The sequence below is a fragment of the Notolabrus celidotus genome, chromosome 22 (assembly GCF_009762535.1).
Source record: "Notolabrus celidotus isolate fNotCel1 chromosome 22, fNotCel1.pri, whole genome shotgun sequence".
In the NCBI taxonomy this organism is placed as follows: Eukaryota; Metazoa; Chordata; class Actinopteri; order Labriformes; family Labridae; genus Notolabrus; species Notolabrus celidotus.
Genome location: NC_048293.1, coordinates 16,444,742 through 16,670,165, shown reverse-complemented (window position 1 = coordinate 16,670,165; position 225,424 = coordinate 16,444,742). Strand labels below are relative to the sequence as shown.

General features: G+C 41.3%; 3 protein-coding genes across 4 annotated transcripts; 2 read left to right on the top strand and 1 right to left on the bottom strand.

Annotated features, from left to right (window-relative positions):
- Nucleotides 1-17,468: 17,468 nt before the first annotated feature.
- mboat2a (membrane bound O-acyltransferase domain containing 2a) lies at nucleotides 17,469-85,582 on the top strand. Its single transcript, XM_034675502.1, has 13 exons — nucleotides 17,469-17,827; nucleotides 54,453-54,598; nucleotides 61,694-61,771; nucleotides 70,845-70,940; nucleotides 73,356-73,411; nucleotides 76,915-76,969; nucleotides 78,335-78,527; nucleotides 78,962-79,154; nucleotides 79,604-79,707; nucleotides 79,803-79,867; nucleotides 80,065-80,197; nucleotides 81,758-81,909; nucleotides 83,080-85,582. Exons 1-13 carry the CDS (start codon nucleotides 17,744-17,746, stop codon nucleotides 83,258-83,260), a joined length of 1,536 nt encoding a protein of 511 aa, XP_034531393.1. The 5' UTR covers nucleotides 17,469-17,743; the 3' UTR covers nucleotides 83,261-85,582.
- Nucleotides 85,583-87,859: 2,277 nt separating this feature from the next.
- On the top strand, nucleotides 87,860-183,215 carry kidins220a (kinase D-interacting substrate 220a). 2 transcript variants are annotated; one of them, XR_004629714.1, is made up of 35 exons: nucleotides 87,860-88,170; nucleotides 93,236-93,387; nucleotides 95,378-95,476; nucleotides 96,193-96,291; nucleotides 98,317-98,415; nucleotides 98,945-99,043; nucleotides 99,166-99,264; nucleotides 100,589-100,786; nucleotides 100,939-101,037; nucleotides 101,375-101,473; nucleotides 101,659-101,757; nucleotides 101,859-102,036; nucleotides 102,179-102,343; nucleotides 102,433-102,612; nucleotides 102,824-102,989; nucleotides 103,220-103,371; nucleotides 103,570-103,670; nucleotides 103,766-103,951; nucleotides 104,132-104,272; nucleotides 105,213-105,450; nucleotides 105,566-105,657; nucleotides 107,861-108,005; nucleotides 108,669-108,831; nucleotides 124,032-124,210; nucleotides 128,128-128,339; nucleotides 129,702-129,818; nucleotides 133,103-133,219; nucleotides 133,858-133,956; nucleotides 134,770-134,988; nucleotides 135,477-135,698; nucleotides 136,058-136,787; nucleotides 137,644-137,937; nucleotides 138,011-138,081; nucleotides 147,227-147,511; nucleotides 181,469-183,215. XR_004629714.1 is itself a non-coding variant. In XM_034675616.1 (31 exons), exons 2-31 carry the CDS (start codon nucleotides 93,256-93,258, stop codon nucleotides 136,970-136,972), a joined length of 5,109 nt encoding a protein of 1,702 aa, XP_034531507.1. In that variant the 5' UTR covers nucleotides 87,861-88,170; nucleotides 93,236-93,255; the 3' UTR covers nucleotides 136,973-137,604. The 2 variants fall into 2 exon arrangements, 1 of the variants encoding a protein (XP_034531507.1); XM_034675616.1 differs by lacking the exons at nucleotides 137,644-137,937; nucleotides 138,011-138,081; nucleotides 147,227-147,511; nucleotides 181,469-183,215 and having other exon boundaries at nucleotides 87,861-88,170; nucleotides 136,058-137,604.
- id2a (inhibitor of DNA binding 2a) lies at nucleotides 139,139-143,300 on the bottom strand. Its single transcript, XM_034675618.1, has 3 exons — nucleotides 140,806-143,300; nucleotides 140,471-140,531; nucleotides 139,139-139,655 (listed from the first exon to the last, which is right to left on the bottom strand). The coding sequence occupies exons 1-2, from the start codon at nucleotides 141,160-141,162 to the stop codon at nucleotides 140,475-140,477; spliced, it is 414 nt and encodes a 137-aa protein (XP_034531509.1). The 5' UTR covers nucleotides 141,163-143,300; the 3' UTR covers nucleotides 139,139-139,655; nucleotides 140,471-140,474.
- Nucleotides 183,216-225,424: the final 42,209 nt, after the last annotated feature.

Here is a 225,424-nt window from a genome sequence, read left to right as displayed (position 1 = left end):
CTTTCTGACCACTCAAAGCGCTTTTTTACACTACTCGCCACGTTCACCCATTCATACCCATTCACTCACTGATGGTAGAGGCTGATATGTTGTGAGGGACCATCAGTATTAGTTGATCTCATTCATTCACATTCACACACCTCTGAACAACAGAGGGAGCAATTAGGGGTTCAGTGTCTTGCTCAAGGACACTTCGGCATGTGATTGCTGGAGCTGGGATCGAACCGCCAACCCTCCGATTGATAGACGACCGACTCTACCCGCTGAGCCACAGCCGCCCCTAATACAAATTGAAAATAGGAACAACATAAAATAAAATTAAATAGAGACCAATGCACACCAAAAATAAAAAATGTGTAATTAAAAAAAGTTAAAGCATCAAAATTAAGAATACAAATAGTTAAAATAAGTAGATATAAAAAAAAGGGTAAGAGTTGAAAAATAAAACTAAGGCTAAAAATATCAATAAAACTGAGTAGATAAATAAAAATTAAATAAATAATTGAATTAATACATAAAATAGAATAAGATTACAGTTAAAATCACTCAAATAATAAAGCAACATTTAAATCAATATTATAGTAAAAGGTAGGTAATAAAATTGTTAAACCCTACATAAAAGCCAGACTGAATAAATACGTTTTTAGTTTACGTTTAAAAGTCTCAATATCTCTATCAGCGCCTCTCAGATCCTACATAAGAGTAGCTATAACTTATATATCTTGATATATTAAGTAATGTTTAACAAATACAACCTGAAAATCATGGTACATAAAAGTACCCTAAAATCACAGCTAGAAATGTAAATGCATTCATAATAATAATGATAATACATTTATTTATATAGCACCTTTCAAAACACAGGTACAAAGTGCTTCACACCAAGGGTACAAGCAGACAGGGAGATTAAAATGGCATTAAAAGCAAGGAAAAACATTAGGTGTAGGACCTGAGCTGTTTAAAGTGTGTGAAAAATACAGTGTGGTTGTGCTGAAATTACAGTGAATAAAACAATTGAGCTACAAAAACAGTAAAACGTGATACAGAATAAAACAAATTAAAAACAAATTAAAAACAAAACAAACATCAAAATCAGCTAATTTATTCTAAAAATGCCTCTCTATAAAAGTAAGTTCTTAAGAGTGATTTAAAAGTGATTCATTAGCTTAAACTGTACTTACCTGCATTCATTTTTGTTAGCAAACAACACATGTTTGTTTCCTCATTTGTTTAAAACAAAAACTAGAGAACAATACAAATACAACAACAAAAATAGCAACCCCGTTCAACATAGAGAAGACAAATTTTTTACTTGGAGTTTAATTGTGAGGCTTAAAGTTGTTACACTTGTGCGCTAAACAGCACATAAACAGGGATTGTCTTGTGTCAAACAGTTGGTGTTCTTATAAACAGGTTTGTGTTTTTTTCTGTCTCATCAACCTTTCTATTTAATCTCTTGTGTCCATATAATCCTGAAATTTTCAATTACTGAGGTTGTTTGTCCATTTGTCCATAAGCAATAATACAATGTAAGGGTATACCTGTGCATGCTATACACTTTAAATTTAAGATAAAAAATAAAAAACACAAAAAGAAATAGAGTTGACAATGATGGTAATGCATTGATTTCTATCAAAACAGTACAAAATATTTTTAAATCAATCAGTACAGACAAGCTTTGAGTTGTAGTTTAAAAAAGAAGACAATTGATACTCTAAGTATTTATTTTTCAAATGTTATTTCAATATACAGAGAAGTTGAATCAACTGTACAAAATAAATTATACCAAAATGAGTCCATTATTACAACATTATTAGTCTATTGCACAAGTCTGAAACCCTTTACTTTATAAAACATAGGAGTCTTCAATTTTAAAATCATAAAAATGTCACTCATCCTTTACCTAAACTTTATCACTTCATAAAGCCAGGGTGGCAAGGATTCGTGTTTAAGGGAACAAATGTCCGATTGCACTTGAAAGCAGCATCCTGGATATAGCCACTAGTTGTTCCTTCTTAAGGTGGAGATGAGAGAGGCAATTAGCTGTGTAAAAATGATGTGAAAGTATTAAAGTGGAAGTGTGGTTTAGTGTGTGTTTCAAGGTATAACGTTCATGATGTGTGTGTTTCCTAAAACTTGAAGTAAGAAGTCAGAAATAGATTTTAATTTGGATATTTAGCCCAGAAAGATTAAAATGTACGGATAAGCTTCACATCCAATGATGAAATGTGAAAATTAAATGAAAAATGAGTAGAAGAACAACATCTCTATTAAAATCAACATGTTTTTATTGTTTATTTTGTTTTGGACTGTGGCTTTGATTAAAATCCATGTTCCAATAGGGTATAGTCTAAACGTTAGAGATTAGTCAGGACTGTCAATAGCAATGAAACCAAAGAATGGATATGGATAGAGCAAAATGATCGACCTAAAAAACAGAGACAGTCTCATCATTAAGCAAAATACACTGTACAATATATTATATAAGGTAGTCCCCTGTGTGAAATGTTTGATTACTTAAGATCATCTTTGTTAAAGTGCTGATAAAAAAAGGGTTAAAGACAGGATTTATAAGAAGAGTTCCGCACAGATTCATGTATGAACCTTGATACTGTGCAATAAAACTGTAATAGATTTAAAACAAGGCTAATTAGACCAGTAATCAATACAGTAGAATCATCTCCATATCTTTGTATTGCTCCAGAGTTTTAAAAAGTATACAGCTACTGCGTCATGTGAGAATATGATTGGTTGTTTTTGTGTACCACTGACAAGATCACATGTGATTAAAAGAGACTCCAGATGTCTTGCTGGTAAAAGTCATAACAAAAGAAGACAACATTCATTCAGGCAGTGGGTGAGACTTGTAAAGACTTTCTCTCATGCTTGAAATTTAGTTAACAGGAGCTTGAAAACACATCAGTGTCTCATCCTATAGTGCTCACAGTTTTTTGGGGGGGCTTTGGAATGAAAAATCTATCTGCTGATGTTTCCCAGCTCATTGAGCCCCGACAAGACAGCTACCAGCATATATAGTATCACAGCGGCCGAGGCAAAAACCCTGGGCAGCCTTTAAATCACAAACTGGGCAGTGTTCACACATTCTTTCAGCTCTGAAGCGTCTCCTGGCAAGCTGCTAAATGAAGAGCTTAAGACCCAGGCTGACCCGGACCGGCCACTCAAGCCCCGACTCCCTTATGAAATAAAGACACACACACTCCCAGCGAACATCTGCTATCCAGAGACAGAGCGGCTCAGTCAGAGAGGTCAGCATGAGCAAATAACACCAGCCTCCCTCTGCACCACTCTGCTTTTTATTTCCAGTGCCATCTGCCTGACTCAGAGCATGTTTTATCCTTTAAATCAAGTCCAAACCTACCAAAAAATATCTTAATGCAGAAAGGTTCTATTTTCTGCTTTCACTCAATGGGATATGAAAAGCATATTGTTGTATATTTTATATGATCTGGAAAAGCACAAGCAGACATGTCGATGGGAGAAACTCAGCTCAGAGAAACTGATGCTCATGAACCTAGTCCTTCATAAATAACCCATACTTTACTTTCATTGCATTCTGTAATCTTCAAAGCCTCATGAATCTTACCTTTTTCTTTATACAACCAAGCTGCTTTTCCCGCAGCCCTCCTAAAAAGAAAAGGTTTATAAGCAGAAGCTGTCAGCTGCTCTTATAAAGTGAACAGAAGCCTCATTCAGGCCCATCGATGTACACAATATAGACCTTGTTTGTGTGCAAACACCTTGCAGCCTTTACTAACAAGTGAGAGTTAGAGGGGTAGTTGTTGGACCTGTTTGTGGTCACGGCTGCTGGATTTAGACATCCTCAAGTGATTAAGTGAGCCACTGAAAATACTAATATTGTTTACTTTCCGTGTAAAATGAAGCTGATTTGGTGAAAACTGAAATAACTGCAACCAGGCGATGCAGACAATAACTGATGTTATTCAAGCTGCAGCCCTTTTCCGCAGCACTATTGTTTGGTGTAATTATAATATGATTGAAGAAAATTGCTTTCCCTTTCCTTTACCAACTCTAACAGTATGCTCTGGTATGATATGTTATTTCAATAAGGGAATGTTTTTTTCTTTCATTCTGTAGTTTTCTAGTAAGTTATTGAAACTTGTTTAACATTGTCAAATCCTCACAATTAAAGAAAATACAAGCAACAGGTGAGATAGTTCATTTGTCCTTCTTGTCAGGTTGTTATGACTTACAATATGAATCACATCCAACCATTAATAAAAACGTTCTTCACACCCTGAGAGTGACATCAGAAGAAAATGGCTGCCACTGGAATACAGTAAATAGCTCCAGCAGATGTCTGTTCACAAAGACCCTCTTGGAAAAGATTTTTTTTATTGTGGACCTTGCCAGAACCGAGCACAGGGCATGCCAGCACACCCGAAATGAGACAAACACATCCAGTATACTGATTTGGCATCAGAAGCAGGCAACATGTCATAGCAATAAAGGAGACGAGGAGTGAAGGAGTCACTTTTTCCTAATTGCACTTACATTACATCATGGTTGTGTAACAGGTGGGAAAACATCTCAATCCAGCCTCTCGCGTTAATAGGAGGAATGAAGGACTTCTTTGTTTAGAATAATTAACATCTGATGCTAACCATTTGGTAGCTGAAGCTTTCCTTCAGGTCCACCACTCAGGCATCCTTACCCAGGATACTTATCTGATCGTCTAAATGATCTTACACTACATTACTACGACAGATAATGAAAGCTTGTTACATAAATGATGCTGCTGCACATGGGCATAAACTGGACAAGCAGTGCCCAGTGAACCTGAGCAGTATCTGCACACAGTGGGACTCCTCATGGGAGAAGCGTGAGGAGAGAAGGGGAGGGAAAGGGCAAAGAAACAAGAGGGGGAAGACGAGCGTTGAGGAGAAGGCAGTGAACTGTAACAGGCCCGGTCTTTTCTCAGAAGCTCTTAGAGGGGAAACTCAGCCAGTCCAGCCAAATAAGTTTGGACAGAGAGCTTTTATTGAAATGGGTGCTTGGTACATGCAAAGTTATAACAGCGTGTGATACAAAGTGGTACCACAATGTAGATATTTTTGTTACTTTATAAGTGTGCAGTGTTTAAATCAAGAGTTTAGGCTTCGTTTTACCTTCTCTAAAACCACAAGAAATGGAAACAAATTTTAAAGAGTGCATGTTAGATAATGTGTCTGGATAAATGCAAGCTGCAAACAGTAGCATGTCAAGCTAAATTAGCTTACAGCAACATCAGTAACCCAGCCATGAACTGTTTAAATAATGGACGTAGTATCAGTGACGTCACCCATCTGTTCCTGAGCACTGTTTTGAAGCAAATTGTCAGTGGGAGCCATACTGGAAATGCTGAACTCATCCAAACTTGGTGTGAGGTAAAGAGGCGGGCTTTGAGCCTCTTAGCCAACAGATACGTGTTCCAGCCTGTCAGTCAAGTCAGTCATGTCCTTATTTGGGCAAAACAGGTAATCTTGACACAACATGTCCTCCAATGTTATGCTGGCTAGCATTTCACAATACATAGTGATAGGTAGCATAATCAAGCCAAATTATCATCCACTTTGTGAAGTGGAAAAAGAAGAGTTTAATGATATAGTAGCATACTGTGGAAAATCAACAGGGATTGGTAAACAAGTTAATCACTCACAGACTCATACGTCATCATCAAGTTAGGTGACAGCATCAATAGGGTCAAAGGTCAGGGTTGGATGTAATTACAGTGTGTTCCACCAAAAATGGAAATTCAATAAGCTGACTAAGATAAAAAAAAATCCTGTGAATGACCATAATGTGTGACTTAAACAGCTCACAAATAAGGTCTGTTGGCAGTGATAAATAACCACTAATAAGACAATAGAGCTACGTTCAAGAAAGCTCTTTGTTTTCTATTAGAATCCTAATCTGAGCACGCCTTCTACCAGGGGACTGCCCTGAATTATAATTTTCAGTCAACCTTGCCACCCTGAAGGACACCCAAGAAATATCACCCCGTAGAATAATTGCATGACATCTTTAGCCACCCCCCCCCCCACCTCCACTACATCTGAGTGATGATCGCAAAGAGCTGGGGAGTTCACAGCTGCTCTGCGATAATCATTAGAAGCAAGTGGCTTTTACTGTAATTATTAGTCCTCTAAGGATTTGGCACCATGAGCCTGAGCATATCAAGTGTTCCCATACTTCATTATATCCTGACAGGCAGCATGTCAGCCTGCACTATCTTCTCTTGGTTTCCTAGTTACCAAAACTGAAGATTTCCCTTCCTACTATGCACCCTTAAAAATCTCCACATTGCAAAGAAAGCACATTTTGTCTTGCATGCTGCAGCAGAAATGATTCCACTTACTTTGTTTCTATCGCGTCCCATTTATTCAGTGTCCCCTGAGACAGTGTGAGAATGAAGACACCTTTAGTCTGCTTTCAGGATCTCCTATAATGAAGTATCTGGGGCTGGAGCAAACGACAGGATATTAATTTGTTAAACTGCAGGACAAAACACAAACACACACAGACGTGATTATGATCTTTGAAATCCTACCAAGTCACTCTCTGTGCCAGTATCCTCCTCGTATGCAGACGATAAAAAACTTAGAATTTCATTACGTTTATGAAGCACATGCTCTTGTCTGCAAAAACTCAGTGAGTCCAAATGTGATGAGCAATCACTAAAAACAGCCTAAAGTGCAGCTACAAAATATCCCAAATGTTGCACAATCATGTACAGGATCTGCTTCAAGTTCACAAGGTCATTGCTGTCATCTGAATCAGTGCTGACAGTGCATCTCCTTTATCACAGCATCATCGTTTTAATGTGCGGCATTAAAAATTCATTCCTCCTCTTCATTTTGGTTTAACAGCCACACTGAACAAACGGCAGGCTCAGTTCTTCCACTAAATCAATTTCAAGGGATTAAGAGTGGAAAAAATGGAAGATGCTTTGTAAGAAAACAGTCGAGAGTCAACTCTTTTGGTCCTTTGTAAGGCAAGTCACGTATAAAGAAAAACACTCATGTAAGCAGTACCTGAGAGGCGACAAGTTGACAGAAATGAGATCACTGCTGGGGGAAACATGTCAAGCTCTTCTGTTGCATCTCTCCAGCTCTTCCACAATCATTCAATGTAACCTAAAGATTTAACTGTACTGTCGCTTCTGACTGAATCAGCTCTTCTGCAGTAAACATGATTCCAAAATCATCCTCATTTACAGTCCTTTGAACTCCCTGAGCGACCACCGTCACGGTGCAAATTCCCAGGCTGTGTTGCATCTGTTCCTGACACCACAGCAGACGTGTTCAAAGCCTCTCTCAGACATTTGAAGTAGCTGTGTTAAAGCTTCAGAGTGATGCGATCGTGGTTGGAGACTGAGGATGAAAGTGTGCCTCCAGGGTGTTTGCATTCTGCTTTGTATTGCCACAATTATATGATTAACTTTACAATCTTGTTTGCCTTTTATCATATCACTTGAAACGTCTCGTCGGTTCAAAGGGACTGTGAAAAATGGAGCTTCAGTATGAAAAAAGAAAGAGGAACCGTCATCATGTGTGGAGTGAATCTGCTGGTACCCCCTTGGGGATGCTAATGGAAGGGCAGGGAGCTCAGTCCTTGTAAGTCAATGGTTTTGTCTGCTCCTCCCACAGTGAACAGTTCAGACAGACTGTACATTGAGTGGAGCCTCCACATCCATCGTTCATCCATCTTCCTGTCTGGGGAGAATTTCAGCCATATGGAAAAGCTAATCATGGAACATCAGTCATGCTGTATGCACCATGACATTAAAAAATAGGAGTGCTGCATGAATAAATGTTGGAAGTGGAGGCTTGTTATCCTTCATGTATCAAATCAATACACAAGCCACTGGAGACATATTAAATATTATAACATAATTGAATTATTAAATAAAACACTGCCTTGATGGATCACTTAATTTATCCTATTAAGTTGGATAAAAGATTAAGCTAGATGATCTACATTAGCTGGATTGCTTTTATAAGTTCACAAAACACTAAACTATTGATTGTTTTAAATGGAAATCACATTGAGCAAAATCTTATTATCTATTTTTAATTTTAAATATGATTATTTAGTCACACAACAGGTTTATTGGGGTAGTTTGACGTTGTGAAAATGATTATTTACTTCACTTTTTTTCCCCTTTTGATTAATATCTTTGTTAATGTAACCAATGTAACCTAAAGATTTAACTGTACTGTTGCTTCTGACTGAATCAGCTCTCCTGCAGTAAACATGATTCCAAAATCATCCTCATTTACAGTCCTTTAAACTCCTTGAGTGACCACCGTCCTTGTTAGCTGATTCATTCTATTTGATTCCAAAGCTTCTATGCTTAGCTAACCAGCCAACCAGTTCCCAGCACAATATAGTATATGCCCATTTGATTATCAATTTCATTAGTCCTCTAAGTTTGAAGATTATAAGACAGTCAGCAAACCCCACAGACCTCCTTAAATTACACTCCCTCCCTCTCTCTCCCTCCTCTGCAGCCTCTATTGTGTTTCCACTTTGCATGCTGCTTTGGTTTGTGCAGAGCTGCTGAACTTGAAAAAAATGATCATCACATATTCAGTTGTTTACAACTTAAGTAAAGTGTGTATTTAGTGTATTCACATTCACTGAAACATTTGCAGAGAAATGTTTATAGAAAATTGATCTTGCAAACCATGTTGGGACAGGTTTCTGATAATATACACCTGATACCTTTTCAATCTTCAAACATATTTTCCTGTGGAGCACTAAAAAGGTTAGATATTGATATTATCCATTTTAAGAGAGAGATGATCAAACCATATAAGGTCATAAAAGAAATTGAATGGACCAGTGAGGCATTACGACAAATAAGGTCACGCTGTAAGTAAAGGAGAATGAATGATTGCCCCGCCTTTCATCAAACTGTGGGCAGAAAACTAAACAATGAGCTGAGAGGGCTCATGTTTCTGACACAGAAATAAATGGTGGTTGCAGATTTGATCCCACAGTGTTAAAATACATTGTTGATGCAGGAGAAGGATGGGCGTGTATTTTTGCACTCTAATTTAGTTTGGTTACTCTCCTCTCTTTCTTCTCTTCTGTATGCTGCAAAATGAGCAGAACACTCGGCAGCAACAATTTCAAGAAACTCCACTGCCTTATGTATAATTTATGTAGAGTTTTTTTTATATTGTACACACTCATGCACAGGATGTTTTAACATTCAGGATGTCTTTATGCTGATACTCCCAGCATCCCATAGCAGGAATGTATTGATTAGGCAACACTGCTTATTGATTGAAAAATATGGCCTTGGTCTTAAGCAACAGCTCAGTGATTCCTGCTGTCAACTGTTTTGAGTGATGATGATAATGTGCTCCAGGAGAAATCCCACTGGGATTCACCAAACCATTAAAACAGTCGACACTCTGCAGGCTATGTGAGTCTTTCAGGCTCGACTGAAACGAGAAAGAGAGGAAGGGAAAAGGGTGATTCTCAGACATACTGGACTGTTGTGGTAAATAAACAGTACATGTCTATCTCTGTGGACTTCTATTTCAAGAGGAATCGTCCAGTGGGGGAACTCTGGCCTGACCCCAAACACAAAGACACTTCCTGTCTGATCTGAAAAGAAAAAGAGCGGCATGTCCCTGGAGGAGCAAACTGAGGACAAAACATGAACTATTGACTATATAAGGAGCTTATGGAAGCTCCGTTAGCACAATATGGATCAGCTAACAGCTTAGCTTGTAAACAAATAACAGTTTAACCACAATGGGGAAGTGAATAGAAACAAAAAGAAAATACTTAATGCAGAGTAATAAGTGCGGACACTCTATTATGAATTAATCAAATTCTCCTAGCCCCCATTTTCACCTTAATCACATGCTAATGTTTTGTCACACTGCTTATTGTCGCACAAGTTGGGAAATCTGACAATATCTCACTGCTTCTCAATCAATAAGCAACTGAAAAAAACAAACAATAAAAAGTTCACTGCAAAAACTCAAAATCTTACCAAGTGAAACTGTCTAATTTTTAGTCAAAATGTCTTATGCCACTTGATTTAAGATAAATTCACTTAAAAAGTAACATTTGAGCAAGATAGGGGGACTTATTTTAAGACAATGAATCTTAAATATCTTGGAAAGTCAAACAATCTTGAAATGATCTTGTTTTGAGTTTTAATTTAGAAGAAACAAGGTTTATCTTAAATTTCATACATTTTTAAGATTTAAGACAAACACTTTACTTGATTTAAGTAAATGCATTTTATTGTAGAATCTATCAGAAAACAGCTCCATTGATAAAAGAAAGAAAGAAAGAAAGAAAGAAAGAAAGAAAGAAAGAAAGAAAGAAAGACAAGTTGTTTTTTTTAAGGGGTGGGTTTCAGTTTTCAGTCACTGTTTCTTCTAAATCAGATAAAAATATACATCCTAAAACTACATACACACAATGAAACACCTACTTTAGAGCATAGCTGGCTTATCCTAAAAAACAACATGACTGAATATTAGTATATCCAGCTAACTATGAGAAGACATTATATCTCAAAATGCTCAAATAAAACTTTGTAATCCTATTTCAAGTACAAGATGGTCTTAAACCTAGAGAAGTGCCGCTATAATACAACTCAAATTAAGGTGAATATATCTGAAATGAAGAAGTTGACATTAAAAGTATTAGTGCAAAAATATATTTCTGAGTGAAAAAAAACGAATTGTTAGCATCCCTGGCTTATTCTTAAACACTAAGCTTAAAAATACTGGTAAACTATTGCTTAAAATAAGTTTTCCCTGCTAATTTTGAGATCACAGTTTTCTAAATATTACGTCTTATTTTAAGAAATCTTACCAAGATAATTTTCACTTGTTCTATTGGCAGACTTTTTTGTTTATTTCAAGGTAAGAAGTACCCTGAAATAAGTGTTTTTTCTTTTTTTTTGGACGGGCATTTTTTCCAGTGTATGTATGTATGTGTGACTAAATCGCAGTATTTGAGCATCCCCAGCTCAGAGGACAAGCTGAGTGAATATGATGGATGAGTAGGAGCTTCAACAGTAGGTCATCCAACATTCACATGCTGCGTCAGCCTTGTAAACAGATTAGTGGATGCTCTGTCTGGCTCTGCTCTTTCTCACCTCTCTTTAAGTGGAGTATCAGTCTGCACGAGAGGCGGCTAGGAATAAGGATGGGGTTGCCATGACGATGCCGACTTAATGAACTGTCTCTTTTTCCGATTGTGGGTTTAATTGGATATCACCATAGACTGTGGATACCACTGAGGAAGAACAAAAGCGCATCTGAGTGGAGTGACATGAATGTGATGAGTCTGCCTCGCTGTCTTCCTGTCGTACTCCTTTTCTTTCCGTGTGTTTATGAATGATTAATGGTGATTATGTAAGAGCTGTAGTACATGAGCAGAATGCTGAGTGTTACAGAGAGCATACTAATGAGGAAGAGAGATGGGACTTTCAGAGGTGCTTTTCATGAATACTGTACACTGTATAACCTACAAAATACTTCACATGCTTTGAAAGAAGTGGAAAGTTTTAAAAAGCTTACTGTTCATTCATTTTTGCAAAGAAATGAGAAGTCATTACACAAAATGCATTTTTACATTGTGCTTTCAAATGTATGCTTATATAAGTTACTTCAGCAAGCAGCGTCTTTTTGCACCGCCAGCTTTTCTTTAACATTTTATGGAATCCTTTTGCAGCAAATATGATGTGCGCTCTCCAAAAAATGCACCAGCAATTGATAAATAATTGAATAAGCTTATCCCTTGCAAGCAGACACACACTTATAAATACTCTAAAGAAGTGCTGAGTCATTCTTTCACATATAGCCTAAGTGATCAGGTTCACTTAAAAGTACTGTTTCACAGCAAAAACACACAAGTTTTATACAGATTGTTGAAGTTCAATCACAAAGTTTAAGATAACTTCAACTTTTGATACACCCTGAAATCAGGGATCACCTTGACACCTGTTTGGCCCAGCAGCTGAATTGTGTGTCACAGGTACAGAGGTTGTTATCTTGTAGGCAGGTGGCACAAGTCTGATTCCAACCTGCGGCTCTTTGCTGCATGATATTCCCCTTTCTCACTCCCAGTTTCTTACTCTATTCACTGTCCTACTATCTCATTACAAAAAGGCATAAAAGCCCAAAAATAAACTTTAAAAAAAGGAAGAAAAATCTGAGATCAATGATCAAAAGAGAGAAGCATTGATAAGTCTCCTCATCTTATCATATCTTATCACAGAATTCAAAACCATTCATTTGATAGTCTCTGAATCTTTGTATTTTGACATGTTACATGAACATTAAGTTCATACTAACAGTACGTGTGTGCACTCTTAGACCTCTTTGGGGTAGAGAGTGTCCTGCTCTTGCATTTTTCCTGCTCAGCCCCTTTGATTCTGCACGTCCCGAGTCCCTCCCTACGCTTTAAAGTAACCAACATGTGTCCCAATCTTACCAGCCAGCACCAGCTTTCAACCAACAACCACTATGAGGCAGCACAATTACCACCACACCACAGTGCTGTCTTATCTGTTAGGGAAAATTAACCTTACAAATATATCATGGTATATATTATGGTATTTTAAAAGTATGGATCAAATAGGAGTGGGCAGAATCCAGAACATTGCATCTCCACATGGATATGCAATGTTCTGCATATCCATCCTAACTCAAGTGGAAGGAAGTCAAACCATAATGCACCACAAAGAAAGCCCCCCGGGGATTTGAACCCTGAGTCAGTTGGATGTGAAGCTTCAATTCTAACCAAAACACAAGCATATCTAAAATAACAGTGAGTGTTTTTTTTTATCGTGAGCAGGACAACTTCTGTTACAGTCCTCTGCAGCCGTGTTTGGATATTTGATTATTTTGTCCGTCTATTTCTACTTATGAACATCTCAAACACTTACATATATCAGACGGTTGTCAGAGACTAGATATATCCAGATAGTTCGTCTCATTAATTATTTGGTGGAGCTCTACTTCCTCTTTCACTCCTCCACATACAGTAATATGTGAAACATTTTCTCCATGAACCTTTACTGATACGTTCTCTGCTCTTTATCTTCTTGGCTTCTCCTCTCTGCAGTCACTAAGTGAAGTTTGTGTTAAATGTAGTGTTCAGGCCATTTTGCCCTCCATCTCACCTTAGTTGCCCTTTAACCTTTCTGTAATTACTATACTTAATATTATGATTGGCATCTGACAGTGTTTACTGTGCATCTTTATCACAGAGATGATGCTTACAATAATCAATTAGAAGAAGTAGAGAGGTCACAGATTGATAGATTAATGCATGAAGGCTCAGCTGTCTGTTATATATAAGGTGGGAGGTGCAGCTTTATTTTTTTCTTTTCTGAATATGACAAGTTAATCTACCTTTAGAGATCTTTATGAGGTGCATTTAAGTTTTCGCAGATCACATAGTAAATAAGCTTAGAAACTGATTATACATATATAATTACATTCCTAATCTAGCGTTAAAAGTTGTCTAATCTTGCATGAAACTCCAGCCTCAACTGACAAGTAGAGGTTTGCAAAGACAGGCAAGTAATCATTGGTTTGTTAGTGCTTCCCTCTGTTGGTTGCTGTGTCTTGTTGCAAACCTTCATGGAATAAAACATCTGTAACTACAAATTATGACTACAACTTCAAATGAATAATGCCGAAATTTTAGTAGAAAATACCCATTACAAAAAAACTTGGATTGAACTTTTTTATATGTTTTTTTTTTTCTGTAAAACATAATGAGAAAATAACATTACATGATATGGATTTGCCAAATTGAACACAAGTTGTGTTTTGAGACAAGATGTTGTGAACCACTAGATGGTGCTGATGGATAGTGAAGGAAAGGGTAGCCTTCTGCTGACTTCCAGAGGTCATTGTATAACAATTCAGGTAACTTAAAGCTGTATGGTTGATCTAAACAGTGGAATTTTTTTTAACATCCTCACTTCCAATCACTCTAAGTTACTCTTTTCTGTTGGAACAGTTGGCTACTGTGGATTGCAATACTCTGTGAATTTTGTTATAAAAGTGATAAGCAAGTCAATTTCCATAAAACATTTTTTTTAATCAAACTAAGCTAATTTGGACACTGGGATCAAGCAAAATGTATGTCCTAGTATCCACTGAAAATGCACAAAGTTGTGCTGAAGATCTAGGACTGTAAAATGTTTGCATCAATAATCAGGAATTTGCATGATCTTGAGCACCATTGAGATGGAGATTTGTATCTCTCTATTAATCAATCAATCAATCAGACTTTTTTTATAAAGCGCTTTTCATACAATGACATTGTAACACAAAGTGCTGTACATAAAAACAACTTCAAAATAGAATAAATTAAGAAAAAGATCCCAGGCCCGACCCCAAACCCACCCCACAATCCTAAGGTTAAGAACACAATATGCAACAATAGTAATAAAAACAATAAAAATAAAATAAATAAATAAAATAAAAAAGAAGTTGCTGAACGAACTGAGGAAACGCTCTCATGATATCTTAATGAGGAAACACTGGAGGTAAAATAAGATGTTAAAACTCAAAACAGGAAATTAAAATCACCAAAGTAAAATGCATTTCTAAGATAATAAATGACTAAAATATTAAACCATTAAAATAACTTAAGATGCTAGACTTAAAATAAATAAATAAGTCCATAAATAAATAAATAAAGTAGAATAAAAGTGACTAAATTTGAAAAAGATAGTAAATAAATAAATAGAACTATTAAGAATACAAATAAAACTTAGTTAAAAGCAAGACTAAAAAGGTAGGTCTTGAGTTTGCCTTTAAAAATATTTATGCTCTCTGCAGTCCTCAGATCCTCAGGTAGGGGGGTTCCACAGGCCTGGGCCGTGATCATAAAAAGCTGCCTCACCGTGGGTCTTAGTTTTTACGTTTGGTACAATTAAAAGTCCACTACCTGAAGACCTGAGGGCTCTCACTGGCTCATATGATAAAAGCAAATCTGATAAACAAGAAGGGCCAAGACCATTAAGAGATTTAAAAACCAATAAAATAATCTTAAAATCTATTCTAAAAGATACTGGAAGCCAATGCAGATACTCTAAGTGCAACTTAAATAAGAACATTGTAATAACTGAACATGCAAAATCTGACTGTCCATTTCTACAACTTGGTCTCTCTGTAGTTACTTTCTGTCCAACTCAATCCTGCTCCAAATGCCCTCCTTACGTCACACTTTTCCTGTACATGTGTGGAATGCTCTGAATGCGGGAGGGTTTGGGACCACATGCAACACAGTTCAGTTCAAATGCAATTTGCCTTGAGCACTCTGTGAATCAAGACCCCCCTGCTTTATGTTCACAGTGGGATTGGCTGTTGGAGTTCCTTTTCTCCATACGATAGGTTTAAATGGATAGTTATTGCAGAGGGCTGGGCTGCCATCTCCCCACCCACATTATCACCATTTTTATGGTCGTCAAAGAGTCACTGCTGTCAAGATAGTTCCCATCCTATTTTGTCGTTAGTGTAAGCATTGTTTCCTTCTTGGGTCGCAAACGTTGCAAACAGATAATACAAACTGTTGAGTGGGCACAGCACAGAGGAGAGGAGACAAATTTACGTCATAGATTTCTAGGGAAGAAGATTAGGGCCACTGAAAAAAATATTAAGGTAATTTTTTTATTTTTTAATTAAAGGCACTATGAGGAGTTTTTCACCAGCTGAGAAATAGACTGAAACCAACACTGATGCCTCTTTATGACATTCAAAAGCAAACAAAACCATAAACAACAACACTGATACCTTCTCTGTTGTCATTTTTAATGCCTTAAACCACTCAGTGGGGGCAGGTGTCAGACCACATGATTGACATTTTGGCTTGAGAAGCATCCTTTTTTGTCTCTTTTCATGGCAGATAATCACATTGGGTGATACATCTGGCTGTTAAAAGACAGCAGGGTGAGGTTTTTGTTGAAAACACTACTTTTGCATGTACAGAACAAGAGATAAGAGGTATCACTTTGTCCACAATGGGGCGCCAAAATGGATATAAATAAAAAGTTCCTCACAGCAGCTTCAATATTCTGAGAAAAAAGTCAGAATTCTGAGATTAAAGTCAGAATTCTACTTTTTTTCTCAGAATTCTGACTTTTTTCTCAGAGCAATAATACTAATCCTCTTCCGTAGATTTCATTTTCACAACCTCTAGAGAGAAAAAAATTAATCACAAGGCTAACTACGCATGCCCATAACAGGGCATAACTTTGAGTTCCTCTGACACTGCTGAAAAACGAGAAACTCGGCACATTGAAGGTTTTTGATAGCAGGAAGGGCTTTCAACGTTCAAGTTAAATATAAGTACGTTCAAACAGCTATTAAATGCAGAGTTGAGACGCCCTCGGGTGAAATTAAGGTGGCACTGTTTAAACATGTTTATTAAAGGTGACATATTACGCTCTTTTTCATCAATATATATTGGTCTAAGAGGTCCCCAAAACATGTCTTTAAAGTTTATGCTAAAAAAAACCCACTTTGAAATCAGATTTTGGCAAGCCTGTAAAACCCTCTTCTTCAGCCCTGCTCAGAACGGTCTGTTTTCCCTCTGACCACGCCCCCTCAGGAAGTGGATGTGGTCTCAGCTGTCCAGCACATTGATCTAATGTTTATATGTTGGCTGAATATACACGGCTGCTCACAGACCCGCGTTACTTCAACCCTCTGAATTTGATCCAGAATCTGATCCTGATGGAGAGGCGCCTGCAGCAGGACCTTTCTGAACGATTGGTCATAGATTTAGTGTTTCTTGTTGTTTTATTTGTCAGTATGTAGACGTGTGTCTTGATACACAGCGACGAACATGTAGCTATGTGGCTATGCTAACTAGCGCTAGCACTTTTCCATGAAAAATAAAAATCATCCACTAGATCTTCAAATCTGTAGACGTGGGGAGTAAAACCGACCTTTGTGTTTATTAAGACAGCCTACAACTAGCATGCCTCCCTCCTAAGCTCCTTGTTAGCACACGTGTGCAGGGAATGAAAAACGGAGGAGGGTCTGAGTTGTATTTTTTACAGTCTATGGGCTGAACAAGCTCCGAGCTCTGACTTCTGTTAAAGACTGGATGTCGTTGTGACGTATGAAAACATGGAAAACTGAAACGGCTCGTTTCAGCACACATTTACAGAAAGGTGGAGAAATCAAAACAGGGGCAGAATGGATTTTTTTAAATTTTTGGGGGGTTTGTAGACATGCCAGGGACACATATTTCAGGTAGAGAACCATTAAAAAGTCGATTTTGCATGATATATCACCTTTAATGCTGCAAAGATTGTCTTTTTTTAATTGGTGCGTATGTGGTTTCCTGTGTTTCTGTAGCCAGCTTCAAGCGGATTCTGGATGAACTGCAGTTCATAACACTTCCGCATGGGCTTCACATTTTGAGACTGGAGGTTGCCGCCTGTTCCTAATGGACGTTGGACGAAAGAGAAAGTGACGTTGGAGTGAAAATCTTGACGTGGTTTAGAACTCTTTGTTATAGATGTGTGCTGTGGATGACAACCGTCCAGCCCCGTCGCAACAACAGCAGCAGCGGCAGCAGCAGCAGCTTGGGCAGCAGCCGAGTATTTATCATCGCAGGCAGCAGCAGCAGCAGCAGTCGAGGGGAGTGAAGTGAACCGGAGGAAGGAGAGAGAGAGAGAGAGAGAGAAAGGATTTACGGACACGGACCGAGCATGGCTACCAAAACGACAGCATCATGCACTGGATCCACTCTGTTGCAGCCTATCAGTGAGATCATCAACCTCCCTGTTGACCAGGTATGATTTTAGAAGGAGAAAATATCGACACATGAACGGATCCTAGCTTTTATTTAACATAGTTAGCTAGCATCGGTGACTGTAATGTTAGCAGAGGCTGATGATGCGCAGTGCTGTTTAGCTTAGCCTCTAAATAATGCGGTTTTTATTAGAAACGAGGGCACAAAATCAGTTTCTGTGACTTGAACCTACTGTACATTACAGCTAATGCCTTTTGTCTGCTTCCTTTGATGCCCAGAGTCTAATCCAGTGGTTCCCTAACTGCACAGATCCTTTCATCTGTCACCAGCTGAAGGATCATTTACTAGTTACATTTCACCGAAGTTAGCCCAGGAATGGTGTGTTTTTAGGCCTCAGTGTTTTTCCTCTCATACTGCCATTAGGCTGAGAAACATCACATTGATGAAGAATGGTACAAAGGTGTCTAAAAATGGAGAAAATTCCTAATGTAGCTTGCTGTATTAAATCAGATATTTGTCACATAGTTTTGCAGTGGCACTTCATTTCAGGGGGAGTTATATCCTATGCATTATAGAATGGAATATCTTTATTGTTATTATCACAAGTGCAACGAAATTAACCCTCCTGTTATGTTAGGGGTCAAATTGACCTTTTTTTAAAGTCAGTTTTAGGCATTATGTGACTTCCAAAGTAGCTAAATGCAGCATAAAAATCTGGGCAGAAGAGGTGTCTGGTGTGAATTTATCAACATTACTTTATAAAAATAAAATAAACTAAATAAACAGAGGATAATATGGGTACTTATATCCCCCTACATCCCATACCAGTGAATATCAGCGATTAATATACCCTATACCCTATACCCTGTTTCAGGCAGGATCAGAGGCTGATACAGGGATACGAAAATGTAAGTCATGTAAAACTATTGTATTTATATTTAGGGTTTTCCATACATTAAAACAAGTTTTAACATGAATTTTCATGAAATGTATTCTCAATGAAACATTATCTGTGATAATTTAAGTACACCATTGCACTTTTTTGGGGGTTCTGACACTTCTGGATAATTGAATATGCTTCAGGTCAAATTGACCCTTTTTTTAAAGTCAGTTTTGGGCAATATGTGACTTCCGAAGTAGCTAAATGCAGCAAAAAAATCTGGGCAGCACGTGACAGAAGAGGAGTCTGGTGTGAATTTATCAACATTACTTCATAAAAATAAAATAAACAAAATAAACAGAGGATAATATGGGTACTTATATCCCCCCACATCCCATACCTGTGAATATCAGCGATTAATATACCCTATATACCCTGTTTCAGGCAGGATCAGAGGCTGATACAGGGATACGAAAATGTAAGCCATGTAAAACTATTGTATTTATATTTAGGGTTTTCCATACATTAAAACAAGTTTTAACATGAATTTTCATGGAAGTTATTCTCAATGAAACATTATCTGTGATAATTTAAGAACACCATTGCACCAAGTATTGATTTAAATGGTTAGTAATAGAGTTAAAAATGAGGTTAGAAAAATGTTTATTGGGATTTTTTGGGGGTTCTGACACTTTTGGATAATTGAATATGCTTCTGGTCAAATTGACCCTTTTTTAAAAGTCAGTTTTAGGCATTATGTGACTTCCAAAGTAGCTAAATGCAGCATAAAAATCTGGGCAGCATGTGACAGAAGAGGTGTCTGGTGTGAATTTATCAACATTACTTCATAAAAATAAATAAACTAAATAAACAGAGGATAATATGGGTACTTATATCCCCCTACATCCCATACCTGTGAATATCAGCGATTAATATACCCTATACCCTATACCCTGTTTCAGGCAGGATCAGAGGCTGATACAGGGATACGAAAATGTAAGTCATGTAAAACTATTGTATTTATATTTAGGGCTTTCCATACATTAAAACAAGTTTTAACATGAAATTTCATGGAAGTTATTCTCAATGAAACATTATCTGTGATAATTTAAGAACACCATTGCACTAAGTGTTGATTTAAATGGTTAGTAATAGAGTTAAAAATGAGATTAGAAAAATGTTTATTGGGATTTTTTGGGGGTTCTGACACTTTTGGATAATTAAATATGCTTCTGGTCAAATTGACCCTTTTTTAAAAGTCAGTTTTAGGCATTATGTGCCTTCCGAAGTAGCTAAATGCAGCATAAAAATCTGGGCAGCATGTGACAGAAGAGGAGTCTGGTGTGAATTTATCAACATTACTTCATAAAAATAAACTAAACTAAATAAACAGAGGATAATATGGGTACTTATATCCCCCCACATCCCATACCAGTGAATATCAGCGATTAATATACCCTATACCCTGTTTCAGGCAGGATCAGAGGCTGATACAGGGATACGAAAATGTAAGTCATGTAAGACTATTGTTTTTATTTTTGGGTTTTCCATACATTAATACAATACATTAAAACAAGTTTTAACATGAATTTTCATGGAAGTTATTAATAATAATAATAATAATTTTTATTTGTAGAGCACCTTTCAAAACCAGGTTACAAAGTGCTTTACATGGGTAGCAAATAAAACAGGCAGATCATAAAAACACACAAGTCAAGATAAAGAAATAAAACATATTTTAAAAGACATAAAATTCCCTTAAAAGAACTCTAAAGGAATAAAATTCTTTCAAAATATATTTCTTAAAGACGGTTAAAATAAAATAAAATTCAGATAAAATCCGGGAAGGCTCTGCGATAAAAGTATGTTTTAAGAAGGGATTTAAAAGAGCCCACTGACTCAGCAGACCTGATCTCCTCGGGCAGAAGGTTCCAGAGCGTCGGACCCCTTACTGCAAACGCTCTGTCCCCTTTTGTTTTCATTTTAGTGTTTGGAATGCACAGTAAACCTCTGCCCGAGGATCTCAATGTACGTGTCGGCTCATAGGGTGTTAAAAGGTCTGCTATATAGCTCGGAGCAAGCCCATGCAGGGCTTTAAAAGTAATCAGTAAAATCTTAAAATCAATTCTAAAACATACAGGGAGCCAGTGCAAGGAAGCTAAAACCGGAGAGATGTGGTCGAATTTTCTGGTTCTGGTTAAAACCCTGGCAGCTGAGTTCTGTACAGTCTGGAGACGATCAAGTGATTTGTTGTGCAGGCTGCTAAAAAGACTGTTACAATAGTCCAGGCGTGATGAGATAAAAGCATGTAAAATCGTCTCAGTGTCTTTAAAAGTTAAAACGGACCGAATTTTAGAAATGTTTCTGAGGTGGTAAAAACACGACTGTACAAGTTTTGTGATATGATGCTCAAATGTTAAATTGCTGTCAAACCAGACGCCAAGATTCTTTGCAACAGGTTTTATGTGGTTCGCCATTTGACCAGCAGATGGCAGTAACTGCTTGGTCATGTGTGGTGGTCCGATTAAAATGATCTCTGTCTTGTTTGAGTTTAATTGTAAAAAGTTTCTTGACATCCAGCTCTTTATTTCTGACAAGCAATTATTCAGTGAACTCAGCATGCCAGGGTCTGTGTGTCTGATGGGCAGGTATAACTGTGAATCATCTGCATAAAAATGAAATAAAACACCATGCTTGCTTATGATGTGCCCCAGGGGGAGCATATACAAGGAAAATAAAATCGGACCCAAAACCGACCCCTGAGGCACACCATACTTCACCTCAGTAAAACCAGAAACATAATTATTTACAGACACACAGAACCTTCTATTATTAAAATAAGATTTGAACCATTCTAAAACCGTACCAGAAACCCCTACCCAATGCTCTAATCTGTCCAATAAAATGTTGTGGTCTATAGTGTCAAAGGCTGCGCTCAGATCCAGGAGCACAAGGACTGAGCACATGCCTTGATCTGCAGCCATTAAAAGGTCATTAGTGACTTTAAGTAGTGCTGTCTCCGTGCTGTGATGCTTGCGAAAGCCAGACTGGAATTTTTCAAAAGTCTTGTTATTTTCCAGCACAGAGAGGAGTTGTTTGGACACTAATCTTTCTAAAATCTTTGAAATAAAAGGTAACTTAGAAATGGGCCTGTAATTCTGGGGAAGGGAAGGATCCAGTCCAGGTTTTTTTAACAAAGGATGGACACAGGCATTTTTAAAATAATCAGGGACACAACCATTGGACAGGGAGCTATTAAAAATGGAAAGCAGCCAATTCTCAATGAAAAATTTTCTGTGATAATTTAAGAACACCATTGCACTAAGTGTTGATTTAAATGGTTAGTAATAGAGTTAAAAATGAGATTAGAAAAACGTTTATTGGGATTTTTTGGGGGTTCTGACACTTTTGGATAATTGAAAATGCTTCTGGTCAAATTGACCCTTTTTTAAAAGTCAGTTTTGGGCAATATGTGACTTCCAAAGTAGCTAAATGCAGCATAAAAATCTGGGCAGCATGTGACAGAAGAGGTGTCTTGTGTGAATTTATCAACATTAATTCATAAAAATAAAATAAACTAAATAAACAGAGGATAATATGGGTACTTATATCCCCCTACATCCCATACCTGTGAATATCAGCGATTAATATACCCTATACCCTATACCCTGTTTCAGGCAGGATCAGAGGCTGATACAGGGATACGAAAATGTAAGTCATGTAAAACTATTGTATTTATATTTAGGGCTTTCCATACATTAAAACAAGTTTTAACATGAAATTTCATGGAAGTTATTCTCAATGAAACATTATCTGTGATAATTTAAGAACACCATTGCACTAAGTGTTGATTTAAATGGTTAGTAATAGAGTTAAAAATGAGATTATAAAAATGTTTATTGGGATTTTTTGGGGGTTCTGACACTTGGATAATTTAATATGCTTAGTGTCAAATTGACCCAGGAACATTATTGCTGTTACTGGGAAATGAACATAACAGGAGGGTTAAGTGCAATCTTGTTTCAGTGCAAATAGATAATATAAAAAATAAGTGCTAATAAAACACAGAAACCCAAAAGACAGACAAACCCACATCTACATTGAACATTCATTGCACAATTCCCTTAGGCAAGATATAGATATCACAGTACTTAATGTATGTCTCAGCAGCATTCAGTGCAGTGATGGCTGTGGGATAGAAACTCTTTTTAAGTTTTATATGTTTATTTTATATGACTTAGTAAGGACGAGCTCAAATCTAATACAAGGACGTACTTGTATATTTGACACCTTCAAAATGTCAAACCTGCTCCAGATTATAAGAGAGTTTAAACATGTTATGTTCTGTGTTCAGACAGGCACAGATTACTTTGCTGATCATGTGTTACCAGAATGGACACCACACCTTCTCTGGAGGCTTTTATCATATTAAAGCAGCTGCTAAAATGGGTGGTGAAGCTACAGTGATTGTAGTTATTTCTGAATTAGTGGATTGTATTAACTTCTACTGGTAGTATGGGGAAGTGGGATTTTTTTGCAACATATGTGCAAATGTTTGCATTGTCAACACTTTCACATTTACAAGAGCTTGCTGAGACAGATGATTGCAACGCTCACCAGAGATAGCCTTTGGTGGTGTGTAGAAGCTTCACGCATCACTAGCTCAGAGTTTGTTGGATAGGCTTCTGCAGGGGAACACCGATTTCTTCTCTTGTGTGCCGTCATCTTGAGTTTGGATCATACATGTGGGTTGTCTGAGGAAACTCAGGAACAACCCATGTTAAGTACAGCGGTTTCCTCTGACTTCACATGTGGACTCAAACTCCAGGGAATCCAGTGTCATGCCTTTTGAATTTCAGCATCAGTATGACTATGCTCTCTACAGAGCAGCACTGTTTCATCACAAATGAACTCACACAAGTATACAGTCTTTTTTCTCCCTTTCCTGCTGGCATACTTTTCTTTGCATATTCTATCACATGATATCAACTGCAAAATGACTTGCTCTAATCTTTTTATGAGGATGGGTTTACATACAAATGAGCCTATTTCCTCCCCCTGCCAAGCGGTTTTACATGCAAGCCTCCGGCTCCTGACTCACACTTCCTCTCCCCACTGGACAGAGGAAAGCCTTGGTATGTGCACCTGAGATTATTTAGAATGATTAAAGTCTCAGATATGATCTGGTCAACAATTCATTGATGTTTGAAATCCCAATTACAAGCAGGCTCACAAGTCTCTGAACACTTGTATGAGTGAGATTCTCCAAACTATGAGACTACTTGCTTCACTTCCTTCTTCCCCTTTTATTGCGCCTCAGACAACCAACTTATATGAACATTCTTTCATCCTGTATACCTGCATGTATAGACTGGAATGTTTCATATATCTCATTCCACCCTGTATGCTCAAGCCTGCTGTCAGAAATGTAGCAGGGCAGGATCTTACCTTTTTTTCCTGAGGATCTGTTTTTCATCATAAAAACTTTGAAGTTGGAGAGAGACTTTGCTACGTCTCTCATTAGTGGAACAATCAGTACACTTGAGTAAAACTCCACAGAGCACTTTACTCAGTGTTGGTATTACAATATGGTCAAGAAGTGGTTTGATTTACTTGTGCCATATTGGCCTCTGATGCTGCCTACAATGTGGGGTAGGTTATGGGGGGACACTAATATCTTTACCAACCAGGGATTGTGGAATACTAGTACCTTTATCATCAGCCTCTGATAGTGCCTGAAACAGGGTACGGGGGATATTAGTACCCATATTGATCTCTTGTATTGACTGGTATGGGGCTATATTAGTACCCGTATTAGCTCCTGATACTGCCTACAATTGGTATCAGGTATCTGGTATAAAATATGTGCGATACTAGAAATGATCCCCCTCTCATGTGAAGGATAAAAATAGTATCAGTACTAGACTGTATTTTGCATCATAACATCATTCTAATTCAACATGACAGCGGTAAAAGCAACAGGGGTTTCCCTTGAAACCTGCATGAGTCTATCCGACACGTTGGCTGAAATAATTCTCCTCTGTGTTGCATATTGGTTGAGTGTTTGATATTAAGAGTTATGTGCTCATGGCTTCACTCAGTTGTTTGTCTCTATCTGAATGCACTCGCTGAGTAGGAGACAATGGCATCGTACAAATGGGACATATAATCACAGCCCACACTACTTTGTTGGACAGGTGTCCCCCTTGTGAACAATGTGATTTGTTTGCTTCCTGCCAACTGGGTGCTCTGTGCTCTGCCAGAGAGGCTGTCAACACCACAGAAATCAATACAGACACTCAGATACAGTATGATCTGTGTGGCCCACACACACTGACACTCATTCTGATGAAGCCGCTATAGTGTGGCACCCCACTGTATGTCGTTAGGACTGTATGTATCCCATGGGAGGGCCATGCCTCTGCACTGGCCTTCATCAGAGCTATAATGGGAGCTGTGAAATCTGAACTGACACTCTGCTTCTCTCTTCTTCTTCTTCTCCCTTTTTTTTCTATCTTAGTCAGCCTGTTTCCTCTGGTAACATGCTCTTACTACTTTCATTAAGCACTCCTATTGTTGGATCCAAACAAATATTTGGTTGTTCATGGACACTTTTTATGAAGTATGTGATTTATAGGCTCAGATTGCACATCCTGATCCTGCACTGTCCGCCTCAGATTCAGTTGTATTTGTCTCTGTTCATTGACTTGCCATAAACCGTAGGGTGAAGGCCATACCCAGCATGAAGTGCAGCTATTCGTCTTGAAGAAATTGACCTGACAGTGTTAATCAAGAAAATCCTTGACCTTTTACTGCATCCTATCCAGCCTTCACATACTTACTAAAGCTTTCAGTGTAGACCTTTGCTGTCCACCTGACTCGCATCAATTTCCTCCTGTTTATCTGCAGATGCTAAGTGCTGATCTATCTTAATCTCTTTAGGACTGAGCTTTGCATTTCACATTACGCACTTAACATTAGCTATCATTTTCCCATAGGGTAGTTGATATTATTTGTAATGTGCCTTAAGGTTTGACTTTAGGACAGTTTTGTAGACCTTTTACCACCTTATAAGCACCTTGCTGTCTTTCAATAGAATAAAGGATGGTCCCAAATAGAGCTTGACAGATATGTCTGTCCATTTATTATTATCCAGCTATTTTTTCTTAATTTGGATTCCCTTTAGTTTCAGATTAGCAGAAGCTATTCCTCATAGGGTTAGCTAGGTTGACAATGAATGATAACATAACATTGGTGTTGTTACTGAAATATCCATGAACAAATGGAATTGGAAATATAATTGGATCAGGAATCGAGTTGAGTTGAGTCGAGTTGGATAGAATCAAATCGAGTCGAGTCGAGTTGGATTGAATTGAATAAAGTCGAGTTGGATTGAATCTAGTTGAATCGAATCGGATTGAATCAAGCTGGATTGAATCAAGCTGGATTGAATCAAATTGAATCTAGTTGAATCGAATCGAGTCGAGTTGGATTGGATTGAATTGAATTGAATTGAATCGAGTTGAAACGAGTTGAGTTGGATTGAATTGAATCAAATTGGATTGAATTGAATTGAATTGAATTGAATCAAATCAAATCGAGTCTAGTTAGATCGAATCAAATCAAATCTGATCATCTCAAATCCAATCAAATTGGATTGAATCAAATTGAATTGAACCAAATTGAATTGAACCAAATTGAATCGGGACCTCACCTTGTAAATTGTAACCAAATCATTTGTGGGCGATCAGTGGCGATACCCAGCCCTAATAAGAGGACTGCCCTGAAATATGAAATAGAAGACTCTATGCCAGAAACAAGCTAAATTTAATTATTTGCTCAAAATAACATTTCAAGACATTTCAAAGGTGGTTCCGAACCCTTTCTAACCCCAAATTATTCAGTTATTAATGTGTGAAGCGTTATCATCTCGAAGGGAGCTTTCTGTTGTCACGCACTAGGTTGAAGCATCAGGGTGTTTTACAGCTGCAGCTGTTTAAATACGCAGCAGCTGTGCTCCTGATGAATCCTTCAACAAGCTTTTCACACACATACAATGAACCTGATCAACTTGCTCCATTGTTTGCACAGCTCTTCATTGTCTCCCATTCAAAAATAACTCGCACCTTGTCACCCCCGCGGCACAAACGGGCCAAACTTTTTGTTTGTAACCGTCCAAAACCGAAAGATAACGAGTCATCATCATGTTGTTATGGACGTCACTTCACTTCTACTTTCTGACTGAGTACGAATCAAATACAGTTAAAGACACAAACAATGTGTGTACTGTAGAAGTATCATCATTCACGTATTAGTCTGATGAGAGAAGGTGACTTTAGATTTACAAATAGGAGCATTCACTGTCTGTTGCAGTTATGAACTCTTACCTCTATGTCTCTCTCTTCCTCAGTGACTAGTTATAACAAGTTTCTACTTCGTGTTGACCTTTATCAGTATGTATTCTTCTACAATACTTTTAATTACACACTAACACGCTGAAACCAAGACGTGAGGGCACACAGTATTTATCCAACTAATAATTATAAAGGGAATGTGAATATGGACATGAAGTGAAAACAGAACATTTGATCATGGAGTCAGGTCATACTCTGTATAACTATGAGGTCTATCTGGGTAACGTGCTTCCAAGAACCAGTGTATTACATTACATTTTTGGCCCAAATTATCAGTGGAGAGTTGGGATATCCTCACTCATAGCATAAATAAATCACTATCCACTGGAAACCTTTACTTCTTCGTTGGTGGTTTTGGCAGCACCTTTTCTGTTACATTAGACTCATTTTGATACAGCACCACCACGTTGGTGTTATGCTGTAACTGCAGTCAAAAAACACACACAGTGCTGTCTTCATGAAAACATTTTCAGAGTCAGATGAGGGTGCGATGATGGTGGTACAGGAATTAGGCTAAGGTCTACCTCTGATCTCATGAGACAGTTTACAACCTTGACAAGAAATGTTGTCACCCCTCTGTATCATGAGATCTCGTGGCCCTTGGGGCCCCCTAGAATTTAGTTCTCTTGGGATGGTTAAAAATAGCAGTTTTGCACAGGTGTACAGGATGTCTCTGTGGAGCACGAGAGAGTAGAAATTTCCATCTGCACTGTGTTGTGTTTGATAGATCTCTACATCAAATGAACTCACATTAACAAAGGTTTCAACCTTAAAATGAAATGCCTCTCCTGTTCGGATGATTTCTTTTGACACAATAATACACTGTAAATATTTAACATTTGGATCAGTAGAGATTTGGGGTGATGTAATGTTTTTAGTGTCAGCAGTGACCTTTTGAATCTTGAACATCTTGTCAGCTCGTTGCTGTTGTCGGTACTGATGGCACTGTACAGTAGCTGTGTTTGACAAATATTTTGATACTAATAATGAAAGTTTCTTGTGATTTAATGACAAAGGCAATATACAAATTAAACCACAGCTTTGCTATTTTATCTCACAATAGCAAACCTGCAAAGCCTCTTTAAGTGAACATACAGTCGCCATGCTTGTTTTCTCGCTTCACCTGCATTTCACGTCTTACACGCCTCAGCTTGTACTCTACAGGCGATGCCGCTGTGTGTCCTGTGGTCACCAAAGGCTCGCCCAGAAGTACAATCACTCTTGTGTTTATGTGACATATTGGATTGCTGTTTATCACAATAAGAGAACGGCTGTGTCGTTTCTCATGATAACAAGCCTTCTTCTATTGTTTGCTGCTGCGTTTTCCAGCAGGCTATTGTACTGTAGGCCTCAAAGCCCACACAGTGCAGAGGGGTTGACTTCAAGCTTCGCTTTTATCCACTGACATTTCCTTACACAAGTGACACAAGCAGATAGGTTAAAGTGAGTTTAACCAAAGTTGGAATAAGACACTCGAGGGTTGCATGTTAACAATGGAATACTCATAATTTCTTATATCCCTGGATATTTGCAAGACAAGTTGAATATTTTTCTTTCAAGAACTAGATTTTAGTGTATTTTTAAGAAGCTTTGCCTTAAACGGCCCCAAATTAGCTGCTCTGTTCGGTCCTTTATCCCAGACTGAGTTCGTAAAACCCCTGGCTTGGGACCGCTGGTCTCACTGTCAAACCCTCGGGTCTCTCTACCTCCCCCTGGTCTTTAATTGGCCATCCTCTTGGGAGTCTTATCCCTACAATTGATTTCTTTCCCCCTCGGCTCTCCCTAATGGAGTGCTGCCGGCTGCTGCCATTATTATGGTGCACAATCAACACAAGTGTGTGCGATTCCTCCTGGGGAATATGGAAAGACTTGGCTGTGTTGTTAACGTTACCAATTGGCAACAGGCGACACAGTTATGGTTAGAAACTAGCATTTTCTTTTGGAGGTGGCTTGGGTTTTATGATCATGTGTTTAATGAGGCTTGTCTGTTAAAATTGTGGCATTTAATTCATAGAAGAAGAAGAAGCACTGAGCATGGAAGTATGACTACTTGTTTAACCAGTACAGTAGCACTTTGTAATGGTCTATACTGGTAAATAGACCACTCTTGCCCCATTAAAGCTACTGATAGTCTTTATGAAAAACTGTGTATTATTTACTGTTTCATTCTTTATTTTCTCCCTGACTATACTCCATGAAGCTCATGTTTCGCTAAGCTCTGCTACTAAGTTCAATCCCTTAATTATGCATTTTTATTATCAGTATTCCAAAAAATAAAAGACAGAGCATGGTGTCGGGATGTACATCTTGGAAACTGGGTTCAAACGTCATCATAATCAGGTTTCATCCATACCCATAGAGTCATCAACACACACCAAAATGTATCTATGGGGTTCAGTATATAGTATTGATTTGCCTAATGATTAATCCTTTGTTTTTAGTATGATGTGAAATTCAATGCATGGCTTTGGGCTTATGGGAAATGAAGTTTAAGACCTTTAAAAGCAAAACTTTAAATAAAAAAACGTGTTTATTTTATTCCAGTTATTTCATTTTTATAAATGGACAACTCACACAACCTCCTATGGATGCACAATATGGATTTTTTTTTAACCAATGGGTTAACCAATAATAACCTGCGCCTGATGGGCGACATGTTTGTATTTTAAAATCAAAGATTAAGACTTTTTTATTTACCTCTGCCTTCCTATCTTAGCTCATTTTAACTCACTTTAAATTAAAATTTTAATGTAATTTTTATTATATTTCTAATTTTCCTTTGCTTTTCTGATTTATCATATTTGTCATTTTAATTGGGTTCTTTTATGCCTGTCTGAATGTCTCCAATGCTTTTAATGTTTCAATGTAAAGCACATTGAGTTGCCCTCGTGTATGAAATGCACTATACAAATAAAGCTGCCTTGCCTTAAAAAGTGTAGTTTGAACGATCACCACCATACCAGAATTTTGAGCTTTGATATGATAGAAATAAAAATCAAATGATATCAATCCTTGTTTCTATATCATGGCGACAGTAAATGAACTCCTGGGCAGCCAAAGTGGTTAATTCTGATATATCTGAATTCCAACCTTCACACAGGGCTTGTCAAGAAACAGTCACCGGACACAAACCAACATTCCACTTACTGTTAGTAGTAACAAAAAGCAATTTAACCCAGTAAAGTTTAACCAAAATATTAAATTTCCTCTGAGTCATCATTCAGGGATGTGTTGTGGTGTCTACAGTCGGTCTTTATTTAATAATAATCTAACCAATGAGGTCATTTTGTGGGTGTCAATCATTGTTCCTCCTTTGCTCTCTGTCTGTCTGCAGCAGACATAAATGTCATGTGTGTCTTTGATAGATGCTTAAAGGACCTGACAGACCTTAGCAGACAGGAAGAAGCACGACTTTATCAGCAAACTAAATCTGACACCATCCGTATGTTTGTGTCTACGTGGTAACAACCTTTTTTTTAGAGCTCTGAACGATCAGAAATAACTTGTTAATTTCAGTTTCGCTGCTCTGTCTTTACAGTTCTGTCTTCACTTTATCTCAGTGTCGATCGAACACCTCTGTTTTATTTGCTCACGGCAGTTTCTGTTTGAAAATGTGGTAGGGGAAGTCTGCAAAGTAGCAACTAACGACTAAATGTGGAATTGTTGCAACAAGAGAACTGAACGGATAGATATTTTACAGTCACAGTGTCCAGTTTTCTGCCTCCTTGTTCTCACAGAAAAAAAATAATGGTCCAAGTGGTCGGATGTCAGTCGTGGTCCACAATTAGTCCGGCGGCATGACCACTCACTCAGAAGGCACTGATGTTGCTGGTATGCAGAGATACGGGCGTGCCAGTTTTGACAGTCTGGGAAGTGCATTGATTCTGCATTGACTTTCTACCAGTCTGTCTTTGTCTGGCTTTGATTCCAATGATGGGGTAATGTCCAGTAAAAAGTCCTCAACCTGCAGCCCCTAGCTGAGCGACTCGAACACCTTTGTCCTTTCAAAAATGCTTTAAATGACACCACCCTTGAGACCTGCATGAGTTCTAAACAATAATTTACTTGATACAATATCAATTGTTAACATACTTACTTACTTCAAACACATGTTTTGCAAATTTGGCGTGTAAAATGAATGAAAACAACTTATATTGTTTAATTTCATTGGATAAAAAGATCTGAATAATAAGAATGGGGTGAGTCAAGACCCCTCCACTTTGCGTCAGGGTCTTGTACCACTCCATCAGGATTCTAATTTACATAACAACCAGTCCACCATTCATTATCCCGCTTATTATCCGGCTACCAACTAAAGACCTAAACAAATTGACATAAAATGTTGATTGAAGGATGATTCTTTTAATTTAAATGTCTTGGTTGATGGGTCTTCTGCAAGAATAAAAATGTCGACTGTTGTCCTCTCTCAGCTCTCCTTCTTCTCTGAGCTTTGCAGTCAAAACACCTTTTATTTTCGACAACTGGTTTGATATGAGGTGGGTGATCTGGTTGTCATATTCAGAGTTAATAACCATGGTCAAGAGGTTATGATTGACCAATCACAGTCAAGTATTTAAAACAGCTGAGTGAGTAGTTCAAAAGCCGAGCATAACACTAAAGTATCCCTTTTATTTGGGCGTCATTGGCCTAGCGGTATAAGTGCATGCCCCATATACAGAGGCTTTAGTCCTTGTTGCAGCAGTCGCAGGTTCGACTCCCGCCCTCATTTGATGCAGATCCTCCCCTACCCTACATTTCCTGTCTCTCTTTAGTTGTCATCTCCATTAAAGGCAAACAAATGCCCGAAAATATAGCTTCAAAAAACAACATACTGTTGAGTTGTGCTCTGTCAAAAATCTTTGTTGGATTTTGAGTGTGATTTGCTTGCATCAGACACAAAACCTATGATCTATGATCTATATTATTCTCCTTTGGCTTTCAGTTTGAAATCCTTGTCTTCATTCTCAGGGTTAATACATGTAAATGACTGCCATGGGTGTTGGTTCGTGTCCTCCCCGCAGTAAAAACCCGGTCATGCAAAACACAGGCAGCCTGTCTTACTGTAGAGTGGAAGGGAAATCTGTGCATCTGTCATTCCTCCTCTCTCCGAAGTACTTGGCATGGCCACAAAAGTGGTTGTCCACATGACTCAGCTTACTAACTCATTAGTTCTGTTGGTAATGGTGTGCTGTTACGAGGGTGGATTGGGTTTCTTTCTGTGCTAAAACACTGCACTCTCGGCTTAAAGGAACAATTCCATGTTGACATGGTGAGAACAGCGATTTTTTTTTCAAGTAAATCATTTTAACTGCTTCAAATTGCAGCCTAAGAGACATCTGATGTTGAAGAATGCAGATGAAAGCAAACAAGTTGGGCAGCTTTGCAGACTCCAGTTACTTAAGTCCCTCTATCTCTTACTTTGACTGGTGTAAGCCTTTCTAGGAGGTATTTTGAAGTCTGAAATTTGTCATCTTTTATGTTCCTCATTAGGCCTTAAGGGTCGACATGAACGTGGGACTGAAGCCTTTCATTTCCCCTACAAAACTCTCAAGTTATATGCAACAGCTGTTCCCTTCCGGTTTGTCCACTGTGCAAGGGCAGGAGTCCAACAGGATGAGGGAGATGCATCCAATATAAATGAGAGGGCATGAATATTTATTAGTGCAACTTTTCACTGTCACTTGTGATTCAGCTGAGGTAAACCAAGAGGGCATTCAGCTGATTCACCTTCACAGGAGCAGATAGACTCTGTCACCTTACGTTTTAACAGCTCTACACCCCAATAAATAGTCAATCTGAGTATTGATCATCACTAACTACAAGCTGCACCGTCATCTGAAAAGTTTGGCCACTTTACTGCGTTGGGCCATCTGACATCGATTCCCTTGAATCTGATCATCCAAGTCTTAAATCAATGCTTAAAAGGCTATAACATGAAACTGAATATTGGCTTCTCTCTGTGGTTTTAGTGATATAAATACAGGGCGACATAAATGTATTTGACAGGCCTTCATCACTGTAAGTCTGTTAGAAAGTATGTTCTACTTTCATGCTGCATGGTGACATCTTAGTGGGAGAGGGGTGACATTTTTTAAATGTCGTACCTTTTGATTATATCCAAGCTGAGAGTTAGGGCCTATGTCCACTTACAACATGTTTGGATTGCAGCGTGTTTGACCTCTGTTTCAGAGGGCTTCTCACCAGCACTTAATGCTATGTTATGTAAGATGGCTCACTTCCTCTTCCAATGAATTTGACCATTAAGTCAGTTTTTAATTGCTCTGTATGCTAAGTATTTGTTTCTGTACAAGGACATTTTACATAAGAAAACAAAAAATACAAACTAGGAAAGGATTTGTGAGGGCATTCGCAGTAGCTTTTCACCTGGAAATTTTAACCCTTAAAAAAATACTTGGATTAGTTTGTTGTCTGCCTTTGTTGTTGACAAAGTAATATCAGAGTCCCACCTTTGTTCGATTTTGATTGGTTGGTGAGGGTGACATTGACAAGTGTGGAGATGTTCCAAATGTTGAAACATTTTCACCTGAGAGTTGAGAGCACAGGGATAACAAACAGCCGACACAGAGGGCGTTCTTAGTGCTAAAAGCACTGAACTGTGTCTGTTTTGTATAGAAATAGTCCCTATGAGAGCAAAAGACTGTCTTAAGTGGACATAGACCCTTATCCATTATTAGGAGCTTGGCTTATTTGACCAATCAGTGGATGCTATGTGCTAGCTGTTTGGGTGTTCCATTTACCTTGGCAGTAAAGTGTTGGAGCTGAGCAGAAACAACTCTGAAAGTTGTTCAGCCGTAAACTCATGTTGCAGTGCAGACTACTTCTTCAAAATATTTCTATTTACATCTCCGTGTTTGTCTGCCTCTTCCTCTTTGTAATGATGCCAGGAAGTCTCTTGCATATGGCTGGCAGTTGTTTGCTTTGAGAGTTGCACTTATGTTAGAGGGTAAGTGGTGTGAAGCGAGGCTTGTTCATGTTGTTGTTAGCATTGTTAGCTAATTCCAGAATAAACAACACGCTATGTGATAGTTTGTTGGCGAAGGCAGCATGACCTAGTGTACACAGAGAGAACTTGCACGGTTTGATTGATTTGATAACACAGAACAAGACTGAGTTCCAAATAAACACTATTAAAGGGGACATATCACGCTTTTTTCATCAATATATATTGGTCTAAGAGGTCCCCAAAACACGTCTTTAAAGTTTATGCTCAAAAAACCACTTTGAAATCAGATTTTGGCATGCCTGAAAAGTACTCTTCTTCATTCCTCATCAGAACACTCTGTTTTCCCTCTGACCACGCCCCCCCCCCCGGAAGTGGATGTGCCTCGGCTCTCCAGCACGTTGATCTAATGTTTACATGTTGGCTGAATATACACGGCTGCTCAGAGATCACGTTACTTCAACCCTCTGAATCTGATCCTGACGGAGAGGCGCCTGTAGCAGGACCTTTCTGAACGATTGGTCATAGATTTAGTGTTTCTTGTTGTTTTATTTATCAGTATGTAGACGTGTGTCTTGGTACACAGCTATGAACATGTAGCTATGTGGCTATGCTAACTAGCGCTAGCACTTATCCATGATAAATAAAAATCATCCACTAGATCTTCAAATCTGCAGACGTGGGGAGTAAAACCGACCTCTGCCAGAAAGGCAGCAGGAACTTTTATGAAGGATTGGTCACAGATTTAGTGTTTCTTGTTGTTTTATTTGTCAGTATGTCGACGTGTGTCTTGGTACACAGCTACAGCTACAGCTACAGCTATGAACATATAGCTATGTGGCTATGCTAACTAGCGCTAGCACTTATCCATGACAAATAAAAATCATCCACTAGATCTTCAAATCTGCAGACGTGGGGAGTAAAACCGACCTTTGTGTTTATTAAGACAGCCTACAACTAGCATGCCTCCCTCCTAAGCTCCTTGTTAGCACACATTTGTGCAGGTAATGAAAAACGGAGGGGGGATTCAGTATTATTTTATACAGTCTATGGGCTGAACAAGCTCCGAGCTCTGACTCCGTGACAGAACGGATATTGTTGTTACGTAACAAAAACACGGAAGTCTGAAACGGCTCGTTTCACACACATTTACAGAAAGGTGTAGAAATCAAAACAGGGGCAGAATGGATTTTTTTCATTCTCGGGGGGTTTGTAGACATGCCAGGGACACATATTTCAGGTAAAGAACCATTAAAAAGTCAATTTTGCATGATATGTCACCTTTAAAGGAACAGTATTTTTTTACTGTTGATGCAGGGAGAGGCCATCTTGGACTTTGAAGTCAGGGTTACTGAAGTTGCTCCGAGGTAGAATTCCAACTTCAAGTGGCGTTCAGAGTCCGACGTGCTTTGTGGAATTTCCAACCTCTGAGATCAAAAGGAACGCACCATTAAGTCCCAACTCCACCTCTTTGTTTTAGATTAGCAGAAAGTCAGTTTGAGTCATAATCTACAATACTGTCATCTCCATTTTTGGCCTTCATAAAGCCTCTTCAGAAACCAATGAGTGGCATCTGTCTATGTTTTTATCTAGTCTATTCATAGACTTTGTCACCTGCACTGACTAGATTCTGCTTGTATTCCCTCCTGTCAATAAAGTTTCATCCGTCTGTTCATGCCTCCTACATCAGTGTTCCTAAGCTGCTATTGCTGCTATTTTTAAAGTAAAAAAATGAGAATGAGATAACACCTTGAATTACGTTGTTTCAGCGTCTCTTCATTTTCACAGTCCTACTCCTTCTCTCGTGTGAGGTGTGAAATACCAAGGGAGATCAAAAACCCCTACTGCACATGATTTGGAGCGAGCGCGTGGACACGACAAAGAAACTGGACCTTGTAATGATCTGCTTCTTTGTGTCATGAACTCCTCTTGCTGTAAATCCTGCTGATAAAATTGACAGAAAATATCTCCTTGTGGCGGGTGATGGCGTCAGTCTGACATGTCTGTGCACCAGAACAACAGCTGAACATTCACCCATCTAGAAAATGTCAGTTACTTAACACACTTATGTAATGATTACCTAGCATTTACTGACTTTGGTGACATTACAGACAAACCTGCCTTTCATGGAGGGTTTACTTTACTGTCTTGTTCTCATTTGTGGAGTTTGAAGTATTCCCTGTCTTTGATTTATTGTGAATTGTCTGCCGTAGAAGCGCTCACAACTGAAGCTCTGAATACTTGACTCCAGAGTACCTTCAGGAGTTTAGAAGGATGTGTTGTTTAAAGGCTCTCTCTTCACTTTCAGCACACCATTGACTCCATTGAAGACTTTTGCATATACGCTGCTGTATCTTAGCAACGAAGCTGTTTCTTTTTTCATCTCTGTGATGCTTGCCAATGGGAGAAATATTGTGTCTCTGCTCTTCAGATGAAACAATTTCTCTGCTGCACAGTAACTATGGTTAGAAAGTCATGAGTCAAATGTAGGTTGTCTTCTTTCCAGGTTTACTGCTGTTCAGTCCATTGAGCTTTCGAATCGTAGTCAAACGTGTACTTAACAGTGATCTTCAAAAAGTTTATGAGCATGAATTTAGACAGACCTTCAGGAGGCTTCAGAGTGTAGCCCACGGTATCACATAAATTATACCCACTGCCTTCGCTTTGAGGGAAAATTCTCGACCTTACAAGTTCCTCTTTAATTATTAAACCAAAGGCTGGTCATGGCAGCGCTCCCTTTAAATCTCTGAGTAATATGTGGTCCATGTTGCTGAGCTACAGCCATGGTACAGTATTCTAACAACAGGAGGGTGGCGATTAAAGTTTGGCTGAAGAATTTTCCCTCCGAGGGGATGGGTGAACGGAGCAGGGTGAGCAGAAACAAGCACACTTTTAGCTGCATTGGAATCTCACACTAAATCCAGCGTCTACCATCACAGCCTGGAAACAAAGTCCACAATGTCGCCATATTTTTAGGATATGACTGCCTCCAAAGTGGCTTGTATTGTCGGTCTTTATGATGCCTCCTTTGACTATTCAAGATTTGACATTAGACCGAGATACAAGCTCATAAACTTCACATACAAAGCAACCCATTCATAATACATCCATGTACTGTACTGTACACTTTGCATGTGTTTACTTAACTCTTGGAGGGAGGCCAGGGTATAATGGCCTTGCTTTCACTCAACTGTGATGCAGTCTGATGAAGCTATCAGCCACCCTCAGATTGATTAGTATCCATTGATAGGTGAAAAAAATGAATTCAGGAGAGGCATGTTGCAAACACAGGAAAGTGCCAAACATGAAGAACAGCAGATTGAGAGAAATAACAAGTTACAGCTAACATAAACTCTTAAAACTTAGCTTATATCATGCAGTGGCAGACCTTGTATCCACATGAACAAAATAAAAGATAATAGAAAGCATTGTAATGAGCTAGCTGGACGCTACAAAGAGTTGTTACTACATTTCTTTATAGAGGCGGTATTATGCTTTCTCATATTTCAAACATAGATATAAAGTAATAATGTTGGAAGTCCATACTCAACTTTTTAAATGGCTAGGCGTACATGCGTTGTAGTAATCCCTGAATTTGTGTGTAAGCTTCTTAAAAGGCCTGTTCTTAAAATACCGCGAGATCTTCACGAGATCTTCATGAGACTTTCTGAAATGATGAGGTCATCAAATGAGGGTCTCCTACCGAGCAGAGCTGTATTTCTACAGCTCCTGGTTCATCTGTGTTGATTGCACAGTGGAATAACTTGCCCCTCGGCAAAATGGAGGTTGCAATACCCATAGCTCTGCTTCCGACAGGCCTCCAGAAGGCTAGCCAATCAGTGGAGCGGGGGTCTTAAAGAGACAGCGGCTAAAACGAAGCGTTTCGCACAGAGGCAAAAATTAGGGTTTTCTAAACACCAGTGTGAAAATAATGGGGATTTTTTCCTCTCTTTAATTTATGTATCGTTTCAACAGAGGCACCAGAGGAACTGTATGAAGCCTGGAAAAAAAACAAAACAAAACAAAAACTCTTAAAGCAAGGGGTTCCAAAACATTTTAGTCTGCGACCCCCAAAATAACAGTACCAGAGACTGGAGTCCCACATTGCACCTGAGGTGGTTAATTGTTGTGTGTTTATATATTGCGTACATATATCTTTGTAATTTCAAAAAGGCTACAAGCAGCATCATTTCCTCAAGGTTCATGTTGCAACAAAGTAAAGGAGAACACTGATGATGTTTTTGTTTACATGGTTTAATCAAGCGGCAACCTCCGGTCTAAAAATACGAGTCAATGCGGAAGTGTTAAAAGCTGCAGTTCATCGAGGATCCTCTTGAGGCTGGGCTCCGGAAGTACCGGAAGTCACATACACATGAATGGGGAAAAGACGATCTTTGCAGCATTAATAAACATATTTACAGCCTGGTACAAAAGATGAGTGTAGTCTGAATAGCTAATTTCTCGACGTCCTCTCACTGTGAGGGGGGTGAATTTTTTTCTAATTCGGCAATTTCGAAGATATTGAGATTACCAGTCTTCCAATGAGAGGCACAGCTGCCTGTGGGAACACTGCAGCTGTTGGCTAGGAGGCTCAAAGCCCGCCTCTTTACGCCACACTGGCTCGACAGAAGCAATATGGCTGCCGCAGCCGATTGGCCTCAAAACAGCTCTTCAGAAACAGATGGGTGACGTCACGGATACTACGTCCATATTTTTTACAGTCTATGGGTTTAATCTCAAAATTTGCAACAATTTTTGTATTTATGTTTACAGCAATGGATCAAATATGCTTTGTGAAGCACTGCTTTAAAGAACTCTTCAATAGTCTCTCCCTCTCTGCTTCTTTATAGTAAATCATATAATAAATCCGATGCCCACACTGCTGGGCTGGCAGTTGTTTGCCATCAGTTACGTGCACATCAAAGAGCTGTCAAACAATGCTCCCTATTATTATGTATTAACATTACTCAGCACTGCAGAAGAGACATGCATCCACAGGCAGCATGAATAAATCTAATAGATGGCATAATCAGTCAGAAGTGATTTCATCACTTTATCAGTTTAGCAGCTGCAAATTACTTTTTGAATCATGTCTGGTCCTTCAGTGAGACGCGGTGCAGACTACTTCTTCAAAATATTTCTATTTACATCTCCGTGTTTGTCTGCCTCTTCCTCTTTGTAATGATGCCAGGAAGTCTCTTGCATATGGCTGGCAGTTGTTTGCTTTGAGAGTTGCACTTATGTTAGAGGGTAAGTGGTGTGAAGCGAGGCTTGTTCAGAAATGTAAAGAGACGGTAGAGGAAGGAAAACACGGAGAGATGTGTGTGCACTCACAAGACAGAGAATGTTTGCTAATGATGTGTACTCACGTCTTTCTCTCCTCCTTTCTGTACTTTTGTCACTCTGGGTTTTGTTTTTGTTTGTCATGGTAACACACTGTATGTTCATGTGCATGAGTGCACTGAATCAAGGTCACCCATCGCTGTGATGACATCATTTCACCATTACACTCTCCCCTGAGGCAACAAGATGCCTGATCAGAACAGCAATGACATTTCTGACCAAAGGCAGCCCTGTAGTCTTTGCTAGGGTTGGGCTCATGTGTTCCAAGAAAGGATCTCCAGACACACACACACGTGCACGCACACACATTCTATGTGCATGGTTCTGGCCCAGAGCTGCTGGCTGCCTTGTGGGGAATGGTTGATTGTTATGCTATTAATAGCCTGGCTGACCGTAGAGCCTGACTGGGGTCTGTGTGGATCAGCTCAGAGGAGAGCGCCACTCTCCAGGCTTTTACACCGTGTTCCAGTCTGTGTGTGTGTCTGCGGTCATGGCATGCTTTCTTTTTGCTGCTCCTGCGTCTGGCACCCTTGGTCTCATGATTCCTGACATCAACAAAATCAAAGTGGTGTTTTTATTTTGTCTGTACTAAATCGACGGCTGCCGGCATTTCAACACAAAATCCAAACAACTTATCTTTTGCTTTGCTTAACAGTTTAATCCTCTGTTCTGCAATTATCATGCTTCCACTTCTCATTCAGCAGACACACTTGTGACTTGACATGAGGTGAGGAACCGTCCAAAGAGTCCTCAATATCCTTCTTTTATTTTTTGGGTTTATGTGTGTGTGTTTGTGAGTAGGCACAGGGGGCACTGTGAGTGGTAAGTGAGAGCTTTGTTGCATTGATGCTAAGAACAAGACCGCTGTTGTTTCTGTACTGTCAGCATGATTTAGTTCCACTGAGAACACTCACAAACAGAGAAAAGTCAGTGTGTCTCTTGGAGCGATGTGCCACATTCATTGGCCATGACTACAGCAGTCGTGACATCACCTTCAACGCTGTGTGTCTGGTTGCAGGAAATATGTGCGTGCGTGCTTCTTCGCTGGTGTTTGTTCGAGTCTGGCAAACATTTCACTGCTCTCATTTCTTCCAAGCCAAAAAATGAGGTTGCATAGCAGAGGATTGAACATCATGATGACAAACTGTAGCTGGGATTTTTACTCCACTTCCTGGTATCAAAGGTTTTGATTGGCCTCTCGACTATCGCTTCATAAACCTCCTCCTTCTAGAGATACTCCACACTTCCCATGGATTTTGCTGCCTTGTATCTGACCCCATTTTGCTCTCTTCTCCTCTCACACCATTTCTGACATTTGCTAACAGTTACAATAAGCTTCTTAATCCTGTGTTGGAGAGAATTAGACATCAGTGCTCTCCCCACGACTCACCTAAAATGAAAATACCGTCAGCCTGGAGTTTCTGTGGGTGCGAGGTGCTCTCTAAGAAGGATTAGGATAGTATATGTTTATCATTCTACAGTCACTTGTGGTGCAAAATACAGTCCCACTGTAGTTGAGTGTAATTTGAAGGCTCTAAATCCCCCCCTATACTGAGGCGGTGTATCTGCATGAGTCACTCTAGACTAGAGCTGATGGAAATGAAATGAGACCGTGCAGAGCGGGACTAGTTGGGTTGTGTTGGTGAGGGTGGGGGTGGGCAGTGACTTAATGACATGGAAAAAAAAGGGTTTTATGCTAATGACTATCTAAATTTATCCCCCACTTTGTGTATATGCACACAAGCAGATCAAGGTACTCACACATGCACATATGAAAACCCAGTGGTAGCTGTGAGTGAGACTCACATAGGGAAGCATTTGCGAAAGGAACTATTTTAGGAGCATGTAAAAGGAGGAGGAGTGAAGGACTATTTATAAAAGAAGATGTTACCTCCATTGTGTGTACGTGAGAGTCGATGTGGGTTTGTATGTGTTGCACAATCAATCAGATTTTAATTGTGGTCACAGTTTTGGCCGTCCAACAATCAAGTGACATGATTGACGGCGATTATTGACGTTTTAAATGCCTACTCCGCCTGTAGAAAACTTCATGTGGTCTTTCATTGAAAATAGTATATCCAGAAATGCCAGTTTAAGTTAAGCTAGGTCATGTATTATGTTGTCTTTTTATATTCTAAACTTGTATCAATGTTTGTTCACAAATGACTATAATCTGCTCAGATAGTTTCCCTCCTGTTCTCTTGTACTCTGTGTTTAAAAAGTGTCACTGGTGATTCCATTGTGACAATCCCATGTTGACCAGGCTTGTTGTCCGTAGGATAGTGTGTGTTAGTAAAGCAGAGGGACAGAGTGGACACCTGCACTGTTAACGAGCATTAACAAGCATTAACGAGCAAACAACTGTGTGGCTTTACAGTGAGGTAAATATAGGTCGGTATCATTATAAAATCTACATTTTAAAACCACACGGTAAAAGTACTCAGCTACAAGTACATTGAACAAGAATCAATTTATTGACAACAGTATTTCCAACTCCACTACAGTAGGTGGCGATACGTCCCTTTTCAGCTACTTACTATATTACCATCTTCCAGCTGACTTATTACATGACATACAAAAACAAAGTACTTATAGAGAAATCCAAGAGTAGACAACAACAACAGGTTTCTTTCTACCCAGTTATGCCGTTTGACTTCCGGGTCAAAGCCCGGCGTGCAAACTGAGGAGCATATGCAGAACGCCCAGGTCAGTATGGTGCTGATTGAGATAGATTATACATGCTAGAGGAAATGGATCCACAACTATATTATCTAGGTTTTTTAGTCCAACCTCAAGAAATTTGACTTAGTTCCATTTCTTTTTTTAAGTAATATTTTGGGGCTTTTTTGCCTTTATTTATAGGACAGCTGAAGAGACACAGGAAATGTGGGGAGTAGAGAGTGGGGGAAGACATGCAGCAAATGGTCGACCGGCCGGGAGTCGAACCGGCTACCTCTGCGACAAGGACTATAGCCTCCATACATGGGGTGCTTAGACTGCTAGGCCACCAGCACCCCAACTTAGTGCTATTTCAGTTGGACTAACTTTTTTACATACTTTAAAAGTCCAGTTGCGACTTAGGCAGTAACTTGTTTTCTTTTTAACATCAAGCCAAAGTTCTTATTCAAGTAAAGCTTTGATGCTGTTTGATCCTCTATTTGAAATGTTTGGAGATGATGCAAGTCTACAAGGAAAGGGCAGATTTTTTATTGTCCCAGTCAAAACCTGAAAATGAGCGAGATGAAGGGCTGATTTTAAAATAAACAATGAACAGTAAGGAAAAAAAAATCCCTAAAATTATGAACTATTGGTCATTATCTTTTTGGCCCTATTGTGGTGTTTCTTGGGCTCAGTGAAGCGGTCAACATCATTAGCAACGAGTTCTCCCCTGGGAAAAGTGTCCTCCACCCTCTGGGAGCAGGTCAGACTCAACAAGCCAGTTTGACTCAGATGATAATCTGATGTCTGTGTGCCATCATGGGAACCTTGGGTACAGCACTTTCTTCTGGTTTGTTGTTAGACTCAAAAATAAATACAGGTCAGAAAGTGTAAGTTTACAGGTTATTTAGATTCCTTGCCAGATTTCACCCTCTTTGTATTCATGCTCCCCTGAGTTTGTTACATTTTGGTCAATTTTACAACCATTTGAGAAAAGACTCAAGATCTCTACAAGTATGGAATAAATTGCCAAAGCCTTCCCGTATCATTCACATTGTATCAAAGGATACATTATTTTCCCAGCAGATGCTCATGGCTCCCAGAGGATACGCCCTGATGCTTTTGGTCTTCTTTTCGTCCAGCACCATCATCAGATTGGCATTTTTGGATTTGAGGAAAACATCAGGACAACAGTTGGATGCATTGATGTATAATCTTCTGCACATATCCCAAGGCCTTGGTAGGGAGTGTTTTTCAGGAGCATCTCAAAGTGAGTTGAGTGAGAGAAAACACTCAAGGTTAACTAATTTTTGCCGCATTTTTTGCCTTTATTAATGAGACAGCTGAAGAGAGAGAGTAAATGTGGGGAGTGCAGAGTGGGGGAAAGCATGCTGTTGAACCAGGGACAACAGTGACGAGGAAAAAAGCCTCTGTACTATATATTGTGCATGTGCTTAAACCGTTATGCTTACCACTTTCCACCACCACTCTTAGTGCCACCCCTCTAAAGGGCAACTACCCAATTTAGACTGGGGTTTGGCCTGAGGGCTGAAATTGGGCGCAAGTCTGTCGACCAGTATTCAAAATCCTGTTTACTTAGCAACATTTTCTGGTTGGGCTGCATGTGTGAACACAAACAACCAATATTATCACCACAAACATCAGAGGTACACAATAATTAAGAATATAAAATAATGTTAATATAAGAAGTATTTAATAAGATATAAATACATATACAATGAAAGTAATGATAATAAAAGTATGTACAGAAGACAAAATAAGCTATGTAGAAAATAAATGGTTGAAGTCCCCGGAGATCTGGAAGAGGGCACTCTGGTGGTCTGTCTGGAGTCTGGCTATGGCAGCGTTGAGAACGTTAGCATTGATCTCTGTCGCTTTGTCTTTATCATCCAAAGGAAAGACTTCTAGCTGTGAGGCACATGTGAACAAGCTGCTTAAGAATATTTTGGGGCAGAGCTCCTGAAAATTTCTAAAAAAAATTTTATAGAAATGTTCAGGTCTGCAAACATGTGAAAGAGTCTTTTGTGAAACATCAATTTTAAATTTTGTAACACAATCTGGTCTGAGTTTGAATCGGTCTCATACTTTGTTTTAAGTTTATGATCAAATCAACAAAACAAATTCTCTTCCTGTCATTTTCAACTTGTCTTGTATTTAATGCTTCTAAGTTGATTTTAGCATGCTGTCACTTCACACTAAGACGATGAACACGTTCACCATTGTGCCTGCCAAACATCAACTTGTTAGTTTTGCTTTGTGATTATGTTAACACGGTGATGTTCACACTTAGCTCAAAGTACAGCTTCCTCCAGTGTACCTACACTGCCTCACTGAGCCAAAAAACACAGCTGAAGATTGTTGCTCCTGTTTTTTAGAAAAAGAAGCCCTGAGGATAAATGACTCACCAGCCGTCTGTCCCCTTCCTGCACTATCCCCTCTCCAAAACCTCTCTGCCAGGCTGCAGCTCCTCTCTGACGTGACATTTCCAGCTGATATGTTCAACTCAAACATAAGTTCAAAGTGCCCTTTAAACTTCGTAGTAATCCAGAAAGAAGGTGCACTTCTTTCTGAGTTATTTTGGGACGAAAAGAGATGGGAGGAAACTGCAGGTGAATGACAAAAAGGAAAAGTGGAAAAGCAGTGCTCAAGCCTTTTTGTTTCCTCTCCTGCATAGACAGAGAGAGACATACACTTTGTGTTTGACTCCACAATTAGCTACAGGAAGCTGGCTTATCTCTGTCTTCCACTGCATCCACAATAACTTCCTCCCTCGCTTTGGCTTCTTTCCCTCTGCCAGTCCTCGTGTTAGTCCGTAATGTGGCTGCTTAAAGCCGAGCTGAGCCCGTGCCACAGCTGCCAGGTGGAACCGCCTTGTAGCTTGTTGTCCTTTTAACGCTAATCGCTCACCGGCGCCCACTGCCCATCAAAACAGCCTCAGTGTGTCTGTCTCCTGAGGCGTCTCTCGTCTGTGCACACTGTAATGCCATGCAATTGATAAGCTATCATCTTAGCGAGTGCACTACCAAGCAGGAGCCCACTGCCGAAGTTTTCAGTGTCACAAAGCTGGATTATTTTACTCTGCATACCTAACCAGGAACAGGTGATGATCAAAGTTCCAGCCATCTTTTCCCCCTCCTTTCTTTCTGCAGAAGACATCCACTGTGAAGGATGTGTATTCTAAAGCGAGGTAATACTTGTATGAACTTGTTGAACTGTGGCATTTCATTACTGATGCTGCAGAACGCAGCTGCACAGTTACAGTCGATCAAACTCGCTGCTTGTCTTGGCATTTAGTTAGTGGTACAGGAAATCAAATACACCCTCCAGTCTGTCTGCCGTCCAATTCCTGTTTGCTTCAGGTAACATCAACACCTTAAATTTCACACAGATTACTCACAAGCCCAAATGATAATAATTTAGGGATTTTGTCGTGAACTGCTTTAGCTTTGGGTTGTCTCTGGTTGAATTAGCACCTGCTGTGTTATTGGCTTCTTATGCTAGCTGTGTCTGCTGCTGCTTCGTGAGTCCTCAGTACATCTTTGTCGGCATGACCACTTTTTCGGGTACTATCCGTGATGTCACCCATCTGTTTCTGAAGTCTTATTTTGAAGCATATCGTCGGTGGGTGCCATATTGGAAATGCTAAACTCAACCTAACTTCTGTCCAGCTAGTGTGAGGTAAAGAGGCGAGCTTTGAGCTTCATTGCAAGCAGCTACAGTGTTCCCGCCTGTCAAAACACGAAAACTGAATGTCTTCCAAACTGCTGAGTCATGAAAAAATTAACCCCGTACAGTGTGTGCCGATAGAAGAGCTAATCAGACTGATGTCATTTTTTGTACCAGGCTGTAAATATGTTTATTTCTACTGTGAGGATCGGCTTTTTTGAATGGGTGTGTATGTGGTTTACAGTACTTCCAAAGCTAGCCTCTAGTGGACACTCGAGGAACTGCAGTTTTTTTTTTTTTTTACTGCATTCGCTTCAGTTATCACGTCTGAGGTTGCCGCTTGGTTAAAACCTGCAGAATTTTTTTCCTCCTCTCTGAATTCTTGTGTCACATGTTTTGCAAAATGCAGCCAAGTTCTCCTCGAAAACAAGAACACTGGTGAAGCCATTGTTACTCTGTTGCCAGCTTGTTGCGTCCACGCTTGCTCTTCTTCTCTGTATGTAATGGCAGATGGCACGCAGCCATCTTTTTTGTCAGATAGTAGGCTTGTTAATTGGCAGATAAAATAAATTATTATTTAATACAGTTGTGTATATGAAAATGTAACAGACTGATATCATGCATCCCACATATCTGATGTTTCTGTGTCTCGTGATCCAGTTTTTATGTTGTATTTCTACTGTCTCTGTGTTTTTCTGCCACTACCAAAGAGCCGCTTCACTGCCTGATATTGATATAAGTATTTTTTTAAGAGATTGTAACAATGCAATAAATTAATTCTGCTTTGATTTTGTTGATTTTAGTATTTAAGTGTTTAAATTATTACTTATTGAGGCCCAGTGTCTGATCTTCATGCATTTCCAGACCCTACTGTTAAAACCCAACACCCCCCCTCCAGGTATTGAGCTAAACTGTCACAGCTTAAAGGTATGTTCCCATCAAACACTGTTGGGTCTGTTTATTTTGCGTGTTTGAAGCAAATATTGTGTTACTGACATTTGATAACAAACGTGACAAGAAAGAAAACAGAGCAGTAGTTGTCTCTTTGCTCTGCCAAGTAAACATTAGTAGATTGAGGAGCCACAGAGGCAGGTTTCCAAAACCCCATGTGTCCAACTTATGTTCACAAGCCCTGCTTTGCTTGTATTTGCATAGTTTCATATTTCACCACAGTCACACCCGAAGTTCATTCAATGTTTTGGTTCTCCCGCCCTTCATCAGTGAACTCTGTCCAGAGTCTCTGGTCTTTCTTTGTCCCATTGAACGTGTTTCAGAGGTTTTTTTGCTGCAGTGCATTTATCCAAAATAGCAGCTTAATGTTTTTTTTCTTTTTTTCTGTGGCTCCCTTTGAATCTCCCACAAACAATTCTGCAGCACAGATATTCTGCCCCACATTCTGAAACAATGAGAGCGGCGTACCCCAGGGTAAGCTTGACTTCAGAGTGAATCAATAATGGAAGAGGAGATCCATGTATTATGAATGAAGAAACATCGCACCCTGGCACTAAAGCTTGTCTGTTGCGAAATGTTTATTCAGTAAACTACTATCCTAACACTGTCGACCGGCTGAGCGGAAACACATTTAGCCTCGTCCTTTAACAAAGTCTGAGAATATCAACAAGGGTTCTGTCTCTAAAGGCGCTCAGATCTTTTTTCTTTTTGTCATGCTGTGCATTATCTAACAATCTCCTGCGAGCGCTGCTTCACTGCAGATGGCAAAAAACAGCAGTTGGTAGATCTCCCATAATTCTTATGTGGAAGGCATCTGTAACATAAGATGACATCACAACAAAGAGGATGCTTTTCTATCATCAGTTCTCAAAATAAAATCACATCTGTCAGTGAAATGTTTCAAGTCTACGAGCATGTGGTCCCATTACGTAACAGCTGCTCAGGCGAAAAAGAGCTGATCCACCAACAGTTGTGTTTACTTCGACAGTTGATTACTCATCTGTTGCATTCATTTCTAATGTCAGTGTATAGCGCCACAACATTTTTGGATTCAGTTCCATTCTTAAAGGCGAAAAATTAGACATCTTAATGTCTGAGGATGGGCTGGGAATGAATCAAACAGCCTTTAAGTTAAGCTATACTGCATGGTTTACTCATGAGCATGTGTGTTTACAGTGATCCAGATCAAGAGAAGACACTCATAGTGTCATTTTAGAGTTAAATGAATCATTATATATCATCAGAAATGAACCATTATGAAGTTTTTGCTTTTAACCAGCTTTCACAACGCTCTTAATTATATACACTGCGAAAACTGAAATCTAAGTAAGATGGAATATCTCAGATGAGGGTGAAATTTGCTTATTTTTTGCCTGATAAGATTTTCTCACTAAGCAGTTTTTATGTTAGAGTGTTTCACTTGATTTGAGTGTTTTGGGCCTTAATTATCTCAGTAAGATATTACAGCTTGTCACTGAGATTTTATGACCTATATTGAGTAATGCATGCTTGAAACTAGAATATCAACTGTTACAAAGCTGTTTCATCAACACTCACAAGCATAAAACTGCTTTTTCAAAGTCATCATTTCTTATTTCAAGCATGAAATAAGAAATCATGACATTGACACAATTGTATCTCTTCACACAATTAAAACAAATGACAGCCAAGTGTAATCCACTGCTTTTATTTTTTTTATTTTCAATGAAACAATATATAATATGTACTAATCAAGCGGCAACCTCCGGTCTAAAAATATGAGTCCAATGCGGAAGTGTTAAAAGCTGCAGTTCATCGAGGATCCGCTTGAGGCTGGCTCCTGAAGTACCGGAAGTCACATACACATGAATGGGGAAAAGACGATCTTTGCAGCATTAATAAACATGTTTACAGCCTGGTACAAAAGATGAGTGTAGTCTGAATAGCTAATTTCTCGATGTCCTCTCACTGTGAGGGGGGGTTAATTTTTTTCTAATTCGGTAATTTAGAAGATATTGAGATTACTAGTCTTCCAATGAGAGGCACATCTGACTGCAGGAACACTGCAGCTGTTGGCTAGGAGGCTCAAAGCCCGCCTCTTTACGTCACACTGGCTCGACAGAAGCAATATGGCTGCCGCAGCCAGTTGGCCTCAAAACAGCTCTTCAGAAACAGATGGGTGACGTCACGTATACTACGTCCATATTTTTTACAGTCTATGGTACTAATATATACTAGTACAGTTGGCACAGTACTGTAAACTGACACTTAATATTTAAACATTTAACATTTCAAACCGTTTCAATCAGAAATAATTACATTCAGATAAGCTCTTCCAAATTACAAGGCAGAAAATGATCCTACAGAATGAGACATATATTAACTTTTGTCTTTCCATCAAGAAAAGTAAATTAGTTTTTAGTATAACTTTGCTGGTTTCAAGGAATGTAATGCCTAGTGCATGTCATTATGTCAAGATAATGGCAGTAGGTCGCGGACTTGGCCTAATGGTTATGTTGCGCGCCCATGATTTAGTTGATATAGGTATTTCTGGGTTCATTGAAGTTAGATATTTTTACTTGTTTTGGAAAGTCTTGACAAGCCAAATTTTCTTGTTGTATTTGCAGATAATTTTGCCTAGTTTAAGTAATATACACCCAATTTTTGTATTTTTTGTCTTGTTTTTGAAGGCTGGCTTTTTGCAGTGTAGGTTTATGGAATAACAGTACAAGCTGCCCAGCGGATGGCTGCCCTACAGATTTCTCAAAGAGCCACCTGCATTTTTCAAGTTAGGCTTTAACTTCTGTTTTGTTCTATTCCCTGGTAACCATTCACACTTCATAATCCAAATGCTGTCATGTCAGCCACAGCAGTCTTATTCTCCATGTTACACAAGAAGCTTAATAATTCAAACACAGTCTGCTTTCAAGTAAGTCACCCAACCCACAGCTTTGCTTTGCTGCAGCCTTGAACAATGCAGTTCCTCTGTCACGCCCTTCCAGTCTCCTACATGAAATTCCTTCCCGACAAAGCAATGTGTTGATATCCAGGGAGGGGCTGATCTCACACCCTCTAGCTCTCAGGCTAGTGCAAAGACCGAGGGTGTAGCTGAACTCAACTTTAAGTACATTTGTCACCCCTCTTCTAAAGACGGGAAACAATCACCTTAACAGTAGTTTGATTTTATTCTTTAAACAAGCCTCTGTTTGGTTAGTTGTTGTAACGCTCGTGTAGGTATGTGTGTAACTGATGACAACCAGATGGAATCTTGCTCTAACCATCTGACTCTTTCAAAGACTCGCAATTTTAGACTCTGGGTTGCGTTTATAACTCAGTGACTATGATAAGTGTCAGATGTTTTCCAGCTGGCAAATGAGCCCGTCAGTCTCTCTGTGTGCAAGTCAGCTTCTCATTCAACCAACAGCTAGCAATGTCCTCCTCTTAAAGAGAGTAGCTTGAAGTAATCAAAGCGTGAAATGACACCCAGAGCTGAGGATTTGGTAAACACAGCTTGAAAAAGAGGGCTGCATGAGAAGTGGGGAGCCAGAGGAGGTCTATTTGATGCGACTTGTCATCATTACAAGGGCGTCATGTTTTATTTTTAGATTGATTAGGGAGGAGGGCAGCAGATGAACCTTGCTCTGACTTTGCTCTGATATGTTACACTAGAGATTTCCCATATTGAATCAGCACAACACGATTGGTTATTCACATAAGGAGGGATCAGTTTGGACAAAAACTAAGCCCACGTAGGGTATTATTCATGGTTGAATGATGGCTATAGCTCCCAGTCTGAACAAACACTGTTATTTGCACACAGAAGGGAAGGGTTGTTTGCCTTGATCCTAAACAGCCCTGCAGGATAGTTTGCTTTCTGATAGCATATAGACTTTATCAGTTGCTGAAATGACACACCTGCATAGCAAACAACTGCCAGCAGCATAACTTGGATTACTTCCCTTTTCAGTTATTATTTTTAGCTCATAAAATAGCAATGGAAGCATAATTGTACAAAGTCCTCCTGATTGATTATGTATTAATTGTACTCTTCGTATTAATGATTGGGCGTGTGTCTTGATTTTATTTATATTGTCTAAGCTCGCTTTCGCCCTTGGTCACGGCACCCCTTTAGTCCAACTGGGTGCCGTCCTGATTGTTTGCTAGTTGTACTCTTCTTGATCCGAATTGGATTACTTCCTTATTTGCTCCTTCACGCTTCAGTGTAAACTTTTGATTCTTTCCTTCATTGGATTCTACTTTTACTTAAGTCTGAATTGAGTTCCTCCCTTGAATATTACATTTACTCTTTTCAGTCTGAGTTATGTTTCATTCCTGATCTGTTTATCATTTTTCTTTTGGTTGTCCACATTGGGGTTTGTCCATGAAAATGTGTCACCCTTAAGGCTGATTTCTACTGCTGTGTCGCCCCATGCAGCAGGGGCTGAAGCGGACATGAGCACCAAATACTTGTGCGTCGATGTGTCAGTGTCACGCAGCATTTCTTCTCCCAAACGCTTGAGGGCAGTGTGGTCTCTCTGATATCCCGTCGCCTGCTTCCGTCCCCGCTACGATCTCTGTTTACATTTCCATAGTGATTCAGAGCGTGTTATGTTAATCTACAGCTGATACATGTTGCATACATGGACCCCCCGCGTAGGCTACGCCGTCGATTCGACGTAGAAGTATAAATCAGACTTTACTCCTCCTACTCTGGATTTTGCTCCTTCCTTGTTTATTTGCTAAATGCACTTCTCTTAATTTCAATCAGGTTTTCCTTTGACGATTTGCTGACTCCTCAAGATCACCGGCTACTTTAAGATTCTTCTTCTTTTGGCCTCTTCCTTTTAAAGACAGGACAGATTAAAAAAAAGAGACAGGAGACAGGAAATGGGATAGAGAGAGTGGGGATTACATGTGTCAAATAGTCACAGGTCAGGAGCCAATCCACTGACAAGTGTGATAAGGACCCCGCCTTTGCACCAAGCAGGCCAAACTACTTCCACATAATTTTCTACTTTTACTCTCTGTGGCCAGAATTGGGTTTCTCTCTTTTAATTTGTTGCTTCTATTCCTTTTAGCCTGATTTGGCTTTCTCTGTGTTTATTTGTTGCTTCTGCTCCTCATTGTCTTGGTTACTTGTTACTTTAAACTTTCTTTGTCTGAATTGGGTTTGTTTTTGGATGGTTCTCCTTTTCTTACAAGAATTTGGTCCCTTCCTTGAATATTTGCCATTTTTACTCATTGTTGTCTGAAGCTTATTCCTCCTTTGATCATTTGTTAATTTCATCTTCCTCGTCTGAATTGGGTTCCTCTGTATTTATGTGCTGCTTCTACTCTTCATAGTCTGAATCAGGTTTTATTTTGGTTAGTTGATTCTTTTACTTTCTTAGTCTGTATTAGGTTTATGCGTTCATTATTTGTTGCTTCCGCTCCTGATAATCTGAATTGGGGTCTTTTTTAAATACGTAATAGGAAATGGATCCTTTCCACAAATATTTGCCATTTTTAACCCTTCGTTGCCTCAACTGTGTTCCTTGTTTGATCATCTGTTCATTTTACTCTTTACCTATTTGGTTCCTGCCTTTAATTTTTCATTGTCTGAATTTGATCCCTTCCTTGAACAGTGCCATCTATGAAATACGCAGCATATTCCAGTTATGCCAGCTCAATGCATTGCGTGTGTGAAACCCCCTCTCTCCAACCAAATGCCATCTGATATGGTACACTTGTGCTAATGCTTCACATGATTTGTTGCTACATCTGTCAGTCGTGCAGACTAAATGATACTTAAGGCTGTACCTCTCCCTCTCTCTCATTAATCATGCAGGATCCATAGATAATGGATGGTACTCTCAGTGTCACTATAGCCTTTCACTGCTTACTGGCCAGACGGATCTGTTAACATGACCTATATACACGCGAAGGCCTTTGTCCATTCAGACATGCGTCATTGAACATGAAATCAAACAAACCATGGCTTCTTGGTGGATCACTTTTTACAGTATTCAGTAAAATGACATAATATTGTCTCTGCAATTCATTTCCAACCACTGCTACTCACAAATCACCCTTTAAATACTCTTGCTCCAGCAAGGGTGTTAAAAATATACAGTCACTGTCTAGGTATGACCACAAATCTGGGGTTCGTGCCCTGGAGTAGCAGCCCTTTCTTTGCAACTACTCACCCAACCCTTCTGGTTGAATGCGCGTGCAAGTGTGTAGGTGAAATATGAGAACAAGACATTTCCCAGTGACATAGGAGACATACTGCATACACATACACGGCATTGCCTTCAACTTTGGCAAGAACTTCGAGGAACAATGATCAAAAAATACTTAAATGCACGTTTGACTTAATAATTAGATTCAGTTTGATTAATAGGATATAATGCATACATTATATATGCATTAGTTTTCTATCTTACACAGTGTAGTCCAGGATGAACAGAGATCAAGTGTGAGTAATCAAACAGAGAGGTTTCCATTGTTCTCCCCTCGATGGATCCAGTCAATCTTGCTATTGTCTGGAGTAAAGCCTCTTTGCTGTGCCATTTAGAGACATTAGCAGATGAAACAAGGACTCAAACACCAGCTCTCACCCAGCTTTACTATGACCTGTCAATGCCTCTATGCATTGCTCCTAGAAAGACATGTATACTAATGAAACACAGGGTGGCATGTGTTGAATGTTAGGGCTGATGTCTAGTGTCTGACTGAGAGAGAGTACTGTTTATGCATGATGAAGCTATTTAATTCAAAACCTTTACATGAGTGAAAACCATAAATAATTATATAGTTTCAGATCTCAGTGAACCATATCACGAAGGGGATAAATCGGCATCTGGGATTTACTCTGTTGTGACATGTGTGCTCATATATGCTCCTGTATTTGTATATTTTCACACCTTCTCCTACACACATTGCGCCTATTTTAAAATTTTTACATTGGCTGCCTGTTTCTTTTCGAATTGATTTTAAAATTATTTCACTAGTTTTTGAGGCGCTGCATGGCCTCGCACCAGACTACATACCAGGGATGCTTTTAGTGTATAAACCAGGAAGGCCTCTGAGATCCTCTGGCTCTTCTCTTTTAGCTGTTCCTCAGAGGAGAACGAAAACATTTGGTGACGCTGCTTTCAGCCACTATGCTCCTAAACTATGGAACAGCCTGCCAGAGGATCTGAGGGGAGCTGATAGAGATATCCAGACTTTTAAACGTAAACTAAAAACATGTTTATTCAGTCTGGCTTTTATGTAGGGTTTAACAATCTTATTACTTACTTTTTACTGTTATATTGATTTAAATGTTCCTTTTATTATTTTACCAATTTTAACTATTTATCTTATTTTACTAACTCTTATCCTTACCCTTTTTAAATGTATTTATTTTAACTATTTATACTCTTAATATTAATCTGATTCTCTATTTTAAAATCCATTTTTATTTTTTAATGTCTTGCCATTATTTTATTTCTGCTTTTTTTTGTTTTCAATCGCTGTAAAGCACTTTCAGTTGCATTTGACTTGTATGAAAGGTGCTATATAAATAAAGCTTGATTGATTGATTGATTGATTGATTGATTGATTGATTGATTGATTGATTGATTGATTGATTGATACAGAGCTCACTTCCTGGTTCCTACTCCCTTCATTCTTCCTACCTTTCACTCATCTCCTTCTGTAGCACTCTACTCCCTAAACTTCACATAAGCCAGCTCAAGCCATCTGTGTATGATGCATTCTAATTCTTTCCATCTGTGTCCTGTAACATGGTTTGTGTTCTTCCGTGCAGGTTAACTTTGTGGCATGTCAGCTGTTCGCCCTCCTGATGGCTGTGTGGTTTCGGATCTACCTCCACCCCAGTAAGACCAGTCCTTTCATCAGACATGTGGTGGCCACTCTGCTGGGCTTCTACTTGGCTCTCTTCTGCTTTGGCTGGTGAGTCACGGCTCTGGTTACCCTGCAGATCTTTTCTTGTCATGGCTGTCATGTCACATACTCCTTCCTTACTGCCTCAGAATATGCTCCTACAGTATTACTCAGTGAGATCCTTTTCTTGGCGACTGTGGCAGCGTTCCAATTTCCAACTAACATAAACACATATCTACTGTATGAGCAGCTGCACTGTTTCAAAGGATGTTGGTAACCTAATGCTCCAGTAATTTGCTTATGAAATATTATGTGATGGCATGTTATGAAAAGTTATGTTATGTAATGAAGTCCGCAGTTGTGCTCCAGTCAATGATTTTCCACATTTCCAAAAAGGTCACTCAATTAAATGATCGGACGACAAGCACTCCTTTAGTCATCAATGAACCCTTACATCTTGATGAAAAGTAGCGCCAAACATTTGCCCGGTTTCTATCACTTTATTCAAATTTTTGCTCTTTTGGTATTGTTCTTATTGTTGCTGTTGTTGGGCTGAAACCTCGAATCTCCAAAACTACAGCTTTCCATAGAACAGGATTCAGTCACACGCTCTTTTTAATGCTTTTCATTGGCTGAAATGTTGTAATGTCCACTGGCAGGCACTAACAGCGACTAAACAAATTACTTTTTGATGAAATATGGAATTACACGGTTTCCATCTAACAGCAGTGATATTTACATATTGAGGAAAAGTGGTGCCAAACATTTGCTCAGTTGCTATTTTAAATTCTTGTTCTTGAAGCAATGTAAATATTATTACCGTTGTTGGGCTGAAACCTCGTATCTCCAAAACTACAGCTTCCCACTAGGGCTGTCAAAATTGCTCCAAAATGACGTTCGAATATTCGCTGTAAAAAAAAACATAGGTTCGAACCATTCGAATATCTATATTTGCGCATTATGTCAATCACAGGTGGACAAACTAATACAAAAAGATATCTACTTGTATATGTGTTTTTATTTAAAGGTGACATATCATGCAAAATTGACTTTTTAATGGTTCTCTACCTGAAATATGTGTCCCTGGCATGTCTACAAACCCCCCGAGAATGAAAAAAATCCATTCTGCCCCTGTTCTGATTTCTCCACCTTTCTGTAAATGTGTGTGAAACGAGCCGTTTCAGACTTCCGTGTTTTTGTTACGTAACAACAATATCCGGTCTGTCACGGAGTCAGAGCTCGGAGCTTGTTCAGCCCATAGACTGTATAAAATAATACTGAATCCCCCCCTCCGTTTTTCATTACCTGCACAAATGTGTGCTAACAAGGAGCTTAGGAGGGAGGCATGCTAGTTGTAGGCTGTCTTAATAAACACAAAGGTCGGTTTTACTCCCAACGTCTGCAGATTTGAAGATCTAGTGGATGATTTTTATTTATCATGGATAAGTGCTAGTGCTAGTTAGCATAGCCACATAGCTACATGTTCGTAGCTGTAGCTGTGTACCAAGACACACGTCGACATACTGACAAATAAAACAACAAGAAACACAGAATCTGTGACCAATCGTTCAGAAAGGTCCTGCTACAGGCGCCTCTCCGTCAGGATCAGATTCAGAGGGTTGAAGTAACGCCATCTCTGAGCAGCCGTGTATATTCAGCCAACATGTAAACATTAGATCAACGTGCTGGAGAGCCGAGGCACATCCACTTCCTGAGGGGGCGTGGTCAGAGGGAAAACAGAGTGTTCTGAGGAGGACTGAAGAAGAGGGCTTTTCAGGCAGACCAAAATCTAATTTCAAAGTGTTTTTTTGAACATAAACTTTAAAGACATGTTTTGGGGACCTCTTAGACCAATATATATTGATGAAAAAAGCGTGATATGTCACCTTTAAGATATAACATGCCTAAAACATACCTACACATTACAAAACAAGTAAATGACCTAATGGTCTATACCGTAACACTTTTAAGACTGGAGACTTTTCGCTCGCTCGCTCGCCCCCCTCCCCTCTCTGTGCGCAATGCGCTGCGTGAGTGCTGAACAAGACTTGTGCGAACAATTAAAGGTCCTGACTCTTGTCCCTAATATAGGCAGGCTTCATTCAGTGATTGAAGCAAATATTATTAACATTAATTGAAGTTAAAAACGAAAAAGTATTCCACTTACATTCTTGGCGCTTGTATAAAAAAAGAGAGGAAAAACTGAATTTTATCCCAGTGTCACTGATTGTTGGGCTCTTTTAGTCCACTGTCAATGTAGGGTCTTAGGCCTGACAGGTTATTTGCCAAAAACACAAGACAGTCAGTGTGAAGAGGCCCAATCTCTTTTTATTCACTGTATTCCCAGCGGAGGAAAAGACGCGTTCAGAGCGCACTGAGGATCCGGGGACGGAAGGATTTCTCTCTGCAGTCTGCTTCACGCTGTGCATGTGTGACTCCTGTGACCTGTCCCTGACCTGTCATGCAGTGCGCCCACTCGCAAAACAGCCACCGATGTGTTTTTTTCCACAGTCGAATATTAATTTTCACAATCGAATCTCCGTTTTTTTTAAATATTCGAATATATATTCGAATTTAGAATATTCGTTGACAGCCCTACTTCCCACTGAATGGGATTCGGTCACAAGCTCTTTTAAAATGCTTTTCATTGGCTGAATTTTTTTTAGTCTCCACTGTTAGGCACGAAGAGTGACTAGAACACATTCATTGGAAAGAAAATAAATAAATGAAACATGGAGATACAAGGTTTCTGACTGACTGCAGAGATATTAAAGTGAAAATCTAAAAACTTGAACTGTTTGCCACATCAAAAAGGAATTTCAATCAATCTCGTATGTCACTTTATTGTGTTTTTAAGGACAAATTGTTTCATCTATTCATACAAAATGAACTGTTCTTGAGTGTGTTTCACATGTAGTCCGAGCCTTTGGACGAATTAAAGTCTGCTTTTCTGTTCATGCAGAAGTTAGTGTCACAGCTGAGGGCGAAACAGAATAAGCATTTTGTCTTCTGCAGCATATTCACCCTCAATCTGGTCACTAACAGTGGGCTTTTTTTTCTCATGGTAGGATGTTTTGCAGGCTTGTTAGCTTGCAGTAGGCTAACTCTACTCTACCATTATAAAGACCAACAGTCAGGGAGAACCTGTTTCCTTTTACGTTGAACCACAATGCGTGTTGCTTTGTATTCACATGTGTTTGATGGGTTAAAAAAAGACAAAGTAGTCATAGCAGTTCAAGCAGTCGGGAGGCATCGAGTGGTTTTTTAACAGCTTCTGTGAGGGGCTTGCAGTTTGCATCTCCTGTGCACATGTAAGAAAAGAAACATCTCACTCTGCTTTCTTCACCCCGTATTTCACATAATGAAACTCTGCTGTGGAGAATTGAATGAACGGGTTTCCCCTCACTCATTTAACACCCATCCCTTTGCAGCAGCTACAGGCAGCAAAGACTAAATTATAGACCATGTGAATCATTTTGATAACGGTCCCTTTTGCTTGTGTAGGTTATAAGACAGTCTCTCGAATAAGTTCAGTCTGTTTCATAGCCAACTTGAAAATCCTCACAGGAGCTTTAACTTAGTTATGTTCCTGTCTAAAACTCAAATTTTAAAGTGAATATATCCAAAAAAGACATAATTAATGCTGCAGAGATTGTTGCTTTAATAATTGCTAATAAAGTTAATTTGATTTGATTTTGATTTTTAAATGTTCTGCATCCACTCTCTTGTCATTCCTGACATTCCTTGTCCTTGTTTGGCACTTGTCCTCCCCGCCCCTCCTCGTTCTCCCTCACTCTGCCCTCATCTCTTCATCCTTGCCAGAGCAAATGGGTCGATCGGGTAGTAACTGATATCCAATTAGAAAGCTATTGCCCTGTTATAGACAACCCACTGTACCTTTGGCAGAGTGCCTCTCAAAGTGCTGCTGTGTGTATCTGTGTGTGTGTGTGTGTGTGTGTGTGTGTGTGCGTTCAACAATAAAAAAAACAGGGTAACTGTAAGCAGACATTCAAGAAGAGGGAAGATGCTGACCAGGTGAAACGTTACCTGGTTATCAGGTAAGGGGTTGTTGAATTGGATCACCGCACAGATGGACGCTTCTCGTGCATGATGCGGCTGGCGGCGAGCTGCGGTGGGATCAGGTTGTTTGTTGTGGCTGAAGGAGATGATGTTGAATAATTCATGTCTGAATCAGAAGGAAGATCAGCGAAAGCATAACATCACAGTGTTACACAGCTTTCTGACCCATGTCGACCGATATGGATCATGAATAAATCAAAAATGAGCAAATTCTTTTCATAAAATAACCAAAATGTTCAGTTTCAACATTTATTTTGTTTATCATATATAAGTCTGTCTCACCATTATCATCTCTCCCTCTATCCCTCTTTCCAACCCCAACTCGGTCGAGGCGCATGAGTCTGGTTCTGCCCAAGGTTTCTGCCTGTTAAAGGAAGTTTGTCCTAAATCCTGCAAAGTGCTCTACTCATGGTGGATAAAGATGAGATCAGACTGAGTCCTGTTTGTAAGATGGGACTGGATCTTATCCTGTCTTGATGTTGGGTCTTTGTTAATAATATAACATAGAGCAGGGGTTCCCAAAGTGTTGGTCGGGAGCCCCTTGGGGGTCGTGAGATCTCTTCCAGACTTTTCTTTTTTTCCCTAAGCGGTCTAAAATTAGCACATTTTACCCATTATATTAAAAAATATCAACAGAAATACTAGCTGAACTTGAAATAAAACCTTGAAAATAGGAAATGTTATGAGTTTTCTGCCTTTCTTTTTGCCAGATGACTCCTAAGTTTAAGGTTAGCGAACAGTTAATTATTAAAATCGTCAGTAGCAGTAGGTTTATTCATAACAGCACAGGAAACACAGACACATGCTCAGGGAGGTGGGTTAAATTTCTGCAGACCAGCTAAATGAAGCCACATTAAATCACTTTGAGGGACAGTGGGGGTCGTGAGTCTTTGGCATCTAAATTTTGGGGGTCGCGGGCTGAAATGTTTGGGAACCCCCTGACATAGAGTACGGTACATACCTGCTCTGTTTGTAAAGCATCTTGAGATAACGTTTGATGTGATGGTGCTATATAAATACAGATTGATTGCTATCAGTTTAATATTTCTATCCGATGTGTATCAGTTCTGACATGTACAAATGTAGCCTTTATTTGTTTTGACACTTCAAAATGTTATTACACTCGCTTTATGTCAGGCTCAGTGATAAGATGTTAAGTGTTACTGTAATGGCTCTGTAAGTTGACAGTCAGGGCGCTGAGGCAGATCATCAAAAAAAAAACGTGAGAAAGATTAAGAAAATGAAACTAAGAAGAAGTCAGATGACACGTGTAAAGAGCTTTTACTGAAAGTGGTGAATGAGTGCTGATTAATGTTGTAAGGTGACCTTGAGTGCCAAGAAAGGCGCCTATAAATAAAATGCATTATTATTTATTATTATTATGATTATTGGGCAACATAAGTCGTATTTAAAAAAGGGGACGTCTTCTGTGAAAAAGTGAAAAAATATTACCACATCTAGGAATCTTGAAATTGATCAGGGCTTCCCAGCTTCTGTGTTGAAATACAACCAGAAAAAGAAGTTTATGTCTATGAAGCTCTGCCAAACACTTTTACACACTACAGCAATTAAAAGAGCATAAGCTGCTTTAAATACCCACAAATAGAGACTTCTAAGAAGTGTGTTTTTTTCTGTTCTTGGTCCAGCGCTCCCTACAAAGTGCTTAATGTTCCTCACAATTCAATGTCTGATTTTTACAACACTCTATGATGTAACTTCCAGCGTCCTAAAACGCATCTCAATTTGTGTCTGCCACCTCACTGGCATGTGTTATGCATGAATGCATCAATGCTGGCACTTTTGCATTTTGCAAACTTTCACCCTCATGCACACACATTAGAGGAGTTTCAGTGTTTTGTTCTTTTTTGGCACACACTTTTGCTGCTCTGTCTTTGAGCACCTGGCTGCAACAGCCCGTAGAGGATATGCCTCTCACGAAGCTGCACAGTGTTGTTGGTTTTTTTATGATTTATTCCCTCTCTGTGAGGAAGCACACACATTTGTTTTTAAAGTCACAGAAGAAAACAACAGCAGAATGTTAAACATTTGAAATATTTCTCCAGTCACGGGGAGTTCAGCTCATTTGAGCCTTTTGTGGATGTGAGATCAAATCGTCTTTGATAGTGGATAGGATAAAAATCACCAAGGTGTGTTGTGCTCTAATCAGATTTACTTTCATTCCTTGCTCTTTTTTTTTTTTTATGTCTGTTCCTTGAATCCAGTCAGCTTGTCCTCCATTGTTCTCCTGTCAACCCCTGCTGCCTCTGCCATCTCTGTTGACCCACTGCTAATACATCATGGCGTCTCCCTCACCTGGAGGGCTTGACGTAGCTAGCATCCCACACTGTGCCCTTCAGAGACCCATCTGGTCTCTGCTACTGTCGCTGAAGTGTGTTCGTGCGTCACAGGCCAGTTCACTGTAATGATGCCATATAAGGAATCTTACATCTGGGTGGTATTGGAATCAGAAAAGAACATAGTGTGATGATGATAATCTCGCTTACCCTGTGAGTCAAGATGACACACTAGTGGTACAGAGGTGCGGCTTCCCATGGCCCGACAGTGTGACTTTGGTTTTGTAATGCTGTTATTTCCACTTCCTTACAAGTGTGCGGGATGACAAAGCAGGATGTGGACATTAGTATTGTGGGTAACCTTGTGACAGTCTTGAAGAAGGAAGTTGAACGTGTGAACAAAAGGTTTCCAGTGACTGATAAACTTAGCAGTAAAGCTGGGGTTGGTAGTCAGATTTAGATACACTTTTTGTTAACCTGGTTAAAATGATCTTTATGTCCCAATGGCAATCAATACATAATGTGTTCTTTAAAAAAGAGTGAAAAAAAGCCGCTATCTACAGCCAGAGTAAACCTGGGAAAACACCAACCAATCCCTGACATCAGGAGCCAAATGATGAAACCAATTAAATCCTGTCCTGTCGTTCTGCCCGCCTCCTGCGTACATTTCATGTTTGCTTGTGTTTTTAACTTTCACTATGATAATGTTTTGATGTTTTCTTACCACTGAGTGAGACATGAGATGAGTTATTAGCAGTTTAGCTTTAATATGGCGTCTGTTTCTTCACAGGTACTCCCTCCACTTCCTGGTCCAGAGCGGTCTGTCCTACAGTGTGATGATCTTTGCTGGCTTGGAGCACATGCACAAGTAAGAGCTTATATAAAATGAAAAAGTGATTCAAAAAGTGTATAACTTGTTGACACCATGGTTCCTGGAAGTGTATAAAACAAGCACAGCTGCGAAACGACCACTTCTGTGAGCCTGAGAGGACAACAAGGAGCATAACGGAGACATCTCTCAAAGCCAATAAAGCAAAACCTCATAAAACTCAGATTAGATGTTAGATAATGAAAACTCATCATAACAGTTAACTCTGAATCAAACTTTCTGTTTGCATCCCCACTCTTCTGTCTGTGTTTTTGAAGCAAGGGTCATGATGATGATTCTGCCCCCGAGGCGTCCATCTGTGACCATGGCTCATCATCAAGATTCTCACACACACACACGCACACACACACACACACACACACACACACACACACACGAAGACATTGTCTTTGATGATATTTTTTTCTACCAGATTTCAAGGTTATAAAAGCAGGTGCAAACAGTAGATGTTCACCCTTAGGAGAGCGCTTAAAATAGACGCTAACAAAACATTAATCATAAAAGCAACAACCCTCAGAGAGAAAGGTCTGAAACCAGACAACAGAGTGGCAGTAGCATGAAATACAGGTCACATTTATCCTCAGTACGATGTGGTATTTCAACATAGAGCAGTGTTTTACATCAAGGAGTCATTTCAGGTTTATTCCTCGAGTATTAACCCTCTGCAAACAACATTAGTATGCTTTTAGCCCAGTGCTCTGAAGCAGATAAGCAGCGGCGTCGGCTCACTCTCGCTGCAGCGCTTATGAAACTGAAAAACCATGGCTGCGTCACTCAAGCTAAACCAACACACACCTAAACTGCTGCATACAGAGATAAAGTTCAGCCAATCCCCTGCTGGATGAACGTGCAGTTCAGGAGTGCAGAGGAGGAGAACTTCAGAGGCAGGGTGCTCTGACATGTTCATGTTTGCAGAGGGCGTTGAACCCAGCACCTCAGGATAACAAATGAGTCTCACAGGCAGTGACCGGTTCAGATTGAAGTGGGGCTCCGGGCCTCTGGCTTCTGGCCAATTTTTAACCCTTTTTTGTCTTTACACTTTCGTACACTTCAGCTGGCTGCATTTGCATTTAGGGCTTTAACATAGATCAAGATATTTTACATTTCTGTGACTTGTGATAGTTGCATTTGATTTAATCAGCCCCTACTTTAAATAAACAAATGATGTATATTTAAAAATGTACACAGCTGTATGTAGTGCCTGATGATATTCAAGGGACAGTAGGTACACAGTTGGAGGTGGCTTTATTTTTTATAATTCTTTCAGTTTTATTCTTTTAACTTTCATTTTCATTTTCTGTCTCCTTTCTTTTAGTCTTCTTTCTCTTCTTTGTCTACTTTGTTTTCTTCTTTGTTTTAATTTCTGTCTCTTTCTTCCATTCCTTCTTTTCCTTTAATCATTCTTCTTTCTCTTCATCAAACATTTTCATGGTTCCTTCACTTTTTTTTTATTCCTCCTTCTTCTTCCACTCCTTCATCTTTGTTGTCTTCCTCCTCTGATATTTCTTCATCTTCTTGTTTCTAATTTCCTTCATCTTGGTCGTCTTCATCTTTTTGTACAATGTTTTCATCATCTTCCTTTTCTTCTTTATCTGCCTCATCATGAACTACTTCCTTTTCTTTTTTTTTCTTCTTTGTCTTCTTATGTGCCTTCTTCTTTCTTTTCATCTTCCCTTTCCTCTGTCTTTTTCATCAGCAATTGTTTCCCTTTTGTCTTTTTACGTTTTGCTCTCATCTTCCTCTTTTTCCTTCTTACCTTCACTTTTTTCTTTTTCTTCTTCACCTTCTTTTTTCATCTTTTCTTATAGTTATTTCATCATCTGAAGTTTGTTTTTCCCCTTCAAAGAGTTTTCAAGTTGCCCCCTTCTTTCTGTTTTTCACCTGTACTCCATCTCTTATCTTTGTAACCTCGTTGGCTGACCCACTCATTATATTCCAACTGTCTTACATAACACCATGTAACCTTACCAATGATTACACTGCTTTTAAAGCTTCTGTGGGGAACTTTTTTTTTTTAATTTCAAGTATCTTTTTATTGAGCAATTATGTTACAAACAGTCCAGATATACATTCAGGTCTCATTTAACACTTTTGAATGATTCATTGATTTTACAAATGTGAACTGTCAACTATGAGACTTTCCTGCAGCAGTGACATCAGTTTGTTCTGAAAAAAACTACAAGACCACACTCCCAAGAGCAGTGCACTTTGTAAGAAGAACAAATAGCAAACATTCACATTCTCCCTCTCAGAAACACGACCTTTGGGGGAGTGTGTACACTGAGTGCAGTTTGACAGCTTCATGGAGCTGCAAAAAGCTTCTTTTTTTTTTTCCTCGTCTGTGGGAACGGCTGTGAATGTGATCTCCGCTTGGTGAGGCTTGAGATGCTCCGTTCATTGTGAGGCATCAGATTTCAAACTATTCAGACTGGTTGAGCTCTGAACCTCTCACTCTCACTCTCTCCCTTTACCTCATTGAGAGTTCACCTGCTGGGTGAGGTGAAAGGACGGGGAACGTTCCAGAAGCTTTCCAACAAGTGAACGCAACAGCTCGGCCTGCTGGTTGAACACTCATAAAGACAGAGACATGAGGAACGTTTTTAGATGTGTTGTAACAAATGACAAAGTTTCCTTTTCAATGACTGCATTCATACAGAAATCACGTGGATATATTTTAGCAATATCATGCTCAGGGCTGGACACTTAAAAGCTGTGCTGCTGAAACTTGATATTGATAATACTTTGGGAAAATAAGGCCATAATGCAAGTTAAAGAACAAAACAATCAATCAATCAATCTTTATTTGTATAGCGCCAAATCACAACAAACGTTATCTCAAGACGCTTTTACAAACATAGGAGGTCTAGACCACTCTATGTCAAATTATGAACAGAGACTTAACTTCAAGACAGGGTAAGACTCAGTCTGATCTCACCTTAATCCATCATGAGCATTGCACATCGCAGTATTTAGCTAGTTACAGTGGCGAGGAAAAACTTCCTTTTAACAGGCAGAAACCTCAGGCAGAACCAGACTCATGTTAGACAGACATCATGCCTCGACCGAGTTGGGTCTGGAAAGAAACATATGTGGTTACCTTTTAGCTTCGTAATATAGCATTCAAAAACTTCATATCTAATTAGGGATGTATGGATACATTCAACCCACGATTTGATTCGAATCCCGATTTTTGATTCACAATACGATTCGCTCACGATTCTCTAACTTTTTCAAGAAAACTGGATTGAACTCAAAATTTTTAGAACTATTGTTTTATTTCAATTCTCAGATATGGACAGTTGCCAAATATATTTTTTCTCTTATATTTCTTTGTAAACAAAGTAATCCTTTTTCATTTTTAAGGTGTTTTGTAACTCAAATAAAACCACTGCACACTTTTTTCAGCACCTTGCAAAAAAACAAAAAACCCCCATACAAAAATACCTTGTTGGTAAATTTCAGAACAATTGTATAGAAATAGAAAGTGAATGATTCCCAAATGAAAGTATTAAATATTAAAACAGATAAGGTAAATCTATAAATAAACTAAAGTGCAGCTTGGGCTCTGGGCTTGGAATTGACGTGTTTTCCTTCAGGAATATCAGGGAAAGCCAAAATGCTGCCATACCTCCAACTTGAAACACAATGGTGCATCCTGAACGGCTAGGTCTTCACCTGCTGTCGCAATGTCTGTTATGCTCAACTTGTGATATATCCTTGCATTGCTATATCTAATGTTAAAAAACAAGGAAGTTTTGAATGCTAATAATAGAGATCAACATTTTTGTAAATTGGCTTTTTATAAATAAAGATCGATTGATTGAATACTGTTTGTGTTGTATAATACTAGAGAAACATACATTTTTAGTGTAACAGTAGTGTTTGCTAGTTTGTTATTTAATGCCAACCAGCCATATGAAATTATGCAGATGCAGAAGTGCAGTTCATCAAGCGTCCACCAGAGGCTGGCTGTAGAAACACCAGAAACCACATACACACCCATTCAAAAGGACAACTGAGGGTGAATATTTTTTTAAAATCGCTGTTTTCAAAGATATTATACTTAGGCATGGTTGACTTGATTCACAGATGGGCACTTGTTAGTTGGTAGCAAAAAGGCTAAAGGCCTGCCTCTTTACCTCACACTATATCGACAGAAGTTAAATTGAGTTCAGCATTTCAATATGGCACCCGCCAACGATCAGCTTCAAAACAGTGCTTCAGAAACAGATGGGTGACATCACGGATAGTACATTAATTTGTTATACGTTTCATGTTTGATGCTCACATCAGCTTTTACCTGAGATCAGCTACTAAGAGATAAATTCACCATATTACTTAAAGGTGACATATCATGCAAAATTGACTTTTTAATGGTTCTCTACCTGAAATATGTGTCCCTGGCATGTCTACAACCCCCCGAGAATTAAAAAAATCCATTCTGCCCCTGTTTTGATTTCTTCACCTTTCTGTAAATGTGTGTGAAACGAGCCGTTTCAGACTTCCGTGTTTTTGTTACGTAACAACAATATCCGGTCTGTCACGGAGTCAGAGCTCGGAGCTTGTTCAGCCCATAGACTGTATAAAATAATACTGAATCCCTCCTCCGTTTTTCATTACCTGCACAAATGTGTGCTAACAAGGAGCTTAGGAGGGAGGCATGCTAGTTGTAGGCTGTCTTAATAAACACAAAGGTCGGTTTTACTCCCCACGTCTGCACATTTGAAGATCTAGTGGATGAATTTTATTTGTCATGGAAAAGTGCTAGCGCTAATTAGCATAGCCACATAGCTACATGTTCATAGCTGTAGCTGTGTACCAAGACACACTGACAAATAAAACAACAAGAAACACAGAATCTGTGACCAATCCTTCATAAAAGGTCCTGCTGCCTTTCTTGCAGAGGTCGGTTTTACTCCCCACGTCTGCAGATTTGAAGATCTAGTGGATGATTTGTATTTATCATGGATAAGTGCTAGCGCTAGTTAGCATAGCCACATAGCTACATGTTCGTAGCTGTGTATCAAGACACACGTCTACATACTGATAAATAAAACAACAAGAAACACTAAATCTGTGACCAATCGTTCAGAAAGGTCCTGCTACAGGCGCCTCTCCGTCAGGATCAGATTCAGAGGGTTGAAGTAACGTGATCTCTGAGCAGCCGTGTATATTCAGCCAACATGTAAACATTAGATCAACGTGCCGGAGAGCCGAGGCACATCCACTTCCTGAGGGGGCGTGGTCAGAGGGAAAACAGAGTGTTCTGATGATTCAAAGTGTTTTTTTGAGCATAAACTTTAAAGACATGTTTTGGGGACCTCTTAGACCAATATATATTGATGAAAAAAGCGTGATATGTCACCTTTAAAATACTGTTCAATTTCCCTCCATGTTTTTTCCTTTCTTTACGTTTAGGTTGCTTATCAGATGGGTAACTGCGCCATGGCAACAACTGCCAGATAGCGGGAAAGCGAGTTATAAACCTTGAACACAGTGGTGACACCACAGGAAAGTGACAGCCATGTGAATGTGGTTAAGTTGGATCAGGTGCTGAAGAAGAACCGTGAGTGAAGGAGTGAAGAAGCCAGTTTTCTCACAGTTACCTCAATCATCTTGAGTTTCATCCATTTTATCTATCTTAGTCTCTGACCAGTTTCCTCATATTTAATACATGTGATGAAATTCTACACTCTTATTATAGGAAAAAAAAAAAATCAATTAAGCTTCATTTTTTTCTGAAAAAAGTATGGCTGATGTAGGAAATCCTATTTGAAGAGAATTTGGCTCCCACTTCCAAATAAATTAGGACCCTTTATCAAGACTTACCTTCCCCTTCTTCAATACAGTAAAGATGCAAACTGTAACTGATAGCTGTAATGACTATGGTTTTTGTTTGGAACCGCATTTCAAGCAAAAGTTTCTATACAGTCTGCATGTGCTGTTTATTAACTGAAGCAATGGGTGGGGGGCACTGAGTGTGCAAGTTTTAACATGCTGACAGATGAGGTTTCTCCCTTTATTTCTTCACCCAGGATTCAAAGCCAGCCACTAAAGAACACAAAGACAGAGCTGAAACTTTTCAACACAAGAACTCACGCTGAACTTGAGCTCTCCAAAATGGCTTAAACTATATTTAAAGAAATCCTAACCCAAATCCTAAGACTTCAGTTTCTGCAAACACATCATATGAAATCTACACACAGCAGTTTATAAAAAATCAGCTTGATTACACTCATGCTACAGCAAAGCTAATATAAATTCTGAGTGCACAAATGACTGCTCCACAGTTGCATGCTGAACAGATGGAAATTTCCTCTGGATCTGTGTATGCATCTGAGCGAGCATGAAGTGTGCCTCCAGGCGTTTACTATGTGTGCACAACCTCAGAGAGAGGTCCCGGAGCACTGGGATTTATTTATAGCCTGTTTTTCATTTTCATCACACCATGTCCAGTGTTTATCCCTACCTGTGGCTCTTGTGTGTGTGTGTGTGTGTGTGTGTGTGTGGCTCCTTGTCTACGCCTCAACCTGTCTACTCCTGTCCCTCAGATGGAGACAGGCCTGCTTTGGTTTCAGACTCCTTCTGATGCTACGAGTGGAAATATAACACCCCCCCCCCCCTCTGTGCTGTGAATTCCACAAACACAAATCAGATGAGGATAAAGACAGGATCCCTGTTGGGCCAACTGCAAATATAGCTGCTGCAGCACATATAGCTCATATGCTCACTGATGACTGCAGCTGTGCACTGCTGCCAGAGAAATATGCTCCTGATGGAATGGGGATTGAAAATGAAAGCAGAGTCAACAGAAAAAGTTCTTTATACTTTGGACTGATAAAAGGACTCACATGAAATGTAAATATCTGCCATTCTTCTGTTGGTTTTAATGCAAAGCTACTTTTTCTTACAAACGTAAAAACTCTGTTATTTTTATATTGACATTAGCTCCATTTTTAACACACACACTGCACCTTGAAAATGCACCCACCTTGTCAGGTTAAGTGCATGTGTGACCAAAAACAGCTGAATCCATTCACCCTGAATGTATCTAGACTTTGTCAGCCCCTCAGTAAACTGTCAGTGTGAAGTCAGGGTGAGCTGGTGTGAATGCCGCAGGTAATAGTCTGGAAAATTCAGTGCAAACAAGTGGGCGCGTTAATGATGTCATTCATGCTGAGTGTGGTTTCTCTGTCTCTGTCTTTCCTGCCAGCCTCAGTTGTCTGTATACTGCTTTCCACTGTTGTGGTTGTGTTACAGAAATGTCCTAATACAGGTAGTGATACTAACACACGAACACACATCATTACAGAACACTCCTCTTGCACTCAATACCTGGTAATCCCCCCCCCCCTCACCTAAACCAAACGCCTTATTTTTAAGCATTCAACGAAGTGTCTGAGTGTCTGACTGTGAGATTGAAGTGTTGAAGGCAGCTCCTGAACATATCAGGGCCTGCTCGTACTTGTTAGTTTTCAGTCTCAAGTTTAAGTCCTGATGTATCAAATTAGCCGAGCTTGTTTTCTGCTTGTGCCTCCGTATGTTTAAATTAACCCTATGCTAGTCCAACTCTGTAACCCACAGGTCCCCAAGCTTTTCTGCAGGTCCCTCTTTGGTAGATGAAAATATCTTCAACCCTCCCAACAGCTACTATACACATCCCAGCTTACATCCATAAAACACTAAAGCACACTATCAGACACGTTCTGGAACCATTTAGTTCCTGCAGATGGGCTAAAAGTTCCTGGATCTTCTGGTCTAAGAGCACCTTTAGCAGAATCGCTGCTGTAACCTCTCAGCTTTCAGACTACCAAGTTGCCCTCTAAAACTCGAGCACTGGAGCAGTGTAGCCACAAGTTTAGAGTCTCACAGGAAGCAGGTACAGGATGTCTTTCGCTTTCATTCACAAAAAACTATCATTTTTGTTTCCACTGAGGTCCCATAGCATTAGGTACTTTTTCTTTCGCTCATTCAGTAGCTTCTGGGAACTTTCACAAATCTTAAAGGAGTATCTTGACAGTGATAGTGGACAGCGTTGGCTAAATACGAGAGCGTAATAGCTTTCTTGCTTGTCATGCTCGCCCCCTCTTCCTACATTTCCTGTCTGCTTCTCTGTCTGTCAAAGAAAGATCTGCACATTTTGACGAGCCTTGTTGCTTCAGGGTTGTTCTGGGAATATCTTTGTAAAGAGGCGTGTGGACAAATATTGTATGCACTGCAAAACATGCCAAGTGTGGGTTGAACACAAACACAATATAACGATATTGTATTAAAATTACCTCCTCTTCACTCTGTGCCATCTCTGATTAATACTAGTGTGTGAGTTTGGGAGAGAGAGCTCTTAAAGGGGTTGAAAAATAAAATCACATGGCTTCAGTGTGAAAGAGTTTTTATTCTGTGTGATAAATGCTCAGCAGTAGAGATCATAGGATCTTGGCTGTGTCCTGGGCTGCAGATACAGTAAGCTCTCAGAATCAAGAGGCCTCGTTGTGTCTTATCAGCGGTGCAGCCTCGCTCTAGCCCGTGCGTTGTATTCCTTCTCCGAGCAGCACAATCCTCTTATTGTTGGCAGCAGAGGAATGCTAGCGAGCTAGCTTTAACTTGGGCTGACTCTGCAGCAGCTTTGTACAGCAGGCTTAAGTGATGCTTTGTCTTTGGTCTTCGGTTGAAAGGTTGCCTTGTCTTCTGTGTCCAAGCACTGACACTGACACATTACTGGAGCCTCCTCTGCCTCTTTTGTCCAATTTTCAACCCCCTCTCATTTCCCTGTGGCAGAGGTCTCTGCCTTTTGTACTGTACATCAACAAAGTCGTTGTTCGGCCACAGAAAGGACAGCAGTGGGATGGTCAAGGTTTGTTTCCTCAGCTGAACTCTGGGGATAAATATTAAGTGTATCTAACGAGAGTGACCCCACCTGAAAAAAAAGTTAAATACTGGTGTGGTCGCACCAAGATCTCATTATTGTTTGTGTCCTTTGAACGCAGCATCCTTTTTTTTTAGCTCCCATATAAACTGTCCTAATTTATTTCTCTCTCTCTCTCTTTCTCTTCAGGTACTGCTTCATCGTGACGCTTGGCTACCTGATCCTGTGTCAGATCACACGAGTCTACGTCTTCGACTACGGCATGTACTCTGCAGATTTTACAGGGTAAGCTACACAAAGACCACAGAGCTCTTTAGGATCGTCTTGCATAATTACAAACTAAAGACCTCAGCTGGTCTTAACTCTGAAAGCTTTACTGAGAACGAGAAATAAGGCTTCAAAGAGAAGTAGTCAGGGGAATATTGGAAATGTCTCAAGCAGTCTGAGCTACACAGAAAGGAGAGCATGCCACACTCCCGTGTCCGCAGGAGGACGTCGATAGTGGTTATATAGTTCCTCCTGGTTGGTTCGCTCTTCCTCCAGACTGTCTGACAGTTCCAGCAGACAGCCTGTACTCCCAGCAGGGTAGGTGGGGGTGGCTTGTTCCTTAGCAACCCAATGCAAACCCATACGGCCTCTGAGAGGGCAGAGATTTCCCTATTTTCAACTGCCTCGCCTGCTCCTCTGTTCCTCCAGAAAATGTCAGGCTCATAGCGTTCAAAACGTAAGTGTTCGCGTTTGTTACACTTTTTTTTTCTCTCCATTTAAAGAAAAAAAAATCCTGTCCACACTAGTTTATGAATATTTCTCTGTCCTGCAGAACGGTTGAAAACGCCCACGTAAGCATGCCAGACCAGTAGGCTGTAATAATGTGCAATCAGTCTGTCACGTCAAACACGATAGAAGGACATTGTGCACATGCTCAGTGAGTGTCCTCTTGAGGTGGCAGCAAAGGTGAACAGATGTTCTTTAACGGAGTGCGTAGTGGGGGCGGATTTATTTATTTATTTATCTATTTTATTTAAATGTATTTAAAGCTGCAGTTAGGAGGACTGTGGTAAAAAACTGTACTTGTGCTGTGTTTGGCAAAAAAGTCATAACACTCATCAACAGCCATCAATAAATAAGGTGCCTCTGTATCCAGCAATCTAAAAATTCCAATCGCTCCCGTCAGCTCTGACCAATCAGAGCCACTCTCCTGATTGGTCCTCCTACATTGTCCTTGTTGAGCGTGCACTATGACCTGTTTGTGGGCGGGGCTTACAGGAGCAGATAGGGGGGGAGAGGGACGTAGTGAGAGGGAAATCTGTTTTGGAGGGTTAGTTTTGACATTCACAATCTCTCCCTGAACTGATCTTTATTCCAGGACTACCAACAGCAGCTTTAACCAGGAAAACCACATTGAGATTAAGAATCTCTTTTACAAGTGTGTCCTGGCTAAGATCGGCAGCAGCACGTTCCAACAAAGTTACAAACAACACAGAGTTAAAAAACATGACAGCATATCATGGATTTCCAAACAAAAGTCATCAGTCAAAGCATCTACAGGCTGATGCATGTTCATCAAGAGCCTTCAGTCTGCTTTTAAAAACATGTAAAGAGACAAGCTCACTCAAACCCAGGCACTCCTGCAGCCGGTTCCAGGCTGCAGGAGCAGTGTATCTAAAACTCTTTTTACCCATTTCAAGACGCACTCTGGGGACCGAAAGTCTAATTTAGCCTAATGGTTAAGTTGTGCACCCATTTAGTCGGTGGCCCTGGTTCGATTCCAGCCCACAGCGCTTTTCCCACATGTCATTCTCCCACTTTCTCTCCTGTTTTTATCCTATCCACTGTCCTCTCCGCTATAAATAAAGGTGTAAAAGCCCCCCAATAAATAGATAATACACATAAAAAAAACTACTCTGTTCATATTTGTGAATTTGAAATTATTGTGTGCTATCTTGGATTTATGCTGCATGCACAACACATATAAACGACTGCAGTGCACAAGTTGAGATGATGACGTCAGCGTTCCCTTGTTCCAGCCGTCCCTAACAATTCAGATGAAATGAAAGGGTGCTTTCCCAAACCTTTACGTGTCCTAAAACTTTCCTCACTTGTACATGTTAGAACAAAGAAACCTGTGTCTTTAAAAAAACTTTCAGTTCTTATTCTGTACTTCCTCAATACGTGCTTTTTAAGGGAGGGAAAAACCTCGGGTCACTGAGTAGAAGTTCATGTCTAAAACTAGTCAGGACATGAACTTGTTAATGCTGAAGTTTACAGTGATGTATGTTTCCTAATACAGGTTAAAGATAATTAGGGCAGATATTTAAGGTGTGTGTGTGTGTGTGTGTGTGTGTGTGTGTGTGTGTGTGTGTGTGTGTGTGTGTGTTCTTTAATAGAGAATGGCTTCAGTAAGTCAAAAGAAAGAGGGTTGGGAAGCGTAGGACTAGATCAGGCCTGATCTGATAAAGAAGAAAACCACAAAGAATAATGACAGGAAGCTCAAAATGGTCTGAAACTATCCGGCAGGAAATGTTTCATTGTGAAAATAACACTGCCTCAAACACTGTTTGTGTTACCACTGCATTACACGGCATCCAAAGTCTGCTTTCAAACCTGAAGTGCTTGAGACGAAACAAAACACCATCATGGCTGCTGTGTGTGCTCTGTTTTACATATTCAAAATATTAACTGACCGTTTTTCTGTTCCAGGCCCATGATGGTTATAACACAGAAGATTACCAGCTTGGCATTTGAAATACATGACGGTAAGGCTGGTGTCTCTAAGGCATGTGTGGTTTTAGGTGTATGTGTCTGTGCATGCCTCTGTGTGTGGGTGTGTCGTCTTTGGAGGGACAGAAGTGGCAGATGTGACAGAAGTGAAAATGGTTCAGTTCTCTTTGGAGTTTAAAAACAGATCACATGGCAGCTTTTCTGAGGCCAGTAGTCAGTTCTGCCAATGGACTAGTGAACCAGAAAGAGAGCATGAACACGGTTATGTAATGGGCCAATGACCAAGTATGCACTCTCTCTCTCTCTCTCTCTCACACACACACACACACACACACACACACACACACACACACACACACACACACCCCTCTCTCCCTCTCTCTCTGTGTAACAGTGTAGTGGCTGGCTTAAAGCCTTAAAGCACAAACTGAACGGTGTTAATCATTGGATTGTAAGGTTTAATTCATTCATCAGCTGATTTTCTGCTAAAACCAAAACAACAAACGCTAATGAGCCAAAATAAAGATGGAGACTCGACACAAAACAAACAAGTGTGATGAAGCACCGAGGAGACTTAAAGCTTTAGAAGATAATGATGGGGTTTTTTTTCTCTCCCACATGGAGTCTTAAGACACTTTGGGATACTCTAGACTGAACACAATCAGCAGTGTGCGAGCGGTGTGTGTTGGTGTGTGTGCCTGCAGTGTGGAGCTTTAAATTCTGTTCATGTCACTGATTCTTCTTGCAACTGTGAGTCTAATGAGAAACTAAGCCTGTAATTCCCAACCTAAAAGAACTGTCACACCCTGACATCCACCTGCTGTTTCTACACACACACATACACACACACACACACACACACACACACACACACACACACACACACACACACACACACACACACACACAATCACATACACACACACACACAATCACATACACACACAGCTAAGGGTTTAGCGTCATGTTTATACAGTAGACTTCTCTCTATCTGCGATTTGCTAAACTCATCACATAAGGAGTGTATAAAGCAGTTTGGATATACACTTGATCACTATTATGGAAGGGATAATGTATGATTAGCAGGTGGTTATGGGAAATAGAATCCCAACAGAGCTATTTCCCATAACCACCTGCTAACCTTACATTATCCCACTTATTACCTTGCTACTAACCTAAATCCCAGTGCTTTCACGGCAGTTAGCGTTCCATGGTGTTGGATTTTTATCTGACTGTTGAGGTCGATTAAACATTTAACTGTCCTCATTCAGCTCTCCTTCTCTGAGCTTCGCGGTTCACACACCTTTGGAAATAAAGGAGGCAAATGTCGCAACTTTTAACACTGCCGCTGTCATCACCACCGCTCAAAGTTTTTTTAAGTTTCGCTCACCTGCTGTTGTTAGGGTTGTCGGACAGGATCCAATATAAATAAACCTGTGTTGTTTGGCCTGCTGAATTAGCACCAAGCATAAAAACTATGCATAAAACTATGAGTCCAATGCGGAAGTGCTAAAAACTGCAGTTCATTGAGGATCCGCTTGAGGCTGGCTCCGAAAGAACCGGAAACCACATACACACCAATTCAAAAAAGCCGATCTTCACAGAAGAAATAAACATGTTTACAGCCTGGTGCAAAAGACAATGTAGTCTGGATAGCTCATTTCTCGATCGGCACACACTGTACAGGGGTGAATTTTTTTTTTATGTGGCAATTTTGAAGATATTAAGATTACTAGTCTTCCAATGAGAGGCACAGCTGACTTAATTGACAGGCAGGAACACTGTAGCTGTTGGTTAGGAGGCTCAAAGCCTGCCTCTTTACGTCACAATCGTTCGACAGCAGCAATATGGCTCCCGCCACCGATCGGCCTCAAAACAGCGCTTCAGAAACAGATGGGTGACGTCACAGATACTACGTCCATATTTTATACAGTCTATGATTAGCACGCTAACCGAAACTAGCGTTTTAGCCGCATTGTATATCAATATGATGTGAGTGGAAGCTAACGGCTATACGTCACATTACAGTCTATGGTGTCAACAAGCAGAAGATAAATGTGCCTGAACTCTTTTCCGTGGATTGATTCGACACGACGTGTGATCAGTTTGCCTCCGGCGTTGCACATGTTATTGAAAGTTAATAACCGTGGTCAAGGGGTTGTCAAGGAGTTTTGACCAATCAGAATCAAGCATCAGTAAGACAGCTGGGTAATAATGCACTATAATTAAGAGATAATGTATAGTGAACTGGTGTTTATGCAAATTAGAATTCAGACAGGGTGAGCAAGGTCCCAACTCAAAGCTGGTGTCTTGCTCCCCCAACGTTTTCGCCACGGTGTCAACAGGCAAAAGTGAAGTGTTCCGGACTCATTTCTGCAGATTGATTTGATGTGGCATGTGTGATCAGGTCGTCCCTGGCGTCACTTTTGCTGTTACCACTGTTATAGGGTTCTGACCAATCAGCATTTAGTGTTTCACACAGTGTTTCTTCAGTATGTGGGTGCCTCTACATTCAAGGCAAATTTCCCTATAGATGTTTTAAGTATTCTTTACTCGTCATTGATATTAGAGGTTTAATTGTGGCCAGAGGAGCTGCATAATTTAACTAAACATAGCCTGGAGTGCAATGTATTGTACTCAACCTTACATTTGCCCTATGATGCGAACACTACAAGCCGTGACTGTTAATTAGCCGAGGTCTCCATGGAACAAACAGAACAGATTTTGAGTGACCTCTAGTTACCTTTTCTATAAGAGCAATAACGGCTGCCATACTGTCCTCCCTGGGTGTAATTTGTCCCCTTTAAATATTTCCAGTAAGGAGCCAGCAAAACAGCTTTAATCAGAGCAGTGGAAGAAGCTGTGTTGGATGATGAGCTCTTAGGGGGGTTCTAATAAACAGCCTGGTTCAGTCACTCACCGTCTCTTTACCAGCTCAGCTGAAGGAAATTGGTGTCTATCCACCACTCATGCATGACCTTCATGGTCTCTTAACATATGTGATGCAATGACATAAACCTTTGACACTCTACCTGCACGCCCTGAGGGTCAGCACTTTTTAGAGTGTTTCATCATAATACACATTATGCATATTTTTGCATATTGATGCTTTTGTGGGACCGAAAAAATCAGACAAGATTATCAGCGACTTGATTGATAATTTACATGTAATTATTATTATTATTATCTTTTATTGTTTTCATCTATGTAATTATTTGCATTGCTTGTAATCACTTCTGTGGGGTAGTTGTCAGACAAAGTGATTTGAAGCACACTGCCAAAACAGCCTTTATTGACATTTTGCTAAACAAAGACTCACTGGAGGGACATGAGTGACTGCTAAAAGAGAACAGGATGAGTTTTGTTATTGTTTGAAGACAGTCCTTATGCATGTACAGGACCAGATCAGCAAATCCAAAATCAACACTAACTCCTCACAGAAGCTTTAACCTGCTTTTCAAGTTTCAGATCCACATGTGATTGGATTTTGGGTGTTTTTTTCTGAATGTGTTGTGTGTCCATTTGCGTTCCTCTGCAGGTTTGACCAAGCGAGATGCGCAGCTGACACCCAGTCAGAAATACCTTGCTATCAGGTATGTGACTCAGGTATGTTTTTACTGCTTCAGATGATGAGTTCATGTAATCAGGTTGGATTCAAAATTTGTCCGAAATTTGAGTCACAAACTCTGCCTGAAAGCAACAACTGTCTCTAATTTTAATAAAGGCTTCATAGATTTCTGCAGAGAAAATCACCAAATAGCCCCCACCCCCGCCCGCTTTTTCCGCTCTGGTGTTGTCAAGCAGTTGTTAGGCTCTCAGTATCCAGGATACAACACATTCACACTACTCTGGTGTGACCTGTATATCAGGAATGCCCTTCCATTTGTGTATCCTGCAATGCAACTGTGTAGTCTTGCCTCTGACTGTAACTATTGGATAACGCAGAAACAATGAAACAGAGGGATTTGAATGAAGGCACTGGCTGCTACATTAAAGCTCCTGTGGAGAGGTTTTAGCTGGTTATGAAACACATTGAAATTAGTGCTGATACCTCTGTATGAGCAACAAAAGAAAGAAGACCATTAGCATAAACATTAAACTCTTTTTTATGTTTACTTTCAATGCTTGGTAAAACTACAATTTGGGGTTGGTTGTCAGAAGAGGGAGTTACAGCACACTGATCAAACATTATTTAGTGCAACGTTTCTTAATGAGTGCTACATTTGACTGTTAGAAAAAAGCAGGATGAGATTTGTGTGTTTAAAGCAATACCTAGTCATATACAGGACAAGCCTGGAATGTGCCCCATGATGCCAGAATTACTGCTTTGCCAAAATTGACACAAACTGAAAGTTCCTCACAGGAGCTTTAAAGCTCAAACAGGATTTCATATATCAATCAATCAACTAATCAGGCAACCTTTATTTATACAGCGCCAAATCACAAAAAATATTATCTCAAAACGCTTTACAAACAGAGCAGGTCTAGTGTTAAATTACTTACAAACACCCAACTTCAAGACAGGATAAGATCCAGTTACAGTTACAGACAGGACTCAGTCTGATCTCATCTTAATCCACCATGAGCAGAGCACTTTGTGGCAAGGACAAACTTTCTTTAACAGGCAGAAACCTCCAGCAGAACCAGACTCATGTTAGACAGTCATCTGCTTCGACCGAGTTGGGGTTGGAAAGAGGGATAGAGGGAGAAAAAGAGATAGAGATGATGTTTAAAAAAAAAATTTGAACTTGCAACAAAAAATGAACAACACCCCCTAGAGATTATTTTTATTTGCTAAATAAAACCGTTAAAACATACTGGACTAAAGAATCCGTAACGAATGGTTCTCTGTCTCTTTAAATATAACATATTGTAAGAGTGTTGGGTTCCACTGCTCTGCATGAAAATATCTTCTATTTTCCTTTTTTAACTCCACATTCCTACTTGTGTCCACAAAGGCGGATGCCCAGCCTGCTAGAGTACCTGAGCTACAACTGTAACTTCATGGGCATCCTGGCAGGCCCCACCTGCTCCTACAACGACTACATGGCCTTCATAGAAGGCACAGGCTACCAGCCACGCCACCATGAGAATGCAAACGCCAACGGCAAGGAGAACGGGAAATACAAACAGAGTGAACCCTCATCCAAGGTACCGCACAGGTTTTACTACTTAACTGAAAATGCATGTGTTGTGTGAAGTCTGCGAGCACTTTGGTGGAGTAGATTTACATTAGAACAGTAGGCGAGCTGCTTGAAAGGGGACCAGGGGGATCAGAATGCTTTTGTTTCTCTTCAAAAAGTAGCAACTAAAACATTAGTGAGAACCTAATGATGCAACTGTCTAAACATCAAGGTTATTTGTGTTTTCCTAATGCATAATGAATTAATGATTTAAATACACTCCCATGTTTGGATCAGGACAGAAAGGAACAGACGTTGTTAAATATACAACATGAGAGAACACTCAAAGCCTTGAGTTCACCTGAAGTCAAGTTAGCAAAGTTTTTGGAGTACTCGTATCACGTCTTGTATCACTTCTCATACCACTTTCTTATTTTCGTTGATTTTCTCTCCTCCAATCAGAATGACGTCATCTCCAAGCTGTGCACATGTGCCATCTCTCTGGGCATCTACCTGTCGCTGTGCAAGCTGCTCCCTGTGGAGCACGCCATAGACGAAGAGTTTGTCAGCTCCACGCCCTTCTATCTGCAGGTCATCTACCTTTACCTGGCCATGCTGGCTCTGAGACCCAAGTACTACTTTGTCTGGACACTTGGTGGGTGTGACTGACATCTTTATTTCTACTTTTTTTTTGTGCTTTTAAAATCACATTTGAACATCTGGACCACTAAAACTTGTGTGAATTTGATGCATATTTGTTGTTGTTTAAGTTGCGTTCAATGCCCGCTGATCTTAGTGGTTTAAACTCACCGAAACAATCAACATCTTAATATTTTGATTACTAAAAAGAATCTTTCCAATTTTCTGAGATACAGCCCTTACTGTTATTGAACAGCCTCATTCCTGAGGTAACAGTGCCATCTAGTGCTGAACTGAAAACTACATCCCTACATTGTTACTGATGACAAATGCATGTGAAGCTGCCACTCCATCTGTTTCTGTCACTGCTGCACAAACTCATTGTATTCAAAGGATGTGGAGCCGCTGTCATTCTGAAATGTTGCCACTCTTGCACTAAGAAACATTTGCTCCTTTCTCCTGCAGCTGATGCTATCAACAACGCTGCAGGATTCGGCTTTAATGGATACAACAAAGACGGCTCCCCGCGGTGGGACTTGATATCAAATCTCAGGATTCTAGACATAGAGGTAAAACTCTCTTTTTGTTAATGAGACCTGTTTTCTCCAGATTACTGTCTTTTCAAACTAAAGCTTTGAAGTTTTGTGTTTGGGTTCAATTCTAGTTTGCAACAAGTTTCAAGAGTTTCCTAGACAACTGGAACATCCAGACAGCACTTTGGCTCAAAAGGTAAAACATCAACAATGTGTAATTGGTTGCTATAAAAGTTGGATGCATGACTCTGTAACTTAAGAATAGTATTTCTTATACTCAACAAAAACTTTAATTTGATCAGATTCATTGCAAATCTGTCAACTAAAGGTTCTTCTAACAAACTTAATGGTAAAATAATCTCAAATCACTAATTACGGTTTTCCTCTCTCCAGGGTGTGCTACGAGCGCTGCTCTCTCAACCCCACAGCTGCCACCTTCCTGCTGTCAGCCATGTGGCACGGGGTGTATCCCGGCTACTACCTGACCTTCCTCACTGGCATCGCCATGACCATGGCTGCACGGGCAGTAAGTACACACACAGGTTCCTCTCCTTATAGCATCTATTTATGAGCCTTTGCTTATCAGATACAGCTAAATAAATGCACTACAGAGGTGACTTTACTGTGTTTCTAATCATCCTGTAGAGCAGGGGTGTCCAAACTTTTTTCAAAGAGGGCCACATTTGATGTTGTCAGAATACCTCAGGGCCTGTAGCTCCTACTGAGACTTAGGAATCAGACAAGTTATAGATGAAATCTCTATTAAATAACAATTATTTTAAACATTTTCTCAATAAATCAGTAACTAGGTAGTCCTCAGTTCTCTTCAAGCCACGTAAACTTTATCTTCTTCTGGAGGAAAATGGTCGGGCAATGTGGGAAAAATATTGTCTCATTATTTTTCTATGGCAGGATCACGATCTGGATTTCATCACACTTCTTTTTCATGTTGTTTTTTAGACTTTTCTGACCAGCAGACAACATTTTAAGAACTAAATAATCATTTTCCTGCATTCTGAACTATTTCTATGCACCAAATTTTGCCTTTTCTGCACAATTTCATAATTTAGATTTTGTCTTGTGTTCTCTTTTGTGTCTTCTGAACTCTAAGTGTTCATGAAGAACATTTTCACATCATGATAAAAACATTAATTTGAAAAAGCCTGTCAGCTTTAAGAGTTCTTGTGTTTCTTCTTTATTGCCGTCTTGAAGAATTCCCAGAGCTTTGGCTTTAGACAAGTAGTCCATATGAAGCTTTTTGAGACGTTTCTGGATTGACTTTAATTTTGTTTGTGCGCTTGAAAGAAACTGCCAATGTACAGATGATTCAGAATGTGATTAATTTCTGTGCTATAAATAACACAATTTAAGATGGAAGCTTGGGGCCATAAATAAATGGATCTAGGGCCGCGATTGGCCCCCGGGCCGCACTTTGGACACCCCTGCTGTAGAGACTCAATTCCACGTGTGGTTACATTTATTTGTGTTCCAGAGAGCTCTCAACATTAAGCAATTCTACCTAGCAAACCCAGAAACCCACAATAAAACCTCCTTTTGAAAAGTAAGGGGATAATGATACCACTTTTACATCATGTTAAAATGTTAGGTCATAACCACTAATCTCTGCTAATCCAAACCTCCTCACTTTAGTCTTGTGAAAGAAGGATTTTTCTTTCGAGACAGTGGAGTGATGATACATAAAAAAAAAAAGCCTCTCACTGTAATTCTAGATAATATACTTGGAGAGGCTTAGCAGTGCCAGCGCAGTGCAGGGTCATTTTTATTCTTCTTTATCTAAAGGAGGACGAGGAGAGCGCTGACCCAGTTATCGCTACCGTCCACCGTCACACAGACATGTTCAGAGATACTTTCCCCTGAAGAGTTATGATATGGAAAAAGACGGCGAGAGGAAGGATGAGCAGATTATAAGTCATAATGCCGGCTGTCGAGAAAGGTTTCAGAAACTGGGTCAAGTGGTTGAGTTCATGTGTAGTTCACTGTTCAGTAGCATGCAATTTTAAAGTTTACAGATTAATTTGCTTGAAAACTACGTGGAGAACTCAACATATGTTTTTCTTCCCTCCAGATAAGACACAACATCAGACCGTACTTCCAGGGGTGCGACTCGCACAGAAAGATCTATGATGTCATCACGTGGGCGTGGACGCAGATTGCCATCAGCTACACAGTGGTACCATTTGTACTACTTGCTGTTGGACCATCACTCAAATTCTACAGGTATGTGTGTTTTTCTGAAGCATGTGTTATCGCTAATAACTTCAGTGAATGCCTCTGCCTCTGCTTCTTCTGCTGCTGTAACAGGATGGCTGTATTGAGTGTTTGAATGGATGTACTTTTTCATTAGCCTGGTTCCCTCTTTTCAGGCTGTATAAGTTAATGAGACAGCTTAACGAGTACAGCATGGTGGGGATTGACGAGGTGGAAATTAAACGAGCGGCCCCAACATTGCTCCGCCACTGTCGTGAAATAAAGGCCTCACAATGGTCACTGTCACGCAGATGGGGACTGCTGGTACATGAGCAAGTGGCAGCTTAGCACGGGCGTAAAACTGACTCATTAAGAGGCAGAGTTATGGGAAAAGAAGGAGGAAGGGTTAAAAATATGCACATTTACATCATTTGGGTCAGCAGCGTCATCGTGTGAGTGACTAGTCTTAAAGGTCAGCATAACAAGACTGACAATCTGAAGCTAATGTAGCAGCATTGTGAGGCTGCTTTTTAGAGCACAGCACTAATGCTAATGTCTACATGCTAATATGCTGACCAAGCCACAACCTCTGGTGTCAATGCAGAAGTGCAAAAAACTGCAGTTACTTGTGTGGCCACTTAAGGAAGGCTGCAAAAGCCAAGGAACCCCTACGAGGGCCCCTATTAAAATGCTGATTTTTACAGCAAAATAAAAAATGTCTGCTGCCTGGTTAAAAAAAAAAAGTTCAATCAAGACCATCCACTCATTTGGATGCAATAAGTTATATTTGGTGGTATGGTTCTGTTCTGGGAGCTCCCTGCCCTTCCATGTGCCAACGTTGAAGGCCAAAGCCTGAGGTGGGGAGAGCACACCTCCCCTCTCTTTCATGTGCATAAATGAAAAGCTAAGGCACGTAGAGCAGCAGTAAAGACCTACGTGTTACAGAACAGAGAAGACATCAGTGGCGTTACATATGACCCTGGTAAAATCAGAGAGCAAAAGGAGGTGCTGGAGTGGAGGTGGGTTGCAAAGCGGTTTGCAGAGGAAGCAGCAAAAGATGGCAGGCTAAAGCAGTTTCAATAGAACGCTCATTTTGCTTTTTGCCCATTGGATTAAGATTTAAGATCTATACAAAAGTTAACCGCAGTTGTTAATATAATAGTTGTTAACATAGTCATCACTTCTGCTTTGTCCCTGCAGGTCTTGCTACTTCTGTTTACATCTCCTCTGTCTCCTGGTGGTCTTGGTCCTGCCTGTAAGATCGAGACGCCGGCAGGCCGAAGAGCAGAAGAACAACTTGCAGAAAAATAACGCACAGGGCGACCAGATAGAGCACAACAGCACGGACAACAACTGCAACCAGAAAGACAAAGCCACATGAGGCCTCAGGACAGCAGCAGCAGCAGGAACAGTGAGACCAACTGGAAACCACTGAGAGCTTGGAGTGTGGAGAGTCTGTTTACCTGACAAAAGAACCAAATATCAGATGCTCTGAAAATCCTGACTGACAGAAAACACAACTCACTGCTCTGTCAGAAACTTCTCGTAGCAAGGACAACAGCAATCTCACTTCTGACATGGATAAGAGACTGGGATGTAACATAATGAGTGATAGTGGTTACTTTACATTACATTAGTGGAAATGAAGACTTCCAAGCTGCCTTAAACCCTCTATGTACTCGTCTGGTGAAGTAACAGTTGGATGGCACGCTGCAAGAACCCTCATGCAGTCTCCCCATTGTGATGTCAGGTTATAGAAACAGATGAAGAGCAGTATGTGGAGGGTTTTTGTCATTGTCTGGATACAAGCCTCTGTTTGGTGGGAACAGAAAATGTGTTCGTGTTAAAGAAACATAACCTTTATCATCAGCTGCCAATTTCAAACAGGCCTTAGGATCCTCCAAACATTGTTTGATTTATATGTCTTTTTTAAGAATCTTTATTGAAGAGGAATTCACATTGTATGTGTGTTTTGTATGTAGATGTTTGTGACAACACTATTTGAAATCTGTTCTCAATCTTTCTTTTTTTCTTGTTTTTTTCCTGAGATGAATTTGACTTTGCCTGAAATAGAGAGTCCAAAAGTGGGATTCAGGTCACGACCGTTTCCAGCAGTGGAAAGTCTAAAAGAGGAGCTCAAGTGTTACTAAATAGAGTTGTGTTTCTTTTTTATATTTCTCATATCTGCTGCTTTTTTTTTTCACAAACATGACTCATCAGAAAAGCGTGTTTTTTCAAAGGGAGTTCATTTAACCTGTTGTGATTCTGACATTTTAAGCTTCAAGGTTTCTGAATTTGGGATCAGGGGTGTGATTTTTCTTCTCCTTTGTTTTCATATTTTTCACACAAATGTCTTGCCTCTGGAACGAGAGGATCCAAACTATTTAATTAATGCAAGTTAATAATAAAATGGTAGAATTGGGGAAACAGTGGATTGTTAACATGACTATTGTACAATTGTTTAGTTAATTGTCTGAAATGCCATAAATGTCACAGAAATCTAATCAGATAACCACATTCACTAAAAGTTAATTATTTGTTCAAAGGTTTTGTAGCCATAATTATTACAAACTGTTGAATGTAGAAGTTTCCAATTAAATGCACAGTGCATTAAAGCACAAATTGTGTTTATTCAGGCCACACATCATCTAAGTGTGAAATTTGCGTTTGTCCATGGGGAAATTTACCGTAACGTATTAATGTGACATCACATTATTGTACAAAATTCAAAGGCATAGACCAGCTGTTGCGGTAAATTGTCTTTTTTGTCATACTGTGTGCAATTATGTTAGAATAGAGAATGTTTCAGGGTGCATTTACTGTAGGGTGTCAGAGACACTGGTTCCTTATGTTGTGTTGGTCTACGGCTCACCAAAAGCCTTTCAAATAATCCAGTCTACTCTTTACAACATGCAACAGTTCAAACAGCCACTAATAGTAGTCATTTCTGTTTCATTAGATATCTACAAGGAACGCCAGCACACAGAAGGTAACCAAAAAAGCACCTCAATGTTTAATCGGTTTAAAGACACATTCTTTGGTATTAGAGGAGGAAGTAATCCGGGGAGTTCTGGCCCCTCAATGTAATAAACACTTTGAAATTTTGCATTTTCTTTTTCACAAATTGTCAGTTGATTTGGTGCATTTATATTATGTAAATGACAAAGCAGTAGAGAAGAGCTTTGGAAATGTGGACCTCTTTTGTTTCATTTTAAAATTTTCTAACATTTGCATATTCCTGCCATAACTGTGTGTGTATGTGTGTGTGTGAGAGTGTGTGTACCAGTGTTCATGTGATCCGTACACGTCGATGTGGTCTCATGTAAACTATATGTGTAGCCTGGGCCCAGTGTAGGCAAGTACGGCCCACCTAAGGGAAAAGGGGATGTCATTCTACAAAAACAAAGCGATTCTTGCACTGCATGGCCACCCAAACCAGCAGATCAATGCAAACTGCTCCATATGTCCAAAGTGCCAAATCAAGAATGGCGCATTTTTGTTTTTGTGTGGATGTGAGCATGCGTGCCTGCGCGGGTGTTTGTGTGTGTGCATGTGTCCATGTAGTATGCTGTGTGTGTGCGCCTGTGTAACATAATGGTTATTTTTGTGTCAGAAGGAACTTTATTGAAAGATTTGTATAACAGTACATTAAAATTCTGATTTATGTGGCAAAATAAAGAGAAATTATTTTTAAACACTTAAACCGGTGTTTGAAAATGTCTTTTTTTTTTTTTAGTTGTCTGGATGAGTTTCGAGAAACAAAATAATTTTAACCAGCATGCTCTGTGATCCCAATATAATGAACTTTTTCATGGCAGACACATTGACTAAACTTTGCAGGAACAGCCAAAGGTGAAAGAAATACTCTTAGTAATGTCTCAGTTCCAGGTTACAGGGCAGCCCTGACAGTGGGCTTGCATACTTTAATTGCACAATATAATTATCTGGTTCTCAAAAAATAACTCGTACTCACAAGATAATAAATTGTTCTCCCAAGTTAATAAGTTGAGTGAACAAGATATAACTTATGCAAACCAGAAAACTATGTTGTGCACGCAATAATAAACTGTTCCAACAAGAATTAATATATTGTATATTGTATAAATTATATCTTGCGCACAAGAACCTGTTTCAACAAGATAACTACATTATGAACAAGATACTAACTAGTTCCCACAAGATGATTATATTATGCGCACAAGATAGTAACTTATTCCTACAAGCTAATTACTGTTGTGAACAAAATAATAACTTGTGCAAATAAGATAATTCTATTGTGCACACAAAATAATAATTTCTTCCCACAAGTTAATTATGTTGTGTGCACAAGAAAAGTTCTTGACCCCAGAAGATAATAATTTCTTCCCACAAGATAATAATGTGTGCACGACAACTTGTGTGCAGACTAGACTACTGTAACGGGGTCTTTACAGGACTCCCTAAAAAGTCCATCAGACGGCTGCAGCTCATACAGAATGCTGCTGCTCGAGTCCTAACAAGGACTAAAAAAGTAGACCACATCACTCCAGTTCTTAGATCCCTACACTGGCTTCCTGACTGTCAGAGAATAGACTTTAAAATCCTGCTGATGGTTTATAAAGCACTGAATGGTTTAGGGCCTAAACCATTCAGTGCCTAAACTTTAGGCCCAAAATATATTGCTGATCTGCTGCTACTTTATGAACCACCTCGACCTCTGAGGTCATCAGGCACTGGTCTGCTTTCAGTCCCTAGAGTCAGAACGAAACATGGTGAAGCAGCGTTTACTCATTATGCACCACATATCTGGAACACACTTCCTGAAAGGTGTAGGTTCGCTCCAACTCTCACCTCTTTTAAATCAAAGATTAAGACTTTTTTATTTGCCACTACCTTCCTATCTTAGCTCATTTTAACCATAGACTGTAAAAAATATGGATGTAGTATCCGTGACGTCATCCATCTGATTCTGAAGAGCTGTTTTGAGACCAATCGGCAGCGGCAGCCATATTGCTTCTGTCGAGCCAGTGTGACGTAAAGAGGCAGGCTTTGAGCCTCCTAGCCAACAGCTGCAGTGTTCCCACAGGCAGCTGTGCCTCTCATTGGAAGACTGGTAATCTCAATATCTTTGAAATTGCCGAATTAGAAAAAAATTCGCCCCCCTCACAGTGAGAGGACGTCGAGAAATTAGCTATTCAGACTACACTCATCTTTTGTACCAGGCTGTAAACATGTTTATTAATGCTGCAAAGATCGTCTTTTCCCCATTCATGTGTATGTGACTTCCGGTACTTCCGGAGCCAGCCTCAAGCGGATCCCCGATGAACTGCAGCTTTTAACACTTCCGCATTGACTCATATTTTTAGACCGGAGGTTGCCGCTTGATTTTAACCTACTTTAAAGCTGCTGTGAGGAACTTTTGTTTTGTATCGATTCTGGCGCCCCCTTGTGGACAAAGTGATGCCTCTTATCTCTTGTCCTAAACATGCAAAATTTGTGTTTTTAACAAAAAACTCACCCTGTTGTCTTTTGACAGTCAACTTTATCAGGCAATGTGATTATTTTCCATGAAAACGGTCAAATAAAGGCTGTTTCTGAAGCGAGATGTCCATCATCTGGTCTGACACCTACCCCCTCACGACGGTTTCAGGCATTAAAAATGACAACAGAGAAGGTATCAGTGTTGCTGCTGATGGTCTTGTTTGCTATTGAAGGTCATAAAGATGCATCAGTATCATTTTCAGTCTGTTTCTCAGCCAGTTCAAAACTCCTCACAGGGCCTTTAAATTAAAATTTTAATGTCATTTTTAACACATTTCTAAATTTCCTTTTCTTTTCTGTTTTATTATATTTGTCTCATAATTGTGCTCTTTTATGCCTGTCTGAATATTTCCAATGCTTTTAATGTTTTAATGTAAAGCACACTGAGTTGCCCATAAAGCTGCTTTGCTTTGCCTTAACAGAAAGAACATTTCATCATTTAATATGACATCCTTTCTGCTGCTTACAACTGTCCTGGTGTGTCAGATGTGGTCCTCCTGAATATTAAAAAGGGGGGGGCTTGGTCTTGAGGTCTTCCCTCGCTGTGACTCATGTGTACCCTGTGTGTAAACCACCCTCTGTGTGTAAACCAGTGAAACCAGCAGCAGCAGTAGGAGGTGGAGCTGTTTACTTTACCAGAGCAGCCTCGGAGCAGGTTAACACACTGCTCTGAACAAACTCAACTGAAGATGTCATGAAAAGGCGATGCTTCTGACCACATTCTCTGGACTTTAATCAACATACAGACGGATACAACGGCACCCGACAAACGTAAGAAGAATTCAGGTTTTACAATCCTTTTTTATTTAACTTTTAAATCTAATAAAAGTAGAAGAACCTGTTGAAGCTACTACTAGCTCCTCTGAGCTAACGTTAGCTTGTTAGCAGTTAGTAGTTTCGCTCGTGACTGTTTTGCTGTTGTTTCTTAGTGATGATGCAAAACACAGGAAGTAAGTCTGCCTGACACACACTTTAAACCCTGTTTATTAAAGAAAAGAGCACTTTAGGGTATTAGTGCATTACTTATATGATCTTCTTTGACACCAGACATGTGGTTTGAGTGTGTGACATCCAGATGTTTACTTTTTGACAAGCAGTCAGAGAGGCTAATACCTCTTGTTGTTAGCATTATTAGCTGACACTGCAAAGGCAGGAGAATGCATCATATATTAATAATATGTGTAACAACACTTTGGTGAATAGTTTTTGGCTGCTTATGAGACAGGGGGGTTGTGCATTTTAGGGCAAAATCAATGCACAATACGCCACAGACTAGTCCCAGGAACTGATTTTAAACCAAAGAAAGCATTAATCTAGGAGAGGTATACCACTTACACTTGTGAATGTTTTCATACCTTTAAAACAGCTTTTAAATACACAAAATATCCATAAGACAGATGTGTACATGGTGTGTATATATCTGTAATATTTGCTAAATTTTATTTTATTTTATTCTATTTCATTTTCATTTATTTTATTTTTACCTTTATTATTATTATTATTATTATTTTAACTATGTAAGCACAATTGTTGTATTCCCTTGTCCCGTGTTGTAAGCTGCTGGAACAAAATAATTTCCCCCAAGGGCAGCATATAAAGTTTATCTTATCTTATCTTATCTTATCTTATCCACAATCTTCACATTTCATAAAGTCTTAATAATAATGTTTTACAGCTTTAATGCTTTAACATGATGCTATAAATGCTATAAACATTGATAGGGAAAATGATCTGCTATTATACACACTATGTACACTTCTATCAAATGACTACTTTATATATTTAAAGCTGTTTTAAAGACTGTGCATTGATTTTGCCCTAAAATGCCCTCATAAGCAGCTGCCTGATGATCAACAACAGTTCAACAAAGTGTTGTTAGTGTTACACATACAATTGAATATCTGTAACATGTGCTATATTTTATTTAATTTCCCCTGACCTGTGTTGTAAGCTGCTGGAACAAAAGAATTACCCCCAATGGAGGATCAACAAAGTATATCTTATCTTATCTTACCTTACCCACAATCTCCACATTTAAGTCTTAATAACAATATTTTACAGCCAGGAAGCTGTTAATGCTTTTTGGCTGTTAATCATTGACAGGGAAGACGATCTGCTATTACTATTATCATGGTGTGTGCCAAATAAGAGAAGATGTGGATATATGATAAAGCAGATGCCTGTAAATCTGTCAGGATATTCTTCCAGGAATCAGGAAGTGTTGCTGCTTTCAAAGTTTCCCATATAAACCTCACTATTACTTCGGCACAGACTGTGGTATGTTTGAGGAAACTGAATCATCAGCAGATTCATACCCACATGACAAGCCGTGAGAAGCTGACTGGTTAAATTTAGAGATCCTATCAAGTGTTGCCTCCTTCTTGAGTTCAGGTCTGTGTGTTCAGACAACAACTCAGCTGACAGGGAGTTTATATGAATTTCATGATGGTATCATTTTTGTGTTTTTGCATAAACACAGGACCGGCTCTGACATGCTTGCAGATCAGGGTGTATAATATTGAACCAGACGACATACAGTATTATTAAGGATTTTGGTTTCCCTGCATGTGTGTTTTGCTGCTTTGCAGTGATGTGATGAATACACCTGTTTTCTCATCCTATCCACTCTTCCTTTTCTTTTGGAGTTTCCACTTTCTGCTCGTCTGCTTTCATCTTTTCTTAGGTATTGTATGGTAAAAGAACTGCAAAGTCTCTCCACATCACTGAAATCATCCCTTAAGATAAGATAAGATAAGATAAGATAAGATATTACTTTATTGATCCCCCGGGGGGGAAATTCAGTTGTTACAGCAACCCAGACACAAGTACAATAAAGAGAGAAGTTTCAATAAGTACAAAATAAGATAAAAAATAAAACAAAAAAATAAAACAAACTAACAAAAAATAAAAATAAAATAAAATAAAATAAAATAAAAATAAGTAAAATAAAATAGATAAATAAAGCTAAAATACAATTTAGATATATACAATGTTACAAGTGGAATTTAAATTAAATAGAAGTAATTACAGGCAGTATTAAAAAATGTTTCAGTAGTGACAGGTTGACATGGTGTGATTATGGTTGGTAATGACAAATTAAGCAATAAATAGAAGAATATTTGTATGTAATATGACCATGGGTTGTACTTAGAATAGTAATGTAATTTAACAAAATATAATATAATATAGCAAGATACTATATTATACAAGATACTATATTAATCCACAAATTTAATCAATTTAATGATCATTCAATAATTTTTTATTTGAAGCCAAATGCCCTAAAATCCACTATTTTTTATTTCCCTCATGTTTTGAAAAGCTTTATGAAACTAAAACACTTAATAATAATAAATTGTAATAATAGCAGAACTATTGTTAGTTGCAACCTTGTTCCTAATCTAAAATTGAGAGTATATTTTTACTTATAGGATCTCTTGTACTCATTAGTGGCAGATAATTGAATACAACTACACTTGCTTTTATTTGTTGCCTTTAATTGTCAAGAAATGGAGTCATTTAAACACACTAACAAGATTTACAACCTTGAAGTGACAGCCTCCATTGATATCAACAAAGTGGTTCTTTTATTGCATTATTCATAAGACTAAATCAGACAAATTAGGCCAACATCTTTGTTGTGTCTCCCCTTTTATGTGTAGTCTGGTGCCGAGCCAGTACTTGTAATGAATGAGTGTGGTGGCGCGTGTGTCCATTGTGTTGGGGAAGAGATGGGCGTAGGCCGGCCCCCTCATCTAATATTCAGCGGAGAGTAAAGGGGGGATGCTGAGCGTGATCCCGGCAGAGCTTGTTGATACTGTGTGCGAGTGAAGGGGGGATAGAGATTAGTGTTGAGTTTAAATAAAAAGAAGCTTCACCCCACATCAAGGTAAGGGGTCATTCTTTTTCACTTCTTAGTGTATCTCTCCTTCTTTTTAGAATCTTTATGTATTTAGCTGTTTTTATTGCGGTTTCATCTGTGCTGTTTTTTACTAGGTGTTTTGTTATATGGATGTGTGTGAGGTCCCATCTCATCATTACCCAGAGAGAGAAAGAGAAAGAGAGAGAGAGCGAGAGAGCTAAATGTGTACTGATTGGCTCTTGTGTTGTGTTATCGTCCACCCATTGTGCTGAGAGACAGGCTGCTGTGGAGGGTGTGTCAACAGGCTCCTCTTGCCTGCCTCTGTAGACAAAGGATTTTTCTCATTAAAGTGTGACTCTGCCTGATAAGGGAGAACACTTGGCAGGTGATCTCTGACTGAAAAAAAGTCATGATTTAAAAAAAAAAAGAGGAAGCACTAACCTGATTCCTCTCTCTGAATTTGACTGTTTCTGGCCTTTGTGTTGACAGTGAAACGTCCATGTGATATTTAAGCTTTCCCTGAGTCTGAGCTGCTTGTCCCACAGATTAAGTGGAAATTGTAAGCAGGGTGCTCGCTAACCTTTATGTGAAACCCATTGCCAAGGCAACTAACAAGCAGTGAATTCAGCTGATTAATTCTGAGCGACTGTGGCAGGAAGTGAGTCTGAACGTGATGGAGGAGCCCAACTTTGATGAATCATTAATGAGTTTTTCATCGATTGGCTGAGCCTTTAGTACAGCTAAGACTACCCGTGTTTGAGGGGGGTTCTTTTGTCATGCAGTGTCTGGGAAGATTAGACATTTAAGCAGTGTCATAATTCTAAGGAGATGCTGTCATTGCTGAATATTTCCAGGACTATCTCTGAGGTAGGACTGTGTGGAAGCGGAGTGATCTGCTCTCAGTCAAGCTTTAAAATAACTCTTTCTAATGGTGGAGCATCATTATAGATAATCTCCCTCAAGCGGGCCGCCTCCATTGATCCGTCTGATGCAATTGCCTAACTGTATCCTACTGCTAATTTTCCATCAATGCAAAGCGATTCTGGTGAAATAGTCAGCTGCTGTGCACTTATTTCACTCTCAGGCACTCAAATGAAAAGCACTTTTCATGTTCAGCATCCACAAGTTTCATGAAGTCCGGAGTGCGAGGGTGGACGTGAGGTAGGTCTTGTTATAATTGTGGTGCACCACTTGTCCGAGTCGACTTCACTTTCAAAAGAGCAAAGTTTAACGACCATTGTTTGTCTTCAGTGATATGCAGTGACTTATTGAACCCTTTGAGTCCAGCTTTGCTGATCCCTCGGCCTTCGTTATACTGAGCAGACAAATTTCACTTCATGTTTTCTGCATGAGCACACAGAATGAAGCAAGCTGAACTGACCCATGTAGCCTTGTTAGATCTTGTTTGGTAATGATCATGTGCACTGCATTGGCCTGTTTTGATGAAACTTTAACGTTTTGATAAGAACAAAAACCCGGTTTCTCAAAGGTTGAGGAATCTTATTGTGGCGGGGAAGGCAGACGAATCCTTTAACAGCCTGCTTTTGTTTTGAAAGTGGAGAATAAACACAGAAATGCACATGCAAAAACAAACAATTGCACGCAGGCATATAATGTGATTAGAAATGTGCTATAAGAACACTTACTGAAGTTCGAAAAACAACAAACAACAGATGATTTTAACATAAGACACTGCCTTCTCTTCTGATTATATATCCTGTTATTTAAAGCTGGTTGAGATGATGTCACTGTGTTTTATTGTTTGCATGTGAGCTACGTTTGAACAGCACTTTTATTCCACAGCATCACTTCAAAGAAACACCACACCCTCTTCCCGGCTTCACTTTACTGGCTCTTCTTCCGTCTCAGTAATGTTTGACATTCAGCTGCACAGGCCAGATACTTACCATAGGTTGTCTCTAGCTTTTTGTGACTTCTAATCTTCTTTCTGTTCATTCTTTCAATGGTGTTCAGGGGGGGGATAGCAGCCAGCCATGGATACCACCACCTCCCTGAAGATGACCTCTCTGGCCGTTCAGAGTCTGTTCGGCTTCGTGGAGGAGGAGAACCTGGCCGGCTTAAAAGCTCATCTGGACAAGTTCAGAGATGTGGACAGCAGGAGTGATGTAAGTACGGAGGCCATTGTGAGCATGTAGTAAGTGTCATGTGGGGACAGGGATTAATGTTGTGAAGTTGTAAATGAACAGAAATTCAGCAACTATTTAAAGTCACATAATAAGAAGTGCTTTAACCTCAACATTTAAGGGTCTTTTTTTGATCTGTGGTGAACAGACACGTTAAACCTGCTTTGACTTTATGACATAGGATGAAACATTAAACTTCTAAGGAGGACAAATACCCTCTGTAGTATCTTAATTTAGTTTTTTACTCGTACTTGAAGTGTACACATTAAATCCTTGTTTGTCAAGATAAAGGGTCATTATGAAATACCTGCCTTGAACTGAATGTGATTCATGAAGTAAGACCCTGATACTGGATATAATTTTCTGATCTCCTCCATTCACCTCAGTGTGTCTGTTTCAGTGAGCCTCCCTGCTACACTTTACTTCTTTCCATGACTGTGTCCAGTCTCTTACATTTTGATGACACATAAACAGTGCTGCTGCTAAAAATAGTCTGTAGTGAACCAAGTCTGAAAATAGCCCCCAGCAAGTGCACCTTCACACCAGAATAAAAAGCTATATGCATTTTGTAGGATATTCGTTAGTGGCACTGAATTACAGACGTGACTCTGTAGTAGAAATTACTGCATGGGATTGAAATAACTTCCAAAAACCATTGACACAGTTTGTCGCTGCATCTACAAACGCAGGTGAAAGCTATACCATGCAAAGAGGAAACCGTATATGAACATGATCCAGAAATGCAGATGACTGCCTTGGCCACAGTCTATTTAAGATGGCATGAGGGGAAGTGGAAAACTGTCCTGTGGTCTGATGAATTGAAATTTGGCATTCTTTTTGGAAATCTTGGACTCAGCTCAAAAAAGAAAGGGGCCACTCGGCTTGTTATCAGTGCACAGTTCTGCATGGCATAGGCTGTACAGGCACCATTAATGCTGAACAACATAGGTTTTGGAGAGACATATGCTGCCATCCTGATGATACCTTTTTCAGAGGAAACCTTGCATGTTACAACAAGACAACACTTAACCACAATCTGCATGTATTTAAACAGCATGACTCAGTGGTAGGAGAGTCTTTGTGCTAAACTGACACGCCAACAGTCCCAACTTGTCACCCAGTTGAAAACATTTGGCGCTACATAAAATAAAAGTTAAGACCAGTGGAGGATACCACGAAGTGTTACAGAGCCGAAATCCTACACCAGGCAAGAAGGGGAAACGTTTCAACTTTTGAACTCCAGAAACTGGACTCCTATTCTCACCTTTTTTGAAACGTGTTGCAGGCATCAAATTTAAAATGAGCATATATTTTTCAGTGGAATGAAACGGTACAATTTTTCAGTTTCAGCCTTTTACATATTATCTATTGACTATTTCTTTAATTGAATAAAGGATTTAAATGATTTCCAAACCATCAAATTAGGTTTTTATAAACATTTTACTCTATATTTTCTTAATTTATGAAATTGGAATTTTAAAAAAATAATAATAATTTGGTCCTAAATGAATCTAAGACTAAATTTATGGATCCACTGGGATACATTTTTAAAATCCACGTTTGGTAATCTAATCATGTGTTCACTGATTTTTGTCTGTCTTTTAAATATCATTATCTATAATTTTTTTTTTTTTTTTTTTACTGTTTATCAGAATAATTTTCACTGATGTTAGACAATTAATTACTTTCATGTTTTTGTATTATTTTTCCCCCCTTTGAAAATATAAACCTATACCAATACCTTGAAAATGAATAACAAAGCTTTTTATGTGTTTGCCATATTGAATGAAAGGACATATTTCCAGGTTGTCCCTCATTAAACAGTCAGAGTTGTTGGTATCACTGCCTGTCCTTTTCCTCCCAACTAATTCTCAGAGTGTTCGAAACAAAACAATATAATTAATTGGCTTGATGCTGTGTTGAAGTGTTCATCCCGGTCTCAATCGTTCTTTTCCCTTTTTCTATGTTTCAGAACGGACAGACTCCCCTGATGGTGGCGTCAGAGCAGGGCAGTCTGGAGATAGTACAAGAGCTCATTAGGAGAGGAGCCAACGTTAACTTGGATGATGTTGTAAGCATGCACACGCTCACACAAAACCTCTCACACAGCCCAATATAAATACACCCACACACGCAGGTACACGTGGTGCTACAGAGCGCTCTACAGGTGCAAAACAGTGCAGCCTTTTCTAACCACATCATCTACTTTACATCGGAGACGATGCTGAAATACTGGCCTTGATGTTCAGTCTTGCTGAACTCACCACACTTAGGCTTAGTCCACAGCCATTATGAGCAATCATGAGCTATAATGACAACTTACTGCACACCTTTACCTTTATTCCTTCAGCTAAATGACAGGATCCAGTCGTCGGCCAACACCCATGGGTCTCCAGAAGCCGGCCCCTCCACACGCACGCACTCAAGCATTCATTTACCCTCCCACTTGGGCACACGCATGCATGCCCACACACTACACCTCTCATTAACATCTCACGTACATGCAACCTGTTATTACACTCAAACTTTTGCTCACTGTCGCACTCAAGCATCAGAAGCGAGGAGAAGTATTACACACTGCGGTCAACCTTGTCTTTCACATTTTGACTCTGACACTCCTATCTGCCCATGCGACACCCCGTTCCCATGAGCACCTGGTATGACCAGCTGGTAGGTAAAGTGCTTTGACCAGACCCAGGGTGTCCCTCAGAGAGCTCGGACTCACTATTGTGCTGGATCTGGATTGTTATGGGAGTTCTCAAGATAATTGGTTGTCTGTGTGTGCAGGACTGCTGGACGGCTTTGATTTCAGCGGCTAAGGAGGGCCACATCGAGGTGGTGAGGGAACTGCTGGAGAACAATGCTAACCTGGAACATCGAGACTTGGTGAGAGTTTTAAAATGTTTTTTATCATCGTGTGAACAACTTAACTTTAACATGGTATATTTTAAGGCAGCTACTTTATGGTTGTAATAGTAGTCAATGTTATCAATGGGAACAATAGTGGGAAAAAAACACCTTGATGCAAACTAAAGGGGTTCTATCATGATAACAACCTTCTCTCTATACATTGTCCCACTTAATACACATATACTCACCTAAAGAAGTTCATATTTTTGCACAGAGTATTGATTTGCAAATTATTTTATTAATCTGAAAATATTTGTATATCTTTCGTTAAAAATCGTCCATTACCCTCACAGTTTGAGAGCCGCATCCATAACTACAGTCTGCTCAGTTTGCTCTGCAGCCTTCTTAAAATGAGCTAACTCAGCTGTTATTACTCACATTAAACTGAACATTTTCATCTATTTTATTTAATACCATTATTCTATTTTATTATTATTTTTCCACATTTATTTATCATCATCATTTAATTTTACATTTTTTTTCCATTTATTTTTTTATTTTCTATAATTATTATTATTATTATTATTATTATTATTATTATTATTATTATTATTATTATTATTATTATTATTATTATTGTATTTGTTGAATGGCCTTGTAATGGGTGGTGGGTGGGAAAGGGAGTGAACATTCAGATGTGAGAATTGATGTTTTCTCTATATTTTTATACCTTATGTTGTATATCACACTGTCTAAAATGTTTAAAATCTTCTATAAAGAAGGTTGAAAAAAAAAAAAAACTGGAACATTTTCCTTTTATAGTGAAGTAAAACAAGGGAAACAGGATTACACAAAACAGAAAGATTTCTCTGTCAGCCTCCAGGTTTTTTTTTATCTCTCCTTCCTTTTCTCCGCTGTTTCTGTCTCTGTTCTTTAAACCCACGTCAATTTAACCGGACATGTTTCCGCAGATTGATGTGATCACAGTGAATCTCCTGGAGTCTGTGATTAGAGGCTGTACTATCAAGTTATAACAAACTGTTACTATGATGTGTTGACCAATCAGAATTAAGTACTTAAACTGTTTAATAGAAACACTTAAAACATGAAGTTAACCACTCAAATTTTACTATAACTTGACTCTTGAAAATGTAACATGCATTTTAAATGTTAGTATCTTTTGATAACATGTACATTCCAGGTCTCAATAAATGTAACGGCTCTTCTTCTGCTTGAGGAAGATGATCCATGAGCCTGGAAATGGACATAAAATGAAATTACTTTTATGGCTCCACTCTGGTAGTAATCCCATTTACTCAGCTCTGGTTGTCTCTGTATGCAGCGGTGATATGATTCAGTTCTTGGTATCCGGACTTGTGGGAGGCAGACAGTCTGCAGGCTTACTGTAGCAGCTTTACTGCATATTCATGACCAGACTATTGAACAACATGAAGATGAGGCTGGAATGTTTGTTACCACAGCCGAAGCTGATTGGTATTCCCAGACTTTGAAGCAGGCAGAAATATTTACAATGTAATCTAAATCAGCAATGACCATTGATAGATAAATGAAGATGATGTTTCAAATTTCTGTGATTGCACTCAAAGATCAGTCTTCCTTATCCTCTCTTCTATTTTTTAGACTTGACATTTGGAGTGCATTTTAAATCCTCAAAGCCTCCGCTTCTTTACGGAAAATACTCCGGACATCAGCTGACTCAGTGGCGTGCGGGCGTGTCTAAGCTGTACAGGACAGATCACAGCCAGTCATCACAGTGGGATTATAATAAACCACTCTGTGTGATACTGTTCACTCACTGCATGGTGTGTCACCCCAGCTGGAAATAGCTCATTTTCCTTCAACAGAGTCTGCTTGGATTTTACCTATCCTGTGAAGCTCCAATAAAATGATATTAATGTAGTTTAAATCAGGAACATTACACACAGGAAGCATACAGCACATCCTAAATGAAGATACCTGTGTTGTAGCAATGAATAACCCACTCTCCTCTCTCCTCCTGATCGTTTTTCCTGCTGTGTGTGTCTGCATGTGAATCTTCAGGGAGGTTGGACTGCACTCATGTGGGCAGCATATAAAGGTCGTACAGATGTGGCACAGCTGCTCTTGGATAAAGGAGCCAATCCCAACATCACTGGTCAGGTACTGAAGCTGAAAATGAACACACTGCATTCCTCTTAAGTCCACTGTTATCTTACTGTAGCAGCATTTGCAAAGTCTGTATCATACAAATATAAAGGCTGCACGATAAATGTCAATATCTTCGCAATATAAACATTCGAGATACAGACATTGCAAAAGCCTGAGGTTACTGCTATAGTTCAGAAATATGATTTTATGTAATCAAGGAATGCTTTCCTCACTTTGCGCCTTGTAGACTGAGGCCTGGGTATACTGCTATAATGGTTTCAGATGATACAAATGAAGTAGCTATCTGTCACCTACCCTTGTATTACATTGGGTTGTGAAAACAGCTGCTTTCTGGATGTTTTGATTCTGTAAACATTCCTATAGATTAACAAACATTTGCAATTTTGCTCCTTACTGATGACGTGCTACACCTCAATCATTATTTTCTGTGTCAAGTCTTCTAAAGAGGTTTAAAGCAAGGTCCTACACCGATCATTAGTCACCGTCAGCATGACTTCACTCCTCTCCTCTGCCCCAACAGTACAGCGTCTACCCCATTATCTGGGCGGCGGGTCGAGGCCACGCTGAGATTGTCCATCTCCTGCTGCAGCACGGAGCCAAGGTCAACTGTTCAGACAAGGTAAGTACATGCTGACAGATGTTCATCATTTACTCGCTTTTAATCACACAGGGGATGTAGTGAGGAGTGAGAGCTTTACAAGATTTTTTTCACTCGATCATATTTTGTAATTTTCTCCACAGTATGGTACCACTCCTTTAATCTGGGCCGCCAGGAAGGGCCACTTTGAGAGTGTGATGCACCTTCTGGCTAATGGAGCCGATGTGGACCAGGAAGGAGCGGTGAGGAGATAGTAGATTTCCAGTGAATGGTTGTATACGATGTTCGGAGGGATGCAATACTCTCATGCTTTATTTGTAGTTAGTCGTCCCGTTATAAACTCCATTCATTTTTCATGGTTTATTAGTTATTTGTTAATTAAATTAATTATATTCATAGCAAAGATGCAATTTAGGAATATATTCTACAAATAAGAACAAGACAATATTAGAAGTATCAATTAATGCAGAATTTAGAAGTGATATATAACCTGATCTTTATTTTTATTTAGCTAATAATAATAAAGTTAAATAAAATAATGGTGTGAAAAAGAGACAATATAATATTCAATTATGTAATTTCACACCATTATAATTTTTTAAAAATAATATAATATTTAATTATGTATTAAAATTAAGTTATTTTTAATATTTTTTTATTTAAAAAAAATTGTAGCATACAGGGTTCAATACAGCTCTATTGCCTAATATTTTTATAAATCATGGAAAAAAGATCAAAAACGCAAAGTCAAATTAAATAAATTCTATAGAATAGATACAATTATTATAAATAAATAAATAAATAAATAAGTAATACTAGAATAAATAAATAAATAAAATAATAGAAATAAGTTAAAATGAAGTAGCTAATTTACTTTGATAAAAGTATATCAGAAGTAAGATATGTTACCACCTCATATTAATTGAATTATTGTTTATTTGGTGGGCTATGTTAATTTTTTGGTCCTCGTTTTGAGGCATCAATTTCTTCTATCCGTCTTTCATCCCATAATTAGCTGATGAAACCCTCAAGTGTTAATATTTGATGTGGTATTCTGAACAGGCAGTAACAGTATATCAGCTGAGAAAGTCTTCATTTCTTCTTTAGGTTCATCCTGGGTGCCGTGACACCTAAAGCCACCTGTTCTCGCTTGTGTAGCTTTCACTAAATGAAGATTTAATGCCAGCGTACCATCAACCCATTAGTAAACCGCAATATCCGATGATTGATTGCATCAGTGATGTAGCACATCTGTGCTGCTTCCAGTCATGCTGCATCTGTGCTGACACAAACTGACTGATGTGATAGTTTGAAATGTGGCATCAATAATCAGAGGGAAATATATTATCAAATGTTGCGGAGCAGTTAATTTATACGTGATTAAGATACGCTACTGCCTGGGAAATATATGAGTTATTTTGTTTACGAAACAATGAATCAAGTGTTAAATGTCATTAAGGCGTGTCTCCCAGAGCTGCAGACAAGAGTACCTAACATGGGAACTACTTGGTAAACATTTGTCATATATAACACTGGTAAACAGCGTGTTCTTCTATGTCTTTCCAGAACTCCATGACGGCTCTGATTGTGGGGGTGAAAGGTGGATACACAGAGGTTGTGAAGGAGCTGCTGAAAAGGAACCCAAACGTCAACATGACGGACAAGGACGGCAACACCGCTCTCGCCATCGCTGCCAAGGAGGGACACACGGAGATCGTGCAGGACCTCCTGGACGCTGGCACCTACGTCAATATCCTGGACAGGGTGAGAACACCTAACTGTACATCAGCATTACAAGTTTGTATACGCAGGAGAGTCATAGGAGAGTGCTGGATACGGGATACACTGTGAACTAAATACAATTATGTCTCTTTCTGGGGGGTTTTTCCTATGTTGTTTTTTCTTCACCAACTCAGAGCGGAGAGACGATGCTGATAGGAGCTGTGAGAGGAGGCCATGTGGAGATAGTTCGAGCTCTGCTGAACAAATACGCTGATATTGACGTCAGAGGGCAGGTAGAGACTCTCTCTCCTGCTATCTTTGCTCCTTGTTTTATTTGCAAAGGCAGACAGGAGGCCTTCTTGTGTTCCCTATGTGAAATATCACACTGCTACTCAATACTGCAACTTTAGCCCTGTTGTTTCTTGGTAAAGTGAACTTTAAGTCATGAGTTAGGAATACACAAATACACACAAGTATTATTTCTACATAAAGAGGCACACCTGGAATCCTTTTGCATAACACTAGTCATTAAACATTTACTATCCATGCAGTCTGTGAGTCCATTTGTGTATCTGGCATAGTTTATTTATTAAAGATTAACAAGTGTTTGCCTTTTCCTTCTCACATCAGGATGGGAAGACTGCCCTCTACTGGGCTGTGGAGAAAGGTAACGCCACTATGGTGAGAGACATCCTGCAGTGTAACCCAGACACTGAGAGCTGCACAAAGGTAAGGCACACTCAGTAGTTAAAGAGTTCGCACCTCTGTGCTTTAAATTCTCTCGTTGATGCTTTATTCTTAACTTTTCTTTCTGAAATACTACTCTGTGTGTTAATTATTCTAAATTCAAAGGCCTGACCTGTGTATTCTTTTCAAAATCAAACACATTAAATGTGTGCGTCTTTGTGTTTTAGGAAGGAGAGACCCCGCTTATCAAAGCCACCAAAATGAGGAACATAGAGATCGTGGAGCTGCTGCTGGATAAAGGAGCCAAAGTGTCCGCACTGGACAAGGTAATTAGGAAAACAGACAATAAATCCTGCAATGAAACGGATTGTTACATTATTTTTCTCATTAAATATAATTTGCGTATTCTGTGTTTCCCCTCTCTCAGAAAGGAGACACACCCCTCCACATTGCCATCCGAGGGCGAAGCCGAAAGCTGGCCGAGCTGCTGCTGAGGAACCCCAAAGATGGCCGCCTGCTTTACCGTCCCAACAAAGCTGGGGAGACGCCATACAACATTGACTGCACCCACCAGAAGAGCATCCTCACACAGATATTTGGAGCCAGTATGACACGTTTATCTCCTTCATTTTAACTTAATAGAGACCCTGTTTTTATCTGAAGTCAGAAAATTTCTTCACTCTCTCTTCTTTTGTGTTCTCTTGCTTTTTCCTCCCCCAAATGTTTGTCTTTCTCTTTTTCCATCAGAGCACCTCTCCCCCTCCGAGTCAGATGGAGACATGTTGGGATATGACCTGTACAGCAGTGCGCTAGCTGATATCCTCAGTGAGCCCACCATGCAGCCACCTATCTGTGTTGGACTGTACGCTCAGTGGGGCAGCGGGAAATCTTTCCTCCTTAAGAAACTGGAGGGTAAGGACGTCTGCAAAATTAAAAAAATGCATAAAGAAATCACAAAGTAAGAATAATAAGAAATGCATTGGATTCCTTCTGTCCACCAGACGAGATGAAGACCTTTGCAGGCCAGCAGATAGAGCCATTGTTCCAGTTCTCCTGGCTGGTCGTCTTCCTCACTCTGCTTCTCTGTGGCTCAGTGGCTGTCGTTCTGGGCTTCACTGTCGATCCTATGCTTGCAATCGCCGTCTCCCTCAGCCTCCTTGCACTGCTCTACATCTTTTTCGGTGAGGACAAAGACAAACTTAAAGTTCTAAATCACTTAAACAGAAATGCTTACTCATACTTTAACACAAAGTTGTTTCCAACCAGATACAAACTAAGACAGAATCTAAATTTGATAATGTTTGAGGGTTTACTTTTGTGAAATTAAAAACAAACAAAGCATTAACTTGAGTTCCTCTCCTTTCATTGTATGCTCTCTTCTGTCGACTCCAGTGTTGGTGTACTTTGGGAGTCGTCGTGAGAGAGAGAGCTGGAACTGGGCGTGGGTCATCAGCACCCGTCTGGCTCGCCAGGTCGGTTATCTGGAGCTGCTGCTCAAACTGATGTTCGTCAATCCTCCCGAACTTCCTGAACAGACAACCCGTGCCCTGCCTGTCAGGTGAGACACACACACACACACACACACACACACACACACACACACACACACACACACACACACACATACACGTACACACCAACACACCATCACAGCCAATTTATGTCAGTCCTTTGGGTCTGAGACAAAAACAGAGGCAAATTTCTCTGCCGCTCTGTGTTTGTAATTCTCTAGTACAATAAGTCTGTTGCTTATAAGGTGACTAACACATGTTTTTTCACATCACACAGGTTCTTGTTCACGGATTACAACCGTCTGTCCAGTGTTGGAGGGGAGACCTCCATGGCTGAGATGATTGCCACACTCTCAGACGCCTGTGAAAGGGAGTTCGGCTTCATGGCCACGAGGCTCTTCAGGGTTTTCAAAAAAGATGAGATCCAAGGTAGACTGAGGCTTCAGATGTTTTAACATGTCATCACACTAATCAGGCACACAGAGAAATAATCAATTATCATTATGAGATTTAAAAGCATTTCATATTTTTAGTTATGAGTTTGCATCATGAACTATTTATGCAGTTTTTCCCTCTTTTTACAAAATCCTCAAATTGTCTTACTTTAATCTCCCTCTTATGTCTCAGGTAAAAAGTGGAAGAAAACATGCTGCGTTCCCTCTTTCGTGCTGTTCGCTTTGACTCTTGGTTGCCTGATCACCGGCATGGCCCTGTTGGCCATCTTTAAGGTGAGTTGAATCTTTCAACCAGGCACTCTGCTATAATACTAAACAATGTGTTCTAACCACAAGGTCACCTGACACCACACTGATCACTTCCCCAGGTTGACCAAGCAAACTTAACCGTGAACGCAGTGCTGATAGCTATGGCCAGTGTGGTGGGGCTCGCCTTACTGCTCAACTGTCGGACGTGGTGGCAAGTGGCTGACTCTGTCCTCAACTCCCAAAGAAAGCGTCTTCACAGTGCTGCTAATAACCTGAACAAACTGAAGAGTGAAGGATTTATGAAGGTAGTAGAGTCCGCTTTGTTCATCATATCTACTGGATAGCAAATCCTTTCACATCCTGTTGTCATCGATTCAGGGAGTTTCCATTCTTGTTTGAAGTCTAGACTCTTTAGATCGTAGTCCAGATGATTTCCTTTTTAATTTAGTTGATTCATTGATTTTTTCTTCCTGTTTTTCACAAAGGTTCTGAAGCACGAAGTGGAGCTAATGTCAAAGATGGCCAAAACTATCGACGGCTTCACCCAGAACCAGACACGAATGGCCGTCATCATCGACGGACTGGACGCCTGTGAGCAGGACAAAGTGCTGCAGATGCTGGACACGGTTTGTGTTTTCACATGATCCAGTGCGTGGGCGCAGACGTGATGAATGCAGCTTGACTGATAACAAGATAACACGCAGGAAATACTTTTTCCAACATCTGTCACTCAAGCAAATTTATAACCACGAGCCTGACTGATGTAGAGCAGCTGACACCCAGCCTTTACTTTCAGTGGGACTTTCACCTGTGCACACAGAACCCACACATCTCCATTAGTGTGCAGCCACCCTGGTGTTCCCAGCTGCTTCTGCTCCCCTCCAAGTTTAGTCTTCCACACAGCTGCTGTAATAGAATTTCCTTTAGCCAAATGTTGTTATTCGCTGAAAGTAATCCCAGAGAAGATGGCTAATGTAATTTTTTTATTTCTGCGAGCACCTCCCAGTCGCTCTGATACCATCCTCTGTCCAAAGAGATTCAGAAACAGCACCTTGAAATCCGTTTTTTATCAAATTTCTCCCTACATCTGATGCATAAAGAGAGAAATCATGTGATGGAGCCTTTGTGCAGACAGCTGTCGGAGGGACTGAGGTTCATCATTCGGTGAGGCGAGCATGAGGGCGCTGGCCAGAGGTTAACAAACCATAAATGCATGTTGCACAAATCGATGTCCTGTGACTGTTGGACAATGTCCCATAGTTAGTGGAGTGGAAATCCCCATCACCATGTGCTGCAGACAGTCTGCTCTCACAGGGGTCATTAAGTTAAAGTAGCTGCTGTGTTGCTTATTTATTAGATTACACAGTAAATCACCTATTTTGATGGAAAAGTTGCTCCACAGACATATCTGCTGATGAAAACACTACTTTTTAAACTTTATTTAACTGAATCATTCAATTATTATTGCAACAAAATTATGTCATAGAAAAAAGGTTCAATCAATAATGAAAAAAATGATAAAAAGTGTCCTTTTTTGCATTAAATTATGACTCCTGTCTTCTCCAGGTGAGGGTCCTCTTCTCCAAAGGCCCTTTCATCTCCATCTTTGCCAGTGACCCCCACATCATCATTAAAGCTATCAACCAAAACCTCAACAGTGTGCTGAGGGACTCCAACATCAACGGACACGACTACATGAGAAATATTGTTCACCTGCCAGTGTTCCTCAACAGCAGAGGCCTCAGTACAGCCAAGAAGCTCTGCATGGTCGCCCCCTCTAATGGAGAGACACAGCCCGCTGAGGGTAAGGAGGACTTGCCCAGTTTTGCGCCATTTGTGGCACAAATTGAAGAAATGTACATCGTCTATCAGATTGATTGATCCTCTGTTTCTTTCTGTCTTCTTCTCTCTTTCTCCAGGATGGCATGAAGACATGGAAAGAAAGATGTCTCAGGGCAACCTCGGTCAAGACCAGGCCAAGTTTGGCAGCAAGAACGCCCTAAACCGCAGGGTAACAGCTTTATTTTGCAAAGATGGGTTTTATTGTACGCTCGATGATTTGTTGCGGTTTGTTTCTACACCAGCGGTTCACGACCCCGCCTAAGGTCACTTATTCGGTGAAACCAAGTAAGAGCTATGCCTGGTAAACAAATCAAATGGTTGGAGTTGCAACATGAGTTGCAGTTAGGGGAATAGAAATATTAATAGACAGGCAATAATAGAAATACGAGACCATGAGTTGGGTTGTTGTATCTCTAAATTACATGTTGTAAGGCCGATATATTAAATGCTGTTTACTTTGCTTGTCAGTTTAAATACACACAGTTCACGTCACACCCTAACCCACAACAACCAGATCAAAAGAAGCAAAGATAAAAACAGATTTCAGAGAAGCCTTCCCATCATAAATAAAAAGGAGATAGATGTTTGTTCTTAGATTGTTTATTTAAGTAGTGCTCTCTGGAAATGGCTGCTTGATGTCCCAACATTAATAAAACCAAATTAAGTGTAGTCACTTCACCACAGCTTGAACGGAAAGCATTGGATAAGAGTTCGAGCCGTCTTGTTCTTGGCCTCCTCCCTCAATAGACGGGAGGTGGGTCCAGTACAGGCGCGATGTTGGCAGGCAGCGCAGAGGCCAGAGGACAGAAGGAGACACACCGAGACGAAAAAGAGAGAGGTGCTGGGTGTGCGGCCAAGGTTCCTGGTGTAATTGATGTAATGACTGTTTATCCTTCCTGCTGCGTTGCCACAGCCTAATGACAAGGCCTAGCAGCAGTGGGTCCCTGTGACAAAACACTGGCACCAGGTCTGCTGGCAGGAGGCTAAGTGACTCTGCTGCTGTCGCTGATGCCTCCCTCCCCCCTGCGAGACCTTACCCCAACCCCTCCCTCCTCCCTCCCCCCTCCCTCTCTTGTTTGTTTGTTTGACATTTGTTTGTACCTCGGGTTTATCTAGTACCCTCAATTATTAGTGTTGGCTCCTTTATTATGGGGAGGCATGCTCTTTTTATTTGTCCTCCGCCACTAGCTCGCTCTTGGCAGGAGGGCCCTCTCACTACAAGTGGAGATTAAAACGAGGGCAGGAGGGGGAAATGAATTAGAGGCTCTCCGTTTTCATGTGGCTTCTCAAGTTGGGGATGACATAAGGAGTATCTCTGCCATCTATTTTTCTGTTATTGGATTGAAATAAATTCCCTTTATACAAAAAATATCACCTGAAAGCACTTTCAGATTCTCAAAATGAATAAAGTTTGTGTTTTTTGCAGAAAATATGAACAGTTTATGTGGAAGTTGTAATGGGAATAAAAAAAAGCACAAGTAAGGAAATAAATATTTAAGGAACTTAGCCATTAAATCTGCACTGTACAGTAAAAATTGAGACATCTTTGTGGGTCCGTGACACAGGACTTTCCGTATGACAGACCTTTTTCAGTTCTGACTGAGTGGTGGCCATATGTTTCATCTCTCTGAGAAAGAGGTCATGAGACCGGAGTTACGACTTCAAAGTCGACCAAAAGCCTCGCCTTGGCTCATGACCGAGACAGCTGTCTGATATCATCACAGATGTTCCCCGGTAGATCTGTGTCAATAGCTCGCCTGTGTGTCATGGCTGTTTCAGCCTTGGACAGTGGCTCTTTGATTTTTATTTGCAGCCACAGGGAGATGATTTTTCTCCTCATGAAAAGAGAGATAAAAATCCTGAAAAATGGAAGGAACAGATGGAAAAAACAGCAAAGGCGGATGATTGGAGAGACAGTAAAAGAAAAAAACAAAAGCTTTTTTATGGTTTTATGCTCCGCTCATTCAGAGGGTTCAATTGCAACACTTGCAGAGGTGTCTTAACAGCATTTAACTGGCTGATTGTTACTTAACAAGTTTTAGCTTACCCAATTATCCAATCCACAAAGTATACGAGCATGTGAAGCCTTATTCAACCAATTACATTTACCCCTCAGTCTTTTAAAGCATAAGGTTGAAGTATGACGAGGCCTGAGTTCACATGCTGAGCGTGATATATTCGCTTTATTGTCCCATGATGCACAGCTTGTGGCATCAATAATGTAGAAGAAACCTCAAATCAAACTTCCAACGTACAAGTTAGATTAAAGTGATGAATCTTTCTGTAGTCTTAGAGACATATCTTTTTTTTTTGAAGCCAGCTTGAAACACAGAATCTAAATCTTCGAATAACTCCTGATGTTTCCTCTTCAGGATACGTACCGGCGTCGACACATGCAGAGGACCATCACCAGACAGATGTCCTTTGACTTGACCAAGCTGCTGGTGACGGAGGACTGGTTCAGCGACATCAGCCCACAGACAATGAGGAGGCTGCTCAACATTGTTTCCATCACAGGTAAAGAGAATTGTAAATAAAACGATCTAGTAATATATAGAAAATAGAGGTTGAGTATATTACATTTAACTACTCCTTGGGGGAATAGGTGTTTTTAAAGTGACATTTATGGCTTTTTCATCTTTATGTATAGAGGAGAGGACAGTGGTTGCACAATTCAAACATTGGGCTAAATTTGCGCCGGGATCAAACGTTTTGAATTAGTTTTTATTTAACCGATATTTAGGAGAAACTCATTGAGATTAAACATCTTTTTTTCAATTGTGTCCAGGCCAAGCTAGGCAGCAGAACTGTTTACAAGGTTTCCAACAAAAAGCAGCCAAATATGCAAACGTAACACAAGAGGTGATTATAATACATCAAAAACAAAGAATAAAAAGTCGTCCAAATCATAAATATTTCAAGCAGGTTATCCACAGCCAGATGTGTCTGCGTCCAAGTCATTCAAAAGCATCCAACGAGACCAGGTCCTAAAGTTTCAGCTCTTACATCCTGGTCTCATTAGATGCTTTCAAAACGCATGCACAACTCAAACCAGCCAATGGTACAATGGCAATAAATATAGATAGATATTTATATTAGAGTTTGTTTTCTTGAGCAGGATACGAGTTGAAGTGGACCATTAGCTTCTACGTCATTAATTCTCTTCATTGTTTGTGACAGGTCGCCTGCTGCGAGCCAATCAGATCATCTTCAACTGGGACCGGCTGGCATCGTGGATCAACATGACGGAAGAGTGGCCGTACAGGACATCGTGGATCATCCTGTTTTTGGAGGAGTCGGAAGGAGTGTCCGACCAGATCGCTCTGAAGACCATCTATGAGAGGTACAAACACACACACACACACACACCCACACACACGCACACACACACACACATACACATAGGGAGAAACAGAGTCACACTTCTCTTTGCAACGTATCTAAGTTATTCTAAGAGATCAAGATGACAGAAGTGAATTGAAGAGACACAGTAGATGAATAGATTCCTTTTTGATTGTTTAAACTGAATTTCTGATCAACGTTACTTTGACCAGCAGGTGGCAGTAGAGGATTTTGTTTCTGTGTGGGCAACATTAGTCCGCAAATACTGCAAATGGCTGTGAGTGCTGCACTAATTGGCCACTGACGGACAGATTCTTTAATTCAACTTAATGCACGAGGAAAACGACGACTCCTCCGTATTCATGAAACCCCACATTTCTTTAAAACCGGACAACAGATCTTTGACAGATCTTCAGTTGAGCAGCGGCTGTAAACTCTTGTATCTGTCTGTGTGTGTTTAAACCATATGACTGATCATGCCTTTGTGTGTGTGTGTGGTCACCGATGCTTTGAGGCATGCTCACCGCAAAGATGAGGGGGAGGCCTGCGCGGGGCTGAATCGCTGGGTTTGGGTGCTGTTGTGCATCAGTCGCTGGCCTTTAAAGGTTGCACTCTGTCACACTACACTAGTGCCTACGACTCCCGCGGCAGCAAAGTGTCACAGACAGTTACTGTCAGCCAGTCAGCCAGCGAGATTCTGCAGACAACCCTCCCTCCCTTGTCTCCGAGGCAAACCACTGCCTCATTAAAAACCTTTTTGCTATCGGTTTTTAAAGGACAATAGGCGTTACATTACATTTCTTATGCTGCAGACAGCATTACATGTACACAGCATGAGGGGAGCACACAGTATGAGGTAGTCAGAAGGCTGTAACTCATGTCATGCATTGATTTACAGTGTAGTGGACACAGCAGATGGAATACCCACAGTTTTACTGTAAACACTGCAGAATAGAAAACAGGAAGATATCTGTGTGAGCCTCCAAACTCTGTCCTGTTTCCACATCTAACAAAAGGCCGACATCCAGCAGCCTCCACCAAAGCATGCAACTGTGCTCACTCTGTTCATTAGACTTAATATAGCCGTCATCTTCCCTCTGACCAGCGGTCCTGTCTGTCTTTATCTTCCTCCTCACTGGTTGTCTTTCCAAATGGCTGCTCTGTTCCGCAGTGGCTGTCGGAGGAGCGGCCTTAATGATGATGACAGGAAGCCTCAGACAGGCTAAACACAACGCCTCGCCTTGAGGCCTTATCTCGCACACTAATCTGCTGCTGATAAGACTCAGGCCTGTGTCGGCCGTTCTTTTTCTGTCTCTCAGCTCTTTTCTTCCTCTTTCTGATGATAGGAGGCTCTTCAGGTCGCTGTTCTGTCTTTTTCCCTCAATGCGGGGACCGGCACTTGACTAACCTCTCAAAAACCTCTGACCTCTTTTTAGGCTGTCTGTCTGCTGGAGGAGTGGATAGCTACCTCTGTGTATTTCCTTTTCAGTGCACTGACATGTGCACACACTCAGACTCTGATACATCTTATCATTGGACCAGCTCATCAACCTTCTGTTTCTGTAAGTTAGGGCCTTTTTGGATGAATTATTCCACCAACACAGTCCTGACCTCTTTGTCTGCTCTTTGTTTTTATTTAGGAGTGCATACATGTGTATGGGAGGCTGTGCTCATCCATTTTTTCACAGTGAAACTGCACATCCCCTGAGCGTTACTAAGTGAATATATTAGTGGTGAAGTGAACGTGGGGGTGAGTCAGCCCCTTATAGGTCAACTGTCGCCCTGCATCTCAGTCACAAGGCTGTGTTTGCTTCCTCTCCTCTGCTCTTTGTGCGGCTTCTAGGCCACAGTGTACACAGTCTTAGAAACACTATATTTACTTTGATGTAAGTACAGATTAACTCTACAATCTCCTTTTGTTTAAAGGTGATAGTAAAAGTCAGGTTTCATCCTCAGTCTCAGTATCATCATTTAAACTTTCTGCCCTACCGAGCCTTTAAATTGAAAGCAAACGAGCCCAAACACTTCCAAACCACGGTGAAATGTTGCACGAGTAATGCAGAGTGCCTCTCAGTGGTGAAGGTGACAGCCACTCTCCATGGCATGTACCTGAACTCCTGGAGAAGAGAGAAAAAATAGAACCGCACGCCCACCTCTCCTCATATCTCACACAAACACACACGCTTTCAAAAACGGCTGAAAGCTGTTTTTAGCAACTTGTCTGGCAATAACAAGCGTCCATGAAGGGCTGTGAAGTGTCATTGTAGGACACGGCGTGAAGGGAAAATAAGTCGAGCTAATTCCTGCAGCCGGAGTGGGCCAGTACAACTCTTCCTAATCTGATGGAGAATGTGTAATCGGTTAATAACCTTAGCGATTCTTCTATGATTAACGGTAAGACCGCGGGCTGCCCAGACTGATGCAAGGTAGCAGGGGGGAAGAAGTGTGGAACAAAGATTGCACTGTCTGTTAGAGATACCGACTCAAAGCTATCAAGCTCACCCACATGTTCACACAGAGCATAGCTTTAAATGACTCTCACATCAGTTTTGGAGGGAAAACTAAACTTTACACCTCGAGTAGAGAGCCAGGGACGTGGCCTCCTCACGTCTTCGTGAGGCACGGATCAGAAAACAAAACAAGAAGTGTTTTGGAGAAACCTGTATATTTGTAACTGTCAATTTAACAGTCTTAGAATTGTGTTTTCAGCGCTGTTTGATCACTGGCAAATTGAATTTGGAGCCTGCAGCCTTGTGACTATCGTTTTTGGGTTTATCATTTCTTCCTCCTCAGCATCAGGAGTCACTTGTTCCTTGTTTTAGCAGCTATTAGACTTAATGGCTCCTGCTAACCTAGCTCTCTCCTGCTTCATGGTTATTGCTGAAAGCGGCTCTGCCATTTTCCAAAGACTGCTAATGGGTTTTAGTATTTTTCATTTTCTTGATGTTGTTTGGAGTCATTACATTACATTCCGCTATTTAGTGGAAGTCTTTTAGTGGCGTTATTCAAGTGACTGAGCGAGGTTGTTCAAGGACACTCTCGTTGGACACGCAGCTGTTGTTGCGACTTCTTCTGTGTTTTTGGTAATGTACTCACCTTTTTTATCTTGGTTCTCTTTGTTGGACCCCTGGAAGCTTTTTTGTTGAATGGTTGGTAATCTTCTTTGATGACCTCTGTGTGATTGTGTGCATGTTTGTCTGTGTGTGTTAATGTGTATTAGATTCAGTTACAAATAAAGTTTCACCATAAATGTCTTTATGCATATATTAATCTCTTTATATAGAGAAATGGAGTGACATCAAGTGATCCACTTTGTCACTTTGGCCTATACATTATTTAACCAACAATGTTTCAACTGGTTAATCATTTAAAGGGGACATATCACGCTTTTTTCATCAATATATATTGGTCTAAGAGGTCCCCAAAACATGTCTTTAAAGTTTATGCTCAAAAAAACACTTTGAAATCAGATTTTGGCATGCCTGAAAAGTCCTCTTCTTCATTCCTCATCAGAACACTGTTTTCCCTCTGACCACGCCCCCTCCGGAAGTGGATGTGCCTCGGCTCTCCAGCACGTTGATCTAATGTTTACATGTTGGCTGAATATACACGGCTGCTCAGAGATCGCGTAACTTCAACCCTCTGAATCTGATCCAGAGTCTGATCCTGACGGAGAGGCGCCTGTAGCAGGACCTTTCTGAACGATTGGTCACAGATTTAGTGTTTCTTGTTGTTTTATTTATCAGTATGTAGACGTGTGTCTTGGTACACAGCTACGAACATGTAGCTATGTGGCTATGCTAACTAGCGCTAGCACTTATCCATGATAAATAAAAATCATCCACTAGATCTTCAAATCTGCAGACGTGGGGAGTAAAACCGACCTCTGCCAGAAAGGCAGCAGGACCTTTTCTGAAGGATTGGTCACAGATTTAGTGTTTCTTGTTGTTTTATTTGTCAGTATGTCGACGTGTGTCTTGGTACACAGCTACAGCTACAGCTACAGCTACAGCTATGAACATGTAGCTATGTGGCTATGCTAACTAGCGCTAGCACTTATCCATGACAAATAAAAATCATCCACTAGATCTTCAAATCTGCAGACGTGGGGAGTAAAACCGACCTTTGTGTTTATTAAGACAGCCTACAACTAGCATGCCTCCCTCCTAAGCTCCTTGTTAGCACACATTTGTGCAGGTAATGAAAAACGGAGGAGGGATTCAGTATTATTTTATACAGTCTATGGGCTGAACAAGCTCCGAGCTCTGACTCCGTGACAGACCGGATATTGTTGTTACGTAACAAAAACACGGAAGTCTGAAACGGCTCGTTTCACACACATTTACAGAAAGGTGTAGAAATCAGAACAGGGGCAGAATGGATTTTTTTCATTCTCGGGGGGTTTGTGGACATGTCAGGGACACATATTTCAGGTAGAGAACCATTAAAAAGTCAATTTTGCATGATATGTCACCTTTAAGCCATTATTTGAACTACAAAACGTTTATAGTTCTGTAGTTGTTCATAAACTAAAGCAGCAATCTTTGGTTTTTAGTAGATCAAACACTGGGGCAGTGTTGAAAATGTCTCCTTGGAAGCAATGGTTTAGCTCGGTCGGCAGAGCAGGCACCCCATGTACAGAGGCTACAGCCTTCGTCGCACTTGTCATAGGATCAATTTTTGGTGGATGTCATACCCCCCTCTCTCTCCCCAAAAAAAGCCCCAAAATACATTGAGATTGAAAAAAAGTATCCTTTTTGGAAATTTTTGATTTGATTTTTGATTTGATTTAGAACATGTAAAAGTAAAAATACAATAAAAAGGAGGCAGAAAAGAAGAAAGAGTTATACAAACATACAAGAAAAAAATAAAATAAAAAGAAACAGTTTTACAAAAGAAACCAAATCAATATTAGCAAGCAGTGAAACAATTTACTTTACATGTGCGAAAAGGAGTAGGAAGAAGTTAAAACTTATCTAATCCTACCCCTCTATTCACTATTTTCTGCCATTATACGAGTACAATCCCACATGTCAAATCTTCATATATTATCCTCATATTTACGCTAACAAACAAAAGTGAACCCCTCGTGATTATATACACTTGTCTTCCTCCTTGTACCTTATGAAAATCATTTCTTTGTACTTCTTCTTGAATTGAATTATATTCAGACATTGCTTTAGTTCCATATTGAGACTGTTCCATAGTTTAACACCACAGACTGAAATACAAAAGCTTTTCCTTGTGGTCCGAACACTCATCATCTTTAATCTCAACTTCCCTCTGAAGTTATAACAACAACATGTTATCAACATTCAACTCATATTTCTACAAAGATAATCTTAGTTATATTTTTAAGATAATTTCCTCCAGGGAACAAGTCATTATCTTGTGCGCACAAGGTAATAGTCTTCCAATCAGCCTCTTTTACATTGCCCATTCAAGTTGGGACTGTTATGTCTCTGTGAGGCTTTGTCTGTAATGTAAAACACACAGGGGTGTAATGGTTTGGCAAAGTCATTCCACCACTGAGTCGGCATCAGAGAGAGTAACACGCACAATAGAAGAAAAATAGTGTCACTGTAAAAATGTGCTGCTGCCATGTTGTGCCTCTTGTGGCACATTATTAAAGGCGCTCTGAGACACCAATGTTATGTCACTGCTGGGTTAAATATCAAAGTACAGAGCTAGAGTGACTGCAGAGCTGCGTAATGCTGCGGCAGCAGATTCTTAGTGTAAAAAGGGACGATGGACTATCCACTGAATCAGAATCAGAAATACTTTATTTATCTCGGGGAGGGAAATTCAGTCATTACAGTTGCTCTATACACAGTAAGTTATACAAATACAATAATAAGCTATGTAGAAAATAAATACATGGTTGAAGTCACAGAGATCAGGAAGAGGGCACTCTGGTACTCTATGGCAGCGTTGAGAACGTTGGACACTGTAGTCGGGTTGGCAGAGGGGGGATGTAAACAGCTACCAGTAAGACACGTGAGATCTCCCTGTGCAGATAATATGGTCGGAGGCCCACAGCGCTCTCAGGGCTATCCCAGTCTGCCCTGACAGTCTGGAAGCCGTCAATGGAGACCTTGTGGTTGGGAATATCCTGATCCAGCCACGTTTCCGGGAAGCACAACATGTTACATTCCTGAAACGCCGTCTGACTCCTGGCTAGCTAGCTCGTCCATCTTATTAGCCAGAGATCTCACGTTGTCCATGATGAGAGGAGAGACACAGCTTCTATCTCCTCTCCATGAACCTCCATCTTCTTATACCAGCTCTCCTCCCTCATAGCTCTATGCCTCCTCTGCCTCTATACGCCTAAATCTCCAGAGTTCTGCAGGAACATCCAGCGGATCGACCAATGAGCCGGCCGGCTTCAGCTCAACCAGCTGAGCATGGGCAGAAACAAGAACCAGAGTATCAAAATCAATGCACACACTCAGGCAGCTTCTGTTTCTCTGAACACACCTTCAAGGTTTTTTGAAGGACGGTTTGTCGGCAGCAGTGTCAGTTAGTTTATCTGATCATTACCTTTTCATGTGTGACGGAGTGATTAGTTTGGAAAGTGAAAGAGTTCTGAGTTTCGGTTGATAGGGTTAACACATTTGGACCTAATCGTGTACGGGGGTGGGCCCCTCAGAGAGTTTATTCCTGGACGCCCAGATCCCGTTTTCAGCTCGAGAAAAAAAGTGTCACTGGTCCACTGAGCAGGTTCCTGCCCTGCTCTGACATCTGGTGCCCTGTCTGTGCCAGGATGCCCCCTCCGCACTCAAGAGTGTGTTTCTGGCGCTGCACCTGAATCCTCTGTTCATTACAAACACCCACACATGCAAACACACAAACTATCACATGCTGAACACTTACAAAAACTCTGACACACACATGCACAAACTGTGGAAGCGCTTATGCAGACACTGTTTTTGCCTTAACAAGCATGTGTGGTTGAACATGCATGTACGCTGATCAAATCACACGTAAAAAGAGAACACACACACACACTCATCCGGCTCTCACACCAGTGCAAGAACATATGTCACCCACAACTCCTCTGAGAATCAGTGTAATTAATCAGGCCCTGGGATGCAGGCTGCGTTCAACAAACGCGCATATTCATACACACACAAACACACACGCATTCACGCGGCGCAGGAAGCAAAACACAGCAGAGGAAGAGTTGTCAGGTGAAATTGCAGTGTTTTAGAAGTCCTGGTTTTCTCATTGTTATCATCATCATGCAAGTACTGGGATGCAGTTCTCCAAACCTTGATGCGCTGTACTTTTTATGTCGAATCAACTTCTCTTCTCTTTCGTGGCCCTGCATTCATCCACCAGACAATCCCCCAATTTCAGAGACGTGACTAGAACCAGGCACTTCTCGGACACTTCAAAACTTTTTTTTTTCCTCCCTTCAGTAATCACACTCTGAATGAAAATGCAGCCAGGCAATTCAGCCTTAATTAGAGAGACTCTTATCCCAAGTACTGAAACATTAAGATGACGCTCTCTTCATTCAGGATTACTTTAATTGGCACAATTATTGTAATTTGGTTGCAATTATGTGCAGGGATAAAAGTGATGTTCCAAAGCTCATGCGGGTGATTCCCTTTATGTGGAATCCTTTAATACGCTCTTAAATATCTGCCTCCAAAAATGACCTATTATATATTCTAGATCCTGTTCTTTCCTTATGATTTACACTCTTGAACCTTCCCTGCCCTCAAATGAAATGTCTTTATTCTTTTTATTCAATTGTTCAGGCCAAGTCCCGTCGCGTGCCGTGACACTCTTTCAACTCAATGCACGACAAAAGCTCAAAAATGCTTCTCCTCCTTTTCCCTCCTCTTTGGAAGCACATTGTCGCCGCGTTAATCCCTACAGGAGGCGCTTCAGTGAAAGATGGAGTGAAACTGGTAAGGCCATTGTTTCGCCAGGACGCCTGAGGATATGTGTGTGTGAGTTTGTAAAGGCTGGTGTGAAGCCATCGATGTCTCTATAGGCTCCATCAGTGATAGGACACCAGCAGTGATTCTACACACCAGTGTGCTGAAAGACCACCTGACTGACGAGCAGATAAAGAGAGACAGGGAGGAGAAAGAAAGGATGGGTTCGATAAAGATGGAGAGAAAAGGAAGAGAGCGTTGGTGTAAGATAAGAAAAGGCATTTAGAAAAAAAAAAAAGGAGTCCAGTCTCAGGAGGTAAAACGAGGTAAAGGAATCAAAGACTGCGAATACTGCTGAGGATCGGACCAGACATGGACAGGATCAGTGCAACACGAGTTTGCTATTGGTGCATTCATGTCTCATGTGGATGGAAAGCCTCAGGTGATGCTGCTGCTCCAAGTGAGATAGTCCAAGCAGTGGATGCGTACACCAATTCACACACACGGCTGTTTTAACAGTGAAACGGACCCTCTACTAGCTCTACTGTGCTCTGTTGCTGTTGCGAGAATGTCAGTTTTTACCCAAAATGCAGAACCCAGATGCAGGTTAATCATTCGAAGAGGTTTCAATGAAGCAGTGGTTACACACTGGCAGCTCTAATTTGAGGGCTGAGTGAGGGAATGAGAGGTGGGCAAGATGTGAGTAGCTGAGTGTGGCTCAAGAGCTGAAGACGACAGACTGGCAGGAGAGGCTGGAGTACAAGTTCGATGAAGCTGGCAGCAGGCGACACAAGAAGAAAGAACAACTGTAGCACCAATATAATCTGATTGGCCTCAACGTTTTTCTGAGGTGCACACAGTTACATGAATTGCAGGCTCACGACATGAAAAACAGGTGAGTAGGCCGATGCAGTCAGACGGAGGTGGTTGGCGAGGATGGCCATGTCCAAAGACAAACAGAGAGAGACATTAGGAAACGCAAGGGAACAGCACTCGAGGTTGTGATTGTCGTTCCTCCGGTGTTTAGTGGTGGTGACACTGACGTGAATCAGCCACAGCTAGCTCTACCTTTACCATCACTAAACCCCTGCTGCACTGAGCTGCTGAAAATGCAGACGTCGTCAGTGTAAGCAGGTGACGCAGGGCGAGTGCGTGTGATAAGTGAGGTATTGATGTCATTGTGTCTTCCAGTATTTGGCGGCTCTGCAGCATTCATTGTTCGAAAAGCCCTTTCATTTCTTCCTGTAAGCTCAGGTTGAAGGATTAGTCTAATTGGTCTGAAACAAGAGAACTGCTGTGTTCCTCTTTCCTGAAGAATAAAAGGCTGAAGAATCATTTCAAAGCTATATAAGCCTTTAGCACACCTCTGACTGACCTCTGTTCTTTTGTCATAGAGTCATCCGTCAGTGACAAAAGGGTCAGATTGATATCTCAAAACGACACACAGAGAGAGAGAAGAACAAAAGTGTAAGTCTGAGGAGCAGACATCTGCCTGATACTGTTATATTTCTGTGGTGCTGTGCATTAGCACTGGTCTCTCTCTCCCTCTCTGCTGTCTCTCTGTGCTGGAAACTGCTGGAAGGTGGGGGGCTGATTATAAATAGCGCAGGGTTGCAAGAGGGTCAGCGCTGACCTTTAAGAGGAGGAGATTTGCCTCTGAGACGCCACGGGAACCACGGGCCCACTTGATAGCTGCCGACCACATACATATGTAGATACACACATGCACAAATGGTCAGAAGTCAATGGAGGTCAGGCCCTTTTTAGGGGGTGTAGAAACCTCACTGAAACTACAAAAAAAGCAGACTAAGCCAGCAAGCAAGCCCAAAGAAGGCGAACTGGAGATCAAGCCCCTCCAGCCTATATTGGGAGGGATCAAGAGTGTCCTTTTCTTCCCCATCTTTGCTGTTTTAGCAGCTTTTAATTTGGCACGTGCCTCCAGACACAGTATAGCTGAAGGATTTGGTTATCAGATTTGTCTGCTGGGGTCTCTGTCTCTGCAGTAATGTGCTGCAGGCTCTGAAGAAAGGTTTTTCCCCGACTGCTGCCGACTCAAACTGGAGCAGAGAGGCATTTGTGAAATCAGTTTTCCCATGCAAACGTGCTCTCTTTGTCTTGCTCTTTCTTTCCCATAATCATGCGCTCATTGATATTCTTCTATCCTTCTCACATCTTATTTTGGATGCACACATCCTGCTTTGCAAAGTTAATCTGAGGATTACTGATTCAGCCGGAGAATCCCAAGCCTTATTTGTCACATTCATCACTCACTATATGGATTTCAGCTCCTAACCAGACTTATTCCAGATGTATTATCTGCTATAGAGGAGCACATTTGTGTTCACTTAGGCAATCCACCCCACTTATCTCTGCATCATATGGCCGATCAGCTGCCCATTACAGCTATCTGACAACCTCATGCGCTGATATTTACTCGGTAGTGTAATTAGTGTCACAATGGACAAACCCTGCCATGGCCCAAGGATGCTCCAAACTCTCCTCTGGAAGATAAATCACCGAACTGAGGTTAAGTGTTTTTTATTATTTGTCAAGAATGAGGCCCATGTTGCTCTGAGCGGAGAGTTCAGCTAAGGTTTTTGGGGTCTGGAACACGGAGGCTCCATTTCGGCGCTACACATGAGTTTAATCAACATTTCGGGGAACCACTGAAAGTCCTGAGCCCGTCTCAAAAAGAGGCTGCTCGCTCCGAAGCAACTTTGGTTTTTTATCAGCCTAGTGTGTTTCCCATTACCCCGCTTCTCTCTGTGGTTTTGCTTTGGGATGCACAGGTCCAGCTCACTACAAGAGAGTTTCAATTATTGGGCTAAACTTTGCCACGAATGTATATGGAAAGCAGACGCTGCCGCAAGTCGTCAGTTGGCAACGCCGGGATGAGGAGGCAGAAAAAGAGAGAAAGATAGAGACAGAGGGTGTCCACAATACGCAGAGCGTTTGACTCAAATCAAGAGAATGCGTCTGGGTTCTAAGGAGACAAAGAACATGGCGTCATGTAAAGTGAAAACATATTTTTGTTCTCCCCCTCTGCCTTTGGGGTTGTGGAGGCTTTGGCAGCTCCCACTATAACAATAACCTCTCTCAGCATTGATGCTACGAGTCCACGCGCCAGCTCGCTGCTCCGTCCGCCTGTCCACTTTCTTTTTCCCAGAGAGGGCCTCGCTGGGGTTCATCCACACACTTGGCAGACACTTTGCCAATGAGTCTAACAATGCTCTGACCAGGAGAGGAATGTGCCGGACTCGGGCCTGGATAACTTCTTCACCCACACACTGTGTTTTACTGCTCTCGGCGTCTGACACTGGAACTCTTGAGCTTCTCAAACACAATGTGTCTGTTCTGCAGGCATCCCTCTCTGTCTTTGGGCCCCTTTATGGAAATGTTTGGCAGCAAGACCACCTCTTTGTGGCGTGTGTGTGCGCGCATGTCGTCTGTAAGCACAGAGGGCAGCTGTAAAGCAAAGTCAAGTGGCACATTCATACTCTCAGTGCCCAAAAAGCGGACGGATGGGATAGAGGGATGAATTCTGCTCGTTCCTGTCAGCTGCAGGAAAGTGGGAGGTTGAGAGGAGAAGAAAGGCTATGCTCCAGTCAGCTTTGGGACTTATTAGCATTTGGATAAGCTCAGAAAGCTCCCAGCGGCCTCGCCACACAGAGAGTGGTCTGGCCTAAGCGCCTGTACTGCTGCAGCTATAAGCCGGGTCCTGTCAATGAACCCATTGTGCAGGGACGGCCGCCGGGATGCCTGACGGCCTTTATCTCCCTGGTCCTCGGCCTGCTTGAAAGTCGCACGCCGGCTTCCTTGGCACTCCAACCAGAGCATCCATCTTGTCATTTGGCAACTGATTGCTGATAAGAATGGCTTTGTTCATTTGGTCTGTTTCGTCTGTTCACTGTGAGGATGACTAACTCTGAAGTGATTTGTGTCAGTTGCTCAATGCCAAGGCCAACAACTCATCATTAGTGAAGTGCAAAGCATGTCATTTGAAGTGGTCAAACCTCATTGACAAACTGCTGTTGTCATTTAATGGGTACTGTTTGTTCCATAACACCGGCCAGTCCAACAAGTCGGACTGAGTAACTGTCATAGATTATCAGCTGTCAGATCATCACAATTCCAGAAAGTCTTTCTTCTTCTTCTTCCTCGTTGCTTTTCTGAAAATGTTGTACCAAACATCTTTCGAGTCCCATGCTGGAGTGCGATTTTCTTTTCGTCCGTCCAGCCGCTCCTGCAGTCAGCTGGGAACGTCAGGAATGGACCTCTGACTCCCTCGCTCTCTCTCTCTTTGTTCTATCTCTCTTTCCATCTGTCTGGGTGGAACTCTGTGATGAATGTCCTTGATCCGCTCTTCACACCAGCCTTTGGTTGTCTTTGGAAGATCCAGCTGTTTGTGCTGCTGCAACTGATACCTCGCGTTGTAGGACTGCAGGCCAGAGCAAACACCGGGGGTCAGTGAAATGTGCGCTATTGCAGCTAGTTTCTTGGGTGCCAATGTTGTTGGGCGACGAACATGAGGATTTACTTGTATGTAGCTCTTGTCTTGGTTTTCCGACGGCAATTTACTATCATAATAACACCAGATGGACGTGTTCTTGCATTTTTTCTGCTCTGATTACGAGCAGTTGTGGTTATATTAACAATAATATTAACATTTGGGGGATGATAAATGTAGGAATTAAAGAATCTGAAGTGTCTAAAAGTGTCTGATAACACGACAGACTGAATAGCTTGCGTCATTTTTGTCCTTCCTCAGTTTTGGCTCTAAACTTTGTGCACACTGAGATATTTCTTTAAAAAGACTCGACAGAAACTCATCGGAGGAGTTCCTCGTTATAGCAAAAGGAAGTGCCCTGTGTATATGTGTGTGTGAGTTTGTGAGAGAGTGTGTGTGTGTGAGTCACTGGCTCCTGTTGGTCTGTGTCTGCAGACCCACAAATAAACAGCACTAAGCCAGCTGGAAATGGGGAAAAGCACAGGCTTCTCTCAGTCTGTACACGGGTTAATACAGTTCATGGGAAAAGGAACCAAACACCCACACATACTCTACATGTGCTCTCACATGAAAACACATACTCCACCCTTCATCTACGCCTTTCAATTTCCCATCCCCGCTGCCCAGGTGTGCATGATGGATGTTCTACTTTTCTTTTTTCTTCTTCTTGTATGACGTTTGAATCGGCACCAGATTATGTGCGTGTGCATGCAGGTAAACATCTGTGCCTCCAGACTCCCACTCAGCCTCGCATGCAGGGGTCACATGAGCTGGGTTCATCTGTGCCAACACCGAGAGCTTCCTTGACCTTTCGGGTCTTGTTAAAGGTTCTGGTGGAGGAAACACTGAGAGGGCTTTGTCCACTGGAGCCCAGCTGTGCCACTGTGTCCTCACTGCTCACAGCCTATTCTCTCTTCTGTCAGTCCGTGTGTCCGCACTGGCAGGCGTGTTAAGACAGTGAGGTGACTCACCTGGGCTGGACTCCTGAGAATCTTTGCTTGAGAACAAAACAGGATGGGTACGAGGTGTTTGAATAGAAAGATCCGAAAAAAGGTTTAGTCTCCAAAATTTAAATCATACTTCTCTGTTCATGTGCAATAAAGTCTGTACAATAAAAGGTAACTTGAAAGAGAGTTAAGAGGCAAATGCAACTTTTCAGTGAAACCTTCAAATAAAACACATTTGAGTCCCTCTCTTTTACTTTCCCTCTCTAGGACACCCACCATCTCTGTATTTCTTGCCAGACTTGTAACCACAAGGTCACAGGTTTGAGCCCTGCAACAGCAGATGTGTCCATCACCAGCCATCTGTCCTGTCAAAATGTCCTTGAACAGAAGACTGGACCCCTACCTGTTTGTTAACTGGAAGCAGAAGGGAAAGGACTATCAGCTAAAAACCTAGAATGTAGCTCGTAACCGAGGCAGAGTGCTTCGAAGATCTTGTGTTTTACCCACCCATCATGGGGAAAGTCATCAAATCAGGCTGATCTGGAACATTTTGCACATTAACTCGGTGATAGTTTGGATTATCAGCTAACAGTACGCTCTGTTGAATCCCCGCCAAATGCTGACCTCACGCTGACTTAGCTAGCGTGCTGCGGCGATAGCACTAATCATCCAATCAAGTCACAGAAAGGCCAGCCTGTGTTCGCTCTCTAAAGCAGGTCAGGCTCAGGGGAAAACCCAGCTCACCACCAGCCAGCACATGTTCTCAACATACCAGGACATGGACTGGGTGATGGAGGAGGGAAGGTTAAGAGAGAAAAAGATGAAGAAGGGAGTGTGGGTGAAAAATGGAAGCAGAGATGCAAAAAAATGTCTGCTCCCTGCTGGAGTCTCCTCATTCATCTGATAAGAGCGGCACACTCTGGTGATGAATGGCCGGTGTCAAAAGTCACTCTGAGTTTCATATTTTCACGTCTGAACGGTGGGATTAACGAGACGTGCTGATTGCTCTGTGTGGTGGTGTTTGCTTTCCTTGTAGCCTCTACCACATCTTCCACTCCCATGATTGAACCGACATCTTTATTTTTAAACCTTGTGCAGCTGAAGCTTGATTTCCTATCTCACTTCCTTATTGATTCTCAGAAATCATCACTTCAGACATGATTTTGTCGTCTCAAAACTCCTGGTTCTGGCGTCTATAACTTGACATGAAAACTTAATCTCTCAGTGATGGAACAATCTTTCAACACAGTGTTTACTTAGTTTCTGCGACAACAAACATCATGTTAACTGTGGCAGCGCATCATGACGCGCTTCCGTCTGTTGCTTGCTAAATTACCCTGATTGTCATCTTCTCAGGTTTCCTCCTCTGCTGAGAAAAGATAACATCCCTCTCTCTATCTGTCCTCAAACATCCCCCCTTTCACTATCTCGCCTTCTCTAAATCCAGTTATCTCTCCGCTCTCATGATGATGATGACCGTTTTATATCTCTTCCATCTAAACAGCGCTGCTTGCTATTTCCTCTTTTCTTTTTTTATTAGGATGTGATGCTTTGACTTGACTTCTCTGGAAATTGCAGACGTGTCATTTGTGTGTGACTTGTTTACATATTTGTGTTAAATGCTGATTAGACTGCATTATTATTTTCTGTAAGTCTCTACAGTGAAGACCTGAATAATTCTGTCACATAATAATCCACTTTCTTGTAACATAACAAATTCATGAAGAATACGAAGATCTAACGTTTCAGTAACTGAAGAGTTCAAATATTACATTTGTGAATAATCTTTATATTCAGTTGATCCAGCTGGATGGATGCAATATATCTACAGTAACTTTATTTTCTTTTTCCTCTCAAGAATCTCCAAAAACATCCCCACCACAAAAGACATTGAACCCCTGCTGGAGATCGATGGAGACGTCCGCAGCTTTGAGGTCTTCCTCTCCTCCAGGACGCCCGTCCTCACTGCCAGAGACGTGGAGATGTTCCTGCCCTGCACCGTCAACCTGGACCCGAAACTCAGGGAGATCATTGCCGGTACAAACACACTCTTTGTTTGGATCTTTGAAGAAATATCTGAGATACATGCTAAAAAAAGTATACAAAGTTATGTTTTTGGGCATTTTTCCTTTATCGGAATGGAAAGCTGGAGAGAGACAGGAAAAGGGAAATGTGGGGAGTAGAGAGCAGGGGAAGACCTGCAGCGAATGGTAGAGGCCGGGAGTCGAACCTGCGACAGCTGCAACGAGGACTATAACCTCTGTACATGGGGTTCACGGTTAGACCTCAAGGCAGACGGTGCCCCATGCTAAAAGTCTTTAACATCCTTCAAAAGATTTTCCCTCAATTGTATTTTTTGGCACACTGAAGCTGTTAGTGAGGAGGCTACACATTCTCTCCTTTTTTTCCTGCCTGTTTATGATTGCCATCTATGATCAATAAACCGCTGTGCAGTCACTCTATGTCCTTCAAGTACGTTTGAGGTTAGTAGACGATCAGAGTAAGAGAGAGGTGTCCGCTGTTGCATCTCATTAAATGCATTGTTTGCAGGATAACATTTCATTTTAAATATAAAACTTGTTGCAACATGTTGCTGTTGACATTATTTTGCACTTTGTAAGTTTTGCTACGTCTGAACAACTAGCTGCAGGGCTACAATAGTGCAGAAACATAAGAACTAATAAGTTAAGTCCACATGTTTATAATATACACTACTGGTCAAAAGATTGGAAACACCTTCTCATTCAATGGTTTATATTTATTTTAATTATTTTCGACATTTCAGATTAATACTGAAGACATCAAAACTATTAAATAATCTGGTTTTACCATAACATGGATTACAACAGTAGTCAAATAGGGCTATCCATTGTGTGCTCACCCTACCTCTGAACAACACAAGTGATGGTCTCAAACACATTAAGAAGGCAAGACATTCTACAAATGAACTCTTGACAAGGCTCATGTTAATTAGAAACCATCCCAGGAGACCACTTCATGAAGCAGACTGAGAGAATACCAAGAGTGTGCAAAGCTGTCATGAACGAAAAATTAGGCTACTTTACAGAATCTAAAATATAAAACATATTCTGGTTTGTTCAACACTTTTTTGTGAATTAAATAATTCCATATATGTTCTTTTTTTATTGATCTATAGTGTTTCAAATAATTTAAATAATTTAAATCAATAAAAATCTTTGAATGAGAAGGTGTGTCCAAACTTTTGACTGGTAGTGTGTATGAATGAATGCATTCAGCGTTGTGTGTGAGTGTGAAAAGGTTACCAATGAACACTGAATTTTAAAAAGGACACAGAGGAGGACACAACACTGGAATGTTACTATTAAAATAACGCAGAGACGCGAAAATTGGTGCATAAAAAAGAGATCAGAATGAAGGAAAAGAGATGCTTTTGACTTAAAACTGTCTGAGGTAGACTCCCAGATCACATTCACGGATGGGTAACTGCAGAAAACAAAGAAAGTTTTTTTAATATACAGAGGCTATAGTCCTCATCGCAGCGGTCGCTGGTTCGACTCCCTGCCTTGACCATTTACTCCATGTCTTCCATCGCTCTTTACTCCCCTTGTTTCCTGTTTCTCTTCAGCTGTTCTATCAAAAATTGCAAAAATGCCCACAAAAATATTTTTAGAGAATTATAGTTTTAACAATCATAAATTGCAGGAAGATGTTTTTGTGCAATGTAATGTAGTTATTTTGAGTGTCCATGTTAAATTATTGTAAGCTTCTTTGCATCAGTAACCAATCTTTTGAAGAATTGTCTGCTATCATGGATAGAACTCTGTGTTCTGTCAAAATCAAATTTACAGGCTAAATTCCAATTAATTTTTTGTTCTAAATATGAAGAGTGGATTTGCAAAAACAGATGCATATTTATACATTTAAAAAAAAACATTTATTTTTAATATAGATTTTTAATAAAGTTACATTTTTCAGATACCTCTAATTAGTAATGTCATTTTGACTTAGTCAAAGCCACCCAACTTCAGTTGATTGATAATACTTAAAGCTAGTAATAGAAAAAATATGTTTTTTGAAACATTTTTAATAAATGTAAAAGTAAGTTATCTGTTTTTGCAAATAAAGTCTTCATATCTTATGAATAGGGAAAAGGAAAAACAGAAAAAAGAAGAAGTCAAATCAAAGTTATTATTAAATACGCTCAGTTGTAGTATTTTCCAGTTTGCTCCAATCACAAAATGCTATTGTTCCCATTTCTTTATTTGAGATGACGACATGGATTGTGTGCAAATCTGTGTGTTTGTCCGTGTGCGAGGGACTGAGAGGTTAATTGTACAGTTTTGTGTAAGGAATATAAAAGGGTCTGGTATACAATAGCACAGAGAAACAAAGAACTTTCCTCTATGTGATGTGTTGCATTCATTGCCAGCTCATTTGGCAGTGACATTACTCATAACATTGCAGCCGGGTCTGCTCTAAAATCACCCGCCGCAGGGGCTCTCAGAAACCCACGGCTCGCTTCTCATTTCCAAACAATCAAATGTCGAGCAGGTTTCCACCGCGGCGCTGAGGGATCGGGACAGTATTTTCACTTGTGTCACCAATCTGCCTCCAGCGCTACACTGAATTTTCACAGTTTGCAGCGATGACGGTGACGTCATAGTGCAACCGGCATTAAACTGAAATCCAGAGCTGCGCTGTACTTTTGCTACCGTGCGTCAGCGGTCCATTCAGCCTATACAGGAGTGTCAATGACGCCTGGTGTGAAGCTGTTACTTCATAGTGTTATGAGACCACAGAAAACACACAAACTCACACACACAAAGTCTGTTCCATTGAGCCAAGGTTGAGTCATGAAGGGCGCAGCTGACCGAGCTCTGTGACCAGACGTCCAGTCGCTAAGTGAAAGTACAGAGCTCCTGTGCTGAGAGTGTGTGCATGTATCTACTAAAACATGTGTTTGTTTTCAGAAGTGCGTGGGTGCTTTCACTTTCACACATGTCCCAAGGTGACCAAAGCTCCCACCCCGTTGTCCGGCTCCCTCCTCTCTCTCTCCCTCAGCGGCCGCTCGATGCTCGGTGCCCGGCGTCCTGCGGCCAGCCAGTGGGCAGCGCTGTCAGTGATACCCGCCCATGAGCCTGACTCACATCATAAGGCCCCCATTGTGTTCGCAGGCTGGATTTGGTCTCACTCAGCGTGTCATTCAGCAGCCACTTGTATAACCAGGAGACATTCTGGTGCCTGCTTCTGTTTCTGGTGCTTACTTTCTTGCCAGCCACACAGAGCCACTCTGTTCTGTCTCCCGGCTTATTTCACTTTGATTCGGCAAGTTCTACCAAAGCTTCCCTCCTCCGCTCCGTCTCGATTAGAAGTCATACTGATTTATGCGAAAACAATTGTGGCACAGTCCTTAAACAAATCAAAGCTTTGACATGATCTGCTTCTTTTTGTTTACGCGGGTGAATTTATTCGTGCTGGACAGCGAGGGGCTCCATGTGCCAGAGTTATCACGTGGCCAGTTTAACATTTGGAAAAGACAGAATATCAGCACGCCTGCTGGTTTGTGAGTAAACTGAGTAATAGAAATCAAAGTGAAAATGGGATTCACAGTTGAAGATCGTTGTAATCGTAACATCTGCGCCCTTTTTTCTTTCCAGCATTTAGTTATTTGATTGTTTACTATTTTGGATGAAGAAACATGTTCAGGAACGACATTGTTGTTTCATTCCCTGCTGTGCTCAAGAATCAAGGAATTTTGCTCTTGTGTGCATCAATTGTTTGATATCTATTTCTCTCTGAAGATTCACCGCTGCCTTAACTCTCAGTAGACGATGAAATAAAGCTAAATTATTGATGCGTGGGTGGATCTGAAGGGTCTTTATAGTTAAAGCCAAGATATGATCGTCACCATTGCAGATAAAGCACTTCCTTCTCTCTCATTCTTACTCCCCCTTGGCTCCATCCTCTCTTAGATGTACGAGCGGCCAGAGAGCAGATGCACATGGGAGGAGTGAACTATCCCACGCTGCCCCTTCAGGACGCAGTGCCCCGTCCACAGTCGGGTTACAACCAGCACTCTGCCAACTGCTCCCCGACCGGCTCCTTCGCCGGGTCCCTGCCTCCTCAGCCCCACAGTGCTTACTTCAGCGGGATGACTGGCCCTCAGCACCCCTTCTACAACCGGGTGAGACGTAGAAAGGTTTTGTGTTGATAGTGTCAGTGCTCCATGAAGTCCCTCAGGTGTCTGTGTCCTAATAACCTGAAAATAAAACAAGTTTGAAACTAGAAAAACACTCACTGATCACGACAACCACAATTTGTGACTTAAATAAGCACAGCGGGCCTTCATCACTATATCTTTAAAATCTTTATACATCTTTATATTTATATATATCTTTATATATGCCCATATAAGGGCAGTAGGCTGCATGGCCTTGTGCCCACACAGAAGTCACACAGGGCTAAAAAAAAGATGCAGAGAGACACTGAGAACAGATACATTTAATTCCAAAGCACTTGTTCACTAAAGCCCAGAGTAAAGAAATATTTCAGTAGATGTGAAATGGAGGCAGTGCTGCTGGAAGTGAAAGAAAAACAGGCTGAAGAGTTACATTACAAACAGATATATTTGGGTTAGAGAAGAATGCAACGCGGTAATCAGAAATGGGTCCACACCAAAAGTGAAATCAAAAAGTTGGATCTTAAATCTAAAATGAAATTTCCCCGTGACAGAAGAGAGACACCGATCATATCTCACCTTCATTTCAGAATTAATATGATATTCTAAAAACTGCTGCTGTAAAAAACAGTCAATGTAACAGATAAGTCATTAAATACCTGTGTGTTAAGTAGGGATTTATGTATTAATTCAACTAAAGTATTAAACAACCTCATTCTTGCTCATGCCATGATGCTATAATGCCCTATGATGACGACTAAAGGCTTTATTTTCCCTTGTTTAGCCATATTAAATAAGTTGTGCTCAATTGAGACACTTATCTGACTGTTTTAACCTCAGCTAATCAGAATTTGGACAACCAGGAAATTACTGGTGTTGGAACATCCCTGGTGTAAAGGTAGATCACTGCTGTGAAAAGTGATTTCTAAATTTGAGTGTGACGATGTAAAATTGCACTAACGGGACGCTGGCGGCCTAACGGTCTAAGCGCCCCACAAACAGAGGCTAGAGTCCTCGTCGCAGAGGTCGCCGGTTCGATTCCCAGACGGGACCATCTGCTGCATGTCTTCCCCCACTCTACTCCCCACACTTCCTGTCTATCTACAGCTGTCCTATCAATAAAGGCAAAAAAAACCGCCCCAAAATATAACTTAAAGCAATAATAATCCTTGGACTTACTTAATTGAGAAAGAATGAAAGAGTAAACCTAAACCAACAAGTTAACACACACCACATATCTATCCCTGCTTTATTCTTGTTTTTTATTTTCCTGTGCTTGACCACCCTCATATGATTTTCATTTTATTTTGACCTGCTCTCCCCTCCTCTCCCCCTCTTCCCCCTACATCCTCTCCTCTGCTCTCATAGCCCTATTTCCCCCATCATGTGTATCACCTGCCTCGGCATTACACCCACCATGCCCCCCCATCCTTGCGTCCCACCATTAAACCACCTGGTCAGCCTAAGGACAGCAGCACTGGACTTGTAAGTAGAGATGAAGTGGACAATAACAGCTGAAGATGAACTAGTTGTGGTTTTATGATGTTATGCAACATTGATTTGAAGGTAGAACGTGTGTTTTATGGTTCCTTGAGTTAAAAATGTCAATTTGTCTGAATTTCTCTTGTTTAGCAGCACCGGTCATGTGAGATCTTATTCCTTCCACCTTTTGTTTAATAATATAGAAGTAATTAAACCACTGAATTCACCAACAGCATGAACAAACCACAGAGTTTTCTTCCTCTCTTGATCACCTCCCCTTTGCTCTCACATCTTTGAACACCTCTCTTTTATCACCGTCTAATCTTGACTGTGTCGAGTTATCCCCACCTCGTAGTGAACTTCATTAGCCTCTCTTCTCCGTACAACCCATGTCTCCCTTCTTGCCCGTGTCAGGATGTCATTGCAGAGGACACCAGAGAAGGCCTCCCCTCCTCTCCCTCTGAACCCAACATGGTAACATGTAGCTACAGCTGCAAACAGCTTTAGTCCGCCGTTATCAGCCTGTTGTCCCGATGCTTCAACCTCATGTGTTGCATGTATAAAATGCACGCATGTATGTTTGGCTCACTGCTTATTTAGCGGCCGTGGTTAACACAAGCGGACACATTTATACACAGTCTCTGACAGTTTCTCACAATAAGCAACATGAGCTGCATCCGGTGTGAACATCACTTGCTAACGCACTGCTAACCAATCAAAGAGGAGTATTTTGTCACAAACTTCAGCATATGTAAATGTAACACCCTGGTGAAGTTCCAAACGGACATGAAAGTGCTTCTAACCCACTTAAACTGTACATGGAGCGGCTCTGACAAGAGCTCGAAACTCTCCAACCCAGTTATTCACACATTTTAAGAGAAAGCTGCCACTATTAGAACAATTTGAAGATAACGCTCCTCAGGAGATTTCTGCTGCACAAAGCCACTTATCAGACACTGCCAGCACGCGTTTCAAGGAGCTGGATGAAAGATTTAAATATAGATTACTACGAAATGTTCCTCCCCTTCTCACTCTGTATTTTTGTGTCTTTAAATTCTTGCCTCAATCTTCCTCTTCCTCTAAAACCCTAATTTCTGTCCTCTGATTGGTTCCCTTTACACTTTTATTCCTTTCCTCCTAAGCATACATTCCTTCAGTTCCATCCCTTTCTGGCTTCCTGATGTACATTAGCCCATCTTATCCCTTTTTTGGTTCACACTTGATCTCTTTGTGGGGTGTTCACGTGTGTCTGTATTTCTTCAGATCTCATGAACGTGTGTGTGTGTGTGTGTGTGTGTGTGTGCGACAGCTCATTTGTGTGACTCTTTGAATATGTAAGCGGGCACAGCCCAGTGTAATTGCTTAGCTGATATAAGTGCGAGTATGGATTCCTCAGGCTGCCGGGATTATCATCAGAGCAACTGTTGGGGCTGGCAACACTCACACACACACACACACTCAGACGCACACACTCACACGTATACACACACACTGACAATGAGCCCAGCGCTGGTACAGCTTATCTCCTTACCAAGACGCTTCCTCCCGCACTGAGCTCTGTTTCCTCTTCCCCATCCTCCTGCCCAGCCCTGAGCTCAGCCCAGCTGTAATTACACTCTTATCAAGCGCACACACTGAGAAGGCTCACACAAACACACACACACACACATGCTCACACACTCCCAGACATTCATGCCCTCGCTCATGTTCTTAGAATACACCCTCGCAGTCTGAATCGAGCAGTCGTATGTATTCAAGGCCTTCCCTCAATTGAAACTTCTGCTTTTTTTTTCCCCCTCTGCGCGGAGTGAGAGATGTCTCGTTCTCTTTCTGGGTCTTTCTCTCTGTCTGCGTCTCGTCTGCAGTCCTTTCTGTTCTGCAGCCATGATGACTATAAAAGCCTGCTGACTCCAGCAAAACAAAAAGTCTCCTCGTGTAATAATTCTCTCTCTCCTGCAGCCTCTTGTGTTACAGCTGGACGTCTCCTCTCCTGCTGTGAGACAGATAAATGTCTTCCTCAACATGTGTGCTTCTTGTCTGTCTTTTGTGCCTCCTCTCTTTTTTTCCCACAGGTATGAAAAATCTCTCTCTATCTGACTTTTTTATCCATCTGCTTCTTTGTGTCTCCTTTTCAAGCATTTAAAGTCGCTGCCTTACAAATTCAAGCAGGTACCCGTTTGGTTTCTGATCCTCCAACTCCCTCCGCCATGTGTCTCTACCTCATTCCTAACACACCAGTTCAATACTACCAAGCATGCCGTAGAAAGAGACATCATAGAGTCACATAGATGCACAACACAGCTTCCCGTCTTGTAGTGGTTCAGTAGATTCACTAACATAGTTTCATCGTAGAGGAATTCCATCATGAAGAGAAGCAAAAGTCCCTGAGTGCCAGTCTTCATCCTCTCGCCCGCCACTACAGAAAGTTGGCACCTAGCGTTGTGTACTGTATTATGTGAGCTGCTTATTTTCTTCTGTCTAACAACCACTCACAGTCCGACTAAGCTCCGCTCTCCTCTCCCTCGAAACCAGAAACAAAGCCGGGGGGCTTAGACTGAAGCCACGTCTTAATGGTGCTAATAGCAGAGAGAGAGAGCAGGGATGACGAGAGAGAAAGGGAGGGAGAGATGGGGCAAGAGAGAAGCAGAGTGATGGAAAAAAAGAGTAGGAGGTCAGCGCAGGAGGCTTTGGAGGGAAGGAATGTGAAGGAAGGAAGGAAGGAAGGAAGGAAGGGAAGGAAGGAAGGAAGGAAGGAAGGGAAGCAGAGTAAGAGGGAGGGTAAGCGGGTTGAGGAGGTTGGATGAGGTTTGTTTTGTTTCTGTGCCAGCGGGTGGCATGTTGGCCGTGTGTGAGGCCTCACGCAGCATTAACAGGCCGCTGGTTTGAGTCACATCAAGCCGCCTCGGTGCAACTCAGACTTCCAGACTCCATCTCTTAAGTGTTGTGCACACACTCAACATGCTTATATACACAGAGAGAGAGAGAATAAGAGCAGGTAACAGTGTATTTGGATATGTTGGCAGCTTTGTTTACTTTGACACTTACACTGTGTGACTGATTGAGAGAGTTACGGTGCCGGATGGCGTTCTCTTTACACCTCTGTGTGCCTTAAAGTAACAGGCCTGCACGTCTCTTTGCAAGGTATTGTTGCTCGTTTTGCTTTCATGAGTTTGGAGTGATGAGTTGGGCTAACAGAGTGTGCAGATGTTTGTTCTTATAACCTGAACTTTCACCAAGGGAAAATAATCTGCTTTAGTATTTATTTTAGTTCTGGGTGTGTGTTTTAGGTGTCTCCTGCAGTCCTGCTCAGCTCTTTGAACACGGACGCAGTGTGCGAGCGACTTAAACAGACGGATGGAATCGACCCCTCCATGGTACCTCAGTACAACTCCACCATCAAAAAGGTATGTCTTTCAAAAACATTCTAATAACTGTCTTATTGTTTCCACTAGTAGTTCACTTCAAATCACTTGCTCTGATACTCACTGAATCGTGGTGTAAGAAAATATCACTACTACACTTTAAAATCACAATATTACATTTTTTAAACCCAATCAAAAAAACATCATTGATTTTTTATTAATTGTGCACACTTTAAAAAAATATAATTTTTCTATCCAGCTTTTGGGAAAGGTTAAATCCTTTCTATTGACTGCACTAAAAGTCGTGCTGTGATGCTTGCCGTCTGGTCGCCATTTTTTAAGTGTCAGTATTTTCAATCCCGGCAACAACTGGAAGCAGGGAGACGCTGCAGCAGCTGAACTACGGTGTGCCAAAAGGGACAAAATAACACAAAAAACAAAAACATGTTAATTTTGAACCTTAATCACATTACGATTAACATGATCAGCCCTAATCTCAATGTATTAAAAAATGCACTCTGGAAAAGTGAATACGCATCCAGTCACGAATTCTAGCCAATCCACAAGCATATCTCTCTGTGAGATATTTACCGTCTTAGTTTGTTATTTGTCCTGGTGCAATTTTCTTCATGTAAACAACCAATGAACAAATCCATCATTCCTCTCCCTGTCCTTTGCAGGCGAATATCAACGGTCGAGTGTTGTCTCAGTGCAATATTGACGAGCTGAAGAAAGAGATGGAGATGAACTTTGGCGACTGGCAGCTCTTCAGGGGAATGGTGAGGCTGGTTTCTTCCTTTGGGGCGTCTTTTCTTCCCTCACAGTCTGGCTTCTTGTTATGGACATTGAACATGTCATATTATGATTGTGTACATGGAATTGAGGCAACACTTGAGGTAAGTATTGAAAAAAAAGACCACCAAAATGAAGATAGAGTCCTTAAAAACACGAATGTAAAGGCCTGATATTTATTTCATACATTCCTCTTCCCTCCATGATACTCTGCACACGCTCAGTCCCCTCAGAACCCTCCTGTTGGTATCTGTCATGTCTTGTTTAGTCCAAAATGAAGCCAGACAGCATCTCATAATACAACATCTTGTGCTCCGCTGAGATATTAGGAAGGAGATTTTATAATCCGTATTATGAGAATTGCCGCCAGTCAGTCAGCCAGGAGTCCAGTCGGCTGCAATAACTAACACATGTAGCCGGCTCCACTTCATCAGACGTCAGCCTGTGCTCCTAATTCCAAACCAGAGGCCGGGATTGGTCGTGTTTTACAGGAGATCCAATGTAGCGCTCGCTTAGCAGCAGCTGGCCTTACAGCTCCATGCACTAACCAGTGTTGTGTTGCCAGGACGCAGCCAGCACGGACATCTGGTTCAAGATGGCTGCCTGATATCTGGATGAAGGGAGGGTATTGTCGGGAAGAAGTGGACAGCTGAACGACTCTACTTAGTGAACAGCTCGTTCTCATAAGCACATGTTTAGTTGTTTCTTGTTTGTGTGTCACATGCTTTAAAACGTTTGTTTACCAATTACTCTGTTCTCAAACAAAATGATAAATGATGATGATGGTTTTTTCCCCCCAGCTGATGGAGCAGCGTCACACTGAAAGCCAGGCTCTGCTGCAGGATGAGTCTCGGGCTGTCAGCGAGCAGGGCAGCAGTGTGCACCACGGGGAGACCAGCAGACGCTCAGGGGGGCCCCAACACGAATCCACGGCTTTCAGCCTCAACCTCAGCTTCGAGGAGCTCAGTGGAGCCGGGCTGGAGGAACCTCCGAGACAAAGCAACAACTCTCATTGGCCGGTCAGTGTTCCTGTTTGAAGCTTTTCGTACATACTATATACCTTAACAGCAGATACAGATCAGCGCATGTGCCATTTAAGGCGGCCTTGGTGACCTCAGTGGTTTCCCGTTCATGTGGTTTGCATAGAAAAGAGAAAGACAGAGGAAGCTTATGGCGTTCTTAACACTTCAGAATTAAAAATACACACTGCAGCGCACAAAAAAGGTGTCTGGGGGCCTCCTGTTCGTTATTTCCACCTTCACTGTTTTGAGTTTGCAAAATTTCAAGCACTCACACGCAGACAGCTGGCTTGATCTCATGATCTCATCTAAGTTTCCTTTTCAAATTCAAGTTACCCAACCACTGTAACTTCAAAAGTTCAACAACATTCAACTCATGCTCAGGTGTTCAGGCGTCACTTTAGGCCATCATCCCAAAAGTTCTTGGCGTAAATATATGTCTAACCAGAGTCACATTTACACCAATCCACCTCCCCTCCCTCCGTCAGGTGGTGAATCTCCGCACCTCCAGCATGTCCAGCCTCAACTCTCAGGAATCCTCCAATGACATCTGTAAGCTGACAGACAAGCAGCAGTCCGAGTATCGGGATGCCTACAGGGAGTACATTGCTCAGATGGCCCAGGTGGAGATGTCCGGCGGTGGTGGGGAGCGGCCCGTGCAGCCTCACCCCGGACAGTTCCTGCAGGCTGCCAGCTCGGAGGACAAAGGGGTGGGTGGACAGTCGCAAGTACACTGTTTGTGTTTGTCATGGCGTCACTGACAGCATGCATAGATCAGTAAAGTCATTGAAGGATAGATAGTAGGTTCTTCTGTCAGCACCTTGTTCCTGATCCTTTGTGTTTTGTCTTTCTAAAGCTTGTTGTTTTAAATGTTATATTCCTCTGGCCTGTGCTGTGGCAAAGTCTCATTCTGGGCTGGGAAAGAAGAGATCACATCTTCTTGTGTTTCTTAAATATTGGCTTAAACTCTTTGTTTCTCTTGGCTCATGAGGGAGGGACAGCAATCCCCTCTTCAGGAGACTGTATATTTTCATGTTCTCCTCATTGGATCCTCTTTCCTTTTCCTCAGGCCAAGGAAGGAGCCGACCAAGACAGCCGCAAGTCCTTCACCAAGAGAGGCACCAAGCCGAGTGATACCCCGGATTTCCCCTCAGGGACCGACGCCCAGACCCTCGACCCCATAAGTGAGGAGGATGAGAAGCTGGACCACATTGCTTCCTCCAGGACTCCAGGCTCCAGGAAGAAGGGAGCGGGGGCCTTGTACCACAAGCTGCCCAGCGATGAAGACTCTGGTCCAGAAGAATCTGACAACACCACACCTCTCCTCCACAGAGAGCCCGGTGCCCTGTCCGCCCACAGAGGCTCCCCGCCCACGGGGCTGCTCGCCAAGCCTGGCTTCCTCTCTGAAATCGTCCTGGACAAGAAGGACTCATCCGACTCAGGGATGCGCTCCAGCGACAGCTCCCTGGAGGAGGCGGAAGGAGACAGAGATGGAGGAGCGCAGAAGGCCAGCTCGATTGAGCTGGAGCTGGAGGGTCTGGTGAAGAAGAGAGGCCTCCTCCCAAGCAGCCTGAGCGGCTTACAGGACTCAACGGTGGCCCGCATGTCCATCTGCTCCGAGGCTCCATCTGAGGCCAGCCTAATGGCCAGCAGCCCGGACGAAGGATGGCCGGTCAGCAACCTCAACCGCACCGACAGCAACACCACCCTCAACAACAACAACACAAACAGCCCCGACGACACTAACACCACCAACACCAATACCAACAACAGCCATCAGCAGCTGGCTAACATCACAGGTACACAGTCCACCACTACCTCCCCCTCTTCCTCCTCCAGCGCCGACGTGTCACCAGCTGTCATCATCATCACCCCTGGAAGCGGCAGCGGCGGCACCCCCAACACCACCACCGCCACCGCCACCATCCACAACCAGAACCTGCGCACCATCAGCCTGGGAGACGAGAGGGAGAGCGTCCTCTGAGGGAGCGGGTGTTAGTCTGAGAAGGGTCACGTAGACTGTAGGCATTGGTGTTCTTGGTTGTACTGTTCCTGTTGTGGTGTGTTTGAAAGAATCTGAGTAGATATGTGTTCTACTGTTAGGAAACGTTAAGATGTGAATTCAGAAGCTTTAATTACTTCATCAATAAAAGAAATCAATGATGACGACACTGATAAAGACGTTAGGGCTTTAACGATACCAAAATGTGCCACGTCAAATTTGTATCTTACACTTGTCTTTGTTACAATTTACTGTCCAAGTTCTGTGGATGATCTAAGTGTTTCTTATGTGAATGGGGTGCTGTTATTAAAATAGTGTAGGATAAAAAATGTTACATGTTGTGAAAACCATAGAAACAGGAAACCTAGCTGTGACTGAAAAGCTTGGTCTTACTGAGGTCTTAAGCCACTGAAGTGTTTTGAGCGTCGCTGTGTTTGGTAGTTAGATTATACTTGAATAGATGGCTGTGTAGATGGTGCTGTGGCGTGTTGTCGGCAGTTTTGACGATAGAAGAAGAGCATGAACTAGTTGTCATTAAAGGTGTTTATCCTTTTCAAAGATCCTTGTGAGATGTTGTGAATCAATAAACATTTTTGCTGTGATGACCCTTTAAATGAATCTCATGTTCTCTCCTTTCTGCTTTTTCTTTGTAGGAGAATTGGCTGTGAAGTGAAGCCTCAGCAGAATCGGACATAACTAAGAAATAATAATAAAACAACGTTGAATGAAGAGTTGTTTCCTTAACTGCTGAATATTGTATCTAATGCAGGGACAGAAGGCGTTCTGACAGTGTTTATTTTGACCGATAGATGGCGCACTCTTCTTACAAACGTGCTGCAGGCTGCTGTCACGGACACTGGCTGTCAGTATCAGGAACTATTGAGGATTACAACTTTAACAGGGGGGAGTGGGAACCTGCAAGGGACCTTTTTAAGAGGCGTTTTCAGGTAATGATGAACTGGATTTTAGATTTGTTTAGCAAGCTTATAATTGTCCATTTAGGAGTGGGTTGTCTTACAGTTCACAGGCTTGATCCAGACAGAAGTGGGCCCCTGGGAGAAATCACCAAGCAAGACGTGATTAGTTTACAGGTATGTGGTGTCAGAATATTTCCTGCCATAGTGATCCACACACCTGATATCACCTCTACAGTCGTGTTAAGCGTGCTGCTTATGGTAAAAACATAAATTCATGCACATTATTGTTTAAGGTAAATAATCAAAGCAGCATATCTCACGATCGCTTGGTTAGATTGCATTTCACTTTGTCATCGTTTATTGGTACCAATCAGCAGTGTTTACGATCATCACATGATCCTTCTGCTTTAATTCTTCTGGCAGATGTGGTCAAACAATGACGCCAGTGTTGTTTCATTTAGACTGTCATATCATATGACACGAGGTCACATTTTTTTAGAAATGTCGAAAACAAACCCTACAATCAAAAACAAAACTAAGAGGAATTATCTCTCCAATTCAAACACAAAGCTAAATGTTACATTTGGACTCATTAACGCATCACCAACCAATTTTCACCCTTAAATTAAATCGCCACAATTGCATTCTCCTGAGCTGAAACAGCCTCCAGCCTGCTGCTTTAATGGCTCAAGCCGTCACGCTAAACCCCTTTAATCCTATTTACTTTGCATAGCATGTGGGAAAGTAAAAGTGCAGTCAGTGCGCCCTGAATCAGCTTTTTTACGCAACTGCGCATCTCCAGGTCGTGTTTGCCTCCGGGGGAAGTGTTGACGCCGTGTTTCAGAGAGTTGTAGGTCACAGTGCAGGTCTGATAAGGACACTTTGTTGTGAGGTTTGTTTATGAAGTGTGTCAGATGTTCACTATGCATAAGAAGCACAGTTACATCCAAACACTTCTGTGGAAAGTCAGCTGGACGCACAGCTGGAAAACTGATTCTATGCGCTGGTTTGACATTTTCTGACACCAACATTCATCTCTCAATCTCCAACCCCCCAAAATGAAACATGTTCAAGTTGCGTTTTTGATTTATTTTTGTATAAAAAAGGTACAATTTACATTACTTTTATAAAAAGTTTCAGCATAATTAAGTACAACATTACACTTTTGCAGAAGTTTCAAATTTCTGCAACTATACAAGATAAACTCCAGATAAGAGTTCACACGGTTTCATTCTCTCATTTTAACTTTTTTTTTTTTTTTTAAACAACGTCCAGTCCTTCGTGTGCCAACAATTCTGACAAGACAAGACTAAACTTTTTACAGTAACTAACCAAGTTGTCTTTTCTATTCACGTTCCCACCTCCGCAAAAAAAGCGAAGATTTCAACAAGGAGAGGGGGCAAGGGAGTGAGGAAGAGGGGGTGGAAATAATCCTTGTGACAATAATCTCGTTTTTCCTCCCACTGTCGGGAATATAACGCGCCTTCCATTTTCCAGAAAGGACCCACAAATAAAAAAAAGTCTTTAAGTTAAATAATGAAGTGTCCAAACAGAAAACACATCACATAAGATTGTCCCATAATAAGCAAAAGTCTCTTGATTTCAGCGTCAGAAGAAAAAAAGAAAAAATCCAGGCCTGGAGGACAGAGGTTGAAGTTGGGTGGGAGGGGGGGAGGTGATGAAGGAGGGAGGGGAGGAAAGTCCTGCTCCCCAGGTCCTGTGTGTGTTTTTGCGTCTTGACCAAACACCTGCAAAAGATTGAGAAAGAGAGAGAGGCGTGTTTAGAAAATGCAAACAGGGCAGAGATCCGGACAGACTGGCGCCAGGGAGGAAGCCGCAGTTTTTAACATTTAACCAAACACTCCCAATGCTAAGCAAACCCTGCGCTCCAGATGTACACACACTCACATACACACACAGCGAGGGAAGGAGAGAAAAAGAGGGAGGCGCGCACACACACACACTTTTCGCACAACTTCAGCCTACAATCTGGGGAAGAATCAGCGTAATTGCCGCTCAGCTGGCGCCTACCCACTTCTTGTACCAATTATGTGCAGACATCGTAGTAGCAGTAATCCAAACAGCCATTATTTTCCTGTTGCAGATGCTCTTCATTATATACACAAGAGGCTATAATACAACCCTGAATACTGCTACTTATATACAGTAACACAGGCAGCCTGAGGCGAGAATAGTCCATTTTACCCAAGCAAACTCCACGCAAATGAATGTGAATTATTAGATTAATACAAGTCCTAAAACACTCAAGGAGCCTATGCTGTTGTATTTTTTGTTTGAGATTCAGCCTCGAGCTATCATTCAAAATAATTTTTTAAAAACACATTTTTGATCCAGGTTGAGCCCGCAGTGTTCTCACGCAAAAACATATTGGGAGCATTACAGCAACGTGAGACGACGTGCCACATTAGCAGCGAACAAACGGATTGGTAAATGGTAATTCTAGCCCGTGCATTCTGCTCCAGCAGACTGGGAGACAGGCTGTAGAGGAGCCCTGGACAGAATGCAGCAGCAGCAGAAGCAGACATGAGGACAGCCTACTTACCGCTTTAACGATGCAGAGTCCGGCTGTCATCTGTCATCAGCTCTGATGGCAACTCCGGGGACTGAAAACAAACAAACAAACAGACCAAATGTTAATTTTCTCCTCGCAGCACCGGATTGAGAGGTATCGGCGTTGTAGCAGTGTTACAAAAGGTCGGATTTCTTCCTTATTTCATTCTGTGCAAAAAGGAAAAAGAAAAAACATGCCATTTTCTTTCTCCAATAAGCCATTTTGTGCGAGTTACGCATAGGCTACAAAGGCGCACGGGCTATGCGCACAAACACAAACCACTGAATATCTTCCACAACAAACCAGGCTTTCTACGGTGTAATTACCTGTAATGACAAGATGCTGATGTCTGTGTTGAGGGTGGTCAGAGGGGTCCTGGATGGAGCCTGCCCCGGCCGCGCGGGCTGGTGATGCAGGCTGGTGAGTGCGACACTGGAGTCCAGCGCGATCTGCAGGTCCAGGATGTAGTCGATGACATGCTGCAGGATTTCCATCTTGCTGACGTTCTTGTTCTGGGGGATGCTGGGCACGAGCTCCTTCAGCTTGGAGTAGCAGTCGTTCATGTTGTAGAGCAGGCTGAGCGGGTCGTCCACCGGGGTCTTGCTCCGAGAGATTCCCAAGGAGTGCTCCGTTAGGTTCGCGTTGTTTTTCCGGAAGGACCGCACGGGGCTTATTGCTTTCATTTTCAAAGAGTTTGAGCGAAGCGCGAGAGAGGTTGTGTATGTGTGTAGATTTTCTTGCTTCTTTTAAGTCCTGTTTCTGTCAAAGACCAGCGATCAGACTGGATATACAAGCTGTCAGTGTGCTTTTATAGGCAGCAGGCTGGGCATGCGACAGAGGTGGGTCCAACGCGCCGATTGGTGGAAGACTCCACGTCACTCAACACCTTTCTGCCCTCCTATTCGCTCCTCGTGCAAGAGTCCCTCCCTCTCTCCGTCGTGTTACTAGTAGCAACGCATATTGGAGGCGGAACCCGGAGAGGGCGCTTCAGCAGCTCTGGTGGGCAATTTGGAAAATTAAGCCCTTACCTGTTTCTGATCAAGAAAATTAAAGATGTGCGAGGCTGTCAATTGACTATGGTGAGGTGTGAGCACGCGCTAAGCTGTTTCCCCCAAACTACATAAATGAGATCTAGTTGTCTCGTGAAGATTACGCAGAAAAGTGTTGAAACGTGTTTACATATTCATGTTAGAATAAAACTTATGTCATTTATCATGTGCTGGTATATGTTATTCATAACCTTTATCATGGGGAATATTATTGTCCCCCATCAGATATGTTTCTACTAGTACATGTCCATTTAGTTGACAGGTGCGGTTTGGAGGTGTGTAGCGGTGATGATGGGGACCACAACAGGCGCGTCTGATCATTCCTAATTCCCTCCAGCCTGGACCGGTGTGAAGGCGAGTTACTGACTTTGAAAACAGGGAAATGTTTGTGGAAATGAAACAGATTAAAGATAGAGAATTGTTAGAAAAAAAAAAAAGACAAATTTCTTGTGTTTTACGCATGAGATAATAAAACTTAGAGGTCTGTTAAAGCCTGGGAAATGTACGATTCTGTCATTTTGCGCATGTTGAGATTCTGTCCTCGCAACAGCAGTAGCTCAAACGAACCTGGTGTGTTTGTCAGAAATTTAGTGAGGAAAGATCCATGATTTTGACTGGCAACTTTTTACAGATCTATCTTAGAAGCATCATATCATTCAAAGTCATCTTAGTATTTTATTAAAGCACCAAACTCAATTTAAGAAAGTGTTAGTTTTACCAAAGCAGCTATGTGCCCCTGCCTAGTTTTGACTTTGTGTATCTCACTAAATGCATCAGTGAGGGTCTCGTGCACTGCTGTGTTAATCGCCACCTGAGTATGTTGTATGTCAAAGTTCATTTAGTCACGCTCTACAAATGTGCCTTTCATATCTGAGCACGTGAAGACTTGATTAACCACTATTGACATTTTAATGTTTTCTGAATGAGTCGTTTGTTTGTGGGAATTACACGCTTCATTCTTCAGCTGGAAGAGGTTGGTTTGGTGAAGGGGGGCTTGTTTGATGCTGCCACTAACTAATTGCCCCCAGGGGCTGTTGTGGATTGTTGTGATGTGCTGGATTTCGTCTCTTTCTTTATGTATAAGCATAAGAGCGTAAATGCATTCTAACAGGTGAGGAGTGGGTCGCTGTTAAAACTCTGGATGCAGAGAGAATTGGTGAGGGAGAAAGATTATAAATTTGATGTTTTTTTGGTTTTATTTTAAGGACAACTCAGTAGAGACAAAAACAAGGAAATCCTAAAAGCGGAATTAATCCTAATGGACTAAAAAAGGCGCAGTTTGGAGCGCTCAGACTGCAGAGAAAGGAAGCACAAACATGTTGGATTATCAGGAGATGGGACGGAGAAAGAAAGTTGCCTACAATGATCAATATAATCGTGATTTTGCGGCCGGGATTTTGCAGTATTTTACACAATCCTGCAAAACACCATCTGTGTCCTTGCTTTTACGCGCGGTTCTGTTCACCACTCACGGACACCTTCTCCCTCAGCTGTCTAATGCTCCTGATTTTTATGCAATTCTAATATAAGCTGCACCTCCTGCAGTCTGTGTCCACATCTGGTGCAATCGGATTTTTCCATCTTCTCCTCGTCTTCCTCTCGCCGCCGCAGCTGTGTACATTTCTCTCGACGCGCTATGACTGATGCCTGACAGGCAGGTTATGAATTGGCGCAAGAGCACGTCGGTACAGAGCCGCGCGAGCCTCCACCGGCACCCCTACCTTTCCTCTTCTTCTGTTTCACTTTTCCTCCTTCTCTCCCATCCATCCCTCCCTCCCTCCCTCTCGCTCTGTCTTTGGAGCAGACTCTCTGGCGCCGGAGCCGTGACGTCACCTCATTCACAGCAGCCCTCTAGCCAGCCCTCGCGGCGCCGCTGAGGCGGTTTCCATAGAGACGGGGTTTCAGGGGTTGTCAATCAGAGGTTGTTCTCAGCTGATCAACCCGGGGGCCGGACCGGGAACGGTTTAAAGCTCGGGGCGGGATTTGGGTCAGTGTGGGGTTTCTTCCTCGCTGGTGGCCGAAACTTCACTCAAGTGTGGACTTACAGCACTTCAGCTACTCAGAAAGGCCCAGTTTCACTTCACTTGAGTATCTCCAGTTCATTTGACTGAATGTTCAGTAAAAATAATCATTTAAAGCTTGTTTTGGCACAGCTCCAACTCGGTTCACACATTAAGATTGTACATTACTGAAAGATGCCAATATTTCTACAAAATATCGGATTGCTATTAATTCACTATCTGTCGTCTTTACTTCTTTTACACTGAGTTCATTTGCAAAAATGGATAACTCCGTTTTATACATTTTCAAAAAACACATTTCTTTTTTATATAGATTCCTAATAAAGTTACATTTTCAAGATATCTCTGATTAGTAATGTCATTTTGACTTAGTCAAAGCCACCCAGCCCCAGTTGATCGATAATACCAAAAGCTAGTAATAGAAAAAATATGTTTTTTGAAACTTTTTTTTAGTTTTTCAAAAGTGAGTTGACTGTTTTTGCAAATGAACTCTTCACTTGTTTAACTCAGTCGCCTCTCAGCCTACTGCCCTGAACCTACATCAGTTCCTGCTTTTATGTGGCCTATCCTTCAACTCTATTTCAGCTCATTAACACATTTATATTTAGGCTACTCCAAATAATTAATAATTAATTGCAAATGCATTTTTTCTATTCAGTTGCATGATCATAAAGTTTTCTAGTCACTAGTTTGTCTACATCCACCAATGTCTTACTGGTTGTGTTTTTCTTGATCCAAATTGAGTGAAAATTCGTTTTGTTTTTTAATGAAACCATTAAAATCTAAGTCTGTATTCAAATATGTTTAAGAAAGAGATTTTATTGCCCAGATTAACAAAAGTGTTTGGTTTTCAATCTTTCATATATTTATCTCAAAGAAATCAAACATCTAAAGGCATGAACAGTGGATTTATGCTGCTGAACTCCTCAGCTTGTTCAGCCTGGGAGGGCTTGATCTGCTGTGAGACATGTTATGGATTTAGCTTCCCACGGACAGACATGTTTCATACTTGTTTCCAGATGTTCAAATATGAGGACCAGCCACTGGTAAAATAGTCCGAGCTGCCACATGAATAGCAAAGTTACTGAACGTATAGCTTATTCCTCTTATACTTCGCAAACTAAGTCTGATGGAGAAAAACATGGAGGCATTTTTGACAAGTTTTCCCTGAAGCTTTAGTGAAGTGAATAAAGTTGCTCTTTTCTTTTTCACACCAAGATTCAGAGACATTTCTAAATAGCAGCGAGCAAATACGAGCCTCCGTGCCCCTGTCTCTCTTTCCTACTATTTGTGGTTCAAGGAGGTAAAGTTTGGGAGAGAAAGCGGAGCAGCCTGCCCGCTGCAGAGCTCCCTGCAGCCCGGAGTCTGACTGTGTGCGTCCCGGTCTACTTGTTGATCCTCCGCCTCACACACAGCCGCACTATTTTCTCTCTGCGACTTCAAGGATCGACTTGAAACGATTTTCAACATGTTTTTCCTTAAACCGAGATCATTTATCCGAAAGAAAAAAGTGGAGACACATTTATAGAGCAATTCAAATAAACGTCGGACACTGTGGATGAAATTAAAACACAAAACTGGCTTTTTATCCAAGGCATCGATAAATAAAAAGTCAAAGATAATGCATACTTTAGGTAGAAAAATAAAAGAGAACGTCATGCAGCTTTATACGGACTGTACAAACTGTAACTGGTGATAAAAAATAAACATCTTAAAAGAACGAATAAGAAGTCCCTAAAACTTTCTATTAATTACCGACGATTTGTTTCTCATTTAATTTCTGAGTCACACTTCTGTATCCCAATCTGAGTCTGAAAACTGCGCATTTTACGCAAAATACGTCAAATTCCGCTCGTTTCACGCTCGTAGTCCTAGAATCAGCAGCTCTCGCGCACAGTGAAGGTATTTCTGCAGACTTCTTGAAGGTCTCGCGCTCTACCCTCCTCAGCTGGGCTGCCACGCGCCTGTCGCGTGGAGCAGTGTACACATCTGATGGTTGTGCACTGTGTGCACGGGCTCTTGTAGCTGCAGCGTCGACCCTAAGGGGCGTGGTCTGGTATCATACACCCCTAAACAGCACGGATGTGGTTTCTCAAGGAGCACAGGGCAAAAGGAAGGTGAGAGCTGTGATCTTCAGTGGGTACAATATCTGCTGAAATACTTTGAATGACAACCAAAGGAAGCGTGCAATGCAGTCTGCAACCAATGAGCTTTTTGATGATTAATGTATGTATGTGTTTGTGAAATATCAAAAACAGTGAGAAGTGGCCACTACAATGTCTCAAAGCTAAATCCAGCATACCCATTTTCCTTATTTCAGCTAACCAACCCTCCAAAACCCAAATATGTTTAGTCCAAGTGGCAACCTCAGGTCTAAAATATGAGTCCAATGCGGAAGTGCTAAAAACTGCAGTTCAATGAGGATCCACTTGAGGCTGGCTTTGGAAGTACCGGAAACCACATACACACCAATTCAAAAAAGCTGATCTTTACAGCAGAAATAAACGTGTTTACAGCCTGGTACAAAAGACCAGTGTAGTCTGGATAGCTCAGTATATATTGAGATTACAAGTCTTCCAATGAGAGGCACAGCTGACTTGATTGACAGGCGGGAACACTGTAGCTGTTGGCTAGGAGGCTCAAACCCCGCCTCTTTACATCACAATTGCTCAACAGCAGCAATATGGCTGCCGCGGCCGACTGGCCTCAAAACAGCGCTTCAGAAACACATGGGTGACGTCACGGATACTACGTCCATATTTTATACAGTCTATGGTTTAGTCAGTGTACCAAACTTGACAAGCTAAACTAGCTTATCAGTGTCTTTAAAAAGCTGTTGACGGAACAGTGTTTGACATTTCTCAGATTCAGATTCAGAATACTTTATTAGTCTCAGAAGGGCAATTCAGTTTTACAGTCAACCCGTCCATTGTACAAAATAAACAGTAAAGGAAATAAATAACACATCGTGACATCGACAACAACCACAACCAGTGACCGTACAGCAGAGCGAGATGCGGAGTGATTCTCGGTTTATTCTGGCTTTTGTGCATTTAGCAGCCTTGTGGTAGAAGGAATAAAATAATTTGCATAGCAGTTTGTTTTCGGCACATAATACTGCCAACCTGAGGGCATAATTTCAAATTCACTGCCAAGTATGTGATCAGGTTGGGTTCAAATTCTGTTTGCTTTCTGGACCACCCGCATTGTCCAAAGGGAGCAGAGGTCCTTAAGCTGGACTCCAGTGATTTTGGAGCACAATCTGATGATGCCATTTCTTGCTTTTTACAGTAAGATTTCTGCTTAAAACTGAGGTGAATAACCAGAAAAAAAATATTCCTTTGTTTTTTATGAGACAATATAAGTTCTGCATTGCATCCTTAAAAAAACATAAGGCCTATGGTAAATTCATTTGAAATCAGTCAATACTCTCAATATGCTAGTATGGCATAATGAAATTCAGATTTTTGCCACTTTGCTGAGAGTTATAGGCACATTTTCTGATCATTAAAATGTTCTGCCTTCATAACCAGAGTCATTAATTTAACAGAGTTCATCTGTTTTGAATAATTGTTATCAGTAAAAAATGCCAACTACTGCATAATGGTATGAAAAAAGAACAGAATTTGGCTTCACTGAAATTCATATGTCTGCCTTCTTTCTCTGTCCACCTACAGCAGCATCCCCCCAATGGGACTCTCTCTGCTCTCTGAGCAAAACCATCGAGGCCTGGATCTGTTGTAACATGAGAGGCTGCAGAGGGCACACAAGCAGGCAGGAAGCTCTGGGAGCGAAGGATGAATGGTTGGGAGAGATGGTTTGACCAGATTAGACCAGGACACAAAGGCACCCTGGCTGCCCTAGTGCTTTCCGGGCTGGACATGAAGTGGCCACTCCACACCCCCCTGAGGTCGGCCCCTGCGTGCCTCTGCTACAGCTGGATGCCCGACACGAGACAGCAGGTACAGGTGTATGGATATATATTTTATGATTCTTTCTGCAACTTCGTTATAGACAACTCAAGCAAGTCGTCAGGCAAAGTTGTTAAAAATCCACTTATTTTCTGTTAGAGCTGAACCACTCAGATCTTTTGGCCAGCATGAAAACCACGAACCAGTTGGCAGTGTGGAAAAGTTGGCTGCAGTCTAACTTTTGGGCAATATTGCCCGTTGGCATACAATCACACATTAACATTGCTGTGTCGCCCACCTATCACTGCGGCACAGCTGTCACTGCAGCAAGCAGTCTGTACCCCCGTAATCAGATATCTGCATATCTCCTCTTTCACACTCTGAGTATGACAGTGTGGTTTCAAGTCCAACTTACTGTTAGAAGACGATTGTTGAAATCAGATTTTTTTTTGTGCAACAGGGAGAAAGGAAGTGAGGCCGTGTCTGTGAGTGAAGAAGAAGTAACTCAAAGTTAGGGAACTATTGCTACTACAGAGTTCTGCTGAAGAATATTTGCAACACCGAAATTGGGTGTTAATGGGAGGCTGTTACAGTTGGGATGTGAAAGGTACTCTAACAATGTGATGCCATTTCACCAAGCCTTTGCTTTTCACCGCTAACAGAAGCTTCTGTAGGCAAAAGGATTAAGTTTGTGTCGTTTCAATCCCAGGTTCCTCTATTCCAAAGGGAATTGAGAGTGTGTGTGAGACCTGAAAGAAGGTTGTGATACCACCTTGGCCTAAGACTTCTTGGATTCTGTGGTAGCATGGTTTTGAGTGCGTCTGAAAGAGGGCCTCTGTTTGGAGGTTCGTGCTGAGATTGCGTTCCATTTCAGGGAACACTTCCCTTGTTTGTGTTGTTGATCCCTGCCCTCTCTCAGTGCTTTGTATTCAAGAGAAAAAATAAGATTGTCTAAACCAATAGTGGCAGTTATTTTATGTGTAACCTTGTTTCATTATAATGTCCACAAATTTCATTCTTGACCTTTGACCTACAGTGGACAAAAACAGTCTTCCAAAAGGTTTATTCAGTAGCTGTTTGCACTTTTTTAAATCATATCAAACAGGAGACTTTAGTTCAAGGCAGACATTTCAACCTTAAAATGTGTATTAAAAAATACTATCAGAGGTCTCAAAAGTTGTCAGAAAAGTAAAAATGTAAAAGTTTCTAACTAAAGACCCTGCCAAGTGAAGACTTATTCCAAGCATGAATTGTTCGCTAAACATCCAAAGCTCTCTTAATTCAAAAGCGACGTCCTTGTAAACAAGAGTTCACTGAAGCACCACAGGAGAGCGTTATTAAAAGAAAATAAAGCCAAATGTCAGCCCATAGTTATTTTGCTAGATATACAATGAAGTAGTTTGTTTTTATCATGTTAAGCCATAGTTATGTTAGTAGTTGTACAATAAAATAGTTTGTTTTTATTATTATGGATAAATGCATTAGGACCGTAAATCAGGGAAACAGATTTGCTAAGCTAGGTGATGCTACAAGGTATGAAAGGCTTACATTAAAGGTGCAGTTGGTAGGAATGGGGTAAAACACTTTTTTTTTTCTGCTGGGTTTGGAAAAAAAAGTCATAATACCCATCGGTACTCATCAGTAATTGAAGTTATTTGAGATTATGGCGAAATCTCTGTGTTTTCCAATGCCTTTGCGTCAAGCAACATTATTATTCCCCTTCGTTCCCGTTATCACGCACCAATCAGAGCTACTCTCCAACCCTCTGTCCTGATTGGTCGAGTGGCGGCCCCTACTAGCCGGCACTACTTCCTCCTAGAACACGCATGAGAAGTAGGGGAAATCTGGTGGGGAGGGGTAGTGTTGACATTCGAAATCACTCTCCAAACTGATGTTTATATCATGACTACCAACAGCAGCTTTAAGGGGCATGATAGCTTTTCTAAACCAGATATGTTCTTTCAATGTAATGAAATGTAAGTTTATGACAATGCCAAATTATATGTGTGAACCCTTTTCCCCATTGTGCCATGTTATCCTGACTCTCATTCACATAAGCTAGCTAACATTATTCTTGCTAGTTAGCTTAGTTTTTGGTAGTTGACCAAAAGCTATTCACAACAGCTAATCTTTCCTTTAAAACCAGATTGTGTGGTGCACTCTACTTATAATTTAGTGATGTGTAAATCTCCTTTTATTAAGCCCTTGTGCTAAATAGTAGTAACGTTTAATTATTCTGTGCTTGCTATCCACCTCTGAGACGCTCACTGAGGGTGAAACATATGATTTGAACACTTCTGACCTCGCCCTCCTCTGAAGCTTCCTCCTGCTGTATCTCTGCGTCGCAGCAGAACTCACTTCCTTATAACCCCAAACCCTCTGACCACAGCCATCTCACTTCTTACTCAATCTTTATCTATTTATACAGCACAGAGGGAAGAGAGAGTTAATGTAGGAAACACACTCCTTTCTGTGAAAACAGAGAAGCGGACAGTTGGCTGATTCATTGCTCTGTCTTTTGCCATCTCTGACCACCCGTGCGTGTTGTTTTTACTGAGGTAAATAATGTGACTGATGTTTGGAGAAAGGCTGCACAGAGCTTGTTGGCGCTTTAATAGCATATTTTTTTCACTGAGAGTAAATGACAAAAGAGTAAAAGATTGTTTTTTTTTGTATATTTGATGCTTTAAAACATGGCCATTAGAGAAATATCTATACTTGCAAAGAATGTCTCAAATTTTTCAATCCCACTGGTATTTTCTGATTTTGCAAAATCTCCCATCTGCACTGAAATGCCAAAATGACAGAAAAACACTTAAATCTTTTCTATTCTAAGCCAACAGCTTAACACTATTACTGCCAAGATGCTTTCCACTGTCTCTGAAGCGTTATTTATTGTTTACAGAGCAAGTGTGAAAAATGTAGTGCATCAGCACGTCCAATTTCTAAAAACTGGATCCCATTCCAGTGAGACTGGGGCTGTGTTAGAAGTCATTCACTCAACCTTTCATTCACTATTTTATTAATACAATAGCATTTCTATGGAGAGGACAGGGCAGTAGTGAGGACTTTTTGTAAACACTGAGGTTGAATGTCCTTCCAGCCAGCTATAAACAGACTCCAGAAACAAAGGCTCTAATTTAATTCAAATTTTATGCAATTATTTGGATTTAAATTGAGATGTTTTTCAAATAAATTTCTTCCAGGCGTAAAGAGAAATTTGGATCGAAATTCCTCAGACTCCTGATAATTATTTTATGTCCCGAGACTCTGTGATTGACGAACGATGTGCCGGATTTTATGATTCAGTAAAGAAAGTTTTTCTTCCAATCAACAGAACATTAAATCAAAATAGTTGTCTCAGATGCTTTTCTCTGTTTTCTCTGTAATGAAAACCAGATTACGTATTTTATTTTCCAAGAATCTTCCCAGGAAATCATGGACCAATAAAACAGGGTTTTAGTGTTCCACTTTCCAATATAAGGTCTGTTTCGATGTCCTCTCAATGCTGCCAGGAATATAAACCTGCTGGGAAAATACTAGATCTTTTTTTGTATTCATTGTGTTGACCTAGAAGTATAGTGTACTCTCATAATATTTCATTTAGACCATGGATTGTGTCCATGGATTGTGTTTATATGGGTTACTCACAGTGACTACCAGTTAATTATCTCCAAAATCTGCCTTCGGTTAGTGTTTAACTTTTTCTAGCCTGTTTTTATGGTCCGTTCTATCCTCCTTTTCTCCACTTTCACTAATCTTCTTGTGTACCCTTTTTTTTTTTTACCCCAGGCATCTTTTTTCAGTAAAAACATTCTTAAAAGTCACTGCTCAATACCTGCCCAGCAACAAATGGAGTGTGAAGCCCCTTTGAGGTAATAAAACCCAACAAAGTCTCAGAGAAAACACACATCTCTGGATCTGAGTGTCCTCTGTGCAGCTAAAGTACAGAACAGCACACTTCTGTGTCTAAATCATAGACCGTATAAAACATGGACTTAGCATTGGGTTCCGTCACCCTTTAGTTTCTGAAGAGGCATAATGAAGCCCAAGATGGCAGTCACCATAATGGAAATGATAACTTCCAGCTAATCTAGAAACCAGCAAAGAGGTGAAGTGGTGGATAGTCTAGCAGCCTGGAAAGCAGCTTCATCAGCCCACCTGTCAGTCACATCAGCTGCACTCCTATTTATGCACAAGGGCCTGTGTCCACTAACAGCATTTTTGGGGGCTGGCAGTGCACATTACCCCAATTTCAGAGGGCTTGTCACCGGCACTCACTGTTGCTAGGTTAAAGTTGTCCCACTGCACTTCCACTGAACCCAATAGTGACCATGAAGTTGGTTTTAAAATGCTCTGTATGCATTATATGCACTACATGCTTCATATTTTCTTTTCTTCAATGGAATTTAGAAAAGGAAATATAAAAAACATTGATGGGAACTGTCGTAGAATGAGCAGTACCTCGAGGCCTGGAAATAGTAACCTGGAAATAACGAGTGTGTTTAGTTTCTTCTACATTTATATCAGAAGTCCCACCTTCTCTTGCTTCTGATTGGTCTTTACTGGAGAAGTGACATTGATGAGCATGGCAGCACTCCAAAAGTTGAACTATTTCCAGCTGAGAGCCCAGCTTGTCATCAAAACAGGTACAGATGTTACGATTAAAGACATGAGGTATAGAGGCCACACTGTGTGTGTACCGGGCTGTAGACATGTTTAATTCTGCTGTAAAAATTGACACGTTGTTGGGGTATCCTCAGCTTGACGAGCTCGCCTCAAGAGGACAATATCCACCTCAACAATGGCTTCATTTTTCTCCTGTACCTGAATGCAGATGTAGCCCTGTTTGGGTTTCCCTGTTTCAAAGAGCTTCTATAGGTGTCATGTCGTCCATCACATGCAGATTTGCTGCTGTAAGCACGTTGAGGTGGTCAGGTGGATCATTGAGAGACAGTGCTTTTAACTGATCACAACAACAAAGGTTCTCACGGCCCTAATCCTCTTTGGCTCTTATCTCTCACCCCTCCTCACCCGTCACCCATCTCATCGGCTCACGTAGGATCAGACCGAGCAGCACAGACTTTCTCATGCCTTTCCCTTTTGGCATGCTCCTAATATCCCCATTACTTTCTCCATCTCTTTCGCCTCTCAGATTATCTGTCTTTCTTGATCATCATTCTCTCTTTTTTTTTTTGTCTCACTTTCTTTTCTCACTTTTACCCGTTTATCTGTTCGTTCCCACCAAGGGCATCGGGGTCTTAAAGGGCTCTCTTTCCCCCTTTGACTAACAAAAGCTGAGTCACTTTTTGAAATGAAGAGCTGAGGCTTTGAACACCACTTGCTAAGCCCCATTTGAAGAGAAGCTTCAGTCTCTTATCGACAATAGATTGGGCTCTGTGCGTGGACTGTGGTGCATTCAGGATTGTGGGAAACTAAGCTGCAGTGTGCGGAAAAAAAAGCATTTGAATAACAACTTTCCTCAGCTGCTGCATCTTTAAATCTTTGTGATGTAATTATGTTAAATCCCCGAAAGCTGCTGTGCCTCATATTGCCACCGTTTTTTACTTCCTCTCTTGATAAGCTCTGCCGCAGTTAGTCCCAAACATCACAGGTTAATGTGGCCATTTACTTTGATATCAGCAGAATGAATCAACCTTTAGAGGCTATTAGCGTTATTAAAAACACCCCAGAGGGAGCAGCTATGGCGCGTGTACTTCCAGGGCCTGTGTATGTGTTGCAGTTAGCTTTAGATTATTGGGACTTATTGGAGTAACAAGCTAATGGAATTAAGGTGCTGGATTTCATGCGCTGTTGCCAAGATTCAGCATTAAAAGGATGTGTGCTGAATAAATAGTGCTTTAAGTAGATGAGATTCCGACACGGGAGAGATTCGCTTGTCAGAGCAGCATTGTTTGCTCGCCTCCTGAGCCAGTGAAACTGTCAAGTGTGCAAGTGGCCACGGATGGATAGATGGCTGGATGGAGCGGATTCCTCCTCTTAAGAGTGCATTTTTAGAAGAAACTCTTCAAATGCTGGAAGCAAAGAAACTTTCCTCTCATATCTAGTTTCTGCATGAAGCAGCTCTGGCAGAAAAGAAAGAGCTGGAAGCGCACCTAAAGGCACCCTCTTGATGAAAAAGCGAGGATTTCTATACAGATCTATATTTGCCAGCTAATTACGTACATGAAAAGCAGAATGAAAATGAAATCCAAATATTTACCAAAATAAACTCCTGTTTTGTTTCATTTCTCCGTCAGCCGTGCCAGAACAGAGTCCTCTCCATTACAGATAATTCATCTGATGTTTGTGTTTGTTGCTGGATTAGCTGGGAGGCGTTGCTGTTGGCCCGGGCTGTAAAACGCTCTCATCTGTATTTTAATGGACTACCAAGCAGTGGGAGGATGTGGCTCTGTGCCACGATTTCACAGTGAAAGAGGGGATCGTATGTAGCAGGTAATCTATTTGTGAGAGTGTTTTATCCGTATAAATGGAATTAGCGGGAAGGTTTGACGACACATTAAAAAGGCAACACTGAGTGTTTGTGAGTGTATGCGTGTGTCTGCATGTGTGCTCGAGGAGCCATATTTGATCGACCCTAATTGGGATTTCTGTGCTCAAAAAATGACTCTTTGCTTTAATGATGCTGGGGATGTGAGGTAAAATAAAAACCGATAAATGAAACTCATCTGTGTGAAATTAGAGTGCGCACCCTTGAAGTGGGAGTGAATTAACCAAATACACATGGCATGAAATCCACAGTGAAACAGCTGTATTTGGATGCATGTATGAAGTACGTTAGCTACTGTATGCAAGATGGAAGTGATTATGTTAGGTAGCATGCTAGCATCTTTTCACTGAAGTGGCTATAAATTGGATTTTAATGTTCTGTAATCCCCGTCAATTTCCTGTTGGGATAAAAAAAAGTTGGTCTGAGAACCTGCAGATGCTTTATTTTCTACTTTTAGTCGCAAACATTCAAAACAAAAGCAAAATGACAGCATGCATGCGTCACACACTCTCACACACACACATACCAATGCACACACAGAGCTTGCAGATGGTAGGGTCTTTCTAACCCGGCTCTTTGTAGCCCTCTTGCAGTGTGAGCAGAGGAAGAAAAGGCTTGTCTTTTATCAGGCGCTCAACGCAGCAGTGTTGACATTGGGATGGCACCTAATTAGGTTAGGCCCAGCACAGCATGCACGGTTAACTAGGCTGGCCTAGGCCTCAGGCTCTGCAGATCCCAAGGTGAACGCCACACTGCAGCTGAGGAATGATACCACCGACTACTAATGTACTTTTAACGTTATCTGTCTTCTAAAAATACGGCCACAGCAAACAGCCGCAGTTATTTTTTCCTCTCCTCCTGCAATTAGCAGGTAAAACTCTCTGGCAGAGTTTGATGAATATGGTGGGAGGTGAGAGTTCTCACTATCATTTTGAAAACACATTAGATTGCTTATGTTTTGTTTACATGAGGATTTGATCATGTTGTCTATGGCAAGAGGTCAGAGGTCATTAGGGAAGTGTTTTAATTAGAACTCAAAATTGACTAAAGTGTTGAAATAGTGGAAATCATTACCAGAAACATACCAGGGACGAGATCACACATGTTGTAAACAAGCTAGATTAGCCAGACTAGCTATTAGTTTTCCCTTATAACACCTGAAACTGTGAGAACATACGTCTCTGGTTAATCCAGTAGAAGTTTCTTTGAGCTGTAATATAACTGGAGACTCTTTTCCTCTCTATATTACAAAGCTAGAAGTTTTCTAGAACCAGTTAACCACTTGAGTATCCTGGCTTAGATATTTTTATGTAAAATGACGGCTCACTTTCTGAAATCACAAGAAATACTTTGGACATTTTTGAGTGTGAGTGAGATGAATTAAAGCTCCAGTGAGGAGTTTTTCAGCTTATTATGAAACAGTTTGATATTAATATTGATGCCTCTTTATAACCTATAGAAGCAAACAAGACCAGCTACCTAAAGATGAGCTATTTCTGTACAGCTATTTTGAATGTCTCAAAGCGCTTGTGGGGGGAAGGCATTATTAGTACGCTACAGAAGCAAAAATTGGAAAAATATTGGGTGAGTATAAATTTGATTATTAAAAAACAGAAGGATGTTATCTGTTTAACACTTTACCAAATGTACAGGAAAAAAATCAGCAAAGAACGGACGCATAGCTTTGTCCACAGGGGCGCCAAAATCAACACAAACCATGTTGCTTGCTGTAGCTTTAATATTGGACTCTTTCAAACCAAGCTAAATTTATTTGCAAAATAAAACTTCTCTCCAACATAAAAAAAATGTGGGAATCACATTTAAATAGTTGTATTATTCTATTTGTTAAAATATACCTCCCTGTATTGTTTGAGGCTACCTAAGCTGCACTCATTTCACACTGCATATGCGCCATTCTCCACAATCCCCCCAATTTGGCACTCTATTTTCAGCTCCAAAATTATCCCCCTGTTCTCTCATCGCTCTCAGCCCCACCACCTCCTCAGCATCCACCTGCTGGTCCCAGCATGAGCGGGTTCAAGATAAAGTTCCATCCCTCTTTAAATTTCTGCATGTAAGACAAATCTGTCTGTTTCACTTCTTTTAATTTGAAAAGCGTCCCCTCTGTAGTTTTCAAGATGACTGTATTTGATATGACAAGTTTAGCCTCAATTTTTAGGATATTAATAAACTCGATATTGGTTCCTTTAATTATTCAGCATTGTCAGAACATAACCAACGTGTCAGTTCTTGTTTAAAGAGGTATTTTATTGGGGGGCTCTAAGTGTAAGGACTTGGTCCTTTGGTGAGTTTTATGGCAGCAGGATAATTAATGTGGGGATGGCTTACAACAACATTTTCCTCTTGTTCATCTAATGAGGAAAATCACCCAGTGGTGCCTCATTGGTGGTATTTTGGAACACAATGAAGTTTTGTGGCTCAGAGGAATTAGCTTTACACTCATAAAAGCCATGAAGATGAGCTCAGGGATTACTTTGGGTTTGGATATGTTCATGTTGTTGGTTGCCAATACAAAAAATATAGAATATCTCCAGACTGGCCCTTTAAAGTCAGTTTTATCTTTAAACCCAGTTTCACCCTGACAGAAGTGTTTGAGCATAAGATTCACAAAGAACCGGCACACCAGGGTGCATCATTTTAGAGTCCTGTTTCTAACAGAGCTGTGAAACAAAAAGGCTTTTATTGTAGTTTCATATTTGTCCACTGACTAAAGGACAAAACAGGACAGAGGGAGGCTGACTGAAGCTCTGTCTGGGTTTTAGTTTCACAGTCCTCGTACTTCCCCTGAGAGGCTGCTCTTCTCTTTGTAGCATCATTAACAGTTTCCCTGTGTGGAATCCCCTCCTCTGATTCCTATTTCCGCGTTATCGCCAGTTTGGCCTCATTGAAGTGAGACGGTCAAGCTGGAAAGGGGATGTTAGCTAAAAAAAAAAAAGAAAAAGAGGATGTGGTCCGGGAGTATCTGGTCATAAGACGCGTATGATTTAAAATATGACATTTTGACTCATTGCTGATTAAATTTATAAATGTTTTGTGCTTTTTTTTTTTAACACTGAGACTGGCAACGGAGCAAATTAAGGCCATGTTAGCTCTTTACAGGTGTCAGGAAATGAAATGAGATCATTTGAAAGTCTTAGAGTGGCTAATAGGAAGAGAACAGGAGGGAAGGAGGAGGAGGAAGAAGAGGAGGAGGGGTGTCCGGTCATGCTGGAGCCCGGCGTCTTTTTAGAGAGAAGAGGGGGAGAGACATGGAGAAAAAGAGGGATAGAAAGAAAGGAAAGCACTTTTGCGAGCCACCCAGGCTTCATTACCACGTCAATCTTAAGAAGGAGAGAGAGAGAGAAAGAGAGATAGAGAGGGAGAAACAGGCCGGCCAGGGCCCAGCAGTGGGGCCGGATCCATATGGTGCTGCCGGCTCTGGAATGAATAGTGAATGGAGCGGCTGGGCGCTGGGCTGCTGGAATCTGCCTCCAAGCCTTTGTGAACAGGATGACCAAAGACAAGAGGGAGCTCTGCAGATGGCCCAGGCTATAAATAGGTAGCTAGTCTATCTCCGTGCTGTCACTCTTCTTGTCTATCCGTCCCAGCTTACCCCCTCACCCCCCACCACCATGGACACCACTAAAATGTAAGAAAATAAAAAGCCGGATTCTGTGATATCACAACTGGGCTGAGAATCTGTCCCCTCTTTCTTGTCTCCTTCCCAGCCACCCCCTGACTTCACACATTTATCACTCAGATTTGTTACAGATGCACTGGAGGTATGGGAGTCCTCGGCGGTGACGTGTGGGAAAAAGTGTGTGAGCATGGTCGCTAAGTTGCTCAAACACAAGCCGGGAGAGATTGAGCAGTTGTGTTTTCAGTCCAAACTTCTCGCAGATGGACTTTAAAGTGAGTGATAAATCCGTGTCCAGATTGAGGGTCCTTTTGTCATTAAACTAAGCCTTAGCGCTGCTGTCCATCTGGCTCTGTGTGTGTGTGTGTGTGTGTGTGTGTGTGTGTGTGTGTGTGTGTGGGTGTGCGTGAGTGCATTTGTGTGTGTGTGTGTGTTTGTAGTGTGCCTTGTGTGCAGACACTGGACATGATCCTGTAGTGGGAAGAGCACTTCAAGCCTTCCTTTTAAAGAGTTGCTGACTGTAGCGCACTATAAGCTAGCCTTCTGCTCCTACTCCTCATACATCTTCTTTTTTCTCTCACACACACACGCACACACACATGGACACACTTTGCACTCTTGTAAACACATCTCCAGACGCCATCACGTGTGTTTTGTGTGTATGAGCCCCAGACTTTGAGGTGCCCAATCTATGAGCTTAGACCAACGATAATTGTTAGGAGTGCTGGAGCTCAGAACCAGACCTGTGGAGACAGAGATGACGTGTGTGCGTCTGTGTGTGTGTGTGTGTGTGTGTGTGTGTGTGTGTGTGTGTGTGTGTGTGTGTGTGTGTGTGTGTGTGTGTGTGTGTGTGTGTGTGTGTGTGTGTGTGTGTGTGCAAGAAGGTACCCACCAGTAAACAGAGTGTAGCAAGTGGCCTGGATGACTTATGTCTGGACCACACAGAGGAAAAGAGCATCAATCAGGTTGGTGCTGCTTAGAAGCTGTGGCATTACAAACAGAATCTGGCTGGTACAGACACACACACATTGACCAACACACACACACTCATACACACAGAGCTCTTTCAAGTACATCAGGTTTCTGTAACATCTAAATCATTGTCATGTATCAAATTTGATTGTTTTGTCTAGTTGAGGTTGAACACTTGCTGCTGACTTTGTGTATCTGTATGTGTGTGTGAGTGTGTGTGTGTGTGTGTGTGTGTGTCAGTAATGGCTCTCTTGAGGTGAGGCAGCCAGGTGCTCACCGCAGGCGACATCACCAGGGTCAGCCGCTGATGTGAGGCACCGGCTCGCCTTGATGACATCATCGCCCTCCTTTTTCTTTCCCTGGCAGAGTGACTTGGGGCCGACCAAGCAGCTTGTGCTCGTGTGTGTGTGTGCGTGTGTGCGTGTGTGCACGTGTGTGTGCAGCAAAAATGTTCTAATTACATCATTAAATCTAGCATTGAGTGTATTAAAATCATATTTTTTCCCCGAACAAATTAGAAAGGCAAAAGCTAATTAGCAGATCATTTCAGTTGTGTGCAATTTGAATTACATTTTTTTCAAGATTTTCCTGTTATCAAATAATATCTTGAACATATTTCCACTCATTTTGAAGTGCTTGTGGAAACAATTACCTCTCCCTACACAGCAGGTGTTTGTCTGCCTCTAAATTAAACCAAGATTTTAAGATTAATATGAGACTAAATGGCTTGTTAAGGCAGACATATTTGGTGTTTTATTTGGAGGGGGAGAAGACTCTTTAAAAGCTCTTCCCAGTAGAGGCCCTCCATCTGTTTAAACTCCAGCAGACACCTTGTATCTGTATCTCTGCTCCTCCAAGATGCTACGGAGCAGAGACAGATGAATTTGCGTGAGTTATCTGGCCAAACATTAAGATATGCTGCTGTGAAAATAAGAAATACAGCGTTTATCAGCCGGGGTGAGTCTTTTGTTTTTATTTTGGGTGCGCAGCAACAGCCATTATCCATCTCAGTGATGTTGTGACACAGCAACGCAGAGGTTGCTCCTCTCTGAGAATGTGCTATTATCAAGCCTACTCCACGCGCATGCACATAAAAAAATCTGCGCGGTGGCGCCATGACATCACAAACGCTCTATTTGGGTGGGGAAAAGGTTGTGTAATTGCAGCACACTCTGTCATTAGAAGGGCAGAGTGTCATTATATCACACCAGTTACTACACAGATAAAAAACACATTATTCTCCTTCTTTGACCTCCTGTTTCTACTGCTCCTCTCCTAGTTTGGAAATCTCTCTCTATTTCTTCCTCTGTCTCTCTGTCTCTTTTTTCCTCTCTGTTTATCCATCCATCCGTCTGCTAAAACGTCAAACTCCCAGCTGGCCAGGGTGCGATCCAGCTCACCTCCGTGCTGTCCCGGCTTTAGTGCGGTGAGAGACTTAGTAGGTTTAGGCCGGGGCAAACAGGAGACCACTGCGGAGGGAGGGATGAAGAAGATAGAGGAGGAGTAGGAGGACAGATGGGGCAGGGATCAAGGCCCTGCGTTGCTCTGTCCGTCTGCCTCTCCGCCGCTCACTCTTTGACTTGTCTTCTCTTTTTGGTTCAGGTCTTTTTAGGCATTATGTGGGACCAGATGACACCCAGCCTGTGAGTGTCTCTCATTATGAACACAGATGTCTCTCTTCCACTTCTCTTAAACTGTTTTCATGCTACTCTTCTGTCCTATTAGAACATTATTTTCAAACCTTGTCTTTATTTTGAGTTCAAAAGATTTCACCAAGCACAGTTTAAGCTGACAACCTTCCTTTCCCATGACCGCCCCCTCCTCCGCGACCACACATACACATAGAAAAGCAGCAGAAAACGACAGACAGTGAGACAGAAGTTGTTTTTGTCTCTTCCTTTTTTTCTCCCTCGCTTCCGCATATGGTCATCCGTTCTGCCTGCCTGTCTATCTGTCTGTCTGTCTGTCATTACAGTAAATCAGAGGGCTCTTCGGCTTTATCCGAGCGTCCTTCTGGCTGGGACGGCTGCAGCAGATGTTGGAGCCTGGGACAAAATGGATTTCCCCCCGCTGAGAGCAGCTTTTCTTGCCCTCCTTAATGGAGGCTCCTTGAAATGCTAATGCCCCACCATTAGTGTAGTGGTGGTCTAGCATAGTGATGGTGGGAAAAAAGGGGCGAGAGCGCGATCCCAGGCTGAAAAAAACCTTTGTCACTGGAAAATATACTTTGCTGATCCAGACAGACAAGCGTCTAGTTGAGGTTTAAAGAAAGAGAAAGCATGAGAGGGAGATATCTGTCCCGCCACACACGCAGAAGAGGGTGTGTGATGGCATCTTATGCACCGGCCCCCCCCTTTTCCTCCCCTCCTCAAAGTTCAGCTCAAGAGTGGGATAATCGAGCAAATGAAAGAAGCAAAAAAGGAACCAATTTCAACTTGTTTTTTTTCAAGGATCAGGCGGATTCCTGAAATTAGCCGGCTTAGCTCGTTGAGAACATTTGATGATCAGCCTCTGCTTGCTGTTATCAGAGGAATCAAACAGAGAGGAAAGCAAAGCTGCTTTGCTGAACAGCATGTAGTGCATGTTTTCACTCCTGCAGGCGTGCTGCAGGTACAGAGGAGGAGAAGGACAGCAGTTGTAGGAATTTGTGTTTCAGTTTTGTGCAGCTCTTTGAGCAGATGAAAGGAGTTTGCAGGTACGAGGGAGGCAAATATTGTTGCAGCAGCTTCGATAAACATATCATGACTTCCTATTTTCATGCAAATCTGCTGCTTTAACATGCTGCACAGCGACTTCTGTAAAGCTAGGAGAGGCTTTTTGCTCTTTTGCTATTTCTCTCCTAACCTCACTCCTGCCTTACACACACACACACACACACACACACACACACACACACACACACACACACACACACACACACACACACACACACACACACACACACATACACACACACAAACACACACACACACATACACACACATACACACAAACACACACACAAACACACACATACACACACACAAACACACACACACACACACACAAACACACACACACACACATACACACACACACACACACACACACACACACACACACACACAAACACACAAACACACACACACACACACACATGCTCACAGATTTATCGCTCTGGACACTCTTGTCCCTGTCAGCAGCTGGCGGGCTGAGTCTTGTTTGAGCTTGTGTGTGTGTGTGAATGCTTGTGCATAAATGTGTGTGTGTGTGTGTGTGTGTGTGTGTGTGTGTGTGTGTGTGTGTGTGTGTGTGTGTGTGTGTGTGTTCAGAGCCCCAGTAAAGCCTGCTGCTCTGCTCTGCTGTGCTGGCCAGGCCATGTGGCCACTTTAAAGCTCCTTTCTGAGAGTCCTGTGAAGTTGTTAAGGAGCTCCACTACACTGGCAGTTGGCTCTGGGAATCCCTCTGCCAGCTGTAGCCTGCACACACACACACACACACACACACACACACACACACACACACACACACACACACACACACACACACACCCTCCCTGCTTCACTTCCCTCTCTCATGTCCTCTCTCTCATGCTTACACTTGCTCCGTTTCTCTGCTCTTGCTCCCATCTCTGTCCTCTCTTTTAGTCTGTGTCTGTTTGTTGCCTATTCTCTCTCTCCCTCTGCCTCTCCCTCTGTCTGTTCCTCTTGTTCTCTTCCTCCCTCTCTCCCCCGTTTCCCTGCCTCTGTCTGTTCCTCGTTCTGACCGCGGTATCTGCATAATCTATGTAGTGAAACATCATTGCGGACCTTCTGTCTCTTCTGGCACGGCTCCGGCTGCACATGTTTTCTCCTGTATACCTGCTCAGATCACTGGAAATGCACTTTGGCAACCGAGCCAGAGCCACGTGAGGCGATGATGGCTACTTAGAAAAAACATCTGGTGAAGAAAGTTATGAAAAAGCAACATTAGCGGCAGAAATCGGAATAAAGGTAGCTTTATACATGTTTACTGCACAAGCCCAATATTTTTTTGTCAGTCCCTCACTCTGTTAGATTCCTTTCTGGCTCACACACACTGACACACAAACTCAGGAAGGTTGCATCCCTCTCTCATTTTGGCTGACCTTTCATGGAGAGCAGAGAGCAGGTGCACCTGTGTCCTGTTCCCTGGCTTATACTCCCAAGGTCTGCTGTGCACATCTGCTTGAGTGCACTTGCTTGTACACACAAGGAGGACATTTGCTTGTGTTGTCATCAGCTCCATTTTGCAGCAGAGGTCCCTGGCTACAGGGTTATGGATGAATTGTCGAAGAAGGCCATCGTCTTCAATATCTATTTGCTGATGATGTGCTGATATTCACTGAAGGTACTTGTACACTATTCTGCCGTTGAGGTACTTTTTTATTTTGCACTGCGGCTCTTTGTCAAACAAATGCAGTGCTGAAGCAGACGTTATTAATTCTTCTGTCTATGGCAAACCTTTTATATCAGAGTTTGTGCTCTGAAGGCTGTCATACAGACGAGAATCACTGCAAAATCACATGTATGTGAAGCTTAGTCCCATCACTGTAAAATAAAAGGGTGGGTCAGGAGTAGGGCTGTGCAGATATATAGATACAGCAAAGTATTAAATACATAAATGGATAAATAATTTCCTTGTTTCCCTTGAACTCCTGTTATCATAATGACCTCCTCTCCTGTAGATGTTGCTGTTCAGCCCCAAAGCTGAATGCTCCTTGAGTTAAAGCTGCAACAAGCAAGAGGGAGAGGGAAGCTAATTGGTTGATAGGGGGAAGCTAATTAAAGCTATTGAAAACAATGCTGTGAATCAAAGAACTAAGACGTTATTTTGAGATTTTCCGCTCTCTAAGGAGCTAATAAACATGTCCACAGTTCTGCACAAACATGGTTCAAGGAGCTTAATTTTGTTTGTATGCAGCTGCTCTTCAGGCTGTCATGTCCTGCACTGTATCTACTCTGCTCTCCGTCAGACATGCAGCTCTCACACAGCAACGACACAGGATTGTAAAATACCATTATTTTAAAGGTGACATATCACGCTTTTTTCATCAATATATATTGGTCTAAGAGGTCCCCAAAACATGTCTTTAAAGTTTATGCTCAAAAAAACACTTTGAAATCAGATTTTGGCATGCCTGAAGAACCCTCTTCTTCAGTCCTCCTCAGAACACTCTGTTTTCTCTCTGACCCCGCCCCCTCAGGAAGTGGGTGTGGCCTCGGCTCTCCAGCACGTTGATCTAATGTTTACATGTTGGCTGAATATACACGTCTACTCAGAGATCACGTTACTTCAACCCTCTGAATCTGATCCAGAATCTGATCCTGACGGAGAGGTGCCTGTAGCAGGACCTTTCTGAACGATTGGTCACAGATTTAGTGTTTCTTGTTTTATGTGTCAGTATGTAGACGTGTGTCTTGGTACACAGCTACAGCTACGACATGTAGCTATGTAGCTATGCTAACTAGCGCTAGCACTTATCCATGGTAAATAAAAATCATCCACTAGATCTTCAAATCTGCAGACGTGGGGAGTAAAACCGACCTTTGTGTTTATTAAGACAGCCTACAACTAGCATGCCTCCCTCCTAAGCTCCTTGTTAGCACACACGTGTGCAGGTAATGTAAAACGGAGGGGGGATTCAGTATTATTTTATACAGTCTATGGGCTGAACAAGCTCCGAGCTCTGACTCCGTGACAGACCGGATATTGTTGTTATGTAACAAAAACACGGAAGTCTGAAACAGCTCGCTTCACACACATTTACAGAAAGGTGTAGAAATCAAAACAGGGGCAGAATGGATTTTTTTCATTCTCGGGGGGTTTGTAGACATGCCAGGGACACATATTTCAGGTAGAGAACCATTAAAAAGTCCATTTTGCATGATATGTCACCTCCTTTGTCCTTTGGGCATCTCATCAAGACACACAAGCTACATTTATGTGTGTTGCAGAGTACAGCAGAAACAGTGATGTCACCTGATCACAGCGTTTTCTTACAGTTCCTTTACTTGAAATGTCTTCCTCCACACCTCTGCTCAAAGACTGACACACTGAAATGTCCCTAACGCAGGCGCATGGTGAGAAAAAAAACAAAAAAACAGACAGGAGCCAGGGACTGTGCAGATACAGACACCAATACATACCTCAAATGGTTTTTGAGTGTAAATTAGGATGGATACTCTCTCATGCTCTTGTTGCCCCGGTATAGACGCAGGTATTGATGTTGTTGTTAATGGCAGCACATTGAAGTTAAGAATCCTGGGTTTGTGACAACCCTGTGTTTGAATAAGTTTGAATGCAAATTAAAGTGTTTTGACTCGGTCGCACAGTGAGTTGTTTTCGACGCTCTACTTTTAAATTTTCTGTAAATTATGTAGAGTAATGCAAAGTATCCAATTTCATATTGTGTACTATGAAATTGTATCATATCTTTTTTTTGAGTTGTACTTTTTGGGGCTTTTTCACCTTTATTTTAAAGAGGAGGGGACAGTGGATAGAGCAGGAAACCAGGGGAGAGGGGGAATGACACGAACGACAGGGGGCCGCCCGCTATATGGGCGCACGACTTAACCATTCAAGTCCATGCCCGATATGTATCATATCTTGACCCATGTGTTGTCATACATACTATCCTGAGGTCCTTACCAATACCCAATGCCCGAGTCAGGAGTATGAGTTAAAAGAAAATATAGAGGATTTTGATCTTGACAAGAAATTTCTCAGGGGCACAAGCTCACCTGGTGTACCATGTAGGCTACCTGAGCATGAGCCCAGTGGCCCTTGAATAATAAAGGAATACATACATAGTAGGAGCGTTCATCTCTCCTTTGTGAGTCAATCTGATCCAAATCTTTATACACAAGTTACAACACAAATCAAGGACCATTCATTAACATGCAAAATCTAATTTGTGAGGTTTGTCCAGCTAACTTGATCACTTTTTTGGGAGACTTCTGGAAAGTTTTCCTTCCTTCATATTCAGTCACCAGTACTTGATTTCTGAGGTGCAGTATTGTAAATCACTTCAAATGGGTAGTTTTCTCCTTGCAGAAGTCTAGTGCACCAAATGCTAATGTTACAGTAGTTAAAAGTTAAAGGGCAATGTCAGAGTTTTGCGAGATTGAAGACACTGAATACAGAGCAGCATTAGCTAGACAACTTGAGTGTATAATCTATAAACTCAGTCCATCGACCGGTTTGTGTTACATCTTCACTGATACAGGACTCTGAGGAACAGTGTTGCCACACCTTTAAACTTCACTGTCACAAATCTTGTCCAAGGCCCTTAAACTTAATGACCATAAAGCCTGACTGAAATAAAGTGCTTCTTAGGTCTTTAAGTCCTGTGATCAAATATGTTATTGTTGATGATTTAAGGCTTTAGTTAGCAGTCAGTATAAGTATAAGAGCAGGGGACTTTAATTTTAGACCTTTAAGATTAATATTTGGTAAGCTAACTCAAAGTTTAATTTCTAGTTTAGGGGGTTTATTTTTTCCCTGACTAGTTTTAGGTAGGTAGTTTGTATTTTGGGGAAGTGTGTCAGACAAAACTTGGCAAAAAGCAAAAAACCCTTTCAACCAAAACCCAATTTTGGCTGTAAAACAAGTGAAAGAAGTGAAAGAAGCAATGAAAGACATCCCGCCAATAGGAAGTTTTCAAAAAGGGAAAATAAAGTTAAGAAGAGTGGAGCTGATGTGCTTTAACACAGGAGAATCAAACTTGCTAACTTATGAGCTTCCATCAGTTTCAAAGTCAGTCTAACCAAAATTTGAAGTTATATTGTTAAAGCTCATGATGGGACTTGATTTTGATGCGTTCAGTGAAATGTTCAAACAGGCAAAGTGTGGGAAGATTCAAAGTTGGCAGTCAAGTTACATTTTTTTAAATGATGGAGCACCTTGTTCACATTAGAAATGTTCATCTCCCTCTAAACTAGATGGGACTCCTCTAATTATCAGCTAACAGACAAGGTTTGAGGCTCCTGCCGACTTTCCTCCATCCCCCTGCCCGCCCGTTCCTCTTCTTCTTCCTCCTCTCCTCATCCTCCACCTCCTCCCATCCTCTTCTTCCTCCAGAGACGGCCATGCAAGCTGGCGTCCTTTCACTCCACAGATGTCTCTGTTCCTATAGGGCTCTCGCTGCGAGGAGATGTGTTGGCAATCCTGTGAAACACACCTAACACACGCGCCCGGGCACACACACACATTCGCAGACGCTCGCAGAAACACCCAAACACACGGTGTGATACTGCTGTTGTCGCTGCTGGAGTCGATGTCTGTGCACACTCTCATCCTCGCTTCCTCACTCTCTCTTGTTCCTTCCCTTTTCCTGTGTGTCTACGTTCAAAAGGCAGAAAAAGTTAAGAGGAGAAGCAGAACGTGCACGCGGGTGTGTACGCACAACACATCCTGTGTGACAACCTGACGTGGCCCAGATCCGCCAGAGCTCTCAAGTTGAGTGTGAGAAGGTTGTCACCACAATACCTGAGGCTGGCGGGATTAACACCTGTTCTTAGCGCGACTGTCGTGTATGTTTGTCAATGAGCGCCTCACTGTTTCCATAGTGAGTTTTAGCCATTTAGTCTTGATTTAAAAAAAGAAAGTTGTGATTAAAACCTCAGGATGAAGTTTTATGTCGCATAAGGAGAAGACGCGAACAGGAAACACAAGTGATGTCTTTGTTTGTGTAGTTCAGTCCGTCACTCCTCAAATGTGCTTTGTGTGTGTCCGTGATGCCTGTTTAGGCTAGCATGTTGCTGTGTTTTTTTTTCTGTTTTCGACAGTCGTGCTCTGATATGTTCTCTTGCTGGCTGTACTGTTGTGTGTCACTCTCTGTTCGTGTGTGTGTGCGTGTGTGTGTGTCCACAGCATGGGAGTCCATCTGTCTCCAGGAGAGCAGCTTCCTGTTCTCTCCCTCTCATCTCTGCCACTGCAGGAACACACAACCTGGTCTGACATCCGCTCACACACAAACACACATACACACACACACACACACACACACACACATCAATCCATATACACACAGGGACGCACAAACACACATGTATATATACCTTCTGTCTGTCTATCTGTCTGTCTGTTTGCCGACACACATTCGTCTGTCTGTCTTTCCACACACATCCCCATAAAGCTCATCAAAGCCAGTCATCTGCCTTCCTTCTGTCTCTCTGTCTGCCTGCGTGTCTGCCTGTCTATTTGTCTGTCATCCAATCGGTCACAAATGATGGGGTGGGGTGGTGGTGGTGGTGGTGGGGGGTTTCACACATGCCATTTGGCATCCCCAGCTGAAGCTCAATAGAGTGCTAAATGGCGGGGACACAAAATGGCTGCAACACAGTAGCCTCTGCAAAATGGCGATGATGAAGGGTGTGATGTCAATCAATCAATCAACTTTTGTATTTTTAGCGCCAACTCATGAAAGCTATTACATGATACATCACATACAGAGCAGTTCGAGACTGTACGCCTTGTTGTGTCCTTTCCAGAGATCCAGTATTAACTCACTAATGTGTAAGTTCGTGGCGGCAACAAAAAGTAAAAACTTTCTTTTTTTGATATGCGGAAACCTCAAGCAGAACCAGACTCATTGGTGGACAGCCATCTGCCTCGTGTCCCATCAAAGGTTCTGGGTCCTCTCTGGCCTTGTCTACATGGTGATGATTCTGAAAACCGAGTGAACTCCAAGGAGAAAGCAACAGCCGTGCTCACTCTCCATCCGAGCCGAGCAAATCGATGGCCTAAACTGCTGGCTGGGATGGTTTGCAATGATTGTTCCACGGATCCTTGTTTGCTGGAAAACAGCGGTGCTAGGGATGTGTGTGCATGTGTGTGTGTGTGAGAGTGCAGCATGTGTAAGTGTGTGCTTGTGTGTGTGTCCGAGGGGGACATTGATTGGAGCTATTTCTGCTTTGCCACATGACAGATGCAGCCTGTTCACAGCAGAAACGTCAATGCCCACACCTGCTTGGGTGGTGAATGTGAGGCATCACTGACGATTGCCTCTGCGGAGCCAGACTGAGAGACTGACAAAGTAGGAGGAAGGACTTTGTTAGCATGCAGACATCCAGCCGAATGTGAATTATCACACCATCGGCTCTGTCTATGTCCTGGGTGTGTCTACGCTGACTAACACAGGCAGTAACATGAGATTTCAAACCAAGAGTTGTTTATCGTTGCTATGCTTGCGGTACACGGGAGAAAACAGTGCAATGTTATGAAAATAAATACTATCATGTATGACTCTCCTTTACAGTTGGTGTAAATTACCGTACGCCGCATGTTGCACCTTCATTTACATATAGTACTATCAGTTTCCAGCTCCGCAGCAGCATGGGGCAATCTGTTGACTGTTGATTTAAAAGACAGATAACCCTATATCATATTATCCCTGCACATATGTGTCAACCACGCAGTTTGCAGATTAAAAATACAGAGAGAGATAGTGAGACAGAGAAATCGAGAGGAGGACTTTTCTGGCAAATAGAAATGTTTTAAATGAGGAGAAAAAAAAGAGATCCAGCCCTAAGCGTTGGGGCGTGTTTGACGCAGGTAGGATTATAGGCCCTAATAAGTTATAAATGATAGTAATGGCCATCTGTTCGCCTATAGGGAGCTCCTAGCCAGCTCTGATTTGGCACGCCGAGCCGCGGCACGACAGACACTCCTTTGAGCATTGGGCATTTAGAACGCAGCCACCTCGTGCCTGGGCATTTGCTAAATTCAGACGTGACACTCTGACAGCAGATGCTCAAAGCTAGACTTCAAGACGAGGATAAGTAGAGATTTTTCCCTCCTCTCTGGGAGCACTATGAACACTGTAATGATGGAACTGTCAAATGTGCGATTAATACCAACCAATTAGGACGGATGGCTGCAGTGTAGAGACAGAGAGCCTACAAACAGGATGGAAATATGGTTTCGAACTATGCAACAACACCTGAATGTCACAGTGCTTGAGTTGTAATGGAGGGGCTGCTTTGTCCATGGTAACTGTGGCCTCTCCATCTGTGTGTGTTTGTGCGTCAGGGCTCTGGTCTTAGCCCCGTGGCAGGTGTCTCATCCTAGTGCAGTGTTTGCAGTCTGGCCCCTTTAAGCGCTGTAGCCTGTCTGCAGCAGATTACACACACACAGGAGCAGATGGGTGCAGACCTCAGCACCCACAAACACACAAAGCAAGGCCTGCCCAGCTGAATGTACTGGATCCATACGTGTGTTTGTGTGTGTGTGTGTATATGTGTGTATATGTGTGTAAATGTGTGTAAATGTGTGTATATGTGTGTATGTGTGTATGTGTGTGTGTGTGTGTGTGTGTGTGTGTGTGTGTGTGTGTGTGTGTGTGTGTGTGTGTGTGAGAGAGAGAGAGAAATGGTGCATACGCAACACATGTCTGTTCATTCATCTGTGTTTGCATGTACAGTATCCACATTAGCTGTATCAGAGTGTGTTTATATTTGTGTGTGTTTGTAGCTTCAGCGTAGCTAAAGACATTAGTGGGTAAACACGCTAATCCTGCTGCCCAGAGACGGGGAAGTAGAGCCACTGTGCTTCTTTCTCTATCTCCCACACATGTCAGGTCGCATATCACAGCTAGCTTAACTGGCATGGCTGGCTAATATATGTCTCTAGTCCTCCTCAGGTTTGCTCATCAAAGCGTAGAATTATTAGCGGGGCTTGCTATGATGCTAAGCTTATGCACAACACGTCCTTTATCTTACCAGACCTTGTGTGCAGGACATAAAATGCTACGCTATGCTAAAAGCTACAGCGCCTGAGGCTAGAGCCACACCACAGTTTGCTGACACAAGAACACTGGTGGAAACGCTTTTGTCAACCCTGGGCGGGAATCTGAAGGGTCAGATATTCTCTGAGCTTTACAAGCTCATATTTTTATGAACAAATGTTTCAGTCAGATTATGTTAATTCAAAGATAATCCACATTCCTCCTCACTAAGCACAAGATTTGTTATATTTCGAAGAGTGTTTATTTTAGGTGTAGACAGATGTTGCTCAGGGGCGCCAGGTCCAATCAAATGATTTTAATGTTTTTTCTTTTTTAGTTATATTTTGTGCAATTTATTGTGCCTTTTTTTGAAGAGACAGCTGAAGAGAGGCAGGACATGTGGAGAGTAGGGAGTGGGTGAAGACATAGAGAAAATGGTCAAAGAACCTGTAACCTCTGCAACAAGGACTACAACCTCTGTACATGGGGCGTGCGCTCAAACCACTGGGCCAACGGCGCCCTGATTTTACTGCTTAAGTGAAATGCTAAGCATAGTTCAGGCAGGCCACTAGGTAAAGCTCAGCCCACAGAACATCAGCTGTAACACCAGCCCCTATCGGTGCTAAAAACTGCAGTTCATCGAGGATCCGCTTGAGGCTGGTACAAAAGACGAGTGTAGTCTGGATAGCTCATTTCTCGATTGACACACACTGCACAGACTGCCTTGGCCTGTGCTCTTGCTCCTTCCCCTGCAAACCACTTTGCAACTCACCTCCACCCCAGCACCTCCTTTCCTGCTGTATCTGATTTTACCAGTGTCATAAGTATTGTCACTGATGCCTACCCTGTTCTGTATCCCGGGCGGTCTTTGCTGATGCTCTCCCTGCCTTGGCTTCTTATGTATGCACATGAAAGAGAGGGGAGGTGTGCTCTCCCCATTTCAGGCTTTGGCATTCCATGTAGGCATGTGGAAGGGCAGGGAGCTCCCAGAAAAGAGCCATACCACCAAATTTCACTAATTGCAAATAATTAGTTATTTGACAAGAGCGGTCCTGACTGAAATGAAGCATCTGTAGAGAGCTGCTAGTATTGATAGGTGGACTTGCATTTTATGGAGTTTCTTTGAGAAAAAGTGGCGTTGCTGACATTTGGAGAGGATGATTTCACTGTTAGCATTAAATCAGAGTGTACTGTGGTGCAGCCAGCCTTCCAGTGTAAGGATGAGGATGTTGAACTGTTCATGACTGAAGAGTATGCTCTGCCCTTTGGGTTTGAGGCAGTGAGGTCTTGGCGGTTCCCCCTGCACCACTTGTAGAATCTGTCCATCTAGGTTTGGATCTAAAGCGAACAAAGTTAAGTTCTTCAATGAAGCCTTCAAAAATCTGAGCCATGAAAAGTGGCCACAAAAAAAATATGTGGATAGAGGGTTAGGACTTATTTCTGCCATGAAGTCTACACGACATGACATGCAGTGCAAAGATTGTAATGCAATTTATTATGTGATTTGTTACGCCCGATATAAGGAACACTGGTAAAATTAGGAATTTCCAACAGACTTATTTAAGGTTGTTCTGGAAAGACTGATTGTATTACTCAAATTGAAACCCAGACTAAAACAAACTATGCAAGGAGCACAAGACAAATCCCACATTTTGAGCCATTTGTTTCACAAAAAAAGCAGGTGTGAGACCTTGCTGTGTTGCTATCTGTCTCTAAACTTTATGACTCACTATTCTCAGAGATGCAGCTGTGCTTTTACACTCATTTGTTGCATTTTTTTTCTTCTGTCACAGTCATTATCTGGAAACTTTAGTCTCACAGACACCACAAGGTGATGTCAGAAAAAACTTGTTTGACATCGACAAAACTGACAGGAAACATGCACACATAACATATTCACACACACACTCCCACATGTGTACATACAGATGCCCCTCTGTGTGCTCCTCACAGCTGCTGTTTGATCCTCCATGTGACCACGGGCTGCTAGTCACACATGAAAAGGAGAATGTGTCACCCACAAGGCTGATATATTGGACCTTATAGGCAACTTTCTGTGTGTGTGTGGATGCAGCTTTGTCCCGTCCCCAGCTGTGTGTGTCCTCGGGGGCTTGATGTCCAAACAGGAAGAGGTGTCAGATGTCCAAGGGATTCATCTCTGGGACACAACAACTGGAGATCTGTGTGTCTGTCCTCCACACAAGCACACACTCACACACTCGCACACACACACACAAACTGTCATCCATACGTCACAGCAGCAGTTTGTCTTCATTCCCCAAGCGGCCTGCATGCATTCAGGAGACAGCAGCCTCCTCTCTGCAGAATGTGTGCCTACCTCTTCTATGCATCTGCTGGCACACACACACACTAACACACATGCACACACACACATATGCATACACACGCCCTGTTCTCAAGCTCTGATATAATGAGTAATTAGCCAACCAAACAGGTACTGCCTCTGCTAATGGCTGAGGGCGCGGTGTAGGAGTGGAAATGGGACAGCATTAGGGAAGTGAAGGAGAGGGATGGAGCTTCCTGTTTCACCATCCAATAGAATCTTAGTTTGACTTTTAAGGCTGGACATGATTGGTAGATTTCTGCCTTAAATCACATTCATATTGTTTGCTACTCCCATTCATAGCTGTCATTTCAAATTAGCATCACCTGTCATCCTTTTTAAATGTGATTGGATATGGATTTAGCTGATATGTGTTTGTGTTCTCACATTGTTCCACGTTTCTTAAGCTTACGCAGTTGCAAAAATGTGTGTGAGAAAGTGTGTGTGTTTAGAGCGCATTCTTGTATTTGTGTATGTTAGGACAAATTAGTTTTCAGCTTGACTGCCTGTGTGTGTAAATGAATTTGAAAGGCTATGTAATCACCCAAGATTGGGGCTAAGTGCGCCCCGTGTGTGTGAGCGTGTTTTTGTGTGTGCAGGCAGCTGGACCTTAGCCAGACCCTTGCCAGGTCCTTTTTGGTGCATCCTTTTCAAGACTGAAGTACACGCTCGAGAGAGAGATGGAGAGAGACAGAGAGAGAGAGAGAGAGAGAGAGAAAGAGAGATAGAGAGTTTGTGTGTAGAGAAGCAGAGAAGGACAATTTTGATGTAAAGGAGCAACAGCGTGTCGTTTGAAACCTCAAGACCACAACTTCACCAAAAAGTTGTCAATCCCTGACACATCTGGGGTTGGAATTTCCCTCTTACATCATCTCAAAATCACACCCACATTCACCCTTCATCCTCAAACACACACTCAAGATGTAGTAATGTTAAGCTGAGTTAAGTTTGAAGTCAGCACTTTGTTGGGGCCTTTTTTTTCTGACCAAACAAGAATCACTCTTTCAAAGGTAGTTCTTCGTTGCTACTTTAACTTTAATTATTACCCGGCTTTCTTACTGATCTTCTAGCTGTGTAAGATTCTGATTGGTTAAAACCCCTTGACCACCCCTTGATGACAACAGCGCCAGAGGCAAACTGATCAAACGTTATGTCAAATCAATGTGCAGAAAAGTGTTCTGACACATTTTGCTTCTGCTTGTTAACACCACAGAAGGTAAGGGGAGGTAAAACCATTGGTGTCCGTTATCATCATATCAGTTAACAACGTGGCTAAAGCGTTAGTTTCAGTTTTCATGCTAAATCGGCAGGCTACAGACGTTTTCATACTGGATCCTGTCCAGCAAAATTAGCAACAGCAGTGTAGCAGGCTTTGGGTTACCGGTAGTGGTGGCGATAGCAACATGATGTATGATATATGATTGGTCTGGTGTATCTGAGATCTGTAGGTAATCATGTAAAGTGACTGTGGTCCCAAACCCATCTGTCATTCGAAATTAATAAGAACTGGCTAATGCGTCTGGCGAATTATGCTACGTCATTCCCTCTGTTCTTTTTAATACAATGTTAAACATTTTTAAATCTCCTGTGTGGAACTTTTAGTTTGTGTTGATTTTGGCGCCCCCTCTGGACAGAGCCATATATTTCATTTCTTTGCTGATCTTGTCCTGTACATGTAGAGAATAATGAATGAATGGGACGTAGTAATCGTCGTAAGCCGTTTTTTAACCAGGCTGTAAACATGTTTATTGCTGCTGTAAAGATCGTCTTTTTTTAATTGGTGTGTATGTGATTTCCTGTGTTTCCCTCAAGCGGATTCTCGATGAATTCCAGTTTATAACACTCCCGCATGGGCTTCATGTTTTGAGACTGGAGGTTGCCGCTTGGTTGCTCCGGGATATCAGCGTGCATCTCCATCTCCTTGGCGCTGCAGTTGGGAGTGATGGTGGGCCTCATGAGGGGTGTGCTCACTTTGTAGCTACGTGGCAATGTCCACGTGTGCAGAAGATTTCCCAGTGAAATATTCAGAAAACCTAGACGCTAAGTCAACGCCTTCAAATACCCTTTAAAAATACTTTCCCCTCCAGTCATTTAAATGCTTTCCAATGGAAAAAAAATGCCCATTGGTCAAGTTAACTGTAACTGATCCTGGTACAAAAATGTTGCAAGGAATAACCTCGACCTTGTGTGCTTATCCATAAATAGCTGAATTTCCATTGAATGTGAAGGAATTTGTTTTTGAGCTTAGCGGTTTTAAATGTTGGGGGGAACCAAGCTACAAAGCATTTGCACCTCTACCAATACCTTATTTATGGCAAACAAGTCATCTGGACTTTTAATAACCATTTCTATAAACAAGCATTTTGTAGAAACATGCAAAGACTGGAAAATACTCCTCTTACCTTGTGCAAGATTCAATGGTGAATATGTGCTGAGATTGCTCACTTTATGGTGACCATGTTGGCCCATGAAATAGACTTAAATACATGTGATTAGATAAAAATATATTAGTTTAAAATGTAATTTTACGTGTCAACAAAAACCTGTTTACATTGCCCCGTATCTCCTTCATGCTTTATCTTATTTTTTCAGTTTTGACTCCGTCATGTAACCTCAACATCCATCCCGGCATCCTTCTCTTTAAACGTTCCCACACTGCTCATGGTTGAGTTCTTTTCCATTTCACTCATTCCCCCCTTCTCAATTGCTTTCTCACCATTTCCACTGTTGTTCCTGCCTCTCTCTCTCTCTCCTCTGATATATTTAAACCATCCCTCTGGGGAGAACAGAAGCCCGCCTCAATCTGGAACCAATTGTTTTGTTCGGTTCACGAATCCAGAACCAAACCCTGACAAAAGAACTCTTGTAAAGGCCGCTGTGTTATTTGTTTTTTCCCGAGTTACAGATTGTGCTGTTATCAAAGTATTTATTGTGCAGTTGTGGATGCGGGAGAGAGAGAGAGAGAGAGAGAGAGAGAGAGAGAGAGAGAGAGAGAGAGAGAGAGAGAGAGAGAGAGAGAGAGAGAGAGAGAGAGAGAGAGAGAGAGAGAGAGAGAGAGAGAGAGAGAGAGAGAGAGAGAGAGAGAGAGAGAGAGGGAGGAGGGCCCTGAAGCTTCACAGCACATCAAAGCTGTCACAAAAAATGAAGCAGGGGCCAAGTGGCAAGAAATGCTGTGGGCACAAATGATACGAGCCCAAACTGCTACTGATAAGAAGCCACTTTTATAGGCTCTCTCATGGCTGTAATGATTGTGCTCAGCAAGTTTAGAGGACTGGTTAACATCCTTGCACTTCTATCACTTCAGAGCAACTGGGTTTAGTTCCATTTACATTTACAAAGGGTGAACTAATTGGAAAGAGGCTTGGTAATGCAAGACAACGATAAGCTACTGATGAATAAGCTGAACTTGGATTTGTTCCTCAGTCAAACTTAATGAATAGAAACTAACTTAGGCTTTGCTTTGCTTCAGTACCCATCAGAGGAGCCTTTTGCAGCAGCACATGTGAGATCAGGGAATTACAGACGCGAGCAGACTGCAGGAAGTCTATCCCCTGGAGTTCATCTGGGACAGGACCTCTGACTGTGTGTGGAGGTGTGTGTGTGTGTGTGTGTGTGTCTGTGACAGCCTGAGCCACTCAGCTGGAAGCCTGTCAGCATATGCCAACCAGCTGAGTAATGCTGCAGAGAGTTAGCTTTGTGAGAGCGGCCACCTGACCCCGATAGGTCACCTAATGACCTTTGCTTTAGACGATGAGCTGCAGAAAAGGGGTCCAAAATTAGCATCTGCCAAGTGTTAAATGTCAAATCAGTCAATACGGGTCGCACTGCCAAAAAGAAAAAAAAGTACAATACAATCTGATGGTGTTTGTTTCAGTCCCTGCAGGCCATAGTGAGCTCTACTCCACCAATAAACGCCTACTTGTGTACATTTTGCTCATATTAGCTAAAATAGGCCAATGATACGGTTTGCTTTGATGACTCCTTGGCTCCTTGACCTCTCACGCGTTGTCCTGCATGGTCACATGCAGCGACAGGAGACAGGAGGGCTCAGGTCTGGACCGAGGCGCAGGAGGATCTCTGACTGCTCTTAAACCCATTAAGGCCACCTGGGTGTGTAGCCATGCGTGGCTTGAAAGCTGGCCAGGAGGTGTGTGAGCCTGTGCGTATTTGTGTACCCGTGCGCGCACAGGGCCGAGGAGGTGGCCAGGAGGAGCAGGCTGTTCGGCGAAGATTAGCAGGCTCTCACATGTTGCATAACAGATTCCCCGTCTCGTGAAAAACCTGCCCGCATGCTGCCGCCCGCTAAGCAGGATGGCCTTTCACTAACGCCCTCTACACTTGCATACAGACTCCCATGCATGTACACTTAGAAACAGTGTATTGTTTAGCCTCATTAGTAAGATGCTTCTGCTTTTCTTTGCATCATTTGCACGGCGTTTCCTTCCATCGATAATGTGTGAAGGGGGAAAAAGTAGCCAGACTGGCCTCCTAACTCACGCAGGTTGAGTCAAAGCCTTAACAAATGTCATTATCCAGACCAGCCTGGGGGTGATTATGTAGTGTGCCACTTATGGCGCTGTGTTTAGCATGGGCCTGCTGCATCCATCCAGGCCAACTGCTGTGTGTGTCTGTGCATATGGGCCCGGGCTTGCTCGGGGGCTGTGATCCGATGGGTCCTATAACACCAAATCAAACACAGAGGGAGACGCAGTCTGCCTATTTCTCTGTCTTAGCATGTGTGTGTGTGTGTGTGTGTGTTGTGAGCAAGGGGGGGTTAAGTAATAAACAAGGTCTCCATGGTGACAACAGATGCAGCTGCAGCAAAGAATGAAGTTGAGTGTCAGCAGTAAGGAGCCACTGTGTGCATGTTTGTGTGTGCATGTGTGTGCGTGTGTGTGTGTGTGTTTGAGGGGAAAAACACCAGCAGTAGGGGCCCAGTGAGGATCGTAAACACCAGCAGGCCATGACTTCCACAAATAGACCTCTGAGGAAAAAAAGGGAGCAGGAGAAAAGGGGTGGTGGTGGGTGGAGGGGATGATTTCACTCAAAAAAGATAGAAACATAGCACAAGAATGCGGGGAACGTAACAAGTTCAAAATCCTGTACGGATCATTTTCAACCAGCTCGTATGAAAGAAAACGCTAAAACAAGCAATCGACTGTTACAGCGAGCTACAAGAAGCGCGCATTACTTCATCCTGAGCTCTGGCATCCACGCTTCAAATGTCAAGTTCCCCCACAGAAGCCTGCGTCCTTCCTCCCCCATCGCTAAAGCGCCAACAATCCATTCATCAGTCTTCATCATCTTTCATCATTATATGGTAATCCTCCCCGCTCACTCTGGGTCCGTCTTGACAGCCCCCTGCAGTGTCTCTTTCTAGTCCTGTTGTGTGCTGAGTGTGCCATCTTGATTCACACATCCTGTCAGTGGTTCATAATCCCTTCTTTATTTAAGGCAGAATAGCACACTGCTGTCTCACTTCAACGCCTAACTTCAAGGCCAGAAAGCGGCCTAGCAGCCTTACCAAGCGCTCTCATTGTCGGAGCACCTCTGGTTTGCAGTCCACATCGTGCCCCAGTGTGACCTCCTTGCCCCTCCCCTCTTTGGGTAGGCTATTTTCCAATATTATTTATGCACGGACTCTCTTTAGTCCTCTGTAAGCTGGCTTTTTCAAGGCTTTTCACTGAAAGGCTAAAATCATACAAATCCCCGCCCAAAACCCTCCGAAAAACCATATGGAGCACTATACCTTAATCAGAGAAGTCCCTGTTCGTGTGTGTGTGTGTGTGTGTGTGTGTGTGTGTGTGTGTGTGTGTGTGTGTGTGTGTGTGTGTGTGTGTGTGTGTGTGTGTGTGTGTGTGTGTGTGTGTGTGTGTGTGTGTGTGTATGAGTGCTTCTGTGTGTGCTCACTAATATTAGAATAATCCCTGGTGATTATGGGAGTGGTTATTAGGATGAATATGGCAGCGGGGTTGGGTCGGGCCGAGCTGAGCTGAGCCCAGCCTGTTGTGAGAAACAGATGTCGGTTGACCCACATCTGCCGAGCATGCTGGGACGTTGGAGTGTCAGGTCACAGCTCTGTCACCTCGGGGACAGTGTACATCTGGGCCCCGAAAGATGGTCGTCTTTTTCTCTCCCGGTTCACGTTGTCCCCTGAAAGCTGTCTCTACACGTCCCTCCCTGGCTGTGTGTCTCCCTCTACCTGTCTGTTTCTCTGTTGTAGCCACATACACAGAGACAAAGAGTCACATACACATGTACACACATCCTACAAATACAAATATTTCTGGCGGAAAGAACAAATTTCAGGCTCTGATCTCGAGATCAAAGGTTTTTGGTCAATCTGCACTGTTGGATTGTGACCCAGACTGGTTAAGTCAGGGGATGTGTGAGTATAAACACTCACTGGGGCTGTGTTTGAGAGGGAAATTGGTCGAAACCCTGTCGAGAAATGTCACAAATCTGAAAGTAGCACTTTCATTGTGATGTCTAAATAACATGTAGGTCTTTGACATCACTGACTCCATCCTTCAGTTCAGCCAGACACAGGATGTCACGGCTTATCTATGTTTGGTTATGTACTACATTCATATTTGGTTGTTGTGTTCATTATTTCCTGTTTCACTCGCTCGATCTTGTCACTTTTCCCTCACATGTAGCTTGACTTCGCCTGTGTGTTTATGTGCCCCGCCCTGTTTTTTTTACCTGTGCCCCTCTGTTTTAGTTTGAATATTTCCTCAGTGGCTCCACCTTTTTTGCTAGACTATTCTTTTTTTCCCTTGCTAGAGATATTTTGTTACCTGGTCGTCCGGTCCATGCACTTTGTTAGAATAGTAAACATTTTGTTTTTCTTTTTGCCGCTATTAATAAATCAAGCCGGCATCTGGGTACTCTTTGTTTGTGTTTAACTTTAATGTGACTGCAGCCACTGTTCCTTTACTGGTCAACTCATGCTCCATGGAGAGCCAACTAGATGTGGAAACTTGCAATGAAATGTGCCTTAATTAAAGGAATATCTAATAAACTAGATTAAATCTCCCTGCTTTGGGAGCCTGTCGCAATCACAACTTCTGGCTTTTTGTTGCATGTCATCTGCTCACTCTATGCTTTTATTATCTGCAAAAACAGGGAACAGATTTTTAAACACATTTTTCCATACTTTTTAACTTCTTTTTGATGGTTTATACAAAAAGGCTGGGCATATTCTTAACAAAATAAGGCAGATTCAGACCTTACTTTTGAGTCATATGACTGATTTAAAAGTTTTGCTGAATTCAGCCCATTCGCATTACAAGTTGAAATCATCATGGCATTGTATGGGATGCAGTTTACAGGAGGGCACGAAGGCTGCTTCCAAACAGACGGATACATTTCTAGCATGTGCTACACTTTGGTACTCTGACGGCATCCTTCCTCGTTGAAAGCAAGGCCATGAGCTCCCAAATGTCATGGCTATTTTGTCCAGATTGAGCCTATGCAAAATGGTAGACATTATCTGAAAACACCATATCAAAATGATGCATAATATAAGCACATATTTTGTGAGCTTCAATCTTTTGCATAATTGATTCACTCGTACAGTGTGAGTTCACTTTCCACCATCACATTCATACAAATGGACCCAGCCTTACACCTTCTCTTAGTTTTCCATGTAGTTCAGAACTGTGTGTTAGCTCAATATGGACTTGTAATATACCTTTAAATCCCATTGATGATCATTTAACTGATGTCTTTTTTTTTTTCCTGTTGCAGTATTTTGTTTTTGGCATTTTTGGTCAATCCTAAAATTTCCAGAATTCTCTTTTTTTCATGGATTTTTTTCTTCTAAACCTTAGGTATGGTTAGGAAACTTTTACAGCCTAGTAAGTCCAGTGACACATTGCATGGGATGTGGTTGGCAGAGTAATGTCGACTAAAAGTACTGCAGCTCTACATTCCTAGAGAGCATCTTTAAAGTATTAGCTGAACATGTTTATGACTTTATTCTAAATTTAAGTGACATATTTTGTTTTCCGACACACCAATAGCATTTTATCTGTTTTGGTAGTTGCTGAAGTTGATTGAGTCAGCTTTGTGTGACACAATTTAGCTGCAAAACATAGGAAAGAAAAACTCAGTATGCAGTACTGCTGTAAGAGAGACACAACACATTCACCCTGGAGGATTCTGCAGTGGCTTCCACTGACAAGAGAAAGGAGAGAAGCACAGATTTCCTCATGTCCAAACCAAACATTGTGGCTTTCAGTTATGGTTGCATTTACTTGAAATGATGCGGTAGACCAACACTGAGAATCAGTGAGCGCTAATTGAAAACAGCTTGCCAGAGCTTCACTGAATCCTGACTGTGGGATTGAGTCCCTTTTTTTTTTTTTTTTCTATTGTGCTCCAGTGTGCTGGTTCTCTGGTCATTCCTCTGTGTTCCCAAGAGGCCTGAGGGGTTACGGTCTTAGATGGCTGGCGGGTGACTCATTCAGGCCTTTCTGGATGTGTGATAACAACAAGTTCACATAGCGTCATGTTGCCTATTAAGGACAAGGACATCAAATGTTCAGTCCCCAGTAGCTTGCTGCATGGTGAAGCTGCAGTTTCACTCCCTGTGGTGCAAACTTTAGGAGGTTATATAATCACCTGTTGGTTCAGTCGTCCTTACATAAATTTAAGATACATTGGTGCATGTCTTATATAAATAACCAGATTGCACACAACCTACTCACATGCTTTTTCTTCTTTCTTCTGCCTCTCTCATTTCTCACCATCTAATTTCTCTCTCCCGCTCCTGTCCTCCCTCTCTTCCTCTCTCCCTCTCTCCCTTTTTTCAGCAGGATTAAGGCCTGTCCGCATCATCCCATAGGGCAGAGTAGTTTGAGTGACAGGCGGGTGCAGCGTCTTGACACAGGTCCGTGCCCCCGTCATCATCGCTGATCGTCCCATGCTGGCCCTCAGAGTGACAGGCGCCTGCAGAGCCATTTACTCCCGATGCGGACAGAAAAAAAGCCCTCCTCGATCACAAGCTTTCACCGGCATTTCAGACACACACCCCACCCCCCTCTACCTCTTAGTCATAACTTTTTCTCCTTTGTTACCTAATTAAAATCCAATTTTTCATTTCCTTTAAAAATATTTGTTATTATTTCACCCCTCTCCACCTTTCTGATCCTCCTCTTGACCTTACCTAATCCTCCTTTCTCTCCTCTGATATCACCTCCCTTGTATTGAGCTCATGTTACTATTAATCCAAAGGAATCTGCCAGATCTTAATTAGGGTAATTACTGTGTTGTTTTAAGTTAACACTGATGACTCCACTCAAGCTACTATCTTTGAGCCGCCCATAACAGATGGGGTGCTTCGTTCTCTTTTGGGAAAGCAGACAGGAGTCACGATCGAGCGGTATGATTTTTAAACTTGATGTTTTTTGTAGCTCCGTTTACCTTTGAAAAACTGTTCAGCAGGAGTTTTTTTTTCATAAACCTTTCAGCATAGCAGGTGAAGCCTCTTAAAGCAAAAGCAGAAAGCTAAAAATGAAAGAGAAAATGCGTTTTGCACTGGTTCGTGACCAAAATGAAGTGTCATATTTGTTTTGATTGATGTGGTGTGACTGTGAAGAGGCCCCCTTTGGCCAAAAAAGCTTTACTCACTGCCCTCAAACATAACATAACCCATAGCCTAAAGCTGGACAGTAATGTTGCAGTGTGTTTTCACATGTCTGGAGTGGGCTTCATCTGTCTGTTTTTATGTTGTGTTTGTTAACCTCTTGTTCAAAGGAATATTTCCCAAACTAAGGCTCAGGAAGGACTACAGAATGTGGTTATTGGAGGTTTAGGTGAGTAAAAGTACAACAATAAGTGAGGGATACTTGGCATGCAGGCTAAAGTCATCAGATAATTTGGAAAATTAACAAATTAGCGAAGCCAAATACATTTCTTTTCCTGTCAAATGTAAACATCACTCAACCTCTCACATTAGTCCAGCAACCTATTATGAGATGTGCAAGTTGTAGACTGTAAAACATCAGTGACATCACCTACTAGCTACAGAAGAGGTGTTATGAAGCCCAAAATGGCGTCAAAATTCTAACTCGAATTAGCATTAGACTAAGCTAAAACCCAGGGAAGAGGTGGAGTTCAGGACGTAGCCATGCTGACTGATACCAGCTACAACATGCCGTCCTGTTCGTCAAATCCGGCACACCCCAATTTAGAAAGTTGATGGATAGCTCTTAACCTTGATATATCAAATTGGATTAGTTGTTAAAACCTTTTATAATTTTTTATGAATCAAAAATGAGGAATCAATTCCCAAACCTTTTTTGTACCAGGCCATGTTCAGTTCTGTATTTCAGGCTCTAACAGTGTCCTTGACTTTGCAGCCAGCCTCAAGTGGACTCTTGAAGAACTGCATCTTTTCCACATTGCCTAAATGTCCATGACAGAAAGTTGCTGCATAGTGCCATCCCATGTTTAGGGACTTTATAACTTTGTTGTCAAAGAGTCTAGAGTGACTAATCTAAAGTTTGGAAACTCCCAGACTACAGTAATGTGTATTTTAAGAATGAGGAAACACACAGACATTTGCTTCTTGGTAATTTTTACTCCTTGTCTTTTTCACAGATACAACAGGGCAACTCACAGCAAGGCCCCTAAATCTGAAACAGGTTGTTGAACGTACTGTGATATGACAGCGTGGTTGTGACCAACTTGCATCTTGTGTGTGTGTGTGTGTGTGTATATGTGTGTGTGTGTGTGTGTGTGTGTGTGTGTGTGTGTATGATAGAGAGAGAGAGAGAGAGAGAAAGAGAGGGCAGAAGGACAGGAGGGCATCAGATGAGTACAGACTGTTTCCACCTGCCAGGTGCCCGGTCTCTAATCCCCCCTCTCTGTCTGATTAAACACACACACACACACACACACACACACACACACACACACACACACACACACACACACACACACACACACACACACACACACACACACACACACACACACACACAAACAGGCGCAACAAGGTCATCTCTCTGTCAACCATACAATAGGGCTGTGTACCCATCTGGCCTACATCCTAAATACTTCCTCTTTAGAAAGCAAATAAAAAAGGAGAAGAGAGTCAGCACTTGGTGCCTTAAAACAGGTCACGAAAACTTCAATGTTTCTCCAACAATCAACTTGCCTTTTATTTATCACTGCTTTATACAGTCATGTCTTCTCCATGTATTTCTTTCCTAAGGTGCAGTGTTCATTTCATTTAAAACTTTGTATTTTAATGTATGTTTTCAAAACAACTTCGGATGCACCGACTTTAAATCCATGTGTGTCTTCTTTCTTTCTTTCTTTCTTTCTTTCTTTCTTTCTTTCTTTCTTTCTTTCTTTCTGGCTCTGGATAAATTCCTCCCGTGGTGACTCATATTATTCTGACAGTATTTTATGCTGGGAGTAAAGCACTTTGATATCTTGAGGATAAAAAAGCTTTTGTAGAGACAGTGACACCATTCCTCCTCCTCCTCCTCCTCCTCCTCCTCCTCTACCTCCCACTCCTCTGCTTTTCCTTCCCCTGAGGAGGTTTGGCTTCTTCTGCCCCCTTCGATGTCTTTCATGTCTGACGAGATTCTGTGCTTTGGAGGTGAAGAGGAGGTCAAACAACTTCAAACAGTGTTGTGAGGATCATCACATTGGAAATGAATAAAGATTAATTCAACAATGTTTGTGAACACTTCACTGAATGCTGAAACACTGTGCTTTTGTCTTTAATCTACAACATCTTCGAGGATTCAGTTGATACTTCCTCACTATAATGTCTTTAAATACCAGGTGTGCTTGAATATGCATTATTTACTGTATTTAGTATCACAGCAGAGCGACTCTATACAATAACTATAAATCCTGTGTGTGTGTGGTTTGATCTACATTATGATAGTGTAGGAATTCCACGAGGTGCCATGCTGTCTGCGGCGTCTCCCCTCCTCACCTGTTGAGACTGTGATTAGATACTGTCAACCCTCAGGCCATAGCTATCACGTACAGGTAGAGCACTGTGGAGCTTTAGCTTTCCCTTTTCTCTGAGGGAGGGGCGGAGACTGGTGGACTCCAGAAACTGCAGACGGTGCTGAAAGTTTGTGTCACACAAATTAGCCATCTGTCAACAAGTGAGCGCTACAGGGATCTTTAAAAAAAATATGAAAAAATTTAGATTATCTGGCGGAAATCCTTGTATGACTACCCCTGCTAAACCAACACACACATCAACCCTGATTATAGAAATATTCTAAAATATCTTTGACAGAAATGTTCAAAGTGTAATGATTCAGTAACTCAGATTTTGTGTACAGACCAGTATAGTGGCAGTAATTTAATTCCCTTACCCCATGTATGGGCCAATTGAGTAAATGTAGAACTCTGATATCTGTGTTAAAACTGAGGTAAAGCCACAAGCTTAGCTTGTTAGTCGTATAAACCAGATCCAGATGGAAAACTGTACTGCTCTTTCTAATATCTAACAATTATTTAAAAAAAAAATTATTTAGCTTTTTTCTTCCCTTTAATTGATTGGAAAGCTTGAGAGAGAGACAGGAAATGCAGAAGAGAGTGGGGATGTCATGCGCCAAATGATGTCGGACTGGGAATCAATCCTATGACCATTACAAAGAGGACTGGGACACTTTCTCTCCCAACTGAGCTAAACCAGCGCCCCCATTTTGAGTTTATGCCAATGAAATCAAGTGGGACAAATTAATGTCCAGATTTTTTTCTTCCCTGTTTTTCCAAAAGATAGAATCACCATTTTTTCATTTCTCAAATGAAATGCTTTATTTTTGTTTTTCATTGTGTCACACATTACTTGGCAAAACTCCTTTTGTTGTATACATATTAATTATTGCACACATCGAATTAAACATTGAATTATGCTTATCTGATAATATGACTTGACGTAGTTAAGATAAGCTAGTATTTGATTTATATATTTACTTTTTCACCATGAAATATTCAAAAGTGTTCTATGTTACCCAGTAATTAAAAATAAAATAATTAATGTGTTTTTTATTAATCCACTACACAAAATATGTAATTAAAACTAAAATATTTGTATAAATACTATAAATACAGTGTTAAGGAAACTTCCTCTGCCCCTCTCCTTTATGAAAAAAAACAACAACAACGTAATTTCCGGTCCCTCGGTTCGGCAAATCCATGCAAGACTAAAAGTATGGTGTCTAGACCATAAACTGTATAAATAAGGTCTTGACATTGGGAAGAAAAAAACCATGTATGTGTTGTTTTAGTAGTCAAGGTTTGAATGCACAAAGTGTCTAAACCAAACGTGACGTGCCTCCATGTTTGAATGACTGTCATGGACCCAGCTGGACCAGGTGAGTAGTCTGGACAGAAGGGAGTCAAATGTTTGCCAGCTGAAGAAGATATGATTCCTTCCAGTAGTTCGAGTACCTTCTTCATGTGTTAATAACTGTAAATGCCTTTTAGTCAATTTATCTTGCATGTTCTCATCAAAAGAGCCCCCTGTCGTGCTAACTGGATTAGCCAATTAAATTGACGTACCCGGGTGGTGTATTATCGATTGCGTCATCAATCATGCTGCAGAGATTAATGCAACCATCCTTCACTTTGTACTCAGAATTCTTCCCCTATATTTTACAGGAATAATTTATCCAATTTAACAAATATACTCTGTATCATTTGAATACTGTTGTGTTTATCTTTCATACACTTTATAAAGATGTGAATCTATGAAATTAACACATCCTCTATACAAGGGGTTCCCCAAAGTGTCGGGACCCCATGGTGGGGTTGCAAGACACAAATGGGAGGTGTCTTCCAGAATTTTTTTTTAAGTTATCTAAAAATGTTTATTATAATTTATTTTTGTTTATTTATCTTGTTTTCTTATGTTTATCTTCCTTTTTGTTTGTTCTGTTTATTATTATTAGTATTATTTATTATTATTATTATTAATATTATTATTATCATTTTTGTATTTTTTTTGTATTCATGTTTTCTTCTTTTTGTTGGTTTTGTATTACTTGTACATATATAATTTGTTAACTTGTGGTGAACAAAGAAATACTGAAAAAAATGCAATACAAAAGTTGAATGACAAGTTATCTAAAAATAGTACATTTTACCCATCATAGTAAAACATATAAACAAAAATAGTAGCTTAATTTGAAATAAAACCCGCTAGATGACTCCTAAGTTTAGGGTTAGGGAACAGTTAATGATTAAAAGCATCAGTAGCAGCAGGTTAATTCATAATGGCACAGGAAACACAGCCACATGCTCATACAGGTAGAGTTATTTTCTGCAAAGCAGCTAAATGAAGCCACATTAAATCACTTTGAGGGACAGTGTGGTGTCGCAAGCTGAAAAGTTTGGGACCCCTGCTCTATACCACAGAGGTTAATGGAGTTTCCTTGATCTGCTTACAGTACCTTAAATAAACCACACAACCCGATGCCAACACTTTTCACTGTGACTTAGGTAAATTAAAGGTAATTAATCCCTTTCATCTGTACTGAGTATTGTTGGAGGCAATGATATATCAAAATGTGGCACATAAGTCATGTGGAAGAATACCTACCTTTGGGGGCAAGCAAGAAAGTTTTTGTAATTTGGGTGAATCTTCATTGTCGGCATAATTGCTCATCGCCTAAAGGTATCATAAAGCAGCAATATATCATCACCCCTGCGGTCTCTTTCACAAGATGCTTTCTGATTGTGCTCTGAAGGGCCCCATCTTGCAGGCAGGGAGGCTGACAAAGTAGTTTTGACCCTGGGCTGAGTCTCCTTGTGGCGCTGGCGTCTCTGGAGGGCTCGTCTGGATGCTGGCTGTGCTCTGTCTGGGCCGCGTTGCACTCTAATCACCCTGACACTGCACTTACAGGGCTGACAGCTATGGCGCCAGAGAGAGAGAGAGAGAGGGAAAAAGAGAGATTGTACACGTGACATGGCCCACCTTGGCTCTCCACTTGTTCCCTCTCAAGGTAATCACTTTGTATTGATTTTCTTGGAGCACACAGATCCCTGTTACCTTTCAACCTCCTCTTATGCTGCTTGTCAAAATATCCGAGGGCCACGGCGCACAGACCTGTTACCTATTACCTCTCCTGATCCGCTTAATAATTGATTATGAATGTGAACGAGAGAAGCCGCTGCAGGCCTTCATTTTTGCTCCATGATCAATAATGAAACATGATAGTTGGTGTGAATTTTATCCACTCCTTTTGAAAACAATCAGGCCTATTATTGAGTTAAGGTGGATGGGGTGGGTGTGCGGTGAAACCCAAACTCAGTGTGCGAGTATGCAGTCAATGCTTCATTCCTTTGCAGCTCGTATCAGTGAGCTGAGGCGTCACAGCCGGCGCCCTCTGCTACTTACCTAATTAGCTCTAGGAGCCCTTGCATTATTAACAGACCCCCTAAATCATTCAAAGGGGGCTGTAATGTGTGTGTGTGTATGTGAGCACAAGGGTACACACTGAGGGGGTACGGAGGATCACTGTGATAATGTCCCTCCCTATTCACGACATGTCAGACGTAATTATTCACCCTGGGAAGACACGGGTCCAGAACACTGGTAATGGCACTCTTCTTATCCCCTCCTCCTCCTCCTCCTCCTCCTCCTCCTCCTCCTCCTCCTCCTCCTCCTCCTACACCTCCTCCTCCTCCTTCTCCTCCTCCTCTTGTCCACCCCTCTCCTCTCCCACTGCTTTTATGACTGACAAGGTGCTAGATGGCTCAGACACTCTCTATAGATAGACAAATAGCGGAGGAATGTCGGTATTGTTAGACAGGAATGTTCATGTTACTAAGGTCATGTGCTAATGTGGCGAGATCAGCAGGAATAGACGGATAATGTTTGTTTTATTATGTACATGGATCTCATTAGCGTTAGCAGCTATGTCATTTGTAGGCCTCATTTGGTTACATTATGTGTAATACACTCTGCATTTATAGGTACATTACTGTGATATAGCGTCAGTGTCATTTAGCTGCTTTATGCCTGGCACACATTACAGGATTCTTCAAACCTTCACACATTTAGAGACCACACACTTGATGATAACAAAAGACAGATCACACTAGATCTCTGTCTTCTGATCTTATAGAGCACACCACACACTAGCCGATTCTTCAGTGTCAGAGTATTCTTCACGCTCAATATTCCAAATCTCACGTAGTAAAACGTGACTTCGTTGTAACGAAACATGGCGGATGAACCGGAAGAAGCAATGATGATTGTTTTCGGCCTCTTACTTTCTGAAAACACACACCAAATAGAGAAACAGTTATGGAAAAAGTCATGGAGACGGTGGGAATGTATGCATTACAGCAGTGAGTTTTCACCGGTGCCATGTTTTTGTTTGTTTTTACTTCCTCTTCCGTTAGTCAGCTGAGTGAGATTGCGTCTTGATTGGCTTTTACTCCAATACACGTGACATTACACACTGGTCATGCTCGCCTCCTCTCGGAGCATCCCACACACTACAGGATTTCTAGTCGCAAATATTAAACACGTTCATTATTTATGATCTCTCCTACTGAGGCCTTCTGAGCGGCTCCGACCGGACAAATCACTCTTAACACACCCCACACCACAGGAAAATCAGACACGATGTCGTTTGCAAACATCAGACAATCGGCCTTTGCTGTCTTTGATCGTAAGGGGGGAAAAAGGGGGGGATCAAATCAGGTCAAAATCAGCCCAATTATCCTGTAGTGCGTACCCGCCTTTAAGCACTCCCTGACTCTGGTTTGTGGCTGTTGTGAGCCTGAAATCTGAAACAAAACACAGCTGAATCATGTTCAGCAGAGTGTGGTTGTTTTCTCTTGGTTTAGCAGCTGGAAGTGGTTTGAGTCCCTTTGTCAGCAAGAGTCAGCAAGACACAAATGAAAAGTCAATACACATCACTTCCTCCCCCTCAGCCAATCGCGGCCTTGGGACACGGAGAGGGGGTGTGATATTGCTCTGTATGAGATAATATTTGGCTAGGCTGGCGACCAGCAGCTCTTGCCCTGGTAATTCCACATGTGTTTACAGGAATGTGACGGTTTCCTGAAGCTCTGCAGAAGCTCTGGTATGTGGGTTGAATTCCAAAACATGACTCCTGTTCTTTGTGGCATAGTTCATCCTCCTTCCTGGATTCACACACAGAGGATTTAGGATGAGGTTTTGTAGAGACCAGAAGAGAATTGGTTTCATTGCTGTGATGAAATTCAACAACACAGGAACTTTAACATGTAGATATTATTAATTATTTTTAGATGTACGGTGTGTAAATTCAGCTAATTTTGTCACATTATATCAGACATAGGGCCCTACAGAATCAGTTTTTGCATTGGTTTAGCTCAGTTGTTGATTTGAGGCCCCATGTACAGAGGCTATGAGTCCTACTCTCTTCCCTTTATTCCCTGCGCTCTCTCCACTGTGTTATCTTCTGAGTAAAGACGTTAGTTAATTAAAAAACAACCTTAAAATGACATATTAATAAATTCTGAGTATTATATTTGAAGCAAGCTTTGCCATTATGGTTATAAGCTTCCTTCAGGCTGGATCGACTTAGTGATTGGTTGAACTATGATCCAATCACATTGATGGACAGTCTGAACATTAATCTACATTGATATATTTTAGATATGCTTTTATTTTGAAATTTATACCGCTCACCTGTTTCACAGTTTCCACCCAGGTCCCATTGCCTGTAGTCTTAATTTAATACAATGGATGGAAGCAGCAAGCAAACCATAGCAAGCAGCCAAGACAGAGGATGAGGAAGATATTTGGGAATAAATCAGCTGTGTGGGAATATTCTGGAGTTTGGAGAAAAGACGGTACAATAGACAAATACATACGATAAGCAAACATCATCGTTACGAGATTAGAGGATTTACACCAGCCTGGAAAAGAAACACTGCATTGACCCCCATGCTAATGTTAGCACTACCATAGATGGTGCTACATGCTTAACACCATTGACCAACTTCTTTCCAAAGACTTAATACGAGTGATGAGATCTGACATTTGATTTATGTAAAAAGTTCAGAGGTTAATACCTCCAAGTCACCTTGCACAGCCCACACACATAGCCCTGTAAATTCAAGGTGATGAAACACAAATATGTATGTGTTGCGTTCAGAACTAAATGTTAAAAGGACTCCTCAATGAGAAGTGTTTCAAATTGAAAACAAAGTTGCTTTGTTGTTTTCACAATCAATCAATCGATGCATGTTTATTTTAAAAGTGCCATCACAGCAAATGTTATCTAATGAAGCTTTACAAAAGGAGCAGGTCTAGACAAAACTCTTTGTTTATGTTATTTACAAAGACCCAACATCAAGATAAGATAAGGTTCAGTCCCATCACAATGAAAGACCCAGTCTTATCTAATCCACCAGAGGCTCTTTTTGTGTTTTTCACTTAAATATCAGAAATGTTTCTGTAATAAAATCATTTCTTACTTTAGCATTGAGTTATCAGTTTCAGATGAAAGGGGGCACTTCTGAATAGGAAATTGATCCAAGTGATGGTTTTTCAGACCAATTTGGCATTGCAGCCTTGGCGCTAAAGGTCCACGATTCCATATTGTGCTAACAAAAGTGTTACATTACGACAGTGGACATGCCCAACACTGCCAGTGAGTATACTTGTGAAAAAAAAAACTTCAGTCTTTTGGCAGACAAGAATCTCTGAGCACAAACAGCAGACAAGCAGCACTGTTCTTCAGACATGTTTTAGCAGAACATCACGGTTTAAAGACGGGTGTGAGAGTAACGAGACTACAGGCTTTTTCATACTGTAGTTTGCAGGGTGGATAAAAGATGGCGCGAGCTGCACTGGGAAAAATAATTAGACAAGATAAAAGTCTCAAGATGTCGGCAGAGTGAGAGTGAAAGAGAGGGAGAGCGAAACACTCCTTTACATCGTTAATCTGGTCTACCCCTCCCCCCTCCGTTTCAATTAAGAAAATTACTTTTTAGTTCAATTAACAATAATTCACGGTTAACTGAATAAAGTTTATTACACAATCAATGCGACTACAGGGAAGACAGAGAGACCCACAGACACACACTTACACACACATACACAGGACCCTGGTTGTTGGAGCAGGTGTCAGGGCCCCTGATCTGTTGACCCATGCAGTCTTTGGTGAACTGCGGCTGGGGGAGGCAGGAGGCTGCCGAGGGCCTGATGCCGGAGGTCGGGGGAGGACGATGTCTGTTATGAGATGTGAGGGAGAAATGTGTCACCGTGCTCTTAGATAGAGGGGGCCCCCTCTCTGCTCTATCCTCTATCCTTGGCCTCAGGCAGCAGCTTGCATGGCAGCGATTAGCTCCCAAACACAGACAATAACACTAGCAGCCACATTGTCATAATCGCCATTATCCCCCTCCACCACCATCAACACAAAAACATGGCAGGGATTCATTTCTGGAAGCTTCTGCGCTCTTTTATGCATCTGCAGATGAGCTGTCTGCCTATAAACATTTAGAAAAATGTACCATATAAATTGTCCTCTTTTACATTTACATACCAACAATGAGGTGCTCTCTGCTTCCCTCTCCTTTGTTTCATCCCTCCTCCTCTTCTCCCCTTCTTTCTCTCCCCCCTCTCTGAAATGATTTACACTGCCACAATTATTGGGTAATCTCCACTGTCATTACTCTTAACATCTGCTCTGTCACAAAGCTAAGGGCTTTTGGCTGTGCTCTGTGATAGTTATTGTATGTGCTTACAGTCCTGTGATGCACACAGACCCCCCTCCCTCTTTTTTCTCACTGCTTCATTTTTTAAACTCTTTCTACATTAAAGAAATTAAATTTATATAAGTGGGTGCAGTGTGATGGGATGAATTGCTAATGCTTGTATTTAAGACTTGTTGTCATATTGATATCAGTAGGATATCAGGGCCCATATTTGAAACAACAATTCTAAGTATTTTGTTTGCACGACTTCTTAGTGATTCTTCCTGTCTGAGTTTCATTGAGCTGTGGGATTTGATGTATTTAGAGTGTTTCTAACAGTCCCTCTTCTTAAAATATCACTGGAACATGTCTTACAAAGTGCATGTCACTGATCTTTCTCAGAGATCAAAATACTCCCACACTGCCAACATTTTCTATCATGTTTGACCATGACAACTATTCAGAGATTCTCCATTAAGGGACAATTTAATGTCGTGGTTAGATGATATACAGTAGCCTTCCAGATTTAAATTGATGTGACAAAGGTCTGATAAGATATAGATAAAGTCGCACCTCCTTCCAGTTTTCCGCTGCAAATGACTAGAATCACCTTCAACAATCCCTAAAGCTGACCTCTCTCATTCCACTCGCCACTTTCAAAAAACTAATACACCCCATAACTCAACATCACTGCACTTGCTTTTAAATTGCTTTTAAGTTGTTCACTGCTGTCATATTTTTGTATTGTATTGTTCTGTCTCTAGGTTTCCATGTATGTCCTCTCCGTTTCTTGTTTTGTCTTTTATTTATTGTCATGCCACCTGTGTTGCCTCCTCGCCCAGGTCGTTATTGCAAATGAGAATTGGTTCTCAATTAACTCACCTGGTTAAATAAAGGTTAAAAAAAAAAAATAAATAAATAAATAAATAAACTGTGGCAGCTGACATGATACACGTCCGTCAGAAGGGCCTATATTGACTGATCCCAATGTTTGACTGATACACTTGTGCAGCACTGTCTGTATCGGCATCTGATTCTACATCTGAGGCATTATAGGGTATCATAAAGGATGCTAGTCAGGCTGAGTTGATATTGGCTGTATCAGCCTCGTTGGAAGATATCGGCCTGAAGGGGCTAAAATTGAAATGTGCCTCTGAGACGAAGTGGGCTCATGTTTGTGATGCGTCTTCCCAAAAATCCAAATCCATGAAAAGTTTTTCTATTTATCAACAAAAGACTCAAAATAATTCAGCACCAACAAAGATCTAAATAAACGATGACGATGACCTCACCCTCTTTGTATGCCTCCCGCCACACAACTGAACAGGAAGATAAAAGTTAAACCACACTCATGAACCCAAAACCAGAAATGAAGTCAACCATTAAAGGAAATAATCATGATTAACAAGCAAAACAAGAAAATCAACATTATGGCCCCGACAGGCCTATTGGTAAATGATTTGGCATTCACTAGTTGCATCAGCCGATAGATATCTGTGGCATAATGTCAGGCATAACTCTCTTTTTTAACTATAAGAAGAAAGAAAAACATCATTTATATGGAGAAACATACGAGCTGGATGATGACCCTATTCATGCTGTAGTTTCCATAATCATCATTTTAGATTTATTGATTTTATACATTTGATTTTAACGTAACAGTACTTAAAGTGTTTCCAAAAAGATGATATTTGTAAGTAAAAGTTGTGAGCATCTAAAACTGTTTCTTACTGAGCTTATTAATTATAAAGCAGGCTAAAGAAGCTTTTGAGGTATTCTCTTTTACTTTGTAGAAACTTCAATATAACTTTTTCTTAATTTGTATTATTAAAGTTGTGCTTACCCAGGGATGGGATCATATCTACAATTTAATGTTCAAGAATTAAGATTGATTTGGATACATGTCATAAATGGGGGAATTTATAACAACAAAAATAAAAAATCTTTGTTTAGTGTTTATTTCGAACATGTAAAAGAACGTTGCAAAAAAACAATTCTAATAATAATCATAACCACAACAATGCTAATAAATTGTATCCTTACTTATAGGACTAGTGTTCACATATCCGAAAAGGATTGGGAAGAAGTAAAACTTATTAAATCCCACCCCTTCTCCATTATCAGTTAATCAATAATGGATGAACATGAGCATCAACTAGAATAAAAATGTATCAAAATTGGTTATTGGCTAATTGTTATTCCTTACATTGGATTCAGTTGTGGCCTGGATCTTTTCAATCAGTGCGTCCCTTAAAGGCCCTGTGAGGAGTTTTGAACTGGCTGAGAAACAGACTGAAAATTATAACGATGCCTCTTTATGACCTTCAATAGCAAACAAGACCATCAGCAGCAACACTGACACCTTCTCTGTTGTCATTTTTAATGCCTGAAACCACCCTGAGGGGGTAGGTGGCAGACCAGATGATGGACATCTCGCTTCAGAAACAGCCTTTATTTGACTGTTTACATGGAAAATAATCACATTGCCTGATAATGTTGACTGTTAAGACAACAGGATGAGGCTTTTGTTGAAAACACTACTTTTGCATGTATAGGACAAGAGATAAGAGGTATCACTTTGTCCACAAGGGGGGCGCCAGAATCGATACAAAACAAAAGTTCCTCACAGCAGCTTTAAATAGATCCCACAATTCCAGGTATTGTCTGTCTCCACACAATACCTGGAATCAGTGTGATTCTGGAAGAGAAGTTGGCAAAATGTCCGTTTTTACACCAGTAGAGGGTCTATTTTTTTTTTTATCACACTAGTCTTGGAGGGGTATTCAGTATCACACAATAATTCAGAGTTGGTATTGGTGAGCTAGAGACTGTGCCAAAACATCTGTGCTTTGTTGGAGAAAAGAACAACTCTGATTGGAAAAGTTGGCTGAAGTACCTCAAGGTCAAAGATCCGCGGATGATCTCCATTCAAAGATAAAACATCTTTTACAAAATATAGAATCAGATCAAATAGGCAACGCAACTAATTTTGCTTCTTTTTTCTTTTTCCTGTTTGAAACAGACAAAATCTCCCGTCTCTTGTGTGTTTCTGTCTGTCTGTCCCTCTGAATGAATAACAAGCAACCAGCCAGCAGACAGCCTGTTAAGCAGGCTAACCTTTAGTGAGCATGGAGAGGAACATTGAGAGATTTCCATCAGATTACCCTCTCCAGTTTCCATTGTGTGTGTGTGTTAGCCCCCTCCCTGGTATTCCTCCCCCCTCTCATGCAGCAAATTGGAACCATTTGGTATTCAGATAACGGCAAACAGCTCAGATCTACCGGAACAATAAGCGCTTTCCAACTGATCGCCCACCTGGACTGAGCTGCGCTAAGACTGTCTTGATACTTGTCACTTCTTTCAACACAGCTCAATTTGCCAGTTTGGATTTTTTTTGCATTTCATTAGCCAGGCCTCTGATTGTAGTTTCACTGCTGACTGGACTATTTTGACGACACACAGACACCACAACCAAGGATGTCACGAGAAGGCAACTGTCACAACTTTCTCCCTGTCAGAAACCCACTGACTTAAACTTGTGTGTTCATACTTTCAGCTTAACCCCAGAAAGAGGATTGTAATGACATGGATCCAACACTGTGTGATTGAGATGGATGACCTGTTTTATTATCTGTGTTTTGTATGTATGTGTGTGCATGAATATACTCCCAGAGCACTGGGGGAACACATTGTGACCCTTGTTGTTTTTGGCCACCAGAGGCCACGCTGGCAAAGGCTGAAATGATGATTAAGGACAGGGGGCCTGGACGGGAAAATGTGGATTAATGAAGCTCAGATAGAATTAATAGCCATGACATCCCACAACAGCGGAGCAGCTAAATGAGAATATGTCGTGGGTGCACCAGAGTCTCTACGCTTGTTTCGCTTTCAAGGTGAGAGTGGGAGTGCAGAAGGTGAAGCTGCATCTCCCGGCCTTATTGCCCAACTTGTTCCTACGTGACACAGAAAGAGTGAAAAAGTGAAGCAGTGTTTGTCAAAGGCCAAGGATTTAGTTTTGGAGTCTCCAGCTCAGTGGCTCGTGGAATTACATTCATAATGGACTGTTTTGCTGAGCTAGTGCAGTAAGCGGTGTGATCCAGGAGAGAAGGATGTAGAAGTTTTGGCTTGTGAATTTGTGAGTAGAGTAGGGCCTCCTTCTCAAATTGTGTTTTCTGTTGAATATTGTCATTTTTGAGAAATACAGGAGCAACATCATAACAGCTTATAAACCTTGTCCCAAAATCAGCCTGATGTGATCCATTGTGTCCTTTTGTTCCTACAGCTTTTACCTCTGCAACAGGACTCGTGTTACCCACCGAGGCCTCCTCCTCGTCTTTGAAACAATCAGATGTGGTGATTAAATCAGGTAAAAACACTGAAAAATGCAGATTCAGGTCGAAAGTCAACATTTCTTCAGTGTTCTTTGGAGCAGCGCTGGAACTATGAGCTGAGCTGCAATAGGCTTGTTGGGCTGGGAATTGCAGGGTAAATCAGGATAAGACACACACCCGATACACAGCCTGCAATGAGGACAGAGCGTGATACAATGGTTCTGCAATACTTTATAAATTGCATGATATGTCAATAATTACATCATGATTAGAGTGCTTTATTATATCTGAATTGACTCCAGGGATAGAACAACAAAAGTCACAACATCAATACACATTTTTTCTTTCCCTTACTAGCTTGTTTCTAGGTGCTCAGGATCTTTTAAATCAACATACCTTCAGTGTTCATCGTCTGTAGGGTTTTTACCTGAAGCTGAGCTCTCCACAGAGGTTTGATCCACTCAAAACAATCTGATCTTGGTGATACTTAAAAAAAAGTTCATAAATGAAGAAGATTTCTGCTTAAAAAATGGGTTTTCACAGCTTCTGCTTAGCACAGAGGTCAAGGTGTGTACCCCATAAACAGAGGCTACAGTCCAGGTCCTAGTTGCCACAGGTTTGACTCCCGGCCTCAACCCTTCGCTGCATGCCATCCACTACTGTTGTCTCCCCACACATCTCTCGTCTTTTGTCTCTTCTGCTCTTTCAAAAAGAAGTAAAAATGGCCCAAAATAACTTAAAAGAAAAGAAAAGGTGTCTCTGAGGAACTCCTGATCTGGGCATTAGGGACTGAGAGCTTTATTGTGTTATGTAACGAGGAAAAACGAGAGTGATGTAACTTGAAACACTCTGAAAGTTATCAGCCGTATATGTTTGATCAGCTAGATTACAGCTTTTGCTTTTAAAAAGTGGTTATTTTGCATCTTGAAGGTACAAAATGAAAGTGATGTAGGCTGATGCAAGAGCTTGCTGTTGTACTACACCAGAAACAGACGTGAATTTTCAAGGCTTCAAATCAGACATTGTGACCTGACATCGGAGTCCCATACAGTCATAGGGTTGAGTAAGAGTACCGGCTTTATGTTTTTTTCGTTACAGTGAAACAGGTAATGTCGGCTATCACACTCTTTGAAGTGTGTTTTGCATATATAGCATCAATTCAACTATGGATTGTTTTTAACATACAGGAAACATTTCAAACAGGAGTACAGTTGCGTCTGGGTTGCAACATTTTTTCCTCTCTGAGCCTCAGATGTTTCTCCCAGCAGCTGCACACCTCACAGATTCAACCCCCTGAAGTTTTTGTTTGGCTGTTTGAGGATAACAGTTGCTGGACCGACTTGTCTTCTCTTTGATTCCACCACCTGGTCCGTTGTTCAGTTGGTGGTCTTTCACTTCTACCTCCTGCGGGCTACAAACATCCAGCTTCAGTGTGTGTGCGCACTTGCACACAAGCACACCTGGACATCTTATTAGCATGTTAAGTCAGGAACGGGAGACTGGTTTAGCTCCAGGTGGTGATCAGTCATTTATGTCTGATCAGTTCTGCAGGTAAATGTTTACCTCAGACTGGTTAGACATTACTGCGGCCTGGAGGCAGAGCTCATTATGCCTCCTCTAGAAGTATTTGTAACAGTTTGCAAGTATTTGTAACTGTGGTCTCTTTTGTTTCTTTAAGAACTGGAAAAAGTGCAAACAATGAAAGCTGTAGTTGAAGTGTTTAAGGTAAAACGAGGGCCATTTGGACTTCCAGAATGTAATGAAAAGTTGTAAGTCAGATTTTGTTTTCATAGGAATGGGTCACATGGTTGCACACCACATAGTTTGATGTAGAAAAATGTGATTGAGTGACTACACGAAAGGGAAAAGCAGTTCATGGAGTTCAGTCCAGAGCATCTTGCTTTCTATGAAAACACAGGAATGTGTTTTCTTCTTATGTAAAGTCCAAGGGGAGACCACAGGGAGTGAGAGGAAGAGTCAAAGAGGGGTTGAAATTACAGTCCAGAAACGCATAATAGTCCTCTAACCTACTGTTCTTTATTCCTACACAGGAGACCATCTTAAAGTGGACTCACCAGCTGCTCAACAAACAATCCTTCAGGGCATGAACCCACCACCTTCCTGCAGTCAAAGTAAAATAAATGTGTAATTAAGCATCCTAAATATCCACTTCTACACTCAGTACAGTTTATAATCTCTCTAATATGGACTCTTAGTGTTACTATCTGTATAGAAATCAACAAAAACCCTTCTTTTCTGCAAAAACATCAACACAGGTCGAGGTGGTTTCCTCCCCTCTCCTCTCTTAACCCCCAGGGACCTTATCTAAATGTTTTGTGCTTGACCTCTTCATGTCGAAAACTCATTAGGCCACCTTGCTGCTCCCCTCTTAAGTATCTGTGACAGTAGGGTAAATACCGACCCCGGGCGGGAGGCGAGAAAACTCTGGGAACGAGTAAAACAAGTGAGAAAAAAACTGGACTGAAAGGGAAACTGAGATAGTGAGCATTGACAGGATTGAGCTCCCAGGTGGGGTGTCACCCTCCAGGGAGGCAACAGTTGCTGACAAAGCTGTGTATACTTGTGTATGTGTGTGTTACATGAGAAGGTCTTGGCAGGTACTCTCTTTGTGAATGAAGATCATCTGGTTATTGCTCATTAGGGGCTGGTTACAGTCCCCGGTGATGACAATTTGACATGTTGAAGATTCCCACAGCTTCAAGTTGTGGTTAGTGTTGCAGAAAGAGTCCATTCATAGAAAAGGATGGAGAGTTTAAATCATTTCTTTGCATTAAGGATCTAAATTTTAGAACAAGCTCACACTCAACAACGTGAAAGTAATTTTCCAACTTTGACCATCTTGTTTTTTTATTCATCTCTTTTTTTTAACAGTGGCTTTAGTCACGCAGCGAGTACTGTTGACTTTGTCGCTACCTTCCCATTGTGAAAGGGTGACCTTCCTCTTTCTCCCACTCTCTGTTCTGCTCAGCTCCGTACATCTGTGTCTGTTTACCAGCCTGCCTGCGTCTCCCTCAATCTGAACTGATGAGTGCAACTCACAGCTGCTCCTCTCTTGTTTCCCGCTGCTTGGATTGTGTGTGTGTGTGTGTGTGTGTGTGTGTGTGTGTGTCAGTGTCTGTGTGTGTTTGTGTGTAAGCATTATGGTGTGTGGTGTCATTGTGTTCAGCAGCGACAGCGCCCTGCTCCCAAATCAAAGACGGCTGGCTCACTACCGTAACACACCTCTTATCACAGGAACAAGAACAGTTTAGATAAAGGAGTGAACATGGCTTTACATTTTCCTCCGATCACTTGTGTGGATAGTTGCACATTTTTCAATAGAGGTGTGTATATATATAAAAACCCACTGTATACATATGCACATCAAATACCCACATCCACCTGTGTCACCTGAGCCGTTTGACCTGCATTCCTCTCTTCTCTCTCTCTCTGTGTTTTTCTTCCCTGTATTTAACATGATGACCAAAATGTTTTTGCCTGTAAGGCGTCTTCAGTTCAAAGATAAACATGGTGAAAGAGAACAGTGTGATGTTCAGGGTTAATGTGAAATAAAGTGAATTTGAAGGTGTATTTGAGCAAGTCCTTATGATAGAATAATGAGAACAGGAAGTTTGTGGTTTCAGAGGGGTTATGGAAAGTTGAAAAAGAAGGAGGTTAAGGCCTGAATGTGTCTGCAGGCAGAGTATGGGATATCATTGAGAGCATGACATCATCAGTACAGGTGTAGGTTTTGTTGAAGTGTTGTCCTGAAGTGTTGTCCTGAAGTTGGGGTGAGGGGGCCCTGAGGCTGTTTGGTTGTTTGTCAAGCTGGACCTGTCAGACCTGTTCTGGACCCTCGGGACCACTCCTCACATGAGCTAGGGGCTTAAGAGGAATGATGGTGTAGTTAAAACATGATGTATAAGGAGTTTGTAGTTAGCTGTCATCATACAGTAGCTACATTCCCTCCATTGTTTTGCTGAATTTTCTTTTGATTTGATTCTTGAGGGTTTTTATTTTGTAGCATGTATTTACATGTGACTCAAGTGTTCAGCTTTCATTTGCATTTGTGACATGTTCAAGGTTTGTTCACGTTCCCCCTTTAAATAAACATACAACACAGGAAAGACTTTACATATTTGTTATTGTAATTTGGATTACAAGGTTGCAACAACCATAGAGTACATTCTCAGAATGTGACAGTGTACGAAAAGGATTAGTCAAAAACACACTGTATTTTTCTTGATCAACTGACAGATGAGCAGGTTATTTAAGCATTAAATATTTAACTAAGCAAAATGTTTCTAATTTTCAAAGGAACATTACATGCATTTTCTTTGTATTGCTAACCCTTGTACGCAAAAGTTAATGATGGCCATTGTGACGAGCAGTCCAATTCAAAATTTACTGAAGGTAGAGTAAAGTGTGTCATGTTATACCGTTTCTTAATGTATCCTATCGTCTTGTTTTGTATAGTATGATGTCATATAGCAAGAAACATAATGCACCGTGTTATGTTAAATCATATCACATCGCATTGAATCGTATCGTGATATATAATACCCTCTTGTCTTGTCTTGCCTCTTGTTGTATCATCATCTCTTATTGTGCTGTATCCTAATATAACCCATCCTATTGTATCCCATCCTCTTGCATTCTTTTATCTATGGAATCGCATCACATCGTATTGCACTGTATCACACCGTACTGCACTGTCCCGCACAATAGCGCACTGTGCCGCACCATATCGTACGATATACCACCTTATCGTTTCATATTGCATCATATTGCACCGTATAGCACCAAATTGCACCACACCGCACTGTATCCCACAATATCGTATCATATCTCATTGTTTCACACTGTATTGTATCATATCTCATTGTATCGCACCGTATTGTATCGTACTGCACTGTATCGCACCGTATTGTAACGTACTGCACTGTATCCCTCTGTATCGTATCATATCTCATTGTATCGCACCGTATTGTATCGTACTGCACTGTATCGCACCGTGTCGCACCGTACCGCACGGTATCCCACCTTATTGTTTCATATTGCACCGTACAGCACTGTATCCCCACATATCCCACTGTATTGTATATACACAGGATCTCATTGTATCGCACTGTTTAATATCATATTGCACTGTATTGCATCGTATCGCACTGTATTGCACCGTATTGCACTGTATTGCATCGTATCGCACTGTATTGCACCGTATTGCACTGTATTGCATCGTATCGCACTGTATTGCACCGTATCGCACTGTATTGCACCGTATTGCACTGTATTGCATCGTATCGCACTGTATTGCATCGTATCGCACTGTATTGCACCGTATTGCACTGTATTGCACCGTATTGCACTGTATTGCACCGTATCGCACTGTATTGCCCCGTATTGCACTGTATTGCCCCGTATTGCACTGTATTGCATCGTATCACACTGTATCGCACCGTTAGGTATGGTATTGTATCATCTCATATTGTATAGTATTGTAACTTACCCTATAGTAATATATCATCCTATCTCTTCTTGGATCATATCGTATCGTGTCATGAAGTTTCGTCTAGGATCATGTCATATCAAATGATATTTGTTGTGTAGTTATTCCTGTAAAAAAAGTATATTTAAATTTAACTTTTTTAATGAATGATCACAATTGTTAGATATATAATTTGTTAAAAAATGGCAAAAAAAATTAACATCATAGGCTTCTACAGGATCTTGAATTTAAGAGTATTAAATGTTGGATAGAAGCAGCAATTCTGTTGCGCAGTGAAATATGTTTCTCTGTCAGAGCTTGTGCATAAACTCCACAGTTACTGATGTATGTACACATACATTTGCATTCCTACATACATTCAAACAGACTTCAGGGGACTGCTGGCTTACTGTGGAAGTTTTCTAAGCCTCCTATAAATATTTCTGCGGGAAAAAAAACAAAATAAGAAAAAAACACTTTCTCCTTCAGGTAGAACTCGGCTCTGTGTCGTGTTGCCTGTCGGCGCTGTTGAAATGTTTCTTTGGTAATTCATTTGCAATTAGGAAATGTAAATCAGACAGGTGCTGCTGGCATCTATCAGAGTCTGTATTTGTTTTACCTAAGGCTTCTCAGATCCTCCCTTTGTAATCACACGCAATATGCACGCTTACACATTTGAACACACACACATGCACGCACACACACACAACAAGGTCACCTCCACATATCACTCAGGGCCTTTCTACATGAGTCTGAAGAGACTTTAGAAGTGCTGCATGAAAAGAGAAGAAAACTTTTTATTCAGAAGAAGGAATACAGAGTGTGCCTTGTTTCTGACTGACATATGTTCACTGTGTGTGAGAGAAGAACTGGGATCAACACTCTCTGCACATAAGGAGAGCTACAGCTGCTAGATAGCATTGCTTCGTTTGTGTGTGTGAAGTGAGGGAAAGTGTGTGCGTTTGGAGGGGGGGGCACACAGGGGAATGCGCACTTTCATGAGTGTGTGTGTGTTTGTGTGCGAGAGGAGGCGAGTGACTTCACACAGGCGTAGTAGTAATGAAGCGTGCCAGCGTGGAGAGAGTGGAAGTTGAGTGTCAAACTGGTGAAGAGGAAGGAGGAATCTGCAACATTTGGTTTCCAGTATGTCACATTTCCACCGCATTTTAATCACCTTTATTTATGCCAAATACTGAGCATGAGGGATAAATCCTTGTTTACAAAGACTGACCAATGTGACAAATGTGCAATTTTAATATTTGGACCTGGGACAAGCAACTTTTTAAAAGACAGTTTTTTAATATTCAGATGCCCTCCCACACACACGCAAAGGCACACGCCGACCACATTTATAGCCACACACACACACTCATACACAGCGTTTTATACCACTGGCAAATGCCTTATTCCCACCAGCTGTCTGAATGCATAAAACCCAGGCTTGTTGTTAAGTCTGGGGCTTAAAAGCACTGCCAAAAAGAAAGCTGGGCTGGAATAACGGCATTAATTCTGCGATTTGAGCCACCACTCAGACTCAGCATTTAAAAGTGCTTAAAACTAGCAGCTGGTGTCAACAAGGTAATAAAAGCAGGCACGGGGGATCACTCTGCCTGACTGGTATCGGGCAGCAGGACGTCCGTGTTAGTTTAAACGGTAGTGATGCGGGCAGAGAGGAGACACTGGCACGGGCCACAGCCTGCCATACTGGCAGGGAAAGAGGGGGCAGTCGGGGTAATGTGAAAGAGTAATTTGTATCAGATTATGTCATACAATCAAAAGATTGATGCTGGCATGTCCCTCCCTCCCTGTTTGTTTCCTGTGTCGTGTTTCTGAGCTCTGCCTGTGACATCACTCTCACTGAAAAGCCTCCCTCCCTCTCCTTCAGGTGAAAGGTATTGTTTGCCGCGGCCCTTGCCAAGTCAGGAGTTGGAAAACTTTAATTTCCCCGGCTCTGGAGACGCTGCCAGAGGTTTCATGTCCATTACCCAAGCCCTGAAATAAGAGCTGACGTGGACTTGGATTGAGCTAAACACTCAGTGGCAACATTATCTAACCCCTAAACGTCTGTATCATCTTTCCCAGCGCCCCCCTCCGCTTCTTCATTACTTCCTCCCTCCACCTCTTCCCTCTCACTTTCTCTCCTTTGTTGTCCTTCCCTTCTAATGCTATCCTCATCTGTGAGGTTGGGATTGTGTTAAGTTAAGACTTAGCTGGACCCGGGCCACAAAGTGCATTATGATCCACCTCTTCTTGTCTGCCCATTAACTTGTCTTTCATGATGTGGCGGCGGCTTGTAAACGCCTCGGCACCTCAGCACTCTGCTCTTAAATCTACGCGCCGCAGTCTGTAAAACATTCTGACTGTCCTCACCACTTTGCACCATTGCCCCTTTGAAAGTGAAAGTCAGCTGTGAGTCAGCACAGGGACATCATAACAACAAAATCTGGCCAACATAGCATGACTACTAGGTAAGTAGGTTATTCTAACAGATTGGAACCCTGACAGGGCGAGCAGAACCTCAGTGCCTTTTATTCTTTCCTACCGTAAACAAATCAAACAACTTCTTTCCTTAGATTGATATTTATTTTATTTATTATTTAAAAGGACCATGCATATTAATTAACACTTCTGTAAATATGCTAGAATTAGCCAAAAGGCTAGTTTATATCTGTAGTCCATTGCCAGATGCTAAAAAGGCTCCCTAAAAAGATCCAGACTAAACAAAGATAAAATAGAGTAAAATAAGATTAAAATAAGAAGGTAGAGGAGAAACCAAAACACAAACAAACAAACAAAAAAGAGAAGAAAAGAAAAGTACAAATAGCACCATACGACAAAAAAGACTAAAAGCTACACAAGGACATGACATGACAGTCCCTGAGAAAGGGGACTGTCATGTTGTTAATCCGCTGGAGTCATCCGTATCCGTAGCGATAGTGTGCTGTTTAGAAATAACAGAAAGTTGCTAAGGAGTATTGACCAATCAGGTTTAAATATTCAACACAGCCGTGTAATTACAGCGTTATAACTAGTAGTATCCATTAAAGGTTTCAAAACTGTGGATCAGAAATCTCCCGGTTTTCCAGTAATATGAAATTTAAGTTAATTATAATAGTAAAAACTTCATTTTCACTCCAAAGAATTTTAATTCAATCCAATTTTAAATGAAACACACCCTTTTCACAAAGAGGTAAACTCAATGCTCGTATGGGGACATAAAAAAGTGACCCCCCTCCAAATCAAGCAATAGAACAAACACAAGACTTACAAATGCATGTGAAAAAATTAGCATGTATTAAATAACCTTAAACCAACTCATACAAAACACACATTCACTTCAAACATACTGTAAGTCATGTTTCCCAGACTAATTTCTTCTACATCACAGACTCGACTACCGCAGGCATAACAAGGGCGCTTTGATGTCAGATATTTAGTTATTTATTTTGTAGATTGAAAAGTTTTGCAAAGACGTTTTTTCTTTCAGCATTATACACGTATAAAATGTGACTTAATGGGGATGATTTATAAAAAAAAAAAATCTAGACAGAGCTGTCAATCAAAGTGGAGGACGAGTGCAAGGTGTCCTGAAGGTTAATGGCTTAGGAAACGCTGAGCGATCTAAACACCATATGGATAGGCTCATCATCTACAAGCTGTTCAAGGTTGAACCCATCCAGAGCACTGTAGGATTGAGATAATAGCCTTCTTGGCCCAACTGTTGTTAAGCTACCAATCTCCTGTCAGCTGCGGAGGAACTGACAGGCATTAGGACCTGACAACCACATCAACTTTCTCTTCCCCTCTGCTCCATCCTTGACTCATTCTCTCTCTTCACTCTGTCAGGTACACAATACAGAGGTGTTGATGACACATCTCTTTCTTAATTTCATTCCCCCTCCTTTCACACCACCAATTCTTTCCCCCTTCTTCCATGTTCCTCAACACTCCTATCCCTCTTCTTCTCTCCCTCTTCTTCCGCTCGTCAGCCGTACACATTCGTTGGAGAGTGGCTCGCCCTCAGAGCCATCTGTTTCCAGGCAGCCTGTGAGCATTGCTGAAATATGTAGGGCCTAATTAATTCAACCAAATTGTTTTAGAATAGATTAATACAATAATGGCAGCGCATGAAAGGTTATTTCAAGTACACCACTCAGCTAATCTCATCAAAGGGTAGATTTCACTGCTCTGCACTCAGTGAACACCAACCGACATATAGACCCCTGCATGCAGGAACACCTATTTGTATGTACTGTAGAGCCTCGCAGTGCGGATACTGATCCTCCAATCAAAATGGAAAGGCCATTATTAAACAGAGGGTTGATTGATAGTATGGATAATGGAATTAGAATAGTTTCCTGTTTATTAAAAATACAGAACTTACCCGTCTAATGTTAATATGTATGAAAAGGTCTATATCGAGCCTGTTACCGTAGATTTGAATTGCATGAGAAGAAACATTTAACTCCTTATTTCTGAAGGTAATATGTTCTACAGTCGAGTGAAATCTATTTGCGTCAAAACTTTGAAAAAATCTTACGTCACATAATAGTTACGACTTGTGTATCGCCCAGTCCAGACAGCTTATCAATAATGTTTGAGGTACCTATGTCCTTAGATTGTAGGACAGGGAGTGACAGGGAGAGATGGGTATTTACTACAATGTACAATTAAGGACTCTGTTTAACAAGCAAAATCAATTTCACTTTTAATTGAGTTCTAAAATGTCAACATGCATATGCTCTTTCTCATAAAACTTTCTTCTCAGTTTTCAGAAACTTGCCAAGTTTTCAGCGTCCAACCTTACTCAAACTGTCATAAAGTTTGTCATGAGTTCAGTTCTGCGTCGACCAAAAGCTCCAACGCTACATATTAGTTCCAGCAATTCAAACCGAAGCACAAATGGGGAAAAAATGTGGCTCTCCTAGTCCCACATCATGAAGTCAGCCAAAGAAAACACCTTCTTAAAATCAGGTGACACTAACAGCCAAGAATCTACAACATTGCACAACCATCATAAACTAGTTGTGTGGTGAAAATAGAACAGCCTATCCTCCATGTTGGAAAGGAAAAAGTCAATTCAACAAAGCCATAAACCTTCACCTTATTAATCACAGCAGGGGGTGACTCCACTGTTTGTCTGGTGTTTAGAAGTCATTGAGAACCCTACATCTTGCAGGAATTAGTACCTCAGTTGTCTTGATCCCTGGTTTCGACAGTTTTTCAGCACAGTTTGATTTTCTTTCTTGAAAGTTTGAGTTAAATACACACCAAGGCAAGGTTTGATTTAGGGCGTGCCTACTTCGTGACTGACAAGTAGCTTCTGTGATGACCTGTGAAAGGCCTTTTTTCAGCATTCAGTAGTTCTTAAAGATAGACTTAAAGCTGGGGTTGGTAATCAGATTTAGATACACTTTTTGTCATACTAGTTAAAATGATCTTTATGTCCTGATGGCAATCATTACATGATGTGTTCCTAAAAAAGAGTGAAAAAAAACTGCTATCTACAGCCGGAGTAAACCTGGGAAAACACTAACCAATCACCGTTTTTTGGCTCCCCAAATTTTAAACCAATCAAATCCCGTCCAGCCGTTCTGCCCTCCTCCTGCGCGTACATTTCCCCGGCGTTCACTCCTCCGAGTCCCCGTCTCCTGCCTCTACTTCCCCTGACTCTATTTACTGCCCCTCTCGCTCGTCCTCGGGCCTGTCCCCTCTGACCTGATGAGGTGCTTTGCTCAGGACTGTAGTCCGGATCAGAGTCTAAAAAGCTCTCACCAACAAGCAGAATAATTAATGATGTTCAGTAAGTCCTACAGAAAATATATATTTATTGTAGCGTCCGTCCGGACGCTGTAGTGATGACGAGCCGATTCGTGAACACGTTGAGTTTTAATAACCGGTCACTGTCGGCCGTGATCATGCCAACCAACAAAACAACAATCAATGTTTGAATGAATGAAGAACTTCTCCTCTCCTCTCTCCCACTCGCACACTCTACACCTCTCTTGATGCCTTCACTGACCGTCAACACTGTAGGAATTAAGAACATCTACACTGAACACGTTTAACAAACAGTAGAGCTGTTACAGTTTTATATGTGTTAGAACTTTTCTCCTGATATCATGTCACCGGGACAACTGGATAATGCTAGCATGATAGTTGTGAGTACTAACAGCAGCCATGTTTGTTTGTGTTTTTAACTTTCACTATGATAATGTTATTGTGAGGACCGGTTTTGAATCAGTCACCATCATATGGTCGAGAATCAGCGGTGCTCGTGCATGTGAGCGGGGGGGGGGCGTCGTTTTGGAGGAGCTCCGAGGGAGGAGGGGAGGGGTTAGACGGAGTCATGAGGAAAAGCTACATTCAAATTCATGCTGGTTTTCCGAGACTACCAACCCCAGCTTTAAGAGTCTGCTGTTAAATTGACTGTGAGTTCACATTGCTCATATTTGCTAGCCAAAATGAATACCACATTTACCACAGCCTTACTAATTATACTAACACTAGCATTAGCTGATAACTTGTCCCAACTGTACTTCTTCACTTCTGATTAGGGATGTACATTTCAAGTGTTTTCTGTGATCGATCTTTGGAAATGTTAACAATCAATAATCGATTAATCATTAAAAGAAACGTAAAGGTTTTCTGCGTTTTTCCCCATGATAAAATTTTCCTTCATGACAAAATGTATAAAGCTGACAGTATTGAATAGCTAAGGATTGTATTGAGGTGTTACAGTCATAAAAGTGAAGGCTCGGACTACAAATTGTGGATTTACTTCAACAAGAGACCTGAACAGAAACATATTTTAGACTTGCAGTGTCCAGTTTTCTGTCTTCTCGTTCTTATTGAGAAAAATAAGCATGTGAACGCGGTCAGGTGTCAGCCAGTACGGCGGCAGAGAAAAAAGCGTTCTTGGATACCTGTCTCTCAGCCGCAGCCCCCATCTGAGTGTCTCCTCTGTGCGCAACACCTTCAGTCAGCTGATTCACATCGAAACATGCTTTAAACTTAAAACACCTCCCTGATAGCTAAATGAAATATAAGACCACATGATGTTTGTTCCATATGATAGAAAATCGAAACAAAAAAAGTGTTTGATTAAGTTCTTAATCAATTAATCGATAATCATTTAATTGTTAACATCCCTACTTCTAATGCTTAGCAGACAATAAATTCCAAACTCAAGGCTTCAAAACAGTCATCTTTAAACCAATTAGTAACATCACAGTGGCTTCATCCACTTCCCTTATACATTATAGGGTTTAGTCAAGGTATTTCAGGGTCAAATAATTCCCAGGAGCTGAAGAGCCTTGGGGTCAAAGCTTGTTTTCAAACCAGCAACCTTTTAATTTTCAAAAGCGTCACAGATCCTGCCAAGCCTCCAGCTCATACAGTTTTAGAGAATGGATCTGTGATAGTTTTCCCTTTGATGGCTGTTAAGCTGAACAGCTGGTGATGCTTTAAATCTAGTGACCTCTAGGAGAAGAAAACAATAGTCACTCACTTGAAAGCACTTTATAAATGATACGACAGTAAACTCATTATAAAGGGCGTCCTTTTAGAGTCCTCGTTATCCATATTGGGAAAGACAATTTTTCTTGATGTGATTATTTTTTGTTGTTTGTGATTGTCTGCTGATCCCTAAAGGAGAAGTTTGACCTTCTGGGTGAGAAATGCCTCAATCGCTAAACTACACACCCTGCTGGTCTTGTACTTGGAAAAAAAACATTGCAAGGGGAAAAGTTTTGTTGGCTGCATTGGTATATACGCTCATCTTTGGCACATGAATCACTTAGAAAACAAATGAATTGAAACATCAAGCCAGAAACAATTTTTTAGATCAAGTGTCACATTTTTTAAACAGTGGGTGTCTGAGTATCAAATGAACCTTTTCAAATACTTCTCCTCAGAGACGGAGGGGCTGCACCATCCGTCACCTGGACTAACCTCTGTGGGGAACAGTACAGACAAGCAGAAGTCACAGAGCTGTTGTTCATCAAGATTAATACCAGCTCACTGTCCTCCCTGGAGACCCAAACTAACAGATTCTCTACTTGACTTCTCAAGCCGGCTCCTATAGACGGCTCCGGTTCATTAACACAAGTATTATGGCTCAACCACTTGCAATTAGGAATGTGTTTAAGACAGAACCATGCGCATGCACTTACAGCAGCGTGTGAGCATGTCTGGGTATACCTATACACACACACACACACACACACACACACACACACACACACACACACACACACACACACACACACACACACACACACACACACACACACAGTGGCACAGTGGCACAGTGTCGGTTGCATTTTTTAAGAGGAGGAATATGATAATGAACCTGGCTTGATAGAGTAATTAACTGGGCTAAATGGAAATCCCACGAGGTTCAGTGATAGTTAGCAGATGTTCTCTGAAATACATTAAAGACCAAACGTCTTGTGAAGGGGGGGAGGAAGTGCGAGCGGGTATAAGAGCCAGAATAGTGCCACCGTCGATGAAGTTCGGCTTTTTTTCAAAGTGGAATTTGAGGTCTGGTCTTGTGAGGTGGGGGTATTATTGGGAAACAATGTATCTGCAGGGGGGCTTAATCAGCTGATCAGAGTCATGGGGCTCACAGGAGTAGCAGTCATCAACCTCAAGCAGGCTTTGTTTTCAACAGAGTGCTTTTATGGCCAGGAGAAATTTCTGGTTGGCTAATTTTGCTTTTGATTGTGTCAGCTAAGCTGCATATTTAGAGTCAGTGACAAGCCCATAAATGTGACCCAATAAATCTGGCACTGGAAATGTTTCTGGTTTAATAAAGCCCCAAACATACCAATATGTTTCTCTAATAGAGTAACTCTTTCCAGCAACAACAAGGTCAAATACAGGCAGGGTGGAATACTTGCTCCCTCATGCTTTGAGTTCAGCACAGATGAATTGATTGTGTTGTGACTATTTGTCCAAGAGGACATTCTTTTCTGTTTGAAGGATGTTTGCAGGAACTCTTATGAACCAACTGTAACACACTGCCCCATAAAGTCAGTTAAAATGTGTCATTTTTTTTAAGGACTGTAATTAAGTTTAGTTGAGTGGAAATTATTTTCATAGTGATTTAAAGGCCTAACAAAAGCCCTTTTCACACATACACTCCTGACATTTTTCAAACATTTCAGACCAGTCTGTGCTTGACATTGACATTTTCCAAACTTCAGAAATTTTGTTTTTGATTTTAGAGCTTCTTATTTTAATTTTTGTTGTTTTTGTTTGTTGATGCCACAGGGGAGGCAGCTGGGTGTATACAGTGCTTGAGTCCAAGACAGATTTTGCCAAGGGGACAAAAAGCCCACCGTTTCGCACCACATCCCACTGCACCGCACCCCAATGCACCACCTCGCACCACCTCGCACCGCATTGCCTCGCATCACCTCGCATCGCATCGCACCGCACCGCAGCGCACCACACCGCAGCGCACCGCACCGCACTAACAGCATAACATTTTCCCTGCCTGAGGGGGAGACAAGTTATGACATAAAAAGGATGCTACAGAAGTCACACTTAAATGTTAACAGTGAATCCATGACCCAGGCATAGCAACAGAGTTGTAAGTTTTGTTAACATTTTTCTATTATACCAGTATGTGGAATGAAAAATTTGGCTATGTGCATCAAACATGCAGCCTCTCTTGATAATTCAGGGAATTTTCTCGGTTTCTGTGCATGTCTGGATAAGGCTAGAGAGATGTTTTGAATTCCATGAGCCTCTGAGTATAAAATAACTGTAAGAAAGGGTATTTCTCAGCTGCTGTATTCACATACCAACTGGTCAGTTTGGAGCATTTGGACTAGCAGAGACATGGGAGAGAATCTCTACAACATTTGTGTTGCATATTGATCACTTCTCCTGCTAGAATAATCAAGCGGTTTGCTGTAGACGGCGGGCTCAGTCTATAACTTGGTTCTTGTCTTCTATACAGCAATATCAGTGGCACCACCAGAAGCAGTGAAGTCGCACTCCACAGCTAGCTAGCGTGCTAAGTCACACTGAGAGGAGCCATCTGCTTCCCTGTCTGAACTTTAGAACAAAGACGCCAGGCTGTCAAAGTTTCCCTCAAACAGAACTGCACCCTGACTCAATCACAAGGAGACGCACACAGGCAGAGCGCCACGAACGCATATACATACACAGTCTCACACATACACACACGCTCACACACCACCCACGTATGCGCACACATTTTGGACTTGTGTCCTTCTGTTCTGGAGCCTAATGGACTTCCCCATTCTTAGCAAAATGGCTCATTTGAGCGAACGGAGGTAATTTTAGATATTTCTCTTTTTGCAAACTCAGAATAGTTCCCTGCAAAAATAATGAACCAAATGAGGCCGGTGGTTAGAAAAAAGCCTGTGCATGTGTTTGTGCTTGTGGAGAGGAACACCTGTTAATATCGAGTTTATTACTGAATTTCTACCAGTCAGTCCATGTGGTCAGTAGGTGTGAAGCAGCTGCAGGAAGTGTAATAATGACTTCCTGTTTACTCCGCCTCCTCCCACCCACTCACCGGTTACAGCTGGCCATGTGGTCCCGCATGGACCAAGTCCATCGCTAATGGGCTGGCACTGGACATGAACCTATGGCAGAGCACACACCCAAAAACACACCTCCACACACACATCATCCCGCTTTACCCTAAACCTGATCTGCCTCACCCTCATGCAATCCTCATTTGCCCGGGTGTGACACGCCATGTTCCTATAGGTCAGCTTGAACTTCCAGTGACCTCACACCTTAATGTATTGATCAATCAGAGTCCCATGAAAACACCGCCTCCGCTTCTTTCTAATCTAATTTTTGTTGTCTCTTTCCGACATGCACACTATCGCACATGAGCAAAGAGCACAGAGAAAAAAAGGGACCCGGAAAACCTTTTAACTGGACTTATTTTGACATCCATAATGCGTTCCAGAGGAGCACACTTGAATCCTGTGCCAAGCTAATCTGTTTACATTAAGTGTGAAGAATCCCTGAGCATGAACCCGCCTGCCCTAACATGAGAGGACAGCTGATATCAAGCCTAAACACTGGATTTGTTGCTGTTTTTCACACAGTGCAGCAGAATGAAATATTAGCTGAGGCTGTAACTGTCCACAACCTGACATGAAGAAATACTGCCGGCACTTTGACGTTTTGCTATCTTTAACACCTCAGATGTAAACCAGAAGGCAGTGAGTTACAGTTGTGGTTATATCTATCATAAACAGTGCGGTGCAGGAACAGTAACAGCTCTGCGTGTAGACATGCAACATTGCACCAGCAGGCTGCCATGCAGTCTTCCTCTGGGCTGATGTTGAATGTGATATAATGCACTTCTCTTTCTGATCGTACTTCCAATTGGCTAGAACTCTCTGATAACATTGGGCGCCACACAGAGGGAAACTCTCAGTCAAACTGTTAGATCTGTTCTCTTTTATAACCTGACAAAGATCCAATTAAGATTGAGATGCTGTTTGTGAAGTGTTGTGGAGTTGAGAAAACTTCTGTGCATTTATCAATCTGAAGTTTCACGAAGTCAGAGCAGAGTTTCTTCGGTGTTTGTAGCAGACTCTGACTTGTAAACAAATTGTTAGTGGTAAGCAAGGAGTTAAAATGTAACTCTCTGGGGAGCCTTAGGTCCTTAAACCACTAACAGGCACTGCAGCCTCAGAGGAGGGAGGTTTCTTCATATAAGCATGTAAATACACTACCAGTCAAAAGTTTGGACACACCTTCTCATTCAATGTTTTTTATTTATTTTAAGTATTTTCAACATTGTAGATTAATACTGAAGACATCAAAGCTATGAAATAATATGGTTTTACCATACTATAGATTACAACAGTAGTCAAATTGAGCTCTCTGAACTACACAACTGATCAATTAATCAATCAGACTTTATTTATAAAGCACTTTTCATACAATGACATTGTAATACAAAGTGCTGTACATAAAAACAACATGAAATAGAATACATTAAGAAAAAGATCCCACCCCCACCCCCAGCCCCAACCCCAAACCCACCCCACAATCATCGGGTTAAGAACACTATATAGGCAACAAAAGTAATAAAAACAATTAAAATAAAGAAAGAAAGAAAAAAGAAGTTGCTGAACAAACTGAGGAAACGCTCTCATGATATCTTAATGAGGAAACACTGGAGGTAAAATAAGATGTTAAAACTCAACACAGGAAATTAAAATCACCAAAATAAGATACATTTCTAAGATAATAAAACACTAAAATATTAAACCATTAAAAGAAAATAAGGTGATATGCTTAAAATGAAAAAATAAATAAGTACATAAATAAATAAAGTAGAATAAAAATGACGAATAAATATAACTGTTCAGAATAAAACTCAGTTAAAAGCGAGACTAAAAAGGTAGGTCTTGAGTTTGCTTTTAAAAAATGTTTATGCTCTCTGCAGCCCTCAGATCTTGAGGTAGGGTGTTCCACAGGCGTGGGCCATGATAATAAAAAGCTGCCTCACCGTGGGTCTTTGTTCTTCCTTTTGGTACAATTAAAAGTCTACTACCTGAAGACCTGAGGGCTCTCACTGGCTCATATGATAAAAGCAAATCTGATAAATAAGAAGCGCCAAGACCATCAAGAGATTTAAAACCAATAAAATAATCTTAAAATCTATTCTAAAAGAACTGATGGTCTCAAACACATTAAGAAGGCAAGTCATTCTACAAATGAACTCTTGACAAGGCTCATGTTAATTAGAAACCATTCCAGGTGACCACTTCATGAAGTGGACTGAGAGAATACCAAGAGTGTGCAAAGCTGTCATGAAGGAAAAAGGGGACTACTTGACAGAATCTAAAATATCAAACATACTCTGGTTTGTTTAACACTTTTTTAAAGATGAAATAATTCCATATATGTTCTTTCATAGTTTTGATGTCTTCAGTATTAATCTACTATGTTGAAAATAATTAAAATAAATAAAAACCATTGAATGAGAAGGTGTGTCCAAACTTTTGACTGGTAGTGTACATGTAAAGAAATTAGTGGGCATTTATTGTTTTTGGAGACTCCATTGAAATCTTCAGAAAGGTGTAGATTTTCCATTCTGTGCACAGAGTTCACACATCTGAATTCACAAAGTGTCTTCAACACGGCGTACAGTGGTTGCTGCTGGAATAGATTTGTCGGTGTCTGACCACCCTGTGCTGCCATGGTAACCTCTTTAATAGTCCACAGAGTATGGATGTGACATCTGCCATGGTGTGCTCGGCTTGTTTGATTATTGAAAGCCTTGCAAAGGCAAAGGCACATTGATTAAAACAGAAAATGACTCCAGCATCTGGTTCTAACAATTATGTGACATTATATATTTGTTTTTTTATAAATGTGAACAAAATATTTCCTGTTAAGCATCATGATTTGATTGTTTATGTATAGTAGTTTCACTCTTAGTCAGAAAGCATTGGATGCTTTAATTGTTTTAGAGAAATACAGAATCTAAAAGCTTTATAAAAGTCTGTCTCAACACGTCCCAAATGACTGTGAGGTTGGGTTTGTTTCACACACTCCGTCTCCGCCCAAGTTTGTCGTCCTCCCACAGAGCACAAGGGTCAGCTCAGTCGAGCGCTTCACTTAATCTGTGCGACATTCCCAGGAAGACAAAATCACTCCATGCTGGTTAACCATTACCACACTCAATCAATCATTCTCCGAGCCTGTATGAGAATTTCACGATGCCCATCTCCTCCTTCCTTTTTCTTTCTTTTCCTCATGCCACTGGTCTTACTTCATCACATCCTCGTTGACACTCCCTGGCCGTGCGGCGACGGAGTCTGCCTTTCATGTGCTCCCCAGCCGGCTCGGAAACACCGGCGTCGCAAGCAGCCCGAAGTGCCATCTGCCACCGCCCCTCATAGCAGATGATAAAGTTAGCATCTCTGCTTTGCATTCTCCCTCTGGATATGGACGGACAGACGCAAATAAAGACACACCTACGCAGTAATCTTACAGTACATTCAAGGTGTTAACATACTTTCATGTGCACTGAGAGGGGATGACCAGGACACAGAAAAACAGAGAGTGGAATGAGGAAGGAGGGTGAGCATGAAGAGGGAGATGGAGAGGGAAGAGTAATGGGAAAGGATGTCTGTGAGGTAGAATTAATATTTTCACAGTTTTGTAACTCATCAGCTATTGTCTGAGGATTATAAATACCTTTTGTGGTAACAGCTAACTTTTTGGGCACACTTGTGTAGCCAGCAGTTACACAACTTCCAGTCCAGACTTCCTTTTACCTGCACTGCATTGTTTACAGTCAAGCTTGCGACTTGAGAAGTGTCAGTATCAAAGTTTGCCCGTCCTCATTTTGTATGTCTTCAAACATGTCGTTATGCTGTCATTTCTTGGTCCATGGTGGAGCACTCACCTGACCTGGGAAGTCTCAGTTTCACTGTTAATAGTTAGTTACATAGAGACTTTACTCTGGCTTACATCAGCACTATGAAAAAGATTTGCTGGCGATTTACTTGCAATCAAGGAGCCTCACCACCTGCCTATCTGCAATAAAATCATGGATGACCACCAATTTTCTAAAACTCAATAGTAACAAATCTGAAATCATCATCATCGGCCCCAAATCCCTCCTCCCCTCCGCCCAGGACTTCAAGCTCTCCATAGACGGTCACACAGTCACCCCCTCCCCTCAGATCAAGAACCTTGGCGTCATCTTCAATCAGACTCTCTCCTTCCAACCCCACATCCGTCACATCACCAAAACTGCCTTCTTTCACCTCCGCAACATCGCCCGCCTCCGTCCCACTCTCTCCAAATCCGCTGCTGAAACCCTAATTCATGCTTTTATATCCTCACGACTCGACTACTGCAATAGCCTCCTGTATGGTCTTCCCTCCTCCCATCTACAAAAACTACAAAACGTACAGAACTCTGCTGCCCGGCTACTCACCTACTCCCGCTCCAGAGACCACATCACCCCTGTCCTTCAACAGCTCCACTGGCTCCCCGTAAAACAGCGCATCCATTTCAAGATCCTGCTCACCACGTACAAATCCCTCAATAACCTGGCCCCCCCATACCTCACTGACCTTCTCCGGTACTACCACCCCTCCCGCCGTCTCCGATCCTCTGACTCCAACCTCCTCACTCCCGTCACTAAATCCAAGCACCGTACCTTGGGGGACCGGGCCTTTGCCATAGCCGCCCCCACCCTCTGGAACTCTCTCCCCCCACACATCCGTGCTTCTGACTCACTCCTTTCATTTAAGAAACAGTTAAAAACTTACCTTTTCAAACAGGCATTCCCCTCACATTAATTTTTCCACCTCTTCCCTTGTCGTCTGCTTGTCTTGTATGTCTTTATTTGTATTTATTTATTTATTTGTAAAGCGTCTTTGAGTTATTTAAAAGCGCTATATAAAACTTAGGTATTATTATTAAGTTTCACAGTTTCCGAACTCATCAGCTGTTGTCTGAGGATAATAAATACCTTTTGTGGTAATGGCTAACTTTTTGGGAAGCCTAGTGTAGCCAGCCTTTAGCCATACACAACTTCAGGTCAGGACTTCCTTTTCCCTGCACTGCATTGTTTACAGTCAAGCTTGTGACTTGAGAAGTGTCAGTATCAAGTATCAAAGTTTGCCCCTCATTTTTTATGTCTTCAAACATCGCGTGTCATTACCAAGCGGCAACCTCCGGTCTAAAAATATGAGTCAATGCGGAAGTGTTAAAAGCTGCAGTTCGTCGAGGATCCGCTTGAGGCTGGCTCCGGAAGTACCGGAAGTCACATACACATGAATGGGGAAAAGACGATCTTTGCAGCATTAATAAACATGTTTACAGCCTGGTACAAAAGATGAGTGTAGTCTGAATAGCTCATTTCTCGACGTCCTCTCACTATGAGGGGGGTGAATTTTTTTCTAATTCGGCAATTTCGAAGATATTGAGATTACTAGTCTTCCAATGAGAGGCACATCTGCCTGTGGGAACACTGCAGCTGTTGGCTAGGAGGCTCAAAGCCCGCCTCTTTACGTCACACTGGCTCGACAGAAGCAATATGGCTGCCGCAGCCGATTGGTCTCAAAACAGCTCTTCAGAAACAGATGGGTGACGTCACGGATACTACGTCCATATTTTTTACAGTCTATGGTCATTACGCTGTCATTTCTTGGTCCAGGGTGGAGCACTCACTCACTCACTCACTCACTCACTCACTCACTCACTCACTCACTCACTCACTCACTCACTCACTCACTCACTCACTCACTCACTCACTCACTCACTCACTCACTCACTCACTCACTCACTCACCTGACCTAGCAATTCTAAGTTTCACTGTTGATAGTTTCACTGTTTTCGGCCTTGGATTCCTCATTTTCGGTTTTCGGTTTTTGGTTTCGGCCAAGAATTTTCTTTTCGGTGCATCCCTAATCATGATGCAAGCTTTTAAAATGCAGGGGTGTGCCCAGGAGGGGAAGAACATTTTTAGAAAGCTTGTTAGTTGAATGGAGGTCAGATTAATCTCTTGTGACTCATTCCAGGGAGCTAGGGAAGCTAAACCCAGATTGGCTTTCACGACAGCATCAAGCAGATTTGTCTGAGATTTTTGATCCAGAACAGATCGTTAGCTGCACTTCAGTGTTCCTCTGCTGTCAAATTACAGCCTGGGAGTCATCACAGCAGATTGTGTTTTTTGCCTTCTTTTGCTCTCTATATGTACCGTTTTGTAGTACAAATAGAAACCAAAACACTTCATATGTAATCAAGATCCATTCTATATAACAATGTAGAATCTATAAGTAGAAATAAGAGATGTAGTAGTTTTGTTCAGCAGTATTTTGTATCAGATAATTTTAAATGAACAAACATTGGGTACATTTATATAAGTTGATAGAAAGGGTAGGCTGGAAAAGCTTGGGAATGATCAATATCCAGATGACTTTCTGCAACTCTAACTTCTTTTTTTGCTGCAGTTTTGCATAAACTTTCCTTGATTTCAGGAGCAATCAGAGCTTGAAAGAAATTAAATGAAACTGACAGCGGTTCACTGAACACGTCTTTTCCACTGCACTTCCTCAGCTTGGTTTCTCTATCAAGATACTGTGACGATTTAATTTCGTCGCTGCATGAATTTGATGTAGGGAAATGTTCTTCCTGCTCTGTCTTACCTGCTTCTAGATGGAAAAGATAAAAGGTGAGCACAAATTCAGCACCGCCATTACACAAAGAAAGCGGTGGGTATGTTTTGAAAACCAAAGGATCGGATTTGGTCGAGTTAGTGATTTAAGTCGTTGCCTGTCACTCAACAGATTTTGGTGAAATTGGCAGCTTTATCCGAGTACATCTTGCATAGATTAATGTAATCAGATTCCACTTAAAATGCCACCATTACCCCAAACAAATCTATAATGACGGCTTTAGCCCCAAACTAAAACAAGCCAAAGTGTTTAATGGAGTCATCAGCCCACTCAGATTATCATCATCTGCTTGGACCAGCTACCTCTGTGTGCCACGCTCCTGCTCCTACACACACGAACACAAACACATACACACACCCTTATCCCTCAGATTCCCAACTACAAGGAGCAAAGAAGCGTCAGGAGATGTTTAATTAAGACAACAGATCAATTAACAGCTCAATTAGCCTGGCTAATTAGGGGCTCAGTTGGAACAAAAGCTTGCTCTCTTCTGCTCTCTCTTTCTCTCAGTGTCTCTCTCCCCCATTTCTCTCTCTCTCTCTTTCACAAGCAAGCACACGCACGCGCCTGCACTCACTCACTCCCTCTCACAGGGTTTGAGCACAGGACATGATTGTCGCAAAAAACCTTGCTATAGAGCACATAATCCCACTTAATCGTCAGTCCAGATTTTGGCTGAAAATTGCCTGGAAGGGGAGGATAGGAGCAGGAATTGTCTCTTTGGCTCAGTTTTATCTGTGAATCCAGGATGCTGAGGTTCTCAGAGGACTAATTGAAGTTACAGAAGCCCGGAGGTGGGGGCGCATTTGAGTTAACCTGGATTTTTTGTGGCTGGGTGCATTACATCATTCTTACATGCATCTAGATACAGTATTTGAATGTATTCATAAGCTCTCTTGAACTCATTTTACACTGCTTGTTATCCCTTTCCTCAGCACAGAAAATGTCTTCCCGTCTCTGCCAAGTGTACCTGGACTTCTTGTGTGTATTGAGTCTTCTGGGGGTGTTGGTGGGACTCTGCTGACGTTTACATGCCTGAGTCTACATGTATTTGGCAGAAGCTCACGCTCTGGACCCCCCTGCCCAGTCAATTAGGACGACTGTGGTAGTTGGTACACAGCCCCATTAGTGTGTGTCTGTGTGAGAGAGGCACAGAAGGTATGTTTCCATTCAGATGTTGCACAATTAAGGCTGGGCAGAAAGTCCAAAAAATACAACAACAATTTTATATTTTTTGCACCACATCTAACAGATAATTTTAACAAATATTTTGCAGCTACTGTCTGCTTTTTTTTATTTTGCACAAATGTGTGTTACTGTATGATTCTGTTTGAGATGATGAAATGAAAAAGTCTTGCTTTTACTGTTGGTTGCAACAACATTTATAAAAAGGTTATTTTTACAGGGGACCATCTCGACCTACTCTTATTCTAAACTGTCTTGAGATAACATGAATTAGCACCATACAGATAAAGATTGGGCCTCCGGAACCAGACAGTTGCCCAATCTGGAATGAAACTATGAATGTTGAACTGGTTGCTAAAGAGGTGCAAGTTCACCTGCTGGGCACTGCCCTGGAGCCTTCAACTGCTCAGGGTGCTTGTTTATTTACAGCCCCTTCACTCTGACATCTTTTAATTAGTGCATGCCCATAGGATCCTGTTTGTGCATGTGTATGTATATTTCGGTGTGTGCAGCATGTTCAATAACAGAGTGAAAACTTAGTAGTAGTATTTTATTCAGTCATCATACATAATGCAATATTTTATACAGTACAGACACTTTCAATAAAGCACCAGTAGTGCATCTAGTGATGACGTATTTAAGCCCAGCCTACATTTTCTCAAATAAAGCTACCAGCTTCCCTAGTGTAAAGAAACATTTTGAAATGTGTTTCATATTCTTCTTTCTCCAAACAAAGTTGCCTCTTTCATTATTGTTTTCTGCCTCAGATTGACATTTAACCTGTCTGGCGTCGATGGAGTATTTAATGGACAATGGGCCTTAGTGCGAACTAACAAGCTACCTAAACTTCTTAGGAAAATGAACACTTGAAAATAAATCATTATAAGAACTAACTATGTTTACAAACAGCATGTTTAAGAAGTACGTGTATTTTAATTGTAATATTTGACCCATAATTCATCTGTTAACATGGAGGAGGTTGGGTTTATGACCTATACTGCAGCTAGTCTCTCAGTAGGGGAAGCTCCAAATAATTTGGCTTCACATTCGTTCTGCATCTGCAACGTCCATTTAAATATACAGTAATGTGTCTGGAAAGAGCTCTAGTGTCACAATAATTTGCAGGAAATAAGTGCAAGAATGGCTTACCTACTGTTAAAAAAAAAACATCTATCCATCCATTATCTTGACCACTTATCCCCATTAGGCGTCACAGGGGGCTGGCTTTAAGCGAAAGGCAGGGTACACCCTGGACAGGTCGGCAACCTATCACAGGGCAAACATTGAAAGACGCACAACCATTCAAGCATACACTCACACCTACGGGCAATTTAGCGTAACCAATTAACCTGCAGAGCATGATTTTTGGACTGTGGGAGGAAGCCGGAGCACGTGCAAACTCCACACAGAAAGGCAAGGCAACTACCCGACCAGGAATTCAAACCAGTAGCCTTCTTGCTGTGAGGCAACAGCACTTGCAACTGCACCACCGTGCAGCCGTAAAAAAAACAAAAAAAACAGTTCAAGCATAAATTCATTTTTATTTTTGATAATTCAGTATAAAATCAAGTAAGTTGATAAAATAGATCTATCATCCAACTCTGTGCACTCCATATAAACAAATTTTAATTTTTGTGTTTCCATGATCAAATCTAACCTTTTATATTCTCTACATTCACCAGCTCAAACATCACACATTTTCATTCTTGGTTGGAACACATCACTGTCAACTCTGATTAACTTCCATATCCAGATTTATTCTTACGGCTATAAATCTTCTGTAATCCTAAAAAAATCAGAATAATGTTAAATAACCTACATGCTTTCTAGTAAAGGTGGTTGTCAGAGATAAGGCGAAATAAATCCTTAATCTCAGCCAAACCTCAGTTTAGTGATGTGGAGATGTCTTTGTGCAGTGTGCATGAAAACAGGTGGAGGGAACACCTGATGGACAGAGGAAGTGTGTTTGTTTGTGTCCGTGGTGTTTGTGAGAAAGATGTCCTCATGTGCCCTTCCCTTGCTGTCCCTGAGGTTTCTGTCCATGTTGTTGTGTGGCTACAAGCAAGCACACACGTATACACACTAGTGTGGCGTGCCTGTTTATATGTGTGTGTGTGTGTGTGTGTGTGTGTTGAGAAGAGTTCAGATGCCCGGTCACTCCATATATCTGCAATTCAGCAGGCAGGTCTGGGGTTCTGTTGTTGGTGTACTGTCTTCTCTCATTACTGAGCAGGCCCAGGAGCAGGCCCAGGCTTGACACACACACAAAGACACACACACACACACACACACAAACATGCATATCCACAAAAGCACGCAAACATAAAAACAGATACACACACACAGGGTCTTGCTGGGACAATTAAATATGACTGGAAACACTGGAAGAATCCGCCTAAAGTGAAGGAGACGGCTGGAAAACAACTTCATATTGATGCATGTTGAACCACCTTTATTGTCCCTCTCCACACACACACACACACACACACACACACACACACACACACACACACACACACACAGACACACACACACACACACACACACACACACACACACACACACACACACACACACTCCACTCACACAGAAACACACTCAACCACAATGGGACACACTGTGCAAGTCTTGTGACAGGATGACTGACAGAAGGACAGGCTGTGGCCGCATGACTTCCTCTCTCTCTCTTTCTACACACACACACACACACACACACACACACACACACACACACACACACACACGCACGCACACGCACACACACGCACACACACGCACACGCACACGCACACTTCCCTATGTTCCAGTGATAATAAATTGTGTCCCAGCAGCTGTGTGCTCTGACTTCAGCCTCCGTCTGCTGTGTGATCTGATCTGGTAATGACGTCCAGTTGCCACTGACTCTCCTCCTTCCTGTTTCTCTTGTACTTCCTGTCCATCTGAACTTGCTCAGTAACACAGAACAGAATTTGTCATTGTAGTCAGTTCTGCTATTTTGATTCCCTACATTAGCTTAAAGTTTGGCTCTTACTAGAGTGCTATAAAACTTTTTGCTCCCTGACTCGTGCCAGTGATCATGATAGTGTCTGACAAAACCTTGCTCACACTTACCTTGTGAAGGAATGTTAACCTGTTTTTTAGGAAGTGTGAGTGTTAGCTAAACATGTCAAAAATTGAAGATAAAAATCGGAATCACACAGCTTATCAGCACATAAAAAAAACTAGCCCAGTACAGTTGAAGAACTTTGTTTTTTCTCTGTGATGATAAGAAAACCATGTCACTCCATGACAGATGATCAAGAACTAACAGTGTTGAGAATCATAACCAGAGTGGTCAAAAAAGGAGCCTGTTTGAATATAAAAAGCTAGCTAACATGAGGCCAAGAAACAACAAACAGCAGTGCTCACACCTAAATAATATCTAAGAGAATGTCTGCTGGAAATTATATTTATTTGAATAACCTTAATACATAATTTGGATGATTCAAAGATTATGATACCAACCTTATTTAGACTTATACTGTTAAATAAAGTTTTTCAAAAGGAAACAATTATGGTGCTAGAATGGATATTCATTGCTAAACATTGTATGAATACGTTTCCACATCACGCTTGCTACATTATTTAGTTATTAAATATTTGTGTTCGCACGTGTGTCGGTTTCAGCAGATGGCTGTCTAACATGAGTCTGGTCCTGCTGGAGGTTTTTGCCTGCTAAAGAAAGTTTGTCCTTGCTGCTGTAACTTGCTAAATGCTGCAAAGTGCTCTGCTCATGGTGGATTAAGATAAGATTCCTGTCTGTAAGATGGGACTGGATCTTATTCTGTCTTGATGTTGGGTCTATCCCTGCTCTGTTTGTTAAATGTCTTGAGATAAGATTTGTTGAGATTTGGGGCTATTTAAATAAAGTTTGATTGATTGTGTACAGTTGCAAACAGAGTTAACTGACCTGCAACAGTCTGAATGATTGTCATTAGGAGAAACATGCAAATTCATAAACACACACACACCGACACATGACAAAGAAAACCTTAGAGGCAGCACTAAGTGGAGCAGTTTACAACTTTTTATTACTGACTGGAGAGAGGAAGATGAGGAAGTGAACCTGTCAGAACTGCATAATGATATACACCACTTGAGTTGAGCAACTGTAAGGGCCAGGACTTGCTGATTTAAAACACAACTTTATAACAATTAAAAAATCTTCACAACTTTTAATTGAACTGTCGGTGTTGCTGCCGAGCGATTGTGACGTAAAGAGGCGGGCTTTGAGCCTCCTAGCCAACAGCTACAGTGTTCCCACCTGTCAATCAAGTCAGCTGTGCCTCTCATAATGGAAAACTAGTAATCTTAATATCCTTGACACTGCTGCGTTATGAAAAAATTCACCTCCCGTACAGTGTCTGCCGATTGAGAAATGAGCTATCCAGACTACACTCGTCTTTTGTACCAGGCTGTAAACATTTTCATTTCTGCTGTAAAGATCGGCTTTTTTGAATTGGTGTGTATGTGGTTTCCGGTACTTCCAGAGCCAGCCTCAAGTGGACCCTTGATGAACTGCAGTTTTTAACACTTCCGCATTGGCTTCAATTGCGTTTTATTGTCGCCAGGGTGAACTGATATGAAGAATCTTATTGTGCCATATAGGTCACTCATCAAGCCTTGAGGAGGCTACCATGCAGCTTTTCTTCGCCATTATGCAAAATTCACATTCCAATGTTTTTAATTAATTATCTGTCCGTATGCCTGTATAAAACATTTTGAAAATGTAAAATATGATCTGTACGTGATTGTAGTCTACATATAAAGAATAGAGAAGACAGAGACATTGGGAGCGTAGCAGCCAGCCAGGGGAAGATTCCAGCAGTG

Coding starts and splice junctions, on each gene's coding strand:
- mboat2a (XM_034675502.1), top strand. CDS start 17,744: ATGGCTACCAAAACGACAGCATCATGCACTGGATCCACTCTGTTGCAG. Junction 70,941..73,355: donor TACTCTGCAGATTTTACAGG/GTAAGCTACACA, acceptor TTTCTGTTCCAG/GCCCATGATGGTTATAACAC. Junction 81,910..83,079: donor CCATCACTCAAATTCTACAG/GTATGTGTGTTT, acceptor TTGTCCCTGCAG/GTCTTGCTACTTCTGTTTAC.
- kidins220a (XM_034675616.1), top strand. CDS start 93,256: ATGGATACCACCACCTCCCTGAAGATGACCTCTCTGGCCGTTCAGAGT. Junction 101,038..101,374: donor ATATTGACGTCAGAGGGCAG/GTAGAGACTCTC, acceptor TTCTCACATCAG/GATGGGAAGACTGCCCTCTA. Junction 102,613..102,823: donor ACTGCTCTACATCTTTTTCG/GTGAGGACAAAG, acceptor TGTCGACTCCAG/TGTTGGTGTACTTTGGGAGT.
- id2a (XM_034675618.1), bottom strand. CDS start 141,162: ATGAAAGCAATAAGCCCCGTGCGGTCCTTCCGGAAAAACAACGCGAAC. Junction 140,532..140,805: donor TCAGCATCTTGTCATTACAG/GTAATTACACCG, acceptor GTTTGTTTTCAG/TCCCCGGAGTTGCCATCAGA.